We start from the raw sequence: 288,358 nt of genomic DNA on the forward strand, positions 1-288,358 counted from the left end.
ATCTGGCCAGCAACACACCTCCTGTATTGGAATATCCTCACTTTGGATGAAGGAGTACGAGGGCACCTTTGGACAGCAGCATTGTCAGTCTCGGGGGAAAGAAGTGTACTATCAGATTTAGATACACTAACAAACAGGAGCCAAACTTCAGCTCACACTTTATAATCAGTTACAGCAAACAGGTATATTCCCTTTGGGATAAAGGTTTTACATAAACAAATAAAAGCTGACCATTGTAAGTACCCCTGTCAGTGGTAAATGGTTTGTCTCAACACTCTTAACTGCTACATTTGAAAGGAGAGATTGTTCTGTTGAAAAACAACAGATTAACTGGCTGGATCACCATAAGAAAATAAAGGAAATAAAGCTTAAAAAAAGAAAGCTAATGCAGCCACCAAATCTAAGAATTGGTAAATTACAATATAATAAATGTTTGATTTTGGATTTAATACTGTTCTAATGTTTTTGGGCACAGGCCTTGTGCCGTATTACCGACAACTAAATACTGCTACACCCCAACTTTAATTTAATGGTTGGGACCCGTGCACAAGGATTACTCCTGCACAGAAATTCATGAAATAGTCCTGGCAATTTAAGTTCAGCCTGCCTTGGTGGATTGATATAGAAGAGGAGGCCAAGACTTTAATTTAATTGTCGGAACCGCAGTACCAGGATTGCTCCATTTGTGCCTGGGGGCCCTTTCACACCAGGTGCAGTTGGATGCATTTTTGACTGGACTCCAACTGCATAGACATTCCAAAATCCAGGTTATCCCATGGGCATAGTTCACACCATTGCACTGAAGTGCAGTACAGTAAAAAAAATAGAGCATCCTGTATTTTCCGCACTGCAAATACGCAAAAACCCACACAAACGCATGTAAATGCACACAAAGGCACTGTAACGCACCATAGTGCACATAGTAGCCCAAAGAAAAAAAGGAAGTGACCTCACAGGACAAATGCAGTTAGAAAGACGCATGTCAGCTGCACTGCATATCAACTGCATGTAAATGCACATATAAACACGCATTAAATGTATGAAAATGTGCAAAGAAAAAACATGCAGTAGACGTGCAGTTTCTAGAGTGAATGGACCCTGAATGACGTGAAATTTTCCTGTTTCTTTCCCCAGCCCCCAGATGAACAAATGGAGCTCAAGTTTTTTCTAATTGCTACAGACTGCAAGATTACTCAGGAGTGTCCCAAAATAAATAGCCCCTCTCTGCCTGAACTGCAGGGGCCCGGGCCTGGTACAGGAAGGTTGGAGCTACCCCCTTATTGGTATCCCTGGTAATTATTAGCAGGGGTTCCCTGAGATCCAAAAGTTATTTCAAGGGTTCCTCTATATTAAAAATGTTTAGAAAGGCTGTTTTGTACAATTAAAAATGAAATATAAAGCAGACTCCATGTTTCCTTCAGCAGCACAGACTAGAGTTAGTTTTCCCTACAATACTTGTAAAGAGGAATAGCCTGCATAAAAATGATCATCACTGGGGTATCATGGTATCCCTATAGTTAAATCTAACTCTATACCTTGCAGAGGCCCATTTTGCAAAAGCCAGAAAAATGACAATAGCAGATGCCCCATTCTACCTATAGATTGGGTATTGTACACTGGTACACATTATACTCACCCAGGTGGCTGCAGCATTGATCCGATACTGCATCTGTCCCCCGCCACCTCTGCACTGAGAACTGAGAGACCAAACACCGCTAATCGCTCAGTTCTCCTCTCTGCTCTGAGCAGAGAGCCATGACTGTCAGTCACCAGCTCTCTTCTCTGCCCCTCCAGCACTCACTGGATAAGGGGTATGTACTTTTTTTGGTGCAGCATAGTTCATTTTTGGCCTCCTAGACTTCAATGGGAATGCATGGAAAGTGGATGTAAAATGCATGTAATGCAAATGTAGCATGTATAAAATCCAGTCTCCTCTCCTTACAAAAATTTGCTTGCAGCATAAAAAATCATCAAAACTTGTAAATGTGCGCTACAAAAACATACAAAAAAATACATGATCATGCAGCACTAGTGTGAACCTAGGCTAATCTAGGTTCTAGAGGTTGATTTTCTGACGTCTTATTGTCTTTGCAAAGAAAAAGAAAAATCATAGGCAAATAGTTAACCACTTCCTGCCGACTTGGCAGGTGTGCTTTAATGCCATGCGACTTCATATATGCATCCCTAGGTAAAGAGCTCTCCCAGCACAGTACGGAGCAGGTACCGGAAAGCTCCCGATGCATACTTGTGATCAGGAGCTTTCTGATCATGTAACTGCTATGCTGTGGGCTCCTTATCCAGAGGTGCTATTTTGGATCTCCCATGAAAATGTCACGATACTATCCGTGATGGGATACATGCTATGACTGGACAGAGATTCACGGAGACCTATGCACATATGCCTTATGGTCTATCTATATAGATGAAAACAATTTTTTTCTGGAAATATCGAGATCTTTGATAAGTATAATGTGATCTGATTGGCCCCGTGTTCCGTTTTGGTGGGATCCTTAGGTGCCCAGAGCCCACACGCGACTTGGCCGGTAGGTGCTGATAACTCGAAGTCTTGTTGTTAATGTGATGAAAAATGTATTTATGTGTTTGATCTTCTCATACTATTATATCACCCTTATGCAGAGTGTTTGCTATCCCTGAGGAAGGAGTTCTATTACTCCGAAACGCGTCAGCTCCTTGCAGAATCATCTCTGTAACTCATTAGGATTATTGTAAAACAATTCTTTGACATCCTTCAATAGTGATATGATACTATGGTAATATGATTATTTTGTCCAAATGGTGTGTTATGCCATAGTTTTATATGTACATTTTGATGAAAATAAAGATTTAACAATTTTACTGTATATATTATGCCTTCAAAGTCCCACTCAGTTTAGGGGGTTCCTCGTTATCTTTATTTGCTATGCTGTGGGCGGACATTGGTGTCAGCGGGAGGACTAACGCTCCATTGTTGGCATCTGTGGGAAGAGAAGTGCTCCATCAGTGGTAGTGGAAGGAATAGTTGATGTCAGTGGGAGGAACAGTGCTCCATCTTTTGTGTCAGTGGGAGGAGTAGTACCCCATCATTGGTGTCAGTGGGAGGAATAGTACCCATCATTGGTGTCAGTGGGAGGAATAGTGCCCCATAATTGCTGTCAGCGAAAGGAAGAGTGTCCAATCCTTGGTGTCAGTGGGAGGAATAGTACCCCATCATTGGTGTCAATGGGAGGAATAGTGCCCCATCATTGCTGTCAGTGTAAGGAAGAGTGTCCAATCATTGGTGTCAGTGGGAGGAATAGTACCCCATTGTTGGTGTCAGTGGAAGGAATATTGTCTCATTGATGGTGTCCATGGCAGGAATTATGCCCAATTGTTGGTGTCAGTGGGAGGAATATTGTGTCTTATCAGTAAGAAGAACAGTGCCCCCTGGTCACAGTTTAGAGATGACTGCTTTATACAATAGTTTCCAGACTGCCACCATGCTTGCCACTGCAATGCAGCTGGGCACTTACTGTTGTCTTTGAACAATTTGTGCATTCTTGTTAGTGACCAAGTAAGTCTAGTAGTAGTTAGCCACATGCAACTAAACTTGTTCTGTAAAGATTAAGATGTTTTGAAGTTTGTCCCAATCACTCAGTTCTAATGAGTGTCAGGAAAATACCCCAGCATTTACACTGATCAGCCATAACATTATGATCACTGACAGGTTAAGGGAATAACATTGATTAACTTTTTACAATGGCATCTGAAAGTCAGTGGGATACATTAGTAAACATGTTGTCCCTGAAGTTGATGTGTTGAAAGCAGAAAATAATGTCCATCACAGTTTGTTGTGTATGGGGCTGCGTAGACACAGACTACTCAGGGGCATGCTGATCCAAGTCCATAGCCAAAAGTACATACAATAGACACGTGACCATCAGAACTGGGCCATGAAGCAATAGAAGAAGGTGGCCAGGTCTGATGAATCATGTTTTCTTTTACATCATGTGGATGGTTGAGGGTGTGTGCGTCCCTTTCCTGGGGAAGAGATGGCACCAGGATGCAGTATGGGAAGAAGGCAAGCTAGCTGAGGCAGCGTGATGCTTTGGGCAATGTTCTGCTGGGCAGCCTTGGGACCTGCTCTTCATGTGGATGTTACTTTGACACATACCATCTACCTAAACATTGTTGTACCAAGTACACCCCTTCATGGAAATTGTATTCCCTGATGGCAGTGGCCTCTTTCAGCAGAATAATGCATCCTGCCACACTGCAAAAATGTTTCAAGAATGGTTTGAGGAATATTAATTTGAGGTGTTAATTTTTCTTCCAAATTCTCCAGAGCTCAGTCCAATCAAGCATCTGTGGGATGTGCTGGAAAAACAGGTCCAATCCATGGAGGCCCACCTAGTATTTATAGAACTTAAAGTATATGTAAACCCTCACCTTGTAAAACAACCCATTCAGTTTAAAACAGAAATGATAGACAAAACATTTGTGTATAGATATACCAAAAAAAAAAATTATAAATGTCTTTTTTCTCCTTTTTTTTCATAAGTGATTATGTACCCTGTGTTCTCAGCTGCACAAGGAGCTCAGAGAGCTGGAGTAGGAGAAACAGTAGCAGACTGGACTTCCCAGTGAATGGCTGTGCATGGGGGAAGGGTCATCAGGACAAGTCTGATCATTGGAGGAGAGCGAGCCGAGTTCTCAGCACAGCTAGAGAACTGACCATGCTGTGCTCTCATGCCTAGTGTAGTCAGTTTTTGATTGGAAAGCAGGACTGGCAGGAACACCAGGGATTTCACACAAAGAAAGCAATGCAGATGTTATTGTCCAAGAACAGGATGGGAAGTGTGAAAATTGCAGAATCCTGTTCTAATTACATAATTCCATCCTAGGTGTCAGGAAGGCTTCATAGGTATTAAAGTAGAACTATAGGCAAAACTTAACATTTTAGATAGAGTAAGGGAGAGTTATAACCCGTCAGTTTCTTTTGCCATCTGAGTCCCATTGGGGAGATTTCTCTTCACTTCCTGTCCCATAGCGAAAACAAGAATTGAGAGGAAATCCCTTCAAAATATGGGAATCCCTTAGATTACCAGAACTAGTGTCCCCTTCCCTTTCTGGCAACACCCCAAAATTTGGGATTTTCTTTTACTTTCACTTTCCATGATAATGGTAAACAGACCAAATAGAGAGGGTGAATCTCCCTAATGGGGGCACAGACATTAAAAAAAAGCCTGATAAATGCTCTTATCCCTCTGCCTTCTGTCCAAAACTACAAAAAAAGTTCTGCCTTTAGTTATACTTTAATCCTTCAATTTATATGGCTGAAGATGTGAATGTTCAGAATTGTTTATGGACATGAATATTGACTACTGTTGTAATTGGATCAATTGGCAAAGGTTTTCTAACTTGTGCAATCAATGTTCTTCCTGAGAGGTCGGAGCTGGTGATATCACTGGGAGACTTGTACACATGCAGGGGGGACTGACAACTCATGGGCCCCCCAGGCAATAGGGGATCATGGGGCCCCTGTGTCCTCGCCCACACTCAAACCACACCCAAAAAAGCTTATGAAAGGTACCAGGAGCATCTCATGGGGCCCCTACTGACTCCGGGCCCTCGGGCAGTGCCCAAATGGTCAGTCCGCCCCTGTACACATGAGATCATCACCTGGACGGTCATGTCATAGCTATGGGCAGGTAAAGGTGTACTCACCATTTAAAGCAGGATACATGCATAACAAGGATTATTTCTGGCTGGTTTAGGAGTTCCTTTTATGTAAATATTAGCAGCGTATCCTTGCAATTAGAAATCGTAAAAAAGCATTTGTTTAAACCAGAGTTCTTTTTAACCACTTGGCAATCACCCATAGTGTATCTATGTGATCTCATGATACATATGGTTTTGAGATTATATAAATAGACATGATGCAGCCCCACCTCCTCCCCCATGCATACCCTTGAGGCCTCTTTGTATTGTAATAATGGTCAGCATTCTGGCTTGGCCTTGAACCACTCAGTGTGGTCTCCAGTCATGTATACTGTGGCAAACACAGTAAATATTAGTAAAAGTAAATAACAATACAAGTTTGCAGCTGCTGAAGCTGCTGCTGTCCTCTCCTCAGAAAGGTTCTTTCTCTTCGACTGCTCCTCATATTGTACTGGACCATGTGCATTAAAAAGTTCAGGAATATGAAAAAAAACCCCCAAAACTTACTCACTGCCTCTACACCGAGAACTGAGCGATCAAGATCGCTGATTGCTCAGTTATCAATCTTCCGTAAGCAGAGAGTTGGTGACTGTCAGTCACCAGCTTTCTGCTACACTGCTCCAGCACTCACTGGAGTCCCAGGCTGTGGAAGGGGTGGTAGTGCCTATCTCAGGCTGAGCCAGTTGCTGGTCCATGCATCTGGGTGGATCCCGACAAGCCTGGACTGGCTCTGGATAGATCTGGATCAAGTCCGCTGTTGGCTGAATACGGGTCACAGGAGTGCAGAATGAAGTGCACTCCTGTGATCCCCAGGAAAAAGTAGGGCCAATAGAGCTTTGGCCCTAAGGTTGGAATACGTATGTGTACTTTGCACTTTTGAAGTGGAATACCGGGGTTATGGCTGCAGCTGGATGCCATAAACCCAGAATTAGAATTCACAGGAACCACTACTGTTTCTGATAAGAGTGATAAGAGTGATCCGAGCGGCTCACTAGCTGCTGAATGACTTTTAGAAGCAGGGGGAAAGGTTCCCTCCCCTTCGATTTCTTGTGGTTTCTGGGCTTACCTACCTGATTGGTGTGCCTGGGAACTGATCCTATGATAGTGGTGGCTGGTCCTAGAGATTAGCTGAGGAAAGAAGATGGCCTCAACTAATCTCTATGACCTAGGGGGCCGGAGCGCTGTCATGATGTCACTTCCAGTTCCAGGCAAATATAAACAAGGTCATTTATTTCAGGAAAGCATTAGAGCAATTTTTTTCATCTAATGCCATTGTAGAGGGGAGATTTGAGGTGTTATAGACCCTATATCATAAAGAGGACCTGTCATGATTTTTTTTATCGCAAGGGATATGTACATTTGTTGCGATAGCAATAAAAAGGATCACAAAAAAAATAAAAAATAAAGGGACAGTGTAAGAATGACAAAAAAGGTCAAAATAAATAATTAAAAACTTGTTTTTGACTGCTTCCCAACCACCCTATAGCAGATATACTGCTACAGGGTGGCATGGGTGCGCATAATCACGTATATATACGTGATTTCGCATTTCCGGCTATGGCTGTCAATCACCGGGTCCCAGCTGGTGATTACTCACTGAGCATCTCCAACAGGGAGAACTGTTTGTAAACAAAACAGTTCTCCTCCCTGTCAGGTCGTGCACACAGTGTGCTTACAGTGACGCATACAGACACAGCACCAAGTAAAACAGCACACAGTCAACCCTTTGATCACCCTTCATGTTAACCCCTTCCTGCCCAGTGCCATTAGTACAGTGTCAGTGCTTTTATTTAGCACTGATCACTGTATTGGTGTCACTGGGGATGTCACTGACACCAAGTCATTTCCTCCCAGTATCAGAATGCCTGCCACAGTCCCGCTATGTCGCTGCTCGCCGCCATTACTAGTAAAAATTAAAAAAAAAAGATCCCCGTATATATACCACCATTTGTAAAATGCTATAACGTTCACATAAATTAATTAATTTACAGGTATTGGGATTTTTTTTTTAACAAAGACATGTAGCACAATACATTTTGGCCTAAATTTATGACGAAATTGGATTTTTAAAATTTTTTTACTGATGAGTTTAATAGCAAAAAGTCAAAAATATTGTTTTTTTTCCCCAAAATTGTCGGACTTTTTTTATAGAACAAAAAATAAATATCCCACAGGCGATCAAAAAAGGACATAAATTTAATTTGGGTTCAGCGTTGCATGACTGCGCAATTGTCAGTTAAAGTTAGGCAGTGCGGTAACCGCAAAAAAATGGCCTGGTCAGGAAGGGGGGTAAATCCTCAGGTGGGCAAGTGGTTAAAGTGCCCCCATTCCCCCATGCTCACGATCAGTGATGAACACATACAGAGGTCATGCCCACATATATAAATAGTGTTCACACCACACGTGAGGTATCACCGCGAATGTTATAGAGAGAGCAATAATTCGAACACAAGATCTCCTCTGTAACTCTAAACTGGTAACATCATCATTCAAATTTTACAAAAAAATGCATTATATATTGTGGGGTTTTTTTCCAATTCATGAATGTGCATTTTTACTAAAAAATCTGCGTTTGAAAATCCGTTGTGCAAATAGTGTGTACTTACACATGAACTGGGTAATGATGAGAAGATACCATAGAGAACAATGGGAGTCCCTGTGTGCACTGTTATTCTCTTTGGTAGTTCCCCATTATCACCCAGCACATATGAGACATAAAATGGAGCTGCAATGGAGTGCAGGCTATACCTGGAAATTGCAGTACAGTGGTACAGGGTCAGTGAGAATTGTTAAGATAAAGTCATTTTTCCCAATTTACGCTAATCCTAGTTTGACAGAAGGCTCTGCTAGTCCATCATTGTTCACAGAGGAAATATAGTTGTGCAAGATACAAATTAATTTTAATTTGTAACTGCCTTTAAACTTATATTGTAGGTTGCACTGCCCCCAGAACCCCTGACCAATCATTATACTCACCTGTTCCCAGTTCATCCAGATATCGTCCATGACGGTGTGGACCTGCTTGCCAAAACCTTCTGAGCTGTCCAATCACCAACTTTATTTTAAGGTATTTATCCTCAGAATGATTTTTAGGTAGATACAGTCAGGTCCATAAATATTGGAACATCTACACAATTCTAACATTTTTGGCTCTATACACCACCACAATGGATTTGAAATTAAGCGAACAAGATGTGCTTTAACTGCAGACTGTCAGCTTTAATTTGAGGGTATTTACATCCAAATCAGGTGAACAGTGTAGGAATTACAACAGTTTGCATATGTGCCTCCGACTTGTTAAGGGACCAAAAGTAATGGGACAGAATAATAATCATAAATCAAACTTTCACTTTTTAATACTTGGTTGCAAATCCTGCCAGTGACTATAGCTGCTAGTAGCAATCATGTTCTGTTGGCCTAAGAAGGCTCCCTGCACCCTCTCATCGGCAGAACACACTAGTGCTGCAGAGAGCATTCCCCCATCAACACTGCGATGTATTTTCCTTCCACCAATGGTGGAAAGGAAAAAAATTGAGTCACCTATGGCTGCTCTAATCTAATACTTGAAGTTGACAGGCAGGAGGATTGAGAGATGTTACTATCAGAGAAGAGATGTGCCCTTAAGCCTGCTACACACGATGTGAATATCGGACGAATGATCATCTGGTTTTTTTTGCATGCTAGTCTCATATTGAAAATGAAGAGGTTACTAAAGTTACGAAAATTCTCATAACAGAACACAACTTTGGAAGTGATGTAAATGCATTGTATTTTGATGTATTCTTTCCTTTCTGAGTATGCATGGTCTTGCTCTTCCGATTTTTTAAAAAATCGTATGATCTGGTATCGTAGGAAAAATTTTTTATGTTTGTCCCTTTAAATAATTTTGGACGAAAGATTATCATACGATCACTTCGAAAGCGGTATTTTTCATCCCAATTTTCTGATCGTCTGTACTAGGCTTTAGTGGCCAACCAGCAGTTGATAGTTGTGGGTTGATGACCAATCCATATTGAGTTAACTTCAATAGAAAAAAGTGAGGTCACTGATTTGGCTATACTGCTTGGCAGGAATTCTTGGATCAAAATGTTTCCTCAACACAGGTAGGTAATACAGTTTACATGTATTTTATCTGTGTAATTAGAATATCATTTAGAGTGTATAAATGTATTAGGATTAGTTCTTAACTATAGTTAACAAGTAGTTAGAGAAGTGTAGTATATAATTGAGGATAGAGCTAAAAACTATGTAAACCCAAACGCCAAAATCTCACATATTTTTCTTGTTAACCACTTCAAGTCCGCACACTTTCACCCTCTTCCAGTGCAGGCCAATTTTCAGCTCTATCACGCTTTGAGTGACAATTAATTACTCATGCAACACTGTACCCATATGAAATTTTTATACTTTTTTTGAGACAGATAGAGCTTTTGTTTGGTGGTATTTATTCACCACTGGGTTTTTATTTTTTTGCTTTATACATTATACAAAAAAACTAAAATTTTGAAAAAAAAAATTTTTTTTGCTCAGTTTTTGCTATAAAATTTTGCAAATAGATAATTTTTCTTCATAAATGTAGGCCAAAATGTGTTCTGCTAATTTCTGGGGTAAAACTAACCCAAACCAGTTTATATTATTTAGTCTGTGTGAAAGCTATAGTCTACAAACTATGGGATATATATATATTTGAAAATTGATCAGTTAAGATCCTAAAATGCTGGACGCTGGTATGATGTATGGAAGTGATCAGGATGCTGGTAAGGAGTATGGCGGTGATCAGGACGCTGGTATAGGGTATGGCAGTGATCAGGACGCTGGTATGGCAGTAGCCAGGACACTGTTAAGGAGTAATGGGGTGATCAGGATGCTGGTATGGGGTGATCAGGATGCTGGTATGGGGTATGGCTGTGATCAGGATGCTGGTATAGGGTATGGCAGTGATCAGGACGCTGGTATGGCAGTAGCCAGGACACTGTTAAGGAGTAATGGGGTGATCAGGATGCTGGTATGGGCTATGGCTGTGATCAGGATGCTGGTAAGGGGTATGGCTGTGATCAGGATGCTGGTATAGGGTATGGCGGTGATCAAAACGCTGGTATGGGGTATGGCTGTGATTAGGATGCTGGTATAGGGTATGGCAGTAATCAGAACGTTGGTATAGGGTATACCATTGCCATTGCCAGAAGGTTTGCTGTGTCTCCCAGCACAGTCTCAAGAGCATGGAGGAGATTCCAGGAGACAGGCAGTTATTCTAGGGGAGCTGGACAGGGATTTAGAAGGTCCTTTATCCATCAACAGGTATCTGCTCCTTTGTGCAAGGAGGAACAGGATGCCAGAGCCCTACAAAATGACCTCCAGCAGGCCACTAGTGTGAATGCCTCTGACCAAACAATCAGAAACAGACTTCATGAGGGTGGCCTGAGGGCCCGGCGCCATCTAGTGGGCCCTGTGCTCACTGCCCAGCACCATAGAGCTCGATTGGCATTTGCCATTGAACACCAGAATTAGCAGGACTGCCACTGGCACACTGTGCTTTCCACAGATGAGAGCAGGTTCACCCTGAGCACATGGGACAAGACGTGAAAGGGTCTGGAGAAGCCATGGAGAATGTTATGCTGCCTGTAACATCGTTCAGCACGACTGTTTTGGTGGTGGGTCAGAGATGGTCTAGGGAGGCATATCAATGGAGGGACGCACAGACCTCTACAGGCTAGACAATGGCACCCTGACTGCCATTAGGTATCGGGATGGTGCAGTGGGTCCTGGGTTCCTCCTGGTGCACGACAATGCCCGGCTTCATGTGGCAAGAGTATACAGGCAGTTCTTGGAGGATGAAGACATTGATACCATTGAATGGCCCCCACGCTCGCCTGACCTAAATCCAATAAAACACCTCTGGGATATCATGTTTTAGTCCATCTGACGCCGCCAGCTTGTACCTCAGACTGTCCAGTTGCTCAGTGATGCCCTGATCCAAATCTGGGAGGAAATACCCCAGGACACCCTCTGTCGACTCATTAGGAGCATGTCCCGACATTGCCAGGCATGCATACAAGCACGTGGGGGCCATACAAACTACAGCGTACCATTTTGAGTTCCTGCAATAAAATTTCAGCAAAATGGACTCGCCTGGTGCACCCTTCTTTGTCTGAATTCACTCCTCTGTAGGTTGATAATTTTCATTTCCATCAAATGATGGGGCATCCTTACGTTCCTAACACATTACCCAGTACATATCAGTATAGATATCCAGCATGAGATTTTTCCCCATTAAGATCTGATGTGTTTTCAAAGTGTTCATTTAACGTTTTGAGCAGTGTATTTATGTCAATCTCAAAACGTTTAGCCAGGGCTGTACAGACCAAAAACTAAGAGAAAGGAGAGATAGTTTTATGTTTCTTGAAGTATTGTGAGTGTTCTGACGCACTTCCTACACAGCTGATTTGCTGAATTTAGCACAAATGTAGAGGTGGCCGGAAGAGCAAAACAAAAAATGTCAGCTTTTCAATTATGAGGTTTGGTGCTGTCCCTCGAACTTGTTGCCCGATACATCCCAAACACGGCACTACCTACATGGAGTTTTCATGTTCACCCTTTGCTTGCGTGGATTTCCTTCCACACTTCAAAGACATGCTGATATGTTAATTGGTTCCAGTCTAAATTGGCCCTAGTATGTGTATGTTAACCACTTGCCCTCCAAAAGATTTACCCCCCCCCCTTCCTGACCAGGCCATTTTTGGCGATACGGCACTGCATTACTTTAACTGACAATTGCGCAGTCATGCAACACTGTACCCAAATGAAATGTATGTCCTTTTTTTCCCACAAATAGAGATTTCTTTTGGTGGTATTTGATCACCTCTGCGTTTTTTACTAAACAAAAGAAAGACAAAAACAAAAAAATGTGTTTTCTGCTATAAAACATATCCAATAAAATTTTTTTTAAAATCTAACTTCTTTATAAATGTAGTCCAAAATGTATTCTGCTACATATTTTTGGTTAAAAAAAAATCTCAATAATTGTATATTGATTAGTTTGTGCAAAAGTTATAGCATCTGCAAACTATGGTAAATATACTGGAATTTTTTAAAGTTATTTTTCATACTAGTAATGGCAGCAATCGGAGACTTATTGCAGCGGACATTTTAACACTAACATTTTGTGGAAACCAGTGACACTAACACAGTGATCAGTAATAAACATATACACTAATTACTGTACTAATGACTGGTTGGGAAGGGGTTAACATCTAGGGTGATCAAAGGGTTAAGTGTGTGCCTAACTATGTACTTGGTGTACACTAGGTGGTGGTTTTACTATTGGAAGTGATGGATTGTGTTCTCAGCTCTGCAGAGACACAAGATTCATGACTCCCCTATCACAACAGAGCTCTATCTATGTAAACAGATACAGCTCTGTTCTTCTTCCCTGACTGACGATCTGGAGGTGCCAGCAAGCAACTGCTCACTGGGACTTGTAGATCGGTTTGTACTATGACATTTCACAGTGGAAGCGATCCTGCACAGTTATGCCGCCCTGTAGCTGTAAAACTGGTATAGGGTGGATGTTAAGTAGTTAAGGTGACCATATTTTTTAAAACAATATCTGGGGACACCCTACTTACCACACCCCTTTTTATTGAAGGCAGGGCAGGTGCAGAGCAGGAGGTGGGGATAATAGCTGCATTCTAAGTGCCCCACACCAAATGTTGGATGTGGCCAAATTGAGCTAACAGTGGGAGGGGCTTAAACTAGTATGGTTTAATCACACCTGAACCAAAGACTATATAATATCAGCAGGTGACATCATCAATAACCATGGACACAGCTGGGAGCAGATACACCCCTCCCTTTTCTCCTCCTGCTCCAGGCCAGTCACAGAAATGTTGCTAAAATGGATTACCCCAGAGTCGCCTGGGTTGGGGATGCCATTATTAAAGCTGGCAGGAAATAGAGGACTGTCCCTGGAAACTGGGGAGTTCTGGTCACCCTAGGCCAGGCATGTCCAAAGTCCGGCCCGCGGGCCATTTACGGCCCGGGGGTCGATTTAATAAGGCCCTCCAACAGCCCTCCCTGCTCTGTGTAATGTGGCCCTCCCACGGCCCTCCCTTCTATGTCAGACAGTCTTCTGCTTGAGAGCAGAGGGCAGTGCGCATGCCTGACCGTTCTCCCTGGTCTGTGTAAATGCAGCTGTCGCACGGCCCTCCCTTCTGTGGCAGACAGTCTTCTGCTTGAGAGCACTGCGCATGCGTGACTGCGCCGTGCTGGGAGCGACAGAGGGCGGTAACATAAGGGCCATGCATCCAGCGTGAAGTGTGTTTCTCTTCCCCTCCCGGCTGCCGAGCAGAGACTTCAGCTCCAGCTACCTTTTTCACCCTTCACATTAGTGCAGGTAAGTTTTTTTTTAAATTATTTTCAATACATTGTGAAAACTCAGCTGTCAGTTGATCTTAATGTTATGAAATGAAAAGTATGTCATTTGCAATTAACTTGGCATAAAATAATTTATTTGCATTTAATTGTAATGGTTCAAAGAATGTTCGGAAAAATGTTCGGCCCTCCACCATGTTCACTTCATCCAATCTGGCCCTCTTTGAAAAAAGTTTGGACACCCCTGCCCTAGGCTATGTATGCATGCACATGACATAGGACTGTAGGCTCCTTGAAGACATGGACTGATGTGAATGCACATTGTGTAAAGCGCTGTCTATTTTTTGTATGAACACTCGCTTTCCTATGCTAAGCTATCGTTATGGATTAGCTATGGGACTAATTGCATTCAGTTCCTGGACTAGATACAGGTTTTTATTCCTTTTTGATATCTGTACTTTCTAATTTCATGCTTGTAGGTATAAATATGGATAATCATGGGGACATGTGATATCTAATAGATCCTCACAGGTCTACAAGGTAGAAGGTGATTTGGGTCAATGATCCAGACAGCAAGATATAGATACTGAGCCAAATGAAGCATTGTACAAGTGTTGTCCCCTGAGCTTCTTTTAGTATATTGGCAGTTATGTGTACCACTGTAAATATAGCAGGATGGTTCTATCTAGCTCAGCAATGTCTTACAGAATTCTTTTAAAATGTATAAATATTACAGTCATGTGCTAAGCAAGACCCAAAACAGTCCAGATCTATATATGGGCTGGATAAAAGATCGTTCAAACAGCTGCTACTCACACTTGACCATCCGAAAGGAAATAGAAACCGCCAGTTAAGTTTGGATCAGAACAGTGGTTTTAGGAGTATGCAATTACAAGACGGCAACTGGAATACTGTGTTTACTGCCATGTAAACAGCTTATTTGAGGAGCAGTGGTTGGTTTGTTGTCTGATTTTGGCTGCAGGCTGACATCATTCATTACATTATTAGATGTTAGAATGTGAGCCTTGCCTTTTGGCAAGAACTATAAATGAACTGGAGTTTGCCATATATTACTCATCATTTTGTCAAAACATGCAAAAAGTTCCTTGACCAAAGACTGCCAATTGTAGTACAGATACCTGGAAAATGTTTCATAATTATTTTGTTTACATAGTCCCATATTAACCTCTTCCCAACCATATAACATATATATTCGGTGGCAAGATAGGTGGGCTTCAAAGCCTAACTCCACATTTCTGTTACTTTAAATTAGTTTGTTTGCATCAAGGTGGTCCAAGTGAACTATTACTTTCACTAACAGATGTGCTTCCTGTCAGCACTGTATAAACTGCATATAACATCAACTACATATAGTATACAGAGCTGTGTTCCGGCAGTGGGACGGAGACTTCCAATCCCGCTCCCAGGGGAGTTACCTACCTATTAGACTGAAGGGAAACTGGTATTTATACCCAATACAAAATTGTACATAGAGGTCTTCACCAATTACTAACCATCCCTTGAAGGTTGATTGAGTCAGATACTCCTTGGATGTATCATCAGTTTCCCAGCCACAAAGCCAGAGTTCCCTCTGCATTTATATGGACATTAGTGTCACATGAGACACAATATAAGATGCTTTTAACAAGCCATCACAACTAAAAGCACAAGGGTCCAGATATTTGCCCCAGGGTGGGGTGGAGGGCCAAACCAGTCAACTCAAATTAGGATTTCAGGAGGGACTTTAGATGCTTGTCAGTTGAATCCCAAAAGGTAAGCACACTCTCAACCAGCCTAATGGTCTTCCTGTGAAGGTAGGTCATTGGCGTATATACGGTGTGAACAGACCGCCGATCTGTAAATTCCTTTTACAATTTTTACAGATGGAAACACGACCATAGCAACCACAAAGCTTTCAATTCTGCAATGTCTGCCAAAGGAGGCATATATCATCTGTATTATGAAAACAAAAGTAAAGCAGCTTGGTGAGCTGACCCAATAGCAAAGATGAAAAAAAATTAAATAATGCTATGGTCACTAACACTATCAGTGTAAACAATGGCCAGCTGATGCCATCAAAGGTTCATAATGTAGACAAGCAACCTGGGGAGATCTGGAAAGGCCTCTGGTGGCCAGGACAACCATCTGTGCTGTCCGAATGCCATCAAGTTACCCATGAGTGGCAGCAGGTGGAAAGGTGACCTACATATAGCTCTGGTGAGACCAGTCACTCTGAGAGGTAAAGTGTAGCCAGCATCATGCCATAACAAAATAAATAAAACAATATGGGTTAAATTATCCGGGGTCAATTCTCTTTTAAAAGGCAAAAGTTCCAACACACTTTCAGGTGGGGCCCAGGACCCTTTCAGTAATTTATTCCGCATACAGGAATGAATCAAATAGCAGGTGTAGCAGCTATAAAAGACCCAAGGTCTGAAACAGGAGTCTGATCCTCTAGACGCAGGATAATATACACTGCATCAATAGAGTTTAGCTAACACTCTGTAAATATGTGTTAAGGGCAGATGTAGTCCCTGCATAAACAGTTCCTTCAGAGGTAGACTGTTGGGATTTTTGAATCACAGATTTAGAAAAAAAAAATATTGAAATGCCTTTTTAAGCTGCAGTCATGTGACACTGGTGTCCCAATTCTTCTTTTTTGGTTACATTCGATGGACTCCTTCTTTGGAAGTCCATGTCTCTATCTGCGTGACGTGGGCACTTTCTATTGGTGGAAGCAACACTTCCATTAGCAAGGTCCACTTACAACAGCGTTAGAAGGCATAGGAACAGTGAGGTTGGTCCCTAAAGAGATAACGAGTGGGAAAAAGTGGCAGCTTTAAGAAGTCCAGAGTGGACATGGATCTCCCCGTGGACACAGGAGAGGCCTTAGCCTCACTTGAGGAAGACAACCCTATAACAATAGATTTCAGGCATCAGGTACTTTTGGGAATAAAGTAAAAACCCCTGAAACCACTAGAGGAGTATTGGCTGAGGATGGTTGTAGCAGTGGGACTGTCCTTTCTGTGTCTTACTCTGGGTGAACCCTCCAAAGCTGGTGCTGAGAAAACGCCAAGCTGCTCTATAGAGACCTCCTCAAGAAACAGTGTCAGCGAAGATTGAAGGCTTCCTGATTGACGTCACTCAGGAAAAAGTTCTATGAAGCAAGAAATGCTAAAGAAAAAAATAGCTACTTTCTTCACAAAGCGTCTACACTCCAAAGACACTAGCAAAACATTAAGGCATGCTGGGTAGAAGAGGGGTTATATTGGCTTACAATTTTTCTGTGTCCTAAAACTCCAGTAGTATGACCTGAGTGTTCATGAATTCCTGTGTCCTGTGATGGAATGTGCTATATATTACCCAAACTATATATTGGTATACACACACACAAACACATATATATATATATATACACACACACACACACACACACACACACACACACACACACAAGTTTACTGGTAACAGAGATTTTTCAATTTTTAAACATATTAACTAGACCTTTAGCTAACCTAGAAGAGGATCCCAAAGGATGTTTTTACAACAAACCATTACATACATGTAGTATATTATGTCTATCGTATGTACACAATCCACTGGAAAGTAGAGGCATCACATTCAATGTATAGGTGGCCTTAAATTGAAACCCCAAGCTGAATGGCCAAATAAAAAGGTTAGTCATGGATCCGGCCCAATAGTTCTAATGTTTGAAGCAAGTGCGTAGGACCAACCCTACCTCTTTAAGGCACAAAGTAAAACTGAGTTTGACTTCCTGCTCAAAGTAGCAATTCTGGTACTCTAGTTGACAGGCATATCTTACCGCTTGTCATTCTCTGACAGACTGCCTGGGTATAGTTGCCCTAAGGCCTTGTAGATACAGTCTTCAGTATGTGAAGGAGCAATGTATACAATAAGCTTATACAAAGTACATTCAGCAAGCTTCAAGCGGCATTTTTGAAGCCTTTAAAACTTTCATCAGTTCCAGGAATGTTAAACGCAGATCTTAAGCATATCTAAACCCAAAAACAAACATTTAATATATTGCTGTTTACCGGTCCTGTCCCTAGGTGGCTACACTCACTCACTCCATTGTATCTATGTAAGGAGACATGGTTGTCACCATGGCTGGACTTCAAACATATTTTCTATTGTTCATCCTCACCTGCAGGGTGGCAGGACTAGTAGTTTACTCAAAAAATGATAAAATTGCTTTTGCTTTCAGTTCATCTAACAAAACATGACAAGGTCAATGCATTTCCGACAGGATCAACAGGTGTTTTCTGTACTTGCTGAACATGTTAATAGCCCAAACAATGCAGTTACCACATGGACTACGTAGCTGCAATATATTCAGTTTTTGTTCTTGGGTTTAGTTACACTTTAACCACTTCAAGTCCGGACACTTTCACCCCCTTCCAGTCCAGGCCAATTTTCAGCTTTCAGTGCTATCACACTTTGAATGACAATTGCGCAGTCAGCAACACTGTACCCATATGAATGTTTTAGCATTTTTTTGAGACAGATAAAACTTTATTTTGGTGGTATTTATTCACCACTGGGATTTTTATTTTTTTTGCTATATAAATGAAAATGTACAAAAAATGTTTAAAAAAGTGTTTTTCTTATAAAGTTTTGCAAATAAATAGTCTTTCTTCATAAATCTTGGCCAAAATTTATCTTTTTAGTAAAAAAAAAATAAAAATAACCCAAATTAGTTTATAACTAAAAATTATATTTTTTCAAATTTTTTTATATTATTATTTTTTTTTACATACTGTCACCCTAGTAGTACAGTGTCACCATAGTGACACTGTACTACTTGTGGGGGGGTGATGTTTTATTTTTTTATATACGGATTGCTTTTACACCCATTAAGGCTGTAAAAGCAATCATTTCTCTTTCTCTCTGGCTGCATTCTTGCAGCCATTGAGAAATACTGTGAGAGCTGTGATTGGTCACAGCTTGTCACATGGTACAAGGCTGTTGTGAATAGCCTTGTACCATGTGACCTCTGTGATCATTCACAGATTTCACAAGTAGTAATCAATGATGTCAGGAAGTGACATCTTGCTCACTACTATTCATGTGATCACTGATTGGCCAATCGGTGTTCTCCGGAACACAGAGGACACCAGATCCTGGTGCCGCGCACTCCCAGGGAAGCGGGAGGACGTTTATAGATGGCCACCCGCTCCTGCACTGCTCCCGTTCGGCCATTTATGTACATGGGCCAGACGGGAAGTGGTTAATTATAGTGCTGACTGTTGTCAAACAAGCTACTAATAGGATTCATCAGACTTTCAAACTGTCCCACAATACAGCTAATGATGACGTGGATAGCAAAAGAAACCCTGAAGGTCTGAAGAGGTTTTATTTTGCACTTTGTACAGAAAAATAAAAAAAAAATTTGCCTGAACAGCATTACACCCTCGAACAGCAGACCAGGCTCCTGCAGACTGTCTGTGTAGCTGCCTGCCCATACATTCTATACGGGCAGGCATTTACAGAATGACCAGAAGATCAATGAACTACCAATGAACCCATCAGCGCCCTCATAGTTCATTGAGAACTACAAGCCTCTGTCATAATGGATGACTTGTAGTTCATTCATTCACAGAACTGTGAATAAAAGACGTGGTTGTGTGAGTGGAGCCCCGCATGACTGTGTTCTTTTTGAGAAGATCACTAGCCTGCTGTCACGGGGGGAAGAGAAGCTTAACCTGTTACACCCCAAATATGGGTGTAACATGCTCACATAGGTGAACTTATCCTTTACTATTTTGCTATAGTTCTAATACTGTAGCTATGAGCACTTTTATTATGTTCCCATAAAAAGAATTCAGTATCTCAATTTTTAGCAGTTACATGCATGAGAAATTACAAGAACATTTTTATGTTGGAGTGCTTACACTTTATTGCAACTTCAATACATGTTGCCAATAGAAGAGGCACCTAAAATTACTATACATTTGTACATAAACTTAATAGTCACCAAACTTTTGAGATTTGTCAATAAAAAGTAACTTAAGACAAAACATTTCTCATATTATGTATTTGTATTTACATGGTAAAGCAATAACTACGTTGATCATACATATTAGAAACAATTAAAAAAGTTAACTAAAAATGTACATCATTACACTTGTATGTATAGGTTTGTTTTTTTGTTTTTTTACACAGAGGTAAAAATGCTTATAAAAAATTACTACAACAGGTTTTACTTATTAGTATACAGATACATAATGAATATACTGTTTAGGCACTTTCTTTTGTTAATGTGAGCAATAGCTGAAAGTAAAATAAACATAAAACAAAACATTTATGTTCAAGATACAGACCATGTACAAAACTGGTTAATCCCTTACCACAGATATAAAAAAAATAAAATATGTATGAGCAGTGTGAATTGATTGAAATGTATATTAAAGAATCTATAAACCATATACTCGTCCTTTAAATGGAACCAAGTTTATCCAAATGCAACATTTATGTAATGAAAATTCAACATATTTTTAGGGTAAACCAGAAAACCTTAACCATACTATTCAAATTACAGTGGATGAAAGGTTAGGATGTCCAAACATTTGGGAGATATTCTTTTGGTGCCAGGTCTGTTGTAATTTTGAAAGCAGCTTTGGGTGCAAGATATGGTTTTCTAGGCAAGATTCAAGAATTTAGGCCCTGACTTTCTCACGCAAAGACAAGTGCTGGTATAAACAACATGAAACACTGCACTTGATCCCATTTATGACCTATAATCTGTTAACATAGTCTAGTTTAAAGGGAACCTCTTAGATATAGGACCTGCTACGGACTTGGTTTTAAAGGTGTTTCATACAGGGTCCTTGTTTCATTGACCTGGAATAAGCATGTGCATATTGGGTATCCCAACACTTGAGATACACATGCATGTTGCAAGTTAGTGAGTTGCCAAATGATGAAGCCCTGAAAAATGCACCTACAAAGCAGTCAAGGATAGTTGTTCCTCAAAAGAACCCCTTTAAATCTACTCTATAAGTAAATCATAGAGACCTGCTGTTGGAGGGGGACCCCTGTGGCACACTACAAGAGAAATACAGTCAAAAGGTGCAGGAAAGGTTTGCGTTTTGTGTGGAAACCCACTTAAATATAGCCGTAGACCATAAGAACTGAATGTTCAGTGAATGCACTGGCATCAATCAGGTTTGCTCACAGACTTAATCATCTATTTAAAAAAGGATTGGATGCTCAATGCATGTCCCAAGCTTTTTGACCTGGTGAAGGGCAACTCATGTTGTCAGAAAATGATGCTACACCATTTCTATACAACCAGATTTTTCGATCTGCTGCTCTACATCTAGCCATGGAAATCGCCATTATCCTATATACAAAAAAATTGATGATAGATTAGACCTTTATTAAAAGGCTGTATGGTGGCACCATTGAAACTTAGCTTTTGTAAAACAAACTAAGACCAGCCATAGATGGTACGAATGCCGGCCGGTTCAGCAGGAACTGACTGAGATTCTAACCATGTATGGGCAGGCTGAACATCCCTAAGTTGATGGACCCATCAACTTGGGTAGAAGTAAAACGTCCCTCCCTCACATTTTCATCTCGTTTCCAGCCGTTGGAAAGAATTGGAATTGATTTTTGTCATAGCTTCCCCCGCCAGGAAAATGCAATGGCTTGGTGGGAGGGGTTCCTCAGTCAACACTGTGTTGATGGGGGAGGGGGGGGGGGTTGGGGGAATCTAGTGAATTTCAATTCACTCCATATATGACCTGCCTGTAGAGCATGGGGCTTGGTGCTCAGTCGGGGGCTGATAAGCTGTATTGTGATTTTGACTTCTACATCATCTGTACAACCATACCTGCGCTGGAGCTTCCAAAAGATGAATACCTTCCAAATGATTGAAATACACTGACCTGCTAGGAAGGAAGAAGGATTTCATGATTTAATAATGCCAAAATTGTCAATTTGAACCAAGAACAGATATTCAGCGACTAGCTTAGCATCATGGGAGACATAAAAATGACTGCAGCACCACAGGCTGCCCACCAGTGGGTAAACATGCATCTGTAAGTGCTGCAGAATCAACACACGTCCCTTTATCTAAACAAAGATGGGTATAAACATGGGTAAGGATGCTAATAAATTTAAGAATAGGTGCAAAATAAATTTGATTAGTGTTGTTCTTTCAGCGATAGAATAGTAATTTGAAGTATGAAATGTTCTTAACATTCAAAAAGTTACATGTTGTTGTTTGCTCGTGTGACAATGACCAAAAACAACCCCCCCTCAGCATGCTCACATACAGGCGTTGTTTTTTGGTGCATTATTCACAGGCACCAAGTGATTTATATGGCCACACTTTTGTTTCATAGAAAAAAAAGTGAGCTTCAAATTGTACAAGAAAAAAAGTTAGACAAATCAGTAAAAATGGCCATTGCTACAGCTACTGGGGACATTCTTGAGCTAGATTCTAAATGTATTCTGTATCAGAGAATTGAGGGTAAAAAACACTTTTCCTACAAAGTTTATCACTTCCGAAGCATAAGTGTTAAAACTTGAAGCAAGCAGAAGCTTCACTAGCAGAGCATAAGGAATGTTGTAGAAACAGCTGAGAATACACAAACTTGGATGAAATGTTTAAAGTGAAACTCTAGCATATTTATTTTTAAGTTTTTTTTGTTTGTTTTTTGATACCAGGGGAAGTGTTTGAACCATCTCAGCTTTTTATTGCATCATCCCCAATTGCAAGATTCAACATTTCCTGTCCTGGTGCCACAAACCAGTAATAAAAAGCTGAAAGATAAGATTCAAGGTTTTCCACATTCTTTCCAAAGCAGCTGGAGTTCCACTTTAGGGGTAAATGTATGCACTGTTTTTGCTATAGTGGTTATCATGTAGTGAGCTTGTCATGCAGTGACCGCAGTTGTAGGACGCCAAACGTCTAACTTTATATGGAACTTGAAAACATTGTTAGTACCCAGGCATTTCCAAACTGGCTACAACATGAAGGCAATTTTACCTATTCTGGTAATAGTGGTTTTTAGGGCCACAAAGTCCTGGAGCCAGTTTGCAGAAAAAAGGGGAAGGGAGGAGAGTGGTTATAATATAAAAAAATATTATAAATATTTTTGCATGTGTCGAAAGCAAATCAGAAGCAAAGGCACACCATAAACATTTCCTTTTAAGTAATTATTTTGATAATATTCTGTTAAAAAAAAATGCTGCTTAGCAATGTTCATTGATGGTTAAAGGCATTTATAGGGGTTGATTTACTAAAGGCAAATAGGCTGTGCACTCTGCACATGTAGTTAAATTAGGGAAAGCTCTGCTGACTTCCTTCATCCAATCATGTGCATGCAAAAATGCGTTTTTTTTTTCTTTTCTTGCATGTGATTGAATATTCTTTGCAAAGTGAATTTCCCCTAATTTACTAAGCTCTGATTCAACTGCACTTGCTAAGTGCAACATCTTTTTGCCTTTAGTAGATCAACCCCACAGTGTGAAGTGGCCTTGTTCAAGCAGCCTGATAAAAATGAAATGGCATTATATAGCTTTCCACCCAGAATTCCTGTATCACATAGTATCTTGCATCCTCCTATGCTACAGAGGATGTTACCTCACCTGCCTCTAGAAAGCATGGATGGGAGAAGGTAGACAGGCCCGACACATCGAGGAATAAACCTATCTCCTTTCAGGAGCAACTGGAAGTAAATTTTTCCGTGCCAAAGAAAAATGGTAACAGACCCAGGGAGCCTACAGGCTGTTGTATATTATGCATATCAGTCTGGACAAGAAAGGTATGTAATATCATTCACTAAATTTCTTCTTAGACTTCAGTGCCAAGGCCACCTAAGAGATGTGCAGTGTAATAGTAGTTATCCATTAAAGATGACCACCTACAGAACCAAGATGAAAGAAAATGAATATATCTCACAAACAGAAGCCACCAATAGGTGCATACACATACCTTTGCTAGCAACAAAATAATTCTGCGTACCCAGTGAGACTAAAAGCCTGGGTGCATACTGTATGTTGGCATCAACACAAGCTCTAGAACTACCAATCTGAAACAATTAGGTACCCTACAGCCCAATGAAGGCACTTCAGTAGCCATTCAAAATATCCCTGCATTGCATTGTGGGATGCCAGGCGAGTGTGTAAATGCCAAGAGAATGTGCAAAAGCCAACTCCTGAGATTAAAGTGGTAGTAAAGGCCAATGACTAGTGTTCCTAAAATGCTGCCTCCCCCTCCTCCTACCTATGCTGTATAGTTAGGTGAAAAAAAAAAAAAAGATCTGTGTAAATACCTTTTTATTAAGCTCCTTGTGGGTCAGGCACTGATGTGAATACACAATATATATGTAAAGCACAGCGTAAATTGATGGCGCTATACAAGTATCTGTAATAAGTAAAATAAATAATGAATCCTCTACAGTATGGTCACATGATCCAGCAGCTATGGCTGCAAGGGAGCATTTGATATTGGCTCTGAATTCTTGGAGCCTTGATGTCACCTGTTGGCCACTGCCCCCCATTGTTGGTGCTCCCTCCTCGCCCCTGCAGCAGCCGCTCTGTGACATACGGGGACTGGAGCTAGTGGATCAGGTGGCTGCACAGGAGTAAATTAAAGAAAAAAGGATTCACACAGATCTTTTTAGTACAGGCTATGCAAAGTAGGTAGGAGGAGGTAGAGGCAGCATTTTTAGGAATACATGCCATTAACCTTATCTTCCACTTTAAGTCGATGTGGATGTACAAACTGTTCCCAACTTCAGAGTTCCTCTATCCACACAGAGGTTTTTCTTTTGACTTGTATGTGCAGATACCTTCTGGTGCCTACTCTTTGAAGTTACATAATATTGGTATCACTGGTGACATGCCAAATTCCATTAAGCCTGGGTTCACACATAGGTGTGGGGCCGGTTTGCAGTGTGATCTGTAAAAGCGTCTGGTGTGATTTCGTTCAGTGGTTCAGGTGCGATTCCAATGCGAACTGTTACAGTGACACTGGAAATTGCACCTGAACCGGAATGAAAATGGCACAGGACTCTTTTACAAATCACAGTGAGGCCGACCTGCACATACTTGTACCAGCCCCATAGAAAAGGCTTTTGGTTCACGTCATGCAAATTGGACGCGGTTCAAAACACATCTAATTTCCATATATGTGAACCAGGTCTGAAGAATGCCTGAAAACTGTCCACTGTTTGGGCCACAAGTGTATAAAAATATCACGTAATTTTCATTCATAATGAAAGGATGCAGCACAGAAAGTAGACAAATGCGGTCATTGCTTGCCAACCACACTATATGACTGTAGTGTGTAGAAGCCACAAAGAACACATTCCAGCCAATGCATTTAAAGAAACACATTCCACGCTAGGGGTCCAGCATTGCAGCCAAACACGAATTTATGATCTATAAGAAAACATTATATAGTTACTTTTAGGTGGGTAATCAATGAAAATCAAACGTTATTGGCATAAAAAAAAAATGCTTTAAGACTAATCTCAATGTGCAATCAGAGGATGGGGAAAAGGCACACACCTGCTGGCCATTTACTGCAAGGAGACATTATGGCAGGAACAGAAATGGCAACTTTCATAAGCCAGTCCCCAGCTGCCTCATAATATTTAGATTGTACTATGCTAGTAATCTAGAGCTGAATCAAGAGATATATATATATATATAATTATATTTATTTTTTATTTTACAGATACAAAAATTATTTGGCTACTCTTGTAATAGGTTTAGTTAAAAAAAAAATGTAAATTTTTCCCTTCCCTTCTATTTATACAGCTCAAAGTAAAACTGGAGACCAATATGATTAAATTCCTACTCATAAACTCATGTTCTATCTATGCAAGGCAAAACTGCAAACTATATTTTTCTGGTCCTAAAAGTTCAGTTACATTACAGCAGTATGATTTACATAGAACCTAGACAACATGGTCATCTTAAATATTCAGATATCTGGAGAAGGACAAGGATGCGGAACAGCAAAATATTGCTTTCCTGTGTTTTCCCTAGTCTGGCAAATGGGGTGGTTGGAAGTTCTGAGTACTTCCTGTTAGAAAACACTGCAGTTTCCCCTAAAAAAGAGAAATATCTACTGAAGATCACCTGATCTTCTGCCACACTGCCTCCAGACATTTTTTATCAGTAGTTCTGTTGAAGATTTGGGACTAAGGTTCCTGTCACACAAACTTTCCAATTGGGTCTGCCTGTCCGTGTTTCAGGCGGACCCAATCAGACTCTCGATTTTGCTCTATGGAGTGGTGGGTGTAAACGGACTTGCCTACATCCACAATCCGATAAAAACAGATGGATGGGGATCTGTTCTCCTCGCCCTGGGCAGACTGGATGGCAGTTGTGGTGTAAATGGACAGGTGGTCAGTTTACATCAAACCACCCATACAGCAGAGTGGAGCAGACATGTCATCCGCCTGCTCAGCGGGGGGGATCAGCAGACAGACCCACCCGTTGAGCAAGCTGATTGGAAGCAAAGTGCACTCCACGTAAAAGGTGGCTTACTGAGCCTGACACACAACTGTCTGACTGCCCATAACAACCAACATAATCTTCCAATCTGGTTTCTAAATTGAGCCAGAAAATGAAAGGCAGCCTTACGGTAGCTAGCAGGAGAAACAGAGGTGAACATTTGAGACACTTCAATTAATAAGGCCTAGCACAATCTACTTTAGATTCACAAATTATGCATTACTTATGTATTATTTTAAAGAAAGATACTGTACACAAGGGAAGGTCACTATCCCGATGAGTGAAGAGCAACAAATGCCAAATCTTATGTTGAAGAGAACAATTACTATAATAAATCTTAAGAAAAAGAAGGTAAGGGATTCAGTTGTCCCAATATTTTCTCTAATCTTAAAGGGATTTTTTCAGGAACAGTAAAAATTGTACTCTTGATTCTTGAGTCAACAAACTCTCCTAGCTATGGCAAAAGTGGAATTATTTAGGATAGGTTTTTTCAAAGAAGTCAAAAAACTTCAGTTCCTTTTTTTTTTTTTACTTTTTTGAATGCAATCTACCACTGAATTTTAAAACATTTGTATACACTCCTTTACAAAAGGTGAGAACCATCGAATACCCAAAGTACCCCAGGACTGGAGAACATTTATTGCCAGTACCCAGTAATTGTGCATTACTGCTTGCTAAGCAACTTTTCAATAACTACAACTTATTTGATAAAGAGTTACAATGAATTTATTGTAATAAGCAGAAGTATCTTCTAAACCCATCATAACTAACCTTTGGGGTACCAATGTTTGAGAACCATGAATAATCTATCAGATGTCAAAAGTAATGGGAGCAAGCCCAGCTACCCGATAATGTGCACAGGTAGACCAGTTATCATATTCAGGAGACAACTGGACCAGTCACGGGTCCCCATTTTTTTTTTTAAGAAGCTGTGAAACATGCTTCTGTTATCTGTGGAAAAGGCAAAAAAAAGGTAGGCACTAGTAATTTTTAGGTGCACTGGCTTCAGTTTGTATAGTAATTCAAGTGCTAACCAGGATGATTCAGGTTAGGCCAATATGGCTGAATAAGTAATTTTAGTTACATGGGTAGTTTAAAGGGCTTGGCAGGGACACAAGTGCTTAGGATATTTCCAAACCTGTGGAAACAATAGCAATTAAGGGTCAGAACAGATGTCAGTCAATTCGCATTCAGGATTAATAGGATATCCAATACCACTGTTGGTTACACTGATCAAACACAAGTTAACGCCCAGCTACTTCTGTCAAACAAGTGAGAGTGTGACACATCTAGCCATGTAGCTATTAGATAGTAAATATGGACTGGAGCAAGAAAACACAATTTACCACAACCGTGTCTACTTTGACATCTCCATGAATATTTGTCTTATAGGGATGCAACTCATCTTAGAGCAGGGGTGCTCAACCTGTGGCCCTCGGCTGCAGAAGGAAAATGTTCATTATGATATTCAAAATTTTAAAAAGTTCAATGTGGAATCATTTATTTTCATTGTGGCCTGTGAGCGGTTACCAAATCACTTAAGTGAGTCTCACTCTTCAAAGGTTGAACACACCTTAGAGTATACAGAAGAGGCCTACAGTACCCATAAGAACAACCAAAAGACTAAAAGATGGTGTACAAGTCGCAGGGTCTGATCCAACTAGATTTCAGTTTAAAGGGTTCAGAAAACATAAAAAGGAAAAGCGAATAGCTTGGGGATTATCACACCTGCACTTTGTTTTTGGCCTCACTGTATAAGGCTGCAAAAGTATTTCTGAATACTTTCAGGGTTTTTTGAAAGTGTACCATCAGCTAACTATAGTTATTTTTCTCAGTTATAATGGAACAATAAGCCAATAAGCAGGAATGGATTTCTTATCCAGTTAAATATTTGTGCCTCAGGACCTCATACCTTTATTTTATTTACTTTAACAAATTCTTAGTTAAAACTGAACTCTAAGCAAACACCTGTAATTATCTGCAGCTACTTCTGGAATCTAAGCAGCTACAGCAATAAAGCAGGACTCTGATGCACCTCCAGCTTGATGAGTGGACAATGAGGTATCAGTAGATGGATGAAGTCATCTCTCTGCTCACTTTGCTCTCTTCCCTTAATGATCGCACGAGCCCACTACTTCACAGCCTGACTGCCAACTAGCAGTGGCCCTTCCTCCCCCACTTCAATTGTGCAGTTGATTCAAGAAGGTTGATACCGGTTTCTTGTACATGCAACAGCTGCTTTAAAAAATAAATTTCTTATTTAATAATAAATAGTTACATTAGTTGGTATTTTCTATGCCTACAGTTCAGCTTTATGGCTTTAAATCGCAACAGATAACAAAAGGAAATATTTCTCACATAAACATTAAGCCAGTAGCTTCGAACCCATGCACTGCGTTATTGTAATGCCAAGACCACTTTGTGGTGCCTTTCATATTAAATTGCAACACAATGAACTAAAATAATACATCAGCATTGCAATGCACCACAATGCTTTGCGGTTCACTGCATTGGCAAACATGGTGGAGGGGAGATATTTTAGTTCCATTGTGGTGCAGTGACAACCCATTCAAATAAACAGACTGCCTTAATACAATGCACATGAATGTCCTGCATTGGAATGCACAGGGGTATTTTTACATTTTGGCCTTGTTCTGAGTATATATCCAAAATAACCTCAATGCATGGAAATCAGATATTTAGTGGATGTCTTTCAGGCCAACACAAGGCTTCGCTGAGCATTAATGTTTTGCTTACAAAAGGGGGGAACGTGCTTATAGACACTGCCTCCCCCCAAGTGTTGACTAATCTCTGGTAAAATAATAGCCAACCTTTTTTTTTTTTCTTTTTTTTTAAGGTATTTGATCATAAATTCCCCTGAGGATTGTCCACCAGCATGTGTCTGTAGGTCACCTATGAAAATCGTTGCCATATTTAACAAAAAAAAAAATTTGAATCTTGTGATGGCCATCTTAGATCTACAGGTACCTTCATTTTTACAGTACCAATAAAAAAATAAAAAATGCTTTAGCAAAAGCTACTGATTTAAGATCACTAACACAAATGATCACTGTCCTGTGCAACTGTACTTAAAGAGAATCTCTTCTGATCAGCTGTCCCCCAGCTTTTTACGCTCGGTTGTTGTAGTATGATGGCACATTATGATCAGCATATATAAAATATAATTCAGTCAAAACTGAAATATTCTAATCTTAGATCATTGCTTCTCAAAATGCAGAACCAGTAGCATTAGTGCTTCCAAATTTACTGTGGGTGGTAATTAAAAATCAGGAGCATCATACGCTCACTCCAATGATGGCTGTCGGTGGCAGGCACTTGAGGCATTACATTTTTTTCCCTAGGGCTTCAATGGCCATTTTGTACAGAACATCCTAAAATGGTAAATGCTCTCTGGGGCAGAGCACTGGATACTGATGAATAGAAAGGACATCTGTAGCCAGTGGGTATTAATGTGAAAATATTTAGTATTACAGGGGGTACTCTAGACACTGCAGAGTTTGTGACAGTGGCAAATGGCTGTCCATAGCCTGGCCTATGGCTTTCATTTTTATTTGGCCACAGCATAGGATGTTCCATGATTTTTACCTACGCCAAAGCACTTCAGCAGCTAAAGGGTGTGCCAGAGTTTGGTAACTAGAAGCAGCAGAATTCTAAAGGGAAAGATAAAGGGTCACCAGACACTGTGGTAGCAGATAACTTACTTTAATGAGGGGCTTACGTTAATGAGGACCAGATGATTTTTTTCTCTTTAATCAAGGCCTCTCTACAAATGGAGAAAAAAGTAAAAAAAAAAAAATAAAAATAAATAAATATTGTAACCAAAATTTCTTATTTCTTATCTATAGGGAAGCCAAATTCTGAATATTTTACCTTACACGCAAATCAAGTAATTTTTGCACGTTTACCAAATAACTACAAGCGTCAGAAAACCATTGCAGTAATATCACTGTTCTTTTTTTTCCCTACATCATCAAAGTCTTCTTTAACATAAGAACAATAGGTTTTTTTTTTTCGAATATATTTGATAATTATTAAACACAACTGCTGCAGTACAACAAAACTTTTCAAAACTCTATAACTTTGCAGAAGCTTTCTGTTTCCAACTTTGCAGGCAAATTCAGTTAAGAAGAGCAAGATGCTATGGAAATAGGCAGTAACCCACTTGAAGAAATTGACTTTCAATTTACTAAAATCATATCAGCCAAAGATAAATTCTGATAGGTTGCTATGGGTTATTGTACAAATCTTTTTGTCTTACTGAAAAAGCTCATTAGTGTTTATCAAATAAAAGAATTCATGAAGCACGGAAGGGGGAAAATGCTTGGTTATGCTGGAAATGAAATTTAGGTTACTTAATCTAGAACACTTAGTGAATATTAAATTCCCTTTTCCAAAAAAACAAAGATTATCAGTAAGGAAGAAAGACCATCTCTCCAAAGTTCCTGTAATTATAGGGAATACGGAAGTACAACTGAATCTAAACTTTATATTACTGCAATATGTAAAGGGAACTAGTGCCATTTGGTATGGATACCCAACCCCACCAAAATGACAGCCACTATAAATAAAGGTTTTGTGCAAAGGCCATTACACAACCAAGGAGTGTACTGACTGCTAGAACATCATAATGAATCCAGTATAAATTAAGAAAAGTTTGGAAGTCAATTTAGTCAACAGAACAGAAACAGACAATAAAAGAGCGAGGGTGTAGAACACACGCAAAGAAAGAGGGGAGAAATAAAGAAATGGTAATGGACATCAAATACTACATACACATAAATAAGCTGGTTTTGGCATAATAGAGAAATAGCAATACTGCATGATGGTACTCTTGTTACCCATGTTATAGAAGATAAGCACAGAATACCTGATTGCAGGTTAAAATACTCATTAGATCTACATGAACCCTTTTTCTTCCAGGGCCCTGCAGACTCACATCCTTTCAAAGATGGAGTCTGAATATCACACTACTGGAAGTGCAAAAACAAAAAACAACTTATTTACAGGTGACATTAGACTGCCAAAACAGTTTGACAGATTCAGCATCTCCACATTCCATCCCTCATTCCTTTTCAAAGCCATCTTGCTATTAGTTTAGTATTTCAGCCTTCTAAGTATAAGAGGAGTTTGCTAGGAGCCTATTCTGAGGCTATTGTGGCCGGCTTTTTAAATTTGGGAACATGCCGGCTGACCTGTTGGGAGTGTTTTGTCCACAAACAATTCCCAGCAAACTGTTGAAAGAATTGCAAAACGAAGTCACAGACTTGCGCGCAGTCACCCCACTGCTTTGTGTTTGCCCCCACAGCATCCACACATGACACCACAGTTGTAGCAAGCTCGTAGTGGGATGTAACAGCACATGCCAGGAGCAATGATTGACAAAGGGATGAGCAGCATCCACCGGAGGCAAAACTTTTCATCGCTGGTGTCACAAGAACAAGCGTCTGTATAGTCTCCTTCTGAATCAGACATGCAGTGGTAAAGAACACAGTCTGCAAACCCCATGCAGCTGATCCGTCGTATGCAGGTTCGGACTGAATCCGGGGCATCCTGGCACTGACCCCGACCATTCTCATCATGGTTGAACATGTCCCTGCAATACACGCATCTAGACCTCTCGCCATCTTTCCTTCTTGATTTGCAACGGCTGGGCTGTGTGTTTATCACCGGACCCTTGAGGTCCTTGCACATGCCAAAGTTCGTGTGATCTACGTATGGATAGTTGTAATCATGCTTTGAGGTTTCACTTTTGGCAAATCGCACATAAGAGTCTGTGTTATCAGTTTCTGGATATTTGCGATGAATTGGTGCCTGGCGATAGTCCTCGTAACCAGTGAGCCAGTTTCTTTCCCTTGGGTTGATGCGCACGATTTCGTCATCATCATCTGGAAAGCTGACATGCCGAGGAGGCCTGGGTAATGACTGAAATACAGACATTGCACAATTAAGTACATTTTTACTTATTAAACAGAAACTCTTGAGATAAGAAAAATCTTTAGGTTTAGTTTCCTATAATATTCTATGGCCAGAATGAACCTGGCTTTCAACAGATTCATGTCAGTATTTCTGTACGCATCCAGGCTGTATTTGCTGTATTTTAAAAGGGGAAATCTAATATTTTAGAGTTGTCACCAGAGCAAAGGGTGAGTGTAAATCCACAGGATCAAGTTACCGCTGCACCACTATGTCCTATACAGCCCAGACACAAGCCCTGTCACGCAGCTTTCAAATATGGCTTTGTCTGTGGCCACCATTGTGGTAGGACTGAGTTTATGGCTTGGAGAAAAGAATGTAGGATGGAGGGCCACAGAGCTCTTAGGGGCCTAACAAATGGAAAAACAGGAGGGGGGGGGTATACTGCTTACAGCAATCACATTCCAGATGTATTATTTAGTGTGCACTAATAATTGAAACTAGTGGTGCACCAAAATGAAAATTCTGGTGCAAAACCGATACCAAAAATTCAGAATGCATGTGGCCAAAAACTGAACCAAAATGTGTGTGTATGTGGGGGTGGGGAAGATTCAATTTTTTTTTCTATTTTTTTCTAGTTTCATGTATATTTTTATTTATTTTTAACTTATGATTTTATTGCTATCACATAGGGGACCAACAGTCCCCTATGTGATAGCATATGAGTGACAGGTCCTCTTTGTAGGGGGGATAGGGTGGGGAGAGGAGCAGTGGAGGGTGCAGGAGAGGGGCAGTGTATACAGTGAGGGAGCAGTGTATACAGAGAGGGAGCAGTGTATACAGAGAGGCTCCCTTTGCTGTCTGTCACTATATGTCGGTGCCGATTTTAAAATGCAATTGCCTGCTTTTTTTTTCTTCACTATAGTTAACAAAATTAGCTGTCACTTTCCCTGGAGCTAAAAGAAACTAAAAGGAAACTTTGTTTCTTTTAGCTGGGATAAATGACAGCTGATTCTCTGAGCTATATTGAAGGAAAAAAAAGCCGGTAATTACATTTAAGAACTGGCACTAACATATAGTGACAGCCAGACACTGTATACACTCCTCCTCTCTTGCCTTTTGCCGCCCCCCCCACACACACACACATCTTCAGTACACACAGTCCCCTGTATTGGCTAAACTTTTCCTATCGGCAATGGCCGATATGTTTCGCTGACCGAACTTTCGGTGCATCCCTAATTGAAACCACAGATGGTTGATCTGAGAAACACCTTTGCTTATCACTTCCCCAAAAGGGTACAATCACCCAGCTCTCTGCAACCTTCACATTACTACTCTCACAGGAAAAAAATGTGTCCATCGTCCTGGCCTTGCTATGAGAAAACCAAATAAAGGATGGCCTAGAAATGTGTACACAACAAACATCGTCATTTGTCACAGTTTTTAAAATAGTTGTCAATGTTCCCACTCAGCGACCAATTCAGACCCAACCTAACAACAAAACAGAGGGGCAACACAATTCTCATTTCAGACATTGACAAATGAGGTGCTATGACAAACTGTAACCAGTACTCTGCTGCTCCAGGCAAGCTCATTCCAAACCCATCCCCATATAAATCCTCTAACCGAGTGCTAGTTCAGCTCGTATGCTGCGGCAAGGAAAGTCCGGATGGCTGCGCACCAACGATCCACTTTATTGAAGATAAAAGACCAAAACGACACACGGTACAAAAACACAGCAGGGGAAAAGAGGGTAAACTCGTTTCCCGCTATTACCAGCGCTCATTCACTACACGCTGGACCCGATCACCAAATGCATTTTTAAAAGTTTAGTACAGCTGTCATTCATTAGCAGGTAATCGGTCCACTAAACTATGCGGACTTTCTTTGTCTTATATTGTATAACAAGGCTCCACTTGACAATCCACATTTAAACAAGTGCTGTCCACCTAGTATTTTACCAAATATATGTTATTAAGTAATTGTACAAATTGAAGGGCCTAGTTCAATCTAGGAGGTAGGGAACATGCCCTTTTGCAGACAATAATAGAGCAGTCTCCAAAAACATTTGGTGTAATGGTATTATTACTAATATAACTAGAGATTGAAAATTTGTGTATAAAAATGTATACTGTGCAATCCACTCTCAGCAAAAAAAAAAACAAAATACAAGAAAAGGACATTACGGAATAAGGCTACTTACTTGTTCTGGATTATAGTGTTCCAAGGAATAAGGATCAATGTGGCTCAGGGTGCTGTATCGACAGCGTCCGCTCGTCAATGGAGACGAGATTGTCCTCACTGGTGCTTCCCTCTTCTGTGATGAGTTCGAAGAGCTATCTGTGCCAGTCTGAAAGGGAAACAAAGAGCATTTTTTTATTACAGTGACACAAACTTAAACTGGAACTATTTCATGCACTTATTTGACAAATTAGACTTGGAAGACACTGATGTTTTGGCCAAAGATGTTCAGAGGGTCAAAAGCAACAATAGCCAGGTGTCTTCTGTAATGGCTAGGTTGCTTTGAAGTCTGAAAGTCACAGTTATTACAATGGTTGACCTAATCAAAGTATTCACTGTTTATAATCTGGTTATTAGAGCAAAAGCAGTAAATGAAGACTACAATTATATGTTGTATATACTATGATTTACTTTTTTAGTTACGGTTTATGGCCTTGAGAGCAATACACTAGGGGGGAAATTCCTACTTGTCTGGCTGGACGGTTAACAGACTACAGTAAATTCACCCATTACACAAAAACAATGTTGCACAGGGGTAAAATATTTAAGGGCATATGTCGTTTCCTATAATGTATTTGAGCACCTGACAGAAGCATTCATCCTTTTTCAAACAGCATTCCATTTGACTTGCACAGTACGTTAGTTTTAAAAACTTGATATAGTTTTTTCGTGTGACAGAGAAATATCTCAGTTTAACAAGATGATCGTATTGCAAATAGGAGGCTGCGTATGTTCACCATTACAAGTGCCTGTGGCTGGCATTACAAAAAGCAAAAAATCTAACAAGGGCTCCATATTGAGAGGTAAGTTCTGCCCGTCCAAATATGCCTTATAATCCCTTTAAAAGAAAAAAAAAAAAAAAAAAGGATTCTCTGTCATATATTTTAGCAAATATCATGATAAAGGAAGTAGGAGATCTAGACTGGAGTTTGTAAACTACTATTGACATTCTTTGAAGTAGTCATTAAGGGCCATCTAACCGGAGGCTGAAGGCTACTCCTCAAATAACAGCAAAGTGGCCCAACTATCATCAGTAATCCCCCCTCACACTTGACCCCTGTTTTAAGTACAGAGGCATTTCTGCAATCTGAAAATTAGCTCTAATGAGCTTCAAGATAGAAGCCATCAAGAATATGTCGACATTCCAGCCTTTAACACAAAGCAGGGAGAGCCTGGGCACACATTTGTGGTTTGTGAAACATGAATCACAGCCCACATCGCTCTCCTTCATCAAGACGCACAATCATTTATAGGAACATCTGAGGTCGAGGCCACCAGCAGAGACCAGGAAACGTCCCCCCACCCCCTTCCTCCTCTCTGCATACAAAGATAGCTGTGGTCCTGGTAAACAAGGAATAGTATTATCTGAAATAACCTGGATGAGCCAATAAGTACTTTTCACTGGAAGAGTTCCTAGGCCAGAATAAAATAATAAAGAGTGGCACTGTGTCAAAACAAGTTGGGGATACGTTCATGTCATCTTTTCCCACATGCCATGCCTCACTTTGTGCTCTTTCTAAAGCGGGGAAATGCTTCCTGTTTATAATTTCAGCACTCCATCCTCTGTAATTAATTCCGAGGAGTCCTTGGACACCGAATACAGAACAGGCCTACTTTGTATTAACAAAGGACACGAGGATAGGGAACCAAGCACCTTCGCTTTACAGGAATTAAATAACAATTTGACAAAAACAAAAATCTAAACTTTATTCTTGGAACACCACAACTTTTATTATCTAAGCCTCCCTTAGAAGGTGAAGTATTCCTTGAGAACTTCTTAAACGCTCCCATTTAACCCCAAGGGTCCCCTGCTTTTAGACATGTTAATCTCTTGCCAACTGCATAATGCATATATGTGGTGGCAAAAAAGTGAGATTTAAATGTCCAGCCACCATACATATGCATCCACGGCGATCTGAGGTTGTCTGCAGAGCAAGCTCCCAGCAAATTGACCAGGCTGTCACTGACAGATCTCACTGGTCACAGCTTCTGATTAGGAGCTAGTGACATGGGCTACTGATCATGTGACCACTACGAGAGTCAATCATAGCCACATGACACAAAAGCTGCATTACCTACTGGCCATTAAAGCCCATTTAAAGGGTTATCGAGAGACTATGTTAAGGGGATAGTCCAGTACTTACATAGCTTGCAAAAAAAAAAATGAATGATTACAAAGTTGGATTAATTTGTGTCTTATTCATGCCTAGAGTGCAACTTGAACAATTTAGTATATCAGGCACTTAGCAATTCATCTTAAAAGTAAAATAAACTGTCAGAAAAGAAAGTGTGCAGAAGTGAAAAACAAGGAAAATGGGATTTTCTCACTTTACAAGTGTGTAGATTTTGAACTCATCATCAGAGGTCCCATCAGATTTAATTTTCATGCACACTAGCAGTCTGCCCCACGTGCATTAAACTATAACTAAAGGCAACACACATAGATATATATATATATATATATATATATATATAGTTTTGGACATAGTAGAGATGGATTAGAACTCCTATTAAGTTCCTGTTGCTGTCTGTGCCCGTTACGGAGATTCATCCACTCACTCCTGTTTACCATTATCATTAAAAGTGAAACTAAAAGAAAATCCCAAATTTTGGGCTGTCCCCTAAAAAGTAATAGAGGGGAAATCTTCCAATGCGGACACTAGTTATGGGGGGCTCCAAGGGATTTCCGCTCACTTCCAGTATTGGCTGTGTGACAGGAAGTGAAGGTAAATCTCCCCAATGGAACACAGATGGAAGAAAAAAAAAGACAGGGGTTATAACCCTCCCATACTCTATCCAAAATGAGAAAAAAAGATTTGCTCATAGTCCTATTTTAAATCCTGGCATTTCCGGGAGGCACAAGTACAGCTTCTAGAAGTCTTCCAAAATCTATGACAGGCTGAAATATGACACAGCTTAATGGTGTACCGTGCAATACTCCCATTTAGGGCCCCATGCGTTCAGGAACATATGAATTCTGTGCTCTGGGCATAAGTCCCTAAATGCAAGTACCACACTAAATAGCATCCAGCCACCAAGCATTTCAGTCTTTCATAGGTTTTGACAGGCTGCACGCTGTAGTTATGACTCCCAGGCAGCCCCAAAACACCAACCTTTGATGTGCACAGGCCAAAACACTAGTGTGCACAAAAAACTATGAACTGGTTTAACTCTTCAGCATCAATAAAAAGTTGACACAACAATTTTGGGTGTACCAATTTAAATTTTCAATTAAATAGTTACTCCCATTAATATTTGCAAATGCTTACCTGAGCAGGAAATCATGTGTTTGGTTCAAACATCTAATTCCTTTTGGGGACAGTTTCTTTTTCTGTCTGTCTATAACCAGCCTAAAATTGAACCTATGCTTTGTTCATGCAAAGCAAAACAGGCTCATGTACGTGGGTGTTTTAGGCCACATAGCATAAAGTGCAGCTGTAGTTTGGCACCCAGGACCCATTGGCATTACATACAGCCACCTGTACAAATGAATCATAGGAAAGGACTGTTCTCTGGTGACCGCAGCTCCAAGTGTAAACATCCGTATGCATATGAATGTATGCCCCTAGGTACAGACTGTGTCCATGTTTATGCTCGTACCTGTGTACAGCCGTATACCATGCTTCATTTGTACATGACACCTGTAGCTACTAGCCCTTGTTATATGGCTTTATTATATGCTATATATGGCCCAATATGCCCGTGTGCACCATGTATGTCCATTCGGCAAGAAACAGCCTTTGTAAGCTCTTAATAGTTCTACTTGGAGCTTACACATGTCTGAATACTGTTTCTTCACTCCATGTGAGAGAATCAGGCCAAACACTAAGTGTGAGTGCTGTTACATGAGATGAAGGAAGGTGAATCATATTCTCTTCCATATTCAGAAATATCTTGCTTTCTTCCCAAAATGGGGAAGAGAGACGAATGAAAGCAAGGGATGTATTACTACAGAGGTGGCCATCGATGCAAACCTAATGGGATTAGTATATTGTACGTCTCTTTGGGGGTTCCTGGACAGCAAAGAGACAAAGATTTATAGGCACTTGTCTGTATATAACCAGCTAACTTGATTTGCTGGGGTCACTTTAAGGATTTTAAAACCAACAATGAAAATTCCAGCTGTTACACAACTATAATAATTGTTTTTTTTTTACTGTCCCATCACTTTGCTGGAGACTGGGATGTCCTTCAGAACTATATGAAAACAAAGCTGCGGTGGCTTCTGAAAGTTATTCATCCAAAACATTTCCCACACTGTAAGCAGAGCTGGTATTTTAAGGTCTGCCAGTAGTCACTTATAGACCATTGAGATCACCACCCTGTATTTTCACTTGAGGCAGACCTTAAAATAGTACCCAACAGCTGATGCAACTGAAATGCTTAAAATACACCCTGTGCTACAATTTTAAATCAGAGGAAATAGTTTAACTGAACAATGCCAAGTAGAACGAGAGATATTTTTATAAGGCTACAACAGGACTTGCATAGTTGTAAAAACCGATCTCTTCAGCGTTCTGGGAAATTAACTCAGCAAAGCACAAAGGACTTTATGTATGGAAGTGAATGATAAAAAACAAAAACAAAACAAAAATAACTTTGTATTGCCCGACCAATATAATTCACCCATGGATTTCAAGGTGATTGACTGCTGGGAAAATTCTTCCAGTCATTTTCATATAGCGTTGCATGAAGACATTTGTGAATTTAATGGAATTACCTTGATTTTTGCAATAACATGTGGTCAGATTGTTATCCAAGTATTACTGATAAAGTTATTTAAAGAGATCTTGTCACTCTGCCCTACCTAGGGTACAGTGACAAGATCTTTTAAAGCCTGTCAACAAACCCACTTACATTCAATAATTGTTTGGGTAGGTATAGGTGGGTTGGAGGTGGGCTAGACGTGAACGGCATAGTGACTATCTTTAGAAGATTAATATTGCACAAACAGTTAACACATATATTGTAAGTACTTCATATATGTAAAATTTTTTAACACATTTCTGGCTTTTTAACAAAATGGCAGGAGCTGAAGGAAGCTAAAACATTGCCAAAGGCCTTAAAGTGCACCTAAAGCCAGGGGATTTTTCATGTAGCACTGTGCCTCATTTTTTGTGTTTTAAATCCAGAGCTAGCTTGTTCAACAAAACCTCCTCCCACTGCTGTCTGACCACACTGCTCTGAATGAGATATTAAAACCAGCACCATCACAACACAGAGAAAAAAAAAAAAGGGCGGGGGGTTAAAGGAGAGGGGCCAGAAAAATATAAGCTGGGTCTGAGCTCCACAATAGCAATGTGGGGGTGGGGATGTGGGGGGTAGGGGATTTGGGTCCATGCTGATTTTATGGTGGAAAGCATGCAGGGGACTGTGGGCAGCATCAGGAATGTCCACAAATCGGGCTTCTGATAGGGGAGAAGCTGTTGGTCTGTAAGGGAAGAAAAAAAATGAAAAAAGGACTAACTACACAAACATTCAATATTCAGGCAGTTCTAGATGGACCAATTTAATTTTATATTGCTTATGAGACCTATTATAAAAAAAATAAAGACGATATATATATATATATATATACACACACACACACGCACACACACACATGTTCGTCCCAAGCATTGCCACTGTCACTTTTGCAGATCGGCTTGTTCTGTGTTTGCTCATTGTTTTTCCTGGACAAGGAAAGTCCTGGAAGGACATCACTGAGGAAACAATGTGTCTGCAAATGTTATTGCTGCACGTCTCCAGTTTGCAAAAGACCACCTGGATGTTAGACAATGTACTGTATCTGGGACAATGTGCTGTTGACGAACAAGACAGGAACTCTTTGGGAAACAAATAACACTATGCATGGAGGGAAACAAGACATTTTACAGGAGATGTCAGGGCAGAAATCGCTCAGCTGAAGTGTAACACAAGTTGGCTGATGCAACAAGCCATTGACTTGAACCACAGGGGTAAATCTAGAAAACCAGAACGGCATGAACAGTGGAAAATTTGTATTTAATCTTAGATGCTGTGGCATGCCTTGAACAGAGTTATGCAAAGGATTCCCAAATATATTAATGGAATAAAACGGTTTTTCAAGGAGTGATGGCCTAATATTCCTTTAACCTCCCTGGCGGTATGATTATTTCAGATTTTTGGTGCTGAAAGCGGTACCATTTTTTTGCATGGAAATTTGGCGTTTTATATTGTAGGCCTGTAATGTTTAGGAATAACTCACTGAAATCTGTCCGAACAAGAGTCTAGTAAACATACCGGGTAGGATAAAACTTGAAACACTAAATCATAAATTATAATTTAATAAATAATACAAAAAAAATATATAATAAATTTAATTCAATAATATAATCAAACCAAAAACACTGAAATTTGAAATATAGCGCCAAGTTTGCACATTGCTGAGCAAAGTCGCAGAATCGTTTTCAGTGTCTGATGACGAATTTCCCCACAAATCATTATCACTCAATTCTGCAAGTGGTTCAGATTTACTATCGCTGTTCTCTAGCGAGTCTAAAACCGCTTTTGACCTAAAGTGACGCTTTTTGGACGCCATGGACATTTCTCAGTTTACAGGCAGAAAGAACAGTCAAAATGCAGGCAGGGCACAGGACAAAGCAGTAGGGACAAAATGTATGTGAAATGCTTTGAAACAGTAATGTTTTACTATGTCATTTTCGTTTATAAGAAAATGACAGTTTCTAAAATTTTTAAATTTGCCGCCGGTTCCGTACGTACTGACGCTCGCAGGGACCGGAACACGGAAGCCGCATGCCGGCATAGGCCGGAGGAGATGGCCGGGGACGCTGCAGGGGACGCATCGCGGGAGCGAAGGACAAGGTAAGCGCTGCAGGGAATCCCTGAGCAACGCCGCATGGTAAGCCCGAGTGTAGCTCGGGGATACCGCTTGTGGTACTGACACTCGGGAATACCGCCGGGGAGGTTAAAGTGGTTCTAAAGGCTGCATTAAAGTAAAAACCTTCTGAGTGCAACTCCGGCTCCCCCCTCCTTTTCCTTACTTCCCCGAGCCCGATCTCAATGCAGCACTGTGCACGAGCACAGCAGCTCTCTACTTCTTCATAGGCTCGGAGACAGCAGTGGGAGCCATTGGCTACCGTTGCTGTAAATCACAGCTAGTGAGGAGGGAGTGGAGAGCAGAGCCAAGACATGGGCCAACTTTGCAAAGTGCACAGTCTATCTGACTTTAGTAAATCAACCCTACTTTATTCTGACAGTGCGACTCCTCCACTATCAGAATAAACTGATCAGCGGCTGCAGCCGCTGATTGAGAAAGGTTTTCCAACATTCCCTTCTGACAGAAGATGATCTAATGTTCGAGTTCTGTCGAAAGAGGATGGCCATAAATGGATCAAAATTTGGCCATTCCTTGTTGAACTAGCCAAATTCCAATCCATTTATGGACATCTTAACACAGTACACCATTCTGCTGCATGTACCCCGATCCAAAGTGGCAGCAGATTTTGACTTCTTCCAAACTGGAGTGTGTTTAGTATAGGGCAGTATGCTCCCAGAAACTAATGCCCAGCATGCAAAAAGTCTGCATTCCTGGCATTTGTCTCTGGGTGCATATTGTTTTAAACTTTAGTACCACTTGGTGCACCATCCAGTTGCAGCAGTTTTTAGCCTCTCAGAGTTTTACAGGAAGCTGGAAGAGGGGCTGGACAGTGCGCCTCAGCCTTGTGCCTACATTAAAAACCGCCTGGGATCCCATGATCTAAACACTCAGCAAGCACGAGGCCTTAGGGGGTACTGTGCTAAACATACAAGAGGTACTTGGTAAACGTGGTGTAAAACAAAAAAATAATAGGGGGATTAAATAATCTGCGTTGCCACTTTTCTGCCGTTAATCCCTCGTTAATGTATTGCGTCAAATTCATGAAGCAATTGCGACACTTTTGGTTCTGACAGCGACTCATTCACCAAATTCAGACCACTCTTACATTGTGTCGCACTGAATGTGCCACCGTGTCGCATTGAATTTGCCAAATATAAAAGTGGAGCTAATTAAGACCAACTCTTTTGGCGTACAGAGAAAAACTGGCGCAGACAGACTTTATGAAGATGTCTCATTATGTATTCTAAATTTGGCGTACCATGAGCCAAGTTAAAGTACAAGTTCTATACAGGTACATGAATTTGATGCATTCTTCACCACTTTTAGAATGCATGAGAGGCACTTTTGCAAAATTTGGCAGTCTTTATGAATTCCAGGGATTGTCTTTAGCACATTTCAGAGGGGAGAAGGGAACCTATTGTATGGCACAGCAGAGGGAATCCAAACTACTTTGTGGTTACTGCTAAGGCTGATGACCGGCTGCTGATATGGCGAAATCAGCAGAAGCAGGATTCCTAAGGGTGGTCATACACTGTTAGATTTGTGCTCGAACGTTCATAGAAAAATCATTTATCAGAAGATTTTTTTCTTGCCACTAAAGTCAGCTAATTTTGTTGGACCGGAAAAATGTGTCCAGACCTGGTACTTGAATGGAATCCCAGACATATCAAACATGTTTCTTTACAATGCGTACAGTTTTTTCTACACAAAAACATTCACAGTTAGAAATTTGTTCCTTTGAGAATAAGTTTCCATCTTACTACTTCAAATTTTATCATTGCAGTTGAAAACAAAAGTTGATTTGACCTCACTAACCATGAGAAATCGAACAAATGTTCCAAAAAATAGAAACTTTTAAATACAATTCTATTGGTGTATGGCCATCTTTGGAGGCTGCCTAACTGACCTTAGAGAGTCACACCCTCTGTAGCTCAGGCAGTGGGATGACACTTCCATTGCTAGCGATCGAGATGGCTGGTGTATGGCCAGCTTCGGAGGCTGCCTATTTGACCCTAGAGAATCACACCCTCTGTAGCTCAGGCAGTGGGATGATGCTCCCATCACTAGCGATCAAGATTCAGCAGCATTCAGGCCAGGGACAGAGCAGTATATTGCTGCATTTGGCCTCTTTAACGATCCTGCCACTGGAGATTTGTCTCCAGCAACAGATTAACCCATCTGACACCAGCGTGGTGTTGACAGGTATCTGCTCCCAATTCCGGTCAGATGCACCCTGGCAATCCAGAAGTTTGCCCCCCCCCCCTTCCCCCCCCCCCCCGCAGCCTTCTGAGACACTTCACAGGTCCCAGATGACTGCGGGACCATTCACAAAGCGCAGCGTGCTTCGCGCATGCGCAGTATGAAACCGGCTGTGAAGCCACAGGGCTTCACTGCTGGTTTTTCTTACTGTAGATGCCAGCACCTGCATCCATAGTCGACTGAAGATACAGCTCAGGTGAGGACACTGCTGGATCCCTAGACAGGTAAGCATCCCTATATCAAACGTTATAGTTATATAAAAGCTATACTATTTGTAGCTACTGACTTTTAATTTTTTTTTTCTTAAGAGAGCCTGGAGCTCCCCTTTAAGTGCATTTTGAAAAATATGAAATTTTTTTAATGCACTGGGAGGAAGTCAATGGCATAGTCATAGAAGATAATGGCAAGGTTATATTTGGTGGCAATAGATCTTAACTTACTTATGTCAAATTCTAAATTCAACACACAAAGGAAATGCACAATGATGCATGACCATGTACCATATTAAAAAAAACGAAAAAAAAAACCCAGCACAATGCATAGAACTAAGTGGGCCCTAAAGGCTGCATATTTTCAAGGTACAGAGACACAGCTGCTAGAAAACTGAAGCAGGAATGAAGCAGGAATATGAATTCTGACTGGTAAAACATTTTCCAACATCCACATGTCCCCGAGAAGTCCATGGTTTCATACAAGTGGGGCGATGAGCTGCAATGCACACACTAATGAAACAATGATGCAATAAGCACATAAAGCGACATTCCAGACTTCCCTTCCTACAGCTCTTCCACTCCCTCTCTGGCCAGCACTGCATTGTACAATGAAAAGCAGTTCTAATCTTTAGCACTGTGCTAACAGGAAGTTGTCAATCATCTGCTTGTCACAGCGCCAGCATCCAGTCTGTTCCACGGTAATTGTACGCAGTCTGCTCACAGTGTCACCTTCAGGAATACAGAACTGCCACCGATCCAGAGCCACCTCAGAAAGGGACGGTAAAAAAAAGAAGAAACTATTTTCTAATCTCTAATTTTCCCAATATTCTAAAAAATGTGAAAAGTTGTGGTAGCAACAAGCTGGCCTTTTCATTTTTTGAGATATTTTAAAGCAAAACACGCCTGTTATGACAAACTACACACTTGCTGCACTACACGTATCTTACACAATAACTTAAGCAGTGTTTCATAGCCATCATCACAAGATCTGTTTTCATGATGCACCAGTGGGTGTGCATTACACCCTGTAGAACACATGCCCGCTTTAGTGCATTATGTAGGGGCAGTGCAATGCGTTGCTATAAGGCACTGCACACTTTGGCCTCATCCACATGGGTGTACTTAAGCATACATTGGTGTGAGTGCCGTGATTGCCTGTATAGGATGCACAGGTGTTCCGTGCATCTGCAGGCAGGAAGTCCCATTCAGGTCTATTGTGATGCAGTGGCTGCACAGACACAGCTACTGGCCCCAATTTGACATCCATGTTCTTGCATGTCCCTCAAAGCAGAGAGCATGCCCAGATGTCAAACTGGGAGCGGCGGCTGTGTCCGTGCAACTGCTGTGTTCCAGTAGCCATGAATGGTATTGCCTGCATGCGGATGCATGAGACAACAGTGCAAACAAACAAGGCCCTCGCTTGGGCATAAGCCCATGTAAACAAGGGTATTACCTTTTTTATTTATTTATTTTAATTATTTGCTTTATTGTAATGTCATAAACTGACATTTCATTAAAGCCACGTTCACACTAGTGTGATTTCTCCTGCCCAATGCAGGACATTGTAAACCACAATATTCTCTATGATGACCGTTCACATCAATGCAACATGGTGTAGTGTGATTTTTTTTTTTTTAGAAGATGCAGGTGCCTCGTTTGCTGCAGCATACTGCATTTTTGGCAGAATTTTGGGTTTTACAAGCAGGCTCTTCCTAGAAAAAAAATGCATCAAGCATGAAAACACACATAAAACACATGCTAAATATGCAGCAGCACTAGTGTTTACCAAGGCTCAGAATTATGCACCAGGGTGTTGCTGTGTGTTGTGTCGCAACATACTGTGCTGCATAAAAATGTGTCCCATCCTACTCTCTCTCAATACTGCCCAATGCACATGTTGTGAATAGGACCATGTACGGCTAACTCTTCTGCCAAATGTCAATCTCAGCGTTTCCCAACCTCATTCCCCAAGTACCCACTACAGGCCATTTTTGGGAAATACGCTTAGATAAAATACCAAACAATTGACATTGATTTAAAGTGCCGATGCAAGGTGAAGAAAATCCTGAAACCATGACCTGTTGGAGGTACTTGAGGACTAAGGTAGGGAGCCACTGCTTTTCTTATGTACACTGTCATTTATTCCACATAATACAGTGACATACTGTAGATGAACACAGAATTTATTTTTTTTTTTCCTGCACAAGCACTCATAAAAATGTAGTAGATTACATTAAGTGTTACTAAACCCAGGACCCCTGCAATCACTATATCTGGTCTCCCACAGTACTCCCTACACTGAAATGCAATTATTGTAGTAAATATAAACTGCTAAAAACTTTTTCTCATCAGCAGTAATGTGACTTCTATCAGTGTCCAGCTGAGCACTGGTTAAAGCTTGTAAGAGTTTTTCTTCTGCTCTGACTGTCCTATGAGGCTGCATAACACCTAACCCTCTGTCTGGATAGTGCTGATTACCTGCACCCTCCCACAGAAGAAAAAAAAAAAAAAACACTCTAGCGATACACACTAAACTGAGCATGTGCAGAGTGCCTCCTAAAGCTCTGTACTATCAGCCGATGGATTGGGAACAACAGAAGAAGGGGAGGATCAGATAAAGACAGGATCAAACAGCTTTTTTACACAGTGCAGAGGATTAACCCCTTAGGTTTCACAGTGAGTATTACAAGCATGCTTTACTGCATATACAGACTGATTTTACTGTTGTGGGTTTAGTAACACTTTAAGCAATTTCATAAGCCCTTTGTTTTAAAAAACCCTGCTTCTTCACTTTGGTAAATTGAGGACTCTGAAAGTAGACTGCATGTGGTCCTAATCCTCAGGCCACATGCGTTCCTCAGGGATGTTCAATTAATATCGCCCGATGTCCGGGACATGTACTCCTCACACAGGGGACTGTTTATTCCTTAAGTGATGAAAAATAAAAAAAAGTTTAGTAAAAAAAAAAATTTTTTTGTTTTAATTGTAAAAATTGTAAAGTTACACCCAAAGACACATCCCCCCACATATATGCACGTACAAACATAAAAGCACTAGATGGGGCACATACGTATGAAACATGCTACATATCGCCGCACACGCCAGAATGAGAGCAATAATTCTAGCACCAGACCTCCTCTGTAACACTAAACTGATAAGGGGCTTTAAAAGTGTTCCCTATAGAAAATATAGGGTACTAACATTTGTCAACACATTCTACAATATTTGGTCTACTGTCCTGCAAATGGGAACCTCCTACAGTATCGCTCATTTTATAGCAAATTACAATCTTAATCCACCTATTACAGTTCATATAAAAGGCACTTTCATGAAGCTACAGCTGTTGGGAAGCTGAAGAAGCAGATCAGAATCGCATGCATAAATGCTTCAGAAAACAGGATGTTTGGGAAGAGAGTAAAGAGAAACACAAAACAATCAACATAACAAGTGCTGCCTGCGGGTGCAGGAAAATGTGGATTCCATCTGAACTAAAAAATAGAAGGCAGCTCTATCAGTTTAAATGTTCCCTTCCTAAGAGTAACTTGAAATGGAGATGGGTCCTCAGGGTCATTATTTTACTAAAAATGAAATATATATAATTTAGTCTTTGCACTGCTGAGGGCTTGTTCACATTTTGCGTCTGAGAGTCAGTTTCTAAAATCAATGAAATGCACATTTAAAGTTTTACTAAACCCAGGACCCTGCATTCAATATATCTGGTCTCCCCCAGTACACACAACATGAACATTATTTTAGTAAATATAAACTGCTAAATACCTTTTCTCATCAGCAGTTAGAGCAGTCGTGTGAGTTCTATCAGTGTCCAGCAGAGCCCTGGTTAAAGCTTGTTAGAGTTTTTCTTCTGCTCTGACTGTCCAATGAGGCTGCATAACACCTAACCACCTGTCTGGACAGTGTTGATTGGCCCTGTGCTGATTACCTGCACCCTCCCACAGAAAAAAAAAAAAAAACACTCTAGCAATACACACTAAACTGAGCATGTGCAGAGTGCCTCCTAGAGCTCTGTACTCTCAGCAGATGGATTGGGAACAGCAGAAGAAGGGGAGGATCAGATAAAGACAGGATCAAACAATAAATTGAACAGAGATTTTTTTTGCTGTTGGTAGATGCCCAAAATTTTAAATGGTTCTAAGGCCAAATTTTTTTTTTTTACCTTAATGCATTCCCTTTTATTTCAGTCTGTCCTCCCCCTTCCCTTTGTGAGAGGGAAGAGAGGGGAGAATAAATCTAGCACTGTGCATGCATCTCTTCTCTGTTCTCTTTCTCTTCACATGGGACTCTAGCAGCAGCAGGAGCCATTGGCTCCTGCTTCTGTGAATCAAATGCAGTTAGGAGGAAGCGGAGTGTGGCTCTATAGACACACACACAGCTCAGGAATGAGCAAGCAATGTATGCCCCCATTGCAAGTGGCTTTCTATGGGAGCACATGAAGAGGAGGAAGAGGAGCTATAATCGTTGATGGGGAACCTGAGAAGAGGAGGTTCAGGGCTGTTTTGTGCAAAACCATTGCACAGAGCAGGCGAGTATAACATGTTTATTATTTTGATAAACAAATATCACCACTAGTGTCACTTTAAAAATATGTAGAGTCAATTTATTTTTTTTTAAGTTTTGGATAGAGTAGGGAATTGTTACACCCTCCATCACTCCTCATTGGTCCTGAAGACCACTGTAAAGTGATGAAAATGTCCACATTTTACAGCTGTCTTGAAAAAAAGGGAGGGAAAATGTTCCCATGAGGATGCTTGTTTTGGTAAAAATTGTCCAAAGGGGAAGTGCCTTTACTCTGGAGAGAGTTCCTCTTACTTCTTGTTCTATCTCCAGGACAGAAGGTAAAGGAATATCTCCTCAAGATAACCACAAAAAGCAAACAAAGGGTTTTTTAACCCTTTTCCACCTTATAAAAAAAAATAAATTTTGGTTTTACATGCACTTTAAGTCTCCTTGGGATTCTGGTGTCAAGATCTGTCGTGGACATAACAGAACTGGGGGAGATTGCTTTTTATTTCATGCTATGGAGAATGCATGCCTGGAAACATCTGGCATGGCAAGAGGAATATCAACAGAACAACGATGGGAACTAAGGTGGAGAGATTTTGCTGCTGGACTTCAGAAAGATATATATATATATATATATATATATATATATATATATATATATATATATATATATATACATATACACACAGTGGGGATCGAAAGTTTGGGCACCCCAGCTAAAAATTTGTATTAATGTGCATAAAGAAGCCAAGGAAAGATGGAAAAATCTTCAAAAGGCATCAAATTACAGATTAGACATTCTTATAATATGTCAACAAAAGTTTTGGGTTTTGAATTGTTTTTCTCACAATCCTGCGAGCTGTTCTGTCTGATATTTTTCTTGGTCTTCCAGATCTTGCTTTAACTTCCACGGTTCCTGATGACTGCCATTTCTTAATTACATTCCGAACAGAGGATATTGACATCTGAAAACGCTTTGCTATCTTCTTATAGCCTTCTCCAGCTTTGTGAGCGTCAACTATTTTCAGTTTCAGTTTTCTAGACAACTGCTATAAATTCTGCAGGGTGCCCAAACTTTTGCAGACGCCATTTTTTTGTTTTCTGTTATTTTGAAAGTGTAAAAGATGGAAATAAAATCTAATTTTTGTTGACATATTATAAGAATGTCTAATCTGTAATTTGATGCCTTTTGGAGATTTTTCCATCTTTCCTTGGCTTCTTTATGCACATTAATACAAATTTTTAGCTGGGGTGCCCAAACTTTCGATCCCCACTGTGTGTATATATATATATATATATATATATATATATACATATACATACATACATACATACACACAGAAAGGTTGGCATATGAAGTATATTTCAGATATAGCTAAAAGGACACCCCCACTTTGGGTGCAATATCCCCCAAGGACCCACCCTGTGAAGACTCCCTGTAATTTCCAAACCTAAACAACAAAGACACAACCCCCAGAGAGGACAAGGAGTTAAATTAGAATGCCTAAAAAAATTGTTAGGAGTAAAAAGGGTCTAATGGCAGAGAACAGAAGTATAATGTATATTTCTACTTGACAGATGTCCTGTCTCATTTAAGATATGTAACAAGTAGCTCCTCATTATTACCTAGCTACGCTGTCCTACCTTTGTTTTCCTTACTGGATTATATTACCATTTTATTGTATGGCAGTAAAGAGCCATGCGCTGTTAACACTATGCAAATAGAAGGGAGTCTTATGAAAAGCATAATCCTGAAAGCACATTACATTGCCTCTTCCCGGTATCCACCAACCTAACCGGCTGGTGCTCTGAAATGGGAATTGAGGACATCCTTTCCAGCTTCACATGACTGTTGATCCTGTATAATTTCCTGCCCCTCCAGGAAATCCTTTTTCCCGCAAATAACCTGTGTTTGGAGTAGGACAATTACTAAGATACCATGTATATTTAAAAATACCACATGTATCTTATTTTAATGGAAGCAGGTGCGTCTTCTCTAATGCCATTACATACACATCGCAGTGATATTAAAATGCAAATGTTGCCTACAAATTGTAAAAGCAAGTAGAATGAGGGTTGACTATTGACTGACAGATGCCTGCCGAAGAACAATCTGGCAATCCTGTGTATCGATGGGACCCACCACTGTTACCAGCCTGATGGACAGAAGTGGAACTTGTGTGGTGTACACCCTCACATCTTACAGATGGAATATCTTGGTGTGAAGTACAAAATACTTCCATCTTTAAAAGAACTCCTTATCATCCACTTGGGTAGCTTTAATGGCCTAATCCTTATCTAAGCACTGGATAGGGCTCTTAGGGCTCGTTCACACTAGGCTGTTTTGCCAACGCTTGCCAAACGCCCCTATAGCTTTTGGCAAGCGTTGGTCCGGCGTTTGCGGAGCGTTATTAACGCTCGGCAAACGCTCCGCAAACGCCGCATGCGCGGTTTAGAGGCGGTTGCTAGGCGTTTGCCGAACGTTAATAACGCCCCACAAACGCCTATAATGCAGTTTGAGTGGTGTTACCGCTCCGCAAACGCCCCGCAACCGCACCGCAAACGCCGGCTGGGCGTTTGCGGAGCGGCACCATAGACGAGAATAGGAGGCTTCAAAGCCTCCTGACTCGTCCAGAGGCGTCCGTTTTGTCGCAACGCGACGCAAACGCTCCCGTTAGAACAGCACCATGTGCTGTAATGTGCAGAATTGGCAGAGGCGTTTGGGAAGCGGTAAAAACGCTTACCAAACACCTCTCTGCCGCCTGCACACAAGGCTAGTGTGAACGTAGCCTTAGATCAGGGGAGAGACCGGGCGAATTATGGTCACCCTTAAGGTGGCCACTGATGGTTCAATTTGTTTCATTCAGCTGGCGGTATGAATAATAATAAAAAAAAATCAAAAAAAAATCAGAACACAATACCTCCATGCACACAAATGAAATGGCAAATGCTGAATTGGCCAAAATTTTAACTGCTGGTGGTCAGGCAAGCACTACCAGGCTCTACAAAAGTAAGTTCAAATATCATCTGAGCCGGGTGGAAAACTATTGGCCAAACAATAACTGCATCCTTTTAGATACAGTCACTGTTTGGCAGAGCCATTGTATTCAGCCACAGCGCTATCTACGCTGTTAGCAGGGACAGGAAAATCGAGCTGTGCAAGACAGCCTATAACCACATGGATAATCCAATCAAACCAAGCAAATGAAGACACTGTAGAAAAAGGAGATCTTGTCAATGTACATCTAATCTGCAAAGGAATAAATTCATGTCTTTAAAAAACAGCTGCAACGTGGAGAGCAAAATAGAGAAGGTGCAGGCAGTGCAGGGACATGGAAGTCAAAAGCACTCAGCATTTTCAGAAGGAAATCACCCAAAGCAACCTATTTATTTCCTTTAATCTCATTAGGATGGTAGGAGCCATGCTATGCCAGTGCACATAACCAAAACGACATCACAATGACCAATGCGAGGAAAAGGACAAAAAGGATCAACGATAAGAAGGAAAGGTTGTTTTTCTGAAACCGCAATGGGTCTATGGTATGTTGACAATTTAAATGCATACTAGCTTTTTTTTTTTGCTTTTCTCTTTGTTTTGAATGACTAAAGTCTAATACACACAATCAAAAAATCGTGCAAAAAATACAGATTTCAAAGCGATCATACAATAATCTGATCATTAGTACACATCTTTCATCCGAAATTGATTGAAGGGACAAGCATGAAAAATTTTCCCATACGAGACCAGATCGTACGATTTTCTTTTAAATTAGTACAGTTTTCATCCAAAAATACAATACAAACACATTACATAACTTCCGAATGTTTACTCAAACGAGAATTTTCGTAACTTTCGTGACCTCTTTACTTTCGATATGAGACTAGCATGCAAAAAAGCCCCAAATAATTAAAAAATGGATAATTTGTCCAAAATTCTCATCGTGTGTATGGGGCTTAAGTGCTGTGTAGAAAAATCTATTCCCACACTGATAAATGTGCCCCTTAATATCCATTTGTAGTCTCTAAGTGTGCATAAGCAATTTCACAACTGGGTTATGCATTACGGATAAGATAAGTCTAGGGAGACTTATTTTACTGAAGACCTAGTGCGTGACAAAGAACAAATCCCAGTTTGGAAAAAAAAAAGGGGGGAAAAAAAAAAAAGTGTGCTCTGCCCAATTGCAAGTTTACTTTTTACAGTGTTTGCATAAGGGAACACTGCCCTATTCATTGAGCCCTGTGCTTCAAAGACTCCAGAGACACAGAACAGTGAGCTGCTTCATGGGCTTCAGCAAGGAAAGACAATAGGGCTGAATCTTCATAAATCCAGGAGCAAGGCTAGAGATGTGGCGGACTTTCTGAGGATTTGAGCATGGATTTGTTTTCACAAATTTCATATCTATGAGCTAGCTTCCAACGATATTGCCTGCAGAGCAAAAACAAGACAAGAAAGCTCCACTGCTTGGCTTATTAACAATGTACATGCTCATACACATACAAATATAAAGTAAAAGTCCCAAAAAAGGACACACCAAAATGCTAAGTATGAAAATGTATTTTTCAATACAGAATAGTACATAGGAATGTATACCAGGCCAGAGCAGAGTGGAACTTGCTGAAGGAGAGCACCCATTGAGGGCTACAGGAGATTCCCGTGCAGTTCACCTCAATTGGTGTGTCTAAGCGTGTTTTTACATATACATACTCGCACACTGATCAGCCATAACATCGTTACCACTAACAAGTAACATGAACAACACTGATTATCCCGCTATGATGACATCTGAAAGTGGGTGGGATATATTAGAACATGTTGTCCTTGAAGTAGATGTGTTGAAAGCAGAAAAAATGGGCAAGTGTGAGGATTTGAGCAACTTTGGACCAAAAAAAGGTTAACTTGTAATGGCAAGACGACTAGGTCAGAACATCCCCTAAAACTGCAGCTTTTGTGGGATGTTCCTGGTCTGTAGTGGTCAGGACCTACCAAAAGTGGTCCAAGGAAGGAAAACTGGCAAACCAGTAACAGGATCATGTGCAGCCAAGGCTTACTGATGAAAGTGGGGAGTTAAGACTGGCCTTTGTATTCCAATCCAATAGAAGATCTACTGTAGCTCAAATTCCTGAAAAGGCTAAGGCTGGTTCCAACACAAAGGTGTCAGAACACAGAATGCATTGCAGTTTGCTGCGTATGAGGCTGCATAGCTGCAGATCTGTCAGGGTGATCATGCTGACCCGTGTCCAGAGACAAAAGCGTCTACAATGGATGTATGAGCATCAAATCTGAGGTAGCCTGGTCTGATGAATTCAACAATGGTTTGAGGAACTCAAAAACAAGTTCGAGGTGTTGACTTGTCCTCTAAATTCTCCAGATCTCAAGCCATCAAGCAACTGTGGGATGTGCTAGAAAAACAAGTCAGATTCATGGAGGCCCCACCTCGAAATGTACAGAACATAAAGGATCTGCTACTGGCTAGGAACCAGATAACACAACATGCCCTTTAGAGGTCTAGAGGAATCCATGCCACAATGGGTTTTGGTGGGTGTTCATAGGTATAGTAGGCACTCAAAGGGGCAAACTGAACAAGGAGGATGCTATAATAGTTGTGGCAAAATCTCAGTGAATTAAAACTATTACACCGTTATCTTTGGTCATCGGAGGAAGCCCTTGGAGTGCGTATTATACCTCAGCATTGACCTGGGATTGAGTGCTGATACTGCCTGCGTGTGTGTGTATATATATATATATCACATACATACACACGCGTCTATCCATGAAGTTGTATGAACAATAAATTGAATGGATGAAGATGGAGTATATATACTGTATATTTATTACATATATACACACACTTCAAAAATAAACAGCCCGAAGACAGAAAGTGTGAAGCTGTGTTCCGTCATAACGAGCAGACCATAAAACTATTTATGCACATTTTATTTTGTAACTTAAGCCACCAAACTGGGAGTGGCAGAACGCGTAGTTACACAGACTCCTATGGCACTTTACAGTGATGGAAACAGCAAAGCCATTTAATTCATAGAAGGCCTGGGCTCCTTCCCCTCCCCTATCTTGTTCCATAAATCACTCTGGCAGGTAGCTGGGAAGCAGCTGCTAATGATAGCTTTACTCTGGAGCAGAGGAAGTCACCTTTTAACCCAGCCTGCTGTTGTTTGTCTTTTAAAACTGGGACAAAAGAACAGATGGGAACGGAATACCAACTGTTGAAAGGATCTGGTCAGCAATCCTGAAAAGACCCTCCAACACACACCTCTCCAATGACCAGGCTTCGCCTTACAGTCTGCAGGCGGCATAATGAGCAGCGAACATAAGCAGGCTGCTTCCCTAATGAATTATTGCTTAGCTATCCAGTTGTCTCTCACTATCACAAACCTTTCAAGTGCACTTGATATTCCTGCGGAGGAAGAGAGGGTGTTACATTTTGAAAAGGGAAGCAGATGACTCACTGATTCAACACCGCGGATAATATGCTCCTCCCTTGTATTGCCTTGACCTTGGTTGATCTGACCACTAAGATCATGTTCGCTTTAGTTTTACAATGATTCATCTACTGCAGTGGAGTGGAATGTGATGCTGCCTTAAGGGCAGAATCATTTTTTTTTTACTGAGCTCCCAGATGCGTAAAAATGATTTTACTTTGACCTAATGTATCACCGCTAAAGCTGCAGTTAAGGCTGCCAAGTGAGCCGTATTTATGCTGTGAAAATACACAGGACATTTGGTAATCCTGCACCTTCTGTGCACAACGTGTGTGCAAACTGGGCAGAAACCAAGGGGAAGTCGCTAAAGTCCCCTCCAATTCTCTATATTGGGGAGCATGCCACCGGAGAGATACACACTGACTCTGGGCAGCTATTAACAGGACAAGAAAGCAGTTTTACAGTTTAAAGCAAAACTCCAAAAATGGCATTTGTGCTTTGCACACAGCTGGGGTTAGTACTTCCAAGTTTTACTTCTGTATGTGCCCCCATTGATGAGAGGTCTACTTCCTGTCCTGGAAATCCTCAATTTGGCAGTTGTCACAGGAATGGATCGCCCGAAGGAGAGGTTTCCCCTTACTTTTTGTTCCCCAGAAGGACACAATACAAGCAGGTATTGCTAAAAAAAATCTAGGCATTCATGTTCAAACAGCCTGCGGGCTGAAGGAAAGAAATCTAACGATTTCTCCATCCACGATAGACAAATCTCCCCGACAGTTGGAAACCACAGCTGTAAGGCTATGTTCACACTAGCTTTGTCAGCAGGTGTCAGACAGGCATTTGGGAAGCATTTTTAACGCTTCTCAAAAGCCTATGAAAAATCTGCTCATGGCAGCACACAGTCCTGTTCACACTAAAGCGTTAGTGTCGCAGCAAAACTGAAGCCTCATGTCGAGTCAGGATGAGTTGAAGCCTCCCATTCAAGTCTATGGTGCCTCTCCTCAAACAGATGGCAGGCGTTTGCGACATGGTTGCAGAGCGTTAATACCATTTAACTTCATTATAGGCATTTGTGGTGCGGTTCTAACGCTTGTCAAATGCCTATCAGATGCCTCAAAACCACACACAGGGTGTTTGGGAAGCGTTTTTAACGCTCCTCAAATGCTCCCCAAATGCCTGTCTAACGCCTGTTAAACACTATAGGGCCGCTTGGCAAGAATTAGAAATAAAGTTAAGTGTGAACGAGCCCTAACTGCAGCTGATTTGACAATTTTTTTTACCTTCTCCTTCAATCTTCAGATCAGTTTTTGGAGCTGGGTGGTGCGAGCAAGGCCACCCACTAATTGAATTTTACCAGATTAAAGCAGGAAATGGCTGAAATTCAATCCATGTATGGCCAGCTTTAGAAGCGAAGGGTCTTCATTTCTCTACCACCTCCTCCTCCAAAATAAAAACTGCCTAGGCATTGACATTAAAAATTTGCTCCCTTTACTACTCATTATGTTTAACTTAAGTGAGGTCACTGTCTGTCTCCAGGCACACCTGCCCTTCATCTATTCATAATTGTTCCAACTTGGGAGAGACTCAAAATTATAGAGTTAGGACCGCAGTACACTGGGGTGCCTTGATGTGGCCACTGCAGCTTACACATATATTTGTGAATGTGTGCAACTAAACCCCTTGTTTTTACTATCAACTGTTAGACAGGGCCAATTTGGTTTGTTGCTGGCTGGTAAGTGAGCTGGGAATTTTTGTTTGTTTTTGACGTGTGTTGCCCCTTCATGTGCTCCTTGCTACAAACGCTAGTAAAAGGTTGGGGTGGTTGTCATTTTTTGTGTAGTTGATGAAGTGGTGCGGGGAAGCACTCGATACCTTCAGCTGCCATTTTGCCCCTGTGGAGTGTCCCGTGCATCCTTGTACCTTTAAGAAGGGGTGGGCTCCTTCCAGGCACACCTACCCTTAATCTATCCATTACTATATGTGTTCCAACTTGGGAGACTCTAAAAAATAGAGTTAGGACTGCAGTACACTGGGGTGCCTTGAGGTGACCACTGCAGCTTACACATGTATTTGCAAATGTATGCAACTAAACCTCTTTTAATTTGGTATTGTTGCAGGCTGGCCGGTAAGTGAGCTGGGAGTTTTTGTTTGTTTTTGACATACTGTCTGTCTGAAAGCTGCAAATAATGTTAATCATTCTATACCAATTTTGTCTCAAAAAACAGAAGTAATATAAGATGAAGACATGTCAAGCTCCCTGTGAAACAATACTAAGATTCACATTTGTGTGTCTGCATTATTGTGAAATTTTGTTAAATGAGTTTTCCATGACTCCCCTTGAAGTCTATGGGGCCAAAAATGTTGTATCAATAGAAGCGCCTGCACCTTTTTTTTCATGTTGCATAGAAGCACATTGCATAGGTGTAAATGGGCCCCGTAGATAATAATAGGATTCCTCCTATTGTTCACAGGTACTAAATTGCCTGAAACCTAAAGCATAAACATGCCCCCTTCCACAGTGGATACAAAACTCTATTTTGAGTGGGTCTCAATCATACCAACCCGATGTTTACATATACTATATTGCCAAAGGTATTAGGACACCCCTTCAAATCATTGGATTCAAGTGTTCCAATCACCTCAATGGCCACAGGTGTATAGAACCAGACACCTAGACATGCAGACTGCTTCTACAAACATTTGTTAAAGAATGGGTCACGCTCAGTGAATTCAAGCGTGGTACCGTGATATCTCCATCCCTGAAATTTTCTTGCTACTAAATATTCCATGGTCAACTGGTAGTGGTATTATAACAAAGTGGAAGCGACTAAGCCACAAAGTGGAAAGCCACGTAAAATGACAGAGCGGGGTCAGGGCATGCTGAAGTGCAAAGTGCGCAGATGTCGCCAGTTGTCTGCAGATTCAATAGCTAAAGACCTCCAAACTGTGTGTGACCTTCAGATTAGCACAACAGTGCATAGAGAGCTTCATGGAATGGTTTTCTATGACCAAGCAGCTGCATCCAAGCCTTATATCACCAAGTGCGATGTAAAGTGGTGGATGCAGTGGTGTAAAGCATGCCGCCACTGGACTCTACAGTAGTGGAGATGTGTTCTCTGTAGTGACGAATCACGCTTCCCTGTCTGGCAATCCGATGGAGGTGTCTGGGTTTGGCGGTTGCCAGGAGAACAGCACTTGCTTGACTGCATTGTGCCAAATGTAATATTTGGTGCAGGGGGAATTATGGTGTGGGGTTGTTTTTCAGGGGCTGGGCTCTGCCCCTTAGCTTCAGTAATGGGAACTCTCAAGGCATTAGCATACAAAGACATTTTGGACTATTTCATGCTCCCAATTTTGTGGGAATAGTTTGGGGATGGCTCTTTCCTGTTCTAACATGACTGCGCACCAGTGCACAACTCAAGACTTGATGAGCGAGTTTGGGGTGGAGGGACTTATCTGACCTGCGCAGAGTCCTGACCTCAACAAGATAGAACACCTTCGGGATGAATTAGAATGGAGACTGTGAGCCAAGCCTTCTCATCCAACATCAGTGCCTGAAGTGCTTCTGGAAGAATGGTCAAACATTCCCATAGAACCAGAAACGACCTCTCCTGCGCTCTATGACCCAGAGCAAGGGTGGATAGATGGAACCAGAACTTGAAAAATTCGACCACTAAAGCATATAAGGTTGTACAGCTCTAAACAAGGCTGGGAAAGTCTGACCAGTACTGCAAAGTGAAACAAAAAAGAAGAAAGTGCACCAACCTTGCGCATTACCTCAGTAGACCATAATTTTATTAAATTCAGAATAATACTCACAAATAACGAAGTCAATCAAGCTTGTAAGTCCTCAAAGGAACTTTAGAAATGTGAAGCCTGTGCAAGTCTGATGAAGAAGGGATGCCCTTCGAAACGCGTCAGTAATACTCTGAGTATCTACTCCTACGATGTGACTCGCACAGGCTTCACATTTCTACAGTTCCTTTGAGGACTTACATGCTTGATTTACTTCGTTGTTTGTGAGTATTATTCTGAATTGAATAATAATTGAATAATTGGTCTACTAAGGTAATGCGCAAGGTTGGTGCACTTTCTTCTTTTTTGTTTCACTTTGAAAACATTCCCATAGACACACTCTTAAACCTTGTGGACAGCCTTCCCAGAAGAGTTGAAGCTGTTATAGCTGCAAAGGCAGGACCAACTCAATATTGAACCCTACAGACTAAGACCGGGATGCCATTAAAGTTCATGTGTGTGTAAAGGCAGGCATCCCAATACTTTTGGCTATATAGTGTACTATAATATGGAAGTACAAAAAAAATAAAGATTTTTCACCGGTTTCTTTTTTTTACATACTGTTACCAGTTCAGTACAGCGTCATCATATGACTGATGTAGCAGTGATCAGTGACTAGAGACAGCATGTTAGAAAAAAATAAAATAAAAAAAGTTTACATAATCCTTTAAACAGTTTCTTTTATTTTTCGTTAACATCCTGTCATCAGAGTAGCTCAGTGTCACCATAGCGAGGGTGGGAGGGTATTACAAGTTGTGTACATTGTTATCATGTGATAGCTATGACCAATCACAGCGATCACATGATACCCAGCTACTGGTAACCGATTACTGGTAACTGTAGTCTGTTGTGTCCGGTGGACACAGCAGTCACAGGAGGGGCGCACTGCACGCTCCTGACCTGAAGCAGGGACAATAACTTACATATGGGTGATTGTGCCAGCATGTGCTGCCCTGTGCCACAGTGTATGTGCTGTGGTGGGTTGGCAAGTGGTAAATACATCAACATGTAAATAAATATGCATAAGGCTCCTTTCACAGGGGGCAGACTCTGTTATAATCAGCAGGGGATCTGTTTGCTGATCCCCTGCTGATAAGAGGAGAGTGGGCGGATGACAGGTCCGTGTTGGCTCATTTTATGCAGAGAGGACACGGACGTAGTCCCCTCTGCTCTATGGACCGGCAGGTGCATATAGACTCTGCTTTCCGCTTATACCCGACTGTCCTCTAGTCCAAATCACCTAAACAGAGGGGGGACAGATCCCTTTTAGTTTTTTTTTTTTTTTAGCAGACCGAATGAGAGGTAGTCAGGTATAAATGAACATGTTTACACTTATTCGTCCATAGGGCAAATGGAAGGTCTGTTCAGATCCGCCTGCAAAAACTGACAGGTGGACCTGATTTGACCCTTCATGTAAAAGGGGCCCAATGATTCCAACCAACTCTCCCTTAAAGGGCATACCTTATCCAGGATAAAAATAAACCAAAAACTTGAGATACACGTAGTCTACATTATTGGGGAAAAAACAATTTTATTAAGCACAAAAAGTACAAAAGATTTAATTTTAAAAAAATAACACCTAAAAAAGTGCTATATATATATATAAAACTTCTAGAACCCAATATGAGCCTCAGAACATCTTGTATAGTAACAAGAGCATTGCTATGCTTGCCCAATAAACACACGTTTGGAGTGGTGCATCAAATGCATTAGACTCAAAATTCCTTGATGTGTTTCAACTCCACTACTTCAGAGGAATATCAATGGGCAATATTTTGTCATGTCATATGCTGAAGTTTTGAATCAAAAGCTGTATGCCCTGTCTGCACTCCCAAAGGATAAATGAAGTAGAAGGGGAGCCCGAGGAGCTACCAGGGTGGGTATCTAAGAAGACTGCACAGACGTACCCCTGTGAATAGTGGGTATTTTTTCAATGCTACAAGTAAACATGCCATCAGATCTCACATATTTTAATTACAGATGTACTCAAGATATGGAATGAGCAGCAATAAGACACGGACCCGTTTATTCTCAAGAGTTTTTGGTAATTGAATGCAGGTGTTGTGACATGAGGGGATCCGAAAACGTATGTTCTGTGTTTTGGCACCTTAATGAGTCCTGCAAAGAGGTTAAACATTCTGAACTATCTTGGACTGACAGGATGTGGTGTTGTGGGTGCCAGGGCCTGTTTTACTGACAGCGGTATTATAATCAGATACTGGATTTCTCAGAGAGTGGGTGGGGATCTGCGACAGACATTCAGAGTGACAGGGAAAGAGAATGTGGAGACATTTATAGCTATTACAGAGTAGAAAGGTGGCACACGGGGGGGGTCATAAAGGCTCTGCACAGAAATACGAATAGTATGATTACAAGGAGCACCAGAAGCATCAATGTGCACAACTAATTGTGGCCATACATAGTTTGGCTGTATTCAAACGGGCAAATGGGGTGGCTGCTGTCAAAAATCACAAGATTCTCACCAGCAGTACAAAACGCTGTCTGCGTACTCTTTGGGTGACCAGCAGCAGCTGTCAGATTTGTACTCTGTACAAATCAAAGGTCAGCAATGCTCATTGTGTTCATATGCCTGCTCATCTGAGCAGCTACATGTGAACAGATCACCCAACCGATCCTGGATGTGGCCAGTGTGTGTCCAGGGTCATTTTTTTTGCAGAATTTTGGTTGCACACAAACTGGACACAGCTAATCAGGGGACCGGTGGGTTCTTATACTACGGTCAGCAAGCCACATACGGCCCCGCCAAAGACATTTATCTGGCTCGCCATGCCTGCAGAAAAAAAAAAAAAATCTGTGCCGGCCGGCAAATAGCTAGGCTGCTCGCTGGGACCTCGGCCACGAGGAACCAGAGAGCAGCAGCCTGGAGGCTCCTGATTTCACCCGCTGAGGCGCAACAGGAGAGAAGGAGAGCATACCAGGCACGAGGTACAGTACATTGCAGTGTCCAGTGCGTTACATTGTACAGTGCTTTGGGGTGTCCAGTGCGTTACAGTGTACAGTGCATTGCGGTGTCCAGTGCGTTACAGTGTACAGTGCATTGTGGTGTCCAGTGCGTTACAGTGTACAGTGCATTGCGGTGCCCAGTGCGTTACAGTGTACAGTGCATTGCGGTGTTCAGTGCTTTGGGGTGTCCAGTGCGTTACAGTGTACAGTGCGTTACAGTGTACAGTGCGTTGCTGTGTCCAGTGCGTTACAGTGTACAGTGCATTGCTGTGTCCAGTACGTTACAGTGTACAGTGCATTGCGTTGTCCAGTACGTTCCAGTGTACAGTGCATTGCGGTGTCCAGTGCGTTACAGTGTACAGTGCATTGCGGTGTCCAGTGCGTTACAGTGTACAGTGCATTACAGTGTACAGTGCATTGCGGTGTCCAGTACGTTACAGTGTACATTGCATTGCGGTGTCCAGTGTGTTATAGAGGACAGTGCATTTTGGTGTCCAATGCGTTACAGATTACAGTGCATTTTGGTGTCCAGTGCATTACAGAGTACAGGGAATTTTGGTGTCTAGTGCGTTACAGTGTACAGTGCATTTTGGTGTCCAGTGCATTACGGAGTACAGTGCATTATGGTGTCCAGTGCATTACAGAGTACAGTGCATTTTGGTGTCCAGTGCGTTACAGAGTACAGTGCAGTTTGGTGTCCAGTGCATTAAAGAGTACAGAGCATTTTGGTGTCCAGTGCCGTATTTATAGAAATCTAAGTGCTGGAATGTGCCCTACAACATCCAACTATGCAATGCAGGGTACCAATGCTGAGGCACTGCACAGCACTGTGAGATGCAGTCAGGTTGTGCCCCAGTGTCAAAATTTGCATACGGCAAGTCATAGGGAAAAAGCGCATGGACATACAGCAGTTCACTATTTAAGTAAAGTAGTATATTTTGGCAAAGTTTGCTAGTACTGGTAATGCAATAGAACAAATAATATATATCACTACTCTAGCGGGGGACATTGGGATAGCAAGCAATTCTGGATACGCAGCATCCGAAAGTTATGAACTATTTTCTGCATTGAAATCAGGGCAGTAAAAAGGGTTTCAAAACGGAGTTTTCACAATCCATGGCCCAAACATCAATGTAAAAAAGAAAAAAAATGAACACAATTCCAATGTTGATTCAGTCCATGCAATGTACTGTACCCTTGCTTCACATATAAAACCAGACTTCACACATGATCCAGGCTTCAAGAGCAAAAATCCCCCTTGGTGGCCAAGTGAACTTCACTGCATGAAACCAAGTGGGTACTCATTATACACAATAGCTGCAGCCAATACCATCAGTATAGCCAACAAAAGGTTTTGCATACAGCAACTAAACAGGTATTAAAATTCATGATCTAGAAATACAACATTAGTAATCCAAGTGGTTGATCTGGTTAACACTTAAACTCTGTAAATTTTGTTTTAAAGAAGAGATAAGAAAGCCACAAAAAATGAGTGAGGTGAGAGGAGCAATGGTTAACACGAACAATTTATTTAATCTACCATAATGGAAATCTGCATGTGCAATGACTATTTCAGATGCTCAAATCATTTTTCACAGTAAACGGTTTTGTGTTAAGGCAAAAGAAAAATGTGTAGAATAATCTGCAAATAGAAGATCATGGAAGGTCACCTTAAAAGAGAATCTGTCACTTTGCCAATTCAAAGATTTAAAGGGACTCTGCCATGCACAGGGCAACAGAGTCTCTTAACCTTGCATATTTCTTGCCCTGGCCCAGATTTATACTTCATATATCCTCCAGGAGGACAATAGACTAATCTATTCATATTTGGTAAAAAATGTAACAGCCTGCAATACTAATACAATACAGTGCTCCATAAATACAATCTAAGCCATGTTATCCATTAGGGTACAATATTTCTATTTGCAGTTTAAAACTTGTGAAGTATTTCAAGGTAAGTCTGTTGGCATATTTTAAGCAATGGTTAGTACTCACTGCAAAAACATCATCGTCTCCAAGCTCAGCCTCATTATGAATTGTGGAAGATGATGTAGTGGATCCTTAAAGGAGAAGAAACAAGAATGTAAGCCACTTAATAAATACATATTGTAACATTTCATGCGGTTTCTCTGCATGACACATTTACATTTTCAAAGACAAGTATTTTAAAAAGCACAGCTGTCAGGAAATAAAAAAATAAAAATGATGTTATTGGAAATGTTCTCAAGTAGGGGCTGAGACGAGACCCTATATGAGGTTTAAAGCTATTTCTGAACCTCTTTTTCAACTCTACAAAAATAAAAAGACAAATAATTTCTCACCTTTATGAAGACATAGTTCTCACATTTATCAATATATAGAAGAGGCTTTAATGTGCAAAATTCTTCCAAAAATTTACATCAGGTTTTTCCCTATTTTTGTAATAAAATCTTTTTAATTCATTAAACATTTTTCCATTTCAAACACCTACAGGTTGCAAGCCATTAAGCTCCCACATCAGTGGGCCCTGCTGTAAGGCCCAAAATATTAGTTTACCTTCATCCCAGGACCCTTAAATGTGTGGCTTGTAACAGAATGTCCGTAACAATGCTAACAAAATGTTAAACTGTTAATATGGAAAACAGTAAATTACACATTGGCTACAACATCTCACTTTTTATCACCAGCCCAATGTAAAACTCCCTATGACAATATCCTCGTAAAAAAGTGTTCACTATAATGACAGGCTGCCGGCAGCCACAGCTATTCGCGGCTATCTGCACAGCCAGTGATTACTTGCAGTGATTGCTGGCTGTGGAGAAAGGCGTGAATACCTGCGGCCGCCAGCAACCTGTCATAGTGAATGGGGCCAGCAGCTGCACCTAGCCCCTGAGAGCCGCAGCAGGAATCTCTGATTTCTTACGCGATTATTCTCACCTGCCCTAATCACCAGTGTGAACGTAGCCTTAATTGCATATATTGACAAACCATTTTTTCTCTAAATTTTGGATAGAGCAGTAAATGTTTTTTTCTTTTCGCACCCTGTTCAGAAGATTTTCCATTCCTGATCCAGAGATACAACAGAACTGAGTGAAAATCTCTCAAAAGTAAAGGAAACCATTAAAGGACTTCGCAGGAACGCTTTATGAGACAATTGTAATTTTTGGGATTCCTAATACTGTTCGATTAGATGAAAAAAAAATTAAATATCTGACAGGGTCTCTAACCTGTCCCTACTCTACTAAAAATGGGGAAAAAAAAAGTTTTGGTGAAGATATGTTTTATGTTATTTACATAAGTGTTAGGAACTGGACTCTTTAATGCCGTTTTTTTCGCACTACAGCTTTTACGAGGGGCGTTGAAACAGGGACCTTTGAGATTATATAATACCCGTGCCCTTCCTTCACAGCTGTGTGCCATGTACGGGAGTGACATCGTAGCAGCTTGGCCAGTCACATGGAACCCAGAGGGAAGACCGGATGAAGATGGAAGCCCTGTCGGTGGTGACAGCACACCAATGGAGGGCTTCCTTTTAAGGTAAGCATTTCATAATGTGCTAGTATGCGATGCATAGTAGCACATTAGGATATTACTTTGCAGGGGGAATTTTTTTTTTTTTCTTCAAGAAACTTTACTACCGCTTTAAAAAGAAATCAGGGAGCTAAATACAATAGTGAGGAAGCAATGGTGCAATTAAGGCAGAAAACAAAATGAAACCTCTTAGTAGCTGCATGATCAATGTTACACTCTAAAAGCTCTGAAGTTTTTTCCCCTTTGGGCAAATTGCTGGAGTGAAAGAAAACAGATAAGATATGAATACATGTTTTTAGTACATTATTGAAGGGAAAAAAAAAATGTGTAACTAAGTTTTCCTGGGCGCCCTGCCAGTCTCTAGCTGAACAAGTACTACCTTTCTTTCAGGTAGACAACATGCTTTAGAGCAGAAATCTGATATGCGAGAAGCTTGAGCCATGCTACAATTTAACCATTTCCATTTTTTTGCATTATTATGTAAACAGAATCAACAGGTCCTTATTTCAATATGAAATAATAAAACTTCCCTACTGATAATAGAGTTCCACAGGTGTAGCTAAAGAGCACGGGCCTTTTTCAAAGTTACAAAAACTGGGTCTTCTTGTGCATAATAATAATAGCAAAAAACTTTAAATGCCCACCCAGCCCTCAAAAAGCTCATTAAAGTATCTAAACCCAAGAAGAAAAATGTAATATACTGAAGTTTACAGTCCTAGCTCTTTCTTCATGCTTCATTACCCCCCTTTTCACCTGCTGATCCTGCTAATAACACTTCCTGTCCTAGGGTGACCACACTCACTCACTGTGCTGTAGCTATTGAGGAGCACTGTTGTCACTCTAACACAAGAAGTATTTTAGGACTACTGAATACCTCTGACTTTCATTTCCCTAACAGGTGGGGTATTCTATAGTCCACAGAGGGAACCTGGACAGGAAGATAACATTGCACTGCAAGACTATAAAGGACAAAAATGGATTTCTGGCAAGAACAGCAGGTACTTTTTGCACTTATTGAACAGATATAATGAAACAATTTCATTGGTATATTTAACAGGCCAAAAGGGAGCTAGATGTTTGCATTCATTGTTTTGCTTTATATATGAATAAAGAAGAACTCCAGCAATTGTGTTTAACCACTTCCGGCTCATAGGATGTCATATGACATCCTAGACTTGCAGCAGAGATATCATGATGAGCTACATATATCATCCCATATCTTTTTTTTAAGCCAGCGATGCCCCATAATGTAAAAGCAATTCTAGCAGCTAATTAGCCAGTGAATTGCTTTTAAAAATGGCGGGAGAGGTACAGCCCCCCCCTCCACTGCTCTCCAGCACATTAACAGGCGCTCCCATACGATCAGGGGGGCTGAGACTGAAGCTAGCAATTCCAATAGAGCTGAACAGGGGCTGGAACATCCCGATCATCTCTAGGGTATTAGAGACCAGAAGTGATGGTTCACTCCAGGACAGATCTGGGCTCTGAAAGAGTACCTGTCATTGCTTATTATTATCACAAGGGATGTTTACATTCCTTGTGATAACAATAAAAGTGATAAAAAAATTAAGGAGAGAATAAAAAATAAAACAGAATAAATAATAATACAAAAACAAGGTATCGCCGCAAACATTATAGTGAGAGCAAACGTTCTAGCACCAGACCTCCTGTGTAACTTTAAATTGGTAGCCTGTAAAGGCTTCTAAAGCATCGCCGATGGAGATCTTTGGGTACTGTAGTTTGGCACATTCTACGGGCATAAGCAAATTTTAAAGAGTGACCTGTTGGGTATCTATTTACTCTGCATCACATCATCGTTTATACTCTACCAAATAATGGGGCATTATATTGTGTTTGTGTGCACTAAATTTCATTTCAAAATTTAAAAAAATTGCAAAATCCACCATTTATTATCTAAGGCCTCTGATAAAAAAATATATGTTTGGGCGTTCTAAGTAATTTCTAGCAAACAAATGATGGTTTTGTAGAAGAAAAATGTCAGAATTTGCCTGGTAGGGAAGTAGTTAAAGCCCAACTCCAGGAAAATAAAAAGGGATAATTTTTTATTTAAAACAGCCTGGGAAATATATATGTGTTATTTATACTTGCCTCTACAGCCCTTTGTGAAATAAGGAGAACTGAAGATGGCCTTTCAGTGCTACTCTCATTTCCTAACACTTCTGGTCCCTGCACATTGTTTGAAATGCAGCTGACCATACGAGGTTAGTTTTTGTTGATCAGCCCAAACTGAGATTCCCAAAGGAGATTCCTCCATCCACACGAAACAAGGTAGATGGAGGAATCCCTCGTGCTTGGATAATAAACTATACTTTGTAAAGGATCACCAACCCACCATTTTTTTTTTTGGTACACATTTGTACATGTCCATCAACTTTGTGCTTGTATTTTCCACAGATTGTATATACTGCACTTCCTAAAAACATCAAATTCCAGGGATTAAGGACACAAACCATGCTGGACACCAGAGGGGAATGTGAATACTAAAGACTAGTACACACAATCAGAAAATCGTACAAAAATACTGCTTTCGAAGTGATTGTACGATAATCTGACAAGCACAAAATTGACGCAGTTGGCCAGTTTAAACATGTATTGCAATATATGTGTACCAAATATCCATATTCATTGCAAACTCTGCTTGAAAGGGTATATACCAGTGTGCAGAGTGCCCTTCAGAATTTCGAGCACAAAAATGTATCTCGTACAATACCAGATCATGCAATTTTAGTTTAATCAGCACAGATTTCATCCGAAAATACAATACAAATACATTACAATACATGACGTCACTTCTAAATTTTTATTTGTAACCTTTTCATTACTGGTATGTGACTAGCATGCAAAAAACCCTCCAAAAAACAAAAACGGACAATCATTGGCCTGATATTCTCATCATGTGTACAAAGCTTAAGAGCCGGTTCACACCTGTGTATTGAATTGCACAGAGATGCGGTCCACATTCCTGTTAAATTCTGTGAAGTGAGATTTTCAGCCCATTTCATTTAAATGGGCTGAAATAGCACTGGATCACACCAAAAGTAGAGCATGCACTACTTTTAAAAACACATGATCACAAATGATCTGGTGCAGGCAAACGCACTGTGTTTGTGATCTGCAGTTGGGGTGTTGTTAGGAATACACTGACCGCACACCCAATGTGTTTTGATTGCGGTTTGGAAAATGCCCACAGATTGCAGGTTTCCAGCACTGCGTTCTGGTGTGAACGGGCCATCAAACTATCTAAAAAGATCAAGTCGGTTTGTGAGAGGAAATGCCACTAGGTACTATGGAGACATAAGGGGGATAAATACTAGAGTGCAGCACGTCAGCTCAGGGAGAATTTGCCAATATGACTACATTAAGTGACACTCAGGATTTTGGCCCCATGACCTCACTTGCAAATGCCTGAGTGGCCACGACAATGTCAGAACTTATAGGCTTTGAAAAGTGATGCAGACATATATCACTGGAGAGTGACGGGACTATGTGTAAGACTGTACAAATCATTATACATACAACAGTTTTAGTATCTTCCATGCATGAGCTTGGCTGTCTAGCTGGGGATGCCCTATTTACATCTGTGCTGCCCAAAGACTCAGGTGATTATCTGGGTAGGCAACATGCTTCAAAATACAATCCTTTGAAAAAATAGAGATTACTTAGCACTAGTATACCTACCACTCATCTAGGAGATTTGTGCTTACTTTACCCTTTCCTAATAAATATATTTAAACTGGGATAAATTAGAGAAGTCCTTTACTTTGCCTGCCAACATTAAACCAGCTTCAGGGTTTTTCTGGTATCACCAGAATGAAAAAAGGAACTAAGGAATGTGATGGATCATGCAAGTTCCACACCCCAAGGCAAAGAATAGTTGGAATGTGGGTCTTAGGTTTCACTACCTTCTGTGAGGTCTTCAATTGCTTTGCGTACTCCTCTGTCGAAGGCTCGTGCATCAGCAGGACTCTGAAAGGTGAGGCCAAACCTTCTTTCATCAACTGACCAATGATGGAACGTTGGAGTTGCCTTCTGATACACCAAATCCTTCTTTAAATAGCATTCCAATAACACCTGAGATGGTGAAATAAAAAGTACAGGTACATAAGGAAATGATCGGCCCCCTTTATTTTACAATTTACAATTTTAAAACATAATATTAAAGAAGAAATACATGATGTTATAAATTGCATAGCTATGCTTGTTTTGTGGTCCATGTATATGAAGAAGAAAAAAAAACAAAACACATGGAAAATAAAGGACTGTCACATAATTAGAAGTGTTAGTCCGCCCAAATTGATAGGCAGATTTCCAGGGTGGGGAATGCCTTGGCCGCTTACGATTGACCCAATACAGTGACAGCTTTTAGGCAGGCTAGCTCAGGACTAGAATCTGAACACATCTGAGCTCATTTGTACTTCCTGTTGTAATTCCCAGTTTTGTAGTCACCACCCTGGGGTATTTTCACTCCATACCCCATGACAAAGTAAATTAAATAACAGCAATAAGAATTGAACTCACTCCTGATGTCTGCAACAAGTGTGCAGATCTGAGAACTCTCCAACTGATAGATATTAGAAACTGTTAAAGTGTTACTAAACCCCGGACCCTGCATTCACTATATCTGCTCTTCCACAGTACACAGAAATGCAATTATTGTAGTAATTAAATATAAAACTGCTAAATACTTTTTCCAATCAGCAGTATATAGCAGTCTTGTGACTTTTATCAGTGTCCGGTCGAGCACTGGTTAATCTTGTAGAAGGAGTTTTCATTCTCCTCTGACTGCCTGAGGCTGCATGACACCTGACCCTCTGTTTGGACAGCACTGCCTGGCCCTGTGCAAATCACATGCACCCTCCCCCCCCCAAAATAAACTCTAGCAATACACACCAAACAGAGTATGCACAGACTTGCCACTGCTGCTCTTTACTATCAGCAGATGGATTGGGGACAGTAAAAGAAGGGGAGGATCAGAGGAGACAGGATCAAACATCCTTTTTACACAATGCGAAGGATTGACCCCTTAGGTTCCAGAGCGAGTATAACAAGCATGCTTTACTGCATATACAGACTGATTTTACGGTTTAGTAACACTTTAATCAGGAAACAGCAGAAAGAATGGCAGCGAAGCACTCTACATACACACTGTCACTTTGGCCTAAAGGAGCAAGGTGACAGTGTCTCTTTAAAATTAACCTAAACGCAATCCAAAAAATTCTTGTGTCATCTTTAACACAGTAGTGTAATTGTAAAAGTTTTAAAATATTTTGTTTTTTAAATATGCAGCTTTATTTCAAATAATATGTGAAGATCCTGCCATAAAGCTCCTCATTCCGATACTTCCTGTTATGGGCCACAACTGTCTCCCAATTGCACATTGGTTTTGTCACCCTGCACATGCACCCCTGATAGAGGCTACAAGTGGCGATGCTGATACATTGCACAGTCATGAGTCATGTTCTTCCATTGTTGCTATCAGGAATCCAGTGCAATGGAATCAAGAGCAATGATGTGCAGCCTTACACTGAAGCAGGTGCCCTTAGACAGGAAGTGCCTGAAAGCGGCTGCAGGCGATTTCCAGCACTGGGATGCAAAACAAATGAAAAAAAAAAAAGTGAAAATTGTTTTATGAAAAACAAGCGTGGAAATTGTTTGGGATATGCGGTGCTTTTACCAAACTAAATATCAGACAGTTAAGGTAGAGTGACTTTTTTTCCCCTAAAATGCAATATAGGAGGTATCCATATTACAAGGCTTATTAAGTGGAAAGTCTCAGCCCTGCTGACACTCAGGTCACATGACATGTGCTACATGGGGGTTACAATTACAGATGAAATACAGGCATGGTTTTTATTGCATAGTTACATGTAAGCATACATATTCCATAGCTGTGGGACTACTGTGGAAGTTGAGAATAACTGTAGTAGTTGGTGCTACGTCATTGATCGGTGCAGTCTTCTGAGTCCCTGTGCGGAGCACCTGCCCTTCTGTATAATGAACACAGGAAGTCGCTCGCTTGGCCCCATTCACAAAATGCCTTGTATTTTTTTTCAATGAATACAAAGTGATCTCTGCTTGGACAAGATGGGGGTGATGTCAATGGTGCCAATAGAGCTCCACTTATATGACTTTGTCTAGATGAGGACAACATCAGTCTACTGCAGGCTGAAGGAAGCAGGCAGCTTGTGAACACAGAAAAGACTGCCCAGGGACCGCACCAAAGCAATGGTCTTACCTCTAAGGCCATTTTCACACTACTGCCTTTCAAAAATGTGGTAAAAACGCATATTTTCTTTTGCCATGATCCTGATGCATTTTGCACCTGTGAAAAAAAGTGACTAAAAAAAAGAAAATGCACCAAAAAACACAACTGTGCATTTTTAGATGCATTTTCCATTCATTTCCATTTTTTTTTACTGTACCAAAAATGCAGCAAGCAGAGCTTTGAAAAACACAATCGACCCGCAACTGACCAGTGTAAAGAGTTCTACAGGATTTAATGGTCCTGCTTTTTCTTCTGATCTTTTAATGCAAAAATGAAGAAAAACAGACTTTACTGTGAAAGTAAAGTGAAAATCTTAGTCCAGTAAGTGGCTGACCCAACGTGATGCCTGAAGAAAGATGGTTCTGTCTTTCTGGACAGAAAAGCAAATAAGCCTCAGTTCACATCAATGTTACTTGCTATGCGACAAGTTGCACCCCATGTCTTTCAATGGCCCCATTCTAATCGCTGCGACCTCAAAAAAGGTTCCTGTATTATTTTTGTGCGGCTTCATGGTGACTTGCGTTGACATATATATTGTGAAATCGCACAGCATAGTCGGACCTCATTAGTGTGAACCGGGGCTCAAGGAGGAGTACTGTGACCTTTGGAGAGGTAATAAATATCTGTACGGGCATGTCACACCCTCTCACTGCATGTACATGTTACTGCAAACCACAGTAATGCATATTGGTAGAATGCACTGACATTTATGCTGAATACCGCCCCAATGCCCCTTCTTGATATATACATTGCAGTGTAGCCCAGTGTGTACCGCATGCTGCATGCACCAATTGGAATTAATGCAACACAGGTAACATGCATGCACTAAAGCTGGGTATACACCCTTAAAATTTCTTTCATTCAGCTCACTGGCTGAACAGAAACAAATGGTTTCCTCATCCGCACATGCGAGGTGGATGGAGGAATCCCCCCCTGCTGCAACAATGTATTCTGACAGTGGTGACAGATATTCCAGCATGAGGGATCAATTTGTGTTGGACAGGGAGGGCCACACACACAAGACAAAATTTGTCTGGTTCCTGCTGAACCCGCCCACCCATTTCTCCCCGCTCCTCCATTGACAAAAGCCCTTGCATTGTTTTCACAGAAAGCAACCAATTCTGTCAATTGGGATGGAAGTTGGATAACAGGACCCTTTCCAGCCACTCAGAGAATGGCTTACATTGTGTGAAAACATTGCAAGGACTTTTGTTGATAGAGGAGGGGGAAGAAAGCGCCAGGCCCCGGGTCGGGACCCTTCAATATAATTGAAAAGCAATTAACCCATGCAATTTCAAAAATTCAGCACTGTGAAGAGGACCAGGGATCAGTGGAAAGAAAATTCCTACAAGGAACCATCAGCATGCAGGACGCAAGACAGGCAAGTCATGTGACTGTAGCTGTAGCAAAAAAAAAAAAAAAAAAAGAAAAACGTTTTTTCACCTTTTTGTGTTTTTGTGAAAAGGTGAACTGACCCCTTAAAGTATATGAACACCCAATAACTAAAGTACTAAATAAACGTAAAAAAAAAAAAAACCTTACATGAGATAAGCTACGTGGGTGTTGAATGGAGAGCAAGCCTGCAAGGTAAGAGGCTTGAGTCCTCGAAAAAGGTAAACAGGATTCCACCTCTTGCTTGCGTTCTACTCTGCTGCACGCCACACCCCACTATAGCCAAAATTACCTGTAATTTATATAAGCCAATTTGTATTTAAGATTCAATTAAGCTTTTGAAAAATACGTACATACATGCACTTTCCTAGCTTAGGATGCAGCAAAATAAAAAAAGAGGGAAAGGAGTAGGAGACACCCTTCGCCACAGGCAAGAAAAATACTTGCTTAAGCTATAGGTTAGGTTACTAAATAAAGGAAATTATAGTTGGGTGTGTGTTGAGCTAAATTCACTCAGCCTTAGGGGTTAAACAACAGCCCACACCTTGGGTGTGTATAATATTCTGATCACTCGAAGACACATGCATAATCCTCCTGGCACAAAGTACATTAGCTCACCCACTTCACCAAGTTTCATCTTAAAATGATTTGCAGTCTTTAACAATGTGTACAATCCGATCACACTGAGCATGTACTAGTGATGGATGGGCTATTGTATAACACTGTCAGCACTCCTCAGGCTTGACAGATGTAGCAAAAAAGATAAAAAAAAGGGGGAAAAAAAAAAAAAAAAAAAAAAAGAGGACATTTGCATAGCCTCTGCAAGCTATGGGTAATCTAAGCATTGATAAGTCATTAACTAGATATTTTTCCTTATCCAGGGTTGATCAAAGGCTACAGCCTTAAATCACCTAATATTTTGTTTACCGAGATGTATGCTTGAAACTACACTTAACGTGGATTTAAAGGAAGAAAAATGCATTAAGGTAACAAGAAAAAAAATAACTTTGTGCAGCAGTCCCCCCAGCCTCCCTAATACTTACCTGAGCTCCATTGTGATCCCTCGATATGCATAAGAGCTTCAGCTCTCCGGGAACTCTTCCTAATTGGCTGAGACAGCAGCGTGGGTCATTGGCTCTCGTTGCTGTCAATCACAGCCAGTGAGGAGAGAGAGAGAGAGGGGGTGGGGCCAAGCTGGACACAAGAGCAGTGGTTCAGGAATGAGCTTTCTTGGGTGCCCCCTTGGGTGCTTGCTGCGGGGGCACTCGGCAGGAGGTAGGTGCCAGAAGCGTGGGCAGGGAACCCGAGAACAGGAGGATTAGGGCTGCTCTGTGCAAAAGTACTGTACAGAGCAGGTAAGTATAACATGTTTGGTATTTTTTAAACATTCCCTTTAATATGTTATGCAGAACGAAATAAGAATAGAGTAGAATTCCAGGCTTTACCTAAGTAGGCTTAAAAACACTCCCTCCCTCTTCCTAACACCTATAACTAATTTGTGTAAAAAAAAAAATGTAGACACACCTATTTTCAGGCCATTCCAGTATGGTCATATGATCTTCCCTGTGTCAGCCACTAACCACTGGGTTTCTGTGTTTCTCTATGAAATGCAGATAGATCAGGGCTCGTGAGAGAGGTCAGCAGAGCGTTGTGCAGCTTCTTGGAAACATCACAGCACCCTACCTCATTACTCCCTTCACAAGCCATCAGTCCTGATGCAACAGTGGGAGGAGTTGTGCAAATATCAAAATGCCTAGATTGGTGGATGTCAGTCGGGAGGAGCAGGCATTCCTAGGCAGGCTATACTTGCATGCAGACTGCCCTAGGTAATGCCAACATGTGATGCTCAACCTCCTTGATTAAAAGAACTGAAATCCAATGAATGAGAGGAGTGGAACAGGAACAGTATTGCTGGGAAGGAAAGAGCTAGGTGATACAGTAGTCCTCTAGCCAGGAAATAATGAGTGGCATTTGACTTGATGCCATTTCTAATGCACACTGTGAGAAGCTCAGAGTGCAGTAAAATCAGTGTGATAAAAACTACGCTAGCAGTTGATCTCCCTCGCAGTGCAAGGATGTAATGCTCCTTTATGCCTTGGGTGCCAGAAAAGAGGATTTTTTATATGCCTTATTCCTCACTCCTCCAACAGCTGGTGCTCACTTCTCCGACTCTCCTGGTTGTGGACCGTCCCTCGGCATCCTCATGTAGCCCTTCATTGTACATGATGAGGTCAGTGTGCCTGTGACTGTTGTAGAGCTTTAGAGAAGAGGCTGTAATGGCTGGTCGCATATTGTGGAGAGAGACTGGGGAAGCAAGGGATTAATTAAGTAAAACTCCTTTTCTGGTACCCCAAGTCTAAATGAGCATTAACACATGCACTGTGGGAGGAGGAGCCCCACCACAGCTGTAAAGCAGAAGATTAGTTATGTTTATTAATTATTATTAACTTTGTATTACTTATTTGTAATTAAATATATTCCATGTTGTGCAGGCTGATGGTCCCTATAGAATTGTTCTCTTCACTCATGCCCGGTCCTCTTCACAGTGCTGAACTTCCGATGCTGTGGGAGTTAATAGTTTGAGGTCTAACATTGCAGTACATTGAAAAGTCCCAATGGGGTCTGCCTTTTCTCCCCCTCCTTCATTGACAAAAGTTTCTGCATTGTTTTCACAGAATGCAACCAGTTCTGTTAATGGGGGATGGCACCTGTACAACAGGACCCTCTCCTGCAACTAACAGAATGGGTTACATTCTGTAAAAACAATGCAAGGTCTTTTGTTAATAAAGACGGGAGAAGAAGGGGCCTTTGAATGTAAATGTTAGACCCCTGACAGTTAACCCGTGCAATGCCAGAAATTCAGCACTGTGAAGAGGACCAGGCACCAGTGCACAGACAATTCCTACAGGAACCATCAGCATGCCGCACATGGGACAAACCTCATTATAGGCAAGTTATGCAACTGCAGAAAAAAAAGAAAAAAAATTATATATATATATATATATATATATATATATATATATATATATATTTTTTCAAATAACAGCTTAAAAGATTTATTTTAACCTTTTCACAAGAAAATGAAACAGTACACTAATTCACTACACCCTCCCTGTACCCCTGGTCTCCGCTTAACTTATCTCTTTTGTTGTTAATCTGCTTCCCATACCAGCCAATGTGGTGGTCTGGACACCTGAAAAACGCAGTACACTGCCAAGAGGCGGTGTGACATCATTATGCTCACAACAATGAGTGGGCATTGGTCAGCAACAGCACGTGGCCGTGCTGGCCAATGAAAGTCTCTCTAAGCCATCCTGGAAAAAAGAGCTTCCCTACTGAATGGTACAAATTTTGATCCATGTATGACTTGCTCTATATTCCACTTTGTAAATGGAATAGGTGCATTTCGGCAGAAACTAAATTTACACATGAAAACAGCAACAGCAATGGCACAAATCCATTTTTCAATATTATTACTTTCAACATACAGTTTTATCACCCAATTTAATAGTCACGCTGGATGACCTATCATGCAGCTGTTGCAGCGAGCCTCCAACTAAACTGTCACCGAGATGTAAATCACTAGAAGGTTTCTCTTCTGGGAAAGTCCACTTCTGTTTTAGCAAAAACGGACCTTTCCCACTGCAGATTTGGTATCATTCCATCTTGATAAAGTCATCTTCTCACAACGTATATCAGGGTGATAAATTCTTTTTACAGTTCACAGCACATGACAGAGGTCAGCAGAACTGAGTTTACTTAATAGGAGACTCTACAAAGAGCCATTAAAATATGCACAATGCAACAAATGCAGTTTCCTTTGACAAAGGTGCAGGTGAAACATTAGCATAGAGGTCTATTTCAAGTCATCCAGTGAGGATAGCCATTTCGTATGGTCTGAATGCTTTGATCACTTTACATTCTGCTTTAAGAAGGACATACTGGGTTTTTGGTGCCTTTTGTCCCACCCCACCAATTCCTGTCTGGTTGCAGCATTGTATTTGTTTATAAGCCCTATTCTCCCATTGCCATACCCTGCACTAATGATATCCAGCAAGTCTGAAACAGTAGTATGGAGTTTAGAATAAATTCAGAAATTTTGGGATCTGTGATAGAAGTGAGACAGGCAAATACCTTCTGTCTTTTCATGTTACATTCATATTTAGGCCTCATACACACTGGGCAATTAGACCCAGCTTTTTGTGCAGGCAGTAGGCACAGGTGCATTGTCCAGCCCTGCTATCAGCAGTCTGTAAAAGTCTATATGAGCCTCAAAGCTGCCATGGCTGAACAGTGTATCACGCGGTACTAGCACACCAATCAGCCTTGTCCAGCAGCAGCCTTCAGTCTTTTGATTTTTACAGGCTGGTGGACAATAAACCTGGGCCTATTGCCCACACAAAAGCGCTGGAACCGCAAGCACAGGGGCTAAATGCCCAGTGTGCATGACGCAATCAGGTATAACATGAAAGAAGATCACATTCTCAAATCCCCCACCATCAACCCGCTCCTTACCCTACTTACCTGAATCATGGGTGCTTCTCCCTACAACCAATGTATGTGTTTGAATTTGGGATCTGTGAATAAAATGACTACAAGTCCCATCTGCCATTGCAATAGAGGGACTCGCAGATATCAGTGGAGCACAAGTACGATGATAACATTGCACTTGTTTACTTCCTCCAGCCCCATAATGTTGGGTTCTGTACCATCGTACATTTCAGGGACCGGGATGTAAACAACACAGGAGCCTATGCACTGCACTCACAATGCACTGAATGTGGTTGAAATGGTTTGCAGGCTTCAAGAAAAAAATTAATAAATGCACTTTTGAAAATAGAAGGGTTTTGTGGCTGTGGGTTTGGTTGCCAACATCCCTATTTAATCACATCAATTGAAAACCCCTTTCATGCAATTTTAAAGGCAATCATAAAACAAGCTATATGTATTTATAAACACATTCTTTTATTAACCATACCATTGTGATAACAAAAAGTTGATAAACATTAAAAGGAATTTTTTTTGTATACATTGCTTCACATATCCGTATTTTCCACAAGAATATTGCATTTTTTTGTGCATCCTTGTTGCAAGATTACATTTTTAAAACTATACAAATACTGACAGACAATCTCTATACAGTGGTATCCCCAGCTAATACATGTGTAAACCATGCACTTTATTTCCCTTACTAATATGGGCGCATTTATTACATATTTGCAAAAGGTGGACTATTCCTTTCAAACTTTGGGTCCAGGGTTGCTCCTCTTCACTATATACCACACAGCAAACCACTGACAACTTGCATTGCATCATGGGATCCTAACTTTCTTTGTCCTGATCCATAATCTCAGTTTGCGAATGCTGAGTAAGGCTGGGTACACACTACTTTGATAATTGGTAATTATGTGGTACAACTTTGCATATTCTATGAGGCCGGGCTGCAATGCCAATCACACCAAAGTAGTACAGGAACCTTTTCCAAAATCATACTGTCCTGATTCACATTGATTAGGATGGGCACCAACTGAAAACAATGATATTGCCCTGGTCATGCAATTCTGTTGCACTAGTATGGATCAGGCCTAAGTGTGAAAACAATAAACAAACTTTTTTCCATTTTTATTGATGGAGGTATGGAGGAAATCAGCAAACGTTTCTTTCACAGAAAGAGTTTTATTTTTTGCACTGTGTAAGGCACAAAAAAAAAAGACACCCATTCTGGGTGAAACAGGCAGGACCCATTTAACATCAAATACTGCCAATACAATAATTAAAAAAACAAACAAACAAATATATAACTTAGAGCAAATTATTTGTTTGCGATTAATTTGCTCTAAGTTATATATTTTGTTTGTTTGTTTTTTTAATTATTGTATTGGCAGTATTTGATATTAATTAGGAGCGCGACATTTATTGAATTATTTTCTTGGTATGCACACATGATTTGAGGATGTGTTTAATGTCAGCGAACCTTATCTGATTATATTAAGTGGCTCACAAGTAATATCTAATTTAATAGGCAGGACCCATTACTATTTTTTTTTGTTCAGGGTACTGTATATCTCCCCCTCGAATGTATAGAAATAGATGGAAAAGGAGGCTGGTGAACGGCCTACATATCTCTGCCAGGCTTCCAAGCTCTTGGACAGCATGGGAAATCAAGTGTGGGTAGAGTTCCTCTTTATTTGTACCCTTTTTAGCAGTCTTGGCCTGTAGACTAGGCAAGACCCAACATTAACAATATTGGAAAAGCCTGTACTGTAAGGCACATAAACAGATCCCTAAATCTAGCCAATGTACAACAGGAAATAAACACCAACATATAGCATGCATAACAACTGAGGGTTAAAGGGGAAAAAAAGGCCTTACCAGCTTATCTTTTATTCGTTCTCCATGAATAAGAAAGTCACTTCTTCCGCTGCCCTCCGGGTAAACTTTAGAGACTCCAACCCGACTGATTCCGCCGCCTTCATGTGGTAACCATCCCCCACTGGAGTCATCTCTGCTCATAACCACAGCCTTCACACGCACTATGTAGTTGTCACTAGGGTAGAACATACATAGGAGAAGAGGAAAAAAATCAGAACACAACGAAGAGAAGCAATTCTAAAAATACCTTGATAAGATGTTTCATAGGACATACATACAATACAAGTCCATTAGCAACCTTCATATATAGGAGATACAGTCTACCTAAAGAGACCCTGTCACCGTCTAAAAAATGCAGATAAACACAGAGAACAAAGAAGAATTTGAATAGCTTACTTGCAGAATTTTCCCTTTCTATAAATAATGTTTATTTTGCCTCTAAATTTTTTAAGAAGTTTTCAGAGTCAAGTCTCGAGCACAGCCCCTTTACTCATGTTGTAGCCCTCTTCTCTTCTGGGAGTGTCTAAATATTCTCTGTGCTGGCCCAGCTCCTCCACCTCACCTCCCTACATAACCTATTGTAGCAGCTGAGGAGGATTGAAGGGGAACAGTATAGAGTGAGTGACAGCTCTGAGTCCGCTGGCATGAACGCCAAGATGTTTTATGCATAACTTGCTCATGCATTCCTATGGGAATGTTTATTAGATGAATGGTTTGGTGAATGATGTCAGCTCTGCACTCAAGCAAATGTTGACACTGCCGTGATCTGCTAAGACCCATGTTAAGTTGAACTTTGACTGACCACTTATACAGTGTCATGATCACAAATCATTTATGTAAAGCAATGAAGGCTTTCATTTTCTTTTCCTGGTTTGGACCTATGATGTGCTCAGGAGAAGCAAAACAGCCAAAAATGTAAATATTTCCATATATTTTGGACACCGGAAAGGCAATATATACACCGATCAGCCATAATATTATAATCATTGACAAGTAAAGTGAATAACACGGATTATCTTGTTGCAATGGAATCTGAAAGTGGGTGGGATATGTTAGGCAGCAAGTGAACATGTTCCCCTCCCCCAGAGTTGATGTGTTGAAAGGAGAAAAAAATGGGCAAGCGTAAAAGGGGTTGAGCGATTTTGACGAAGGCCAAATTAAAATGGAGAGATGATTGGGTCAGAGCAACATCAAAACGGCAGCCCTTGTGGTATGTTCCCGGTCTGCAGTGGTCAGAACCTTCCAATAAAGGTCCAAGGATGGAAAACCATTGAACCAGCTGCAGGGTCATGGGTAGCCAAGGCTCACTGATGAATATTGGGGATTGAAGGCTGGTCTGTGTAGCCAAATCCAACAGAAGATCTATTGTAGCTGAAATTGCTGAAAAAGTTAAAGTATAGCTAAAGACAAAACTTTTTTTGCTTTAGACAGAGAGGGATTAAAACACCTATTTGGTTTTTGTTGCAGTCTGCGCCCCCGTTAGCGAGATTTACCAACTCTGTTTCTCCTGTTTGCAATTATCATTGGATGTGAAAAGAAAGAAAACCCCCGAATTTTGGGTTGTCCCCAGAAAAGTAATAGGGGAAAATTTTCCAATGGGGACACTAGTACTGGTTACTTGGGGGGGCCCGACAGATTCCCTTTAATTTCAGGGATTATCTCTCACTTACTGTTTTAGTTATGGGGCAGGAAGTAGTGATGCACTGATATACTGGCCACTGAAAATTATCGGTGAAAATAGGATTATCGGTGTTTTGCTGATTAAAAAAAAACAAAAAAAAGTGCCGAGAATGATAATTCACTTCAATGCAAAATTGTGCCCTATTGACTTCAATACAAAATAGCGCCCCCATTGACTTCAATACAAAATCATGTCCCATTGAATTCAATACAAAATCGTGTCCTATTGTCTTCAATGCAAAATCGTGCCCCACTGACTTCAATGCAAAATCACGTCCCAAAAAAAAAATATTTTTAAAAAATCGTCCATTTTGGTTTCAGCTTTCGGCCAAGTACATCCTGAATTTTTGGTTTTGGTCCAGATTTTTCATTTTTGGTACACTACTAGCATGAAGTGAAGGTAAATCTCCCCAAAGGGACACAGATGGCAAAAAATAAACAAGGGTTATAAGCTTATAACACCCTCTTACTCTATCCAGAATGAAGATAGAAAAGCGTGATTGAAATTTGTGGTGTTTGGGGCTGCGTAGCCACAGACCGGTCAGAGAGTCAATGCTGACCCGTGTACACAGTGAAAAGTGCCTACAATGGACACGTGAGCATCATAACTGGTCCATGAAGCAGAGGAAAAAGATGGCCTGGTCTGATGAATCATGTTTTCTTGTATATCATGTGGATGGCTGGTTGTGTGTGTGTGTTGCTTACATGGGAAAGAGACACCACCAAGATGCACTATGGGAATTATGATCTATGGAGGCCCCAGCTCGCAACTTACAGGACCCTGATAGGATCAGCTACTTATGGCTTGGTGCCAGATTCCACAATACACCTTCAGAGGTCTAGTGCCTCCATGGGTCAGGATTGCTTTGGGGGCAAAAGAACTTGCTCAATATTAGTAGGCCGATCATAATGTTGAGGCTGATGGGGCTACATAATCCATATAAAAGTGATAACTTTGTATAAAACATCAAATTGAAAAAGGAGATAAATTGTGTCAGTTTTAAACACTGACATGACACAATCTGTCTGAAATGCTCAAAGCATAAACTGAACTGTATGACCTGAAGGGCCAACATGAGACTGTGAAGCTTGGACTGGTTACAATGCAAATCATTTACATACATACAACACTAGTGTATTATAAAGAAATGTAAATGGATTTGTTGCAATATTTGTTAGCATTTAGGTCCTGGGTCAATGTATTCAGAGAAAAATCTTCATGTCCAGATACTTTTTGTTTTGGCTGGACCAGGCACCTTATTGCACATTTCCTCCATCTGACCCATCTATTACAAAAACTCAAGTTTATAAATATGCATGCTTGGGATATACCTGTGTGCATTTTTATACTTTCACTACCCTGGGGGAAAGAATATACACACATTCTTTCCTCTAATATCTACAACCAGCTTTACAATTCCAGCAACAATCTGAGTATTGATTGGATTTCATATGCTCCTATATTTCCCAATGCATTCTAGATTGTATTTTTAACCAGGGATAATCTGCTCTTTAACATCTTAAAGAGGTATGAAACCCATAAGCAAAGATCTTTTATATTGCAGCTCACCAATTCTAAGATGTGTTAGCTGCATTAGTTTTCCTTTTTACAATTTATTTCCTTTATTTACAATCAGCTGCCTCTGGAAAGTGATCAACTGCAGTTTGCTTTTCAGAGGGGCAGTAAAGTACACCAACCATGTGAAAGGAGACATAGAGCAAGACTGAGAAAAACTGATCTATGCATAGTAGATTGGTAAACTAAATCTCCCCAATCTCTTCCTGCTCTCTAAAAAATGGCACTGGAGGTCCCAGTCCTTGGTTAAAGCAGACCTATTGTACGCTTGCTAAGGTAATGCATACATGTAACACAAAATACCTGCACCCTTCCCCCCAACCCCTTAACAATGCCTTCACCTTTTTTTTCCCCTAAAGGCTGGCACTATTTTTGTTCAGACATCATCCAGCGTTAACATTTTTTCTTGAATATGATGGATCATAGGCAACACAGGGGTTGATTTACTAAATCTGGAGAAAAAAAAAAAAAAAAAAAAGAGTACAAAATCCAGTGCAGCTCTATATAAAAACCAATCAGCTTTCAGTTTTTTTTTTCTTTTTTTGTCAAAGTTTAATTGAACAAGCTGAAAATAGAAGCTGACTGGCTACCATGCACAGCTGCACCAGATTTTGCACTCTCCAGACCGCACGTTCTCGTAACTTCTAGCGCCTGTGCATCAGTGTTCTAGGCTTTGATAATGTACATTACGACGTCAGGCAATTTTTCATGTATTATTTATTTATTTCAGGTACTTATATAGCGCCGTCAATTTACGCAGCGCTTTACATATTTATTATACATTCAAATCAGTCCCTAACCCTCAAGGGGTGTACAATCTAAGGTCCCTGGCTCACATTCATACGTACTAGGGCCAATTTAGACAGGAGCCAATTAACCTACCAGCATGTCTTTGGAATGTAGGAGGAAACCAGAGTACCTGGAGGAAACCCACGCAGGCAGAGGGAGAACATACAAACTCCAGGCAGGTGCTGCCGTGGTTGGGATTCGAACAAACGACCCTAGTACTGCCAGGCGGAAGTGCTAACCATTTAGCCAGAGTTGCAATGTTAAAGATAGGTAAGCGTCATGGTGGCCAAACCCGCAATGATCTGATTGAATGACCCTTTATAGAACGGGAAAATATGAACGGATCTATAAATGATCAAAAAGACATATACTGCATTATGAAGGATTTTTAGCAAAATGGAACGATTTAATAGAAATTATTCTGAATGGTTTGAAAAGAAAACCTGATCATAGGACAGTAGATTATTTATTTGTTACAGGCATTTATACAGTGCCAACAATTTACGCTGCACTTTACATATATATATATTCTACATTCACATTGTTCCCTAGCCCTCAAGAAGCTTACAATCTAAGATTCTTAACTCACATTCATACATACACATACTGGGGCCAATTTAGACAGAAGCCGATTGACCTACCAGCATGTCTTCGGAGTGTGGGAGGAAACTCACTCAGGCACAGGGAGAATATGCAAACTCCAGGCAGGTAGTGCCCTGATAGGGATTCGAACTGACGACTCTAGAGCTGCCAGGTGGAAGGGCTAACCACTTAGCCACTGTAACTCATGATCATTAAGTGTAGGGCATGATGAGCAATCTTATGGACTTTCCAAATCATATTTCTGATGGGAAAATAACTGTATAGAACTTACGCTTGTATATAAAATCGCTCTGGGTATGGCCATAATTATGTTTGTTAGCTGTCTCCTGCTTTAAAGAACCCTGATTACCTGAGACTGCTTATAAGTACTGTACACTTTTCATAAGCAGGACTAAACATGAAGAGGTCAAGGTTCTCTTAACAACTGCAGAATATTATGGCACTATGTAAATGATTAAGCAACAATACATATTTATTGACAGTATGCGCGCTTAGACATGATCTAGGTTTCCAGAGCTGAATAGGTCATAAAACACCCTATTAGCTGTAGCTTTCCTTAGGCCTCTATATCACAACAATAACACAGAAAAAACATAAAATTCACTTAAAGTGTTACTAAACCCAGGACCCTGCATTCATTATATCTGCTCTCCCACAGTACACAGAACATGGAAATGCAATTATTTTAGTAAATATAAACTGCTAAATACCTTTTTTCATCAGCAGTATACAGCAGTCTTGTGTGTAATCAGAATACCTCACGAGCAATAAACTCTGTCAGATATTCTAAACCAGTGTTTCTCAACCTTTTTTCAGTCAAGGCACCCTTTAAAATTATGTGGATAGTCCTAAGGCACCCTTTAAAATTATGTGGATAGTCCTAAGGCACCCTTTAAAATTATGGATTAAAATGGGGCACTCCATTCTAAAATGTGAAAACTATTCTAATAGCTTTATATAAACGCAGCAAGATCCACATATGTAGGACACCCAACTTTAGAGGTGATTTATTCTTCCAAAGCAAATACACTTTTGTACACTGGCTAGTATTCCAAAGTTTCTCTTCTCCTTCAGTTTTTCTCCATCACTGAGCTAATGTGACCCCAGCACTGATGGAGAGGGGCAGGGGAGGGTCAAACTAGGATGCTGTGCAGGCATCTGACATCCTCCTTAACTGATGATGTCATTGGTTGTCAGGATGCCAGCGGCTAGAAGGTTGTACTGGTGCACAATGAAAACCTGTGGCTTTGTGTAACTAAAAGACAGGCTTGTTCTACCCGCTGACTTTTATACAAGTTTTGGGCAGTTTTTAGACTTTTTGCCAAGGCACCCCTGAAGAAACCTCAAGGTACCCTGGTTGAGAAAGGCTGTTCTAAACTAACAAAAACAGATTACACTACACACATACTCATAACATGTGCAACAAAACAAAACATAAGTGTTTTGAAAATGTGAAACAGGAACACAGAGAAAACTCTTTCACTCATCTGTACTGACAGTCCATAGATTGGTGTGTAAACAGTGTCGTGACGTCATCAAGCCCCTCCTCTATGCGTTGCGCCACAGGATCACCTGTGAGTGGTATGTTTTAATAAAGCTTAATGTTTTTAAGGATAAAGCACTATTGTGTTTCCTATCTTTTTAACATATACACTGAGTGGAGGAAGAGAGATTAAGGAAGTGTTCAACTCTGGAGGAAGAGTCTTAATCTGGGATATACCTGCTGGTCCATGTCCAATTCAAGGGACGCATGCATTTTTTGACCAAACTTAACGTGAGGTCAAATACTCCAGGTGAGGGCACATCTGGTGATCCATGGTGGAGGATTTAGATATATGAAGATAATGGCTTTGAGAGTTATTCAAGTTGAAGATATCACTTTTTAGAGACTTTATGTTTCAAATAATGCATGTTCACTTGAATGGACTGATATTCACTACAAAAATTAATCAATGCTTTTTGTGATATTTGGGTTCACATTTATTTTTTAGAGGCGCTGCACTGTATTCTTATGTTTTATATAGCAGTCTTGTGACTTCTATCAGTGTCCAGAAGAGCACTGGTTAAAGTGGTTGTAAAGGATGACAGTTTTTTACCTTCATGCATCCTATGTTGTGGGTTTAGTAACACTTTAATACATTTCCCAATAAAATCTAGAATTACTATTTCTACTCCCTAGTCGTTTGCTGCCAGAATTTCATAGCATGTGTATACAAGTTCAATATCCACATTTAGTATTCTTTTCTCACAAAATTAGACTGCCATCTGAAAATGACAGAAAATTAAAGATAATAGACGCAAGAAGTCTATTTGATTTTGCTGCTAGACAACATTGCTGAAGGCGTGTTTAGAAATGTCACCCATCCTGATAGTGCTAAAGAACTACCAAAAAAACAATCCATATAAGAGAAGGTAATGTGTGTGCTTCAGATCCCAACAGCTCCACAGATCATGAATACACTCCTTGCAAAAGGAAGATGGAAGGCTAGCCCTTGTTTTTCATGGTTCACTCGCTATAAAGAGAAGTACACTTAATGCTCCCATTTCACAAAGGACACGCGGAGGTGGAGGATTCAATCAACTCGCTTTTCTACTCTACTCCACAACATATTGTAAACAAAAGGACTGCAAACTGTAAGCCATGCCAGATTATGAAATTCACATAGTGCACGGGACCAACTTGTTGCCAAGATTCAAGATTTCGGGATGTTGGCACCCTACAGAAAATGAAGCACTGCCTGTCAACCATCCTGTTAAAGAAAAACAGAATTGATCTGTTTCACCACCTGTACAACCAATCACCAGGCGAAGAGTTTCTAGTATCCGACACTTCACAACGGGTTGCATGTTTGCGTTTCTTGCAGAGTACTATGGTTCCATACACAGTCACCATAGATCTGCAAGGACACAGCAACTGCTAGGTGGAACCACAGTGCACAACAAGCATCCACCATACCTGGAATTGTTTGACCCTGAAGATTCTTTAGCTTGTGGAAGCCTAAAAAAGTAGAAGAAGGCCTGCAGACAGGCAAGCAAATGACCACAATCTCTACCTGAAGTTTTGTATTCATTCCTACAATACAAAGCTTTTTGTTAATGGCTGAGCAGCACTCAGCTAGACTCTAATTTGCTCTGGGAGTGGGACTGGAAGTGCTGGTTCACACACTGATGTGGTGCGGGAAACTGCATGCGACTCCGACAGGAATCGCACCACATTCCTGATCAAATCAAATGTATTTCTTTGCAGTGTGATTTTGGCCTATTCATTTTGTATGGCTCAAATCGCATCACACCCGCACGAAAAAAGGTGCGGGCACCTTTTTTTTTGCCGCACTGGAATCGGATTGCATGGGCGTTCATACCCATGCAATCCAATTCAGACAAATGCACTGCATTTTGCTACCGGTTTTTGGGGTGTCGTGAACATAACATTGACACTTGCATGAACGGACTGCAATTGTGATGCAGTGTGGGAAACGCACAGGATTTGCTGCAAATCCCACATCGCAGAAGTGTGAACCACCACACAATCCCTGCCCTATTGCTGTAATGCAGCGCTGTATATGTAACTGAGGCTATGTACAGTTAATATATGGCACCCAGCAAGCGAACCTGTTAGTGCAGTATATCGTATGTTTGGTCCAGTTTTGCCCAAACAAACAAAAAGGACATTAAATGTAGATTTAGGCTTTAAAGTGGAATTAAAGTGGTCTGTTCTGTCAAACTCTTCTCTTTGCCTGTCGGTATACGTACAGCTCAGCAAAAATTTACAAAATGGCTCTGTGCCGTGACAATGTGACTTGGGTGCGCATGCGCGGGAGCTGCAACAACAAAGCCCAGCCACCCAAACGGCCAGACTGCAAACCCAGAAAGATCGGTCGAAGACGAAAGACCCCTCTGTCAGATGGAAACGCTGAAAGTGCAGCACTGGCCAGGTAAGCCTACCATATTGTGTGAATATGCTATACATACTAAAACATTATAGAATAAACCTCACAGGGCCCTTTTTTAAATGTATTTATTTCTGCAGAGGTTTAATTCCACTTTAAACGAAACCGCTACTAAATGACATTTATAGCTATGTACATAAAATCTGCTTTCTCTTATGTATAAATCAAGATTTTTGCCTTATTTACGTCACCTTGCTATGCAGCCTGGTGCTATGTATCTGCGGTTATTGGCCTCCTGTTTGTTGCATTCAACTCCGACAACAGCATGAATGGCTACAAACCACACATTATGAGCAAGGCAACATACCACATGGGTACATGCAGCAGTGTCTTGGATAAACAACCTGTCTAGAAGGATTAAGTAAACAGAAAGTTTTCTGTCTGAGAAGAAAGGACTGACATGTTCAGACACTGAGAGGAAAGACACTCTGGCATTCATGCCTTTTCTTTACACACAGTGTTTACTACTTGAAATAAAAGAGGATGTGGGCCAAAAGGTCAGGAAGTAGTTGAATGAGCACCACAGATCGTCACATGCAATTGCACCAGGCCGACTACCCTAAATCCTCTTCAGTCCATAAACAAAAGCTAAAGACATGACACATAGAGAATGCACAAACCAAACCAGTTTCACACCTAGTGTGCAAGTTGAAATATTTAAATGGCGTTAAAACATTGCTTCAGGAATTACAAAAAGAATTACCCCTGCTTTGGGCCCCCCCCATTTCCCCACAAGGGTTATTGACTCTAAGATAGTGCACAGCCCTTTGCTTGCCTTTGGCCCTTGCAACCCATACCAACAATAAGGCATTATTCCTTCCACTGAAAACAACAATAGGGCAGAATTCTTTCCACTTACACCAATGATGGGGCACTATTTCTCCCATTAACACCAATGATGGGGCACCATGTCTCCCAATAACACCAATGATGGGGCACAATTTCTCCCATTGACACCAATGATGGGGCGCTACTCCTACCACTGAAACCAACAATGTGGCACTATTCCTCCCAGTACAGTACTACCAACGATGGGGCACTATTCCTCCCAGTACAGTAATACCAACGATGGGGCACTTTTCCTCCCTGTACAGTAATACCAACGATGGGGCACTATTCCTCCCAGTACAGTAATACCAACGATGGGGCACTATTCCTCCCAGTACAGTAATACCAACGATGGGGAACTATTCCTCCCAGTACAGTAATACCAACGATGGGGCACTATTCCTCCCAGTACAGTAATACCAACGATGGGGCACTATTCCTCCCAGTACAGTAATACCAAGGATGGGGCACTATTCCTCCCAGTACAGAAATACCAACGATGGGGAACTATTCCTCCCAGTACAGTAATATCAACGATGGGGCATTATTCCTCCCAGTACAGTAATACCAACGATGGGGCACTATTCCTTCCACTAACACCAATGACAGGACGCTATTCCTTTTCCTACAGGTGCTGTTTATTTTTTTTTTTTCCTCCCACTGTCAACCAAGCCATTTTACTCCCAATACAATAATACCTACAATGGGGCACTATTCTTATCAGTACAGTAATACCTACACTGGGGCACTATTCCTCCCAGTACAGTAATACCAATGATGGGGCACTATTCCTCCTAATATGGTAATACCTACAATGGGGCACTATTCCTCCCAGTACAGTAATACCAACGATTGGGCACTATTCCTCCCAGTACAGTAATACCAACGATTGGGCACTATTCCTCCCAGTACAGTAATACCAACGATGGGGCACTATTCCTCCCAGTACAGTAATACCAACGATGGGGCACTATTCCTCCCAGTACAGTAATATCAACGACGCGGCGCTATTCCTCCCAGTACAGTAATACCAACGATGGGGCATTATTCCTCCCAGTACAGTAATACCAACGATGGGGCATTATTCCTCCCAGTACAGTAATACCAAGTATTCCTTCCACTAACACCAATGACAGGACGCTATTCCTTTTCCTACAGGTGCTGTTTATTTTATTTTTTTTACTCCCACTGACAACCAAGCCATTTTACTCCCACCTTATTCCTCCACCCCTGGATGATAGCACAAAACAATATCTTTATTTTCCAAAAATCCATCTCAATTGCCATGTAATCCATTTTTAATGAAACAGTTTCTAAATGTGTCTTTCTGCCTCCTTGTAGCATCCTCTGTGAGATCTTGAACCTTTCCTTTTTGCCCCTCGCGTTTGTTTGCTTGGAAGAAGCAGTGCATGTTAGTTGTGGTTATGTGCACTGCTCTATGCACACTACAAATTCCATAGTCCATCTTGTAAGTGACCAAGAGAGAGTGGCTACTTTCCTGTATACAATAAGACCATGAAGAATGAACGTAGCCACTCACTAATAGAAAGTGTGATCACAGCAGAAAAAAAGGAATATGGAGCTTTGGAGGAAACTAAGAGCAACAGAAGATGATATATTTTTAGTTTTTTTCTAAAACAAGCATCACTGACTATCCAAGCACAAGCTGGAGTAGTATTGGACCAAGAGATCTTGTTTAAGGACCCTTTCACAAGGAAATGCCATCTGTCTGGTTTTGACCCGTGATTACACAGATCACAAAAGAACTGATGTAATGCCCTCGTGATAGGGGCTTTAAGCAACACATCTTGGTCAGTGACCATTCCAGCATGTGCTTGGATTGTGACGAGGCAAGGACATGCAGTCGAGGTTTACTGTGCTAAGCTTGCTCCCAGTCGATGGAATGTTGGCAAGGAAACTATATGTGGGTAATATCGCCTTTATTTCTTACTTAAAGCAGAGTTCCACCTGATTTTAAAATTGTGCCCCTATCTCTTTCTTCCTGCTGCCCCATTAATGTTTCGCACCTTTTTTTCCCAAATGTTTTCATACCTTTATTTGGGCTGAAGTGCTTTACTTCCTATGTACCTCACCGCAGCGAGGTACGTCATATCCGCCTGCCCGTTGGTTCCTAGGATATATGTCATCAATCCCAGGAATCAATGGGCAGCGTGGAAGGCAAGCTTGCTTCTGTTTCAGGTTGCTGCAATGATAGGCGCACAAATGATTACAGGTACAGTTTATGCCAAATTGCATGGCATAAGCTGCCACTATCACAGGGGTGCTTTAAAAAAGAGACAACAAAAACAACCAGAACTCTGCTTTTAACTAGAACAATGCTGTCTGTTCCTCCAGTACTTAACTGTTGGGGATCAGTGGGATTCGAAGCTTTTGCCCCTCATCCCTGACTAAGAAAAGATGAGCAACATTGGTGTTTTTAGTTATTGAATTCCTGCATTTAAAATATGACTGCTGGGGACATTGGCATCTAATAATCAAGTGTTTTATCAGAAAAGTTTTTTTTCTGAAATGATGCCGTTGCTGTGTTTCAGGTTAGATGAAAATATAGACAAGTAGAATTCTGAAACCTATCACTATGCTTTTGGGTTGTGCAGGAAACTGGTGTTGTTCAGAGGAAATCCATGCAAATATGAGGAGAAAAACTTCAGGTTCAGATCTCACGAAGATCAACCACAAATCTGCAAGTCAACCACTAAGCCACTGTTCACAGTGGGAAGAAAAAAAAATATTTTATGTGTAAATTCTACGTGTCCATCCTATACATATTTTATATATTTCAATTCTCCTGGGTAAGAGAGTTATGCCGTAAACTATTCTGGGGTCATGCTGGAAAACAAAGGCAAGCTAGAATTTCACTAGGCATCAATGAAACAACACAATTATCTGCTGAAGTTTCTTGTAGTTGGTTACCAGGTTTGCACACATCTCAGGAGGGATTTTGGTCCACTCTTCTTTACAGATCTTCTGTAAATCCCTAAGGTAAGAAACCTGTTGTTGCTTGGCAACTCAGTTTCAGCTCCCTCCATAAATTTTCTAAAGGACTAAGGTCTGGAGACTGGCTAGGCCACACCATGACCTTAATGTGCTTTTTCTTGAGCCACTCCTATGTTGCCTTGGTGGTATGTTTTGGGTCTTTGTCATACTCGAAGACCCATCCACGACCCACCTTCACTGTTCTGTCTGAGGGAAGAAGGTTCTCATCCAGGTTTTTCCAATACATGGCCCTGTCTATTGGCCCCTCAATGCGGTAAAGTCAGCTTTAGCAGAGAAACCGCCCCAAAGCAAAATGTTTCCACCTCTGTGCTTGACTGTACGGATGGTGTTCTTAGGGTCATAGTCAGCATTTTTGTTCCTCCAAACACAGCGAGTCGAGTTAATGCTAAAGAGCTCAATTTTGGTCTCATCTGACCACAGCACTTTCTCCCAATCCTTCTCTGAATAATTTAGATGTTCACTGGCAAACTTCAGATGAGCCTGTACATGTGCCTTCTTGAGGAAGGGGACCCTGCGGGCGCTGCAGGATTTCAATCCATAGCGATGTATTGTGTTGCCAATGGTTTGTTTGGTGACTGTGGTCTCAACTGTCCTAAGATCATTCACAAGTTCCTCCCATGTAGTTCTGGCCCAATCCCTCACCTTTCTCATGATCATCCTTACTCCATGAGGCAAAATCTTGATGGGGCTCCAGACTGAGGGTGATTGATGGTTAGTTTGTTTTTTTTCCATTTGTGAATAATTGCTCCAACAGTTGTCTCCTTCTCACCAAGCTTCTTGCTGTTGGTCATGTAGCCAATTCTAGCCTTGTGCAGGTCTACAATCCTGTCCCTGACATCCTTTGACAGCTCTTTGGTCTTGCCCATGAGAGCTCTGAATGGAAGAAAGATTCTATAGACAGCTGTCTTATTAGCCAGTCTGTGTGAGCTAGAATTATTGTTGGTTTGTAAGGGATCAAATACTTATTTCATGGGTTTTTTTCCAGATTTTGGGTTGATATTCTATCTCGATCATTTAAAACACAACTATGATAAAAATGATAGACCCTTCATTTCTTTGTAAGTGGGCAAACTTACAAAATCTGCAGGGGATCAAATAATTATTTTTCCTACTATAAAAGAGTGTCAAGTGTACAGTATGTATATGACACATTCACACATATACATGAAACACCTCTAAAACATAACTTTTCATTTCTATTTTATCCACGCAGGGCCTTCTAATGGAAAGCGACTGTAAGAAGTGTGTGGGCTCCAAGCAAGCCATCAGCTTCTCGCACAAAAAGAATGAAAGGGAGAGACCGTTGGACGATATATAATGCAGCTGTTGGTGAACACCCAAATACATTGTCAGTGAGAAGTAAATCACTGAAAAGCTGGGAAAACCAAAAATTTTAAAGTAAAATGGGATTTTTCCCAGCATAGATTTGGCTTAAATTCTATTTTCATATCGTCATCTTTTTACACTATATAAAATTCTATGGTGTTCATAGTACATGAAAGTCATCCAAACACAGCAGGATTAAAACCCAACTCTGGACCTTTTTTATTTTTTGTAAGTCTAAGATAGAGTGGGGTTAGAACCTCTGTAAAAGACATCTCTGTCCCCATTACGAAACTGATTAGGGCTGTATTCCTCCCAGATAGGTGTATTTCTGCTTCAGGTATGGCCACGTGTTTCTGATCAGCAACAGACAGGAAAGCTGTAGAAATGAATGGCAGGCCGACTGTCCTTAGCTGTGTGCTAAGGACACAAGCTGGAGGGGTCTGGCGCAGCCTGTGACTGGCAGAAATCCGCCCGCCCTATGTTACTGCCAAAAAATAATAAAAATTTGATTTCAAATATATATTTGTATGACGATTTAAAACAGTTGATTAATAATAATTATTTATTTTTACTCTGTATTCCAAAGGCTGTTTTTTTTTTATTTTGAACATGTGATCAGCAGAAGAGGACTAGAAGCTCCTCCTGCCACTGTTTCCCTGCAGACAGGCTGGGAAAGAGCTGGGTCATGTGACAGCAGTATATCTATTAGGAAAAAGGTACTTAGATGTTTTGTTTTTAAATTAAAAGAATTACAGTGCCAGCATCAATATACAGAAACAGAATGGATAGTATCACTTTACGTGTCAGATTAAAAAGCTAAGGGAAAGAAAATTGGACAATTATAAAAGAGCCATTCAACAGAAATATATTACTGACAGAATAATAAATGTAACTCTAGGGCAGCTATCATAAAACAAGTCCAGGACTATAGCTTCCTTCCTACGTGCAATTCTACATCCGCAAGCCAGAACGAGCATAATGTTAATAACTGTCTGTATTGTGTCCCAATTGTGTTGCTCATTAAGTGGCAGCATAGTAATGCCGTAATTTCCACCATAACTGTACAGGACACTGAAGTAATAAACTCTAAGAAGAGATGTTGGTTATTAGTAAATTAAACTGTTTAAAAAAACATTAAAAACAAATGCTTTGTTGCTATGAACTCAGGCTATCATTCTCTGAAAGTCTCTGCTCCTTTTGGCCTACAGAAGCAGTCATCAGAAAATGATCATTTGAAGTGGTTGAAAACCCTACATATATCCAATGAAGTGACTGGCCTCAGGTGATACACAGAGATGAAACAAATCCCCCTACATAAATAGTACCTGTTAATCTGCTGTCTTCTCTCCTCTACATCCTTTCAAAGTGCAAAATGTTAAAGCTGGTCTGAGAGTTCAGCAAAAAGGGGGCAGAGAACTGAAGTTACACTCTGCAGAGCTCAGTGAGGAGAGCTCTGATTGCTGATTGGAGGGAAAAGACAAACCTCTTCACACAGCTCACAGGAACAGAGCTGAGGCTGTCAATCTGCTGGAGGTCCCTCCCATATCACCATTTTTCTCTTGGGGTCAGGAAAACTTGTCAGAAGCAGACAGAAATGACACTTCGTGCTCTTAATTATGACAAGTACACACTATAAAGAGATATGCTTTGTTCATAATTCATGTCTGAGGTTTACTACCACTTTAAGCTCTGCATGAAAATACTGTTCTGTTATTCATGAATCCATGCCTATGCTTATCACCACATGATGTGCTGATGCACTTGATGGTGTGGGGATCAGAGGAAGGAGCTACTGGCATCTGACACTTCCAGAGGCATTGAATGCCATAGACACTGGCAGAGGCTGGAACAATGGGAAGCTAGAAGCCAAGAGGCACAGCATGGAACTCAGGGCCAATTTTTAAGAGACTGACGACAGTAGGCAACTTCTATACAAGGATTCCTATACAGTTGCACTGAAACCAATCATCTTAGAATAATTTTTCCTACAAAGGGCATTTCAGCTTTGGGTATTCACTTTCAAACAGTACCACTCACTTCCTACTTATAGTATTTTATGCTAAAGTGGAACTCCAGCTGTAAATTTAAGCACAGCCACTGAAGCCCAACCCCTGCCCCCAATTTTTGTTAAACACTATATAATTACCTTTTTCAATGCAGGTTTTTTTGGTTGTTATAGGTGACATCCCAAGAAAGTCCAAGTAGAAGAGCATGACCGCCTAAAGCAGTCAGATGGCACAACAAAGACAAGCAGAGGTGTGAGCTGTAAAACGTGTATGTTCAAAGGTACCTACAGGCATATGTCTGTAGGTTCACCCTGACTACAACTTCTTCTGGTTAGGCACACTCAAGAGACAAAGTGACTTGCTTGGTGGGACTTCTCCAGATTTATTTTGCATTCCTCAACAGGTCAAAAGACCTGTTAGGTGCAAGGTCGGCAGGCGTCTGAAGTCTGCCTTATAGGCTGCATACTGGCAATATCATCCCAAAATCAATGAGCAGGCAGATATTCACTCATTCTTAAACCAAAACACCTGAGACCTGGAACCTGCACTATCCTAGCCCAGTGCTTCTAAACCATTTTTCCATCAAGGCACCCTCTAAAATGATGGGTAGTCTTATGGCACCCCTTAAGATTATGGGCAGTCTTGAGGCACCCCATTCTTAAATGTAAAAAACTATTCTAATATTTATTCTTCCAAATAAAATACATATTTGCATACTGGTACTGACTAGTATTCCAATGTTTCTCTTCTTCCTCAGTTTTTCTCCATCACTGAGCTAATGTGACCCCAGCACTGACAGAGGGGCAGAGGAGAGTCAAACAAGGATGCTATTGAAGGCAATCAACATCCTCCCTATCAACTGATGATGTCATTGGTTGTCAGGACACTGGTGGCTAGAAGATCATAATGGTGCACAATGAAAACCTATGGCTTTGTGTAACTAAAAGGCAGGCGTCTTCCATCCGCTGGCTTGTATACAAGTTTTGGGCAACTTTTAGACATTTTACCAAGGCACCCCTGAAGAAACCTCAAGGCACCCTGGTTGGGAAAGGCTGTCCTAGCCAGACAGTGACAGCAGCACACACACATGTACTTATGGAGCAGAACAAAGGACTGGACCACCAAAAGGTTGAAAAATCATCCTGCTCAACAGCTAATTTCCCTGACTGCCTGAGGGACTTGTTATTGAGGACTAGGAGGACAGCAGCAGCCCAATATTTGCAAGCAATGATATATAAAGAATATAGAACGTTCAAACAACTAGTTCATTTCCAGCCATACACATGGCAATCCGTGGGCCTTTCAACAGATGAATCTTCATTAAAAAAACAAACAAAAACAAAACAATAGTAATGTTAAAGTGATATTAAAGGCATTTTCTTTTTGTTTAAAAATAACAAACATGTCATACTTACCTGCTTGGTGCAATGGTTTTGCACAGAGCAGCCCCAATCCTTCTCGTCTCAGGTCACCCACTGGTGCTCCTGGCCCCTTCCCTCCTGCCCCCAGAGCAAGCAGTTTACTATGGGGTCACCCAAGCAGGCTCACTCCTGAGTTGCTGCTGTGTGGGTCCATTCACACATGGAGCACGGCTCGGCCCTGCCTTCCCATTGGCTTACTGGCATTGACTGACTGAATGGCTCCCGCTGCTGTATCAGCAAATGAGGAGGGAGAGTCCCCAGTGAGCCATGGCTTTTGTACACATCACTGGATCGAGATGGGGCTCAGGTAAGTTTTAGAGGGGGTTGCTGCACACAGAAGGTTTTTTACTTTCATGCATAGAATGCAAGAATTTAAAAAAAAAACTTTCAACTTTTACAACCACTTTGATGGTAGGCTTCTTTTATTCTTTTATTTGTCCAGTTGTTCAATCAAAGGCTGTCTGAAATTGAGTGAAAGTAATGAAACCTGGCATGTGTTTAATCTGCAATAATCTGAAAAGACTAATTCTACATTTAAGCAAATCTAAAGCCAACACACATTTTGTAGTTTTGGATCGGGTAAGAAAAGATTTAATCTCATCAATTTTTTTTTCTTGCTGTCTTTTTCCCATTGAGATTTTTTGTCCAAAAAAAAAAAAAAAGGAAAAAGTCTCTTCTTAGATAGTAGTCCAGTCCTGTAATAAGTCCCCATTGGAATGTTTCTCCTGTATTTCTATTCCAATGACAACTCAAAATTTTAGATCGGTTACTTTTTCTCCAGGTGACGATCTCCAGGGCAAACGAGAAGATGAATGCCCTCCTGGTAGGGAAATGGAAATTAAAAAAAAAACTGACAAAAATATAATCCTTTCCCACCCTATCCAAAACTATAATAAAAAAAAATAAAAAAAGTTTAGATGTACTTTTTGTGAGTCTATTGTGACTGGCATTGGTCAGAGAATCTGGTTATTTTTTTAATCTTGATTAGAAACACATCCAACTATACTATAATCTAGTTGCTCTTGGGAAACTCCACTTTTGCTTACTCCAGTTTATAGCTGTATGAATACAGTATGACAGCAATAACTGAAGTTTAAAAATGCTCTACTCTGTTCCATATGGGCCAAACGCTTAAAAAGTCAGCTTCTACCATATCCTTTTTTTATTTACAGAAAAGCAAGTGTGGACATATTGCTGTTGAAATCTGTCAGCAGACACTTTTTAAAGGATAACACTTTCTAAAGCACCCCCCCCCCCTACTGACAGATGTATGGGGAGAGGTTCCCTGTACAAGCGGTCAGATTTTGAAAACACCGTGGCCCTGTCATTCATTCACAGTCCTCTGTGAATGAATGAACTACAAGCGACTATTGCCTTCTAGTTTTCAATGAACTACCAGGATGCTGTGGAGCACTTTGGTAGTTAACTGAATCTTCCTGTCAACATTATCTGCTTGCTTGTATACTGACAGATCTGCAGGAGACCTGCATGGCACCAGTGATGTGCTGATCGCTGGTACAATGCTTTACAGGCTGCTACAGACAAAAATGATAAATGCATATTTTTTTTACTTGCATTTTGTAATTTTTGTTCTAAAAGGTGAACTTATCCAGAGAACATGTATTTCTTTTCATCATAAAAACAGTTAAAAAAAAAAATAAAAAAGGGAAAACAAATTCCCGGGGTGTATTGCCTACCTGACTTATAAGATAAGTCACATCTTAAGGTAAGGAGATACACTGAGCCTTAAAGTATATGTGAACCCTCACCTTGTGAAACAACACATTCAGTTTAAAATAGAAATAAAATGCAAAATGTTTGTGTGTACAGTATGTAAAAAAACGAATATATCTTTTTTCGTTTTTTTATAAGACAACATGCACACTAGTGTTATTTTTTTAAGCTCAAAAAATGCTGGGAAGAAACGCTGGATAAAAAAATGCTGGTAATAGAGTTTTTCAGTAGCTTTCAGAAGAGTTTAGGAGCATTTAGGAGCGTTAGCATTTTTACAGTACATGTAGAGGGGAAAAAAAAACCTTACAAAAAAAGCTGTTAGGGGTGTTTTAGTAGTATTTAGCAGCATTTAGTGTTTTTTTTCTCTGTTGGAAAAATGCTCAAAAATACTCTACAAAAACAATTTTTTTCTGCTCCTAGATGCTGAAGCTCAAAAATGCTAATAGACTAAAGTGTGCATGAACACATAGGATAACACTATTTAGCTTCTAGGAGCAGAAAAAATATGCTGATACTAGCTTCTAGCAGCTTAAAAATACGCTAGTGTTCACATAATCTGTGTTCTCAGCTACATAAAGGGCTTAGAGAGCTGGAGGTAGAGAAACAGCAGTACACTGATCTTGCCAGTGAATGGCTGGGAAGGGGGGCATGTTGGTACAAGTCTTGGCCACTGGAGGACATGCAGCAGTTCTCCCAGCACAACCAGAAAACTGACCACGCTGGGATGGACATGCTACCATGCCCTAGAGTGGTCAGTCTGAAACAAGACAGCAAGGACCCTGGCAGGATCACCCAGGTATTTCACACAAAGGGAGCATTACAAAGAGAACAGGATACTATTTATCACAAGTACAAGCTACAACAGACTCATACCAGGAATATGAAATGTTGGGGCAGCATATTCGTTAGGCAGAACGGCCGGATTCTCTAATTCACATTTTTAATCCTAAAAACAAATACTCTTTATGAGAACTAAAAAGTCTGCAACAGCTGTATGCAAGTTGAAATAATTGCCTGCATAAATTTAGACTGTCTGTGAAATAAAAAAAAAATGTAAAATTGGCCACAGGGGCATAAAGGAATGATTTGCTTTGGAAGGCCTCTTATGTTCTGGATTTCTGCAGTGATGACATGCAAATATCTCCTTAAGAAGGAAATCCTGTATTTAAAATCAATTAACACTTATGAATTTTAGAAATATAAAATGCTTTTTTTCTTGAAAAAGAATTCAAAAACTGAACTTCAACCCACTAAAACAAGCTAAATAAGCCTAATACTGCACTCCAGGCAGATATTAGAAAACACCATTGAATTCAGTTATGTACCTGAATACATCTTGTGTATCAGCCGCCTGTAATCCCTGACACAGCCGTATCCAACTTTAGAGGGAGGAGCATTTTGCTGAGCCAACCAGAGAGCTCCTGTTTAGCATAGTGCTTTTACTGTGCGTTTACTTATAGAAGAAGACAGAATGATGACCTCACCAGTCTTCTGCTTCTAATCGTAGGCTGGATGGGGACCAAGCTGTGCTGCATGAAGGCAGTAGAAAAAAGTAAAGTCACTTAAGCTGGCCATAGATGGATCGAATCTCGGACGGGTTCAGCAGGGACCGGTTGAGAGTCAATCCATCTATGGGCAGGTTTATTGTACCCAAGTCAATCCATCGATCGACCTGGGTACAACCAGCCTATCAGATTTTTAGCATTCAATTACTGCCCACAGCTATATCTGCTAGCAGTAATCATTGTATTTTGCCGGCCGGGAAAGCTCCCTTGTTGGCACAATATAATAGCGCTGCAGGAGGCATTCCCCCTCATCAATACTGAGGGCTCGTTCACACTTGACTTTATTTCTAACTCTTGCCAAACACCCCTATAGTGTTTGACAGGCATTTGGGAAGCATTTTTAACGCTCCTCAAACATCCTATGCGCGGTTTTGAGGCGTCTGATAGGCGTTTGCCCAGCGTTAAAATTGCACCACAAACGTCTACAATGAAGTTAAATGGTATTAACGCTCCGCAACTGCCTACCAGGCATTTGAGGAGCGGCACCATAGACTTGAATTGGAGGCTTCAACTCCTCCTGACATGAGGCGTACGTTTTGCCGTGAAACGAACGCTTCAGTGTGAACAGCACTGTGTGCTTCCATGTGCAGAATCCGCTTCCCAAACGCCTGTCTGACGCCTGCTGACAAAGCTAGTGTGAACGTAGCCTGACTGTATTGAAAGGGTAATGGAGTGATTTTCTTTTCTTCGACCCGTGGTGGAAGTTAAGAAAATCAATTAATCTATGACTTGCTTTACTCTCAGCTGTCTAATGAGGGTTGAGAAAAGAGCAACGTTTGGAGTTCGGCTAGAGATGAGTTCGGAGTAATCCCAAATTCATCTCTACTGCAAGAGTGAATGAGTCATGAGATTCTCAATGCAGGAAAAATCATTCTGTAGATATTATTATTATACAGGATTTATATAGCGCCAACAGTTTGCTCAGCGCTTTACATTATAGTGGGAGACAATACAGTTCAATACAAGAGGGATAGGAGGACCCTGCTCCTTGGAGCTTACAATCTAGGAGGGCGGGGTGAGTGGTACAATAGGTAATAACTGTGGGGGATGGAGTGGTTGGAAGAGTAAAGGATTCCAGTATTAGCAGAGGGCGGGATAGGCTTCCCTGAAGAGATAGGTTTTCAGTGATCGCCTAAAAGTAGAGTAAGCGATAGTCTGATAGTTTGGGGTAGGGAGTTTCAGAGGATGGGTGAAGCCCTGGAGAAGTCTTGGAGACGAGCATGGGAGGAGGAGATAAGGGAGCTAGAGAGTAGGAGTTCTTGCGAGGAGTGGAGTGTATGGTTTGGGTGATATTTAGAGATATAACAGTTCATTTACCCGTGTTGAAACTACTTAGCCATTTACTGTGACATTCACGTATGAAAATGCACACGAACAGATGATTTGTGAATGCAAGCATGCAAATAGTCTCTTAGTAGAGGGCTTTCCATTCTCTCCCCCCCCCCCCCCCACACGCCTTTCTAACTTGAAAGGTTACGTTCTCTTGTAATGCAGCTTGTATCATACAGCTGAGTGTGATCCCAGCGACAACTCTAGACAAAGCACTTGTGGTCATACTGCAGACAATGTAGAGGACATGGCACATCAGGTCCACAGGTTCAATAGTCAAGAACAACATGTGCAGGAAGTTCTTCTTGTGTCCTTATTGTCTACAAAAGACTGCAAAGCTGACCAAAATACGTAATGCAAAGGAAATAGGCAAGCAAAGAAAACAGGAAGAGCTGGAAGTTTATTTTTAACATGTTTGGGTGTGTATGGTGCATTTTGGGAAGACTTCTTTGTAATGAGTTGTCAGTAAGTTCAATGTCAAAGTCAAGACATAAACAGAAAAAAAAAAATCTACAATATTTTACCTTTTATTCACAGCAAAAATAAGAACAATCTGAAACAGGAGAAATTGTAAGGATGTGCTGTTTCTGTGTCCAACTGCCATTTTGTAGTTTATATGTTCTTAAAACAGGCGACACAGTAGCTTAGTGGTTAGCACTTCTGCCTTGCAGTAATTGGGTCATGGGTTCAATTCCCAACCATGGCGCCTCCTGCATGGAGTTTGCATGTTCTCCCTGTGTTTGTGTGGGTTTCCTCCAGGTACTCTGGTTTCCTCACACACTCCAAAGACATGCTGGTAGGTTAATTGGCTCCTGTCTAAATTGTCCTAGTTTCATCCCTGGCCATGCAGGGTTTCCTGCATGGTAGGGGTTGGGGACAGACCTGGCAACCTACCCTGTAAAATAATTCCTAAGAGAATTCATGGAAAAAGTCGCTTACGAGTGACGGCCCATGCAATCGCCAAGGGTCGGATACGACTGAATGGATAGATAGATGTTCTTAAAAAATGTCAGGTCTGAGGACCTGTTCACACCTGAGCAATCTAGTTTCACACCAGATGAGCTTCAATGTTTGGCCCTGGGATTTCTAGTATATTCAATGGTGCCTGTGCAGACCTGAGTGTAGTGTTGCTTGAACCTCATCATTCAAAAAAGTAAAGTTTCTTTTGGGCCAAAGTCACACAACTTTGGCCCCAACAGACTTCAATAGGAGAGCCTGAAAAACTTGCAGAATGAGCGGAACATGCATTTTCACCTCAGGTTTTTTTTTTGCCTAGTAACTAGATTTCGATTTGCTAAAAAAGATCATTTTAGCCTGAAACATGCGCAAAAAATATGTACACACACCAAAAAGACAGGAAAATCAACCAAAGATGCTCAGTTCACGTGTGAATAGGGCATCAATGCTAATATTTGAGTATACTGCAAGGTAGGAAAAGCTAAGAAGTGAAAGTCAACTATGTATCAGCGTGTTAAGGTTTTTTAGCACAGTGAGAGATAATAATGAATGAACTAGGAGCTGATAACTAGCAAATTAGTAGCTCTAACTCTGAATACCCAGTAGATTTAAAGTGGTTGTAAAGGATCAAGATTGTAAAACATTCTCTGTGCAGTATCCCCCCCAGCCACTCCTAATACTCACCTAAGCCCCCTCTTGATCCAGTGATGTGCACTGGAGTGTTGGCTATCCCAGGACTCCCTCTCCTCAATGGCTCCCTCTGCTGTCAATCACAGCCAATGAGTCAATGAGAAGAGCGAGGGGGCGGGGCAGAGTTACAACTCAATGTGTAAATGGACACAGGGAGCAGCGGTTGGGGAGAGTGCATGCTCGGGTGACCCTATAGCCAGCTGCATGCTGTGTGGATATCCCACAGGAGGGAGGGGCCAGGAGCACCGGCGGGGGACATGAGAAGAGAAGGAACAGAGCTGCTCTGTGCAAAACCACTGCACAGAGCAGGCAAGTAAAGACATGTTTGTTTTTTTTAAATTTAATTTAAGCCTTTAGAATCACTTTAAGCCTGCACTGTCCTATCCTGTTCAAATGTTGGGTGATGGACAGCAATTCCAAAACACCGTAGACAGCCAGGAAGCAAATATTTTACATATAACACATCTGATATCTGACACATTAGAGATCTTTGAGCTGCAAATCAGGCAGGGGTAGTAATTGCTACAATAAAAGTGGGTTAACTTTGGCAGACCTGTTATTTGAAAGTCACGGTTGAAACAACTGCAAGAATATCATATAATAAAAGATTTAAAGTGATTCCCAGGCCCCGTTCACACCTGCAGTGTGGGAATCCCGCGTTTTCTGTGCATTTCCTGCACCGCATTCAAAACACACTGCAGTTGTGATCTGCAGCAGGTGGCAATGTTAAAGCGGAGCTCCACCCAAAAGGGGAAGTTCCGCTTTAAGGACTGCTCCCCATTAAGGATTAGCACCTTTGGGGTGCGGAGGGGGAGAGGTTGAATTTGACAGGTACCCGCTCTTCCACTTCTGGTCCAATCGCCTAGGCCAGTGGTGGGCAACCTTTTTTTTCAACTGAGCCAAATCTCGCCAAAACCACGATTGAAATTTATTTTGAGAGCCACATTTTTAAAACTGAAAATACATAGAATGGTACACTGTTTTTAGTTTCAATGAGTTTTTATAGTAATTTATCCCCCATATAGTAATTCATCCCCCATAGTAATTCATCCCCCCTATAGTAATTCATCCCCCATATTAATTCATCCCCCATAGTAATTCATCCCCCATATAGTAATTCATCCCCCATATAGTAATTCATCCCCCATATAGTAATTCATCCCCCCTATAGTAATTCATCCCCCATATTAATTCATCCCCCATATAGTAATTCATCCCCCATAGTAATTCATCCCCCATATAGTAATTCATCCCCCATATAGTAATTCATCCCCCATATAGTAATTCATCCCCCATAGTAATTCATCCCCCATAGTAATTCCTCCCCATATAGTAATTCATCCCCCATAGTAATACATCCCCCATAGTAATACATCCCCCATATAGTAATTCATCCCCCATATAGTAATGCATCCCCCATAGTAATTAATCCCCCATATAGTAATTCATCCCCCATAGTAATTCATCCCCCATATTAATTCATCCCTCATATAGTAGTAGTAAGTAAGTAGCAAGTAGTAAGTCAAGTCCCCCCTGTGTCAATTCACTTACCTTTGCTCCGCGCGTTCCTCTCGCCGTGCTCCCCGCGCCGTTCCGGTCTTCAGGGCGGACTGTGAGAGGAGCCTAGCTCCCCTCACGTTCGTCACGCTGCCCTGCCTACACACATCCTGACAGCCAATCACTAGGTATCAGGATGTGAGTGGCAGCGAGACTGGCCAATCATTGCTGGGCTAGCTGCAGAGTCCTCGGCCACCCGAGAGGAGGGAGGGGAGGGGAGCGGCCGCCCGAGAGGAGGGAGAGGAGGGAGGGGAGGGGAGGGGAGCGAGCGCCCGGCACACAGAAGAGCCGCATTAAAATGTGTAAAGAGCCGCATGTGGCTCGCGAGCCGCGGCTTGCCGACCACTGGCCTAGGCGATCGGAAACGGAAGGTGTCCTCCCTCCCTTTAGTCTTTTTGGATACGTGACAGGTCCCAGAAGACTACAGGACCATTCATGAATCGCAGCGGTATTCACACATGCGCAGTGGGCACAGCCGGGTGACCACACTGAAGATGCCGGCCTCCTGGAATACAGGACGACCAGTGAAACAGGCTGCGGGGGCACACCGCGGGACCGAGGGACAGGTAAGTGGCTGTTTTTTAAAAGTCAGCAGCTACAGTTTTTGTAGCTGCTGACTTTTTATTTTTTGACAGGATGCGTGGAACTCCGCTTTATGTTAATATGTTTTGGTGGAGCACTGGACTAGTGCCGATATAGACTGCCTAGAGGCTGATTACTGTGTGGAGGGTATAGAGGGAATTGCTTCCAATGTGGTATGTCCCAACTGTAGGTAGTAGGTGATTGACTCAGTTGGGCTCTGGGGCTGCTACCTATATGATAACGACAATGGGGGTGTTACCACAGGGAACACTTAAGTGACTGTATAAGAGCACCCGGTGCCCAAAAAATTGTCTCACTTTATTTTTATAGTAGATTATTGAGGGTAACAGGTAAAGCCAACATATCTCAGGGGAAATGTCTCCCCCTTCCTCAGGGCTGTATTTCATGAGAATGATTAAACTCTGACAGGGTTAAATAGACTCAATCAGCAGTATGCGGGCAGTGGAGCAGAGACCGCCGGTTAGGTTAACGACACCCCAAATGCAGGTTGCAAATGCAGCAAATTTGCTTCACCAGATCGCATGGTACTGAAGTGAGCTGCATATGAATTGCACAGGAAGGTGCATCCCGTCCCTGTATGATTCTTAGCATGAACCAGCCCTCACTTAAAGGAAACAAAAAGCTACTCAAAAAGTACTAAGCAGAAGCTCTCAGTACTTGTTCTGCCCGAATGTTGGGCCTTTCTTATTGGAAAACTTCAAAACTTCTGGGCACGTTGGAGCAATCCAACTTCACCAAACCAGTTTAGGCTATGGCAATGTGAATATCCAGACCAAATGTTTTCAAACCCATCCACTATCTGACACAGAAGGGGAGAAAAATGTATACAGTACAGTCATTATTATTATTATACAGGATTTATATAGCGCCAATGGTTTTCTCAGCGCTTTACATTATAGTGGGAGACAATACAGCAACAATAAAAGAGGGATTTGAGGGCCCTGCTCCTTGGAGCTTACAATCTAGGAGATGTCATGTGGCCAGTCCCTCATAGGAGATAGCTATGCAATCACGTTTATTTATTTCATTTGTGTACTGCATATCTACACTTATTGCATGCAGCTGATTATTTGATCTGGTTAGCGCTGACTTTATTTACAATTTTCCTCATAGGAGAACATGTGCATGTATAACAGAACGTATATTAAGGGGTGACTGCGGGACTGCTGCAGGCATTCTGACATTAGGGGGGAACTGACTTGGTGTCAATGACATCCCCAGTGACACCAATACAGTGATCAGTGCTAAAAGAAACCACTGACACTGTACTAATGGGCAGGAAGGGGTTAACATGAGGGGCGATCAAAGGGTTAACTTTGTGCTGGGTGTGTTTTACTATGGGGCCGTGTGTTTGTGCTTCACTGTAAGCCCTTAGGGCTGGTTCACACCAAGGAAACACAGTCCGAATGTGTTTCTGTATGCTCATTGTTAATGCGCTCTGATGCGTTTTTGATGTGTTCTGGTTCATTTCCCCCCTTTTTCTTCAACTTAAAACAAGGACATGTGTGTTCCAGTGTGTTTTTGATGCGTTTTACTGCATTCCAGTACAGTTCAGGGCCGAAAAAATGCAGCATATTCTACTTTTTTCTTGAACTGAAACGTGCTGAAATTGACCACACTGGCGGGAACTATGCCATTAGAAACCATGTAACCTACTATCAATGTGTTTTTGATGAAAAAACAAATGCACTGGACTGCATGTGGTGTGAACTGTCCCTTAAAGTGGACATGTTAGCAGCAAGTATCAATACTAAAGTATGTGGTACTAGCAAGACATTTACTCACTTGCTGTCCAGTGTACGTAAATAAATGTCCTGCACAGCAAGTAGTTATACTAGGATCATGGTTGCAGGTGCAGCCATGATACTGGTACCTTTTCTTAGAGCCTGCAATCCGCTTTCATGTAAAAGTGATCTCGACAGCTGTAAATCATTTTCACAGTGCTGTGGAGATCCCCCCCCCCCCCACACACACCCTTTCACCACCATTCCTGGCCTCTAATAGACTCCTGATGTTTCCATAAAAAGTACCTGTCACTGACCAGTCTTGTTCACTCCTTGTAACAGTAATAAAGTTAAATGAAAAAGAAAGTGTTGAAAAAAAAACCCATAAAAAATTATAAAATTTTGAAGCTTCCTTGCTCACATGCAAACATGCATGTAGGTATGGCACGCATATGTAAATGGAGATTGCACCCCACATGTGAGGTATTGCTGCAAACTACAGAGTGGGAACAATAGTCTAAAAATGTAGCTCACGGTGAACTCTAAACTTAAAGTGTCACCTATGGACAATTTTAGGTAATTCAAAGGAGATCGTTGATCAGCAGATTGCTGGTGCCATGCAGGTCTCCCACAGACCTGTTAGTATATTTTCTTGCCCGTACGGGCAAGCATATATGCTGACAGGAAGAATCAATGAATTACCATGGTGCTCCACAGCACTGTGGTAGTTAATTGAGAACTACAAGCCCACAGCCGCTAAGGAACTCTGTGAATGAATGATTCCACCCTAAAACCGGGTTTACATGTTCCAAAAGGTGAACTTATCCTTTAAATCTTGACATGTTTGGTATACATTTACTTGACACATCATCATCCTTTATATTTTGTTAGATATTATATTGTGTTTGTGGAATGTATTTTTTCCTGAAAATATGAATTTGATAAATGGCTGAAGTAATATTGTGCGACATGAAAAATTGCAACACCCACTATTTTATGCTATAGGGTCTCTGCTTTCATGGGTGGCCCCAGGGCCACGCAGCAGCGAGATCTGTGAATGCTGTGCCACAACGGACACAGCGGATCAGATTGTGATACCGTTCTGCTGAGATTGGCCCTGGTACCATGTGATCGCTGTGACCAAAAACAGTGATTACATGAAAAGCAGTAAACAATTGCTTTTATGAATGATGTGGTCGTGAAGGAGGAGCACCGCTGTCTTTAAAAAACTGACCGCTAGTACAGGGAACTTCTCCCTGTACTGCTGTCACGGGAAGGGGGGGGGGGGGGGGGTCGATCAGTGGCTGCAGCATTGGAAACATGTTATATGCTCCACCCTAAAACCGTTTACATGTTCCAAAAGGTGAACTTATCCTTTAAATCTTGACATGTTAGATATCTATTTACTTGACACAACATCATCCTTTATATTTTGTTAGATATTATATTGTGTTTGTGGAGTGTATTTTTTCCTGAAAATATGAATTTGATAAACGGCTTATATTGTGCGACATGAAAAATTGCAACACCCGCTATTTTATGCTATAGGGTCTCTGCTTTCAGAAAATATATGGGAGGTCTAAGTAAATTTCTAGCAAAAAAAATTTTGATTTCAACAAGTATACAAAAAAATGTCAAAATTACCCCAGTCGGCAAGCAGCTAAAGTAGGTAAAAAAAAAAAAGGTGCTGCAACAAGTAAAAATAAAATCATCTGCACTACAGTTTTCTCTTAGTCCCTTTTCAAGGCTCCACAAATACCTGTTGAACCTGCCAGTGAAATGCACTTAGTGAAGATTTTCTGTGATGGTGTGCCAACCATAATACACTGCTCCTGAATTCAGAGCAATTATTAATCATCAGCATTTTTAATAGCACAATTGATTACCTACAAATTACCTGTGTGCTTTTCCCATAAAGGGCAGTGCATCCAAAAAGTGATATCTCCTGGATGCCAGTTCAGTTTCAGCCTCAGTACCTCTCTGCCTAGTTATTATTCTCCTATTATATTCTTCCCAGAAAATAAAACAGGGACACAACACAGACCTCAGCAGAGAAGATTCCTTAAGAAAAAAACCATCAAGTGATTCATGGCTAGTGACTATGGCTCACTTGTATGAAGAAATGCAAGATCATTAATGAATGCAAGCATTTTCATATGTAGAGATATGTTGTATTAAGCCAGTTTATGCTGAATGGGCTCTCAGGGAGCCGAAAAGCACCAGCATTATTTTTTGGCAACTCGATGCACCACAATTCACATCTCTGTGTGTTACAGTGCAGGTGCATTTTTTAAGTACTGTATATATGCATTATGCTTCCATTCAAAAAGAAACACAAAGCTTGTTATATTCTTCAAACAAAACTTTCTTAATAAAAATATTGATATAGAAAAAGAAACACAAAGCACATGCAGAGAATATAGCACAGGGCTCGACAAATCCCAAGCACCAGGTAGCTATAGAGACTAAAAATTTCATCCTGGTTCCTGGGATTTTGTCAACCCAATCACTGTTGGCACCTGGCATGAGCAATTCCCATTTCCCGATGCCCTGGGCATGCAGTTCCAGGTGGCGGGCAGCCGATTTATTTGAAAAAGTTAAAAAAAAAAAAAAATAGCTCTGCTGCTTACTCGCGACAGAGCTAAAGTTTTTTTTCCCTTTTTCACATACTGGCACTCCGGACTCCAGGCTGCTCTGTGCGGGGTGCAGGAGCTCTCCGGGAACACATGGCTCCCAGCCACTGCCTCCCCATCAGCCAGTCTCTGAGCGCCACTCCAGGGGGATGACAGAGATGTGACAGGACAGCAGACACGGGGGATGGAAGGTCGAGCCTGACTGTTGGCTTCCAAATCCTCCAAAGTTGCTCCAGGGTGATGTAAGAGGAGTGCGGGCTCTGATCTCCCTCCACACTCCTCGGAGGCTGTGCCCAGACACCCATTCCATCAGGGATTGGATCTGGGTCAGCGATGTGTGTGTGTGTGTGGTGTTGGCTAATCTCAGGGTGCCCAGGCTGTGTTGGTGTGTGTGAGTACGCATGGGGGGGGGGGTGTTAATGAGGTGGAGGGCAATGAGTTTCCCCCAGAACAGGTTTTTATTGTCATTCTTTCTGGCCAGCCTATACATAACGTTAGGGTTAGGGGGCGCAAAGCCATGCTATGCTAAAAAAAAAATGGCTCCTAACTTTTTTAGCTGGCTCCTAGATTCAAAGCACATTTGTCAAGCCCCGATATAGCATGTATGATTGTTACGCAAACTATTTATAACTTTAATATTAAGAATTGTAATTTCCTGCTAGTATGATTGGCTCAGTGATTTTTCCCAGAAATCTGCATTCAGATTTTAGGCATCCTCTGCTATAGAAATTTCAGTTTTTGTGACATACTCCCTAAAGATTAACTGCTTTTAAAAGAATGGCAATAGTGTCACTTTTTTCATCAGAACACTGAAAGTGCACAAGCTGATTATAATGAAACAGATCCTACCCATTCTGAATCAGTCTGCAAAGGACATCATGGAACAAACAGCTTTTTCTTCACAGCAACAAAAAGGTAGAGATCTGCTACAAAGTTTGTTAAAATCCCTACAATGTACATTCACCACTCAGAGGGGATTGCTTATTTCTCAACAAGAATGGCGTTACTCTTTAACCACTTCCTGCCCGGCTACTGTATGTATACGGCTCGGCTGGACAAGCATAATTTTTGGGAGGACATACCTGTACATCCTCCCAGAAAGAACGCTCATGGGTGGCCTCAGGGCCACGCAGCAGCGAGATCTGTGAATGCTGTGCCACAAGGGACACAGCGGATCAGATTGTGATACCGTTCTGCTGAGATTGGCCCTAGTACCATGTGATCGCTGTGACCAATAACAGTGATTTCATGAAAAGCAGTAAACAATGTCTTTTACTGATGACACCATTGCTTACTACTGTGATCTCTGTGATTTGCCAATCACAGCAGGCCTGTACCAAGTAATAACTGTGGCCAGTCACAGTAGTACTCAATGACTGCAGGAATTCAGCCAAACAGTTTGCTTATACAGCCATCAAGGCAGTAAAAGATACTATCTATATTTTTTAACATACTGTCGCCAGTCAGTATCCCTAATCACTGCTACCCACTCTCAGTGTCCCTGATCACCACTACACCAATTAAACAATCTTATGTATCTCATATCCAGAGTACCTTTACCAATCTTTCTCATCATAACTGCCAATGACTGCTAATATCACAAGTGACCACTTTAGTATTCTAATAACTCATAAGAAACAGAAAGTATGAAAATCTTTTCATATTTATAGGCGTCACTAGTTTGCTCATTGCTGTAACCACAGTTTCCTCTGATAAACCATTAGATATCACACAAAAATACTGAAATGATGGCCATTTCTTGGAGTGTTCTTTTTAGAGGCCTCTTCTCCAGAGTCATGTTACATTCAGCATTTTGCATGCCAAGAAAACAAGGACTTCAGCATTTCGTAGGAGTGCAGCTTGATCTGGTCTCAAGGTTGTATACCATATGTAATAATAATCAAAGCATCCGTACATTTCCTTACTTCAAAAGACATGTATCCTTTGAGGATATTTAATCAAAAACACTGACTGTTTTTATCATCAGCTAGCAGCTCATCCAGAAGCCCCTTAAATTTTGTTGTGGTAAATTTTATCTAAACCAGGCCCTTGCAAGGTCTATTTTCTTTTGTGGTATAAAAAAAAAAAAAACACAAAAAAACAGGATACGGAAAGAATGAAAATAAAACCATTGCTACAAATGGCCAGGATTTTGTAATTTATTGACTGGAGAATGAAAATAATGGCAAAGGATAATTCCAAAAGATATTTCAAAGTTGAGTAACTAGACAGGTAGTCTCCATATGCTTTATGCTCAATAAAACAAATCTTTTATACACAACGTTTGCATCTAACCAGGACTAGAGGCCAATATCAAGAGAATACAATAGGATGAAATAAAGGTAATTCAGCAGGTAACTCTTTATGCAAAGCTCCTGGAGCATGCAGAACTACTTATGAGCCCTTGGGACAGTGGTGGTCAGCTTTCTTCATGCATGGGGCCTCAACTGCAGCCCCTAACATCCCCAAAGGGCCACACATCATCTTCAGCTAATGAAATGGTACAAAAAGCTATCAGAGAAAGATCACTTTTCCTTATCCTCTACTCCTGCAAGCCCCCCTTAAGCAGTAGTAAAGTCTGCTTTAGAACTTGTACCTACAGGTAGACCTATAATATTACCTATAGGTACAGCGAATATCTCCTAAACTTGTGGTGTTTAGAAGAGATTCACACTGGATGCAGCCTTTGACGTCACCAGCGCTTGCACTCTTAAGAGCTCTGTGTAGTAAACCGCGACTCCCATGTGCATGCGCAGGAGTGATGTCATCACATTCAGCCATTCAAAGCACCTGAACCAGCGAACCCAGAGGGAAGATGGAAGTCCTGTTAGCAATGACAGTGCACCATTGGAGGGCTTCATTCTAAGGTAACTATTTCATAATGTGCTAGCACGCAATCCATTTTTTTTTTTTTTTTAACTGCCGCAGTTTACTACTGCTTTTATGCTGCTAGACCAGCCCCGCAGCCTCTTCTCCTATACATTTCAGCAGTCGCGGGTGTTCTGATGTCATAAAGTACAATGCAGAGCCTATATCCCTGCAATGGCCAAAAGAACGCTTATGGACAGTCCAATGATAGAGTGTAGGGAGAAAGAGGAGAGTGCCAGCTATTGGGAGAATCAGATAAGTAAAATTGCTATTCCCAGTTCCCAAGGCCTAAACAAGCATTTGCACCCTGTAGCGCGGGGGAAGACCTACTGCTAGGGAGGATTTTTACTTTCTCCATGGAAAAGCTTTAATGTTGAGGTCACTTTCACATTGCAAAGGCGACCCTTTGTGAGCACCCGACAGCAGAAGAAATATAGAAAGGAGCGTTGCACCAAAAAAGGGATGAAAGAGTCCAAATAAATGTAAAATTGTTGGTAAATAGATCAAATAAATAAGCCAAGGGGTTTTGGGAACCAAACTACTCACTCTTCCCCAGGGCTCATAAAGCCCTGCTCATGCTCATAAAACCTGAATGGGCCTCCAAGGAAACAGTGACCACACAAATCTATATTGGGACTGGAATTAAACTCTATTTGTGGATTGACACTGCAATAGTTGTTGAGCAGCAATAGGGAACTATTCCAGTCCCTGTATAGATCTGTGTGGTCACTGCTTCCTATGGAGTCTGTTCAGGTTTTATCAGGTGATAAGCCCTGAGGAAGGGGAAGTGGTCTGGTACCAAAAACATTTTGGTTGTTCCTACATGATCTAGTTACCATCAATTAAAATTATGAGGACCTTTTAATCCATTTTTTGTTTGGTGCTCCTTTCTGCATTGTAATGGTTTAAGCTACAATGGGGCGAAGACAGAAATAGAACCCTGACTGTTTTCTTACGCATGCTATTCACAATTGGGAATGGAGTTCCACTTTAAAAAAACTGATAAAAAGAATATATACTATAGATACTTCTGTCGGAGACTGCAAGGAATTCCTGCAATGGCAGACTTTACAATTGCATCTAATTCTGTCTAATCATATAAATGGAACATCTACATCTCCACAGACAGTCTCACATGATGTGGTTATAGTTTGTGATCAGAAAAGTTTAATTTTGTATACAGTTTTGCTGTAAACGGATACAGAAAAAGGTTGTTAGTCATACAAAAGAAAACATGTTATTTTCTACTGCAAGTTAGAATTGGAGAGATTCTGTGTTAAAGGAGAACTACAGGCAAAACTCTTTTTATTTTTGCATGGTAAGGGTGTCCCATTGCTTTCGGCAGGCTTCGTATAGCTTTATCTAAGCTTTTAATAGGCCCTACAGCTCCTGCTTGGAAATGTTATACACAGATCTTAATAGGAGTGCAGATTGATTGTCATTTTAAGCAAGCTGCTAGCAAGCTTCAGCAATCTTCCAACAAGCTTCAAGTAGTACTGAAATCTGCTAGCAGCTTGTTTAAAGTGATAGGCAACACTCCCGTTAGGATCTGTGTTCACCATTTACAAACCCGAGCTGCATGGTACTTTATTAAGAACTTCAACAAAGCTTGCTGAGAGCTCTGCAAATGCTTTGTTAAAACTTGCTGTTTAAATCACAAATGTGAATGAATGCATGCATCGACGATGTAAAAAATTACCCCAAGTACATTGATTTTGTCCTACTGGTGGCCATGGACTAGACTTCACTTATCAGTCCAGGAGTCACTGTTGCACCCCTCCTAAATCTATTTCATGATCTCTTTCTTCATTTCAAAAGAAATTAATGAAGGTGGAGAAAAAAAATAAAATGGAAACCTACGTCTGCACTGCCTGCACCATACTTGGAATTACAGCTAGCATTTTTTGCACGGCTCATCATTGGTAAAGTTCACACCTGAGCAATTTGAAGCTCGTTTGCCAAAATGCTTCAGTGCTCAACACACACAAACGTTCCAACTGGGTCCGCTTGGTTGTTCTACAGGCAGAACCAATTGGAACCTCCATTTTCCTTTATAGAATGGCAGGTATAAATGGACATGTCTGTTTACACCCGCCTACATCAAATCTGATCCCCCAAAAACAGGCAGATGGGGATCTGTTAATTTACATCCGACCTCCCATATAGGTCGGATGGGAGGTGTATGCTCTTCTACGGACCTGTCATCCACCTACTCAGCAGGGATCAGCAGACAGATCACCTGCTGAGCAAGCGGATTGCAGGCAGAGTACACCCGTGTGAAAGGGGCCTAAGAGTCCCATCATATTTAATGGTGCCTATTCACACCTGAGCATCATATCGCTTTAAGCTTGTCACTCGAGAAAAGACATGGCTTCTTTTTGGCAGAGTCCTGTGTTTTTGCTTCATTAAATTTCTTACATCTCCTAGTACCCAGATTTTTATTAAATCTTAAACCATTAAAATGCTCAAGCCTGAAACTTCTAAAAAACACACAAACAATTATGATTAAAAAAACTTTCAAAGCACTTGAAGAGGCTCAAATTCAAGTGTGAACCTAGCCAGCCACTTGGTGTTTTTATGCTTTATTATACCTGCTTTACCTCAAAGTTTCAAATTAACTGCAGGTAAATGTTCAATATACTGTGGGATACTGTTCCCTATTATCAGTGACCCCATTTGAAATAAATTCATGTATATCTCCAAGAGCAGACAGGAGCCCGGGTTTTTAGCTTGCAAAATCAAAGTCCCTAAGCGTATACCATTGCATTACAGATCACATTTATTTAATTTAAGCCTAACCCCAAACTACTTATTTAGAACTATTTAACATTAGTGAAATCTTTATTCATATTGTACCCTGTTGGGAATATTTCCCGTTGCTTCCTATATTGTCATTAGGACAGGAATTGAAGGGAAATCTCCAGTATGGGAACAGAGAGCAACAAAACCACTTCTGTTACATAAAAGGGGCCAGGGGTGGACACAGACCGTAATAAAAACCTGACAGAGCATCTAAACTTCCTCCATGTTATCTAAAATAAAATAACATATTGAAGCGGAAGTTTGTAAAATACAAAACAATACAGCACAACAGATTTTAACTGGCTCAACCAACTATATTTTCCTAAATTACAGGAGCACAAGAAACGAACTATAACAAAAAAAGTCTCCGAAAACTTTGGGATTTATCTATCGATAGCAAGATAATTACGCATGATCCCTGGGAGTGATTTCAAATTGCTGGGTATTTTAAGTGCATTCATTTCCTGTATTTTTCTTGTGCCCCTCTGATTAATGCGTCTGTGAGACCAGATTCTAACCTCAGGCAGAAGCGATAAACTCCGAAAATGAGGAAAATGCATCACATTTGCAATGAAAACATATCGTTAGTATTGTAGGGTTTCCTTTCAAGTAACTTTTATTTTGACTTTCACATTTTTAATATCCTTACTCTATTCTATAAGGTTTACTACAATGAGTTAGTTATGTTATTAGACGGGATTTATATAGCGCCAACAGTTTGCACAGCACTTTACAATATAAAGGGAGACAGTACAGTTACAATACGGGTTAGGAGAGCCCTGCTAAGAGATTACAATCTGTTAGCAAGTAATCTAACATGAATAGGGGGCAAAAGCATTCCCAACCCAGTCTGTATTAAGTGAGATGAAGCAGTCTGATTACATGATGACATTATCTTCCATTTCCATTTTTCCTAGAAAAATTAAATTTGACTTTGGCTTGGTGACAAAAGGTCATCTATTACAGCATATACTATGGGTTAAATCTCTAGAGCAGTCCTTAACGAGGATTCTGTGGATCTTAGAGTTCCAAGAGCATTGAGTAATTACAGACTGATCTCTTAGCAAATAACAAATAACAAAGAACTGCAATTCCCCATTGACATTCAATATAAGGGGTCACTTCTACACTGATCATCACAGGAAGGGGGCCAACAATGGAAAGGGGCTTTTTTCCGCTGACCACCAACAGAGGGAGGCTCTTCTAAACTAACCACCCAACGAAAGGAGGCTTTTCTAATCTGACCAACCAACGAAAGGAGGCTTTTCTAAACTGACCACCCAGCGAAAGGAGGCTTTTCTAAACTGACCACCCAGCGAAAGGAGGCTTTTCTAAGCTGACCACCAAACGAAAGGAGGCTTTTCTAAGCTGACCACCAAACGAAAGGAGGCTTTTCTAAGCTGACCACCAAACGAAAGGAGGCTTTTCTAAGCTGACCACCAAACGAAAGGAGGCTTTTCTAAGCTTACCACCAAACGAAAGGAGGCTTTTCTAAGCTGACCACCCAGCGAAAGGAGGCTTTTCTAAGCTTACCACCAAACGAAAGGAGGCTTTTCTAAGCTGACCACCAAACAAAAGGAGGCTTTTCTAAGCTGACCACCAAACGAAAGGAGGCTTTTCTAAGCTTACCACCAAACGAAAGGAGGCTTTTCTAAGCTTACCACCAAACGAATGGAGGCTTTTCTAAGCTGACAACCACACAAAAGGAGGCTTTTCTAAGCTAACCACCAATGAAAGGAGGCTTCTCTAAGCTGACCACCAATGAAAGTAGGCTTTTCTAAGCTGACCACCAATGGAAGGAGGCTTTTCTAAGCTGACCACCAATGGAAGAAGGCTTTTCTAAGGTGACCACCAATGGAAGAAGGCTTTTCTAAGGTGACCACCAATTGAAGGAGGCTTTTCTAAGGTGACCACCAATTGAAGGAGGCTTTTCTAAGGTGACCACCAATGGAAAAAGGCTTTTCTAAGCTGACCACCAATGGAAGGGTGCTTTTGTTCATTGACCCCCAATGGAAGAGGTCTTTTCTGTATTGACTACCAATGGGAGGGGGCTATTCTTCAATGATCACCAAAGAATGGGGACACTTTTTCAATGATGAGTGTAAAAGATAATTTTCAGAGTTTGTTTCTTTTATTTTATTTTCCTCACTATTGATATATAAAGCAAGGACCATCTAATGACCCTAATGGGAAAGCCGGATTGCCATAGATAGGGAAGGAGGCGAAGATAAGTCTGTGTTATGCAAGTCTAAAAAGCAAGTTAGTAGAGTCGGTCCAGCAGCATGATGATTCTTCAGGGTCAGTGGAATGGAATTGAAGCACCACAGAAGTCTGTTTAGAGGGAATTTGGGGGAAAATTATCATTTGGACTCGCTGGGGTTTATTTACTAAAGCTGGATATTGCAAAATCAGGCTAACTTCTGCATATAAACTAATCAGATTCTAACCTCCGCTTGTTCAATTAAGCTTTGGCAATAAAACATGAAATCTGATTGGTTTCTATGCAGAAGTGAGCCTGATTTTGCTTTAGTAAATAAAACCCTCTGTGCCTGCACCAGTCGATCAATTGGACTATGTGACCTACAGTATGATAGTTATCTCAGGAACTGCCAGCCCTCCTTGAGTTTTATCTATTTATTTATTTCAGGTACTTCTATAGCGCCAGAAATTTACGCAGTGCTTTACATATATATTGTACATTCAGAGATAAAAGGTTTTGATTCAATCTAGGTTTTTGTACGGGCCATATTAATTTTGCAAATTCAAAATTGACTTATTTAAGGAAAACTGAAGGTAATGTTTTCAGGAGGGAAGACAGTAAGAATTTTGGTAAAATGGTCATTTTTATAATGTTACAGTGGCCAAACCATGAAAACCATTTGGAGTTCCATTTTTGAAACAGGATCCTGGTTGATTGAAGAAATGGTGGGAAGTTAAGAGAGAAGGATGTTTTCAGATCTGCACGGAGATGGATTCCAAGGCATGTAAGGGCTGATGAGGTCCTTTTAAACTTAAAAGCTGCATTAAGGTTTCTAATTTGTGGGGGGGGGCATAGCAACATGCAGCATCAACATCATCAATTGCCAGTGCACACTGTGAAATGTTTTTTCAGCGTCAGTGCAGAGGAACAGGCAAGGGATAGAGGAGAAGGATGCTAGGTGTATGAGATTTAGCAACTTCAATAGTAGAATTTTTTTTGGTTTGGCTTGGGTGCAGAAGTTGCCTCACAGTGGCGTAATGACCCACCATATGATGTGTAAAGTGTATTTTAAGCATAAATACAAAAACCGTGATTATGATACTATTATCACCGATCTTTATGGATGAACTTCATTTAGGCAAGTTTAAAATAATGTTAAGTTACATTATTAAATGTAGTTTTTTTTACATTCGCTTCACGTAAAAGGGTTAAATTTAATTATACATAAACCACTGCTTATGGGATAGGTTACGCTACTTCCAGATTGTGACCATGCAGAACGCAGGGGACTGTAAACAATTACTACATGGCATGCCAGCCTGCCTGTGTGTGTTGTAGTAGCGTGTGCATATCAGAGATGCAGGCAATCTCCTTTCTGTGCCCCCTTCATCTCTTTCTACTAGTGCAATGTTCTGTTTCAACCTGACTGTTTATGATCACGGACGCAGCATTCCAGCAGTTACCATTCATAAAATTGTTCAGCTTGAACGTGGCAAGTTTAATAGAGTATTAGGTTCAATGTCACAACATGATTTCTAGAGCTAGCAATACAAATTAGATCAAAGAATTTTCAACTGGTCATATATGGACATATTACTTTTGGCTCACTCCCAGCAGAAACGCGATCAAGCATTTTGATGCATTTACAAGAGCAAGTAAACTCCATGGACAAGAGAAAATCCATAGTTTTTAAAAAAAAAAAAATGCCCTCTGCATCCAGGGTGTGCTGACCCGCACCTTTCCCATTAAAGTGATATTAAGCCCTTTTTTTGAGCAGTTTCAGCAGTTGATTCAATCATGTACTGAATATGCAGCTTCTTGATCTTATAATCCATGCCTATGTACCAGTTCAAAGGGTAACTCTACTTTTGTGGGGAGAAAATAGCAAATAAAAAAAATAATATAGCATCATAAGTCATATTGTAACTAAATTATTAAAAATTACCTTTCCTTTTCAAATCTGCAGCGCTATCATTTTCTGTAAAATTCAATGCAATATGGCAACCTAGCAGTGTTTTGTACACAAAATGTGTACAGAACACCCCCAGAAATATAATTTCCTGCTTGAGTGATTGGGTCACGGATTTTCCCATACGTCTGCACTAAGATACAAACCAGATTTTAAGCATTCCCTGCAACAAAAATGTAATTTTTGGTGCGATATTCCCAACAGGAAATCACATCTACAGGGATGCAGACCCTGCAATATCCTCATTAGAGCCCTGCAGGTGCAGCGGCTGACTGATAATTCTGAAATCACTCCCATTAGATTCACTTTCCACATGGACACTGACAAACAAATGGCTCTTTCTTCAGGATAACAAAAGGTAGGAATCTTCAACAAAGTTTGTTATAGTCCTTGCAATGTGCACAGATCACCCAGAGGGGAATTTTGTTTTTCCTCAACAAAAGTGGGGTTACTCTTCAAGCTTGTGGCATGATGGCTGCATCAGGTTTTCTGTTTCAAGGTGCCTCCTTTCTCTTGAAGCACCCTATGGAGCCACCCTTGCATGAACTGTCTCTCTACAATGTCTACATCAGTAGAAACATATAAACCTGGATAGCAAGGCACTCACTCCCCTGCTCCACCCTTCTCCATGCTAAAAGACTGACTGGACTGGCTGGAGTTTAGGGAAGCAGCACAGATATTAATTAGCATTAAGCCCTTGTTCACATGTATGCGGAATCAGCCAAGATTGAAACTATCTATGGCCAGCTTAACATTGCTGGTGGTAAGGAGGAAGAATGATACCCTTGCAGTCATTCCGCTGGATTTCAAGTGGCATTGGACCTGGAACACTGCAGGCACCAAAAGGATGTCAGTTAGGCACAGCTCAAGGAATACCTAGAGCAGTGGTCTCCAAACTGTGACCCTTTGTTTGCTTTTGTCCAGCTCTTGGGGCACTATTTCATCCACTGATACCAACAATGGAGCATAATTCCCCCCACTGATACCAATGAAGGGGCACAATACCTTCCAATGATACGAACAATAGGGCACAATATCTCCCACTGACACCAACAACAGGGCACTATTCCTCCCCATGACACCAAAGATGGGACATTGTTTAGGGACAGGATGTGACATAGGTCGCCTTGAAAAACCCCTTCTCCTGGCACCACTGACAGTACTACTTTATAAATTTAAATCATGAGGTCATTTGGGGCAAAACTAATTTTTCTTAGTCCAGGAGTAACAAGTGAAAATTCTTAGCCATGGCTATTTAATAGAGAGAGGTTGGGGGGGGGGGATGTAGAGCCTGGAGATCAGCTTTAATTTCTGGTCTAAAATACAGATACTATTTATAAATCAACAGAACCGTTATTTAACTCTGCTGGTAATTTCCACAATGTAGGGGAATTTACACTGACTAGAGGAGGCTGAAGCCAAAAAAGTAATCTCTGATCTAGACTTACATTTCCATTCAGTGGAGATCACATGGCAAAAAGCTTTAGCTTCTGGTCACATGATCAACACAGAAAAAAGTCCAGATCTGCACTTTTCCCCATAAGTAAACAACACCATTAACATATGTGACATTTATTTTAGTTACTTTTTCAGGTTCTTATATAGTGCTATTAACGTATGCAGCGCTTTACATATGTATTATACATTCACATCAGTACCTGCCCTCAAGGAGCTTACAATCGAAGGTCCCTAACTCACATTCATACATACACATTCTAGGGTCAACTTACATAGGCCAATTAACCTACAGTATGTAAAAAAATAATAAATATGCAGTGCTAAAATAGTGACATATGATACACACTGATAGTATCAATAAAACTATATGCATATAGAGTGAGCGCTGCTGAGGCGCATAAATGGTGAAGTGAAGATTACGTCTTATTATTGACTTATAATAGCCTTGACTATTGCAACTCCCTCCTCATTAGCCTACCTCATCGCAGGCTATCCCCTCTTCAGTCTATCATGAATGCTGCTGTCAGACTCATCCACCTTATTAACCGTTCTGTATCTGCCATCCCTCTCTGCCAATCCCTCCACTGGCTTCCCATTGTCCAACGGATAAAATTCAGAACACTAACAATGACGTATAAAACCATTTATAACTCTGCCCCAAATTACATCAACAATCTTGTCTCTAAATACACTGTTCAACAAATTTTTTTTTTTTGCCAGTTTTGGAAGCAAAAGGATCCATTTCTTAATGAATTTCACATTCTGAGTTCAAATATAACAATGAAATTTGTCAATTGGCTCTAGTTTTTCTGTAAACGGAAAGTTTTCTACTATAGGCGTAATGACTACATAATGCACAATAATTATATAGATAGATGTCTTTCCACAAATATAAAGCAAGTGATATTGACTACATAACAAAGCCTAAATGGCATAATATATTGCATATGATTACCAAGAAAAATTATAGCCATAAGCTAAGTTGAATCATTTTAATACATAGGATTCTCACTAGTTTTGTCTTCAGTTTGTGTCGGTTTTGCTTCTCTTGGCTTTTCTCTTGTATTCGAGGAAAGGGCTATCTCTTACAACTGCACGTGACTACACGCTTCAGGTTCTTCCTCACTTGACTCAACCACGAAGGATTCTGGTGCTTTAGGAATTGGTAGCCCCTCTCCATGAGGAACTGGACGTATTGCCGATGGAATATTTGGATAGTGCACAGATAACTTTTTCTTCTTATTTAGCCCTTTTACAATTGGAGGCACCATACAAAAGTAACAATTACTAACATGATCTGTTGGCTCTCTCCAAATCATTGGCACAGCGAAAGGCATAGATGCCTTTTTTCCATTCAACCATTGCTCCAGTGCCGTCCCACAAGAATTGCAGCATATATGTGGTGCCCAGCTCTTGTCCTGGTCTCCTACCTTGCAGCCAAAATACAAGTTGTAGGCTTTCTTATTCATTCCTGTTATCCTTTTTTGTGAGATAAAAGTTATTTCACCGCAGATATAGCAGAAATTATCTGCTTTATTCACACAAGTTCGAGGCATTACTATAAGCATAAAACGAAATGTAAAGACGCTGTCGAACTACAATCAGCTACAGATACTGCAGCTTTTATGCAGTGAAGTGATGCAATTAAAGGCTAATATTGCATCATCTCAGTATACATGCAGTTTTCTATTGGTCACCAGTATCAATTGCGCAATATGCAGCTGAAGTTGCATCATAATTTTGAATGGCTTACGTCATTAGATGGGTGAATATATCATGGAAACTAGAGCCAATCAACATTTTTTAGGGTCATTTTCGTTTTCAGCACCCCAAAATTATGTAAGATTAGCTAATTTTATGCCCAAAACTTTTTACCTGTTGAACAGTGATATCACCCAAACCGTAGTCTCTGGTCCTCGCAAGACCTCCTGCTCTCTAGCTCCCTTGTCTCCTCCTCCCATGCTCATCTCCAGGACTTCTACAGAGCTTCCCCCATCCTCTGGAACTCTCTACCCCAATTTATCAGACTACCGCCTACTCTGCTCACTTTTAGGCGATCTCTGAAAACATTCAGGGAAGCCTATCCTGCCCTCAGCTAATAATGGAATCTTCTACTCTTCCAACCAGTCCATCCCCCACAGTTACTACCTTTTGTACCACTAGCCCATCCCTCCTAGATTGTAAACTCCAAGGAGCAGGGCCCTCCTTTCCCTCTTGTATTGAACTGTATTGTTGCTGTATTGTCTCCCGTTATATTGTAAAGCGCTGAGCAAACTGTTGGCGCTATATAAATCCTGTATAATAACAATAATAATTATGATGCTACAATATGTCAACGAAGCATAAAAATTGAATGACAGATGTGAATAATTCAATCAACATATATAACAGTCCATAAATTGGGTGATCTGTGCTCCATGCTGGTAACTTCAGGTGTGGTGAGCCAATGAGACTATGCATTTACCAGAAGCGCATAATAAATGCGCAAAACAGGTGTATCCTATATAAGGTCATCTAGGTCTGGTCTACCACAGATATTCCTGAGTACAGGAAACCACCGGCCGGGTAGTTAACCCATTTATGGACTTATATATGTTGATTGAATTATTCACATCTGTCACTCAATTTTTATGCTTTGTTGACATATTGTAACGTAATAATAAGACATAATCCTCACTTCACCATTTATGCGCCTCAGCAGCGCTCACTCTATATGCATATAGTTTTATTGATACTATCATTGTGTATCATATGTCACTATTTTAGCGCTGCATATTTATTATTTTTTACTGTTGATTAGAGGTGCAGAGGTTTGCCTTTTATATGCTAGCTGCTTATATGTTCCTTTTGCGCTTGCAACTACCTTCAATTAATCTACAGTATGTCATTGGAGTGTGGGAGAAAACTAAAGTACCCGAGGAAACCCGCGCAGGCACAGGGAGAACATGCAAACTCTGCACAGGTAGTGCCATGGTTGGGACAATTTTAATATCTTAAGCAGCAAAAAAAAAACCAAAAACCAATTTTAATATCTTAAGCAGCAAAAAAAAAAACCAAAACCAAAACCAAAATCAGGCAACAACACTGGTTAGGCCCTATGGCTTATGAGCAGCCTGCAGGAGCACTCGTTTACATAAAAACTGATGGAAAAATAAAATAAAACGCAGATTTGATTTGCATCCGGAGCAATTCACATCTGCATGTTTTTTCCATCAGTCTCTATTCACGTATGGTGTGAACGAGGTTTAATAGATTTCGGTTATTCAGCCTACAGGCTGCATAAAACAACTCGAAGATTCCTCCATCACAACTAAACCCTCCCTTCCAGGCCACTTTATTCTCACAGCTGAGACCTGTCAGAACACCGGAACACTAACTTGCCTGAAAATTTTCCGTCAGGCTCTTTCAATGAAAGTCAACTGAACAATTGGCTATTGTCGAACAGAGATATACCGGTAGTGCCATAGACTGATCAAATTTCAGCTACGCCAGCAGGAAGCGGCCAAAATTTGGGCAATGAATGAAAGACTTTATAAACTTCAATACACAGGACTGAGAAATAGCAGCCTACCTTCCTGCATAGTAAAGGCTAGGGTTGCACCGATACTGATGGCGACACATTTGCATGAGTACTCGTATGCTCCGATGCCTGAAACGGATACCTTTGTGGTGTGATTTTAGGCCATACAATACAATGGGCTCAAATCACACTGCAAAAAATTGCATGTGATTTGAACAGGAATGCGCTGCTATTCCGGTCTGAATCACATGTGGTTTCCCTGTGGGTGCGGTGTGATTTGCAGTCATTTAGTATGGGCTCAAATCGCACCGCAAAGCTAAATCGGCAAGTACAACTATCGCTACTCACTTTCGCCTATAAAAAATAAAAACCAGTATCTGAGCAAAATGGCGAATGGCGCAGCTTGTCCTGGCTTCTGAATTAGTATTTATGTTGGATCACAAAAGCAAATTATGCCTATCCAAGGGCACCTTGCACTACAGGGCCCAGCACAATGGTACACTGTCATGCAAGGGCGCTTGTATTCCTGGATCTAACAGTTGCATTCTCCTCTCCATTGCAAGCAGGTTTCTCCTGAGTAAAAGGCAAGCGTTTATACTCCATATTCTAGGAGACAGTGTACCACCTAGTATTCTCACTAGGTCCCAACACAGAGCCAACATGACATGCAGCTTCCTGAGAAGCGGTTTTATCAATGTGGTGTCATTGGAAATATTGCATTTGAAAAGTTAATGTTTATTTTAGACAGAAGAGTAAAACTTAATGTGCTGTTCTGGATGAAATGTTTTACTGGGTTACATACACCTATGTTCCTCATTTTAGTGATATAATGGATATAAGGGTGAATGAAAGATGCATTATGACAAACCACATACACTCACAAGAAGGTCATGTCCACTGAAAAAAGGAAAAGTGCCCTTTCCACGTCCAGCAGTCGTTTCCATCTACTTCTGCCTGCATGTAAACAAGTAAGAGAGAAACAGGAGACTGCTTTTCTGAACAGCTCATTTTATTTACACAGCACAAGGAACAAGTACTCGGAAAAAACACACAATATTAACAGTGACTAAACCACAGCTCACCTTATATGGCATGATACAAGCATTAGAAAACTATTTACAGTAACTGGACAATTTACAGCAAACTTTAATTAAGTACATAAAATACAGTTCTAAGTTCCACTGTATAATATTAAAGCAGAACTCTGGAGAAAAAAATGCCCTTATTGCTGATTTCCTACCTTCACTGACTATGTCATCCATCTTCTGGTTCACTCAGTAGTTGATCTGAAATAGCCTATTCATTTTCAAGTCAAACCGTTCATTCTCTTTGGTTTCTTGTCTGTAAGACCAGCGGCTACTATTCCACCTATTTCCCCAGCCACTGGTCTTGGCACATCCCTTCTGTAGTTCTTTCTCAAGAGAGCAGTGATGCAATTCAGCCCCACTTGCAGTGGTGGGTGGACCTAGACTCTGACACATTCAACATGTACAGGTCTAATGTATCTGCCCTCATTCAATGCAATTCCCAGAAGTTGATGAGAAGTGTAGTTTCCTGAGAGGAGAGGACATGATGTAATCCCTGCTGTTACACTTCCTCATTGGCAGAGCAGACGCTGTTATGTTTGAATTCTCAGGAAGTAAATCTCTGTAATTTAAGTTAGACTTTTTTCTTCAATGGTAAGAAATTTCATAAATATATTAACTGTTTTATGTAGGGGGTGTACTAATGGGTGATTTTTTTACCTATCCAGAGTTCTTCTTTAAGGGTCCGTGCACACTATTTTGTTGTGGCAATAGTGTGACTGGACAAGTGCTGGTTCATTCTGAATGGCAAACAATTGCACCCTTGCGATGGACATGCATTGTTCCACCATTGTGGTCCTGGGGATGTTCTAAATGCAATGCGTTCTCTGGTTGGATGAAATGAAGTGGCAGGGCAGTGACATCACAATCTCCACCTCATCCAATCAGAGAAAAATGCAAGGTGTTCCAGTGTTCACTATGCAACAAGGCAACCAGGACCTGGAAGACAGTGGAGATCACTGTAGTAGTGGCAACTACTACAGTGACTCTATGTAAAGGTCTCACAGGTATGGCACATGCATACTTACACTGGTCCAGGCTGAACCATGTAACTATACAATAAAAGTCATACCTGGAGTTCAACTTTAAGGTGTTGGCTTTAGATATTCTTTAAGCCCAGATAGATTTGCTACTTTAACTTAAAATTTACAAGAACATTTTAGGATTATAGTGTGTTAATATATTTATATATACACAGTATATTGTATATAATGTATATATGTGAACATTTTATATTACTTGCAGATTTTGTTTTGTTTTTTACCATCCGGATGCTTTTTCATTCTACCTAATTGCAAACATTTCTAGAAAGAACACTCTCATAAAATACAAAATGCACCAAAGAAAGTAAGTGAAGAAAAGCTGCAGAAAAGATCATATTAGGTTTGCATTGCCTAGATTGCTGTAAACCATTCATGAACAACTCCCAAAAGCATACATATCTGGAATCCTGGGATGCTTTACTGACAGAACTAAATGCAGTGCCCCGAGACTGTTGCATGTGCCTGCAAACAGCTTTGAGCAAAAAGAAAAAAATTAAAAACAACAATATTCTTGCCAGTACTGGTTTCCTAGTACAGCCAACAAAGGACAAGATGCAAAAGGGGTCATTTCATAGACAGCATCCATGCAAGGAGCAAAAATATATATATTTTTAAACTACATTTACTAATTCAGGACAACATAAGTTGCAGCCAGCAATTTCCAGTTTAGCAGATAATACTGTTTGAGTATTCACTTGCTGTGCACTGGTGCAATTAATGGTAACACTTGTGATGCAGGGCCATTCATTCTTAACAGCACGTTGGCAATACACCTGTTTCAGCACAAGGTAGCAATATATTGTGCATTATGGTGCATAGAGTTGCAAAAAATGTGGCAGGTCTGATTTTTTATGACCAACGCATGGCCAGTCCTTTCAAAATACTGGGCTGCCTTAATGAAATACATATGTACATGTGGCGCAATGTATTGCCACAACTCACAAGTGTATATGGATCCTCTATGTCCTGATGACAGCTGTCACAGAGACAGAAAGTGATGGTAAATGTAAAATGCTACAGCTGTAACAAAACAAAAGCTGAGGAGAAATCTTCTAATGGGGAAACCTGTTCTTCAGCCAGCTGTCAATGGTTGGATTTGCCCGCAAATTGGGGAGATTTCCTGTCACTTCCCATTCTGAGTCTGGTACACAAACCTAAAGGAGAAGCACAGTCAAAGCTCATTTGGCTGTACTTTTCCTGTGGATCACAGGAGTATAGTTCATTCTACACTCCCGTTACCTGTTTTCAGCTGACAGCAGGCTGAAGCCTGCTGTCGGCTGACGTCACTCAGCCGGTCCAGACTGGGGAAAGATCGCGACTTTAGAATTGAGATCCATCCCAGAGTCTGGAGCAGCACCTGGCTAAACCTCTCAGCGAGCCGCTGACCCAGCTGCTTTCTGCCCCTGATAGAGCAGAGAGCGGTGACTGGCAGTTACCTTCAGTGTGCTCAGAGGGGCTGTGAGATCTCAGCATTCAGTGGTCATGTGTTTGCTGAGTTCTCACACTTAGAGCTGGATAGGGACAGATGCAGCATCGGACCAATGCTGCATCCACCTAGGTAAGTATAACTGGGGAAAAAACCGCAATCCCACACTTCTCTTTTAAAAGAAGCTTCAAAAGAGCTTGCCAGAGGAAAATGACAGCAATACATATCTGACAGATCTTCTAACCCTTTATCCTATCCAAAACTAGAAATTAAAACGGGAAAAAATTACCAGAAGTCCCAATTTATTGATGTACCATGACATTTTGTAGGCACCAGGACCACATCTCCCCAACATCAACATCAAGACCTCCTTCTCTCTAGTTCCCTGGTCTCCTCCTCCCATGCCCACCTCCAGGACTTCTCCAGGGTGTCGCCCATCCTTTGGAACTCCCTGCCCCAACCCATCAGATTATCACCTACTCTCCTCTCCTTTAGGCGCACCCTGAAAACCCATCTCTTCAGGGAAGCCTACCCCACCACCTGCTAACTTGACTGACCTCCTCCATTCTTCCTACCACTCCATCCCCCACAGCTATCTCCTCCTGTACCACCATCCCCTCCCTCCTAGATTGTAAGCTCCAAAGAGCAGGGCCCTCAATCCCCTCATGTTTTGCATTGTATTGGTATTGTTCTGTCACATGTTCTGTCCCCCTTTGTAATGTACAGCGCTGAGCGAACTATTGGCACTTTATAAATACTGTATAATAATAATAATCTTATGATCTGATGACTGGTCAGACAATGACCAAGAAGCAGCAGAAGAGGTGGAAGAAGCACTTTCTGCAGGTACTCACTCCACCCCAATACCCCCCAACCCTCCTGGAATACACATCACTGATCCCAGAAGACTTCAGGGCAGTCTCCCCAAGTTGGTAGAACTTGCCTATGCACAGCACCAAGCGTAAGCTGAGTGATAGAGAAGTGACTGACAGTTAGCTTCTTAAAATATAACTACAGGTCACACATTTTTAGTTTTGGACAGAGTGCAGATGATTAGAACACCTATTAGGTTCTTATTGCTGTCAGTGCCCCCATTAGGGAGATTCGCCCTCTCTATTTGTCCTGTTTACCATTATCATCAAAAGTGAAAGTAAAGAAAACCCCAAACTTTGCACTGTCCACAGAAAAGTAATAGAGGGGAAATCTTCCAATGGGGACACTAGTTCTGGTGACCTGAGGGTCCCCAAGGAGTTAATTTAATTTGCAGAGATTTCCTCCCACTTCCTGTTCTGGCTATGGGACAGGAAGTGAAGGTAAATCTCCCCAAGGGGACACAGATGGCAAACAAAATACACTGACAGGAGTTATGACCCTCCCTTACTCTATCCAAAATTAAAAAAAAAAAAAACATTTTGCCTATTATTCTACATTAATCAAAGATTAATGTAGAATACACAGGGGAAAAAAAAAGGAGCTGTGAAGATTCTGGGAGTGAGGAAGACAGCTCTGGACTCCATGAGCTAGTATGTGTTTATTTTTTTTAAGTCAGCGACTACAGTAAATGTTATTTTTGCATAGCCGGGTGAAGTTCCTCTTTAAGGTTAACAATCCCAGAGCATGTGCCTTCAAAAACAAGTCAGCAAGGAAAACTTCCTAATTTCTGCGTCGGCAGACTGCTTAATTGATAGGAGCAGCCTGCAAATTGGTTTCATAGCCTGTGTATGCATTTTCAAACAGTACTTTCTTTGTCTACAGCTCAGAAAAATAGTTCTTGCAAATGATAAAAAGATTTGAGATATTTTTTCCCTCAAGGATGTGGTATGCAGCCAATCTATTCTTTATAAAAGTTGTTACATAATTACACAAGCTCATACTGAGCAATATACCAAAGAGATCTGGATTCCTTGCATGACAAACAATTGCAAAAAAAAAAGTGAAACATTTAAAAAAATGATAGTATTTGCATTTGGGAAAATAAAGTGTGTAAAAGGATTTGAAACTGAAGTTACTGTATGTTGCAAACCCATAATTATAAAAGCTCCAAACTGTCAGTAAAAATAGCTGTGTGATGGTAGTGGGCTGCTGTCAGTATTTCAGAAAGATATTGCCGACTATAAATAGCCAAAGCTAAGCAATAATTTGCAGCACACTAATGCAAGTCGGTGGAGGAGGCCGAGCTATATAAAATACAATTATTTTACTGGCTGAAAGCAGCTCTGGTTTCTCCCTTGTGGATATAGAATAGAAGCGGCGTGTGTTTGTTAGACGGGTTGGGTTTTATTCTTTTGATAGCTATATTAAGAATATTAACGTAATTTGATTTGTATGGTTAGATTTTTCCTCTAGATTTCAAACTGAAATTGCAGACTTTTCAGGCAGACCTTCCAGGCAGGAAGTACGAAAGCTGCAAGCAGATGCAGACAAAGTAAGCCACATGTGGAATTCAAAACATATGTTTATACTTATTTGGGCAAAATCACATTTAATGGCAAAGGTTAAAGGATGCCGGACCCTGCTTTAATAAAGCGGAACAAAAGCCACAGTCGGTTTAAGAAATCTTCCATAGTTTGTAAAGACACTCTTAAATCTGTACATATAAAACAGAGATAACAGCGAGCGCTACCTATAAGTAAAATAGCCGCTACAACACCAAAAGACAACCAAAAAACCTCCCAATGTAAATCTCAATAAAATATGTGGAGCGCTAAAACCAGGTAAAATATATTAATAGATGCATATATAAATATAAAGTGCGAGGTGATCATCATCATCATATAGAAATAAATATAAAGTGCAAGGTGATCATCATCATATAGAAATAAATATAAAGTGCAAGGTGATCATCACCATCATATAGAAATAAATATAAAGTGCAAGGTGATCATCACCATCATATAGAAATAAATATAAAGTGCAAGGTGATCATCACCATCATATAGAAACAAATATAAAGTGCAAGGTGATCATCACCATCATATAGAAATAAATATAAAGTGCAAGGTGATCATCACCATCATATAGAAATAAATATAAAGTGCAAGGTGATCATCACCATCATATAGAAATAAATATAAAGTGCAAGGTGATCATCACCATCATATAGAAATAAATATAAAGTGCAAGGTGATCATCATCATATAGAAATAAATATAAAGTGCAAGGTGATCATCATCACATAATGACAGTAATGGTGGTAAATTGTCCAACATATAAAACGTGAAGATCTTTAGATCACAACCAACGTGTGTGGATAACTAATCCAGGGGTGACAGATGATGTGTTTGAATAAGCGAAATGCGCACTCACCAGAAGTGCGCTTTAAACACGCATTTGAGATTAATCCTGTCTCATCAGGTATAATCAGGTCATTTGCTCCCAGGTCAGGTTCCTATACACCTCTGGGTCCTTGAACAGGTGTCACAGCGTCTGGCGTTTTGTGACCAGATGTTTTTATTTTACACTGATTTACACCTATAAACAATAATTTCTCCTTCTCTGGCTGCATTCTTGCAGCCATTGAGAACTACTGTGTGAGCTGTGATTGGTCACAGCTTGTCACATGGTACAAGGCTGTTGTGAATAGCCTTGTACCATGTGACCTCTGTGATCATTTACAGATTTCACATGTAGTAAGCAATGATGTCAGAAGTGACATCTTGCTTACTACTCTGCATGTGATCACTGATTGGCCAATCAGTTATCACATGATCTGGACCTTGCAGAGGTCCCGTACGACGATCGGTGTTCCACTGTGTCCGGAGGACACAGCGGGAACCGGATCGCGGTGCACATGCAGGGGGCAGGGAGGGCGTTTATAAACGGCCACCTGACCCTGCACTGCCACCGTCCGCCCATTTATATACAACGGCCAGACGGTAGGTGTGAGTAACTGCTATCAACAGTGTTCTCGTTAGCTATATCTGTATGAGGCGGAATCTTCCCAATGACTACAAATGTAAAGAACATTCTTCTAAGTGACCATCACACTAATGGACGGGGAATTTTTGATTAAGAAAATATTAGCAGGGGTTCCCTGAGTCTGGAATCTTAATTCCTCTGTGTTACCCTAGGTTCACACCTAAGTGTTTTCTGCAGAAATGCACTACAGTCCATTTAACACGATTTCCTATGGGACACGTTCACATCTCCACGTTTTCACCCAGTGGGCTTTTGGAAAGGGTCCAAGGACTTTTTTGAACACAAAAATTTGCCTTTTTGGTTCTATAGACTTTAATGTAAATGATGCAGAAAAGCATGTATTGCGTTTTTGATACGTTTTTAAATCTGCTTGGCAACAACAAAAAAATGCAAAATGCATCAAAAATGCAATGCAGAAACGGCTCAAACGCAACCTGCATAGGTGTGAACCTAGCCTTAGGAAGGTTGAAATCTCCTGCCCAATGCTGGTCTCCTGATCTGGACTACAAACACCCCCCACTTTGGTCATCTTCATTATATAGGAAGGAGTGGTTTTGTAGTTCCGAGATGACAGTGTGTAATGCTGGTAAAATTGCTTGATATGTGAATTCAGTGCACGTTACAGACACTGGATTTCACTCAGGATCAACAGGTATTTTCTGTACATGCAGAACATGTATTCAGGGCATGTTCACATTAACCACACAGAAAAAAAAAATCCATTTTTCTATGTGAACTGGTGTACATGCTGGATTGACTTTGGGAGCGCAAGACACTGTTCACTTTTTTTTTCTTTAGTGAACTATCACAAAGTGACCGCAGAGCACAAAACACAAGATGTGAAAGGAAGTTGAGAAGGGAGAGATAGGGAGAGATGCAGACACACTGCAGACTTCTGCCCTCCAATACTCCACATCTGCTGCATGCATTCTGGTGTGAACAGCGCACACAGAAAACATTGCTGCGTGCCCCTGTGGAGACCAGCGGTTTTCTACAGCACAAAAGAGCCCATGTGCAGGCGTCCTCTCGGTGTTCTAGTTTCCTGCAAAAACTGATTAGGACCGGTTTACAATGGAATATGTGCGTTCCAATTTTGACAGCCCATTGAGCTGCCAACTGCACAGGAATGCACAAAAAGTCATGCAAACACTACTTTAGCAAATTGCAATACTGTACGTCAGCAAAAGAGCAGCACATTCTGCCTGTGGGTTGGGAAATGCACAATTATGCAGATTCCCAATCTGCACATATGGGAAGCTAGGCTCAACGTCTTCCCGACCACACTATTGACAAAAACGACAGCCACAGCACTGTGCTCAGTTCTCGGAGGGCATCCATGGACGTCCTCCCAGAACCATGCGTCACCTGGGGAAGGCACCTGGCACACTCTGTGATTGCTGTGTCCTTCAGACACAGCTGATCATAGATTGTGGTAAAGGGCCAAACACAGTGGTCCTTTACCATGTGATCAGCAATGTCCAATCACAATAACCCTTTACCATGTGATCAACTGTATCCAATCACAGCAGATCACAATGTAAACAGACTTGCCAGAAACCAGCAATTCACACAGGGGATGTTTACACTGATAATCAGGGCACTAATTATCAGTGCAGCCTATCAGTATCTCCTCATCAGTTCAGCCTATCAGTGTCTCCTCATCCGTGCAGCCTATCAGCGTCTCCTCATCCGTGCAGCCTATCAGCGTCTCCTCATCCGTGCAGCCTATCAGCGTCTCCTCATCCGTGCAGCCTCATCAGTGTCTCCTCCCTCGTCAGTGCTGCCTATCAGTGTCTCCTCATCAGTGCTGCCTATCGGTGTCTCCTCATCAGTGCTGCCTATCAGTGTCTCCTCCCTCGTCAGTGCTGCCTATCAGTGTCTCCTCCCTCGTCAGTGCTGCCTATCAGTGTCTCCTCCCTCGTCAGTGCTGCCTATCAGTGTCTCCTCCCTCGTCAGTGCTGCCTATCAGTGTCTCCTCCCTCGTCAGTGCTGCCTATCAGTGTCTCCTCCCTCGTCAGTGCTGCCTATCAGTGTCTCCTCCCTCGTCAGTGCTGCCTATCAGTGTCTCCTCCCTCGTCAGTGCTGCCTATCAGTGTCTCCTCCCTCACAGTGCTGCCTATCAGTGTCTCCTCCCTCGTCAGTGCTGCCTATCAGTGTCTCCTCATCGGCGTACATCAGTAAAGGAGAAAACTTACTTATCTGCAACATTTTACAACAGAAACAAGAAAAACTTTTTTTCCCCAAAAAATGTTGGGTTTTTCCAGGAATGATTAAATACCAAAACAAAGCTCCATTTGTGTGGAAAAAAAAATTTGGTTTGACTGACAATTGCACAGTCATGCAACACTGTATCTAAAGTGCGACAGCACTGAGAGCTGAACATTGGCCTGGGCAGAAAAGGGGTGAGAGTGGCAGTATTGAAGTTAACTGGCCCTTAGGCCCCATTCCCATGATAGCACCTCAAACGTGGCCAGCAGACGTGGGTTTTCCCATGTAACAAAACACACGGTACAAAATGCACATATCTCACTGCCTGAAAAGGTCCATTCAAGTGAAAGTGTGAGAAAAGTGAAAATAAAAACCGCGGGTGGGCACATGCGCATCTGCTGGCTGCATTTGGGGTGCGGTCATGAATAGCACAAGTGCAGTGTGCGTTCGCAGCGCACAGGTGTGACTGCAGCCGAAGGCCCAATTCTCACACTAGGCATAGCAGGAACGCAGGTCTCCACCCGCATTTATTCTGTGTGTTTAACATGCAGGTCTGCCTGAAAGTTTCTGGAGCTTCTTTGGCACCCATAGGGCTACACTGCATGCAAAAACGCATGCTCAGGGGATGCTAGGTGTGAATGGGGTCTAATGGTACACTTCAACAGAGGCTGCGATCCTCCATACAAATGAGAAAAAAAAAAAACTCTCGGGCCCGGTACACAATGAGGTCGAGGATCACGTCACACATGGTCGGGTAGCTCTGGCTCGGCGGCCTGTCACGGTCACTGGCACAGCCTGGGAAGAGGCGGCCGGATTTATGAATGGCTGCGGTCACATGACCGGCCCCCGTCCTATTCACAACTAGTGCGGAGACAGAGCGGCGCTCCCCAGACACAGCTATGTCCTCCCCCCTCCCTTCCTCCTCCCAGGACACACAACATCCGACCCCACCCAGACACAGCCAGCCGCACACTGTGCACTGGAGACGGGCTCCCCGGGACAATGGCAGGCCGGGTGGGGGAGGGGGAGCGCTTCTGCAGCTTCTCTCTCATAGACACGGCTCAGCTTTTTATGAATGAGAGCTGCAGAATGCAAATGAAGGCCGATGAGCAGAGAAAAGATGGCGGAGGAGGGGGGAGTGTAAACACACACGGCCACTTCCCTGTACTGAGGAGACATGACGCTGCCCGCCCCTATTAACCCCTTCCTTCCTCCCTCCACACACTGATGACAATATTCTGGACAAGTCCTGTAGAAATGTAGACATTTCTGTGGTAACATTTGTATCGTTATCGTAGCAGTGAGCAAAGGCCTCAAAGCTTGGCGCCATTCCTCACCTCACTGTAATGAAAGAGTGCAAAATCTGATGCAGCGCTGTGTAGAAACCAATCAGCTTCCAGGTTTTATTTTCAAAGCTTAACTGAACAAGCTGAAGCTAGAAGCAGATTGGCTACCATGCACAGCTGCACCAGAGTTTGCTCTCTCCAGTTTTAGTAAATCTCCCCATGATATCACTGGAGCTCTGTGACTCCAATAAATACAAATTAAAACAAGTACTCTGAGTAAAAGACGTCCAGGCCTCATACATGGACCCAGGAGGCCATACAGTTAACCCATTGTGTGAATGGGGCCTAAGGCCTCAAGTACACGTGTGCAGGCGGCTGAGCTATGTAAATTGCGGGCATATTTCTACACACAGATGACACAGCTGCAGTGTACAGCCACCCACGGTAGCAAAGGCCGTGTGGGTACAAGCCATGCTGCAGTGTACAGCCACCCATGGTAGTGAAGGCCGTGTGGGTACAAGCCATGCTGCAGTGTACAGCCACCCATGGTAGCGAAGGCCGTGTGTGGGTAGAAGCCATGCTGCAGTGTACAGCCACCCATGGTAGCAAAGGCCATGTGGGTACAAGCCATGCTGCAGTGTACAGCCACCCATGGTAGTGAAGGCCGTGTGGGTACAAGCCATGCTGCAGTGTACAGCCACCCATAGTAGCGAAGGCCGTGTGTGGGTAGAAGCCATGCTGCAGTGTACAGCCACCCATGGCAGCGAAGGCTGTGTGGGTACAAGCCATGCTGCAGTGTACAGTCACCCATGGTAGCGAAGGCCGAGTGTGGGTACAAGCCATGCTGCAGTGAACCGCCACCCATAGTAGTGAAGGCTGTGTGTGGGTAGGAGCCATGCTGCAGTGAACAGCCACCCATAGTAGTGAAGGCCGTGTGTGGGTATAAGCCATGCTTGCACAAACCTCTGTATGCAGTCCAGCAATGTACATCCACACATGTGTTGGCGCACGCACAGAATACACCAACATAATTCTAGCATACAGCCATTCATTACTACAGGTAGCTGTACGCTGCGTCCCCTGGGTGCAAAAATACACTCACATTGTTCCGCCTCATGTGTCCATGTGCATTGAGCCTTAGACCCTATTCACATCTGCATGTTGCGCTGACATGTTCATGCATTTTTTAGGTACATTTTTCATGCAACAGCATAGGGCAGTCCATTCGCTTGAATGAGCTGCCCTACGCATGCCAAAAGAAGCTCCTGCCCCTTTTTGGGTGGTGAGCTTCATGTGTTTTTTTTAACCACACAAAAAAAAAAAAACATGTATTTTCTAGTCACATTTGGGGGTGCCATTAACAATTAATGGCACTTCACACAGGATGTGCATTTTCCATGCATTTCTGTGAGCGCTCTTAGGCCTAGTTCACACTGGTATTGAAAGGTGTTTGAGGGCGTTTTTAACAGTCCGCAAATGCCTATAGAAATGATACTATGGACAGCACACAGTGTCTTTCACATTATCAAAACATTAAGCGTTAGCATCGCGTTGCTTCAAAATTGAAGCCTCATGTGGAGTCTGGAGGAGTTTGAAGCCTTTCAACGCCTCCCATTCAAGTCTATGGTGACGCTCCACAAATTTGCTGGCAGGCATTTGCAGCGCGTTAATACCAGAGTTTATTATAGGCATTTGTGGTGTAGTTTTAAAGCTCGTAAAATGCCTCAATGCCATGCATAAAGCATTTGGGGGGTGTTCTTAATGCTTGTAAAACGCCCATACTAAAGCTCAATAACGCCTGTCTAAGGCCTATACTAAAGCTCATTACGCCTGTCTAAGGCCAATACTAAAGCTCATTACGCCTGTCTAAGGCCCATACTAAAGCTCAATAACGCCTGTCTAAGGCCAATACTAAAGCTCAATAACGCCTGTCTAAGGCCAATACTAAAGCTCATTACGCCTGTCTAAGGCCAATACTAACACTATAGGGGTGTTTTTGAAGAGTTAGAAATTGTCAAGTGTGAACAAGCCCTTCGCATGTGATGAGGTGAATGGGGCCTTAAAGTGTATGCACTGCGGTCACTTTTTTTTTTTTTTTTCTATTTGGATAGAATAGGGAAGGAATCCTGCCAGGTTATTTTGTGCTGTCTGTGTCCTACCTGTCCTAGAGCAACAGGAAGTGAGCAGAATTCCTCTCTCAGGTGTCCACATTGGAAGATTTCCCCTTACCCCTGGACTTGTGGACACTAACATTTTGGATTTCCCCACACTTTCCTTTCCTGGGTACTACTTTACAGAGGGGTGAATCTCTCTCTTAAGGCTCATTTACATTAAGGTTTAGTTGGGGGGGGGGCTGTAAAACCGCATTTTTACCACCCCTTTAGCTGCAGATGCAGTGGCCACGGGTGTACACATGCTGGACCCAAGATTCTCTGCCTCACAGCTGCAGTGGGAAATAATTGGAGGCCGTGTTGCAACCTCCCTGCAAATGCGAACAATGTACATGGTTGCAGTGTTAATCTGACATTTCGGGGGTTAAAACAAGAGGCTATACAACTCGTCCCCACCCCCTGTCATATGCTCTCTGAAGAACAATGTGAACATGGACCATCCTTCACAGAGCAACACAAGTGTAAAAGGAGGCCTAAGGGCTTGTTTACATTTGTGTTTGGGGGGGGGGGGTTAGTAAAAAGAAACTAAAAACAGACAGATGAGCTGTGTTTTTATTGCCCCCCCCCAAAAAAAAACAAACAAACCGAAGACAGCTGTACAGGGGTACGCACATGTGCGGCAAACATTAGCCCCTCTGACTGCAGTACAGCCTGATAAATGCAACCCATTCAAGTGAATGATGCAGGCCCACAACTGCGTTCAATGCGACATAATGCCTCCTGACCGCATGCCAACTGCCCTCTGAAAACCAATCCACTGCGGATGCCCATTTAGATCCAGATATCCAGACACACGTTACTGAACACATAAGGAGCTCAGCGCAAGTAGCGCTCAATACAGGGTTCAGCCTCATGTGTATTTAATGGAATAAAGCCACTTTGGCACTTGCAGCCGGGCCTATGTCCCCAAGGTGTGCCAAGCACACCCCGATACTTTGGGCTAAATGATGTATTGCACCGAGTAGCTCTATGCACACAGCCACATGACAAAGTGTCAGCTTCTTGCCCCACTGTCCTACACTAAACAACTGCCGTATCATTGGGTGTCGAAGCTGCAATTCCCATCCGTATGATTTACTTCCTCTCTCACAAAAACCCAAATTTTTTTTTGGAGTATGGATGGAACATCTTTTTTGTTGGCTTTGCCCCAGCTACAGACACTGTCTGCATTAACTCTTTTTTTTGTCGTTTTAGGAACCCTGTGAACAAAACAGTGGAACATGAAAGAACAACATACAAACAAATTGCACAAGAGTATAGTGATGGTCCAACCTCTGAAGATGAAGGACCTCAATCCCTGAACCCCCTAGGGCTTAAGGCTCCTGACAAGGGCAAGGCCTACCTAGGATGAAGTCAGGTGGACCCCACTCCTTAGAGACCTGTCAAAGCCGGTCCTCCAAGTACCTGATGGAGGGCTCTCTTGAAGAGAGAATCCCCTGTTGGGGAGACAAAAAATATCCGAAGGCCTCAGATCCGCTCCCTGACATCAGGGCAGGCCCCAATATCCTGCACCCTCTGTCTCTGTGAGAGAAAACAAAAACCAGCCCCGTGCAGTGCTAGTGCCCATCATTTTTTTTGTCTACACAAAACCCACACAACACCTTTCACTGGTCAGATCATTCCAAACGAGTAGACACCCATACATATTTGTTTCCACTTCTTTTTCAACTGATATTTTCATACTATGTCCAGAACAAGTCAAAGGAACACTATGCTGTCAACTACTGCTCCAAGATGCCCATACCCTCATTAGACCATATACTGCTCCATCATTTGGATCTTGTTACATTCACCTTCCTGGTATGCGCACCTTACAACCAGTTAAAGGGAAGAGGGAAAAAAAAAAGAAGGCGGCTCAAGTTTCCACTTCCTATACAGTTTAGCATAGTTCATTTCCATATAAAGAACTGAAAACGCAGAGATGTTTGAACAACCACTTAACTTCCAGATGTTCATTCAAGGCCTTCCAAGCCAGCGAGAAAACACTGAAACGGTATCAGAGGCTTCGTGTAACATTGGTACATAGTATCAGAATAAGGCAGATTCTCCATAGCAAGCTCTGCATATTCTTCATGTAAACAATGTTATTAAATTTCACTTTGTATATTTCTAACATAATTACTATCTAGATTCCGGGCCAATTCACACCAGAATCCCACAGGAACACGATGCGCATTCCTGTACAATTCTTGTGCATTTCCCTATAGTGCGATTTAGAGGCCATTCATCTATATGGACTGAAGTTGCACTGGATCGCACAAAAAGTAGTGCATGCAATGCCAGTGACAAATGTGTCACACCAAATCACGATACTGTAGTACCATGCAATCTGGTGCCCACAAACACTGCATTTCCAATCTGCATTTGGGGTGCTGTTAAGTGTTAGGGTACAGGGGAAGGACGTTCACTGTTGAGTGAAGGTCCTCTTTAAATTACTACCGAGTGCTCATGCACATGGCTGCAAAAAATACAGTTTATCAGTAGTTCCATATTTTTTGTATATAGAGCTGAACGGAGGTATAAAGTTTTCTACGGGCCCATCCACGCAGCTGCATAAAAGACGTGCCGCAATCAGATCCATGTTCGGTATTTTATGGACGGTATACAATGCAAATAAACTTTACTGGAGCAGTCTGTATCCTACCAACAGAACGACACTAGATGGCTTCCTTTAGAAGCTGCCTGTGTCTTAGAATTGGAGGACACGTAGTGGCTAAAGCCACCCTATGTATTGATAACAGATAATGCTAACCAGCAATAGCCACCTGCACCCTAGCAACAGTGGATGCTAGGCAGTTTCCTTAAGAAACCACCTGCATCTTAGCAACAAGGATGCAAGCTAGCAACAGCGGTCTGCGTCTCAGCGCCAAAGCATGCCAGATGGCTTCCTTGAAAAGCAGCCTGCATCCTAGTAACAAAAGAATGCTAACTGACTTCCCCGAGAAGCTGTCTGCTTCCTAGCAACAGGACCATTTACACTGTATGCATGTGAACTTTTTACTGGATCTTGCTGCCAAGAAGATTCTGCGTACTAGTTGTCATATCTTCGTGCTGAAAATGTCTTGTTGCATTTGTGCAGCAAGTGCAAAAAAAAAAAAAGCCCACCAGATTTCTGGCCAGAGAACACAGCCCCATAGATATCTAAGGGACTGTAGTGGGCAGCAGAGTGGCTTAGTTGTTAACACTTCTGCCTGGCAGTACTAGGATCGTTGGTTCGAATCCCAACCACAGCACCACCTGCCTGGAGTTTGCATGTTCTCCCTGTGCCTGCGTGGGTTTACTCCAGGTACTCCAGTTTCCTCCCACACTCCAAAGACATGCTGGTAGGTTAATTGGCTCCTGTCTAAATTGGCCCTATTATGCGTATGTATGAATGGAAGTTAGGGACTATAGATTGTACACCCTTGAGGGTTAGGGACTGATGTGAATGTACAATATGTATGAAAAGTGCTGCGTAAATTGACGGCGCTATATAAGTACCTGAAATAAATAAATAGTATGCAGACGTGGCTAGGAGTATGAATCTGTGGAGGGAGCAGGTAGGTTTAAGTCAGACCAAAAGGGCAAAAAGGATATGTAGACTTTGTCCTAAGGTGTACTTATCCTTTAATTAATGTTTCAGTATCACCAGAATACAGCCAAGGAAGGAGTGAGGTGCAAAAGCACAGTACAGAACTTCTGGATGAAAAACTGAACTATTCAGTAGGTAGGTGTGCATAAGGGAGTCACTGGTGTCAGACAGAATAGGAAGAGAAGTCACATGGAACAAATAACGGAGGCAGCTTAAAAGCGGTACTAAACCTCTACAGCCAAGGAAATTGCTTTCTTAGCCACTGATCTGCAGTTGTCATGGTGTTGCACATGTGATCAGTTATGACACCGGACATTGGATGGGTTGACAGTCTTGGTTGACAGCACAAGCAACTGTGACAGTTATCATTCATGACATGCCTTGAATGTAACTGTATTGCAAAATGGTTAAAATGATGGGTTTAGCCCTACTTTACCCCCGAAGAGTGCTGTCTTCTAAGAATGCCCGTTGCTTGGATTTTTGTTTCTTTCAAAACTTTACGATACTTAGACCAGAACAGACGTAAAATGTAGAAAGTTGTAATAAAGTCAAACCCTTGGAATAGTATTCTTGTTCCAGGTTGGTGACTAAGAAATGAAGCTATTGGGTCAGTATGACAGCCAGCCAACTAGCATCTCAAGAGGAGAGCTATGGCAATGCCATCCTCCGTAATTGTTTTCCGTACAGCATTCCTTTATAGAAGTACTTAAACAGACCGTCATAAACTTTAAAAAAAAAGCACAGAAAAATCAAGTACTTTAAAAGCTTACCTGCAGTGTCTTTCCTTTCCATAAATTATTAAGTATTCATTTTCAATATGCCTTTGAACTTGCTAGAAAGTTTGACAATTCAATTCCCTAGGATAGTCATCTCTCTCCTTGCACATCATAGCCACCTCTCTGTGCTGGCCCAGCTCCTTGTCTCCTCCTTACATAACCATTTATGTAGTTGCCTGGGGAGGAGCAAAGAGGTATAATATAGAGTGCCAGTTCTTAAGTCGGCCATAGATGGATCGAAAATTGATGATCCATCGTTTGACTTCAGTACAACCAGACTGTCGGGTTTTTTTTCGTTTGATGGCCATCAGCAGTGATCATTGTAATCTGACGGCTGGGAAACTTCCCGATGTAAGAATACAAAAGCTCCACAGGAAGGATTCACACTCAGTGTTGATGGAGGAATTGGGCAATTTTCTTTCTTGCAATCATTGGATGCAGGTAAGAAAATTGCTTAAATGTATGGCCTGTTTTAGTCTGCTGGCACCACATCAAAGATGGTGGTACTCAGCAGCAGTCTCAGGGCTTCTGGATGTCTACACAAGGGAGGATTTATACTAGTAAGTAAAATACACTAAATGCACATGTAATTTATGGGAAGGTTGTTGTTGCAATGAGTGGTATGGCAACAGGGTCTCATCAAGGTTCAGCAAATATCTATGCTCCTGTGAAAAGCATTCAAATTTTATTTTCCACCAGGAAACGTTCAGACCTGTTTGCAGCTAATTGAAGCAGTGCATTTTTCATGAGCATATTGGCAAATGAAGCCCAAATTAAAAAAGAGAATACAAACTATTGGCTTATCTGTTGAAAAGTCCAAGAGGGAGTAAATAGGAGAAGTTCACTGCTAGGCATTACATAAACTTACTACAACAATAAAATCAGTCTGTATATGCAGTAAAGCATGCTTGTTATACTCACCTAAGGGGTTAATCCTGTGCATTGTGTAAAAACGCGGTTTGATCCTGACTTCTCTGATCCTCCCCTTCTTCCAGTGCCCCCCTCTTATCTCCTGATAAGACATATCGTGTGGACTCACTCTGCACATGCTCAGTTTGGTGTGTATTGCTAGAGAGGTTTTATTTCCTTTGGAGAGTGCATGGGATCAGCACAGAGCCAATCAGCACTGTATAGACAGAGGTCAGGGGTTCTGCAACCTCCTGAGCAAAATGAAAACTCCTACAAGCTTTAACTAGTGCTCGGCTGGACACTGATAGAAGTCACAAGACTGCTATATGCTGCTGATGAGAAAATATATTTAGCAGTTTATATTTACTAAAATAATTGTACTTCCATGTTCTGTGTACTGTGACCAATATAGTGAATGCAGGGTCCTGGGTTTAGTAACACTTTAAAGAACTGGCAAATGCACCATACGAAATGCTACAATAAAAAGGATCTATAAGTTTCTATAGCAGACTCACAGGACATGAGCAAAAACAGGTGCAAATATCATAGGTGGTATTAAAGAGGGCGCCTTTAAGAGCGGAGTGCATTTCAGGCAGATCAAACGTTATTTTTCTGAAATACAGAGATAAAGTATAGGCAAATGACAGTTCCAGCTACTCAGATTGGCCAAAAAACAGATAAGTGATTTATTTTCTATGAGGCATTCAGCCCACACATTCAGTGAAGATATAAACTCTCCCAACTGCAGGTGAAGGGAGAAAATAAAATGAAGATCTTCCGCTTTCTTCTGCATGTGCAGCACATGAGGTCTCAGTAAACGTGTGTTGGGACCTTCCATTGCTGTACTGGCCGAGGAAAGCAAAAAAAAAAAAACAATTGTATAATTCTTGCTACAGCCATGCAAAACAACAGCTAAGGGGGGGGGGGGGGTATTATCACAAATCAACCGACTATATTTACCGCCATCCCCTATTACAAGTGAACGTCAAATGACAATGCAGAAGCAGCCATTGTAACATTAAATGGGGGACATTTATCAATTCTGTCATACAGTAAGGCAGTGCTAAACGGAAGACAGGAGACAGGTTGATTAAAATTAAGTAGCTTCATTCACACATTGCTCATTCACTAGTAATTGAGGGGCAGTAAAACTACATGGTTGAGGTTTTTACCGCCTCTTAACCACTTCCACTTTAGCTACAGAGGCAGCGACTGGGGGTGTGCATATGCCCAACCGTGATGCTTTGCAGCAGCAGCAGGAATTAAACCCCCTGTCACTTTCAGTGGGCATAGTGCCCATTGGGCTGGAGGAGACGTATAGGCACAAATAGGTGGTCCGCTCCCAAGCTGACATCACTGCCTCCCTATACCCACGTCTGCGCTCCAAGCTGGTTTACTGGGGTCCTGGATCTTCCGACATCCAGCCCTGTGAGCACCGCAAATGGCCGTGGTTTTCCATCATCGGTGGGTCCCTCAGGATAGGGACACTATGACCAGATTTGGATTTGACATGTGAGATATGTACTTTTAACATGTGAGTTGTTATAACATTTTTAAATAAACTGTTTGCCCATATGTTTCAGATAGGAATTGCACCACATTCCTGTTCAAGTAGCATGCGATTCTTGGCAGGACAATTTGAGCCCATTCATTTTGTATGGTCTCACATCACACCACAAAAGTATAAGTTTCAGGTATTGGAGTATTTGCACAAGTACAGGTACTCATGCAAATACTTGGTATCGGCAGCAATAATCAGTATCAGTGCAACCCTAGCCAGAACCACTGTGCACACCTCTAGATGAGCTGAGAGGATGTCTCAAGGGCCTGCAGACACTAAAGCATTTTGGGGGGTTCACCCTCTTTTTCAGAGATCTGAAGAAGAGGATGCGCCCTCCCGAAATGTGTTCCTGTCTGAAGGTCCTTGTGACATCTTCCCAGTTCATCTAGAGGTGTGGTGGAGGCTGTTCCTTTGTTGAGACTTGAGCTGAGCATTTTGCTGATGACCCTTTGTGAGTATTCTACCTGCTTTTATCTTCTAAATAAATGATGTCTTAGTTAACTGGTGTGCCCTTCTTTGTCTTTCTGCATGCAAAGTTTTCATAGAGCCAGACCTCTGGCACCAAGAAGAATTGTATTGCCTGTCCTTATACTCTTAGGCCAATTGGTTACTTTGTATTACAACACCTTGGAAATGCCTTTCACAGCTTGACAGTTGCCAATGATGTGACAGATTAAAGCTTCTCAGTGAAGACTCTTGAACTGTGTTGGTGATAACTGGAGGGCAAGCATCAGAAATTCTCTTTATTGCACACAGGTTTCCGGACACATTGATAAGTATTTATGATTGTAAGCCAATTGTTCCTATTTCTATGGATAGCTAGGAAAAAAAAAAACTTCTGAGTAAAAAAGAGCAGTTACTGAAAAACCTCTGGGACTTTTGAACAGATGCAGCCTAAAGCCCCATACACACGATGATGAGCGTATCAGACGAATGATCATCCGTTTTTTTTTTTTTGCCTCATATCAAAACTGAAGATGTTACTAAAGATACGAAAATTCTTGTACAACAGAAAGATTCGGAAGTGATGCAATGTATTTGTATTGTATTTCCAGATGAAAACTGTGTTGATGTGGGCAGCACAGTGACTAAATGGTTAGCACTTCCGCCTGGCAGTACTAGGGTTGTTGGTTCGAATCCCAACCACAGCACCACCTGCCTGGAGTTTGCATGTTCTCCCTGGGCCTGCGTGGGTTTCCTCCGGGTACTCCGGTTTCCTGCCACACTCCAAAGACATGTTGGTAGGTTAATTGGCCTCTGTCTAAATTGGCCCGTGTATGTGTATGTATGAATGTGAGTACCTTAGAATGTACACCCCTTGAGGGTTAGGGACTGATGTGAATGTACAATATATATGTAAAGCGCTGCGTAAATTGACGGCGCTATATAAGTACCTGGAATAAATAAATGAATAATAAATAAATTAAACGAAAATCCTACAATCTGGTATCGGACGAGAAAAATGTTTGCGCGTGTCCCTTGAAATAATTTCGGACGAAAGCCATGTACTAATGAACATATTATCATACGATCGCTTTGAAAGCGGTATTTTTTGTACGATTTTCTGATTCTGTGCACCAGGCTTAGGGGCTCTTGCACACGGAGTAAAAGCTTGGTTTTTTCTTACTGATTTGGATACTGGTGCATTGTTGTCTATGGAATGTAAAGATCAATAATACAGAGATGAGTACATAGCCATAAAACTAAAACAGAAAATGTTACGTTTGAGTGTGGTAATGTACACACATACGGATGTTTACGCACGTATATTGCAACTGGCAATAAAGATGACTTTTACGTGTGTATACGCATACACGCCTTTAAGTAAGGTCTTTATAGAACATTTTACACAGAATATTTCTATCAATAAGACTCCTGTGTAATAAGAGTAAGCATCGATAAAATGTCAATGTGCAACTGGCCTTAGGGCCGATTACACCCAGGAATTGCACAGAACTCCTGTGCAATTTGAGTGCACCAAAAAGGAGTGCAAGTACTACTTTACGTCTGTACCATGTGATCCTATGCAGGCAAATACATTTCGTTTGCGACCTGCATTTGGGGTGTAGTTCGCATTGGATTGACACCTGCTGCAGATTGCATGTGCAGTGCGTTTTGTATACAGTGTGGAAAATGCGCACTGAACGCAGGTTTCCTACACGTTCTGGTGTGAACGGACCCCTAGACCATTGGACTCTGGAACAGAGAAAATGTTACATGTTTATCTAAACTACTTAAATAAGAACTCTAACCAAAAAAAAGATACAAATATATAAAACTGTTAAAAATAAAACCAGGATGATGTACTTTTTTCTGACACTAGATGTCCTCAGGCTAATGGTCATCCTCATTCAACCCACTTTCTCTGATTCCAGGTTGTCCTGGATCACCCCAGCCTGAGACTGGACAGTGAAAAGAAAAGCAGCACAGCGATGAGGTAATCTCTTTCTCTAAGCATGCTTCTTTTCAGTACATGAACTGATCAGCTTCTTGTGCTGCTTCTTCTCTCACACTCCAGCTCTGCTGTACAGAGGACTGCAAGAGGTTGATATCACATCAAATTCAGGTACTTAAACTGCCTGCATTAAAAAAAAAAAAATTAATTGAATGTCATCTTAATGATTACAGAACTGCATTCATTTGTGTCCTTTATATCTGTATGTGGCAGGGGCGGACTGACCATTTGGAAACTCGGGCACTGCCCGAGGGCCCAGGGTCAGTAGGGGGCCCCATGAGATGCCCCTGGTACCTTTTTCATAGGCTTTTTTGAGTTTGGGCAAGGACACAGAGGTCCCATGATCCCCTATTGCCCGGGGGCCCCATGAGTTGTCAGTCCGCCCCTGGTATGTGGTATATCTATGAGTTCTGCTTTAAAGATAAGTTCACCTTTTGACCGAAAATAATGCAGGGAAAAAATGTTCATTTATTATTTTTGTTTGCAGGAGCCTGTAAAACATTGCACCAGCAATCAGCACATCGCTAGTGCCGTGCAGGTCTCTTGCAGACCTGTCAGTGTATCTGCTTGCCCATGCAAGATGTACAAGCAAGCAAATATACTGACAGGAAGAATCAATGAACTATCATGGCGCTCCACATCACAGTGGTAGTTCATTAAGAACTACAAGCCGACAGCTGCTAAGGCTGTCGGGACTTGTAGCTCATTCATTCACAGAACACTGGGAATGAATGAGGCGGCCGTGTGTGTGGAGCCCCGCACAGCTGTGCTGTTTTTAAAAAGTGACAGCTAATACAGGGAACTTCTCCCCATACTGCTGTCCCCGGGAGGTGGGGGAAAAAAAAATAAAAAAATCGGGAAGCTGCTGCAGCGTTGGGTTCCTTGTCCCACTCTAAATATGGCTGGAACATGAAACATGTTCCCAAAGATGAACTTATCCTTTCATTCCTTGCTGTCTGTTAAATACTAAGGACCTAGTTTAGACTCATGCAGTTATGTATATAATGACTTCCGTAGATGCTCCCCAGTATGAATTAATGAACGCATAAACAAGTAACACGTCTTCCCAGACCACACAGTCTGTAGGCCCACATATTCTCAGATTATATAAATCAGGTATAGAATACTAACATTTTGAAGTATGCATGAAAGTAGTACCAAAGCTTGCGGTATGTTCTAGAATTTTTGTCAGCGACTTCTAATATTCTGGGATTTTACAGCGAGGGCATAACTAACGGCTCGTTCACACCAGCTAGCTGCACTGAATGCACGGCTGGTGAGCTCTGGGAGGAAACTGTGCTGATCCCAGCGCATCGTACCGTTTACTGTGGTTTTTAACTTTATTAAAATGTTACAAGTGACATTTCCTACAGTTCTATTGCTGGCAGCAAGGCTTGATACAGTGGACTGCGTCACACTACGCTGCACTATGCTTTTAAAAGCACGCACCAGCCCAATGCAAAGATGTCAGCTGGCTTCATAGGGAACAAGACTTTTTTTGGTACTGTGTTGGGAATGTGCTAGACATTCCAATGCATCTGGTGTGGACAAGCCCCTAATCAAAATCACTTTAATTTAAAAAGAAGGCAGAAGTTTATCAATCTTAAGCTGGCCATACAATATACAATTTTCTGTCCAATTTCTGCCCAATTTCCTTTAGATTTACCTTCAACTATGTAGTGCAAGTATAAAAGTAAATAAAAAATGCAGCGCTAGTAAAGTATCAACATAAGAGTCCAAATAATTCTCAAGTGAATGAGACAGGTTGCAGAAAAAGATATATAGACGGCGGTGCGTCCCGCTGGCCACACCCCTGATGACGTCTTCCTGATGATGAAACACGTTGGGTGGAGCTCCGACGTGTGACGTCACCACGTTCTGGAGGGAGGGCAGCCATATTTTCGGTTTGAAACATTTCACATTCAATGCTGGTTGTTTTAATACTTGATGTACGTGGATCCTTTATTAAATTGGTCAAAAGTTTAGTGAATTACTACACTATGAGTTGTTTTTGTTTTATATCCCTTATTTGATTATCGGAAGGGAGTTTTTCCTGCTTTTGAAGATCCTTAAAGAGGAGGAGTATTCATCATCTTAAAGGAGGATTCCTAGTGAAAATTACCTGCTTCAGTGATTTCTTATTTACTGCGTATATTGACCAGTATACGGTCTGAACATCCGGTAAGGGGCTTATCTATTCGGGTGTTTTGGTGGCGGTATATGACGCCAGAATCTTCTTCTGCACCCTGTCTCATTCACTTGAGAATTATTTGGACTTTTATGTTGATACTTTACTAGCGCTGCATTTTTTATTTACTTTTATATTTGCCTTTTGTGTGCAAGCTGCTTTTCCCTATTAATTTTTATTCTTGAATTTAGATTGTAGTTATATCCAAGTGCAGGTTTTTTTGTGTTTTATATGTAGTGCAAGGGCCTGCCTAATTGGATACAATTGAATATGTTGTTTATGTTTGACCCCCTATTATATCGTTTTTGGTAAATCTAATGCATAATTCTCAAGCAAATTGTATAATGTATGGCCAGCCTAACTCTGAGCCCAGGTTCACACCAATGTGGTGCAGGAAATGTGTTACCCGCACTGCAATCTCATTGCGCTCATGCAATCTTGTGCAGGTGTCAATGATAAATTAATGACACTCTGAAGCACATCGCAAAACACGATGCGATTGCAAGAAATTGTATTGCATGGGCGAAAACACCCATGTGATGCGTTTCAGGTGTGCAATTAAAAAAGGGTCCTGCACCTTTTTGGTATGGATGCAAAGCGATTTGAGCCATATAAAACGTATGTCTCAAATCGCACTGCACAGACATTTGCATGTAATTTGCACAGGAATGTGGTGCAATTTACATGTGATGTCCTGCACCGCAATTTTATGAGCCACTGGCATCCATTAAAAAAAAAAAAAAATCAACCCTCACCAAAATGTGGCCCATGATGGTTTTATCTTTTTAGTGAACATGGATTTGTCCAACCTTGGAATAATTCTCACGTAGTAACACTATAACAAAAAAATTATTTTTTCTTTGCAAAATATATTTTTTTTTACGTTCCCACCATAATTTATCGCACGCAATTGATAAGCAAACTGCAATCTTGCCACAAGACCACAAAGATCACATACACCTAAATACACATGAGAAGCAGATAGAAGATATGTTGATTCAAATATGTGATTCCGCCGTACCCTGAAGATGCAGATTTAAAACCATCATCATTGTAATTATGATAATCAAATGTTTCAGTCCAGTAACCAGCCAAACAATTTATTACAGCTTATGTCTAATAACAACTTGTACATCATTTGCCTTTAGGCAGCCTTCAACAAGTCCACCCTGCTGAAAGGCTCATAATTACACGGTAACCAAAATTCCTGCAATGAATAGCTGACCAAAAGGTAACCCAAACACAAAGTGCAAAGTGTTTCCTGACAGCATGGGCAGGGAGAAAACAAATTACAATGGCAGCAATGTAAACATGCTATCGCTTGTTGGATGTCATACTTCTGCTTGAAACAATGAAACAAAATACTAAACTTCCCCAAGCATGCAACAAATACGAAGATACGTGTCAGATATTTCTTATGGTTACTGAGCAGGTAACACAGTTCACAAAATGCGATGTTCTGGCATACAGACTTTAATATATACTATATATTTCTTATTGGCTTATGATGTAAGGTTTATTTTTTTCTTTACTCCTCTTTCATAGATTTGAGCAGATACTGTTTGGTCATTATGTTAAGAAAAAAAAAAAATCATATAAAATACAAAAAAAAAATAAATAAATTATATATATATATATATATATATATATATATATATATATATATATATATATATATAAATATATATTACATATATGACATACACTTTTTTTTTTTTTTTTTAAATGATTTTGTTTTTTTGCAACATAATGACCAAACAGTATCTGCTCAAATTAATGACAGCAAAGCAAAAAAAAAAATCTTATAAACTGATAAAAAAAATTGTATATATATAGCCAGCACAGTGGCTAAATGGTTAGCACTTCCTCCTGACAGTACCAGGGTTGTTGATTTGAATCCCAACCACAGCACCACCTGCCTGGAGTTTGCATGTTCTCCCTGTGTCTGCATCGGTTTCCTCCGGATACTCCGGTTTCCTCCCACACTCCAAAGACATGCTGGTAGGTGACTTGGTTCTTGTCTAAATTGTCCCGTGTATGTATGAATGTGAGTTAGAGACCTTAGATTGTACACCCCTTGAGGGTTAGGGACTGAATGTACAATATATATGTAAAGCGCTGCGTAAATTGATGGTGCTATATAAGTACCTGAAATGAATAAAAATAAATTATATATATATATATATATATATATATATATATATATATATATATATATATATATATATACACATACACACACACAAATATATATTTTTTTTTCATTTCGTGTGTGTGTATATACACAAACACACACACGCATTTTTTTTTTTTGTGTGTATTTGTGTATGTATGTATGTATATATTATATGTACATACATACACACACATTAAAAACACAAACACACAAAATTAAAAAAATAAAGTATATATATATGTTCTTGTGTGCTTTTTTTTTTTTTACCAAACATGATGTAACGTGTGTGTATATGAATATATATAATACATACATATAAATATATGTATTTGTAGCTGCTCATCACATCACCATCAAGCACAGAACCCCCCCCCCCCACAAAAAAAAGCCCCCAGAGTTATATTGCACAAGGGGATAAGTCAGCGAATGATATATTCATAGGTACAGCATTATACCCTGAGATACAGGTCAACAAATGACATTAACAGACATGGATAACTGTAAGCTCCGTTATAATAAATGACATGGCGCTGTATTTCATTACTGTGTAATGGAATTTGCAAAGCAGTTAACTGTTTTACAGAAGTCTACACGCTCGTCGCTCATAGGAAGCAACAGCTTGACAATACATGACAGCGATCAGCCCATTAAGCAATAATAAAACTCATTCATAAATATCATTTCACAGTCTGCTGTATAAATGAAGCCATTCTGCAAACTGTTGCTAATCTGAGAAACAGTCAACATGTTTATTATGTCACAGACAGAACGCACAGCAATCATGAACAATAAAGACATTTCATCTGCAACATGTTGCTAAAGAAACTTGCATTTGTGCAATACAGCCACCATCAATGGCCGCAGGAGGAGAACCAAGTCCTAGCACCGCACAGTACATATGTCCTACCAACCTGATTGCATGCAGATTGATACAATACTATGCCCCATACCATAGTGCTGGTGAATCTAAATTGACTGTACAAAGATTGTATAGTCAGATTGTAACATGTATGATGCTATGGTTTGCAGTCAACAGATCACTACATAATGAGTTTATATAACGTGATCAACAGTGGCTTTAAGTGCCCATTTAGCAGCACATAAGTAATACATGTACAACCATGCTGACTACACTGCTGCAGTTGTTGCAGAACCTTCATACATGCGATTGGCAATCCTCAGCATGGTCCCGTCATCCCAATAAAATGTCATTCCAAATACAGATAGTGAGGGTGGCTGCCTAGAACCAGGTCTCCCCTGTAATCAGACTGTGATCACCACCCTCAACCTGCACACAACCAGCGCTGTGCAGGGGAACATTTCTGCAGCAGTTGCCCACAAATGCATTTAAACATACTGCCTGCTCTCCAGATCCCCGATGGCAGCACCCAGGTCCCGTCCAGATCCCTGATGACAGCACCCAGATCCCCGATCACAACTCCAGATCCCTGATGACAGCACCCAGATCCCTGATGACAGCACCCAGGTCTCTGATCACAACTCCAGATCCCTCATGACAGCACCCAGGTCTCTGATCACAACTCCAGATCCCTCATGACAGCACCCAGGTCTCTGGTCACAACTCCAGATCCCTGATGGCAGCACCCAGGTCCCTGATCACAACCCAAGATCCCTGATGACAGCACCCAGATCCCCTTCAGATCCCTGATGACAGCACCCAGGTCCCCGATCACAACTCCAGATCCCTGATGACAGCACCCAGGTCCCCGATCACAACTCCAGATCCCTGATGACAGCACCCAGGTCCCCGATCACAACTCCAGATCCCTGATGACAGCACCCAGGTCCCCGATCACAACTCCAGATCCCTGATGACAGCACCCAGGTCCCCGATCACAACTCCAGATCCCTGATGACAGCACCCAGGTCCCCGATCACAACTCCAGATCCCTGATGACAGCACCCAGGTCCCCGATCACAACTCCAGATCCCTGATAACAGCACCCAGGTCCCAGATCACAACTCCAGATCCCTGACAGCACCCTGATCACAACTCCAGATCCTTGATTACAGCACCCAGGTCCCTAATGACACCACCCAGATCTCTAATCACAGCTCCAGATCCCTGGTCACAACTCTAGATCCCTGATAACAGCACCCAGATCCTAGCCCAAGATCTCTGATGGCAGAAACAGATCCCTAGTGACAGCACCAGATTCCCTAATGAGTGCCATATTCCCTGATGGCAGCACCAGATTCCCTGATGACAGCGCCAGATCACTAATAACAGCGCCAGATTCCCTAATGACAGCACCAGATCCCTGATCACAACCTGAGATCTCCGCTGACAACTCCAGATCTCATGCAGCCACAGGTTGCCAGGTGATCCCACAACATGCAGCTCTTAGTAATCTCCCCCCCCCCCCATATTGATGACCCTCTGCCAACAAGACAGCCCAGTGCGGGGCCCATACACACACAGCGGCCCCGGGCTCCCCTCCATATTCTGCATTATTCCCGGTCCGATCCCTGTCTGCAGCACCGCACTCTCCGACCCCCGGATCAGGAGAAGGTCGGGGGGATCGGACACTAGGAAGGGTAGAAGGTGGGGGGGGGGGTCGGAGAGTGAGAAGGTTGGGGGGGGGGGGGGACACTTACTCCTCCGGGGGGGCTTCCTCGCTCATCTTGCAGCGATCACCGGCTCTCTCCCGCCTCGGGGGGCTCCGAGCTGCTCATCTTTCCCGAGAAGGTTCGGCCGTCTAGGTATCCCCCGGCTGCATCGATCGGGACCCCCACCAGTCGTCCTCCTCCTCCTCTCCTCCTCCCGGGGACTGGGCTAGAGGCAGGCTACTGCGCCCCGCCCGTGTGCCTTCTGCTGCTGCTGGTGGCCCCGTCCGAGCCCCATCTCCTATTCCTCCTCCATGCTGGCTCCCCTGCCGCGGGCTCGCTGTGTAATGTGTGAGAGAGAGAGAGAGCGGAGAGGGAGCGAGAGAGAGAGGAGGGGAGGGGAGAGAGCGCCGCTCACCCGCCGCAGGGACAAGGAGGAGAGAGACAGAGAGGAAGTGGGGCGGAAGCGATGACGTCACACTCCCCAGCAACAAGCAGCTGCGAGGACACGGGGCTCTGGAGGAGAGGAGGAGGGGGAGAGAGAGAGGGGGGAGGACAAAGATAGGGGGGCACAGAGGAGACAAGCGGGGAGAGGGGAACACGGGGGAGGAGAGGGGTACACAGAGGAGGGGGATTGGGGTACTCAGGGGAGACAAGGGGAGGAGAGGGGTATCGAGGAGACCAGAAGGGAACACAGGGAAGATGAGGGGTACACAGAGGTGGGGGTACTCAGGGGAGACGAGGGGTACTAGATAAGGGAGACAAGGGGAGGAGAGGAGTACTAAGGAAAGTACAGGGGGAGAGGGGTACTCAGGAGAGACCAGAGGGGAACACAGGGGAGATGAGGGGTACACACAGGAGGGGGGATAGGGGTACTCAGAGGAGACAAGGGGAGGAGAGGGGTACTCAGAGGAGACCAGGGGGAGAAGGGTACTCAGGAGAGACCAGAGTGGAACACAGGGGAAATGAGGGGTACACTCAGGAGGGGTTCTCAGGGGAGACAAGGGGGGGATAAGAGTACTTGGGGGGGGGGGGGGGATAGGGGTACTCAGGGGAGACAAGTGGAGGAGAGGGGTACTCAGGGGAGACAAGGGGAGGATAAGAGTACTCGGGGGGGGGAATAGGGGTACTCAGGGGAGACAAGGGGAGGATAACAGTACTCGGGGGGGGGGGGAATAGGGGTACTCAGGGGAGACAAGGGGAGGATAACAGTACTCGGGGGGGATAGGGGTACTCAGGGGAGACAAGGGGAGGATAAGAGTACTCGGGGGGGATAGGGGTACTCAGGGGAGACAAGTGGAGGAGAGGGGTACTCAGAGGAGACCAGGGGGAGAAGGGTACTCAGGAATGTCCAGAGGGGAACACAGGGGAGATTAGGGGTTCACAGAAGAGGGGTACTCAGGAGAGACGAGAGGGGAACACAGGGGAGATGAGGGATACTCAGGGGAGACAATGGGGGGGTAGGGGTACTCAGATAAGGGAGAAAAGGGCAGGAGAGGGGTACTCAGGGGAGACAAGGGGATGAGAGGGGTACTTGGGACACAAGGGGAGGAGAGGGGCACTCAGACAGTAGAGACAAGGGGGGGTTACAAAGCTAGGTGAGACATAGAGAAAAGAAGAGAGGTACTGTGCAAGGGCAGGGGTACAAAGCCAGGGGATACAAAGAGAGTAAGGGAGAAGAAATACAAAGCAAGGGGAGAAGGGAGAGGAGTCCAAAGCTAGGAGAGGCAAGGGGATGATTGTTACATAGATAGGGACAAGGAGGGAGAGGGGTACAGAGCTAGGAGAAAAAAGCAGGGTTACAAAGCTAGGGGAGAAGAGGGGGGGAGGAAGAGGGGTACACAAATAGGAAAGACAAGGGAGATAGGGAGAGGTACAAAGCTAGGGGAGAAAAGGGGGAAAAAAGGAGAGGGGCACAGGTATTGGGAAGGCAAGAGGAGGAAGGGGGAGGGGTACAAATATAGGGGAGAGAAGGAGTGGGTGGGTACAAAGCTAGGGGAGACAAGGGGAGGAAGGGAGAGAGGTACAAAGCTAGGAGAGAAAATAGGGGTAGTGAGAGAGGTACAAAGCTAGAGGATACAAGGAGAGAAATACAAAATGAGGGCATACAAGGGGAGGAAGGGAGAAGGGTACAAAGCAAGGGGAGAAGAGGGGGCGGGGAGGGGTAAAACTACTCTATTCTATTTTTTTCTATTCCTTTATTTTCTATACTATTATTTCTATCCTATTTTTTTTATTCTGTTCTTTTTGAAATTTGAATTTCGGAAGACAGCTATATTCTAACACTAACACCAATGCACATAGTATTTGAAGGAAACCAGCAATAGTCAGCAATATATTTGTATTTCAAATTTGTTTTCCAATTCGGTGTTGTTTTCGAATTTCAGGCCAACTTTTGTTTCGTTATTTTAGATTCATTTAAATTTGTTACTATTGTAATTCGGAAATTCGGATACATCTGAATCTCCAAATAGCAAAAATTTTGTCTGAATAAATGAAACGAAGCACACACGTCTACTAGCTTTCTTATGTTGCTAGAACCCAAGAGTGCATTTGTACTCTGTGCAAGATTTAGATGCAGATTTTTCTATGTTCTTTTTTTTGTTTTGTTTTGTTTTTATAGATCTGAATTCAGTGGTGGGCTTGGGCCCATAGAAAACTAAACAGCTGAATTCAGATCTGTTAAAAAATGCTGAATGGATAGAAATATATTTTTCGCATCTGTGTACATGAACACCTAAACATTAGTCCATCTTTATGACCATGTTTCATGTTCTGCCAATATTTAGGGTGTAACATGAAACAAACACATTCTACAGACCCCAGCCGACAATCCACCCCTACACTTGCCTAAGTCACAGGGGTATTTTCTGTGGCGTGGCCATGCAGATCCATATCATTCATTCACGAATCCACTCACAGAAAATGCCAATGAAAAAACTACTAGTTCTAGAGGGACTCGTAGATCTCAATGGAGTATAACAGAAGGTCCATAGACCTCAATAAGGATCTGCACCGCATTCCAAATTATTATGCAAATTCTATTTAAGTGTCACAAAGATTAAATATTTTGCTTTTCAGTGTAACTCATGGATGGCATTGTGTGTCAGGGCTCTTTTGATCACTGAAAACAATCTCGGACACCTGAGATAATTAGATTGGCCGGTGAGCTCAATTCAAGGAAAAACTACTAAAGGAGGGTGTTCCACATTATTAAGCAGAGCACCATTTTCAAGCAATATAGGGAAGAAAAAGGATCTCTGTGCTGCCGAAAAGAGTGAAATAGTTCAATGCCTTGGACGAGGTATGAAAACATTAGATATTTAACGAAAACTTAAGCGTGATCATCGCACTAAGAGATTTATGGCTGATTCAGAGCACAGGCGGGTTCGTGCAGATAAAGACACATTGATGAAGATTGCTGCCAGATCCATGCATCGGATCAAGAGAGCAGCTGCTAAAATACCATTACATAGCAGCAAACAGATATTTGAAACTGCTGGTGCCTCTGGAGTCCCACGGACATCAAGGTGTAGAGTCCTTCTGAGTCTTGCAACTGTCCATAAACCTTCTATTCGGCCACCAATAACCAATGCTCACAAGCAGAAATGGCTGCATTGGGCAGAAAAATACATGAAGACTAATTTTCAAACAGTCCTGTTCACTGATGAGTGCCGTGCAACCCTGGATGGTCCAGATGGATAGAGTAGTGGATGGTTGGTGGACAGCCACCCTGTTCCAACAAGGCTGCGACGTCAGCAAGGCGGTGGTGGAGTCATGTTTTGGGCCGGAATCATGGGAACAGAGCTGGTCGGCCCCTTTAGAGCCCCTGAAGGTGTAAAGATGACCTCTGCAAAGTATGTGAAGTTTATGACTGACCACTTTCTTCCCTGGTACAGAAGGAAGAACTATGCTTTCCGTAATAAAATCATCTTCATGCATGACAATGCACCATCTCATGCTGCAAAGAATACCTCTGCATCAATGGCTGTTATGGAGATAAAAGGAGAGAAAGTCATGGTGTGGCCTCCATCCTCCCCTGACCTCAATCCAATTGAGAACCTTTGGAGCATCCTCAAGCAAAAGATCTATGAGGGTGGGAGGCAGTTTACATCCAAACAGCAGCTCTAGGAGGCTATTCTGACATCTTGCAAACAAATTCAAGCAGAAACTGTCCAAAAACTCACAAGTTCAAAGGATGCAAGACTTGTGAAGCTGCTATCAAATAAGGGGTCCTATGTTAAAATTTAACGTGACCTGTTAAAATGTTTAAAAAGTTAAAATGTTGTTAAAAGTTTGATTGAAATAGCTTTTGATTTCAGTAAATATGCTGCAAACACAACAAATTACAATTTTCAGTTCTTTACAACCTATAAAGTGTTTTGAAACTTACTGTGCGTAATAATTTGGAACAGTGCATTGTAAGTTTTTTATGTTTAAAAAAAATCCTGTTATCATTAGGAGGTTTGTTCAGTAAAATTTGAATTGTACTCTTAATAGTTGATAACATGAGAATTATGCTGACTGTTATTTACATCAATAACACAGGTCTGCGACTAAAAAGCTGTTTGATTATTTTCATCTAATTTCCATGTATTTTGGTGTGCTGAAAACAAATAAAATACTGAAAAAACTCCTAGATGTCATGATTTGGCACAAAATGCAAAATTGTCTTCAAATTTAACACATTTTTTTAATTTTTGTTTTTTTTATATTTTGGGTTTTTAACCAAATTTAAAGTCTAAATTACTATTAATTCACATAAGTGCATTTAAGATATAAAATGCCAAAAAAACCTTAAAGGGGTTGTCTGAGTTATGTAAAAAAAAAATAGCACTGTAAATCTCATGGTCAGCAATATATACATACGCTAAGCAAATTTTAGGGGAAAAAAATTATATCTCCTCATTTCCCTAGTTCTCTTCTGGCCCTTTGTTGTTATTTGCATGTAAACAATCTCTGCCCCTCCCCCCCTGCAAAGGGGGTGAATACAAGTGCTGCTCTGAGTGACATGTCTGACTACTGGGATACTCGGCAGCATGCTGTATGTGTAAGCCTCAGCCCTGAGTCTGTGCTTCTAATGGTAGAAGGTGTTAATCTTTCCTGAAGAATCCAGTGGGTGGGATACCAAATACCCTTGTTTTCTGTGTCTATGGGACAGTCGAGACCGACAAAATCACTGAACCAAGAAGAGTTGGCAGCTGAGGGTGCTAACAATTGGTGAAAAAAATGTCCTCCGATAAACTTTGGTACCTTCCCATAAAGTTCTTCTACCACCTCTCCACATAAAATTTGGATTGATGAAGCAATTCGTAAAATCACTTCCAAGAGATGGAGAATGCTTCAAATACTTGGTCACCAAGTTTCCAGGCCTGTCGGAGGCAAAACTGAAGGAAGGTGTGTTCGTCGGACCAGACATTAGAAGGCTTATAGTTGATCAAGAGTTTGTCAATACCATGACGGGTCCTCAAAAAGAAGGGTGGATTGCATTTAAAGAAGTCGTACAGACATTTTTAGGCAATAACAAAGATCCTCACTACAAAAAGATCATCGGACGAATGCTGAAAGCATTTCAAGCTTTAGGTTGCCTGATGAGTTTTAAAGTGCTTTTACTCCAGTCCCACCTTGACTACTTTCCTGAAATTTTGGGAGCTGTGAGTGAGGAACAAGGTGAACGATTCCACCAAGACATTAAAGAGTTGGAAAGGAGATACCAGGGAAAATGAAGCATTACAATGATGGCAGACTACTGTTGGATGCTTCAGAGAGACATTCCAGATGCTACTCACAAGCGTAAATGCACCAAGAGGAGCCTCACAGGGAAGAAGAATCGAGTTTACTGTGTGTAGGTGAGCTCATTTCAGTTCAAAAAAGGATTTTCATGAAAACATTGTAATAAAACTTTAATTTTATAAGTCTATTTCCATTTATTTTGAGGTATTGCCTTTTTTAACATAGTTACCTAAATTGTCAGGAAACGTGATTTCCTATGACAAAATTCAGGTCATTTTCGGATTCAGCGCACCAAAAAACATAAAGATTACGTGGAATAACCAAAATAGCTCTTGAAAAAAAATTTTTTGCAGACCTGTGTTATTTAGGTAAATGAGAAAAATATCATTTGCATAATAATTTGGAACACGGTGTAAGGCTGGAAAAATAGTCCATTGGTTTTTTTTTTTTTTTTACTTTTTTTGTGTTTAGAATATCTTTTTATTGATTATTCAATATAAATTTACAAATACACAAAATACCAGAAATAAATTCCTCTGGAAGTTACCTCACTTAACTCTTTTTGTCAGCTTCAGGGGTGTCCTCCTACTTCCCTCCTCTCCACCCCACATAATCTCTGAGTCTGCGGGGTGCCTATAGCATAGATCAGGGGCCTCAAACTTTTTAAACGGGGCCAGTTCACTAACCTTCACACTGTTGGAGGGCCGGGATATAGTTTGAAAAAAATATGAAAAAATTCCTATGCACACCGCACATATCTTATTTGTAATGCAAAAAACAATACAATATTTAAAATGCACTGTACACTGTAACGCACTGGACACTGCAATGCCCTGTACACGAACGCACTTGACATCGCAATGCACTGTACTCTGTAACGGACACCCCAAGCCACTGGACACTGCAACGCACTGTACACCAACACACTGGACACCACAATGCACTGTACTCTGTAATGCACTGGACACCAATATGCACTGTACACTAACACAATGGGCACCGCAATACACCGTACTCTTAATACACTGGACACCGCAATGCACCGTACACTAATACACTGGACACTGCAATGCACTGCACTCTGTAACGCACTGGACACTGTAAAGCACTGGACACCAATATGCACTGTAAACTGTAAAACACTGGACACCAATATGCACTGTACACTAATACACTGGACACTGCAATGCTCTGTACACTAACACACTGTACACTGTAATGTACTGGACACTGCAATGCACTGTACACTGTAACGTACTGGACACCGCAATGCACTGTACACTAATGCACTGGACACCGCAATGCACTGTACACTAATACACTGGACACCGCAATGCACTGTACACTAATACACTGGACACCGCAATGCACTGTACCTGGTGCCTGTTGTGTTCTTCTCTCCTGTTGCTCCTCTGGCTGCAGCGGGTGAAATCAGGGGCTTCCAGGCTGCCACTCTCTGGGTCCTAGCAACCGAGGTACCAGCGAGCAGCTTGGCTATTTGCCGGCCGGCTCCGGGGTTTTTTTCCCATTTTTTTTTCTGGCTGGCCCGGCGGGCTGGGTAAATGTCTTTGGTGGGCCATATCCAGCCCATGGGCCGTAGTTTGAGGACCCCTGGCATAGATGATTGGTGGGGGGTTTTCCCCTCACTAGCCAATGGCTTCTGTTCCAGCAGAAAAAAACATATGCTTCCAGGAGTGTCGTAGGTTGACTTTATCAGAGGATTCATGCTTGCTGCTCCCCCAGATCGCACAGTGTGACACATTCACACGACCATGGTATATGGAAGCGACAAAAACAGTATTTTGGGGCACTTATTTTCATGTTTACTATATACAATATATTGCCAAACGTATTAGGACACCCCTCCAAATCATTGGATTCAGGTGTTCCAATCACCTCCATGACCACAGGTGTATAAAATCAAGCATGTAGGCATGCAGACTGCTTCTACAAACATTTGTGAAAGAATGGGTCGTTCTCAGGCGCCCAGTGAATTCAAGCGTGGTACCGTGATAGGTTGCCATCTGTGCAATAAGTCCACCCGTGAAGTTTCCTTGCTACTAAATATTCCACGGTCAACTGTTAGTGGCATTATACCAAAGTGGAAGCAACTAAGAACAACAGCAACTCAGCCACGAAGTGGTAGGCAACGTAAAATGACAGAGCGGGTTTAGCATATGTTGAGGCGCACAGTGTGCAAACGTCGCCAACTGTCTGCAGAGTCAACAGTTAAAGACCTCCAAACTTCACGTGGCCTTCAGATTAGCACAGCAGTGCATAGATAGCTTCATAGAATGGGTTTCCATGGCTGAGCAGCTGCATCCAAGACTTATGTCACCAAGTGCACTGCAAAGCATCGGATGAAGTGATGTAAAGCATGCCGCCATTGGACTCTAGAGCAGTGGAGACATGTTCTCTGGAGTGACAAATCATGCTTCTCTGTCTGGCAAACTGATGGAAATGCATGGGTTTGGTGGTTGCCAGGGGAACAGTACTTGCCTGACTGCATTGTGCTAAGTAAAGTTTGGTGGAGGGAGGATTATAGTGTGGGGTTGTTTTTCAGGGGTTCGGCTTGGCCCCTTAGTTCCAGTGAAGGGAATTCTTAAAGCGGAGTTCCACTCAACCTATCAAAAAATAAGTCAGCAGCTACAAAAACTGTAGCTGCTGACTTTTAAAAAACAGCCACTTACCTGTCCCTCGGTCCCGTGGTGTGTCCCCGGCAGCTCGTTTCACCGGCCGTTCTGTATTCCAAGAGGCCAGCATCCTCAGTGTGGGCACTCGGCTGTGATAGCTTGCGACATCACAGCCGGGTACCCACTGTGTATGCGCAAGTAGCGCAGTGCTTCATGAATGGTCCTGTAGTCTTCTGGGACCTGTCACGTGTCCCAAAAGACTACAGGGATGGAGGACACCTTCCGCTTCCGATCGCCTAGGCCAGTGGTCGGCAAGCCGCGGCTCGCGAGCCACATGCGGCTCTTTACACGCTTTAATGCGGCTCTTGTGTGCCGGGCGCCCGCTCCCCTCCCTCCTCTCGGGCGGCAGGGACTCTGCAGCGTGATCCAAAAAAAAAACAGCCAGGGCAGCGCGCTCAAATGCAATGATTGGCCAGTCTCGCTGCCACTCACATCCTGATAGCCAATGATTGGCTGTCAGGGTGTGTGTAGGCGGGGCAGCGTGACGAACGTGAGAGGAGCTAGGCTCCTCTCACAGTCCGCCCTGAAGACCGGAACGGCGCGGGAACACGGCGAGAGGAACGCGCGGAGCAAAGGTAAGTGAATTGACACAGGGGGGACATGGCTTACTACTTGCTACTTACTTACTACTACTATATGAGGGATGAATTAATATGGGGGATGAATTACTATAGGGGGGATGAATTACTATGGGGGATGAATTACTATAGGGGGGATGAATTACTATATGGGGGATGAATTACTATGGGGGATGAATTACTATATGGGGGATGAATTACTATGGGGGATGAATTACTATATGGGGGATGAATTACTATATGGGGGATGAATTACTATATGGGGGATGAATTACTATGGGGGATGAATTACTATATGGGGGATGAATTACTATATGGGGGATGAATTACTATGGGGGATGAATTACTATATGGGGGATGAATTACTATGGGGGATGAATTACTATATGGGGGATGAATTACTATGGGGGATGAATTACTATGGGGGATGAATTACTATATGGGGGATGAATTACTATGGGGGATGAATTACTATAGGGGGGATGAATTACTATGGGGGATGAATTACTATAGGGGGGATGAATTACTATGGGGGATGAATTACTATATGGGGGATGAATTACTATGGGGGATGAATTACTATAGGGGGGATGAATTACTATGGGGGATGAATTACTATGGGGGATGATTTACTATATGGGGGATAAATTACTATGGGGGATGAATTACTATATGGGGGATGAATTACTATAAAAACTTATTGAAACTAAAAACAGTTTACCATCCTATGTATTTTCAGTTTTAAAAATTTGGCTCTCAAAATAAATTTCAATCGTGGTTTTGGCGAGATTTGGCTCAGTTGAAAAAAAAGGTTGCCCACCACTGGCCTAGGCGATCGGACTGAAAGTAGGAGCGAGTACCTGTCAAATTCGGGTACCCGCTCCCCAAAGGTGCCAATCCTTAATGGGGAGCGGGGGAGCAGTCCTCAAAGCGGAACTTCCCCTTTGGGTGGAGCTCCGCTTTAAGGCGTCAGCATACCAAGACATTTTGGACAATTTCATGCTCCCAATTTTGTGGGAACAGTTTGGGGATGGCCCCTTCCTGTTCTAACATGACTGCGCACCAGTGCACAAGTCAAGGTCCATAAAGACATGGATGAGCAAGTTTGGGGTGGAGGAACTTATCTGATCTGCACAGAGTCCTGACCTCAACATGATAGAACACCATTGGGATGTATTAGAATGGAAACTATGAGCCAGGCCTCCTTGTCCGACATCAGTACCTGACCTCACAAATGCGCTTCTGGAAGAATGGTCAAACATTCCCATAGACACACTGCTAAACCTTGTGGACAGCCTTCCCAGAAGAGTTGAAGCTGTTATAGCTGCAAAGGGTGGGCCAACTCAATATTGATTCATAATGTGTTGCGCTCCCAGTGAGAGTATCAAAGATATTAATTCTATTTACCCTTTTATAAACAAATATATACTCAGGTAATGTGCAAAAATAAAAATATATATAGTGATAGAAAAAAATTATTATATATATTATCCACTAATGAAAAAATGGAAAATGTGAACATAATACCCTCGAAAACAATATGTGATAAAAATGTGTGCTAAAACAGGAATATAAATAAATCAATATGCATCAAAATTATTCAAAAGAAAAAATATTAAATAATTAATATATATATATATACTGCTAATTAATTTGTGATAATAATGTCCTTTAATTTCTGTGACTTAGTGCTTGATTAAATCTTGATTTGGTGACTTATTGTGAATCCGTGACTTTCTTTAAATCCTTAATCAGTGAAGATGTATGCTCACCTCCTTATTAGCCTGCAATTAGGCTATTCACACTTGTGGTTCACCTCCTATGGAACCTGTTTAGATGGAATTCCTCCTTTACAGATTGTGAAAACGTGGATATCCGTTATCCTTAATTAGCCCTTGTGCGTTTTTCCATATGTGGGAACAAATTGCCAGACATAGTGTTTTATCCTTATAAAAAGGTTTCCGCTTTATTGCTTTCCAATAGGTACACTCACATAGATAGTGTGCGGTATAGGATGAATTTGCTCAGCTCAAGTAATCCGCCAACCGTCCAGCCATGCACCCGCCGTCTGTCAAACACTCCGACTCTCTCCGAGTGACAACGCAGCCCCACCCCTACGCGTTACGCCACTGGTCACGTGGCTTCATCAGGGGGTTGTGAATCACAACCCCCTGATGAAGCCACGTGACCAGTGGCGTAACGCGTAGGGGTGGGGCTGCGTTGTCACTCGGAGAGAGTCGGAGTGTTTGACAGACGGCGGGTGCATGGCTGGACAGTTGGCGGATTACTTGAGCTGAGCAAATTCATCCTATACCGCACACTATCTATGTGAGTGTACCTATTGGAAAGCAATAAAGCGGAAACCTTTTTATAAGGATAAAACACTATGTCTGGCAATTTGTTCCCACATATGGAAAAACGCACAAGGGCTAATTAAGGATAACGGATATCCACGTTTTCACAATCTGTAAAGGAGGAATTCCATCTAAACAGGTTCCATAGGAGGTGAACCACAAGTGTGAATAGCCTAATTGCAGGCTAATAAGGAGGTGAGCATACATCTTCACTGATTAAGGATTTAAAGAAAGTCACGGATTCACAATAAGTCACCAAATCAAGATTTAATCAAGCACTAAGTCACAGAAATTAAAGGACATTATTATCACAAATTAATTAGCAGTATATATATATATATATTAATTATTTAATATTTTTTCTTTTGAATAATTTTGATGCATATTGATTTATTTATATTCCTGTTTTAGCACACATTTTTATCACATATTGTTTTCGAGGGTATTATGTTCACATTTTCCATTTTTTCATTAGTGGATAATATATATAATAATTTTTTTCTATCACTATATATATTTTTATTTTTGCACATTACCTGAGTATATATTTGTTTATAAAAGGGTAAATAGAATTAATATCTTTGATACTCTCACTGGGAGCGCAACACATTATGAATTAATAACTTTATGGACACAGTGGTAGTAGTGTGTTGAGTGTTTGCGATCCTATTAACATTTGGGACAGTGTGTGTCCTTTTTTATCGGCTTTGAGGGGTTAATATTGGGTTAATAGTGGGTGGATATATTGGCTCGCAAGTCACACAAATATCTGCTAACCAACTCAATATTGAACCCTACGGACTAAGACTGGGATGCCATTAGAGTTCATGTGAGTGTAAAGGCAGGAATCCCAATACTTTTGACAATATAGTTAGACTGTTGTGTTTGAAAATGATACATGTGTGGTTAGTAATATGGATTTAATGGCACTGTAATATACGTGCATTTTTTTTTCAAAAGTGGACTATGCCTTTCATAACAACAGGTTTTTATTTTCTATTTTTTTACTATATAAAAGGGAAAAAAGACAAAAAATGGGCTTACATTTAGCATTTATTTCTTTAAAACAACAATCCCACAGTCATTGGTGGTCAGTGGCATTGACGAGGTCAGCCTCTCTTGTATCTCCAACCCAGGCCCCACTGAAGGTGTAACAGAAGGTGCCGAGGGACAGGAGAAACACGAGTGCCTGTGAATATTTATTGCAGAACTTGCAGCTGGAGGTGTAACCTCGATAAATCAAGCAGGGCATCCAGTCAGGAACAGAGGAGATGCCGGGACGGCCAGCTGAGGTTAAGGAAGCACTCCACTGGAACTGCAAGATCTGGGTATGTGGCTTGCCGGAACTTCTGATAAGCATGAGGCTGGAACACACCGTGACAACTGGAGCTGATATATTGGATAGCCAGGACAAGCACTTGCCAGAACTGTAGAGCCAAACTGGAGCCGGAAGAGTAATCAGAGTAATTGCCAGGGTCAGCAACGACCAGGTGATGAGGTACCGGAACACCACACAGGGACAAGGTCAGGAGATAGCCAGGATCAGAAGCCGATGAGCAGAAGCATAAACAGAATCCAAGAGCAGGTCAATGGCAAGCTGGGTCAGTAATGGGTAAATACAGGATACAGCAGGACACGGAATTAGCTGAAGACCAGTCAGCACTGACAGAGTGTAAGAGCCTCCTTCAAATAGTCCGTCTGGCGCCAGAAACTGGGCACACTCCCACGTGCGTGCGCATGTATGCATGCATTCTTGCGCACATGCGCAAGCCTACGCTCATTTTTATTAGCAATGCGCCCTTGCTCATTTCTATGCATGATGTTGCACACATGCGCATTTCTATGCACCAGTCGCCGTACAGTAATTCCCTTACAGCTAGGCTGTATCTCCCCTCCAGGTTCTTCCTCCTGTCGCTCCTCGATCCAGACTGTCACATTGGACTGAGCAGGGTTTGCTTACCCACCCCCTAGCCACATTCTTACTGGGAGGAGATTGGGCCAGGTAAGCAAATTCTGCTCAGTCAGTGACAGTTCAGGTTGAGGAGCGCGGCAGTGACAGGAGGAATAACCCAGAGGGAAGATAGAGCACAGCGCAATCTGACAGGCACTGCATCTCTATTGTGAGTCTCCGCGGCCACTGTCCCACACCCCTGCACCGGTCCCTGAAGGCTACTGTCTAAAGTTAAAAGCAGCTTTCCCCAGGCCCCTCCTCTTCTTGACACCTCCCAATTCAGGAGGAGCCTGGGGGAAGCTGCTTTTAACATCACACAGACATCAGCAGCATTGTATGTGAGGTCTGTGTTTGAGGGAGGGGGGATTAAACTGGGTACACAACTGGAGGGGGGCAGAGTAGCATATATTTGTGCTGGAGAGGACAGCATTTGTGCTAGAAGGGGGAGGCAGAAGTGGATTAGTGGTAGGAGGAGGGGTTTGTTGGGGGTTATATGTGGTAGGAGGTGGGACTGGGGGGATTCGTGCTTAAAAAAAGGTAGAAGGGGAAATTTGTGCTAAGAGGGGTATTGGTGAAAAAGATTTATGCAGGGAGGAGGAATTCAGGAGAGAGGGGGTAAGATTTGTGAAAAATGGGGGGGGGGCTTGTACTGTGGGGAGATTGTGGCGGGGCAGCTAGGAGGGGAGATTTGTGCTAGGAGGTGACCTTTATTGGGAAGGGAGCATTTTGCTAGGAGGGGAAACGTTTGGGGTGGGGGTGTATACAGTATGTGTTAGGGTGATTTGAGGAGGGATTATTAGGGATGATGGGGGGGAGTTTAGGAGGATTTGTGCTGGAAATGAGGAAGGGGGACTTGTGCTGGAAGGGAAGATGAGGGAAGATGTGTGCTTGGAGAGGGAATTCTGGGGGTGAGGGGGGTAAGGCTTGTTCTAGGAGGGGAAACTTGTGGAGGAGAGGATTTGTGCTGGGGCTGATTTGGGGGTGTGCTAGGATGGGTAATTTAGAGGGATTTGTACTAGGAGGGAGGATTTATACTAGTAGGGATGTTGAGGGGTATTTGCGCTCAGAGGGAAAATTTGAGGAGTAGAGGATTTGAGCTGGGAGGAGGGCATAGATTTATGCAGGGTTTAGGATTTCAATGAAGGAGTGGAATTTGTACTGGGAAGAGGGGGAATTTTTGTTTTGGAGAATTTGGCTTTCAAAGGCAATTCATGCTTAGGGGGTAAGTGTGCAGATTAGAGCTGAAGTTTTCAGGGAATTGGGGGAATTTTTGCTCATACATCTTGGGGGAGCACCGTTTTGAATCTTCGCCCTGGGCACTAGATGGCCTTGTCACAGCACAACAGTGATTTACTGATTTACCTGCTGTTTTTGTTTTACAGATTAGGAGGGGAAAGGCGGGCGGGCAGCGAAGAGAAGTGCGAACAAGTTAACGGCTGCACGGTTCTTCTTGCATAACAGGCACCTTAGTGATAGTGTATTTGGGCTTGTGAAATCAGTTTGCGCTTTGCTTTTAATCTTCTATATAAGTCAATTTTAACCACTTCCTGTCCGGACACTTTTACCCCCTTCCTGTCCAGGGCAATTTTCAGCTTTCAGCGCTATCACACTTTGAATGACAATTGCGCGGTCATGCAATACTGTACCCATATGAATTTTTTACCATTTTTTTGAGACAGATAAAGCTTTATTTTGGTGGTATTTATTCACCGCTGGGATTTTTATTTTTTTTACTATGTAAATGAAAAAGTCCAAAAATTTTGAAAAAAAGTGTTTTTTTTAATAAAATTTTGCAAATAAATAATATTTCATCCTAAATCTTGACCAAAATTTATTCCGTTATTTTTTTAGTAAAAAAAAAAATCCAAATTAGTTTATAACCAAACATTATAATTTTTAAACATTTTTTTTTACATTTTTATTTTATTTTTTTTTATATTATTTTTTATTTTTATTTTTTATTTTTACATACTGTCACCCTAGCAGTACAGTGTCACCATGGTGACATTGTACTACTTGTGGGGGGTGATGAAGATTTTTTTTTTTTTTTTTACACTGATTGCTTTTACACCCATATAGGATGTAAAAGCAATCATTTCTCTTTCTCTCTGTCTGCATTCTTGCAGTCATTGAGAAATTCTGAGTGAGCTGTGATTGGTCACAGCTTGTCACATGGTACAAGGCTGTTGTGAATAGCCTTGTACCATGTGACCTCTGTGATCATTCACAGATTTCACACGTAGTAAGCAATGATGTCACAAGTGACATCTTGCTTACTACTTTGCATGTGATCACTGATTCGCCAATCAGTGATCACATGACCGGGACCTCGTACAGAGGTCCCGTCCGACGATCGGTGTTTCACTGTGTCCGGAGGACACAGCGGACACCGGATCGCGGTGGTGCGCGCTCCTAGGGAGCGCGCACATCTAGAAAAGGCGGGTGCCGTTTAGGAACGGCAACCCGACCTTGGACTGCCACCGCCCTGCCGTTTATAAACAGCAGGCGGACGGCAAGAGGTTAATGCATGGTAAATGCTGCCTGAATTGCTTTTCAAATCCTATGCATGTGAGCCCTTATGGTGCCTGCTGTGCAGTGGCAGGCTTACATTTTTTGTTCCCTAAAGGTTTCCTGTAAAGTGTATGTAAACTCTAACAATGAACTTATCTAGTTTTCCCATGATTGGTTTATTTAATATGCAATATAGAATTGAAAGTATTTTGTTAAATCTCTTCAATAAATGCAGAACAAAAAAAGCTGTTGATTTTGTAGCAAGGTGTTGAAGGATTCCATTGTATTCCCTTAGAGAATTCTGTTGCAATGCTCACAGGTGCCATTAAATGCAACAACATGTTCACAATTTACCTATGTAGGAATTTTCTATTTGGGACCAGCATATGCATGATATGTCTACAGCTGTGGGCTCTGGGCTCCAACTTGGAGAGGTATGTGTCTCAATTTAACACCAAGCTCTTGCAAAACTGCGGTGGCCATTTTAGCATGGGCATGGTAAATAAATACCATGTACTGCATCACAGAGAGTAGGCCTGATTGTAAAACAGGACAACCACCATCACAGTTTAGTTCTTCCAGTAAGTGGGTCTGCTTCCCAACTAATTGCGTGTCTTTTTCATGGGAACAGGAGCAAAGATGTGAGGTCCAGGCAAATCTTACGCGAAGGCTTTCCCTTTGGAGGACCGCAAAAGTGCACTGGAATAAAGAATTAAAAGTGCTGGGAATGCTGTTAAGGATTTTACCCTTCGTTCAGGGGACAGAAAGGACAGTTTCCACCTTTTTAGGAGACTAACTGAGCACCTGTATATAGTGGAGCCAGAAGGAGCCCAACTTGAGAGGTCTACATACACTCACCGGGCACTTTATTAGGTACACTTTGCTAGTATCGGGTTGGACCCCCTTTTGCCTTGAGAACTGCCTTACTTCTTCATGGCTTATATTCAACAAGGTGTTGGAAACATTCCTCAGAGATTTTGGTCCATATTGACACGATAGCATCACACTGTATTCCACTACATCCCAAAGGTGCTCTATTGGATTGAAATCTGGTGACTGTGGAGGCCATTGGAGTACAGTGAACTGATTGTCATGTTCAAGAAATCTGTTTGAGATGATCTGAGCTTTGTGGCATGGTGCATTATCCTCCTGGGAGTAGCCATCAGAAGATGGGTGCACTGTAGTCATAAAGGGATGGAAATGGTCAATACTCAGGTAGGCCATGGCATTTAAACAATGGTCAACATCACACCACCAGCCTGAACCATTGATACAAGGCAGGATGGATCCATGTTTTCATTTTGTTACGCCAAATTCTGACACTACCATCTGAAATTTGCAGATGAAATCAAGACTCATCAGACAAGGCAACGTTTTTACAATCTTCTATTGTGCAATTATGCTGAGCCTGTGTGAATTGTAGCCTCTGCTTCCTGTTCTTAGCTGACAGGAGTGGCACCAGGTGTGATCTTCTGCTGCTGTAGCCCATCTGCTTTAAGGGTCGACGAGTTGTGCATTTAGAGATGATATTCTGCATACTTTGTTAGTAACAAGTGGTTATTTGAGTTACTGTTGCTTTTCTATCATCTCAAATTAGTCTGCCCATTCTTCTCTGACCTCTGACATCACCAAGGCATTTTGGTCCACACAACTGCTGCTCACTGTCTCGCTGCCAGATATTTTCTCTTTTTCGGACCACTCTCTGTAAACCCTGGAGATGGCTGTGCGTGAAAATCCAAGCAGATCAGCAGTTTTTGAAATACTCAGACCAGCCTGTTTGACACCAACAACCATGCCATGTTCAAAGTAGCTTAAATCCCATTTCTTCCCCATTCTGATGCTCGGTTTGAACTTCAGCAAGTCATCTTCGCCCCATCTAGATGCCTAAATGCATTGCTGCCATGCCATTGGCTGAGTAGCAATTTGTGTTACCAAGCAATTGAACAGGTGTACCTAATAAAAAGGCCAGTTAATGTATAGTTGAGCCAGAAAGACTCCTCCTCCACTTGGATGATTGAGCACCCATGACACTGTTAGCACCCAAGTACTAGCAATTATGAAAATTGTTTGTTCTGTCAAAACATACCTTATGCTTCCATATTGGAAATGCCTTTTTGTGAAAAAAAGATTGTTTAGTAACAAGTTACTTTAATGTAAATCTGTTAAAAGGCAATCCGAATCTGACTAGGCATTCTGTGTCTGTAATGGGTGAGTGAGTGCGAAGGAGAGTAGAAAAGGTGCTTGGCACCATGGTGGGCTCTGGCTTAGAGTGAAGTGGTTGGCCTGCCAATGGGTTGCCACTGCTGTGGGGTGCATGGGTTCACCTTTTCCTGAAATGTACCAAAAGCCTTGAGTCATGCCATCTAAAGGGTCCTGTTTTTGGAATGGGACCCTGGAGGTAGATACCTAGAGCTACTGATATTAAGTGAGGCCTCTCGAAGTAAATCTTTCCATGACTGCATTAAATCTGTGTAGAAGTGAGCCCTGTTAAGTGACTTGGTTTCTGACTTCCCTTAACTGCCTGATAATGAAGGTAGGCCTGCAGCAGGAACCGGCTTAACAACCTGCTGGAAAGAGCAGTAACATGTTGGCGTAGTCATATATTGTACAAGCTAATAAGGGGAGCTGCCTTATCCACTCACTACAGTCTTTTCAGGAATTCAGAGCTGTCCTGTTTTATCTGCACATTTCTTGTATTATCCCAAAGAGTCCTAGTTCTTAGCTTGCATTACAGAATGATTAGCCTTTATGTTGTAGACATCTGGGAGTAGTTTAGAAAAAGACACTGAGCATGGCTGACTACAATCAATCCACGAAAAAGCTGTGTGTTGTCAGCCCACAGCAAAGCTTAAATACCGAATTCACCTTTGATATAAACTGAGCCAGTAGTTTACTCACTTTGCGCCAGATGTGCGCATATATGGGGCTTTTCGCCCAGTCTGAACTCCGAGTGGCCACATATGTGCTACCCTGTATGAACAACTTACTACGCTGAGAATGCAATTCCTGCATGCTCCCAGCACAGTAGCTGGCAGGGATCGTTAAGCTCCCGATGAATATTGCCATTGGCAGCTTTCTGATCATGTGACTGCTGTGACAGCCAATGTTGCTGTCACCCATAAAGCCTGACCAAAATACTCCCAAAGTTTGCATCCGTATGTTGTGGCTTACTTCCAATACACAGCATGTGTCGGGTGCTCAACCCCAGAATCTCAGGAGCGAACGTACTTCCTCATTCAAAAGCTGCTCATGTGCAGTGCACTCTTTCCTGCCTCAGCAACCACCAGGATTCTCATATTGCTGCAGCCACTTTCCATCTTATACTGTGGGCTACAACAAAATCACTGAGTCTTCTTCTTCGAGAACACATAATGGGGTTATTACTTTAGCTGTCCCCAAGGAAGAAGGCTTAATGGCCATTTTGTTGTAGCCAATGTCTTGAAAACAAGTCAGGACATAGGAATGTAAACTTTGAAATAATATGGTTAGGCTTCATGGGTGACAGATGGGCTAAAGGCATGGCATTTACATTAAACAATATTTTTAAAAACTGCAAAGTGTATTTAAAACTGCTGGGGCCCCATGTCCACATGGGCCAGTTTTTGGAAAGGTGAACTTTGTTTTCAAGAACTGAGTGTGTTTCTGACAGATAAACAGGATTTTATTTTGTACTCGCAGGTTCTTCAAATGGAAAAAACATGGCACAATTTGCATGTATTGCAAAGATGTAAGAATGTAACAGAAGTATGCAGTGAACCCAGATTTTCCTGGTGTTTATAAATCATTTGTTTTCAGAGATATACGTATTGTATACGGTTTCAGCTAGAGTACCGGGAACTTCCCTCCTTTGTTTTAGAGGTTGTGGTCAGGAGGGTACAGCTTATCACATATGGTGGACATGTCCAAAAGTCAAAAGGTTTTGGATTCGTACCTATAATTTTATTGACTCTCTTACCAGTGTCAACCTCAGTAAATCCCCCCAACAGTCATTACTTGGCCACCCAGTGGAGGGAGCACTGAGAGCCACAAAAAGATTGATAGCTTTCATCTTTATGGCTGTGAGAATCACTATTTCTAGATCGTGGAAGTCTTCCACAATCCACTGATGGTCATAGATGGTTCAAATCTCGTCCGGTTCAGCAGGGACTGACCGAGATTCGAACCATGTATGGGCACAATGAATCTATCAACTTGGGTACAACCAGCCTGTTGGACTACACATGCGATTATTGCTAATGGCTATTATAGCTGCTAGCAGTAATCACTGTTCTCCTGGCGGGCACCATTCCCCCTGCCCCCCGCCGGGACAACACAGTGGCTTTGTGGGAGGGATTCCTCTATCAATACTGACTGTACTTGATCCACCTATTGGCTTATATACAATTTTTGGGCAATTTGGGGTATTTTTAGGCACTTTGCCAAGGCACCCCTGGGTGCCAAGGCACGCTGATTGAAAAAGGCTGCTCTGTTCTATAAGGATACATTTAAAATATGAACATTGTATTAAACATCTGTGATAAAGGCTTCACAAAGCAGACACTCCTGTGTATTCCCAGCCTTTATATTTAATGTAAAACTTCCTTCTCAAAATAAAAAAATAATAATAATGTAAAACAGACAATCAGGGATGCCACACTTTTTTTCATTTCTCAAGAATGTAATTCATAGTCTGCTCCATCAGTTGCCTCCCTCCTTTCCCCAAAATGTGCAGTGTTAGCAGACTAAAGGACTGTATTGATATGTAAATTTTGACATTTGTCAAAAGTCAATAACTGATCTGCATCTGTAACCACTCCCCAGCCCATTGAAACGTGACTGTCATTGCAAGGGCAGAGCTGTCATGTGGGTTGAAACTGATGCCTAAAAGGTGGTCATAGATGGATTAAAATTTGGCAAGCTCAGCAGGGACTGGCTGAATTTTGGTCCTTGTGTGGCCACTGCTGCTGAACAGAAGCCGATCTACTGAATGATTTCTCTTCAAACGCCCTGTCGGATAAAAGCTGCTTGATCAGTGGCTGCAGTGCTGATCTGTGTATTGTGATAGTGGAGGAGTCCCTCGGTCAGAATGCAATAGCGCAGCGGGGAGGATTCCTATATCCATCTCGAATGTGTGGATGGCAGATTGAGTTCGTTTTTTTTTTCATTCAGCCTGCTGACTGAACAAAAAACTGGAACTGTATGGCCAGCTTAATTTCACCTTTTCTATGCTACACCTAAGATAAAATTGCAGTGACAAGTGGGGGAATAATTGGGTCACAGACAACAGACTAAAGCAGACATTTGTACAAACATCGACAAAATTAAAAAGTTGCTGTAAAGCGATATTAAAGTATATGTAAACTCTCACATAAAACAATACATTTGTGTGTGTATATATATATATATATATATATATATATACACACACAGAGAGAGAGCACTACCCCCTTAGGAGTCGCTGATGTTTGGGTCCCCCTATAGTCCTGCACAGCCAGGCAACATACATTTCCTTCACACAGACTTGCATCCAGGAGACAGTGACTAGTCCTAGAGCTTTGTTTTGAGGTTTTATTAGGGGAATTGAACTTGGGTGGGGTAAGGGGTGTATGGGATGCCCAAGGAGAATGGGTTTGTCAGCACAAGTCTGATCATTGGAGAAGAGCAGGCTGGGTTCTGAACACAGCCAGTACCCTGACCAAGCTGTGCTCTCCTGCCAAGTGTGGTCAGCTTTAAATAGGAAAGAAGAGGGACTGGAAGAAGCATCAGGAATTTCACAAAAAGGAAGCAATACAAAGAGAATAGGATACTTTTTCATACAAGTACATAGTACAGCAGGAATATGAAATGTTGAGTTTGCATATTCTTTAACCATTTCAATACCGTGCAATTTTACACCTTCCTGCCCAGTCCATTTTTCACGTTTCAGCGCTCTCACACTTTGAATGACAATTGCGCGGTCATACAACATTGTACCCAAACTAAAATTTTATCATTTTCTTCACACAACTAGAGCTTTCTTTTGGTGGTATTTAATCACCACTGGGGTTTTTATTTTTTGCTAAATTAACAAAAAAAGACCAAAAATTTTGAAAAAAAACCACGTTTTTCTTTGTTTCTGTTATAAAAGTTTACAAATAAATAATTGTTCTTCATAAATTTAGGCCGAGATGTATTCTGCTACATGTCTTTGGTGAAAATAACCCAAATTAGGATGTATTTTTTAGTTTGTAGGAAAGTTATAGAGTTCACAACTATGGTATAGATCTGAATATTGATCAATCCTGAAGTACTGACGGACAATCTAATTTCTTGAGGTCCAAGAATGTCAGAACAGTACAGATATCCCCCAAATGACCCCTTTTTGCAGAGTAGACAGTCCGACGTACTTCATAAGAGGCATGGCGAGTTTTTTGAAGTTGTATTTTTTTTGTCATAATTTTTCGGAAAATGAAAAAATTTAAAAAATTATTTTCACCATTTTCTTTTTACATACTGTCACCAGTGCAGTACAGCGTCATCATATAACTGGCATGGCGGTGAACAGGGACACTGACTGGTGACAGTATGAAAAAAAAAATATATATATATAATATTTAAATAGTTTTTTTAATTTTTTTTATTATTTTTAATTTTTTATTACATTTCTTTTATTTTTTTTTAAGATTTTTTTTCATATTTTACTATGACCAAAGTAGTACAATGTTATCATAGTAACATTGTACTACTTTGGGGAAGTGATCAGTATTTTTTTTTTTTTTTTACACCATTTGCTTACAGCAAACAATTACTTTGCTATAAGCAAGCATTTACCTTAATGAAATCGATTCATTCTGGTTTTTTTTTTTTTGTGCTTAGCTGTGATTTGGTCACAGCTAATCACATGACATGTGCATGTGATTAGCTGTGACCATTCACAGCTAGGCACTAGTATACAATGGATGGCATGAATGAAGCCATCCATTGTATACAACTGTCATGTGACCTGCTGTGATTGGTCACAGCAAGTCACATGGTACCAGCAACGGGGGCCGGTACTCAGATCTGTCATCGGCCGTGTCCGAGGTACACGGCCGGTGACAGATCGCGCCGCTGCGCGGCTCTGCATTAGCGCAAACTGCGCATGTGCGGGAGCACGCCAAATGGCGTGCACCCGGAATGCCGAAGCACTTTTGAAGCCACCAAACGGCCATTGGCCGGGCGGATAATGGTTAAACACCAAACCAAAAAACATTAGATGTGGTGTCTGCATTTGTTTTCCTTTTTTTGGCCCTTTCCCTCTGTTGTCACCTGGTGATCTGGCCAGTAACACACCTCCTGTATTAGAATGCCCCCACTCTGCATGAAGGATCACATGGGGACCTTTGGATACCAGCATTGTCATTCTGGGGGAAGGGAGGGGGGAGAAGGAGTGTTAGATGTACTCACAGATTTAAATACATTAACAAAATTGAAGCTAATACTTTATAAGCAGTTACAGCAAAAGCAGTTTTCCTTTTGGGATAAACGTTTTACATGAATAAATAAAAGCTGATAATTGTAAGCACCCATGCTAGTATTAAATGGTTTAAATGATTTGCCCTATCTCTGTAACTCATACATTCTGCTGGAGAGTTTATTTTAAAAAACAACAGACTTACTGGCCAGATCATCAGAGTAAAATAGAAGAAAGATAGCCTACAAAAAAAAATGAATGCAGCTATCACATCTAAGAACTGGTAAGCTGCAATGTAATAAATGTTTGCTTTTAGGTTTAAAACTGCTTAAAAGTGTTTACCAAGCCAAAAACATTTTCTGGCAAACACCCTGCGGGAGATTTACTAAAATTGGTGCACTCAGAACACAGCTGTACATGGTAGCCAATCAGCTTAACTTCAGCTTGTTTTATTAGACTTTGACTATAAAACCTGGAAGCTGATTGGTTTATGTGCAGACCAGATTTTGCACCATGCAGTTTTAGTAAGTAACCCCTCCTGTGAGGTTCTTAAACCCCTCTTGTCCGGGCACTGTTAAACAGAGTCCCGATCACTTCCTATTCCTTTACCAGAAAGAAATAGAGAAAATCTGCAAGCGCAACACAGACAGAAATAAAAATGCTTTTAGAAGAGTAGAGGAAGGTTGTTCTGTTAACCACTGACAAAAGTTTTACCAAAGGAAGTGAAGGAAAATATGCAACGGGGACACTAACAAGAGGAGGAAATTGATAAATCTATTAAGAAAGGAGATAAAACCTTATTTAGGTACATTAGTGATAGAAAGAAAAAATAAGATGGGATCACTAAAATGAAAACTAGGCACAACACATATGTTGAGGGAGACCTGGATGTAGCAAACCACTTAAACAGTGACTTTTGTTCAGTCTTCTCAGAAATAAATTATACTAACAATAATAAGTTGGGAGATCATATTGGTTCTAGTAATGATGGTTCATTTTTAGGATTTCTGGAGACAGAAGTAGCACAGGAACTGGCTCAGTTAAAGATTAATAAAGCGATGGGCCCTGATGGTATTCATCCCAGAGCTCTAAGAGATTTTCGAGGTATAGTTGTTGGACCATTAACTGATCTTTTTCATCAATCTCTTCTAACAGGAGAAGTACCCCATGACTGGTGGACAGCTAATATTGTACCTCTCCACAAGAAGGGCAGCTGACATTTACAGGCCAGTGAGTTGTAGTCAAGTTAATGGAATCTCTCCTAAAAAAGGATCATTGATCACTTAAAAACACACAACTTGCTGACTCCAAAGCAGCATGGATTTATCAAGGCAGATCATGCCAGCCTAATCTGACTGGATTTTCTGACTATATTATCAGTGTTTTGGACCATGGTGGTGCTGTGGACGTGGCATATCTTGATTTCAGCAAGGCATTTGATACAGTTCCACAAAATGATCGAATACAAAAGATGTACAAGCTAGGACTTCAGTGGATATGCAGCTGGCTAAAGGATAGATATCAGATTGTGGTTGTAAATGGGGTTCACTCAGAACAGAGACCAGTCACTAGTGGTGTACCACAAGGCTCTGTACTAGGTCATGTTCTATTTAATCTATATGTAAGTAATATAACTAAAAGTTTGTTGGGGAAGGTATGTCTTTTTGCAGATGACACAAGGGTGTATAATAGGGTGGATATCCTTGGAGGTGTCTGTAACATGGAACATGATTTGGCATTGCTGGAAGATTGGTCAAACAAGTGGAAATTACAGTTCAATGTTTCTAAATGTAAAATAATGCACCTAAGGAAAAAGAATCCCTTTAGAGAGTACAACATTGGGGGTACAGTGTTGGCCAGCACTTTAGAGGAAAAGGACTTGGGGGTACTTATTTCAGATGATTGCAAAATCAGCAGTGTGGCCAAGCAGTGGCGAAAGTAAATTCTAGGATGCATCACTGGAGGGGTCACCAGCAGGAGGATGGAGGTCCTGATTCCCCTATATAGATCTTTAGTTAGACCTCATTTAGAATACTGTGTCTAGTTCTGGAGACCTCACTTACAAAAAGATATTGATAAGATAGACGAGTCCAGAGATGGTTAACAAAAATGGTGAAAGGTCTGAGGGATAAAACATATCAAGAGCGACTCCAGGGACTTAACATGTACAATCTGGAGGAAAGAAAGGAAAGGGGAGACATGATTGAAACCTTTAAATACATCAAGGGGGTGAATAAGGTCCAGGAGGGCAGTATTTTCAACATGAAACCAAAATCAACAACACGGGGACATGGCCTGCAACTAACTGGAGGAAAGTTCAAAACTAAACTCAGAAAATACTATTTTACTGAAAGAGTTGTTGATGCTTGGAATATACTTCCAGCAGAGGTAGTGAGCCAGTCAACAGTAAATAGCTTCAAACATGCTTGGGACAAGCATAGATCTATACTCACAAAAAAAAAAAAAGGTCAGACTCGATGGACCACTCTACCATCACTTTTCTCTGTTTCTAAGAATTTGTATTGCTGTGTATGTTGCAGATGTTTTCTCACTTCCTGTCTGGTAAAAATTTGTCAGCAGGACAGGAAGTGGGGGAAGTCTCTTCTAATGGTAGACATATGTGGCACAAATTTCAGCCAATTCTTGCTGAACCTGACAAAATTCATTACAGATGTGCCTTATTATGCCCTATTTCATATGAGTGCATTTTTAACTTTGTCTTAATAAATTTTGTGATGTTCTACACTCAGAGGTGCCTTCTATTTCCTTCTTTTAGAAGCCAATGATCAGTCCCTCTGTCAGAATACAATGGCACAGTGGGAGGATTCTCCCATCCACCTTGCTTGTGTGGATGGAGGAATCTGTTGTTTTTTTTTTATCAGCCTACTGGCTGATCAGGAAAAAAAAAAGTCATCTATGCTTAGCCTTCCTGTTCAGCACATTAACAATGCTTTCTAGATAGTAATAACAGTTCTGTTCCTTCTACAGTAGCTAGAGAGCTAAAACTGTTTACTCAGGGTAATAAGTTGCTATGCGTAGGGTGCAAGGTCCTTCACTTGTGGTGCAGCATTTAATACATGTTGTGTGAGTATACCGCCCACGGCATACAAGTACACAGGCTATAACATGTGGACTAAGCACAGGCATTAATCAACCAAATCCTACAAAACCATATTTTGTAATGCTCACCATTTACTACGAATCTTATTACAATGTTTTGCTTTCAATTATAGTAAAGAATGCATGGTATATTTTAGGACTTAGCAGCACCCCTGGATTTTGTGACCTCTTTTTGAAAATGCTAGTTGTCTGGCTTTCTCTGGATTCAAAACTTTTTAGGTCACAACTCAATACCGGGTAATCAACAATTGAAGTCAGGACTCCTGATCTGGGAAGTTGTTTCCAGTCAGTAATGCAGAAAGGCTACAAGTCAAAGGTGTTGATTTAATAAGTGCAAAATCTGGTACAGCTGTGCATAGAAACCAATCAGCTTCCAGGTTGTTTGTCAAAGCTTAATCACTTCCCGCTCGCCTGCAATGAACTGCGGCCAGGCGGCAGCTACAGGCAAAGCAACATACCTGTTGCTCTGGCTGTACTAACACAGGAGTGCTCCGCACGCCCAAGCTGGCTCCCTCTCCCCCCCCCCCCGACTGCTGTGTCCCACGGACACAGCGGAACAAAGATCCCAGTGAACAGGACCCGGTGATCATGTGATCGCTTTGCAATCACATGATCACATTGTAAGCAAAGCTGTTATGAATCAATCTCATTCATAACAGCTCTGCTTCTCCTCCTAGTGAGATGTGATTGTCCCACAGCTGTCACATGATACATGGGGCCAATCACAGCACCCTGTACCATGTGACCAGCTCCAGCCAATCACAGATCACTATCTTGAGCTGTCAAAAACCTAACTCATTCATCACAGTTCATGAATGAGTTAGGTTCATGACAGCAAGCTTTGCATTGCAGGAGAAATGATCTTTATTTCTCCTGCAAAGTAAAGTATAAAAAAAAAATAATCCCTGATCACCCCTTCCCCCACAGTAGTACAATGTTACTATGGTAACGTACTATTTTGATAAAAGTATTAAAAATCAAAATGTTAAAAAAAAATAAATAAATAATGCCATATTTTTTAACTACTTTATAACCGCTTACCTGCATTTTGCAGGCGAGCGGCATCTCTTGGCAAAGCAACTCAATCTTGCGTCACTTCCTGTTTTGGGGTATGAATGCGTCTGCGCCCCCCACAGCCCCCCCCCGGTCGGTCCAGGGAGAGAAGAGACAGCACGGCACTGAGTAAAAGCACTACATTTTACACACACAAGTTAGATTAGCACATTTAACCCTTTGATCGCCCCATCACCCATCTAGTACCATTAGTATAGTGTCAGTATATAACATTTTTCACTGATCACTGCATTCCTGCCACTAGCAACATCAGATAATGTCAGGGTCAGTAAGCACCCCACCCAGCCAGGGTCAGCTAGCGTTAGATGGCCCACACATTATCACACTCACGCTATAGGTCGCTGATCATCGCCATTACTAGTATAGTGTTTGTACAGATCAATATAATGATCATGAACAGAGCTATACTAGTGCCTGCTTAGTATAGTGTCCCCGAAAACAGTGTTAGCAGGATCAGCCCCATTTGCTGAAAACACTACTGTAGTGTTTAGCCCTTCTGCTATTCTTCACGGAAGATTTGTACCAATTGATTGTGGGCCAAAGCAATTTATACGAACAACAATACCGTACCGGTATGTAAACGGCAGTTACACCATGCATGCTAGGTATCGCTGTGAACGTCAGATCGAGAGCAGTAATTCTAGAACTAGACTTCCTGTTTAAATATAAATTGGTGACCTGTAAAGGCTTTTAAAGCGTCGCCTATCGATAATAAAAATGTATGTACTTTGTTGCCATTGCACGGGCATGCGCAATTTTAAAGCATGTCATATTTGGTATCTATTTACTCTATTTAATAATATTTGACATTCTATCAAACAATTAGGCAATATTTTGTATTTTTGTGCATTAAAATTCTAAAAAGTGTATTTTTCCCAAAAAATTTGCATTTGAAAAATAGCTGCACAAATACTGTATGACTTACAACATTTCAACACCCACTATTTTATTCTGTAGGGCCTCTGCTTTTAAAAAAATATATAATGTTTGGGGTTTCGAAGTAATTTTCTAGCAAAAAGCGTTTTTTTTCCTGTTTGTTTTGAACAAACAGTGTCAGAAAAGGCTTGCTCTTCAAGAGTGGGTGATGTGGGTGATGTGTGGCATGAGCTTCTAATGTTGGCCCTGAAATGCCAGGATAGTAGAAGCAACCCCTCCAAATGACCCCTTTTTGGAAAGTTGACACCCCAAGGATTTTGCAGAGAGGCCCGCCACTGCCAGGAGTTCAACAGTAGAATTCAACGTACTTAAGAGGTTTGTAGGCCAAATCCTCACGTAATTAATAGTATTGTCATGTCAGCTCTAGACAATAGCAACCCATTCATGTCATGGCTTCACAGCTACATTTTCACCATGTGAGGAGTTCACAAAACAGCTGAAATTTAGTTAAGAAGTTTCAAATGATTGTAGTAAATATACATTGTATCTGGAAGGTCCAGCTTCTGGTGAGTCAGTATTGTGCCATAACTACATTATGAGGATAAAAGAACATTCTAAGCAACTCTGTGAAACGGCGATTGAAAAGCACTAGTCAAAGGGTGGATACAATAACATTTTGAAGTCACTAAATATTCTTTGGAGTACAGTTAAATCAATTATTAGGAAATGTCAAAAGTATGGCATAGCTGTAAATCTGCCAAGGACAGGCAGTCCATCAAAGGTTAGTGACTGTGCAAGTAGTGAGGGAGGCCACCAGAAGACAAGACCTAAGACAGCTCTGAATAAGCATCATTGTCAGAGATTAGAGAGACTGACTACAAAAGACTGGTCACGTTTTTTTGGGTTTTTTTTGCGTGTTTTTTAAGCATGTTTTTGGAGGAGCATCATTCATTTGAATGGGCCTCCCTCCACTCCAAGAATGCACTAAAGAAGCTCATGTACCCAATTTTGGACAAAATGGTGCTGTGCATTTTGTCACAGAGAAAATGAGTGGACACCACAGTGGCTAAATGGTTAGCACTTCCGCCTGGTTGTACCAGGGTCGGTGGTTCAAATGCCAACCACAGCACCACCTGCCTAGAGTTTGCATGTTCACCCTGTGCTTGAGTGGGTTTCCTCCGGGTACTCCAGTTTCCTCCCACACTCTAAAGACATGGTGTATGTTAATTGGATCCTGTCTAAATTGCTCCTAATATGTGTATGTGTGAATGTGAGTTAGGGACCTTAGATTGTACACCCCTTGAGGGTTAGGGACTGATGTGGATGCACAATATATATGTAAAAGTACTGTATAAATTGATGGTGCTGTATAGTACCTGAAATAATAATAAAATGTGCAAAATTTCTTAATACCACCCTAAACACAGCAAAATGCACAACTGCTTCATTTGGGGAGCTATTAAGAACTACTAAGTACTATGGCAGTACAAGCACGTTGCATGTTTTAGTGTTTTTTTCTAGTGTCTGCCCACGCTATACCCAAGTGTGAATGGGGCCATAGTGTCTGAGTTAAGTTCAGTGCTTGTGAAAGTGTCAATAATTATTGCTCCCTAAATACTGGATTTATATTTAAAAACATGGTCAGAAATACAAATTAGGCCTTTAGCTTTTTCTTTTATCTTTTTTATTGAACAGTATAACACACAGCACTGTACTGTAGGATCCCTAACATGCAGCCCCTTTTAGTTGTTGCTTCTCCTTCTTTTGTTCTGCAGACAGCTTTACCCTGTTTTCTCCCTCCAGCTCTGTGTATTCCTATCACAACACTTGTAGAGTGAATCTGTATGCAGCTCCTCTTTCACTTCCTTTTGCAACAGCAACCTAGAATTCCTTTGCTCTGGACAAGTAAACAGAGAACATTCACTGGCAAACCCATGTTTTAAGTTGTGTGAGCGCCTCCTAATGTTTCCTAGTGGATATTACAACCATAAGGCCAGGTGTCATTACTTGCAATGAATCCAGTCTTCCATTTTATTTTTTTTTTATTTTTTTTTTAATACTAATATGTTCACTAAACTATTTTGTCCTGCTGAATCTGAATGATATAATTTATGTTATATTATGCATTTATATTTGCTTTATATGAAGAGATTAAGTTTCCTGTATAGTAACATGTATGTTGTAAACCCACCCAATCACACTAGCGTTTTTTTTAAGCTAAAAAAATGCTGGGAAAAATGCTGGTTAAAAAGTGCTGCTGGTAGTAGTGTTTTTTAGTAGAGTTTTAGTAGCGCTCACAAGTGTTTAGGAGCATTAGTGTTTTATTAGTGCTTTTACAGTACATGTAGAGGAAAGAAAAAAAGGTAGACAAAAAGCTATTAGGAGCATTTTAGTAGCATTTACTGTTTTTTTTCTGTTGGAAAAATGCTCCAAAAAACTCTACAAAAACACATTTTTTTCTTCTCCTAGACGCTGAAGCTCAAAAAATGCTAATAGCCTAACATGGACATACAGAATAAGACTATTTAGCTTCTAAGAGCAGAAAAAAATATATGCTGATAATAGATCTAGGAGCTTAAAAAAATGCTAGTGTGCATGAAGCCATGAAGTTAATTTAAAAGTAAGTTTTCAATATTTTATTATATACAAGTTTATTTATTTGTGTCCACACATACTTCATACTTTATCCAATCGATGTGCATTCAGAACAATGAAATCTGCAATCAATGGAATAGCCATAACTTACCTTCTGATTTGATTTAGAATGCATAAATTCAGAACAGATGCAGGAATCTAACCATGCCCCACAGCCACCCCGCCCCCCACACACACAACTGCCAAACCACATCAAATAGTAGGAGGGTCTTTAAGGGGCATTTATTAGCAGGAGTGCTTTAGGTACTAAGTGCGCAGTGTAGGGGTGCACTGCACACAGAGTACAGAGTTCAGGGGTGCAGAGTTCGAGGTGTGCTACACAAAGAATACAGAGTTCAGGGTTGCGCTACATGCACAGTTCAGGGAAGTGCTTCAGGGAAGTGAATCTTCTTTGAAAATAGTAGGTGTATAGGATGAATCTACTTTGGAAATTGTAAACAGGATTGACCTGTCACATTTAAATTCACACAAGACTCGCCCATCTGCAGAAATTCACATAGGGTCACCCCTCTTTAATATCATAAAATACAGATTTCCAGAAAACAATTGCTGTATGAATCACGATGATGAATTCTTTATACACTGCTCCAAAAAATTAAAGGAACACTTTTTAATCAGAGTATAGCATCAAGTCAATTAAACTCCTGGGACATTGATCTGGTCAGTTAAGTAGCAGAGGGGGTTGTTAAGCAGTTTCAGCTGTTTTGGTGTTAATGAAATTAACAACAGGTGAACTAGTTGGGCAACAATGAGACGACCCCCAAAACAGGAATGGTTTTACAGGTGGAGGCCACTGACATTTTTTCCCCTACACATCTTTTCTGACTGTTTTTCCCTAGTTTTGCATTTGGCTAGGGTCACTGTCACTGCTGGTAGCAGGAGGCGATACCTGGACCCTACAGAGGTTGCACAGGCAGTCCAACTCCTCTAGGATGGCACATCAATACGTGCCATTACCAGAACGTTTGCTGTGTCTCCCAGCACAGTCTCAAGAGCATGGAGGAGATTCCAGGAGACAGGCAGCTACTCAAGGAGAGCTGGACAGGGCCGTAGAAGGTCCTTAACCCATCACAAGACTAGTATCTGCTTCTTTGTGCAAGGAGGAACAGGATGAGCACTGCCAGAGCCCTACAAAATGACCTCCAGCAGGCCACTGGTGTGAATGTCTCTGACCAGACAATCAGAAACAGACTTCATGAGGGTGGCCTGAGGGCCCAACATTCTCTAGTGGGCCCTGTGCAGGTTCACCCTGAGCACATGTGACAGCCGTGAAAGGGTCTGGAAAAGCCATGGAGAACATTATGCTGCCTGTAACATCATTCTGCAGGACCGTTTTGGTGGTGGGTCAGTGATGGTCTGGGGAGGCATATCCATGGAGGGACGCACAGACCTCTACAGGTTAGACAATGGCACCCTGACTGCCATTAGGTATCGGGATGAAATCCTTGGACCCATTGTTAGACGTTACGCTGGTGCAGTGGGTCCTGGGTTCCTTCTGGTGTATGACAATGCCAGGACTCATGTGGCGAGAATATACAAGCAGTTCCTGGAGGATGAAGGAATTGATACCATTGAATGGCCCCCACGCTTGCCTGACCTAAAGCCAATAGAACACCTCTGGGATATCATATTTCGGTCCATCCAGACAAGTTGCACTGTCCAGGAGCTCAGTCATGACCTGGTCAAGACCTTGGAGGAAATACCCCAGGAGACCATCCGTCGTCTCATTAGGAGCATGACCCAACATTGTCAGGCATGCATACAAGCATGTGGGGTACTGAGTACCATTTTGAGTTGCAACAATGAAATTTCAGCAAAATGTACTAGCCTGCTGCACCCTTTTTTCACTTTGATTTTCAGGGTGTCTAAATTCAGTCCTCTGTAGTTTGATAATTCTCATTTCCATCATACGACGGGGCATCCTTACATTCCTAACACATTACCCAGTTCTTATCAGTATAGATGTCCAGCATGGTATTTTTCCCCATTGATATCTGATGTGTTTTTGAAAGTGCTCTTTTAATTTTTCTGAACAGTGTAAATAGACCCTTTAGGGCCACTATACATAATATCATCTGATTGTACAATCTTTGTACAATCAACTTTAGATTTACCAAAACTATGTAATATGAGGACCTACCTAAACTATCAAACTAAATGGTGTCCAGTCAGGCCAGCCCATGGACTACATAGTTGCTGGTAGATCCAAAGAAGATTGTACAATCAGATTCTATTGTGTGTGGTGAGTTTCAGTTTTTGTGTAAGTCTCAGGTGGGGAGATTTCCCATACTTACTAAGGGACTACAATTACAGGGAAAGATACCTTACAGCCTAAGTCTTAGTCTTTATTCTTCTTATCCTGCCTAACCTTTATAAAAAAGATGTGCACACTTACCTATTATAATCTGCTCCAGTCTGGTCACTTGATCCTGCTGCTCCGGCACAAGGAGGGCTCGACAATGGCTGGAAATACCATTAGTTGTGGCGTCACCCAAAGGTTCTCTTAGCCCAGCTGTTTTTGGTGCTCCCTCCTCTGCCCTGCAGCAGCTGCTCACTAACACGGGGAAGCCAGACCTGCAGGATCACATGACCAGACCAGAGTAGTTTAGAAATAAGTAAATATACACATAATGTTTACATAGGCTAGGCAGGAGTAAAAAAAGAGAGATGGAACATCTTAAAGAATTGTTAGGCTTAGGCTTTTCTTCCACTTTAATATGATATTCTTGCCAATGCTAAGGGCGAATAATTCCAATCATTGTAGACATCTTCTAAGAAAAATCTTAACACCTTCCAGTTAGCTATTCACTCGCTGCTTGCTAAAGATGAATAAATCTCAGCAAGCATGCCCCATTGATGACTTGTTGGTATCTGTGGACATCATTAATGGCTTTCTTGCTGATATACAGTGAAGTGATGTAAAGGTCCATTGGAGTACATATTACTTTACTTCCACATTGCAAAATGCCAAGTAGATCCTTCAAAGACCACAAACACAGGTTCCTTGGTCTTCATCACTGACTTCTAGTCAGCAGTATGAGCCAGATCTAACAAGTATATTTCACAGTGGATGTAAAAGGAAAATTGAGCTCAGTTAAAGTGAAACTGCACTGTATCTGAGCACCACAAACCAAAAATACTATTTAATTAATTTTTAATATTCAAAGCAAACTCCCCCATCCACCCATGTCTCCATACTCTATGTTGCTGAGAAATCATTTTGAAAAACACCCCTTGGCAGTGGCAATCTTGAGTAAGGGCAGATGATTCTTTAGCATTTACTTCCTGGAATCCATCTGCCCTTAGCTCAGGCACTGGCTGAGCTGAGATACCTCCCTCTCCTCCTGAAGACTCCTGGGATGTATGACATCATTTGCCTAGAAACCAGGAAGTAACTGAAGAAATGTAAAAAAAAGAAAGTTTAAAACAAGTAAGTATGATATCATTTCCTATCCATTTACTAATGCTAGCAGCATAATGATTAAAAATAGTCAATGTTGATTGAGAAAGTGAAGTCCACTTTAAATACTTAGTACAGGCTTTGGTTTTCATTAATCAGTGGTTGAACTGAAAAACCATACTTAATGGCAGATTTGTAATCATATATGTAGCGCACCCCCTAAAGAGCCGCTGGTGAATTTAGTCCTTTCCCCCCCTCAGAGCACAAACAGCCAGACACACAGCATTTTCTGCACTCTTCCACTGGCTCCAAAGAACAGTCTAGGGGTTTCTTTTTTGGGGGGTTTTGTTGGGAAAAATGAAATTGGACATGCTCAATAAACTGTAGAACTGAACAACTTGAAGACTCCTCAACTTCTAGCTGCACTGTAAAAAAAAATTATGTCCCATAAGATCAGGACAGGAGTTAAAAGCTACAGACAGTCAGTACTCTTCAGCATTCACATAGCCACAGTATCATCAGTTGACTCCTGAAAATATCCACCATGCTCTTCCTAGTTGGGTGGAAATAGACTCACGCCACCATAGAACAGCTGGACTCTTTCCCACCAACTTCCTCCTGGCTCTTTCCATTAAGCTCCTCCACACCCAACTTGATCTCTAGACTTGAGCTTGTGAATACGCCACACGAGCTGGGACCTCAGTGTCTTCCTGATGGCTTCCTCTCAGACTTCTGCACAGGGTTCGCCTCCTGCAGGACTGGACCCAGGAACACTGTACCCTGGTGCTCAGGCCTCAGACTATTTATGGTCTCTATCACCACCTACTGGGCACACATCCCCGAGGACTTCCTCCTGCTATGGTTCTAGAATCCTCTAGAAGACAGGGGGAGGTAACAGATCAGCAACCTGTAAAACACTTAGCAGCCCCAAATAATCAACCCCTGCTCCTTTGATTACAGTGGCGCTAACACAATTTTCCTAGCAGCCTACTTTACACTAGGGGGTGCTACATATAAATTTGGTGTGGCTTTTAAAATGCCTGTTGTAAAAAAAAATTGCAATGAAAAGGGTTAATTATATGTAGTGTACATTAAAAAACCAAAACAGTTTCGAAGACACTTCCAAGATTCTGGAAGATCAGCGGGAGGAAATAAAACAAGTCCTGTATAATGATTCTTGATTATTCATGTTAACCTTTTTGCTATACTTGAATATGATTTGTCCTTTCTATTGATACCTCTGATCTGAAAAGTAACTGAAGGGGTTAATGCAAGTAAAGCTGCATAAAGAATACTCTGACTAACGACAGCAATGTGAACTAGATTTTTTGCTAGGTTTTATCAACTAGGGACAAAAACTAGTTCATGTTCAGTGTCGTACATAGTCGAGAATGAAATAGGACATGGTTTATTCATTTTTAATTATTAAAATAAAGTTTTGCTGAAGTTCACATTAGTTTTAAAACTTCGTAATTTAAAATGCATCTTCTTTCAGTGAATGATAAAAGAGCAACTAAAAAGAAGGAGTGATATGCAATGTTTTAAGTCTTTCCATCCCACCCCAGACCACCACAGGCCAAATAACTGGACTCACCTAGTAAAAGCTTTCTCAGGCAAAGGATAAAACCAGAAATATTCCTTAAATGAGCCCTGATATCACAATCAACCAAAAAAGGAAAACCAGTGGCAGTTTATGATCTGTCCTGGCACTGACTGCATGATTTCAGTGCAGTACAAAAGTAACCATTTATGGCTCTTTGAATAGAAAAGGTTGACAACAACAAATATGTGTAGCCGAAGCCTTCTTTGTTGTTCCCAGTCCTTGCCAGATGTGTAAGGAAGCCTGAACTAGTATTCTATTTCCTAAAAGTCCTTAAAGTGGAGTTTCAGCCCCCGCCACCACCCAAAAAAAAAATTAAAAGTCAGCAGCCACAAATACCATGGCTGCTGGCTTTTAATAGTAGGAGAGTTACCTGTCCATGAATCCAACGGTGTCCTCACCCCAAGTCAATTCTGCAATTCGCTGTCGGGTGCATAGAAAACTATGCCCAAAGACTTTTTGACTATAATTCTCTTTTGGGCTTCGGGAGTGCACTTATTTTTGTACTGCTGTGACCCAGATTGGGCATACAGCAAGTTAAAGCCCACTGTCAAATAATGTCACAGAGCCCATCCAGGCTCTAGAAGGATCCTGACTTTAGGGTTTGGATCCACCCAGATGCACTGAATCAGCTTCTCCTGCCCCCTCCGCAGCTTGGCACTCCCATGTGTGCTGGAGGGGCAGAGCAGAGTAGTGATTGACAATCACCACTCTCTGCTCAAAGGAGACCGAGAACTGAGCAATCAGCGGTCATATGATCAATCAGTTCTTGGTCTTAGAGCTGGTGGGATACAATTACAGCATGAGACCAATGCTGCATCGATATAGGTGAGTATTTGTGCATTTTTTTTATTTCCCAAACTTCTCTTTTAAATAAAAAGTATTTGAGAGACACTTTATATGTAGCCTGCTTCCCAGGTCTCTAGGTCCCAAAATAGAACTCTTGATGGCTGCCATATACTTGGAGTGCCACACATACAGTACTCCAGACAGATCTGTAGGTGGGGCCTGGGGCTAGGATGGTTATAATATCTTGTATTTGTAAGGTTAACGGAGGTATTTGAAGTAACTATAGGCACTATAAGGGTGTGACCATCCGTGACGTCACTGGAGGGGTGAAGAACTGGAGTATAAAATAGCAGCACTTTATGTTGCTAAAATGATTCCCCAATTTGCTGCTCCAGGTACCGGAACGACTGTTGAGAGTAAGTGGAGTCCCTGCGCTGACCCTACCCTCTCCCTGCACTGATAACTCTCCCTGACAAACAGAATCTCTGCTCCTCACCTATCTACTTGCTGGTGCACCTAAATAACATGAGCATCCTAATTTATAGAGTTCCACACCAAGATGGCTGCCAGAAGTCATCAGAAGTTGCAGCGTCCAATCAGATAACTGTAACCTCTGTGACAACCACGGAATCTCTCAAGGAACAATTTCCTCCAAAGATTCAGCCCCATCTGTATAGTGGCACAGCACCACCTACTGGATGGAGGCCAAATTACACCTGCCTAAAAATACCCAGTTTAAATCTGGGCCCCTCTTTACAGCTAGATCTGGGGTGGGATTGGGAATTGATTTTTTTGGAAAGCCAGTGTTTGTTGTTCCCCCATGTGCCTGCTTAATGCCCCTCCTTTTGCCTCTATGCATTCAATCTTCCACTGGATCCTTTTTGTCTCCTTAACTAGGTGCAACCTAATTTGTAAGTATATGAAAAGGGGACACTGTCAATTTTTCATTAATTAGAGTATAATTAGAATACATTTTGCCTATGTAAAAATAGAATGCTGACTAGTTTAGGCTCAAGGTGCAAATATATCACAAAGCTGACAAAACATCTAAAGATCAAACCAGTCAATATTTATATGAATACATTTTACACATATGTATACTATCTCTTATCCTCAAAAGCTAGCCATACACATGCAGGTCATGCACATGCATGTTTAAACGTTCATGAGTTTTATAGCATAAAATGTCTGTCATTTTCCTGCTCCCAGGGAGCCATGGTGTGGCATACAACTGTCAATACAAGTGATCGGCTTTACACAGCTTGCTGCTTGTAAATGTAGATGGCTTCTGTATTCCCTTTTACCCCACATGCAAATATTGCATATTTCTCTGAATTCACCACTTTCACATTCGTGGAAATACACCAGATTCCCATGCGTGGGTAAATGGTGATGCAGAAGTCATCAGCATTTAGAAGGAGCTGGCCAAGCACAGCTATTCACTTGTATTGGCGCTTATGCAGCACCATGGATTTTGGGGAGCAAGAAAGCCACAGCCGTGTTATGCTTCAACATTTAGGAGCATGTACACATCCATGTGCATGAGGTGGTTGATCAGGTTTCAGAATAGATTTCCGTGCCAGGATCTCCCAAACACATCATGTGCAGGAGCATTGTCGTGTTGGAGAATTCACTTGTCAAGCCAGAGTTCCAGTCTTTTCCTCCAAACAGATTCTCTGTTCACATTTGCATCCATCCTTTGTGTTTTTGGCTGCCCACTTCTTGCCTCATCGTGGACATCTTCCTTCCCCTCCTTAAACTGCCTATGTCATTCAAAGACACTTGATTTCTTCATGGAAGATGCCTGTTGTAACACAGCAAAATGTTCACTCATACTTTTCATGCAAAATTTTATAATAATCTGCTGCTTCAGATTCCTATCACTCATTTTCCACCAACAGCACAAAGCTGATCTGCAACCCAGACAAGTGCAAGTTAGAACATGTCAGAACACGTTTATCATGTGGTATTTTAGTAGCCTTTTTTAGTGAATTTACTATTTTTCAGTGCATTCTGGGCATTTGGGAGGGGTCTCCTGTGGTTATCTTTTAAAAAAGTTTCTAAGCGCAAACATGCATAAACGCGGCTAAACGCGTTAAGCAAACGCGGCTAAACTGACGTTTTTTAACCTACGTTTTCCAGCAGTCAGGTTCCATCGTTCAGAAGAGTTTTTGAAACGCCCCGTGTACATGAACCCTAAACGTGAATGGCTGTGTGAATCTCTACCATAGTGTTACGCTGCAGGCATGCCGGGAATTAAATTACCACACCTCATATTTAAAGTTGAATAAAAACTGGAGTTAGGCTTTAGGCCATGGCCAATATTCAGTTTCATTTAACCACTCCCACTTTTGTTGCATGCTATGCGCACCACAGGTCGGACTCCCTTTAAAGTGTCCCTCATTCCCAGGTTTTAAAGTTGGGAGGTATGAGGACTTGGTTAGGATGCACTGACAGGCAGGGTGGCAGATTGAAATCTTTTATTCTGCATGGCAGTTTGTTATTGAAATTCTTAAACATGATGTGTGTGTGTATGTGTGTTCTGTCTTTAGGTGAAAATATCCCGCTAGAAACAATTTCTGCAGGGCAACAAACATTAGTATGTATTAAAGGATGTAGATCTGTGTTTCCTGGGAAAGGTTCAGTTTTTAAAAGAGATCACATAACTGTCAATAATATGATTGACTTAATTAATGTAACTACACCCTTGCAGTTTAATGCTATGTTTGAACTGACTGTATGATGTTTTTGAAAAGAACTCATTTCTTTGAGCTGTGACCTCTGAAAAAAAAGATGGAGAAGATATGAACCCAAAACAGGATTTCCTTGAGCTGTTATCTTACATTGTGTTAGAAAGTGATAGACAACTATAAACCTACATTACCCAACAGGAAATATGATGTTATCTTTCATTAATTTTCTTCACACATACGTTATATTGAATGAACTTCTGCAGAATACTTACATCTACGATGCTTTCCCTGTGTTTAACAAAGTCTTACGAGTAAAATGCTGAATGTTCAAAAAGATCTACAGAGTGCAAAAATGAATGACGTACAATAACTAACCACAGACAATACAATGCTGTCATATATCTGGTGAGAATTTTCAGAATAACAAAAATAAATCCTGATTGATTGCATTAGTTACTGTAACCTGTACTTTTCTCATATTTGTATTAAATATCTCCCCATATTCCCAACTTCAAAGTGTCCTACCTTACTACAATAATATAATTGCTCTTTCACACAGACATTGAAATAGGCACTTGGGTTGCGGTTTACCACTTCCTGACTGCCTAGCAACGCTACTCAAAATTGTTACAATAGAGAGTGGATGGAGGTGTTCACACAGTAGCAGTAGCATTGCAAAGAGGCAAATTTAATGCTGTCTGCAGAGTTTGGCAGGTGTTGACTTTTTGCATCTGCTTCCATTCACTTCTATTGAAACGCACCACAACCTCACCTTAAATGCACTGTAAATGCACCTATGGTGTTTACAGTGCATTTATGGTGCAGTTGTAATGTGTCTACAGTGATACTTTCCCATATTAGCTTTGTAAAATAAAAGCACAACTTACAGGGTGTTTGAGAGGTGTTGCCAGATGCAACAGGAATACTTGTACAACACATCCAAAATGTTCATTAACGCTATAGGTGTGTTAATACGCTTATAGGCTGCTTTAAATTGTAAAGTGTTAGTTATTCCACAACAGTACAATCAGTCTGTATATGCAGTACAGCATGCTTGTTATACTCACTGTGAAACCCAAGGGGTTAATCCTCTGCATTGTGTAAAAAGGCTGTTTGATCCTTTCTTCTCTGCCCCTCCTCTTATTGAAATGACCACCTAATGCAGACTGCATCCGTAGGTACATGCTCAGTTTGGTGTGTATTGCTAGAGATGTTTTTTTTTTCTTGGGAAAGTACATGTGATCAGCACAGGGCCAATCAGCACTGTGCAGACAGAGGGTCAGAGGTTTCACATCCTCCTAGAGCAGAAAGAAAACTCCTCCTACAAGCTTTAACCAGTGCTCTGCTGAAGTCACAAGACTGCTCTTACTGCTGATGAGAAAAGGTATTTAGCAGTTTATATTTATTTGCATTTCCTTGTTGTGTGTACTTTGGGAGATCAGATATAGTGAATGAAGGGTCCTGGGTTTAGTATAACTTTTAACCCCAGTCTGAAAGAAACTTAAAGGTAATAATTGTATTTTCAGGTTGTGCTACAATACCTTTTTCCACCAACAGGTGGAGCTATAGTTTGTTGCGGATCTCTATGGGAAGAGAACTTGCGAGAAACTTATGGAAGAGTCTTGTAAAGCTCAATCCTCCTGATTCTGTGTCTGGAGTCTCTGACTGGAAGTTGGATTGGATTCATCCAATCAGACAGTAGGGTAGATTTATTAAACTGGTGCACTCAGAATATGCTGCAGTTGTGCATAGTAACCAGTCAACTTCTAACCTCAACTTATTCAATTCAGGTTTATAAATAAAACCTGGAAGCTGATTGGTTTCTCTGCAGAGTTGCACCAATTGTTTGCACTCTCCAGTTCTAGTAAACAACCCCCATTGACTTGCATTTTTTCAAAAATAATAATGCATTTTGTGAATGGCAGCAGTGCCAAGCGAGTGACCCCTGTGGTTACTATTAAGAGAAGCAGCTGCTCAACACTGGACCTGAAAGACCACTGCTATCTGTAGCAATCATGCCACAGAGATGGATACGGTTCAACCATTTTGGCTCCAACCTCCATCTTGGCAAAGGATCATCCATCTTGTACAAACATATCTTCCCGCATTCTCCCCCCTCCCTCTCTGAGAGTCACAGTGACATTTGGTCGGTCTGTGTGTGTTGGAAGTGTCACAGGCCGGCCAGGGTACAGGGAGCTCCGAGCTATAAACCATCTCTGAGCTGGGTGTCGGGCCGGCTGGGAAGCTGAGCAATCTGGCATCTCGTAAAAAGATAACCCAAGCCTTCCCCTGAGTTCAAAGAGATTCCAGAGGAGTAAGAGACTAGATAACACTTTTAAAATCCATTTTCCCCCTATGTCTCATATCTTGGAATATGAGAGACTTACATAAAAAACAGGCCTATATTCAGATGGCCCACGATTAGACAAATAGTTTGACAGGTCACACTCCCTGACTGGAATACCTAGGAAAGCAGAAAATTACATCTCTTGAACCCTTCAAGTATGTATTTAATATTTCATATGTAACCGTTCCTCAGATGCGTCTGCATATTAATCTACCCGCGGGTGGAATGGTACTTGTGCTTAGGAAAAGTTATGAGTCAAAATATGAGCTATGAGAGATTTTGGTTCTAGTTTGGGTCTCCGCCCAGACAATCCCTCCCCAAATGAGGCATTGGTCCTTGGCTTCAGAGACACCCCCTGCTGGGGGACTACAAAATAGCCTGTCAGGCTTAAGAGTGGAAGTTGATGAATTCTCCCGTTTAACATCAGAACCAACTTGGGAGACGCCCCCTTTTGCTCTGAAACTTGATCTGCTTAACCCAAGGCTGATTAGCAAGTACTTTAACTCTTTAACCTCCTTTCTGTTACCTCTTTGCTGTGCTGTTGTTCTCTGTATATTTATATATATATTGGTTACATCTTTTTTCTGTAAATATTTTTATTGTACCCTTTTGACCTTTTAGTAATAAATCTTTCTTTCTGAAAGTGTTGAACTGTTTCTATAGCTTGTTAATGTGAATTCCTACCTCTAAAAGAGTACTATTGTGTTTCTTTAACCCTCTGTATAACCTGTCTGCGGTGACAGTGCTATACAGACGATTATCTCAACCATCATAGTGTTATTGCTGATATTGCCGAGTTTCCTCTTTCTTTGTACAAAAAGAAGGTGGAGGCAGTGTGAAGGGTTAATTGCGTAATTAACCTGACCCAGTAACAAACGCTCTCGGGCTGCCAGTGCATCGATTGGAGGTCCAGTGAGCTGGAAAATCGTTGTGCAGGATGCAGCTGGGCGTGGCATTGTTACGCAAGTGACATCGCGGTTTTAGATTGGCTAGTCCTTCGGTCACGAGTTTGGCGAGAAGGTCTGGGGTCTGACGTCACGATCATCACACTATCACTATAGTAGCAGCAACAACTACTCATCTGAACCTGCATCCTCAGCATGCTGTGCTTGAGTATTCATCCATCCTGCACGGCTACATCAGAACCCTGCTTCTTGCCTGCAACTCATCAGCTCACCTGCTATTACCGGACTGATCTCAGGCACTCATACCCCACCGTGCCCCTGCGACCGCTGTCTCACCATCAGCAGTCCTTGAACCGGAGTTGTACGGGAAGCCTGCCTCTTCACGTCAGGCTCACTATCCAGGTACGTGACAGGAACTATCAAATTGTCAGACTAACTCACATTTGGGCTCTCAGTCACTGGTGGCTGGGTTTAACTCTGTAAATGGATTCTTTGATCACTGTCCCTTTTTGTTTGTTTTGTTGCTTTAACACAGAGGTATCCAATCTTCTGTCCACTCGATGGGGCCCTAGTTGGTGCACGTAAGGGTTCAGATATTTCTTGGTGTAAAGGCAAGATTTCCTCAAGATAGTGTAAACACAAAGAAATGGGAACTTCTCCTTTAACCTCCCTAGCGTTCTCATTATGTCAGTATTTCTGTGCTCAAAGCGGTACATTGTTTTCAATGTAAATATGTTATTTTTTTATTGTAGGCCTGTAATTCTTAGGAATAACTCACTGAAATCTGTCCGAACAAGAGTCTAGTAAACATCCCGGGTATGATAAAATTTTAAACCCGAAATCATAAATTATTATATCATAAATAATCATAAAAAATAATAATATAATAATAATACATTTTATTCAATAATGTAATCAAACAAAAAACACTGAAATTTGAAATAGAGCACCAAGTTCACACATCACTAAGCTCAGTCGCAAAATCGTTTTCAGTGTCTGATGACGAATTTCTCCACCAATCATTATCACTCTATTCTGCAAGTGGTTCTAATTTACTATCGCTGTTTTTTAGCTGGTCTAAAAAATTTTGACCTAAAGGGACACTTTTTGGATGCCATGGACGTTTCTCAGTTTCCAGGCAGAAAGAACGGTAAAAATGCAGGCAGGCCACAGGACAAAGCACTCGGGACAAAATGTATGTGAAATGGTTTGATACAGTAATGTAAGACTGGATGTCGCTCCACTTCCTTAAACTGAACCTCTCCAAGACCGAGTTTCTTGTCTTCCCCCCAGCCCGGACACCACCCCCCATTGACTTCTCCATCATGTCCAACAATGCCACCATCAAACCCGCCCCGCAGGCCAGAGTACTTGGTGTCATTCTGGACTCCAACCTATCCTTCCAGCCCCAAGTCCAATCTTTAACAAGCTCGTGCAGACTCCACCTCTGCAACATCGCCAAAATCCGCACGTTCCTAACCCCAGAAACCACTAAACAGCTCATCCACTCCCTCATCATATCACGACTCGATTACTGCAACTCCCTCCTTACTGGTCTGCCTCGCCGCTGGCTATCCCCGCTTCAGTCGATCCTGAATACAGCTGCCAGACTCATTCACCTTTCCAACCGCTCCATTTCCGCCACCCCCCTCTGCCAATCCCTCCACTGGCTTCCGATTGCGCAATGGATCAAATTCAAAATCCTAACACTGACGTACGAAGCCGTCCACCACACTGCCCCGAACTACATCACTGACCTAATATCCAAGTACCACCCAACACGCACACTCTGCTCCTCACAAGACCTCCTTCTCTCTAGTTCCCTGGTCTCCTCCTCCCATGCCCGCCTCCAGGACTTCTCCAGGGTGTCACCCATCCTCTGGAACTCCCTGCCCCAACCCATCAGATTATCACCTACTCTCCTATCCTTTAGGCGCACTCTGAAAACCCATCTCTTCAGGGAAGCCTACCCCATGCCCTGCTAACTTGCCGACCTCCTCCACTCTTCCTACCACTCCATCCCCCACAGCTATCTCCTCCTGTGCCACCATCCCCTCCCTCCTAGATTGTAAGCTCGAAAGAGCAGGGCCCTCAATCCCCTCATGTTTTGCATTGTATTGTTATTGTTCTTTCACATGTTCTGTCCCCCTTTGTAATGTACAGCGCTGAGCGAACTATTGGCGCTTTATAAATACTGTATAATAATAATAATAATACTATCAGATTTTAGTGTATTGAGCGAATGTCAAATTTTTACATTTTTGAAATTCCCGCTGGTTCATTCCCCTGTACGTCCCGTACGTCCCGATGCTTGTAGGGACCGGAACCCGGAAGACGGATGCCGGAGGACATGGCCGGGGACGCAGCGGGAGGACAGCGTGGGACCGCAGGACAAGGTAAGTGCTCGAGGGATCCCAGAGCAACGCTGCAGTACTGAAAGTTAACCCCGAGCTACACTTGGGATTACCGCCAGGGGGGTTAAGTTGAATTTTGATGATATTCGTTTAACACACAAGGGCGGAAGCAGCCTTCAGCAGGGGTTAATTCCTCATTAGAGGGTGGCAAATGTGCTGAACTGAAGAGAAGGTAACTGAACTTAGCAATGTCACTTGTAACTTAGATGGTTTGAGTATGGAGCTCTCTCAACCGATTGGTAGCCTTGGTAATATGAGGAATAATCTCTCAGCAGGGGGGCCTTGATTCATAAGTTGAAGATCAAGGCCGATTACAGCACTCCAGTCTGCCTGCTCACTGAGTTGTCGGTCCAGCTTGTCAGTGGTGTCAGTGGTCTGTGACCATTCCTCTCTCCTTCACTTAGGTCTGGCCCAGCCCAGATCTCCAGTGTCCCGCACAGCTTTCTCCTCACAATCACTCTTGAACTCTCACTGTTTACTTCCTGTCCTCTGGGTCCCCGGCTTCTGTAATTATCTACTCCTTTTCCAGTCTTTTCTGATATATTGGCCATAATAAATTATTATTCTGATCAATTAAATTAATTAACACCCAAGCACTTGACACACTTAAACGTGTTATATGCATTTTCAAACATCAAGTGTTTTTTCTGCCAAAACGCTGCTGCCAGGAGGAAAAGCGTCTAGAAGACATGCCCGAAGCATCCAGCATGAATTAGGCCCAAATCATGGAGGAGTAAGGCCTTTTTCCCAACAGCAGCGATGCAAAATGCAGAGCTGCTTGTGTACGTTTGGACGACAGGACTATCCTGGTGCATTGCAGTTTTTACTTTTTCTTTTTTGTTAAAACTTTATTGAAAAGTGACATTTTATCCAGGTCTTTTCACTGCAGTGGCGTTGCAACATGGTGGTTTGTGTCGCAACAAGCTGCAATTAAAAAAAGGACTGTATGCAATACTTTTTTTTTTCAGCTCACACCACAGCAACAAAATAGTGTGAAGTGAGTTCAAAGCAACCAAGGCAAATGGGCTTGACTTTGCATTGTGCCTGTGGTGGGCAAGTAGTGTGAACAACCCCTAAATGTTGATAAGGGGTTGATAAATTACATAAATCCTGTATTCTCCACCACTCTATGCAAAAAAAGAAAATAATGACTGGAGTTGAAGGACTCCATTTTTCAGTAAAAAAAATGAAAGACATTTTGTCAGTTAATGTGATTTGCAATTTAAAAAAAACAAAAAAAAAATTTTTTCTTGCAATCCTGGAGGCTTTTTATATATGGTATTTGTAGTTTCTGCTTGTGTGATTGCCCCACTGCTTTTTAGAAGTCTACATTGAGATACAAGCTAGATTATAGGAATTATAGGAACCCCCTGTAAGAGGAATTACATTTTTATTAGGCATCTAAATCCAAAACCTGTTTAACCCTAAGCTTTGGATAGCATAAGGGACGGGGGTAGAAGCCTGGGGAGATTAAACTTCTGTAATCCTCTCTACTTGTGCTAGAAATCACTCTCACCCAAACCAAAAGTGAAGGGAAAGTCACAATTTTGAGTTCTCACTCAGAAAGAACAGAGGATAAATCTTTCAATGCGGACATTTGGATCATCAACAACCATCTAAAACAGCATGTTCTCTCTTTGGAGAGAATTTCCACCACTTCCTGTCGTGTTTACAGGACAGGGATTAGATTTTTAATAATTTCCTACTCTATCCAAATGCAAAAAAAAGTTTTGGCTTTGGTTAAATTTTAAATCTCATCTACAACTACTAGGATGCAGACACTTTAGCTTTTCTTATTATACCAATAAGATTACTCATACAGTTATAATGAAGGTAGAGCTTCCATTTGTAACCACTTGCCTACCGGGTACTTTTACCCCCTTCCTGTCCAGGCCAATGTTCAGCTTTCAGCGCTCTCGCACTTTTAATGACAATTGCGCGGTCATGCAACACTGTACCCAAACAAAATTTTTATCATTTTTTGAGACAAATAAAGCTTCCTTTCAATGGTATTTATTCACCACTGGGGTGTTTATTTTTTGCTAAACTAATGAAAAAAGACTGAAAATTTGTAAGAGAAAAAAGGTTTTCCTTAGCTTCTGTTATAAAGTTTTGTAAATAAATGATTTTTCTCCTTAACTGATGTGCGCTGATGAGGCTGCACTGATGGGCACTGATAGGCTGCACTGATAGGCATTAACGAGGCTGCACTGATAGGTACTGATGAGGTGGCACTGATGGGCTCTGATAGGCTGCACTGATGAGCGCTGCTAGGCTGCACTGATGGGCACTGATAAGGCTGCACTGCTTGCCGCACTGATGGGCACTGATAGGTAGCACTGATGGGCACTGATAGACAGCAATGGTGGGCACTGATAGACAGGACGGATGAGGAGGCACTGATAGGTGGCACTGACAGGCATCAGTGATTAACACTGATGGAAACTGATAGCCAGCACTGATTTGCATTGATAGCCAGCACAGATAGCTAACACTGATGGGTACTGAACGGCATAATTGATGGGCACTGAAATGTGGCACTGATGGAGCTACACTGATAATTCGGGCACTGATTATCAGTGTAGATGTCCCCTGTGTATATCGTCACTTACCATCTCTGCTCTCCTCACTCGCTGTGAACGCGAGGAGAGAACTGCCGATAACCGGCATTTCCTGTTTACACTGTGAGCAGCTGGTCACATGGTGAAGAGCCTCTCTGATTGGTCCTCTTTGCGATTAGCTGTGTCCAAAGGACACTCCGGTGCATGTCTCAGGGGGTCGCGAGGGGCATGAACTAGCCGACTGCTCTGTAGCCGTCTTTTGGCTATAGCGCAATAGGCAAGTGGTTAAAATCAGAAAGTATACAGAATGGACATAGTAGATCAAGGGAACATTTTTTCAGGACACAGAAAAGATCTGCAATAAAGTTTTTTTCAATCCTCCTAATGTATACAATTTAGAGATGTAGTACCGTCCTAGACAGGTGCTAGGTTAGGTAGATTTAGTTAATAGCCCACTGTAATTAGTTGAGCTGCCTGTGATTATTTTGGCCTGTTCTGTGTCTATTGGCTGCAGGATTGGCTTCCCCCTGTTTTCTGGAGGATTCTTATGTCCTGCAGTCCCAGCCAATCCTTGGGGGGGGGGGGGCGCCCAGATAGTGACTGTGAGGAAGCATAAATAGTCAAGGTCCTGGGTTAGAGGGGTTTTTCACCGGGAGGATGAGATCCCAGCATAAAGGGCTGCTGTCCTTCTGGGTAGTCCAATTGTGCTTTTCTGCTACTCATCAGAACCCCAGGTTTGCTAGCTGAGGGGCCTATTCTATTGGACTTTTCTGGAGCTGACTGTGGGACTTTTCTTTCTCTTGGGGATCTGGTCTAAAGTCTTCACAGTAGAGGTGCCTAGAAGATATTGGAAAGAGGCATCCAATTATCCAAGGACATTAATGAGTACAGACCAGGGTCGGACTGACCATTTGGAAACTCGGGCACTGCCCGAGGCCCCAGGGTCAGTAGGGGGCCCCATGAGATGCCCCTGGTACCTTTTTCATAGGCTTTTTTGAGTTTGGGAAGGACACAGGGGCCCCATGATCCCCTATTGCCCGGGGGCCCCATGAGTTGTCAGTCCACCCCAGGTACAGGCCAGTGTGAGAGAACCCAGAGACTGTGTTCTGCTATCAATCTTGCATTATAGTCAGCGTTACTTAAAGGAGCCATTGTTCATGGTGCCTAGTGTAGCTCAGCTCATCATTTGCTGCTGCAAGAACTGTGCTCTGGTTCTTTAGGAGGAAGATCAGTGTCCTCAAGTTACTTCTTAATACTGCTAGAGTATCCTTCCATTACCTTGCATTCATCCAAATTCAAGTCTGCAATAAAGCATCAAAAAGAGAATACCCCTAGACTGGTTACTGAGCCAAAAAGAGTGATTGTGTCTGTGTGCCTGGCTGCTGGTATATCTACTGGGAAAGAGTCTTGGGACCTAAACAGCTGACCCTTTAAGGGGTGAGCGCTACACCTTGTTGAGAGAATGTGTTTTTTTTCAACAAAATACAGAGTTTCATTTTAATGCAAGGAATCCATTTTATTAAAGAGATCATTTCTGAAATGCCATTTTTCAATGAAGAGGACCAATATACTGTACATCTTAATATAAAAAAATCACAGCCATTCTGTAACCGTTTTTCTCATCAAGCTTGTGGGTTCTATGTTTATCTGCAGCCACCAACACTTACATTTTGCCTGTGTGGTCTTGGACAAACCATTATATTCCTACGAGCCTCAATTTACTACAATTAAGTAATCATAGTGATAATATTGCTTGGTTAACAGAAAACAATATTGCCAAAATTCCACGACATGGCCACACAGCTCAGATGAATGTTTTTTTTTCTTAAGTTATATATAGACCTACATTTCTGCAGACTAGTAATGATTCATTGATTGATAACATACAAAAACAGTATCACTTAAAGCAGTATTAAACCCAATAGCAAACATTAATTATATTGCAGCTCACCAATTCTTAGATGTGAAGGATGCATTAGACTTTCTTTCACGTTTTCCTTCTTTTTTCATCTGGTGATCTACCCATTAAGTCTGTTGTTTTTCAAAAGAACAAGCTCTCTTCTAGATGTACCAGTTAACAGCTATGAAGCAAACCATTTCACAATGACAGGGGTACTTACATTGATCAGCTTTTATTTACTTATTTAAAACCTTTAGCCTAAAAGGAAAAAAACTGTTTGCTGTAATTCATTAGAAGTGTGAGCTAGAGTGCTAGTACATTTAACATTCCCTCCCCCCAGACTGACAATGCTGCTGTCCAGTGGTGCCCCCTGTGTTAACAGGAGGTGTGTTACTGGCCAGATCACCAGGTTAAAAGAGAGAGGGAAAAAAGCCTAAAAAAAAAGAAAACTAAAACAACCACCATATCTAAAGACTTGTAAACTGCAATCATATTTAATAATGTTTATGTATTGTATTTATTATAATGTTTTAATGTTTAATAATGTTTTTGTATTGTGTTTATTATAATGTTTTAATGTTTAATAATGTTTATGTTTTGTGTTTATTAAAATGAACACAATATATAAACATCTGGCTTAAACACTCACATATGGAGGTGCCCTGATAACCGCCACCAGTTTGTATAGCCTGTGTTATCCAAAAATGGCCGAGGTGCATTTCAAGCCTCACTTTCGCTGGGCAGGATATGATGTCACGGGAATCTGGTAGTGACGGAATCGCGCTTCTACGTACGTTTTGCCTGGTGGCGTCTTCAGGAACAGGTCCTGAAGACGCCGCCAGGCAAAATGTATGTAGAAGCTACTTATATAGTGCCGTCAATTTACACAGTGCTATATATATATATATATATATATATATATATATTGTACATTCACATCAGTCCCTAACCCTTGAGAGGCATACAATCTAAGGTCCCTTACTTACATTCATACACGTGCCAATTTAGACAGTAACCAATTAACTTACTAGTATGTCTTTGGAGTGTGGGAGGAAACCAGAGTACCCGAAGAAAACCCACACAAGCACAGGGAGAACATGCAAACTCCAGGCAGGTGGAACTGTGACTGGGATTTGAACCAACGACCCTAGTACAGCCAGGCAGAAATGCTAACCAGTTAGCCACTGTATATGCATGTGCCTGCTCACAACCTCAGCTCTGTGTCTCTTATTATGTGTGTTTTTGGCCTCTTGATTATCTGGTGGGGGATAACTGCACTCTGGATATGCGCACAGGAGTCAGTCATTCTGACACATCCAAGAGTCCAGAGTGTGCCAGTAAAGCACACTAAGCTGCGCATGCACAGCTCAGTGTGCATTCAGTAGAGAATTGCAAGCAGACAGGCAGGTAAGTGTTTAGTTAGGTTAGTTCCACTTTAACTCCCGACAGCAGATAGACAGACATGAAAGGAAATCACCCTTCCAAAATTTTCATCAATACGGCTCCCAGTCACAGTGTACAGCACTGGCAGGCAACAGGCACTGTTGGGGTTGAAGCTATGGTCCTGGGTCACAGCCCAAGACACAGCATTGCTCAGGAAATAGCATCAGTGGCACATTTTGTAGGCTTGAAAAAAAAAACAAACAAACAAACTATAATCGCAAATATAAAACATTTCAACAGAACCATTCACAAAAATAAGGACGTCTTGTTATTATTGTTACTAGGATGTTTTATGGATTTTTATACCTGTATTATAAAAGCCACATTGAATACTTTGCATGACAGGTTCCACTATTTTCTCATACTCTTCATTGTTATCTTTCATTGCTGGTAAAGCTTTGACCCTTTATTAAATGTTCTTGCATGGCAAGACCATTTACTGTTATCTCACATATTTATTCTTATTATTAAAGCCAAATTTACCACCCTAACTCCTCCCACAGTTTTTACACTACATAGACAGTAATATACCGAAATGTGCGGATTGTTCCCGATTGGTGTGCTATTACTTTGTGGAACGTTTCCCCGAATGGTTCACGAAATATCAACGTTTTTGTGGTGAAATTGGTCCCATAGGAATGAATGGCGGAATGTTCAAAACTAGAGTGGGAGCTGACAAAAGCTAGAGTGTGAGCTGAAAAATCAGGACATGATTTTGGTTTCTAAACTGCCATCACTCCCTCATTTTCAAGCCCACCTACACAAATGTTATATCAAAACGTTCAGCTATCCCTGTTGCCACTAAAAATGTCCACGGCTAAGCCATAGTCCTGATAGTTTTCACAATATGACCATTTGTTTGCAACTCACGCCGCCCATTGACATTCATTGAAACTCCACTCTAGCCACCTCAAATTTGAAGGGCAATTTCTAAAATGCGACTGTGCCTTCATTTTTAATATTTCACAGACATACTATGCATCAAAATGTAGGTCTGGGTCTTGTGATTCTCACAATTCAGCTCTTCGGTGTAGGATTTATAATTTTTAAACTACAACTGTTTGAAGATGGCAACCGCTAGTGACGTGAGCAAGTTGGAGCAGTTTGTTTTTTCCCCGCTCTTCTCTGCCCTTGCTGTAGAGTGAGTTGCCATAGGAACCCAGGTGTGTGAGCAGCCAGCAGAGTGACAAAAGCTAGAGTGTGAGCTGAAAAATCATCTGCTAGGCTTGATAATGCTGCTAATGTTTTTATAAATGTATGTTTTAATGTAACTGTGAAGCACTTTGAGCAACAACATTGCAATTAAAAGTTGAAATGCATTTCTCACTCTATCAAGCTTGCCATGTGCACTTTTTAAATTTGATCAATCAATTGGTTAGTGTAATGTTTACTATCTTTACTCACTCCAAACACTCCACACAGTTACTCTGCCCACTCCATAAAGTTACTATGCCAAGTCCAACCTTTTCACAGTTACTCCAGCCACTTCAACCACACAACAGTTACTCAAGCCACTCCACCCAGTTACTCCGCTCACTCCAGTTGTAGACTACTGGTGGAGGCAAGAACACTTCACACAATTTCCCCAGAAATTGTAGCTTTTCTAGTTTTACAAATGGATCGGAGTTTTTAGTACAAAGATGGTTTGATGTGTTTTGGCACATTTTAGGAGATTACTGAGGGAGAACAATTTCCTGATCCACAGCAATACTGCCTGGTTTGTCGAAGCATCCACTCACATTATTCATTCATATCAGATGAGCACCTTGAAGTCTGGTAGATGTGTTAATCCTTGGAGTCATATGCCCCTGAATTGTAAATCCAGAGTTGTAAAAATGTCATTATATGTCATGACAAATGGTGCTGAAGGCCACCCACCCCTTTATAAATCAGTACTCAGCAGTCTTTCTCTACCTTACGAAAAAAAGGAAAAAAAAGGAAAATTCTCTCAAGAATAGTGAGGGGCACATTCTGGACAGAGAGGAAAAGTAGCTGGCAAAAGAATTGAAAGAGACCATAAGACTGGAACAACCATCTTTCAACAAGTGTTGAAGGCTTTTGGGGTCATCACTCACATATGCCGTTTTTATATCTGTACCCTGGTGAATGGACAATTACTACCTTGAGTCGAGCTCAAACAATTAACAAATGCTCCAGACCTTATTGAATTGGATTAAGTAATTAGAACTAGCTGACTCTTATATCATCTCCTTATTCCAGACCCATATCAGCTTTGTGGGCTTTTTGGCAAAATCCAGCCAAAAATTGCAGGTTGGGTGAGGTTAGTTGAAACATGCTGTTCCAGGTCTTAGAAGGTGGGATTTGTCAGTCTTAAATATAAATGAATTTTGTGTGCATCTGCCAGCTTGGGAGGGAAATATCTGAGTGACATGGCAGCCTATCCTTTAAAAACAATTCATAGTAAATTCTCACATGTCCTGCTGTGTTACTGTATTTCCAGACATAAAGGGAAGATGTGTTACTTGAGCCAGTCTCCACCAAATGGTTTGTTGTCTGAAGTGGCTAAGTTCTTCTTGCCAGGCCAAATTATTATCCTTTACCAAGTGCTAAAGAACTTTACTTTTTCACCAACATCAATCAGCAAGCAATTATGGTTAAAGATTATAACTTGATGTTTGAAATAATAAAAATGATGTTTTTAATCCTAAGAAAATAATTTAGCAATAAAAATTGTAGGTTGCAAAGAACAATATTTAATTTAGCCTTGGATATTCCTGGAAATATGGTGAAAACATTAGGTAATGAAACTGACCCAGTACAGACACAACTCTTCAAATGAATGATAACCACTCATTTGCGGACACCCAAAAATGGGACAGTGTTCCAAAACCATACAGTGGAGGGATCAAGTAGACTTTACTTTGGTTTAAATCATAACGGGACTTTCCATCCTTTGAACATGTCAACAATACATTATGGCATGTGTCAGTTTTTCTTAAACTGAGCTTACAGTATTAGCACTTAAAGTGATTCTAAAGGAATTTTTTTTTTAGATAATAAACATGTCTCTTCTGGGCTCCCCCACCTTCACTCCTGGCTCCTCCTCCCTTTGGGTGCCCCCATAGCAAGCCACTTGCTATGGGGGACCTCGCGCAGGCTCGCTCCTGAACCCTGCTCTTTGTGTCCATTGACACACACAGCGTGGCTCAGCCTCAACCTTCGTTCTCTCCTCACTGGCTGTAATTGACAGCAGCAGAAGCCAATAGCTCCCACTGCTGCCTACGTCTCCAGTGAGGAGAGAGAGAGAGTCAGGAGAGCACAGCACTGAATCGAAAGCAGGCTTAGGTAAGTATATGGGGGGAGAGATGCACTCTAGGTAGAAGGTAGAAGGTATTAAGGTAGAAGGTTTTTCTACCTTACTACAGAAAATGCATTAAGGTAAAAAACCTACTTTTAGAACCACTTTAAAGTATAAATCCGGTCATTTTTCTTTTTTTTTTAGCTTTGAATAGAATGGGGAATTGTTAACATCTCTGACAAAATTATATTTCTGTCTGTGACTCCATTGTAGAGCCTTGAGCTCATTTGACATTAGTGTGAAATTTGTACAAGGAATGTGGGGTGCTGGCAACAACCTCCAGGACTTCTCCAGAGCCTCTCCCATCCTCTGGAACTCCCTACCACGGTATGTCCGGTCAGCCCCCACGTTGTCTGCCTTTAGATGATCTTTGAAAACTCACTTATTCAAGGAAGCCTACCCCACCTCCACCTAAGAACTGTACTTGAATCACCTCCACCAGATCATCCCCCGTAGCTATCCCCTTTTGTATCACCTCCCCCTTCCTTTAGATTGTAAGCTCCACGAGCAGGGCCCTCATATTCCTTCTTTACTGAAATGTATTGTAATTGTACTGTCTTCCTTATATTGCAAAGCTCTGCGCAAACTGTTGGCGCTATATAAATCCTGTATAATAATAATAATAACTAGAAAAGCTACAATTTCTGGAGAAATTGTGTGAAGTGTTCTTGCCTCCACCAGTAGTCTACAAATGGAGTGGGCGGAGTAACTGGGTGGAGTGGCTTGAGTAACTTTTGTGTGGTTGGAGTGGCTGGAGTAACTGTGAAAAGGTTTTGTCAGCTCCCACTCTAGTTTTGAACATTCCGCCATTCATTCCTATGGGACCAATTTCACCACAAAAACGCTGATATTTCGTGAACCATTCGGCGAAACGTTCCACAAAGTAATAGCACACCAATCGGGAACAATCCGCACATTTCGGTATATTACTGTCTATGTAGTGGGAGGAGTTAGGGTGGTAAATTTGTCTATAATAATAAGAATATATATGTGAGATAACAGTAAGTGGTCTTGCCATGCAAGAACACTTAATAACAACAAGGACTGAACTAGTAACTAATAGTTACTGACAGATGACTGTCTTTCCATTTTATTGGCATAGTTGGAGCATGCTGATATACATTAGCATACCCTGGAGCTTATCCTAACAATACAGTATGTGGGCAACACAATAGCAAAAGTGATAGCACATGGGTGAAAAAAAATGTGGGCAACACAATAGCAATCATCCCAATATGTGGCATAATCATGAAAATATATCGGCAACAAGTATCAAATTAAAGAAAATAATTATGTAGCACCCTCCTAGTCATGTGCTAGGACAGGTGAATTTAGTTTAGGCCCATTGCAGTCAATTGGGTTAATCTGTTCTGTTTTTAGCAAATTTAGTTGGATCACTATATCCAGTGAAGCTGGAATTCTGTTAGGGGTTTATAGCTAAGTATTAGTGTAAGTAAGTTTAATTTTAGCCCACTCTAACCAGTGGAGCTGTTTTTTTTTATTATTTTGGTCTGGTCTGTGTTCTAGATGCTGCTTGATTTGTTGCTTCTCCCTATTCACTTGGAAGAGTTCTGGGTAATAAAGGCAAGAGCATATCAATCTGCACCTTACTATTTATGTAGCCCCAGCCAATCCCTGAGAGGATTCTGGGAGAATATATAAATATCCTGGAGCAGATTTGTCATCTTCCAGGGGGAGAGATCATTGCTCAGGGGGGCTTGTTTTGTTCTTAATGGGCACTGCTGCCATGTGCTTGTTGAGTTCAGGGAGGCTGGAGGGCTATTGTATGTTACTAAAGGCTGGCTAAGGGGCCATCATCCGAGGATCTAGTTTGGTACCACTACCACTGAGAAAAGCTGCCTGCAGAATACCGGTAGGAGGCCACCACTTATCCAGAGGCATTCTGTGAGTACAGGTGGGGAAAGATCCTAGAGACCCTTCGTGTGTGCTAGAAAGTCAGATGCAAATTTGTTAATACGTTTATCCGGAACAGCATAGTTAACCCATTCCATGTGAAGAGGCTGTTGCTTGGACTGTGCAACCTCAACCTCTTCAATCCCATACTGCAGAACTTGTCTACTATGTGCTACACAGGGACAGTGTTCGGAGTTTCAAGAGTTCAGAGTTTGAGGAAGCAAGTTTAGTGTCCTCAAGTTTGTTCTAGCACAGCCTTTCTCAACCTTTTCAATACAGAGGAACCCTTGAAATAACTTTCCAGTCTCAGAGATCCCCTGATAAAAATTACTATATCTACAACTCATGATAGTGTGGTGGTCAGTGGGAAGAATGCTCCTTATACTTGTGTTCATTGGGAAGCATTACACCCTTGCAGATAACTAAAAATATCAGTGGTGTCAATGGGAACTTTTCTGAGAGGCAGAAATTGCTCATTGCTCAAGGAATTCCTAGCAACTTCCGAAGGAACCATAGTTAAGAAACCCTGTTCTAGCACATTGCTGGAGTATCCTACTTTCCCTAATCCCCATTCAAGATCTTCCTTTTTTAAAACAATAAAACCAACAACCCTGGACTGTTTCTTGAGCCAAGAGAGTGAAAGTGCATGTCTGTCTGGCTGTGGGGTAATAGCTGGAAGGACCTTGGGACCTACAAACTGCTGGCCCCTATGTAGGTCCCGCTAATATTAAATAATGTAAACCATAATTAATGAACTTAACATAGTTATTTTTCTGAATCTGACAAGATGTCCTAATCACCTAGGTGTCTCTTGGTTGTAGGTGGAGGAGAATTACAGGGTAAACTGGTGGAAAAAGGAGAATCACAATAGAGAGGAAATGATTGGGGTGGCCGAGACGAGCATACAGAGGAGAGATGGATGAGAAAAAGAGGAGTAGGACAGAACTATAGGCAGGATGTCATATTGGCAAATGTGCTGAAGTTCATAGTTGCCAACATTTAAAAATAATTTCCGGGGACACTCTTTTATTGTTGGGTGTCCAGCAAGCCATTGTAAGTAGAGAATATTTTATCAACTGCAGCACTAAGTACCAAAGCTAAAGTGAAGAAAAAACCCCAAACCTCTGAAAAGTGAAATGACACTCTGAAGAGTTAGCTCAATAGTAAATAGTATGACTCATATTGCTCAGAAGGCTGAACTAACATGCTAAATAGTTAGCTCAATAACCATTGTGAATACAAATGCAATATACTGTAAAATGGAAATATGAAAAACAAAAAACCTCTGAAACATGAAATGACACTATGAAAAGTGAGCTCAATAGTGAATAAATAACTAATATCCCTCTGAAGGGTTAAAGCAACACTCTGAAGAGCCAGCTCAGTGACCATTTTAAATATAAAATCAGTATTCAATAACACAAAAGGTCCACTGAAAATTGAACCCCATGCAAAACAATAGTCCTCTGAAGGGTGAGTTCAAGACTTTATAAGCAGGATATCTCAACGTGTATCTTCCACACACAACAAAACTCTCTTAGGTTACCAGAACATATGTGATCTCCACATGAGAAGTCACAAACAGCTGTTTGTGTGAAGTAAGATGCTCCTCCGCACTGTGGTACATAGGGTAATCGCTCACCTCCCGACCTCTCACTCCGTGCTCAGTAGCAGTATCATGTAATAAAATGCAAATAATGCTTCCCATAGTGTATGATCAACACATTTAGTAGATGTGATAGGAGACCCCACATGAAATAGTAGTGCTCTGATGAGTGAACTAAATAGACTGTGTGGGAAGGTAACTCAGTGAATCCATTCTCATCACGTGTTCTCCACCAAGACAGAGTACTCTATGGCTTACTAGAGCATATGCGACCTTGACATGAGAAGTCATGAACAGAGTTTGTATTAAGCAACAAATCTTTCCCTCAATATTCGGTAGCAATACATCAGCATCAAACATGTAATGGAATACAAATAACACCTTCTATAGTGTAAATCTGATTACAAGTCAGATAAAAACACTTACAAATGAATGGCTTGAAAAGTGGCATATAAAGTCACATATCTCAAAATCTTGGGCAATGCACGGACATGTGTTGTAATGTCACGGCCTCAAGCTTCACAAAACGTGTCTTGTCAAAAATGACATCATCAGGGGTATTAGTGGAGAATATTCTTGTAAAACTATCCTCAGATTAGGGGACCTTAACTACTTCCATACCGGGCACTTTTACCCCCTTCCTGCCCAGGCCATTTTTCAGGTTTCAGCGCTCTCACACTTTGAATGACAATTGCACGGTCATACAACATTGTACCCAAACTAAAATTTTATCATTTTCTTCACACAACTAGAGCTTTCTTTTGGTGGTATTTAATCACCACCGGGGGTTTTATTTTTTGCTAAATTAACAAAAAAAGACCGAACATTTTGAAAAGAAAACACGTTTTTCTTTGTTTCTGTTATAAAAGTTTGCAAATAAATAATTGTTCTTCATAAATTTAGGCCAAAAGGTATTTTGCTACATGTCTTTGGTGAAAATAACCCAAATTAGGATGTATTTTTTAGTTTGTAGGAAAGTTATAGAGTTCACAAACTATGGTATAGATCTGAAAATTGATCAATCCTGAAGTACTGACGGCCAATCTAATTTCTTGAGGTCCAAGAATGTCAGAATAGTACAGATATCCCCCAAATGACCCTTTTTTGCAAAGTAGACAGTCTGACGTACTTCATAAGAGGCGTGGCGAGTTTTTTGAAGTTGTATTTTTTTGTCATAATTTTTTGGAAAATCAAATAATTAAAAAAATTATTTTCACTATTTTTTTTACATACTGTCACCAGTGCAGTACAGCGTCATCATAAAACTGGCATGGCGGTGATCAGGGACACTGACTGGTGACAGTATGAAAACAAAAATATATAATTTTCTTTAAATAGTTTTTTTAATTTTTTTTATTATTCTTAATTTTTTATTACTTTTTTCTTTTTTTTAAGATTTTTTTTTCATATTTCACTATGACCAAAGTAGTACATTGTTACCATAGTAACATTGTACTACTTTGGGGAAGTGATCAGTATTTTTTTTTTTTTACACAATTTGCTTATAGCAAAGAATTACTTTGCTATAAGCAAGCATTTACCTGAATGACATCGATTCATTCAGGGGTTTGTTTTTTTTGTGCTTAGCTGTGATTTGGCCACGGCTAATCACATGACACAGCTGGGCTGTGATTGGCCCAGCTTGTGCATGTGATCGCTGTGACCAATCACAGCTAGACACACTAGTATACAATGGATGGCATGAATGAAGCCATCCATTGTATACAACTGTCACGTGACCTGCTGTGATTGGTCACAGCAGGTCACATGGTACCGGCAACGGGGCCGGTACTCAGATCTGTCATCGGCCGTGTCCGAGGTACACGGCCGGTGACAGATCGCGCCGCTGCGCGGCTCTGCACCCGGAACGCTGAGGGATTTTGGCCATTGGCCGGGCGGCAAAAGGTTAAATGAGGAATATACACTGACCACCATGTAATGGAGGATTATACACCAAGCACCAATTTAAAGAGGGATTTTATAATGACCACCAATGTGATAAGGAATTTACACTAACCATCAAATGTAAAGGGAGACCCTAAACTGACCACCAATGTATGGGGGAAGTAACATTGACCTCCATTGTAGGGGATTTTTTTCCCGACTGCCAATGTAAGGGGGATTTCTACACTGAACACCAATTTAGGGGTATAGTTACATTGACCACAAGTGTAATAAAGGGATTCTACACTGAACCCTAATGTAATGAGAAGATGCACATTGACCATCACTGTAATGTGAAGATTTACACTAACGGAGACCAGAGATGTAACAGGGTTATTTGCAGTGACACCCCGACACCTAATCTCTGCATCCTTATCCACCCCTTCTCAGTTTAGCTTTTCATCCTAAATGCCCTGCTAACCTCTACACCTCGAACCCTTGTTCTTCATCCCAAACTCCCCCTCTCTGCTTACCTCTACATTCCCTCTCTATTCACCTTTGCACCCCAACCCCTACCCCTGTTTACCTCTGCATGTCCCCTCTCTGCTCACCTTTGCACCCTAGCACCCTTTCTGATCACCTTTACACCTCAAAGAATAATCCTTTTTTGTTAACCTCTGCACCCTCTTCCCTATCATTGCTCAAAAGAGTACTCTCCTTTGCTTACTGTAGCACCCCTACTTTGCTCACCTTTGCACCCCAGGTTACCTCTGACAGATCACAAGAACAGTACAATGGTGTTAGAGATCGATAGGAGGACTGGTACAATGAGGGTGCAGTCTGCTGCTGATGCGGGGCTATGATGGGTAAGGCCTCGGGGCAATTTCCTCTTTTTTACCCTTGTACTCTTGCCAGGGCTTTGCCCTTCTGGCGTTACTCATTTTGTAAAAACTTTTCTGGCTGCTATGATTAAACTGAACACAAAAGACTCCATTTATGCTTCAGTATTTTCCCATGCATTTTAGCACGTCGAGAAAAAAATCATCATTGTGCTATCAGCCTAACACATAAGAGAAAATAGTGGATGTAAAAGTAAGATATTGAATTAAAATTAATATAAAATTATAATTTAAAAATTAAAATGTATGAGCTTACAAAAACAACTATTTTTTTCTGGGCTAAAAAGGGTTATTGTTTGTCTTTCTGCTCACTGAAGAGCAATCAGACTTTTGGCAGGAGTCTGTAAATACTGTAATACATAAAAGGAGTAAGGACACTGTGGGGAAATACCCAAAAGTAGATATTCAACATTTAAATACATTGTATTCTGTTTTTCAATCTTCAATTCAAGTATTACAGTGGGAGCTTTTTAATAATAGATAAAGTGATGACATCAGGCTCTGAGATGCCAGCAAAACAGAAGTGTCTGGCAGTGAACATATTTCATCTCTCTTTGGCAAAACTCTTGAACAAATAACATTTCCCAATGTATGTGATTAGGATTTGGTACAAACTAAGATATGAATCAGATGAATGAATCATTGCAGAGTCCTCCTCATAAACCTCAATACCACCCAAGCAATTAGATCTATAAGTGTCATTGTGCCTGCTTACTGATAAAGGACAAATAGGAAACAAAATAATTATATATATATATATATATATATATATATATAGTATATATTAATGTAGCATCCAGTATGTGGTTGAGTCACTGCTGTCTTTTGAAAAATCAGGTACAGAAATATGCCTGATCGTGTTATCTGAGTCACGGTGTTTGAATTCATGTTTTTCTAGATGAAAATAGATTTAAATATAACGTAACGATATAGGGGCTGTGAGAACATAGGAAAAAAAATATCAAAAGCATTTGTAAGAATATTTTTTTTCACTACAAAGAATGGCAGTGGTACCTTTTGTATATGACAGCATGTTTCACCCAGCATTTCATTAGGTTGCGTGTCAGCAATGTCTTCTGTAGGTTATGTTACTGCTGGTTTTCCCAACAGGCACTGTAGGCATGTGTCTACCAGCTCCCTTCCTAGAGGGGCACCCGTTTGTACAAGTTTTGTTTTTACAGCTATCTTGAGGAGTCCTGGAAGTGAAGGTCTGTCACAGACAGCTGAGCTGCTTACAGTGAACTTAGTGCAGAGGGTGCCAAAACAGATGCTGTCGGGCAGAGCGGGTTGCAGCACACAGATCCCTCAGCTACCTTCCCTGGCTCCTGGCCCTAGGGGCAGATCAAGCAGCTCTATTGGAGAATCAAGGCTTGCAGTGAATGGACGGGACTCTGGAGGGGGTGTGATTGCCTTGGAGATGATCATGCCGGCCCGTTGTCTGGTGTAGGTGTGACAGTCTCAGTTGAGCTCTTGACACTGTGAACGGAGCCATCCCCTCTCCAGTAGGTACTGGGGAAGGGAAGTGAGTGGAGGAGTCCAGGCCAGGGACAGTCAGGATCTCTCTAGGCGGAGCAGAGACACAGGCAGTGAGCCCCTGTCAGTGATCATATTGGAGGAGTCTCTGAACAGGTGTCCTTCACACAGAAGAAGGGGGGGAGGTGGATCACACTGAACAGGTCACTGTGTACACAATGCAATATCACCCCCTCCACGGAGATGTGGAGGGGGGGCTGTGGTCACCAGAGCCCCCCCCACAGTGCAAGGGGATCTCTGCGGACCCTGATGTAAAGGGGAACACTGCTGACTGTGATGTAAAGGGGAGGGGGCTTTGGTGACCAAAGGGCATCTTACATCAGAGTTCCCCTTTACATCACAGTCCGCATTGTCCCCCTTACATCAGAATTCCCCTTTACATCTGGGTCCGCAGTGCAAGGGGGGAACCCTGCAGATTCTTATGTAAAGGAAAACTCTGCGGACTCTGATTTAAGGGGAACTCTGGGGACTTTTGTAAGGGGGGGGCTCTGGTGACCGGAGACCACCTTAGAGTTCCCCTTTACATCACAGTTCGCTGTGTTTCTTTTTACATCAAAAGTCTGCGGCATTCCCCTTTACGCATATAAAAATATTTATCTAAACATATTTTATCAAGAAAAAAAAAAGTCTGTCTTACTTTTTTTTTGGGGGGGGGGTTCTGTTCAGAATTCTCTGCCTATAGGCTCCTGAGATGTAAGTCCGGCCCTGACCATAACTAGATGGTCATGAAATTTGTCTTATTGCTACTTCTAACTTCTAGACTAAATGTGAAGTTTGAAAGACCTAAAGACCTACAGATATTATTTGTCCACTTAAAGCATAAAAACCCTACTGAAAATGTAGACACTAGATACTCTCTTGGAGGGTGAACTTTAAAGCTGAACACCAGCCTTACAGCAATGCATGCCCATCTCCTGTACTGAAAATGCTTACTCTGATTTCACTGCACACTGTAACCTTTGCTGGAAAGGGATTCAGTTGAGATTTTATATAAACAAGTACACAAATATTTATAAATCTGCTGGACAAACCTTATTCGCTCTCTCTGGGAAATTGGGCGAAAGCTTACTTTCATGCTCCTGTGGTTTATGATCGGGGCTCTGGTGACCGGAGACCACCTTAGAGTTCCCCTTTACGTCACAGTTCGCAGTGTTTCTCTTACATCAAAAGTCTGCGGCATTCCCCTTTACGCATATAAAAATATTTATATAAACATATTTTATCAAGAAAAAAAAAAGTTTTCTTGATAAAACTTTCTCCATCACGACCAACAACGCCACCATCAGTCCTACCCCGCAAGCCAAAGTCCTAGGTGTCACTCTAGACTAAAACCTGTCCTTCCAACCCCATGTCCAATCGCTGGCAAACTCATGCAGGCTCCACCTCCGCAACATCTCCAAAATACGCTCGTTCCTAACCCCAGAAACTACTAAACAACTCATACACTCCCTTATTATCTCACGACTATTGCAACTCCCTTCTCACCAGCCTACCCCAACACAGGCTATCCCCGCTTCAGTCTATCCTGAACTCAGCGGCCAGACTCCTCCACCTTACTAACCACTCCGCTTCTGCCACCCCCCTCTGTCATTCCCTCCACTGGCTTCCGATTGCCCAACGCATTAAATTCAAACTACTAACACTGACGTACAAAGCCATTCATAACACTGCCCCGAATTACCTCACCGACCTGATACCCAAATACCACCTTGACCTTGTACTTTCTAGCTCCCTGGTCCCCTCCTCCCACGCCCGACTGCAGGAATTCTCTAGGACTTCCCCCATCCTCTGGAACTCACTACCCCAATCCATCAGACTGTCACCTACTCTTCTCACCTTCAGGTGCACCCTGAATCCCATCTCTTCAGGGAAGCCTACCCCACCCTCACCTAACAGCCGATCTCCTCCACTCTTCCTACCACTCCATCCCCCACAGCCACTTCCTCCTGTGCCACTATCCCCTTGAAAGAGCAGGGTCCTCGAACCCCTCGTATACTGTTTTGTTACTGTATGGTTTCATGTACTGTTCCCCATTACTCTGTACAGCGCTGAGCAAACTTTTTGGCGCTATATAAATACTGTATAATAATAATAATAATAATAATAATGATCGTAGATTTGGCGCTTCCCATTGTCAGTTTGTTGCCTTCAACCATGAATTGAGGAAACTAATAGGAATTCTCTCTCTCTCTTTCTCTCTATATACACTGTATATACTGTATAACTGTCAGTGGTGCAAGAGAATATGGGAAGAAAATCCACACCATTCTATTAATCAATATTATGTCCTTTCCACAATAAGAAAGTAGTATAACTTTTTACTAGGTATAGGTTATGAAAGTGATATCAATGCTTAATATAGTTGCCAAACTACTAATGATATTTACATCCTAAAATGTCCATAAGGTTTGTGCTATTTCAGGCAAACAACCTGCAGACAAAAGTTTTCCATTAGAGACAAATCCATTGAATAGCCTGTTGCGAGACACTTTACAAGAAAACATAAAAAAATGACAGATCATATTCCAAGGGGAGGAGGGAATAGGGAGCATATCTTTAAAAACATGAAGTGTAATGACTACACCAACTAGATACAATACAACTCTGCAGGCTTAATGTTGATCTGGGTGTTTACATTCTTTAAATATTAAATTTGTGCATCCTGGGTTCCTGATAGTGTTCCCACTGTTTTCTGTTATAGGATCCTCTGGACCTGTCTGTAGCACTACCCTCATAAGGGTTGCTTAGTAATTATTTTGGATTCCCTGTCAAACTGAACCTCTTGTAGCAAGCCCAACCTCTTCTGACACCACCATGCTCCCATGACCAAAGTAAATCACAACTGTAAAATGGACTCACGCATAAAGTAGTGTAAACCAATATGAAGTTATATTGGAATCAAATGTAACTTGGTCAAAAAGAACAAAATGAAATTGATGTATGCAGCAAATATAACCACTCTTGGTAATTGTGAGCAAAAGTAATGACATTCACCATAAAGCAACAACAACTGTTAGCAGGCCTGCTTTCAGAAAAAATCCACTGCCTTCAATCTGAGGGGACTGCTGATTCCCCAGTGAGCAGCAACTAACAAGAAACAGGTAAGCTCACTGTGGGTCCTCAGAACTAAATGACAAGGATTGTATATGAAAGAAAGTGAATTCTCAGTTGAAGTTTAGCACTGTCCCTTTAAGTACACTACAGTGTCTTCTGCATGCTCATTGAGGTCCATTTGGTATGAAGTTGAGTTGAGGTGTGTTATATCGTTCCTTGGGATGGCAAATCAAATATAGTGAAGGTATCAGAAGGTGTTCCAATATGGCCCCCATGCTGATGTGACGTCACCGCACACCCGTGTTGATATGTTCTGGCTGAGCATATCTAGTGAAGTGATATGTCAATACTAGGATAGGTTTGCTTTGGTAATGTCTTCTTTTGTATACAGCTGAGACAGTCGTGACAGTACTCCTCTACTTCGGATTTAATACATGGCCAATAAAACCAGTCTCTCACCAACAGGTAAGTTCTTTCCTGCCCCAGGTGCCCATGGTTGTCGTGCAGTGACTTCAGCACCATTTTCCTGAATTTCGTGGGTAGAATGAGCTGCCATAGATCTTCACTTTGGTCTGAGGGACCCCTTCGGTAGACCTTCTCATCCCCCAGTTCCAATCTATTCCACTCTCGATGGACAACCTTAGCATCAGGAGGATCTTCTACCCACAAGAGGTTGGGTTGCTTCTTCATAAGGGCTCTTCTTCTAAGCTGACAGAGGGGATCTTGATCCTGAGTCTCTTGCATATCCTTGGTGGTGAGCTGTGATAACTCTTCACTTTTCAACTGAGATACGTTGCAATAATATGGTAGGATGCAGGCACTCCGGGCTCCTACCACTGTAGCATACACCATCCCATTGGCTACATACTCAGTTCCTTGACTCATGGCCTGTACCTCCTTGGGGGATGTCTGCAACCAGTCTGGTCCAGTGGTATGGCGGCCATGGGGTCTTCTAGATAGATCATCTGTATCTTTATTCCCTGCTCCAGGTCTGTACTTCACGCTGAAATGAAAGCCAGATAGCACAGCCAATTATCGGTGTCCAGTGGCATCTGGTTTGCCTGTGGTGAGCACATAGGTTAGGGGATTATTATCCATTGCCACAAGGAATTCAGCCCCATATAAATAATAATAATAATAATTATTATATAGGTTTTATATAGCGCCAACAGTTTGCGAAGCGCTTTACAAAATGAAGGTAGAAATTACAGTTACAATACAATTTGCTACAAGAGGAAACAGAGGGCCCTGCTCATTAGAGCTTACAATCTAATCCTTCAACTTGTCCACCACGGCTCAGTTCAAAGCAAGAAACTCCAGCTTATGTGTTGGATAACATCTTACAGCAGGGGAGAGGTTCCAGCTCACAAAAGCCACAGATTGCAGTAACCCAGCATGCTCTTTGTAGAGAACTGCTCCCAGTCCCTCATGGCTGGCATCCATTTGAAGTTCATATGGCCTGGTTGGCATAAGCCAGCACAGGAGCCTGTGTCAGACATCACTTAAGCTTGATGAAAGCTTGCTCACACTGCTGAGTCCACTGACTGCTGATAGGCTCCTGAGGTCTTTGAGGCCCTTTCTTGGGGGGGGGGGGGGTTTGTTCGGCTCACTGGTTTCGCCCTCCAGGTCAGTGGAAAGTGGCAAGTGCCCCGGATAAGACTTGGGGTATACGGTCGAATTCAAAGAACCCCAACGGACTGATGAAAGCTGGTGTGAGGGACCGCCGAGCGGCCGCCCGTTGTGGGTCATCGTATAAGATGGCCATAGCGTTAAAGAAGTTGTCAACCGTAACCAGATGGGGATCATTATTTCCCCTTAGTCGGTGGGCCCAGTCTTGGGGTTCACCCTGCAACAGGGAGATAACAAACCCCACTTTCACCGATTCTGTCAAAAAGGTCCGTGGTTGCAGTTCAAAGTAGAGCAGACAGGAGTCACGGAATGACCGAAAGCGTGTGCGATCCCCGTGGAAGCGCTCGGGTAAGGGTACTCGGGGTTCCGCCATAGGGAGTGATGTGGAAGGCCTAGGAGTGGGCTGCTGCGACCGGAGGTGCAGGAGCCGGGGCCTGTGAAACAGGGGCAGATATGGTGCAGGCCTGAAACCGATTCTCAATCTGCAAACATCTGTCCTGCAAAGAGTTTACTGCTTGCGTCAGGGTAGCCAGGTGCCTGCAAACCTCCTCCATCGGGGAGGGTCCTCCTCGAGGCTCAGTCATGGCCTTCTGGTACTGTGAGGGACCGCCGAGCGGCACCACTAGCACTCCACTGGTCAGGCGTGCCCAGAGCGCGGAGTCTAAGCCCCAGGGTACTTGTTCACCAGGGCCCCTGATGGTGGGGATGGACTTGTAGTACCCCGAGACCAGGTCGCCACTACTGAGCACACCTGTCAGTGGTAGGGGTGTTCGCCAGGGGCTCCAACCAGGGAGAGCCAGATGTGAGGAGGTCGGGTGACCCCGATGGGATGGATGGCTGAGCAAGTGCGAAGTCAGACAGGCCGAGTCGGTAACGTAGAGGACGGTAAGGTACAAGGGAGCAGGCAGAGAATCGTCGGGTCACACGCCAGGTCAGCAACAGGAGGTCAGATCTAATGAGGGGCATCCAGGGAGAGAGGTCAGGCAAAGCAAGGGTCTGGGCAGGAGAAATCAGCAGGTCAAGAACAATCCGGGTCAATAAACTTACAAGGCACAGGTACAGAATCACAGGAAGCAGGTAAGACCAGATGGCAACGAAATGACAGCTCAGGGACCTTTAAATATCCCGCCCTGCGCTGCCATTGGTGCCCAGCGGGCGGCCGCGGCTTCTACTGCGCATGTGCGAACTCGAACACCGCGGCCGGCCCGGACCTAGTGCCCGTGTACAGGGCGGAGCAGTGCGCCTGCGCCGGGACCATCGCGGCAGGGATCGAGGGGATCCCTGACAGCTGGTTTTTCTCTGTCTTCAGGGTGCATAGGGATTTGGTAGTATCCACTCTTCAAATCCAGGACACTAAACCATTTGGCTACTGATAGACACTGCAAAGCATCTTCAAACCGGGGGGGGGTTGTATATTGGTCTGGGACAATACACTTATTCAGGGTTCTATATAAATCCACAAGGTACCATTATTCTTGCGGACCACTACAATGGGAGAGACATAAGGACTGCTTGATTCTTGAATAATCCTGGCCTTCTTCAGCTCAGCCAATTGCTCTCGGAGATCTTCTAAGTCTCCCAGGGGGACTCATTGGGCAGCATATCAGACTGAGCGGTCAGTAGGCTCTTTCTGCTCTTCTTCCTCTCTCTCCAACCCTGGCTCTATGGCCTAGTTCAGCACTTAAGCCGTCAGCACACTTCCTTCTCCTTCAGTCTCTCCCTGCACTCTCCAGGCCAATCTCCTGGGCTTTGATATTTATATGCCACTGCCCACACGCTACCTCTCTTGGGAAATGTAGTCCCTGACTGCCCTGCTCACCAGCTGAATCCTGCTATACAGTATGCAAGTTCCAGAGGGCTGTTCTGTCCATGTGAGTTACCCTGAATGGCAAACCAACTAATGTCCATTTTAATGTATTGCAAATAATAACATTTTAATGGGTTACATGTCCAAGAATTGCTCTTTTTGCTTTTTGATAAAATTCCTGGTTTGTTTGAGAGATCAGGTCTGTTGGTGAAGATCTGTACTGGGGGGTTTAGAGTTTTAGCTGGTCATCTGTACTGAGAGATTGCAGCTGTGGGTGGTGTACTGTGGGGAATAATGGTATGGGGGGATTTTAACTGGGGTAAGGAGGATTTTTTACTGTATTCTGTACATTGGCTTGTGCAATACTTAATTGTGACCATTGCAGTCTGCAGGATACTTACTCCTGATCCCTGGACTCAGCGTGACATGCAATCCTGACCCCTGCATTCTGTGAGATACACACCCCTGTCCTCTACAAGCTGTACAACACTTACTCCTGATTCCTGCATTCTGTGCAATGTTATGTGTTTCTGACCCCTGCACACCATGGTTTACTTACTCCTGACCCCTTTGCTCTGTGCATTACATACTCCTGACCTCTGCATTCTCTCTGCATTACTTACTCCTGTGTTCTGTGCTCATTGTGTTACTTACTTCTGACCTCTTTGCTCTCAGTGTTATATACTTATGACCCCCTGCACTCTCTATGATATGTATTCTATGTGTTACTTACTCCTTAACCAAATACTTAATGCATTACTTACTCCTTACCTTTGCATTCTGTGTGATATACACTCCTGATCTCTGCTCTTTATGCACTCATGACTCTTGTACTCTGCAATACCTATTCCTGACCCCTGTACTCTGTGCGTTATTTACTCCAGCTTATCAAATCACGTCAAAACTTTCTGGGACCAGACACACCGTTCATAAGAAACATAAACTTCAAGATCTCCAAATGTTTATCCTTCGCCTGAACTGAACCTATCTGCTGCTCTATTATCTCCTCCAATATCTAAACATCAGTTATCAGATACTGCCACCTCCAGCAACGGTGTAAGCCCTTTCATTGCAAGGCTTGAAAGAACTGATATGTCAAACTTTACAAGGAACATGACTCGCAGAGAACTTACTGCAGCTGGGAGGCTAGGAATGCTCAAGTTGATGATTGAGAAGCTTGGCTCATCAAGTTCAATTAGCATCCAGAGAACTACAGAAACTGGAAATCCAAGTCAGTTCACGTCAGTAGTCCAGGAACTTAGCATCCCAGTTTTGCAAGAACTTGATTTTCTGATCAGATGGCTAAGCCCTCAATCATCAGACTGTGTTAGGAGACTTAAAACTGTCCGCATCTATAAACCAGAAAGGGGCTTAAACCTTGCATAGGAGAAATTAAATGAAACTTATGGGAGCTCATAAGTTATCTAATTGGCCTGAGTGATATTCTTGAGCTTGAAATTGTCAATGAAGACCTATATCTACCAGGTTATAGCTTCCTAAATATGCTGTAAACTCAGTCATGGCAAAATTATGGTATGATGTCCAAGAAAAATGGGCAACAGAAGGTTCAAGGTATAAGGAGGAACATCAAGTCTCCTGTCAGGAAGGGCATGCCAGTATACAGATTGGTGCATCGGGACGTAGTTGCACATATGCACATGCATGAGAAATTGTGCACACATTTGTCACTAATGCTGCTACTAAGCAGGCTTTTTAAACTGATCTGCTGCTCAGGACATGTGTTGTCTTGTCTACAACATTCCCTGTGAAACCTGTCATTTGCTTCTTATATCTGACTACTTGCTATTGATTTGGCCCGCCTTGACTACTCCTGAACCCCACCTGGATTATGCTTCTGCTTAATCCTGTTGTTGCTGATCTGCTCAGACAATATTGACTCTGGCCTGAACTCTGATCATCTACCTCTGGCCAGCTAGTTTCTGCTGATCATCTGCCTGCTTGTAGGCAGATGCCTACAAACGATGCTGCTGTTATATAGAAAATCTGGGCTGCCTGGGTGGGGAAGGGTTAATGCTAAGTCTTTGTCTTTCCCAGGCTTTTCTGGGTACTGCCCTCCACCCTTTGATTCATATAAATAGGGAGAAGGTGCTGCTCAGTGGGGAACCACATGGGAAAAGGATAAAGAGGTCCACTGGAGAAGATGTAACTACAAGCGCCCTGCTAGCACCCCGCATGAAAACCTACCTAATAAGGAAAAATATGGACTACTACTTGGAAAGGGATTGCACCCATGCAATAGGTGCATCATATGTAAGTGCAATAATACCAGAAAACGCAAGATTGACACATTTAACTCATTTGTCACTGGCAGATCCTATAATATAAAACATTTAATTTCCTGTCACAGCAGATATGTTGTATACCTGCTACAATGCCCCTGCCAGAAACAATATGAGGGCCGTACAACAAGAAGGTTACGCGACCGTCTAACATTAAAAAAGGTTTTAGAGAACATTCCTTATCGAACCACTATCGATTATACCATAATAGGGATCCATCTTCCCTTAGATTTGTGGGAATTGATATCGTCACCCCTCATTGGAGGGGCATAAATAAAACAAGGGCTGTCTCACAAGCAGAGACCAAATGGGTGTTTGAACTTAATACTTTACACCCCCTCGGACACAACATAGGAGTTGATGTCAACTGCTTTATTGCTAACAGTTGAGCCCCCTTTTAGACCATGTACGTGCCACCATATATATACATTTTTGCAATTTTCTGAGCTTTTCTTTGTTTATTTCTATTTTTATGTGATTCATTCCTATCCTAGTCTATTTTTATATATATATATTTTTATATTTTATGTAATATTTATTACTCTTACAGTCTCTACGAGTTTAACCAAGATTCAATCATATAGGAATGTTATTTATGAATTTTTAATTTACAATTCATTCTTATTCTATTCTATTTTTAAGATATACAATTTCATATATTTTTCACAACTCTTTGATTTTTTATATATTTATCTTCCACATCCTAAGTTTTTAACCTTCTTAAATTGCCGACATTTGCCTAAAAGCATCTTTTTGACCTTTTTATATACCTTAGGGTATTTTATACTTAGGTGATTATGTTCATTTTAATAATGTTTATTGTACCTGATTTTATGTAATTGTTATGTCTTAATTGCTCTTAGCGCCTCGTTTGCCGTGGATCCATGGTGTAATTCTATATGTGGATATAACTTTTATTTATAAATATGTTATATAGAAGCACTGGTATCCAGCATCATACCATTCCCGGGACTAATACTCACCCTGTCATCTGATAAATATATGACTATTTAGTTATTTGGCATTTTCTCAGATAGACACTCTTACATTAGGCATATTCCAGTGGTTCTCAACCTGTGGGTCGCGACCCCTTTGAGGGTCGAAGGACCCTTTCACAGGGGTCGCCTAAGACCATTGGAAAACACATATTTCCGATGTGTAAAGAACAGCTACAGTGTAGAAAGCAGCTACAGTGTAGAAAGCAGCTACTGTGTAGAAAGCAGCAGTATTGGAGGTAAAACGATACTTCATGAATTATAATTACTGGGTAAATAATTTTATGGTTGGGGGTCACAACAACATGAGGAACCGTATTAAAGGGTCGCAGCATTAGGAAGGTTGAGAACCACTGGCATATTCATTTATTAAATATGCAGGTCACATCACCCGACCAGCCATTTAATTATCCCCCATGGTGTGCTTGCGGTGTCACTGCCGTCTGTCCCTTATTGACAGAAAGGTTGCTGCTGTTTGTGAAGCAGCGCTTCTCAATAGTGTTTTATCCATGGCAAAATGGCGTCTTTGGGGGCGCGCATGCGCACTCCACACTCTCCGACAAAATGGCGGCGGTTAAGTGCGCATGCGCTGTTTTCCCTATCAAAGCAATTGACCTCAGTCACTCTCCTGTTAGCCTCCCCTCTGATGATGTGCTATGCATGAAAGCCCTAAGGAGGAGCTAACAGAGCGTGACGTCACTGCCGCCAGAGCCACGAGGAAGCCCGGCGGCCATCTTTAATGAGGGTCAGTGCTGCCTAACTCTGCATTTCCCTGCAATACTGTGCATACTACCCTGTTTTAACCCCGTGTTACAATAAAGCTTTTCTGGTACATACTACACTATGGGCACTTGTTTTTTGGCTCCTTTTTGGAGCTATTAAACCTGCAGATAGACCCCGTTGATCCAGCATCCAGAGGAGGGAGTCCTGTACCCAGGCTGAGCACCCATCCATCCTTAAGGGGACCTCTGGACCCAGCAGATTTCCATGCTGCCCCAGGCTTGATGACCATACCATAGAAGGAAGCTCACCACACATCTGATACCATCCGCCTATCTAGAAGATCCCTGGTGGTTAACACATATATAGGCGCATTACCTATGCACTTTCGGTGAGTGCGCAATTTTACCATTTGTTCCAGTGACAAGTCTGCCTAGAAATCTGCTGTTGGGAAGATCATCAGTCTGTGCATTTTGAACTTTATTCCTTTATTGGATGAACTATTATTTACCATTTATTATCCACCATTTATGTTCACTATCTAATTTTATGACTGCATATTAGCGCTGCACTTTATTTTATTTATTGTCATTTGAAGGTTTATTGCGATTACCTTGAGTGTTACAGCTGCTATTTTTAGAGCGCTCACTTATCACTATTCTTACTTGGAAAGGGTTGCCTGGCCAGGTTGTGACTAGTTAGTCACAGTGGGGCTGATTTACACTTTGGACTGTAATGTTGCAGCTTTACAAGTAAAGTTGTTAAACGCTCAAAAGCCTGGTCTGAAGTTGCTGTAAAAGGGGTGCTTAGTAGTACATGCCGTATTGAAGGAAAGGGCCCAATATGAAGAAGAGAACATGCCATTGCTAAAGACAACAAGCATCTGGGAATGATATGACAGCCAGACAGAGGAAGGACAGTATTGGCAGGGGTGATGGGTTCTCCGCATAGCGAGGGGGTTGGTTTCCTGATCCCCTCTCTAGCGGTTGGTGCCCCTTCAAACCAGGACTGAACCTGTGTGGAGGAGACCCTAGGGACCTAACTGCAGGTGCAGGAAGAGTTAAGCAAGACAAGTTGTGCACGCAGGAGAGTTTACCTAAGTACATTACGGAACTACAGGCTATCACTGGGAGTGAGGCAAAGGAATCTGACTGACAGTTAACAACTACACTAGTTGACTCTGCTCATCATCTACTTGCTGCTGAGCTAATCTCTGCTGATCATCTGCCTGCTGCCAGCCAGTCTTTGTGGATCTTCTGCCTGTTGGCCAGCCTGACTCTGCAGATGCTCGGACCAGGGGCGGACTGACCATTTGGAAACTCGGGCACTGCCCGAGGGCCCAGGGTCAGTAGGGGGCCCCATGAGATGTCCCGGTACCTTTTTCATAGGTTTTTTTGAGTTTGAGCAAGGACATGAGGCCCCATGATCCCCTATTGCCCGGGGGCCCCATGAGTTGTCAGTCCGCCTCTGGCTCGGACTACCTACCTGTGCAAGTTGCTGGCAAGAACAATGAGGAACACGTGCTTCTCAATAACCAATTTGAGCCTTCCTAACTTCCCAGCTACAAGAAGAGAAATCCTAAGGAATATTACAGAGACTCTGAAAATGAAATGTTGTCTCTGTTGGAAAGATGGGGGTTATGTCCAGTGGTGACAGCCGAGAAAGGCAAAAGAACCCAAACTCATACTTTCTCATTTACGATAAACCACATCCTCTCAGGAGATGTTTAACATTGAAGTTAAATCTCTTTGAAGAATGTAAGAAGTTTCTGAACCACCATGAAATTTGGTTCAGATGTTGTGCATCTACAAAGCACTTTGCCGTAGCCTGCAACGCTTAAGTTAAGTGCTCAGAATGGAACAATGATAGGCATGTGTCAGTCTTATATTGAAGCCCCTCAAAACAAGAACTCCAAATCCACTGAAACTTTTATGCTTCTGTCAACTTATGGTGGGGAGAGCCATGAATATTAACCACTTGAACTCAACGCTGTACCCAAACAGAATTTATATCTTTTTTTCGCACAAATAGAGCTTCCTTTTGGTAGTATTCCACCACTGGGTTTTTTTTTTTTTTTGCGCTATAAACGGAAAAAGACCAAAAATGTTGAAAAAAACCCCACATTTTTTATTTTTTGCTATAAAACATTTCCAATCAAAAAATAAAAAAAATCAAATGTTTTCATAAATTTGGGCCAAAATGTATTCTGATAGATGTTTTTGATAAACAAAATAAGTGTATATTGATTGGTTTGTGTGAAAGTTATAGCACCTACAAACTATGGGATATATACTGGAATTTTTATTTTTTTATACTAATAATGGCGGTGATCAGCGACTTATAATGGGACTGCAATACTACAGCGGGCAATCTGACTAGAGATGAGCGAATCGAACATGACAAAGTGGAATTCGTTCCGAAGATTTGGAAAAATTCTATTCGCGACGAATCCGAAGATTAGCAAACTTCGGATGCACGAATCGAATTTTCCCAAAAATGGCGGCGACATGTGTGGCGACGGAGAAAATGGACAGAGAAGATGGGGCGGGCATCTCTGGGAAGGCGCGCAGACAAGGCGCACTGACCCATAATGCATTCATGACATGTGATCGCATTAGCCAATCAGCAGCCAGCCAGCACTGTGTAATGGTGGAGCTATAAATCGCGGCCATCTTAGAATTCTCCATTAGCCTCCGGTCATTCAAGAGAGACAGACCTGTGTGTATTAAGGGACAGAGTTAGGGCCACAGAGACTTTAGGGCCACAGAATCGTTACTCAGGGACACAGAATCGTTACTCAGGGACACAGAATTGTTACTCAGGGACACAGAATCGTTACTCAGGGACACATAATCGTTACTCAGGGACACAGAATCGTTACTTAGGGCCGCAGCTATCAAAGAATCGAAAATTTAAAGTGACATACACCCTTTTTTTTTTTGGTGGCTGTCGTGCACAGTTGGTGCTGCAGTTTGCCGATTGTGCAAAATAAACTGACTTTCTGCTTCACAACCACTATTGTACGTTCAAAGAGTTAAATCCATTTACACGCCGGCTGGCGGTAATATTTTTTGGGTGATTAGTGCATTCCAGTGACCTAAACGTACAGTTTCTGTATGGCCTTCAATTTTAGCTGCTTATGCTCCGCCACTCTGCCATGGGCCCCTGTACCGCCTCCTCATGCTGCTGCCAGGCCCGTAATCTGCCATGGGCCCCCGTACCGACTCCTCATGCTGCTGCCAGGCCCGTAATCTGTCATGGGCCCCTGTACCGCCTCCTCATGCTGCTGCCAGGTCCAGAGTGTGTCATGGTTCCCTGTACGGCCTCCCATTGCTGCTGTCTCCATCGCCACACTCTGCCATGTGCCACTTTCAGGTCTCCTCACACTGCTGGTGGGTTCCATTTTGTTATAGGGTGCTGTATGGCCTCCCATTGCTGCTGCCTCCACCGCCACACTGTGGCTCCACACTCTGGTTTTGGCCCCGTGACTGCCCAAATGAGTGAAGTGTGCGGTGATTCTAAGATCGACGGCACTCATCTGCATGTCATACTGACTGACAGTATTATTTCTCTTCCCCAGCAGACTCCAAGGGCATTTAAATTAAAGGTACAGTGTTCTGCACTAATATAAAGGCTCTCTGAAGCCTAGAAACACCCTTTTTATAAGTTAAATTCGCAGCGAATATATTCGGCTCGAAGCGAATTTATTCGGCGAATTCGGCGAATCAGCCGAACCGAATTTTTGAATAATTCACTCATCTCTAAATCTGACACTAACTGATACTGGAAAAAACTATTTTACACTGACATCACCAGTGACACTAATACAGTTATCAGTGATAATACTATGCACTTTCACTGTACTAATGGCACTGGCTGGGAAGGGGTTAACATCTAGGGAAGTCAAGGGGTTAAATATGTGTCTAACTATGTGTAATGTGTGTACAGTGTGCTGCTTTTACTAGCCGATCTCTCAGTTTCTCCTGCCTGGAGAAACTAACAGATCACTCCCTTGGTTCAGAGCTCCGTGTTTACAACATAGCTCTGGACTGTGATTGCGCACAGCCGATCAACAGGTCTCGACCATGAATCATTGACAGGCTGGGGGGGAGGGCGCATGTACTCCCTAAACCCAGAAGCAGACAGCGACGTGCTTTGCCAACAGCCACCACTTGTAGATACAGGATCTAAATACAATGAGTTACAACACAAAGGACTTTCAGAGAAAACCACTGCTGAAATATGCTTGGCTAAAGTGTTTCTTTGAGGACAACCAAGGAAAGCAGTCATTCATTTGCTACTTCAAAGTTCTTCAACGTGTAAGGTACATGGAGAAGTATTGTCCTACACATTACACACATGTGCTGGCACAGTAGAAACCACAGGAAGATTTGCCCCTGCTAGAGAATTAATTATTTCAGACATAAAAGGGACTGAAGTAATTCTTCTTCCTACATACTGAGTGCAATCAAATCTTAATGACAGAGGGGAGATCTCTACACCAGAAGACACACATCATGTATTCCTGTTTGATTTCACTGGTTACACCCCACCACTTGAGGCTGATGCCAAAATCATGCCTCTGCTGGGAAGTGACCTCCAAAAAGTGTATGAAAAACATGAATAATTCAATGGATGTAACAATGGTGCTTATGCTCAAAAAACAAAACTTGGTTTCATTTTTATGGGTGCTCCTCACTACAGTTCAAACAGTGTTTACACTATTGGTGAGAGAAATTAAAACAACCCTTTAGTCTATCAAATGTATGCTATGTGAACTCAAAAGAGACACCAACTCTGAAAAAGGGACTTCTTGTAAGAAATCAAGTCTACTTGGGAGAATCCTCTTCCTGCAGTGTCAGTGAAACAACATCTAAAATCACTACTGACAGCAGCAAGACTGAATCTCAAACAGGTGACTAGGTATATAGTAATACCAAGATCACGCACAACAATACTGAGGTTCATCAGTTTACAGGCTGTTTAACTATTGACGCCTGACTAATTCCTTCAACAGAATCTTGACCTAAGCTGCACCTAAGCCTCAATTCAGCCTCATCCATTAAGACTCAAGCTGCTGCAGTTGACAGCTCTAGCATCACACTAGAAACCCTGCTGACAGCGAAAGGCCTAAGAAACTCCTCAGAGTTGTTCACACCAGTCATCATACGATAATATCCTTTTCTTCATAAGCCGGAAGTAGAGCTCCTTACTTTTCTGAATTCAAACTGCGTTGAATCAAACTTCTGTGTTTTATTAAAGAGTGAATTCTTTCAGGTAAGCAAGTGTTCATGCTATTTTCACAGACTGAGTCTAAAGAGATATCTGTATTGGCTTGAAAACCTGTAAATGTTAAAAAAATGCTTAAAATGAAATTTGCAAACATATTTAAAATTAAATTTGCCAAAAATATAATCAATCTGAGCATTGCTCAAGGTGTAAGGACTCCCTTGCAAGAAACAAGGGGGCCCATGTAGATTGACAGCAGGCAGTGGGTGTATCCTATAGCCAATAGCAGGCTGTCTATTGGATATGGAATCTGCCCACTGAGTCCTGTCAGGCACAAGAGGAGCAGACCCGATGGAGAACTAGTGCTTTGGCTGATGCATTGTGTGGAAGTTGTAATGGTGGACAGGGGCTCAGCTGCACTGAGGATTGAGTGTCCACATGGTTTCCAACAGGTACACAAATTTGTTAGCTGCACCAACATTTGTCGTGCGGAAGCACAATGCAATCTAAAGAGTGTTGTATGTTATAGATCAGGGGTCTCCAAACTTTCTAAACAAAGGGCCAGTTTACTATCCTTCAGACTTTAGGGAGGCTGGAAGTTGGTGTGAATGGGAGGAATCACACCCCATCATTGGTGTCAGTAGAAGGAATAATGCCCAATCATCGGTGCCAGTGGGAGGTATAGTGCCCCATTATTGGTGTGACTGGGAGGAATAATGTCTCATATCAGTGGGAGAAACAGTGACCCAACGGCCAGATAAAGGCAAGGAAAGGGCCGCATCTGGCCCCCGGGCCACAGTTTGGAGACTTCTGTTACAGAATTCCCCAAAATATGCATTGTGGTGTGAACATAAAGCCAATTTGAGGTGGTGATGTCTTACAGGAGGAGATGCTGTCTACCCTAACCCTGGCATTAGTCTCAGTATTAACAGATTCTTCAGGAACTATCCTTCTTTCCCACTTTGACAGCTGGCCATGAAGATGCATCTGTTTTTTTTCTTACTCATCTGAAATGTCTCACGTTTGGAGTCTCTGACAAGTCATGTGGATGGGAATGCATTCCACGTGAGTCTTCTCCTGAAGTACTAAAAAATTAGCATCAATGTGGAAAAAAGGCATCAGATTAAAGATAAAAATGAATAACAATCTCGGGGGATGTTGTGTAGGTAAGGGGAAGGCTCACTGTGCATTTTATGAATCATTTGTGAGTTAAAATCAAGATATTTTTGCACTGTCTCACTATATTCAGACCAGTGTAGGCTCAAACCTTAGCACGCTAAGAACGTGTTTTCATTGCTGCATCTACACAGCATTTGATTATAAACCCACTCATTGTGACTCAGTCCCTGCACTTTTTTTCACATAATGTTTAGATAAGTATAACTGTAGAGATTAGAACACATTGTTCTCTGTGACTAAGACTCCGTCCACCCTAGGATGACAATGACTAAACTTTGTGGGTTTTAAAGCATATTTTCATAAAAATATCTGCAATATCATTTTAATACCCGTTCTCTGCTGTGCTTTCCTTTATTTATTCCCTGAGAAACCGATTTGTTGCTCTATATACAGAACATACATGACGTTTATTCTGAGGTGGGCTAAAATAGCCCCCAAAAGCCATTTACTGTAAATAGGTTAAAAAAGCAGCTTGCTCAAAGCCAACAATGAGGAACATTTATAACATTTTCCTGCACAAAACATATATTCTTTTAAAGCGTTTGTCTTTTTTGCAACTTATTTAAAATGTACAACTTATACTTTTAATTGTTTTATTAAATAAATGCGCCTAATTGAAGTCTCCCAGTTTTAGATTTTAGAAATAGTTGTGTACTGTCACTTTCATTTTTTTCCCTTTTTTAATTTTTTGCTTTTGTTTTATACTTCCAGTTCAGCTCACAAGAAGTTACAAAGATGATCCATAGTTTTGTACTGAAAGTATTCTGAAAAAAAAAGCTAATGTAACCACCCCATCTAAGAACTGGAAAGCTGTAATATATTAAAATGTTGTTTTTTTTTGTTTAGTTATCCTTTAACCACTAGCCTACAGGGCACTTTTACCCCCTTCCTGCCCAGGCCAATTTCCAGCTTTCAGTGCTGTCACACTTTGAATGACAATTGCGTGGTCATGTAACACTGTACCCATATGATATTTTTATAATTTTTTTGTGACAGATAGAGCTTTATTTTGGTGGTATTTAATCACCTTTGGGTTTTTTTATTTTTTCTTAAACAAACCAAAAACCACTGAAAATTTAAAAAACAAAAAGTTTTTTCTTAGTTTTTGTTATAAAATTTTGTAAATAAGTGATTTTTCTCCTTCACTGATATGCGCTAATGAGGCTGCAGTGATGGGCACTGATGGACACTGATGGGCACTGATAAGGAGGCACTGGTAGGTGGCACTGATGGGCATTGGCAGGCATCGCTGATGAGCACTGAAAGGCAGCACTCATATATGGCACTGATAGGCAGCACTGATAGGTGGCACTGATAGGTGGCACTGACTGGCACTGATAGGTGGCACTGACTGGCACTGTTAGGTGGCACTGACTGGCACTGATAGGCGGCACTGACTGGCACTGATAGGTGGCACTGATTGGCAGCACTGATAGGTGGCACTGACTGGCATTGATAGGTGGCACTGACTGGCACTGATGGGTGACACTGAAAGGCAGCTCAGATGGGCACTGATATGTGGCATTGATGTGCACTGGTAGGCACTGATATGTGGCATTGATGTGGCACTGATGGGCACTGGCAGGTGGCATGGATGAGCACTGACAGCTGGCACTGATGGACATTGACAGGTGGCACTGCTGGGGCTACACAGATCATCAGGGCACTCTGATCATCAGTGCTCTGATCAGTGTACATTTCCCCTCCGAGAAATGCCGATTACAGCATGACAGCTCGTGAGGAGAGAAATGCAGATAACCGGCATTTCCCTAGTGATTGGACACAGCTGATCACATGACCGAGCCGACATCTTCGGCTCTTTCCATCGATCGGTGATCCGCTGTGTCCGAGGGACACAGCGCACCACCGATCGCCGCGCTGCGTGCTCCCAGAGCCACGCATGTGTGGTTAGAATGGGAGGACGTCATATGACGTCCTCCCAGAACGAGAGAACCGCCTTGCGCCCGTCATTGTACTATATGGCGGGCAGGAGGTGGTTAAAGTGGACGAAAAGCCTAAGTTTGACTATTCTTAAAAACATTCTCTCCTCCATCCTCTTACTTATCCTGCTTAACCTGAATAAAAATATGTGTGTACTTACCTATTTTTTAATCTGCTCTGGTCCGGTCGCTTAACACCACAGCTCCAGCTCCTCTGTGTCAGTGAGAAGCTGCTGCAGGGAAGAGAAGGTAACACTGAAAATACCTGGGCCATGGGAGCCTATGAGTGACATAACGGATCTTGGAATTTGTAGTTGTTGTCAAGGGTTTCCTGAGCTGGAGCTGCAGCATCATGGGAATGGACCAGAGGGAAGTAAAAATAGGTAAGTACAAACATAATTTTTTTTTATATAAGTTAGGCTGGATAAGCAGGAGGAGGAAAAGGGAACACATTTTTTGCATGGACCAAAATTGAGATAACCCTCAAGTGGTACTAATTCTGTACTTATTGCACTATATGAAATGTATTGTTTGGGCAAATGTAGCACCTATCTATTTATATTTTATTTGCATTTTGTAAGAATAGTTAGAGTTAGGATTTCTTTCCATTTAAAGTTATTTACAAAAAATTGCTAATGGGAAGAAAAAAGTTCAAAAGAAACAACTTAAAAAAATAACACAAAACAAAAAATCTTTTTTTCAGACTTGCAGGTTTGCTGGAAATGACAAGTTTTTGGTTTGCATATAAGTAAGCAACAAAATAAATTGTAGCAGCTGTGATATTTATGAATGCATTTATGATTTAAGCCCATGTGCAGGCACATCTAAACATGCTGCTGCAGGTACTCCTGAAAGTGGAATCTGGCATGGATTCTTAAGGTACATTAAATAATTAATCTAAATCATTAAAGCTGTGTAGAAGTCATCAATTTTATTCAATACAAAGGATTAGAAAGAGAAATTTCACCGCATATAAAAAACATACCCAAACAACTCCATATAGGGCCCATAAAAACAACTGCTACGATGACAAATGCAATATTATATCTACAGTACATAGTGCGGATACATCTACAAGTACGTAAAAGAGTATATTGGTCAAAACGACTCAACGCATTTCATGGACAAACCCACTTCTTCAGGAGGAATGTAAAAGAGTATTTATTCTACAATAAACAAAACATAGTTATATACATGACAATATTTGCTAATAAAAAATATGTAGTATCGTGTGTTGAAAGTATCACTCAGATGCTAGAAGACTTATATCTGCATCCCCAGTGGGTAAATGAGGTGAGAGGGACTCCAGGGGCTATCAAGGTAAGTGTGCAGGATATACAAAACATAAAAAAGTGACACAACGGCCTTGTACATTACCATAAAAATAAAACATACTCACTAAAGCCAAAGGTCATGTTTTTGCATTTATAGTTCTAATAAACTAGTTTTAACCACTTCCTGTCCGGACACTTTTACCCCCTTCCTGTCCAGGCCAATTTTCAGCTTTCGGCGCTCTCACATTGTGAATGACAATTACTCAGGCATACAACACTGTATCTAAATGAAATTATTATCATTTTTTTCAAACAAATAGAGCTTTAATTTGGTGGTATTTAATCATCACTGGGGTTTTTATTTTTTGCTAGAAAAATGAAAAAAGGCTGAAAATTTTGAAAAAAAACATGTTTTTCTTAGTATTTGATACTAAATTTTGCAAATAAATATACTTTCTTCATAAATTTAGGCCAAAATCCATTGTGCTACATTTTGTTGGTAGACATAACCCAAATCAGTGTGTATTATTTAGTCTTTGTGAAAGTTATAGAGTCCACAGACCACGGTATATATATTTGATATATTTTAAAATGTATCAATCCTGATGCACGGACTACCTATATAATTTCTTGGGGCCCTAAAATGCCAGGACAGTACAAATACCCCCCAATGACCCCTTTTTGGAAAGTAGACAGTCTGAGGTATTTAATGAGAGGCATGGGGAGTTTTTTGAAGTTGTCATTTTTTGCCAATTTTTTAAGGAAATGATGAAAGTAAAAAAAATTCTTTTTTTTTTTCCCACAAAGTTGTCATTTAACAAGTTCTTTCTCTCACACGGCATAGGCATACTTGCAATTACACCCCAAAACACATTCTGCTACTCATCCTGAGTATGGCGATACCACATGTGTAAAACTTTTTCACAGCCTAACCACATAGAAGGGCCCCACATCCAATAAGCACCCTTAGGCGTTCTAGGGGCAAAAATTACACATCTAATTTCTTGACTGTCTATCACAGTTTTGGAGGTCCTGGAGCACCAGGACAATTGAATTACCCACAAAATGACCCCATTTTCAAAAGAAAACACCTCAAGGTATGTTTTAAGAGGCATGGGGAGTCCTCTGAAGACTTCATTTTTTGCCACATGTTTTTGGAAAATGTGAAAAGAAAATGAAAATGTATTTTTTTTTACGCAAAGGTGTCAATCTATGAGATATTTCTATTACACAGCATAGGCATACTTAAAATGATACCTCAAAACGCATTCTTTAACTCCTGCTGAATATGGCGATACCAAATGTGTGAGACTTTTTCACAGTCTGGCCACATAGAGGGGTTCCACATCCAATAAGCACCTGTTAGTGTTCTAAGGGCAAAAATTACACATCTAATTTCTTGACTACCTATTGCCGTTTTGGAGGTCCTGGAGCATCAGGGCAATGGAATTATCCACAAAATGACCCCATTTTGGAAAGCAAACACCCCAAGGTATGTTTTAAGAGGCATGCAGAGTCTTCTGAAGACTTCATTTTTTGCCACAAGTTTTTGGAAAATGCGAAAAGAAAATGAAAATGTATTTTTTTCTACACAAAGTTGTCAATCTATGAGATATTTCTAATACACTGCATAGGCATACTTAAAATTACACCCCAAAACACATTCTCTAACTCTTCCTGAATATGGTGATACCAAATGTGTGAGACTTTTTTACAGTCTGGCCACATAGAGGGGTTCCACATCCAATAAGCACCTGTTAGCGTTCTAAGGGCAAAAATCACACATCTAACTTCTTACCTACCTATTGCTGTTTTGGAGGTCCTGGAGCATCAGGACAATGAAATTATCCACAAAAAGACCCCATTTTGGAAAGCAAACACCCCAAGGTATGTTTTAAGATGCATGGGGAGTCTTCTGAAGACTTCATTTTTTGCCATATGTTTTTGGAAAATGTGAAAAGAAAATGAAAATATATTTTTTTTTATGCAAAGTTGTCAATCTATGAGATATTTCTATTACACAGCATAGGCATACTTAAAATTACACCTCAAAATGCATTTTTTAACTCCTGCTGAATATGGCGATACCAAATGTGTGAGACTTTTTCACAGTCTGGCCACATAGAAGGGTTCCACATCCAATAAGCACCTGTTAGCGTTCTAAGGGCAAAAATTACACATCTAATTTCTTGACTACCTATTGCCGTTTTGGAGGTCCTGGAGCATCAGGGCAATGGAATTATCCACAAAATGACCCCATTTTGGAAAGCAAACACCCCAAGGTATGTTTTAAGAGGCATGGGGAGTCTTCTGAAGACTTCATTTTTTGCCAAAAGTTTTTGGAATATGTTAAAAGAAAATGAAAATGTATTTTTTTCTATGCAAAGTTGTCAATATAGAAGATATTTCTAATACACTGCATAGGTATACTTAAAATTACACCCCAAAACACATTCTCTAACTCTTCCTGAGTATAACGATACCACACGTGCAAGACTTTTTCACAGCCTAACCAAATGGAGGGGCCCCACATGCAATAAGCACCGTTAGGCATACTAAGGGCAAAAATTACACATCTAATTTATTGACTACGTATCACAATTTTGGAGGTCCTGGAGCAGCAAAGTCTTCTGAAGACTTAATTTTTTACACAGATTTTTAGAAAATGTGAAAAAAAGTAGTTATTTTTTCTTTAATGCAATGTTACCAATAATAACATATTTCTAACACACTGCATAGGTATTCTTAGAATAACACTTTAAAACACATTCTGCTACTTTTCATGAGTATGGGGATACCACATGTGTAAGACATTTTCAGTGTTTGGACTGATTACTGGTCATTGCAACCTGTTTATCACAAAAATTAGCAAACATTATATATCAATAAAGCATAGTGTAGCTTCACCTACAGCCTGTTCCTAAAAGCTTAACCTATTAGTACGTGGCTGTCCACATAGCACTATGTTCATTCACCAAGAAGTTGAACAAAAGATAAACCAAAGAGTACCTGTTGTTTCAGTGCAGAGGGTGGGTGGCACCAGTGTCTTGCAGGAAGGTAGCCAGTGGGATGTGCAGATGGGTCAGTACCGGTGTCATGCATAGACGTGGTGAGCAAACAGGCAAAGTAGTGGTCCAGGAAGAAGACAGGAACATGGTCCATAAAAAGGCCACAGTCAATACAGACAGCAAGCAAAGACGTGGTAAAAGGATTGGTCCAGGCAGAAACATTAAGCTTAGGGCCTTGGTTAGGTAAGACTGGACAAAGGGGTAGAGGCTTCATCCCACCCAAATCTCTTCGAAGCCTCTAATCTCCAGACCCTGATCCGGGAATTAAAAAACCCAAAGAAAACAAAAAAGTTTTCTCTGCTCGGAAACACTACTCTGGATCCCCTCACATACGTGAGACCCCTGTGTTGTCTTGAATCCCACTACTAAAGTGGGAGGGCAAAAGATCAGTCCAGGAGGCAGGCAGAGGCATGGTCGATTAACAGGCCGAGGTCAGTTCAGGCAGCAGGCAGAGGCATGGTCGATTAACAGGCTGAGGTCAGTTCAGGCAGCAGGCAGAGGCATGGTCGATTAACAGGCCGAGGTCAGTTCAGGCAGCAAGCAGAGGCATGGTCGATTAACAGGCTGAGGTCCGTTCAGGCAGCAGGCAGAGGCATGGTCCATTAACACACCGAGGTCAGTTCAGGCAGCAAGCAGAGGCATGGTCAATAAACAGGCCGAGGTCAGTTCAGATGGAAGGCAGGAAAATGAATTCAGGCAACAGGCAGAAACGTGGCAGGGAAATAGCAAACAGAGGACAGAAATATATCTTCACCGTACTTCACTAATAATGTAGTGCGGTATGGTAGATACGGAAGCACTCTTCTATACAGAGACCAGGCTTTGAGGGACACTGGGGACAGTAGTATCGGGTGTCAGATCGAATTCTATGTTTGGAGCATACCCGACATCTCTTTTGAGGATTGCGGTCTGTTTCGGTAGGGGGGACGATATTGGGGAAATGTCTTTCATGCAATCGGCTCACTGCATCAGACCGAATTTGTTCAGGTACGGGTCTTCCTTGATAGATGAGGGATGTGATAATCTCTTCCTGATATTGTAAGAAGGTGACAGGTCTTTGTGTGGACTTCTGGAAAACGATGTAGGAATTGTACAGGGCCATATGGAAAAGGTAGAAGGATACTTTTTTATACCAGTAGATTGATCTTCTGTTGGGTATGTAGGGCTGTAACATTTGATCATTTAAATCCACTCCCCCCATGAACAGGTTGTATTCGTGTATGCATTGGGGTTTTCGGATGGGACCGCGACTTCCTTGAATTTCCAATGAGCTGCTGTTATGGATAGATGAAAGGACATACACATCCCGTTTGTCTCGCCACTTAAGGGCCAGGATCTCTTCATTTCTCAAGCTAGCTGACTCCCCCCTGTTTAGCTTGGTGGCAACCAATTGTTGTGGAAATCCCTTCCGATTGGGTCGAGCTGTGCCACAGGCTACAGTGTCCTTGAGATAAAGGTGGCGGAAAAGGGGCAGGCTTGTGTAGAAATTGTCCACGTAAAGATGGTACCCCTGATTGAAGAGGGGGTATACCAGGTCCCAGACAATTTTTCCACTAATCCCCATATAGGCTGGGCATTCAGGGGGCTCTAGCTGACTGTCCTTTCCCTCGTAGATACGGAACTTGTGCACGTATCCTGTGGACCTTTCGCAGAGTTTGTTCATCTTCACCCCGTATCTGGCCCGTTTACTTGGAATGTACTGTTTTATGATCAGCCTCCCAGTGAAATGGATTAGGGATTCATCGACACAGATGTTTTTTTCAGGACAATATATTTCTGAAAATTTTTGGTTGAAATAATTGATTAGTGGACGAATTTTATAAAGTTTGTCGTACTCGGGGTGATCTCTGGGGGGGAACAGGGAATTATCGTTGAAATGTAGAAAGTGCAGAATTGTTTTATAGCGGGTCCTGGACATAGTGGCAGAAAAGAGCGGCATGTGTTGAATGGGATTTGTCGACCAATAAGCATGCAGTTCATTTTTTTTTGTTAGTCCCATATTAAATGTAAGGCCAAGAAAAACTTTAAATTCTTCAACTGTGAGGCATTTCCACTCAAATGTTCGAGCATAACAGGAGTTGGGATTTTGAGTGATTAATTGCTGGGCGAAAATATTGCATTGGTGCACAACTGAATTCAAAAACTCTTCAGTGAAAAATAAATGGAAATAATCAATGGCTGTAAAATTTTGGGTTTCTGCCTGAATGCCTGACTGGGCTATGAATGGGGGAATTATAGGTGCTCCTGATCCTGAAGGTAGCCACACAGGGTTTAAAAGAGCATCTGGGACAGCAGTATGGGCCCTAATCCTTGGTGGCGGATGTGACACCTGAATACTAGAACTTGCACTTACAGTGCTGGTAGTAGCCATATCAGAAGAACGTATTGAGCTGCTGGTGGTTGCTTGCTGCTCCTTGGAGTTCCTCATTCTTTTTGTTGGAACACCTTCTTCTGATTCAGAGAGTGAACCGCTGCTGTGTTCTGGTTCATATACAGAATCAGAGTTTGACAGTGAGAGTTCTCCGTCACTCTCATCTGTCATACTCAGAATTTGAAATGCCTCCTCGCTTGTATATGATCTTTTGGCCATATTTTTGACACTGATCAGGACCCACTGGTATGGCAGTGATCAGGATGGTGTTGCGGTGAGGGACAGATATCTGGCTGCAGTTGGTTCACACTAGTCACTGTTGGGCAAAAATCAGAGATACAGTGAGGTGGCTGGCAATGTTTTGTGAGTGTGTGTAAACTCTGTGCAAAGGCTGAAAATTACTCACAGTTAGCTGTACTGGATCTCTCTCCTCACAGACGATGGCAGTGAACAGGATCCACTGGTGTGGCAGAGATCAGGGACACTTTATGAACAGGTACACTGTAAGGTGATCAGGGACACTGATTGGGCCACTGTATGGTGATCAGGGACACTGCTGGGCCACTGCGGTGATCAGGGACACTGCTGGGCCACTTGTGTGGCGATCAGGGACACTGTGGCAATCAGGGACACTGTGGCGATCAGGGACACTGCTGGACCACTTGTGCGGCGACCATGGACACTGCTGGGCCACTGCGATGAGCAGGACACTGCTGGGCCACTTGTGTGGCGATCAGAAACACTGATGGGCAACTGCGGTGATCAGGGACACTGCGGTGATCAGGGGCACTGCTGGACCACTTGTCCGGCGATCAGGGACACTGCTGGCCACTTGTGTGGTGATCAGGGACACTGCTGGGCCACTTGTGTGGTGATCTGGGCCACTGCGGCAATCAGGGACACTGCGGTGATCAGGGACACTGCTGGACCACTTGTGCAGCAATCGGGGACACTGCGGTGATCAGGGACACTGCTGGGACACTGCGGCGATCAGGGACACTGCTGGACCACTTCTGCGGCGATCAGGGCCACTGCTGGGCCACTGCGATGATCAGGACACTGCTGGGCCACTTGTGTGGCAATCAGAAACACTGCTGGACTACTGCGGTGATCAGGGACACTTCGGTGATCAGGGGCACTGCTGGACCACTTGTCCGGCGATCAGGGACACTGCTGGGCCACTTGTGTGGTGATCAGGAACACTGCTGGGCCAATGTGGGGATCAGGGACACTGCTGGGCCAATTGTGTGGTGATCAGGAACACTGCTGGGCCAATGCGGTGATCAGGGACACTGCTGGGCCACTTGTGTGGTGATCAGGAACACTACTGGGCCAATGCGGTGATCAGGGACACTGCTGGGCCACTTGTGTGGTGTTCAGGGACACTGCTGGCCACTGCGGCAATCAGGGCCACTGCGGCGATCAGGGACACTGCTGGACCACTTGTGCGGCAATCAGGGACACTGCGGTGATCAGGGACACTGCTGGGCCACTGCGGTGATCAGGGACACTGCTGGACCACTTGTGCGGCAATCAGGGACAATGCTGGGTTACTTGTGCGGCAATCAGGGACACTGCTGGGCCACTTGTGTGGCGATCAGGGACACTGCTGGGCCACTGCGGCAATCAGGGACACTGCGGCAATCAGGGACACTGCTGGACCACTTGTGCGGCAATCAGGGACACTGTGGCGATCAGGAACACTGCTGGACCACTTGTGCGGCAATCAGGGACACTGCGGTGATCAGGGACACTGCTGGGCCACTGCGGCGATCAGGGACACTGCTGGACCACTTGTGTGGCAATCAGGGACACTGTGGTGATCAGGGACACTGCTGGGCCACTGCGGCAATCAGGGACACTTCTGGGCCACTTGTGTGGCAATCAGGGACACTGCTTGGCCACTGCGGCGATACTGCTGGGCCACTTGTGTGACAATCAGGGACACTGCTTGGCCACTGCGGCGATCAGGGACACTGCTTGGCCACTTGTGTGGCGATCAGGAACACTGTGGAGATCAGGAACACTGCTGGGCCACTATGTGGCGATCAGGGACACTGACAATCAGGGACACTGCTGGGCCACTTGTTGGGCGATCAGGGCCACTTGTGGGCGATCAGGGCCACTTGGGGCAATCAGGGCCACTTGGGGCAATCAGGGACACTTGTGGGGGCAATCAGGGACACTTGTGGGGGCAATCAGGGCCACTTATGGGCAAAGCCACTTGTTGGGGCAATCAGGGCCACTTGTGGGGGCAATCAGGGACACTTGTGGGGGCAATCAGGGCCACTTATGGGCAAAGCCACTTGTTGGGGCAATCAGGGCCACTTATTGGGGTGATCAGGGCCACTTTAGGGGCGATCAGGGACACTTTAGGGGCGATCAGGGACACTTTAGGGGCGATCAGGTGTCTACTACCTCCTCTTGGCTGTTTCTCCTCTCACAGACAACTCCGTGAGAGGAGAAGGAGGCGGAAGCCGCACCATGCGGCTTTTGTTTACACTTATGCTGTGTCCTTATTGGACACAGCTGATCACATGGTATGGGACCGATTTCATTGGTCCCATACCATGTCACGTAATCTACCGAGTCCGTCGGACTCGGCGATCATCGGGCTCGCGGGTGCGCGCTCTAGGAGCCGCGCATGAGCCTCAGACACAAGGTGCCGTTTAGAGACGGCAACCCGCTCCTGTAGATGTCCCGTCCTGCCGTTTATAAACAGCGGCCGGACGGGAAGTGGTTAATGTAAGGCTCTTGTGCCCCCTTTTTTTGTTTTCTTGTTCAGTGGAAAGATTTCCCCTATTGGAAGAGGGCAGCATTCCCGAAGCATTGCCTGCAATCAAAGAGACAGATGATGGTGGTGATCCAGTTGTTCACTGTAGTAGAGAACAAAAGCGGAGCGCACCAAGTTTGCGCATTACCTCAGTAAACAATTAGTGGATTTATTGATTTAAGAGATGTACTCACAAAAGTAGCAATATAACAGGCATATAGATCCAAAAAACGAATCATAGGATAAGAAGACACATGGGAATCCCATCAGAAGGGGAGACTCTCAGGGTGACGCTGACGCGTTTCGCAAGGTTGGTGCGCTCTCTTTTTGTTCTCTACTACAGTTTGTATCGAGCTTCCCCCGCTTCATGCTGCAGCTGCACAACCTTTGATCAGCCTCGGACGAACTTCCATATACTCTAGTATTATTGGTCCATTGGCCCTCTACTGATCTGGGTCCCTGTGCGCAGGAGGTGTTGCATCAGGATCCAATGGTTCAGCCTGAGGCAATCTCCATTCTCTGCAACACTTTAGAGCTGATGTGTCATTTTTTTTGTTTTTCTTATCCTTGTGAAAGTATGTAGGAACATCTACAGAGTGCAAAACACCCAGGATAAATCACACGGACAGATCTATGTCCATAAGCAAAAAACATACAATACAAAATTGCTTACCTAAAACCCATAAGAGGACCGATGCCTAAAAGATAACCTCAGGAGACCTTCCCAAATGCCCAGAATGCACTGAAAACAGTAAAAAATTAACTATTTCAGATATTTTGAGAGAAATAGAGATAGCAGAAGCAGAGAGAGAGCAGTATGTGTTGAGATTGCCTGTCTTTTCTGGTTGTATTCACTATGGATCCCATCATGAGCATAATGCGGCACGTTCTACCATTTTTTCCTTCACACAAAACCTGAAACTGACTGTGCTGGTGTACCGGGTCCATTTGAATACATGGAAAACACTTTTCATGCATTTCTGATGATGAAAAAAGGCTCTAGACAGCATCTGGATATGGAACAGTTAAAAAACGCTTGTAAACGCAAATGCTTATAAACGTGGTTAGCCACATTTAAACACGTTTACAAGCATTTGGCGTTTGAAACGCTGATAAAATCTACTGCTGAACGCAAGTTTTGTGCGTTCAAAAAAACGACTGTAAACTCAACTGCCTGTAAACGACTGTAAATTACATAGTGTACATGGACACCTAGGAAAACATTAGGGAGAGTTCAGGAACTGCTGAAAAAAACGCAGAAAAGCTCCTGAATGTGAGTCTATCAGCTGCAGTGTACATGAACCCTTACACTGTGGGAACTGAGTGCAGGAATCTCCATATACAGTGCAGAGATCCTCCTCATGTTATTTCCCCTTCTGGTCGAATGTTCTTAGCTTACATAATTAAGCAATTTTCTCTGTTAGTCATGTGTTCTTTAACTCTTCTGGTCGAATGTTCTTAAAGCAGTATTAAACCCTAAGGCCTCATGCACACTGGATGTTTTTTCAGCCGCTCCTAGGGGTCTGGTGTTTTTTTTTTCTGCTTCTAAACCCCCTTGTGTGTTAGTCTATGTATCCATGCCCACAATGGCTTTTAGAGGAGTGTGTCCAGGAGCAGTAACGTTTTAGCAGAGAAAACACTTGGCATCTCTAAAGGCAGGTAATTGCACATTAACTCTGGGTGCATGTAGCACTTGACTGTTAGTTCATTTCAATGGCCTTAATAAATTATTATTCTGGCTAATTAAATGAATTAACTCCCAAGTGCATGACGTACCCAAATGCGCTTAAATGCGCCTAAATGCATTAAACATTTACAAACATCAATCCTTTTCTTTTACCAACACGCTGCTGAGGGGAGGCTTCTAGGAGAATTTGCAAAGTGTCCTATGTGCATTATTATTATACAGGATTTCTATAGCGCCAACAGTTTGCGCAGAGCTTTACAATGTAACGGGAGACAGTACTGAAAGTAGGTAGGTGGTCTTTTTCCTGTTCCTTGGGGGCCCCCTCAAGATACCAACGGTCACACCTGGACACAGCTACGAGATCTCGGAAAGTGAATGCACTCAAATCACCTCAGTTGCGATTGCAAACACTTCAGTTTTATTGGCATAACATCGGGGTTATTATACTGTAGTCTTTAGGCAAACACACCCTCTGACCATCCAATCAGATACATGTACATTGTTTTACCTTAACTCAACAATTATTTGTATGAGGTTTGCATTTTCACTCTTCTGCTTTATCTATCATACCATATCTCCTCTAAAGCCCAGACCATGGCTTTAATCTGACCTAACACCCAATTTGTGGTTAAAACTTTTCAGAAGTGAGAGTAAACCTTATCTGCTTTTTTGTAAGGGTTTGCAAAAACACTCATTTCTACATGAAGCTGACATAGACAGTTTTGTTAGTGTGCACATATCTCATATACTGTATGTATATTAAACTAGCATCTTGTATTAGTGTATACAAAATGGATTCAGTTATATTCCATTTAATCCTTTCAGTCCCCTCTTTTATCACATAGTGATAACACTTTTCATTGACTTACTCTCCCTATCGTCTCAATCCCATGCATTTCCTCATATTGTTGAAGCAAAAACATTTCCTCCCTTTCCTTCTCATTAATTCTCATTTTGATACACATGATCATTCAGTTGTGATGAGGTAACCCCTCACCCATCCTGAACTCCCAGAGGGTTTCTGAACCACTGGCTCCTTTCTATCATATGAAATCTCCAATAGAAACCATAGTGGGACGTTGATAATAGTCACTATTGATAAGATAATAATCAAGTTCATCCAGTCCTCATGGGGATCCAATAGGTTGGATAGCAATGTTCTTGGCTCCTTCTTCTGTTGGTTGATCAGCTTGATTGTGTCTCTCATCTTGGGAAATCCTTTTTACTCTTGATGCATGGATCCAGGTGCCTGATCCTTCTGTAAGAACAGCTGTACATGTAATGGCCACGATCACTGTAGGTTCTCCAAACCGGGGTCTCACCCTTGGATCCAGTCTTTGGATCACCACTTGATCACCTACCTCGAAGGGGTGGGTTGGTTGATCTGCAGATAAAAGAAAAAAACAGCAGCATCATTTTGTTCGCTATTCAACTTTTCACACAATGCTTTTACATATTCTGCCTGTATCACCTCTAAATCTCCTTTCTGCCACAGAGGGGGTTGCTGTCTAGTCCAAGGGGTAGGGAATGGTCTGCCCATTAGTATCTCAAAGGGAGACAACTTACTCCGTTTATGAGGTGTCATCCTTATTTCAGCTAGTATAGCAGGTAACACAGCTGGCCAATTCTTCAGAGTCCCTCCCGTGGCTTTCACTAATTTATCCTTAATTGTTCTATTCATTCTTTCCACTACTCCAGAACTCTGAGGGTGATAAGGAATATGGAGCTTCCATTGAATACTCAAAGCCTTTGAGACTCCCTGAGTCACTGCTGCAGTAAAAGCTGGTCCCTGATCGCTTTCTATGAACAAAGGACAACCGCATCTAGGGATGATTTCCTTACACAAAACCTTGACCACTGTCTCTGCTGTTTCATTCCTACATGGGAAAGCTTCCGGCCAACCTGAAAATCTGTCTACTACCACCAACAGCTTATCTCCTTCTTTTGATTTAGGGAGATGTGTAAAATATATCTGTAGATGTGTGAATGGTGCCTCGGGGGGTGTTAAATGTTCATGTTTCCCATGCTGGCCATGCCCAGGGTTGTTTTGTAAACAAGTAAGGCACCTTCCCAATGTTTCCTCCACCAAATCATGGAGAAACCATACACAAAATCGTTTGCGCATTTCTTTCTCCACTAACTGTTTTCCCTTATGACCTACACCATGAAAATTTTGAATGAATAATACAGCAGCTGCCTGTGGAAGTCCTACAATCCCCTCTTTTGACATAAGACCATGTTTGTCTTGTGTCAAACCTCTGCTAGCCCAAAAATCAACTTCACTCTCAGAGGCTTGTGCCTGCAGTGTACCTAAAAGCTCATTTGACAGTAGGGATGGAGTGGACAACATTACCATAGATAGATCTGCTCGATTATGCAGTTGCCCTGCAGTTTTTGCAGCTGCATCTGCCATAGCATTGCCTTTTGTGACTGGGTCTTTGGCATTAGTATGTGCCCGCACTTTAATGACCACTATCCTTCTTGGAAGTTGGAGTGCAGCAAGCAAATCCTGGATCAAAGAATGATGGGATATTGACTTGCCATCGGCCGTAGTGAAACCACGGCGTTGCCAAATACAGCCAAAATCATGTACAACCCCAAAGACATATTTAGAATCTGTGTATATGTTAACTAGAGATGAGCGAATCGAAGTATCCGAAGTGGAATTCGAGTCGAATATCGGAAAAATTTCGATTCGTGCCGAATCCGAAAAACAGCCTAATTCGGACGCGCGAATCGAAATTTTTCCGAAAATGGCGGCTGACATGTGCGGCGACGGAGCGGGGATGTCGGGGAAGGCGCGCAGACAAGGCGCGCTGCCCCATAATGCATTCCTCAACGACATGTGATCGCATCAGCCAATCAGCAGCCAGCCAGCCAGCACTGTGTAATGGTCGAGGTATATATAGCGGCCATTTTGGAAATCTTCATTTGCCTGCAGTCATTGAACAGAGGCAGACCGCTCTGTACTAGGGACAGGGACAGAGTTAGGGCCACAGAAACGAGAATTGGGGACAGAGAGAAGTTACTTAGGGACAGAGAACCATTACTCAGGGACACAGACTTGTTAATGAGGGCCACAGAATCGTTATTTAGGGACAAAGAAACGCTAGTTAGGGCCACAGAATTCATACTCAGGGACAGACAGAATTGTTACTCAGTGCCAGAGAATTGTTACTTAGGGCCACAGAAACGTTATTAGGGCCACAGAATTTTTACTCAGGGACAGACAGAATTGTTACTGAGTGCCAGAGAATTGTTACTCAGGGACAGACAGAATTGTTACTGAGTGCCAGAGAATTCTTACTCAGGGCCACAGAATTCATTCTCAGGGACAGACAGAATTGTTACTCAGGGACAGACAGAATTGTTACTGAGTGCCAGAGAATTGTTACTCAGGGACAGACAGAATTGTTACTAAGTGCCAGAGAATTGTTACTCAGGGACAGACAGAATTGTTACTGAGTGCCAGAGAATTGTTACTCAGGGACAGACAGAATTGTTACTGAGTGCCAGAGAATTGTTACTCAGGGACAGACAGAATTGTTACTGAGTGCCAGAGAATTGTTACTCGCACAGACACAAAATTGTTACTTGCACAGACACAGAATTGTTACTCGCGCAGACACAGAATTGTTACTCAGGGCCACAGAATTCATACTCAGGGACAGACAGAATTGTTACTGAGTGCCAGAGAATTGTTACTCAGGGACAGACAGAATTGTTACTGAGTGCCAGAGAATTGTTACTCAGGGACAGACAGAATTGTTACTGAGTGCCAGAGAATTGTTACTCGCACAGACACAAAATTGTTACTTGCACAGACACAGAATTGTTACTCGCACAGACACAGAATTGTTACTCAGGGCCACAGAATTCATACTCAGGGACAGACAGAATTGTTACTGAGCGCCAGAGAATTGTTACTCAGGGACAGACAGAATTGTTACTGAGTGCCAGAGAATTGTTACTCAGGGACAGACAGAATTGTTACTGAGTGCCAGAGAATTGTTACTCAGGGACAGACAGAATTGTTACTGAGTGCCAGAGAATTGTTACTCAGGGACAGACAGAATTGTTACTGAGTGCCAGAGAATTGTTACTCGCACAGACACAAAATTGTTACTTGCACAGACACAGAATTGTTACTCGCACAGACACAGAATTGTTACTCAGGGCCACAGAATTCATACTCAGGGACAGACAGAATTGTTACTGAGTGCCAGAGAATTGTTACTCAGGGACAGACAGAATTGTTACTGAGTGCCAGAGAATTGTTACTCGCACAGACACAAAATTGTTACTTGCACAGACACAGAATTGTTACTCGCACAGACACAGAATTGTTACTCAGGGCCACAGAATTCATACTCAGGGACAGACAGAATTGTTACTGAGCGCCAGAGAATTGTTACTCAGGGACAGACAGAATTGTTACTGAGTGCCAGAGAATTGTTACTCAGGGACAGACAGAATTGTTACTGAGTGCCAGAGAATTGTTACTCAGGGACAGACAGAATTGTTACTGAGTGCCAGAGAATTGTTACTCAGGGACAGACAGAATTGTTACTGAGTGCCAGAGAATTGTTACTCGCACAGACACAAAATTGTTACTTGCACAGACACAGAATTGTTACTCGCACAGACACAGAATTGTTACTCAGGGCCACAGAATTCATACTCAGGGACAGACAGAATTGTTACTGAGTGCCAGAGAATTGTTACTCAGGGACAGACAGAATTGTTACTGAGTGCCAGAGAATTGTTACTCAGGGACAGACAGAATTGTTACTGAGTGCCAGAGAATTGTTACTCGCACAGACACAAAATTGTTACTTGCACAGACACAGAATTGTTACTCGCACAGACACAGAATTGTTACTCAGGGCCACAGAATTCATACTCAGGGACAGACAGAATTGTTACTGAGTGCCAGAGAATTGTTACTCAGGGACAGACAGAATTGTTACTGAGTGCCAGAGAATTGTTACTCAGGGACAGACAGAATTGTTACTGAGTGCCAGAGAATTGTTACTCGCACAGACACAAAATTGTTACTTGCACAGACACAGAATTGTTACTCGCACAGACACAGAATTGTTACTGAGTGCCAGAGAATTGTTACTCAGGGACAGACAGAATTGTTACTGAGTGCCAGAGAATTGTTACTCAGGGACAGACAGAATTGTTACTGAGTGCCAGAGAATTGTTACTCAGGGACAGACAGAATTGTTACTGAGTGCCAGAGAATTGTTACTCGCACAGACACAAAATTGTTACTTGCACAGACACAGAATTGTTACTCGCGCAGACACAGAATTGTTACTCAGGGCCACAGAATTCATACTCAGGGACAGACAGAATTGTTACTGAGTGCCAGAGAATTGTTACTCAGGGACAGACAGAATTGTTACTGAGTGCCAGAGAATTGTTACTCAGGGACAGACAGAATTGTTACTGAGTGCCAGAGAATTGTTACTCGCACAGACACAAAATTGTTACTTGCACAGACACAGAATTGTTACTCGCACAGACACAGAATTGTTACTCAGGGCCACAGAATTCATACTCAGGGATAGACAGAATTGTTACTGAGTGCCAGAGAATTGTTACTCAGGGACAGACAGAATTGTTACTGAGTGCCAGAGAATTGTTACTCAGGGACAGACAGAATTGTTACTGAGTGCCAGAGAATTGTTACTCGCACAGACACAAAATTGTTACTTGCACAGACACAGAATTGTTACTCGCACAGACACAGAATTGTTACTCAGGGCCACAGAATTCATACTCAGGGACAGACAGAATTGTTACTGAGTGCCAGAGAATTGTTACTCAGGGACAGACAGAATTGTTACTGAGTGCCAGAGAATTGTTACTCAGGGACAGACAGAATTGTTACTGAGTGCCAGAGAATTGTTACTCGCACAGACACAAAATTGTTACTTGCACAGACACAGAATTGTTACTCGCACAGACACAGAATTGTTACTCGCACAGACACAGAATTGTTACTCAGGGCCACAGAATTCATACTCAGGGACAGACAGAATTGTTACTGAGTGCCAGAGAATTGTTACTCAGGGACACCTAATCGTTGAATTAAATAGTATGTCAGACAACATGCAGAGGAGTGGCAGAGGAGGCAATGTTTTAGGAGCGAGCAGACGTGGCAGCAGAGGAAGGGGTCGAGGCAGCAGTATTCGCAGCCAGAGGCCAGTGCTCCCGGTGTCATCCAGCGGTCGTGTCTCCACCGACAACCCTGCCGTCATTGATTGGTTGGCTCGGTCGTCTTCCTCTTCCCAGGTCACCTCTGACACCTACAGCCAACGGTCGGTGGGTACGTCAGACACAACCGTTAGTTGGCATGGCCCGGGACCAAGCCCACTGAAATCACGTGTCCTCTACCTGCCCCTGTCCTTTGCTGTTCCCTCACCAAGCGAAGTATCGCATGCTGTGGGCTCAGCCCCACTGTACAGTGAGGAAGAGCTAACAGAGGGCGGTCAGGAACGGGGGGAGACATCGGCCTTTTCAGCAGCCAAGCGAACAAGTACTGGCGAGGAGAGTGGCTCGGTAGCCGGTCTAGAGACAGGTCTGTCTCCTGACCCAGACGCAGCCGAGGGGGCTAGTAGTGAGGCGGAGACCCTACTTGATGATGAGGAGGTTGATCGCACTTGGCAGCCTCGTCGTCATCAGGCAATTTCTTCCGCATCATCAGGAGAAGAGGGTGGCAGCTTGGCAGCGAGCAAAACAGTCGGTGGGTTGCCCAGGAGACAGCAGCAGGGTCGCATCAGTGTCAGTGGAGCCAAACGTCCACGGAGTAGAGCACCAGCTCCACTGCAGCCTACCACCACGGCCAGTAGTGGTGCCGGTGCGCACGGAGGAAGTAGCAGTCAGCCAGTGAAGAGTAGCGGGGGCAAAGTTTCCTACTCGGTGGTGTGGCAATTTTTCCTCAAGCCGCCCGAGGAAGTAAACGTAGCCGTATGTCGACTATGTGGCCAGAAATGCAAGCGTGGCCAGGGGGCCCATGTTGGGACTACAGCGTTGCGTCAGCATATGCAGCGTCACCATTCGGTGGCCTGGGAAAACCGTGATAAACATACGGCGGTTCTGCCTGCCCCAGCCCCCGCTCCATCACCCGCTCCGTTACTTGCTCCGTCACCCGACGTCGTCAATCGCCCTCTATCAGCCAGTCAAGGCTCCAACACCTCTGCTGAGGGGAGTTGTCGCTCATTGGCATCTTCCGCTCGTTCAGATGCTCCTTCTCCTGCTACTCCTCTTCTCGGATTCCGTCAACAGTCTTTCTTGGAATCCGTATCCAAGAGACAACAGTTTGCGAGCACGCACCCGACGGTGCAAAAGCTGAACGTCCTCCTGTCCAAGTTGCTGGTGCTGCAGTCCCTCCCTTTCCAACTGGTGGACTCAGCACCTTTCCGAGAAATGATGGCTTGTGCCGCGCCGCGGTGGAGAGTGCCAAGCCGTCATTTCTTTGCCCAAAAGGCAGTGCCAGCCCTGCATTCACATGTAGAAGAGATGGTGGGCCAGTCTTTGAGCATGTCGGTCTCTGCCAAAGTGCACGGCAGCGCCGACGTGTGGAGCTGTAACTACGGTCAGGGACAGTACATGTCATTTACGGCCCACTGGGTGAACGTGGTGCCGGCACAGCCGCACCAGCAACTTGGACAGGTCACGACGCTTTTGCCTCCACGTTTGCACGTCCTTGGTCCAGCAAGCATGTCCGCCTCTACCACCTCTTTTTCCGCCGTGTCCTCAGCCGCCACCCCCGTGCCAAGTCCCATTACCCGACCGGCATATCACATGTGCAGGGCGCAACGGTGTCACGCTGTGCTGCACCTGGTATGCCTTGGCGAACGTAGTCACACAGGGGAGGAACTGCTGAGTGTAATGAACAGAGAAATCGACAGATGGCTGTCTCCGCGCAAACTAAAAATCGGAACCATGTTGACTGACAACGGAAAGAACATGGTGTCTGCTCTGCGTCAAGGAAGGTTGTGCCATGCGCCATGCATGGCTCACGTGTTCAATCTGGTTGTCAAGCGGTTCCTAAAATCCACCATCCCACTGCAAGACATCCTTAAAATGTCACGTAAACTGTGCATGCATTTCAGCCATTCCTACACCGCAAAGAACACCCTCATTGAGCTGCAGCGGCAGAACGGAATTCCACAGCATCGCCTGATCTGCGACGTTGCAACAAGGTGGAATTCAACCCTACACATGTTAGACCGCCTTTACGAGCAGCGAAAGGCCATCACCGATTTCCTGATGTTACAAGCGGATAAAGGTACTCCCCTGTGTAACTTAGATGTCAGCCATTGGCAGCTCATGCGTGACACCTGCCGCTTGCTCAGGCCCTTTGAGGAGGCCACGCTATTCGTGAGTCGGCAGGACTATGGGATGAACGACGTCATTCCTCTGTTGCACGTCCTGGAACAAATGCTGTTAACAATGGCTGGTCAGGGTGCGGTAGACGTGGCGCACAGATCTCAACGCCACATGACCCCTGTGGGGGCAGGACAGGAAGAAGAGGAGGAGGTAGAGGAGGACATTTGTGCTCAGGAATTATTGAGTGAAATGGGTGGTTTTTCCACTCAGCGGACAGGAGTGGAGGAGCAGGAGCATCTGGTAGAGGAGGAGGAGGAGGAGGAGACAGAGGACCCAGACGCACCGTGGCAGTATGCTGTGGAGATGGAGGCAGGGAGTCCCTCGCATTCCTTGGCACAAATGGCCCATAGCATGCTCGGTTGCTTGCGTAGCGACAGCCGAATAATAACCATCAGACAGAGGGATGACTTTTGGCTGTCCACCTTGTTGGACCCTCGCTACCGGTCCAAAATGGTGGCCTTTTTCACACCTGCTGAGAGGGAGGCCAAAATTACGTACTATAAAAACCACCTATGTAGTCAGTTGGTCTCTGCCTTTGTGCGCCAACGTCCATCCTCAGACACTGTGGGCCCTGTGCGCTCGCGTTCCGCTGGCATGGCAGCAGGGGAGGGGTGGGGTGGTAGGAGCAGTGGCAGCTCCACCAGCAGCGGCTGCCTCAGTCTGCAGTCGATGATGAGTAGCTTTCTTCACCAGCGCAGTGAGGAAACTACTAACCAGCCGCAGCAGCAGCAGCAGCATCAGGTGGACCTGGAGCAGGAGCTCAAAAAACAGGCTTGGGCCTACTTGGACAGCACCCTGCCAACCGAGGTAGACAATCCCCTTGACTACTGGGCAACGAAACTTGACCTTTGGCCCCAACTAGCTGAATTTGCCCTTGAAAGGCTGTCATGCCCGGCCAGTAGCGTGGCATCGGAGCGCGTGTTTAGTGCGGCAGGAGGTATTGTAACTCCGCGGAGGACACGACTGTCCACCCAAAGTGTGGAGAGACTCACGTTTGTGAAAATGAATCAGGCGTGGATTAGTCTGGATTTCAAACCACCAGTTCCTGACACAACTGACTAAATCCGCCATGAATCATGCCTCAAACATGTGCCACTTTCAGGTCTCCTCACACTGCTGGTGTGTTTAATTTTTTGACATAGGGTGCTGGCAGATTACGGGCCTCCTATAGCTGCTGCCAGGCCCCTAATCTGCCATAGGCCCCTATATACCGCCTCCTCATGCTGCTGCTAGGTCCAGAGTCTCTCATGGGTCCCTGTACGGCCTCCCATTGCTGCTGTCTCCATCGCCACACTCTGCTGCCATGTGCCACTTTCAGGTCTCTTCACACTGCTGGTGTGTTAAATTTTTTGACATAGGGTGCAGGCAGATTACGGGCCTCACATAGCTGCTGCCAGGCCCCTAATCTGCCATGGGCCCCTATATACCGCCTCCTCATGCTGCTGCCAAGTCCAGAGTCTGTCATGGTCCCTGTACGGCCTCCCATTGCTGCTGTCTCCATCGCCACACTCTGCTGCCATGTGCCACTTTCAGGTCTCTTCACACTGCTGGTGTGTTTAATTTTTTGACATAGGGTGCAGGCAGATTACGGGCCTCACATAGCTGCTGCCAGGCCCCTAATCTGCCATGGGCCCCTATATACCGCCTCCTCATGCTGCTGCCAAGTCCAGAGTCTGTCATGGTCCCTGTACGGCCTCCCATTGCTGCTGTCTCCATCGCCACACTCTGCTGCCATGTGCCACTTTCAGGTCTCTTCACACTGCTGGTGTGTTAAATTTTTTGACATAGGGTGCAGGCAGATTACGGGCCTCACATAGCTGCTGCCAGGCCCCTAATCTGCCATGGGCCCCTATATACCGCCTCCTCATGCTGCTGCCAAGTCTAGAGTCTCTCATGGGTCCCTGTACGGCCTCCCATTGCTGCTGTCTCCATCGCCACACTCTGCCATGTGCCACTTTCAGGTCTCTTCACACTGCTGGTGTGTTAAATTTTTTGACATAGGGTGCAGGCAGATTACGGGCCTCACATAGCTGCTGCCAGGCCCCTAATCTGCCATGGGCCCCTATATACCGCCTCCTCATGCTGCTGCCAAGTCCAGAGTCTGTCATGGTCCCTGTACGGCCTCCCATTGCTGCTGTCTCCATCGCCACACTCTGCTGCCATGTGCCACTTTCAGGTCTCTTCACACTGCTGGTGTGTTTAATTTTTTGACATAGGGTGCAGGCAGATTACGGGCCTCACATAGCTGCTGCCAGGCCCCTAATCTGCCATGGGCCCCTATATACCGCCTCCTCATGCTGCTGCCAAGTCCAGAGTCTGTCATGGTCCCTGTACGGCCTCCCATTGCTGCTGTCTCCATCGCCACACTCTGCTGCCATGTGCCACTTTCAGGTCTCTTCACACTGCTGGTGTGTTTAATTTTTTGACATAGGGTGCAGGCAGATTACGGGCCTCACATAGCTGCTGCCAGGCCCCTAATCTGCCATGGGCCCCTATATACCGCCTCCTCATGCTGCTGCCAAGTCTAGAGTCTGTCATGGGTCCCTGTACGGCCTCCCATTGCTGCTGTCTCCATCGCCACACTCTGCTGCCATGTGCCACTTTCAGGTCTCTTCACACTGCTGGTGTGTTAAATTTTTTGACATAGGGTGCAGGCAGATTACGGGCCTCACATAGCTGCTGCCAGGCCCCTAATCTGCCATGGGCCCCTATATACCGCCTCCTCATGCTGCTGCCAAGTCTAGAGTCTGTCATGGGTCCCTGTACGGCCTCCCATTGCTGCTGTCTCCATCGCCACACTCTGCTGCCATGTGCCACTTTCAGGTCTCTTCACACTGCTGGTGTGTTAAATTTTTTGACATAGGGTGCAGGCAGATTACGGGCCTCACATAGCTGCTGCCAGGCCCCTAATCTGCCATGGGCCCCTATATACCGCCTCCTCATGCTGCTGCCAAGTCCAGAGTCTGTCATGGTCCCTGTACGGCCTCCCATTCCTGCTGTCTCCATCGCCACACTCTGCTGCCATGTGCCACTTTCAGGTCTCTTCACACTGCTGGTGTGTTTAATTTTTTGACATAGGGTGCTGGCAGATTACGGGCCTCCTATAGCTGCTGCCAGGCCCCTAATCTGCCATAGGCCCCTATATACCGCCTCCTCATGCTGCTGCTAGGTCCAGAGTCTCTCATGGGTCCCTGTACGGCCTCCCATTGCTGCTGTCTCCATCGCCACACTCTGCTGCCATGTGCCACTTTCAGGTCTCTTCACACTGCTGGTGTGTTAAATTTTTTGACATAGGGTGCAGGCAGATTACGGGCCTCACATAGCTGCTGCCAGGCCCCTAATCTGCCATGGGCCCCTATATACCGCCTCCTCATGCTGCTGCCAAGTCCAGAGTCTGTCATGGTCCCTGTACGGCCTCCCATTGCTGCTGTCTCCATCGCCACACTCTGCTGCCATGTGCCACTTTCAGGTCTCTTCACACTGCTGGTGTGTTTAATTTTTTGACATAGGGTGCAGGCAGATTACGGGCCTCACATAGCTGCTGCCAGGCCCCTAATCTGCCATGGGCCCCTATATACCGCCTCCTCATGCTGCTGCCAAGTCCAGAGTCTGTCATGGTCCCTGTACGGCCTCCCATTGCTGCTGTCTCCATCGCCACACTCTGCTGCCATGTGCCACTTTCAGGTCTCTTCACACTGCTGGTGTGTTAAATTTTTTGACATAGGGTGCAGGCAGATTACGGGCCTCACATAGCTGCTGCCAGGCCCCTAATCTGCCATGGGCCCCTATATACCGCCTCCTCATGCTGCTGCCAAGTCTAGAGTCTCTCATGGGTCCCTGTACGGCCTCCCATTGCTGCTGTCTCCATCGCCACACTCTGCCATGTGCCACTTTCAGGTCTCTTCACACTGCTGGTGTGTTAAATTTTTTGACATAGGGTGCAGGCAGATTACGGGCCTCACATAGCTGCTGCCAGGCCCCTAATCTGCCATGGGCCCCTATATACCGCCTCCTCATGCTGCTGCCAAGTCCAGAGTCTGTCATGGTCCCTGTACGGCCTCCCATTGCTGCTGTCTCCATCGCCACACTCTGCTGCCATGTGCCACTTTCAGGTCTCTTCACACTGCTGGTGTGTTTAATTTTTTGACATAGGGTGCAGGCAGATTACGGGCCTCACATAGCTGCTGCCAGGCCCCTAATCTGCCATGGGCCCCTATATACCGCCTCCTCATGCTGCTGCCAAGTCTAGAGTCTCTCATGGGTCCCTGTACGGCCTCCCATTGCTGCTGTCTCCATCGCCACACTCTGCCATGTGCCACTTTCAGGTCTCTTCACACTGCTGGTGTGTTAAATTTTTTGACATAGGGTGCAGGCAGATTACGGGCCTCACATAGCTGCTGCCAGGCCCCTAATCTGCCATGGGCCCCTATATACCGCCTCCTCATGCTGCTGCCAAGTCCAGAGTCTGTCATGGTCCCTGTACGGCCTCCCATTGCTGCTGTCTCCATCGCCACACTCTGCTGCCATGTGCCACTTTCAGGTCTCTTCACACTGCTGGTGTGTTTAATTTTTTGACATAGGGTGCAGGCAGATTACGGGCCTCACATAGCTGCTGCCAGGCCCCTAATCTGCCATGGGCCCCTATATACCGCCTCCTCATGCTGCTGCCAAGTCCAGAGTCTGTCATGGTCCCTGTACGGCCTCCCATTGCTGCTGTCTCCATCGCCACACTCTGCTGCCATGTGCCACTTTCAGGTCTCTTCACACTGCTGGTGTGTTAAATTTTTTGACATAGGGTGCAGGCAGATTACGGGCCTCACATAGCTGCTGCCAGGCCCCTAATCTGCCATGGGCCCCTATATACCGCCTCCTCATGCTGCTGCCAAGTCTAGAGTCTCTCATGGGTCCCTGTACGGCCTCCCATTGCTGCTGTCTCCATCGCCACACTCTGCCATGTGCCACTTTCAGGTCTCTTCACACTGCTGGTGTGTTAAATTTTTTGACATAGGGTGCAGGCAGATTACGGGCCTCACATAGCTGCTGCCAGGCCCCTAATCTGCCATGGGCCCCTATATACCGCCTCCTCATGCTGCTGCCAAGTCCAGAGTCTGTCATGGTCCCTGTACGGCCTCCCATTGCTGCTGTCTCCATCGCCACACTCTGCTGCCATGTGCCACTTTCAGGTCTCTTCACACTGCTGGTGTGTTTAATTTTTTGACATAGGGTGCAGGCAGATTACGGGCCTCACATAGCTGCTGCCAGGCCCCTAATCTGCCATGGGCCCCTATATACCGCCTCCTCATGCTGCTGCCAAGTCTAGAGTCTCTCATGGGTCCCTGTACGGCCTCCCATTGCTGCTGTCTCCATCGCCACACTCTGCCATGTGCCACTTTCAGGTCTCTTCACACTGCTGGTGTGTTAAATTTTTTGACATAGGGTGCAGGCAGATTACGGGCCTCACATAGCTGCTGCCAGGCCCCTAATCTGCCATGGGCCCCTATATACCGCCTCCTCATGCTGCTGCCAAGTCCAGAGTCTGTCATGGTCCCTGTACGGCCTCCCATTGCTGCTGTCTCCATCGCCACACTCTGCTGCCATGTGCCACTTTCAGGTCTCTTCACACTGCTGGTGTGTTAAATTTTTTGACATAGGGTGCAGGCAGATTACGGGCCTCACATAGCTGCTGCCAGGCCCCTAATCTGCCATGGGCCCCTATATACCGCCTCCTCATGCTGCTGCCAAGTCTAGAGTCTGTCATGGGTCCCTGTACGGCCTCCCATTGCTGCTGTCTCCATCGCCACACTCTGCTGCCATGTGCCACTTTCAGGTCTCTTCACACTGCTGGTGTGTTAAATTTTTTGACATAGGGTGCAGGCAGATTACGGGCCTCACATAGCTGCTGCCAGGCCCCTAATCTGCCATGGGCCCCTATATACCGCCTCCTCATGCTGCTGCCAAGTCCAGAGTCTGTCATGGTCCCTGTACGGCCTCCCATTGCTGCTGTCTCCATCGCCACACTCTGCTGCCATGTGCCACTTTCAGGTCTCTTCACACTGCTGGTGTGTTTAATTTTTTGACATAGGGTGCAGGCAGATTACGGGCCTCACATAGCTGCTGCCAGGCCCCTAATCTGCCATGGGCCCCTATATACCGCCTCCTCATGCTGCTGCCAAGTCTAGAGTCTGTCATGGGTCCCTGTACGGCCTCCCATTGCTGCTGTCTCCATCGCCACACTCTGCTGCCATGTGCCACTTTCAGGTCTCTTCACACTGCTGGTGTGTTAAATTTTTTGACATAGGGTGCAGGCAGATTACGGGCCTCACATAGCTGCTGCCAGGCCCCTAATCTGCCATGGGCCCCTATATACCGCCTCCTCATGCTGCTGCCAAGTCTAGAGTCTGTCATGGGTCCCTGTACGGCCTCCCATTGCTGCTGTCTCCATCGCCACACTCTGCTGCCATGTGCCACTTTCAGGTCTCTTCACACTGCTGGTGTGTTAAATTTTTTGACATAGGGTGCAGGCAGATTACGGGCCTCACATAGCTGCTGCCAGGCCCCTAATCTGCCATGGGCCCCTATATACCGCCTCCTCATGCTGCTGCCAAGTCCAGAGTCTGTCATGGTCCCTGTACGGCCTCCCATTGCTGCTGTCTCCATCGCCACACTCTGCTGCCATGTGCCACTTTCAGGTCTCTTCACACTGCTGGTGTGTTTAATTTTTTGACATAGGGTGCAGGCAGATTACGGGCCTCACATAGCTGCTGCCAGGCCCCTAATCTGCCATGGGCCCCTATATACCGCCTCCTCATGCTGCTGCCAAGTCTAGAGTCTGTCATGGGTCCCTGTACGGCCTCCCATTGCTGCTGTCTCCATCGCCACACTCTGCTGCCATGTGCCACTTTCAGGTCTCTTCACACTGCTGGTGTGTTAAATTTTTTGACATAGGGTGCAGGCAGATTACGGGCCTCACATAGCTGCTGCCAGGCCCCTAATCTGCCATGGGCCCCTATATACCGCCTCCTCATGCTGCTGCCAAGTCCAGAGTCTGTCATGGTCCCTGTACGGCCTCCCATTGCTGCTGTCTCCATCGCCACACTCTGCTGCCATGTGCCACTTTCAGGTCTCTTCACACTGCTGGTGTGTTTAATTTTTTGACATAGGGTGCAGGCAGATTACGGGCCTCACATAGCTGCTGCCAGGCCCCTAATCTGCCATGGGCCCCTATATACCGCCTCCTCATGCTGCTGCCAAGTCTAGAGTCTGTCATGGGTCCCTGTACGGCCTCCCATTGCTGCTGTCTCCATCGCCACACTCTGCTGCCATGTGCCACTTTCAGGTCTCTTCACACTGCTGGTGTGTTAAATTTTTTGACATAGGGTGCAGGCAGATTACGGGCCTCACATAGCTGCTGCCAGGCCCCTAATCTGCCATGGGCCCCTATATACCGCCTCCTCATGCTGCTGCCAAGTCTAGAGTCTCTCATGGGTCCCTGTACGGCCTCCCATTGCTGCTGTCTCCATCGCCACACTCTGCTGCCATGTGCCACTTTCAGGTCTCTTCACACTGCTGGTGTGTTAAATTTTTTGACATAGGGTGCAGGCAGATTACGGGCCTCACATAGCTGCTGCCAGGCCCCTAATCTGCCATGGGCCCCTATATACCGCCTCCTCATGCTGCTGCCAAGTCCAGAGTCTGTCATGGTCCCTGTACGGCCTCCCATTGCTGCTGTCTCCATCGCCACACTCTGCTGCCATGTGCCACTTTCAGGTCTCTTCACACTGCTGGTGTGTTAAATTTTTTGACATAGGGTGCAGGCAGATTACGGGCCTCACATAGCTGCTGCCAGGCCCCTAATCTGCCATGGGCCCCTATATACCGCCTCCTCATGCTGCTGCCAAGTCTAGAGTCTGTCATGGGTCCCTGTACGGCCTCCCATTGCTGCTGTCTCCATCGCCACACTCTGCTGCCATGTGCCACTTTCAGGTCTCTTCACACTGCTGGTGTGTTAAATTTTTTGACATAGGGTGCAGGCAGATTACGGGCCTCACATAGCTGCTGCCAGGCCCCTAATCTGCCATGGGCCCCTATATACCGCCTCCTCATGCTGCTGCCAAGTCTAGAGTCTCTCATGGGTCCCTGTACGGCCTCCCATTGCTGCTGTCTCCATCGCCACACTCTGCTGCCATGTGCCACTTTCAGGTCTCTTCACACTGCTGGTGTGTTAAATTTTTTGACATAGGGTGCAGGCAGATTACGGGCCTCACATAGCTGCTGCCAGGCCCCTAATCTGCCATAGGCCCCTATATACCGCCTCCTCATGCTGCTGCCAGGTCCAGAGTCTCTCATGGGTGCCTGTACGGCCTCCCATTGCTGCTGTCTCCATCGCCACACTCTGCCATGTGCCACTTTCAGGTCTCCTCACACTGCTGGTGTGTTGAATTTTTTGACATAGGGTGCTGGCAGATTACGGGCCTCCTATAGCTGCTGCCAGGCCCCTAATCTGCCATAGGCCCCTATATACCGCCTCCTCATGCTGCTGCCAGGTCCAGAGTCTCTCATGGGTCCCTGTACGGCCTCCCATTGCTGCTGTCTCCATCGCCACACTCTGCCATGTGCCACTTTCAGGTCTCCTCACACACTGCTGGTGTGTTCAATTTTTTGACATAGGGTGCTGGCAGATTACGGGCCTCCTATAGCTGCTGCCAGGCCCCTAATCTGCCATAGGCCCCTATATACCGCCTCCTCATGCTGCTGCCAGGTCCAGAGTCTCTCATGGGTCCCTGTACGGCCTCCCATTGCTGCTTTCTCCATCGCCACACTCTGCCATGTGCCACTTTCAGGTCTCCTCACACACTGCTGGTGTGTTGAATTTTTTGACATAGGGTGCTGGCAGATTACGGGCCTCCCATAGCTGCTGCCAGGCCCCTAATCTGCCATGGGCCCCTATATACCGCCTCCTCATGCTGCTGCCAAGTCCAGAGTCTGTCATGGGTCCCTGTACGGCCTCCCATTGCTGCTGTCTCCATCGCCACACTCTGCCATGTGCCACTTTCAGGTCTCCTCACACACTGCTGGTGTGTAGAATTTTTTGACATAGGGTGCTGGCAGATTACGGGCCTCCCATAGCTGCTGCCAGGCCCCTAATCTGCCATGGGCCCCTATATACCGCCTCCTCATGCTGCTGCCAAGTCCAGAGTCTGTCATGGGTCCCTGTACGGCCTCCCATTGCTGCTGTCTCCATCGCCACACTCTGCCATGTGCCACTTTCAGGTCTCCTCACACTGCTGGTGTGTTGAATTTTTTGACATAGGGTGCTGGCAGATTACGGGCCTCCTATAGCTGCTGCCAGGCCCCTAATCTGCCATGGGCCCCTATATACCGCCTCCTCATGCTGTGACGTTGCAACAAGGTGGAATTCAACCCTACATATGTTAGACCGCCTTTACGAACAGCAAAAGGCCATCACAGATTTCCTGAGGTTAAAAGCAGATAAAGGTACTCCCTGTGTAACTTAGATGTCAGCCATTGGCAGCTCATGCGTGACACCTGCGCTTGCTCAGGCCCTTTGAGGAGGCCACGCTATTCGTGAGTCGGCAGGACTATGGGATGAACGACGTCATTCCTCTGTTGCACGTCCTGGAACAAATGCTGTTAACAATGGCTGGTCAGGGTGCGGTAGACGTGGCGCACAGATCTCAACGCCACATGGCCCCTGTGGGGGCAGGACTGGAAGAAGAGGAGGAGGTAGAGGAGGACATTGGTGCTCAGGAATTATTGAGTGAAATGGGTGGTTTTTCCACTCAGCGGACAGGAGTGGAGGAGCAGGAGCATCTGGTAGAGGAGGAGGAAGAGGAGACAGAGGACCTAGACGCACCGTGGCAGTATGCTGTGGAGATGGAGGCAGGGAGTCCCTCGCATTCCTTGGCACAAATGGCCCATAGCATGCTCGGTTGCTTGCGTAGCGACAGCCGAATAATAACCATCAGACAGAGGGATGACTTTTGGCTGTCCACCTTGTTGGACCCTCGCTACCGTTCAAAAATGGTGGCCTTTTTCACACCTGCTGAGAGGGAGGCCAAAATAACGTACTATAAAAAACACCTATGTAGTCAGCTGGTCTCTGCCTGTCTGCGCCAACGTCCATCCTCAGACACTGTGGGCCCTGTGCGCTCGTGTTCCGCTGCCATGGCAGCAGGGGAGGGGTGGGGTGGTAGGAGCAGTGGCAGCTCCACCAGCAGCGGCTGCCTCAGTCTGCAGTCGATGATGAGTAGCTTTCTTCACCAGCGCAGTGAGGAAACTACTAACCAGCCGCAGCAGCAGCAGCAGCATCAGGTGGACCTGGAGCAGGACCTCAAACAACAGGCTTAGGCCTACTTGGACAGCACCCTGCCAACCGAGGTAGACAATCCCCTTGACTACTGGGCAACGAAACTTGACCTTTGGCCCCAACTAGCTGAATTTGCCCTTGAAAGGCTGTCATGCCCGGCCAGTAGCGTGGCATCGGAGCGCGTGTTTAGTGCGGCAGGAGGTATTGCAACTCCGCGGAGGACACGACTGTCCACCCAAAGTGTGGAGAGACTCACGTTTGTGAAAATGAATCAGGCGTGGATTAGTCTGGATTTCAAACCACCAGTTCCTGACACAACTGACTAAATCCGCCATGAATCATGCCCCAAACATGTGCCACTTTCAGGTCTCCTCACACTGCTGGTGTGTTCCATTTTTTGTCATAGGGTGCTGGCAGATTACGGGCCTCCCATAGCTGCTGCCAGGCCCCTAATCTGCCATGGGCCCCTATACCGCCTCCTCATGCTGCTGCCAAGTCCAGAGTCTCTCATGGGTCCCTGTACGGCCTCCCATTGCTGCTGCCTCCATCGCCACACTCTGCCATGTGCCACTTTCAGGTCTCCTCACACTGCTGGTGTGTTCCATTTTTTGTCATAGGGTGCTGGCAGATTACGGGCCTCCCATAGCTGCTGCCAGGCCCCTAATCTGCCATGGGCCCCTATACCGCCTCCTCATGCTGCTGCCAGGTCCAGAGTCTCTCATGGGTCCCTGTACGGCCTCCCATTGCTGCTGTCTCCATCGCCACACTCTGCCATGTGCCACTTTCAGGTCTCCTCACACTGCTGGTGGGTTCCATTTTTTGTCATAGGGTGCTGGCAGATTACGGGCCTCCCATAGCTGCTGCCAGGCCCGTAATCTGCCATGGGCCCCCGTACCGACTCCTCATGCTGCTGCCAGGCCCGTAATCTGTCATGGGCCCCTGTTGTCGCTTGTTGGCATATTCCGCTCGTTCAGATGCTCCTTCTCCTGCTACTCCTCTTCACGGATTCCGTCAGCAGTCTTTCTTGGAATCCGTTTCCAAGAGACAACAGTTTGCGAGCACGCACCCGACGGTGCAGAAGCTGAACGTCCTCCTGTCCAAGTTGCTGCTGCCAGGCTCGTAATCTGTCATGCGCCCCTGTACCGCCTCCTCATGCTGCTGCCAGGTCCAGAGTGTGTCATGGGCCCCCGTACCGACTCCTCATGCTGCTGCCAGGCCCGTAATCTGTCATGGGCCCCTGTACCGCCTCCCCATGCTGCTGCCAGGTCCAGAGTGTGTCATGGGTCCCTGTACGGCCTCCCATTGCTGCTGCCAGGCCCGTAATCTGCCATGGGCCCCTGTACCGACTCCTCATGCTGCTGCCAGGCCCGTAATCTGTCATGGGCCCCTGTACCGCCTCCTCATGCTGCTGCCAGGTCCAGAGTGTGTCATGGGTCCCTGTACGGCCTCCCATTGCTGCTGTCTCTATCGCCACACTCTGCCATGTGCCACTTTCAGGTCTCCTCACACTGCTGGTGGTTTCCATTTTTGTCATAGGGTGCTGTATGGCCTCCCATTGCTGCTGCCTCCACCGCCACACTGTGGCTCCACACTCTGGTTTTGGCCCCGTGACTGCCCAAATGAGTGAAGTGTGCGGTGATTCTAAGATCGACGGCACTCATCTGCATGTCATACTGACTGACAGTATTATTTCTCTTCCCCAGCAGACTCCAAGGGCATTTAAATTAAAGGTACAGTGTTCTGCACTAATATTAAGTCTCTCTGAAGCCTAGAAACACCCTTTTTTAAGTTAAATTCACAGCGAATTTATTCGACTCGAATCGAATATTGTCCACGAATTCGCCGAATCAGTCGAATCGAATTTTTCATTTCTTCGCTCATCTCTAATGTTAACATCTCAATCTTGATAAAGAGTGCAAGCTCGTGTTAGGGCCACTAATTCAGCTGCTTGTGCACTGGGGTAGGGGATGGAACCTGTTTCAATAATAAGAGGTGGTTCTACTACTGCATAGCCTGTGATGTATGTAGCATCACTAGGGCGTGTACAAGATCCATCGACAAACACATCAGGGGCTCCAGGAATCGGAGTCTCCAACATATCTAGTCGCGGAGAAGTGTCAGCTTGGATAACATCCAGGCAATTGTGCTCCTCCTGCAATTCTGGTGACCTTGTGTTGTGAAGATTAAGCAGGGAGGACAATAAAAGAGATGGTCCTGATGTAGATGGGCTGTATTTAACTGTGAGATTATTGGTGGATGTCAAAATTACTTCACATCCCGCCAGGCGTTGTGCTGACATGTGTTGAGTGTTAATGTTTTTCAGTACATGTAGGACATGATGAGATGTGTGTAATATCAATGGGTTTCCCAAAACTATGATAGATGCCATTTCCACAGCCAAGGCACACACAGACAAAGCTTGGAGACACCCCGGCATGCCCTGGACCGGGATGGGCATTGTTTTTGATAAATATGCTACCGGCCTCATGGCACCTCCGTGCTCTTGAGCTAGTACTGCAGCCATGGTTTTACATGCAGATTGACAATACAAATGAAAAGATTTAGTATAATCCGGTAACCCTAATGCGGGAGACGAGACCAGTGCTGTCTTCAAATATTCAAATGCTTGCACCAATGGCAGCGTCCATTCAATACGGTCTGGCTGATCTTTCAGTGTCACTTGACGTAATACATTGTCATAATAAGAACAGTCAGGAATCCACTGTCTACAATAGTTTACCATACCTAGGAAGGATTGCATCTGAACCTTAGTTTCTGGTTTTGGTTGTTGACATATTGCTGCCACTCTCCTTGGGCTCAGCCCCCTCTGACCCTCAGACAATACAAATCCTAGGTACTCAACTTGTGGTGCCACAAACTGCATCTTTTTGCGAGAGACTTTCTGTCCCTGATCAGCCAGAAACCGTAACAATGATAATGAATCAGCCTGACACGCCTTCTCGCTCACAGAACTAATCAGTAAATCATCCACGTATTGGATAAGTACTGAACCATGGGTGGGTACCCAGTCATTGAGCATGGATCTACTGGCCATGGTATATGCTACCAGCGAGTAGCCCTGAGAGAGATGGGTCCAGGTTAGCCTCTCCCCTTGAAAACAAAAAGTAAACAATACCTGTGTCTCCGGGTCAACTGGGACACTAAAAAATGCATTTGACAGATCAATTACTGTAAAATGTGTGGCGTTGGCAGGTATAGCATTTACCAAAGTTGTTATATCTGGGACTACAGCGGCAATGCAGGAGCACATGAAATTTATGATACCAGACCTGTCCATCTTTTGCTTGTACCAGGAGGGGAGGTGTAATGCAAGTAGGGATTTCCTTGGATTAGGGCATCCCTGTACTATAGCATCCAGCTCCTTGGGATCTATTGCCTTTAAAATCAGCTGCTCCCCAATCATCATGAATGGAAAGGCTGAATTCATCATATCTAGCTCAGCTGTCTCATCTTTAACTTCCCCCTTGTTACTTTCTGCTGACCTAAGAATTCTATCACTCTTTTCTACCTTCTTTATCTTCCTCTTTACTTTCCCTTTACCCCTCTCAGTATCCCTTTGACTAACACTCCCAGTTTCCCCATCTAAGCTAGATTCTTCTGACTCCCCTGTATATATCTGGGAAGCAGCAATAAGAACCTCTTCATCTTCATCTACTTGTTTTACCTGTGGGAGTGCTGGGTATAATGGGGCTGCATGTGGAGCTGTAGGGGCAGGACGTCTCACTGTGTTTGTATGGCGGTGGTGGTGTGAAATCATTTGCTACAATTAGAGTCTTATAGCCTGGAGCATACTTCAACCAATTCTTACCCCCTTCATACATATAATTCTTGTCCCAATCTGGATTTCCAGTCCCCCAGATACCTACCTGAGGCTGTTCATGCAAACACATTCCTCTAATCATATCCATACACATAGTGTCATTTCCCCCTTCACAAGGAAAACTAGCTCCACCCAGTCTTTTTGACCATCCCACTAAATTATCCACCCAGGGATTAACATAATAAATATCATAAGGAGATACCCTTGCTACATATTCTTTACAAGTTTCATTTAAGGTAGATGTGTTCTTTCCCCTCAGCTTTCTAGTTTTTCTAAACAACTTAATCAACTTTTGTGGCGGCACATGACGAGGTCCTTCCTCCTTACCTGAGGAATTACCCATAGCAGTAAATTAGTAAACTAACAAACAAGACAAAAAAAACAACAATAACACACTTTTTACAAATAATACAAAGTGCTGTGCCAGGTGTGTCCTGGTATTATTCCCCGAGCCGAGAATCCCTTAGTCTCGCTCCTAAAACTCCAACCACCAAATTTCCCTGAAGTTCAGAATAATTACCTCGGTAAAGAAAGCATTAAAAAATAAAACTCTCACTTACCTTGGCAATTATCCCACTTCTGACACCACTGAAAGTAGGTAGGTGGTCTTTTTCCTGTTCCTTGGGGGCCCCCTCAAGATACCAACGGTCACACCTGGACACAGCTACGAGATCTCGGAAAGTGAATGCACTCAAATCACCTCAGTTGCGATTGCAAACACTTCAGTTTTATTGGCATAACATCGGGGTTATTATACTGTAGTCTTTAGGCAAACACACCCTCAGACCATCCAATCAGATACATGTACATTGTTTTACCTTAACTCAACAATTATTTGTATGAGGTTTGCATTTTCACTCTTCTGCTTTATCTATCATACCATATCTCCTCTAAAGCCCAGACCATGGCTATAATCTGACCTAACACCCAATTTGTGGTTAAAACTTTTCAGAAGTGAGAGTAAACCTTATCTGCTTTTTTGTAAGGGTTTGCAAAAACACTCATTTCTACATGAAGCTGACATAGACAGTTTTGTTAGTGTGCACATATCTCATATATGTATATTAAACTAGCATCTTGTATTAGTGTATACAAAATGGATTCAGTTATATTCCATTTAATCCTTTCAAGTACAATTACAATACTTTCAGTACAGAAGGAATATGAGGGCCCTGCTCGTGGAGCTTACAATCTAAAGGAAGGGGGAGGTGATACAAAAGGTGATAGCTGTGGGGGATGATCTGGCAGAGGTGATTCAAGTACAGTTCTTAAGTGGAGGTGGGGTAGGCTTCCCTGAAGAAGTGAGTTTTCAAAGATCACCTAAAGGCAAACAGGATGTGGGGGCTGACCGGACATACTATGGTAGGGAGTTCCAGAGGATGGGAGAGGCTCTGGAGAAGTCCTGGAGGCGAGTGTAAGAACTCGATGGTCGGCTTTCTTTAAAACTTACCTTTTCGTGGAGCTCATGGAGAGATCAGTTAACCCCGTATAGGTTTCAAGCCGATGATGCCCGCAGGATGGATTGGATCTGCAGATTGGGGAGGATAATGGATCAGACTCCAATCCATTATGATCAATCCGCAGATCCGATCCATCCTGTGGGGATCGTCGGAGGGGGTGTCACCAAGTGTTCCGGCACCAGGTGACACCAACTCTAAGGACGCCCCTGGTTTAAGCACAAAAAATGATATCAGTAGATGAGCATGCAATATGAGTTAAATTTGCTAAAAGGTTCAACAACATATTTTGACACAGTATCACATTAAGCAACTCCCAAATGTTCTGCAGGATCAGAATTTAAAGTGATTCTAAAGGCAACAAACATGTCTATATTTACCTGTTGTGTGCAGTGGTTTTGCACAGAGTAGCCTAGATCCTCTTCTCAGGTCCCCCGCTGGCGCTCCTGGCTCCTAATTCCTGTCGGGTGCCCCCATAGCAAGCAGCTGTGTCCTTGCCCAAATTCAAAAAAGCCTATGAAAAAGGTACCAGGGGCATCTCATGGGGCCCCCTACTGACCCCGGGCCCTCGGGCAGTGCTCGAGTTTCCAAATGGTCAGTCCGCCCCTGGTCCCCAGACTGGCAACACTGCTGTCCAAAGGTGTTTCTGTTGCTCTTTCATCCAGAGTGGGGGCACTCTAATACAGGAGGTGTGTCACTGGCCAGATCACCAGGTGTAAACAGAGGGTAAAAAGCCATAAAAAAGAAAACAAATGCAGCCACCACATCTAATAGTAAGTTGCAATATATTACATTTTTGGTTTCGCTTTTAATACTGCTTGAACGTAAAACTGCACCATTGGTGCAGCTACACTTACAATACATTGTAATCCTCCCTGCAACCCCTTTTAATCTTAAAGCGAAGTTCCACCCAAAAGGGGAAGATTGGTCCCCCGCTCCCCATTAAGGATTGACACGTTTGGGGAGTGAGGGGGGGGGGACGGGTACCCGAATTTGACATGTACCCACTCCCACTTCCGCTGCAATCGCCTAGGCAATCGGAAGTGGTAGTTGTCCTCCTACCCTCCCTCCCCGAAGTCTTGTGGGACATGTGACAGGTCCCAGAAAATGACAGGGCCATTCAGGAAGCACAGCGCTACTCACGCATGCGCAGTGGGCACCTGGCTGTGAAGCCGCAAGCTATCACGGCCGGGTGCCCACACTGAAGATGCCAGCGCCAGGAATACAGGACGGCCGGTGAAACGGGCTGCGGCGGGGGCAATGTGGGACCGATGGACAGGTAAGTGGCTGTTTTTGTAGCTGCTGACTTTTATTTTTTTACAGAGTGAGTGGAACTCCGCTTTAAACTCCCCTGTCCCGGATCCAGTGACATATCACTGACTAGATCACAAAACTGCTGCTTCTGGCCTGGCCTGCTCATGCGCTTGAAACTGCTGTTCATTCCTATAGGGCCATCTACTCTTGCTGTTTGGGGGTGGTATAAACTATCCTCCGTAAGCTACAAAGATAGCCAGACTGGGTTGTACACCAACTGCAGCAAAAATGATCAACAAATGCGTCCCATTGAAGTGAATAGTGCTGCACCGCAATTGCCCTGCAACAGTGTATAATGCACATGGTTGCGGCATGGTGAGTTGGCATTTTGAGGGTTAAAACAGTCGATGAGGAGACAATATACTGACTGCTCACTATCTGTCAAATGCTTATTAAAAGTGATCCGCCACATATTGCTTTTCAGAGGAGCAGCAAGCTCTGCAGATGCTGTAAAACCCAGCCATAGACACATTCTCAGATTCTCCAGTCGATTATTTCCTTGAACAGGTTTGTATGGCCTGCAGAAGACCTATAGAAATAAGAATAGTTCTAATGTCTATTGACACATTTAGGTATGTATTGGAATTGGTGGCTAATTTACTAAAACCCAGAAATCTGTGTTTAATATCATTTCTTATTTCAGATGTACTCTTTATACAGACTGTGGAATTGTCTGCAAGTTATTATCCGGATTCACAACTTGGGCTAAACTGACGGCATAACACATTGTTGTTGTTGATTTTATTTCTTTTAAACGGTTTCATTTTAACCGAAGAGTATGGTCTCCATCGCCCCACCTGGGCTGACATCATTCCATCTCTGCAGCCAATACCTATCGTTACCAGTGTATGTTTGGCAGCTGCTGAATTTACATCCCCGGTCTGGAATGTTTTTTTCCAGCAAATCACATCCGGCACTGGGAATCGTTCCAAGACCTCATTAAGCGTAGCTTTAATGGGCTCTGGTCTGGATCTTTTGTTAGTTTTTTGGCTATCATGGAAAGCTAGTGGCTATTATAAGATCTTGCTACTAATATTCTGTAAGGGCCCCGAAAAATCAACAGACATATACATTAAGCATTCTTGCTATAGATACAACGCTGTTAATAACTATATCTTAAATGCTAATGAATTACTTATGTTAAACATGGACATAAAGTGGAGTAATGATGTTTTCCAAGTTTCTTTTTTTTTGGTTCTTACAAGATAATTAAAAAATTACAACAAAATACAAGACAACAATGAATAGTCCAAATAAAAAAAATACATTTTCTGCCAATAAATGTCTTCAAGCTGATAGCCAGCATCATTCAGTTCACTTCACCTGAGCCCAGCTCACCCTGGACTGGCCTCAGCCTGTGATGGGACAGTGAAAGGAGAAGCAGTACAATGATTAACTCCTCTCTCTACTTTCTCTTACAATACTTCTTTTTACACTTTAATCAGTTGCCCTCCGTCCTATAGCAGAAATACTGCTACAGGGCTGTGCAAAGTCACGTATACTGTATTATACATGTTGATCATATCCCCCCTTAATCTCCTCTTCTCAAGAGAGAATACATTCAGTTCCTCTAATCTTTCCTCATAGCTGAGCTCCTCCATGCCTCGTATCAGTTTGGTTGCCCTTCTCTGTAATTTCTCTAGTCCTTGGATATGCTTTTTGTGAATTGGTGCCCAAAACTGAACTGCACATTCTAGATGAGATTTTACTAATGATGTGTACAATGATTTGGTTCATTTGTATACATTTGGAATTTAGGGCCCTTTCACAGTGGTGCGCTTAAAAACATGGGATTCTCTTTTCAAAAACATATATCACATTTTTAATGAGCTTTTAGTGCATTTTTGGTGTGTGTACTGGTTGATTTAGATTGAAGTAACAGCTTAAGATCTAGAATGTACTGAAGTTGTTGGGCCAATGTGACAGCCAGGCAGCTAGCATTTCCAAAAGGTGAGGTCAGAAATGGCAATCTACAAATACAGGTATTCTGAATTCTTTGGTGCACGATAAAATGTTTTAAAATCTGCTGAATTCCGACAGGTTTATTCAATATTGATTATGCATTGATTATGACTATTGATAATGCATTAATCCACAGCATACATTTGTTTTTGACTCTACTGTGGTCAGGTACATCAATAATGATATCTGATTGGCTGCTATGGGTAAATGCAATTTGCACATAATCATGATTCTTTTTTATCCTTTCGTTCTTATCATCAGTCACAGATCAATGATCAGAATCAGTACTTCTCTTCATTCAGCAGTGAGTGCTGAGTTAGTAAAACAATAATGCAACTGTACATGTCAAGCAACAGAAGCATAGGCCAAAATAGCTAATTTAGATGCCACTTTTCCAGTGTTGAGCGGGCATGTAGTGTGCTGTTCCCACATGTTAATGGTGCCTGTCTGCTGACTCATCCATTTTGGCAGCTATTTCCTTCACTAAAGCCCACACACAGATTTTCCCATTTTTAAAGCAAGCTATTTTTTTTCCAGTAAAAAACAGCTTTTGGATATGCTTGGTAGGTGACTAAATCCGAGCAAATAATAAAGGATAAAAAATACACAAATAATGCTAACTGCATGGAGTTTGCTTTCCCCAAGCTTGTGTGGGCTTTCTCCAGGACCCATTTCCTTCTACACTTTAAAAACATACTAGGAGGTTAAATGACTTTGCTGTATTGTGTGTGTGTCTTTGCCATTGTTGTAGGGGTGTTAGATTGCAAGCTCCTCTCTGTTAGGGACTAATGTAAAGCACTGATGAACATGTCAGTGCTGTACACATATGGGAAACTAATATGCACAGATCAGGACACAATTCCAAATTCCAAATGCTGTTGTAGAACTACTGTATATGTATTAGCATGGATGCATTGGGTTGATTTTTTTTATTACAAGGTTGTATTTATATTACTGGGGGCTCTGGCCACTCAACTATTATTATTATTATACAGGATTTATATAGCGCCAATAGTTAGCGCAGCGCTTTACAAAATGAAGATAGACATTACAGTTACAATCAGGGGTGGACTGACAACTCATGGGGCCCCCGGGCAATAGGGGATCATGGGGCCCCTGTGTCCTTGGCCAAACTCAAAAAAGCCTATGAAAAAGGTACCAGGGGTATCTCATGGGGCCCCCTACTGACCCCGGGCCCTCGGGCAGTGCCTGAGTTTCCAAATGGTCAGTCTGCCCCTGGTTACAATACAATTTGGTGCAAGAGGAAACAGAGGACCCGGCTCGTTAGAGCTTACATTTTAAAAGGGAGGGTCGAGTGATACAAAAGGTAACAGCTGTTGGGGGATGAGCTGATGGAGGAAATAAATGGCAGTTTACTAGGTAGAAGCAGGATAGGCTTCTTTAAAGAGAAAGGTTTTCAGGGATCGTCTAAAGGTGGATAGATTAGGAGATAGCCGGATCCAGATATGTGCATCCACAAGTCACCAAGTTTAAAAATTAGGTCTGGGTTTATAAAACAGACATATAGTCCCTGCTATAGGGTAGCAGGAGTCAGTGACGTACCTAGGATACCTAGCACCTGGTCTGATCATCTTTTTGACAAGTAAATAAAATTGTGGGTGTGGCCAAATTGTTCTAACAGTGGGAGAGGCTTAAATGGCGTGGTGTTGTAAAACTGGAACCTACTCCCCCTACACAGCACACATATGCCGCAATCCTTATACCTCCTCCCCCAAGTCAATATCCCATACAGAACAAACTCGGACTCAGTGCAGGCCAGTCCAGTTCCTCCACCCCAAACTTGCTCATCCATGTCTTTATGGACTTTGCTTTGTGCACTGGTGGGCAGTCATGTTGGAACAGGAAGGGGCCATCCCCAAACTATTCCCACAAAGTTGGGAGCATGAAATTGTCCAAAATGTCTTGGTATGCTGATGCGTTAAGAATTCCCTTCACTGGAACTAAAGGGCCAAGCCCAACCCTCTGAAAAACAACCCCACACCATAATCCCCCCTCCACCAAACTGTACACTTGGCACAATGCAGTCAGGCAAGTACCATTCTCCCGGCAACCGCCAAACCCAGACATGTCCATCGGATTGCCAGAAAAAGAAAAGTGATTTGTCACTCCAGAGAACACGTCTCCACTGCTCTAGAGTCCAGTGGCAGTGTGCTCAGACCACTGCATTCGACATTTTGCATTGCACTTGGTGATTTAGGGTGCAGCTGCTCAGCCATGGAAAACCCATTCCATGAGCTCTCTATGCACTGATGTTGTGCTAATCTGAAGGCCACATGAAGTTTGGAGGCCTTTAGCTATTGACTCTGCAGATAGTTGACGACTTCTGCGCATTGTGTGTTTCAGCATGCACTGACCCCGCTCTGTCATTTTATGTGGCCTACTAGTTCGTGGCTGAGTTTCTGTTGTTCCCAGTTGCTTCCACTTTGTTACAACACCACTAACAACTGACCATAGAATATTTAGTAGCAAGGAAATTTCATAGATGGATGTATTGCACAGGTGGCAACCTATCGTGGTACCGCGCTTGAATTCACTGAGCTCCTGAGAGCGACCCATTCTTTCACAAATGTTTGTAGAAGCAGTCTGCATGCCTACGTGCTTGATTTTATATACCTGTGGCCATGGAGGTGATTCGACCACCTGAACCCAATGATTTGGAGGGGTGTTCTAATACTTTTGGCACTATAGTGCACACACACACACACACACACACACACACACACATATATATATGTGTATGTGTGTATATATATATATATATATATATATATATATATATATATATATATATACACAATCATACACATACAGACATTTTAAAATGTATTACTTCCCCACACCCTCCGACCCTATCTGACTGGATATTGGATCTTAATAAGTGCATATCTTATGAGAGACAATTTTTCCTAGTAATTCATTAAAGAGGTTTGATACAATTTGGTCGCCTTGGCCAATGGTTCACACTTCTGTTAAGCCAGTAAGGAGAGGGAGTCCCGGGATAGCTGAGACTGCAGTGCTCAGTGCTGGATCGAGAGGGGGCTTAGGTGAGTATTAGGTGGGGGGGGGGGGGCTGCTGCACAGAGAAGATTTTTTACCTTTATGCATAGAATGCATGAATGTAAAAAACCTTGAGCCTTTCTAACAACTTTGAGTTAGGTTTTAGGCTGTCAGGGAAGGCCTGCCCATAGTGCAGGTGAAGTTCCGCGGCGCACAAATAGGCGCATGCGCAGAGTCCTTACCAGTCAAACAGCTGTGCAGGTACTTGGACATCGGCGTGCTCAAGTGCGCGTGCGCATGCGCACTCGCACATGCGGGCCCGCGCCTGTCACTAATGCTGGCGCCAAAAGGGCTATTTAAACTGGCTGCAGTAGTTGTCCCATTGCCGTATGGCCTTTTCCCTGCTTGTGTTCCCTGATTCCTGTAATTGACTCCTGATACCGAACCAGCCTGTTCCTGATCTCCGCTTGATTGCTTCCTGCCCTGACCTCTGGCTTGTCTTGGATTATTCTTCTGTCTCTGCTCCTGTCTGATTGATCTTCCGTTGTTGACCTGGCCTGTAACCTGACTACTCTTCCTCCTGCCGCTGTAAGCCTGATCTGCCTGACTGATACCGAACCCGGCTTGTCTGACCCTGCATCCTCAGCACACTGCGCTCGAGTATCCATCCATACAGCTACATCAGAACCCTGCTCCCTGCCTACAACTCATCAGCTCACCTGCTATTACCGGACTGATCACAGGCATTCATACCCCACCATGCCCCTGCAACCGCTGTCTCACCATCAGCAGTCCTTGAGCCGGAGTTGTACAGGAAACCTGCCTCTTCACCTCAGGCTCACTATCCAGGTACATGACACAGGACCTTGTAGGTATAGCTGCATTGTTCTTTTTATTAAAAGCAGGACCTATGTACAAAGTCAGACCTTTGCCATCCGTTCTCATGCCATTTACTAATTTATTGTTTCAGTTGCATTTAGGTATGCTCTATGTGTTGTTGTTTTTTGTTGCTGTTTTTTTTGTGGTGTATTTTGTTCATTTTGTTTATATGTTCATGTTTTTAAAACTTTAAAATTTGATTTAAAAAAGTAGGGCAGAGGACAGTGTCAGTAAGGCAGAGGTTAGTTTCAATAAGACAGTGGATGGTGTCAGTCAGAAGAGCAGTGGATGGTGTCATTAGGGCAGGGTACCAGGTTAGTAGAGTGGATGGTGTCAGTAGGGCAGACTGATTTCAGTAATTTTTTATTTTAATTATTTTTTACAACTTTATTTATTTAGAATATTATTATTAATATTTTTGATTTTTTAAAAATTTTTTGAGGAGACGGGGAGCTTTGGTGAAACATCAGGAGTCTAAACAGACCTCTGATGTCTCACTTTTGAAACAGAGAAAAGAACTGAGGGCAGCAGCCATAGCCTCACTGGACAGTAAATAAATGACAAGTGCTCTGTGCTGAGCGGCTTCCTGTTCATTCCCAAATTGAGGCATAGTAAACACACTTTGCTATGCTTCAGTTATGAATGAACACAGTAAGTGATCAGTACCAATCACTCTTTGTGTTCATTCAGAAAGGTAAGGGGTTGGGCAAATGACATATTTACAGGGCCCCTTCTCCCTCCTCAAACATTCCCCACAGCAGCTGTTGTGAGAAGAGGGAAGGTGCCAGTGCTGCAGGAGTGGGGGGCACAGAGGCTGGGCAGCAGGAGGAATTGGACCCATGCAGGGTGATTAGGGTTTGCCAAGGCACACCAGCAGACACTGTGAGCATACCTATGATGGTAAGCTTAGTAACTGCAATCTGCCATCCACCAGTTAATTCTACTTCCACCCCCAGAGTACATGACGTTTAATTTAATGATTATTACTGAAAATAATTTTGATGTATAGGGGTGGGGTGTTCCACCTCAGGTGTCAGATACACTACTAAAGTGAGTAAGCCATATGTATTTAATATCTAGATGTACTGCGCATTTCTGATTCCTCCCACAGTGAGCAGAGCAGCATGAGAAAGAAGGCAAAGTGAATATATGCAGAGTAGAGGCAGACATTGTCACCTTGCCCATACAGCACAAAGTAGTGCCTTTGCAAAGAGACCCCCCAATCTAGTTGCATTTACGCTCTCTCACTGCTACTGCCTTTGTTGCAGCCAGTGACAATATCTACCTCTTCCAAATCTGGGAGACCATGTGTCTTTCTCACCTGTGACATTGCTAGGGCTTCATAGCCAATTGCTAGATTCAAGGACTCTTAAAAGACCAAAAGACAAGGGGAATGACATTACCATTTACTATAGTGTCCAATACCAGCCGGTGTTTTTGTGCTGCGATGGAGACAGAAACAGTGAAGGAGACTGCCAAGGTGAATATAACTGGCTCAGTGGCCCTTTACAAAAGACATTGTGACTTTGCTTTGCATGGATAATATTACAGTGTCCCTTTAAAGTGAACTCACATGGACAAAGCAAAAGTTCACTTTAAGCAACTAAGTCACAAAAAAAATCAAACAACCAAATGTGGATGGGAGGATCCTCTCCACTTGTGGGGAGACTTCCCTGTCATCAGAATACAGTGATCAGCATTGCAGGCTATAGCATGCAGCACTGATTAAGCAGGGAAAATCTGACAGGGCAGTTATAGAGAAGTTTATTATTTACTTCCCTTCCGGCCCATGTACATAAACGGCCGGACTGGAGCAGTGCAGGAGTGGGTTGCTGTTCATAAACAGCGCCTGCATTTTAAGCCTGTGCGTGCTCCCTGGGAGGACACGGTATACTGCGGAATACCGATCGCAGTACCGGACCTCTGTGTGAGGTCCCGATCATGTGATCACTGATTGGCCAATCAGTGATCACATGAATAGTAGTAAGCAAGATGTCATTTCTGACATCATTACTTACTGCTAGTGAAATATGTGGATGATCACAGAGGTCACATGGTACAATGCTATTCACAACAGCCTTGTACCATGTGACAAGCTGTGACCATTTGGAAACTCGGGCACTGCCCGAGGACCCGGGGTCAGTAGGGGGCCCCATGAGATGCCCCTGGTACCTTTTTCATAAGCTTTTTTGAGTTTGGGCAAGGACACAGGGGCCCCAATATTCCCCTATTGCCCGGGGGCCCCATGAGTTGTCAGTCAGCCCCTGGCTGTGACCAATCACAACTCTCACAGTATTTCTCAGTGGTTGCAAGAATGCAGTCAGAGAGAAGGAGAAATGATTGTTTTTACAGCCTTTATGGGTGTAAAAGCAACCAGTGTAAAAAAAAAACAAAAAAACTTCTTCTCCCCCACAAATAGTACAGTGTCACTATGGTGACACTGTACTGCTAGAGTGAAAGTATGTTAAAAAAAAAACAAACAAAACATAAATAATAATATAAAAAAATAAAATAAAATGTAGAATTTTTTTTTTGAACAATTATAATTTTTAGTTCAAAACTAATTTGGGTTATTTTTTTTTACTAAAACGATAGCTGAATACGTTTTGGTCAAGATTTATGAGGAAAGATTATTTATTTGAAAAATTTTATATGAAAAACACTTTTTTTTTTCAAAATGTTTGGACTTTTTCATTTATATAGCGAAAAAATAAAAATCCCAGTGGTGAATAAATGCCACCAAAATAAAGTTGTATCTGTCTCAAACAAATGCTAAAAAATTCATATGGGTACAGTGTTGCATGACAGCACTGAGAGCTGAAAATTAACCTGGACAGGAAGGGGGTAAAAGTGTCCGTACTTGAAGTGGTTAACTTCTGTACAATGCCCTGGCCGATACATGTATCGACGTTCAGCTGGTTCCTTATAAACCAGGGGCGGACTGACCATTTAGAAACTCGGGCACTGCCCGAGGGTCCAGGGTCAGTGGGGGGCCCCATGAGATGCCCCTGGTACCTTTTTCATAGGTTTTTTTGAGTTTGGGCAAGGACACAGGGGCCCCATGATCCCCTATTGCCCGGGGGCCCCATGAGTTGTCAGTCCGCCCCTGTTATGAACTGTCCAAATTTCGATCCTTGTATGGCTGGCTTTAGAGTAGGAGATGCTTTATTATCAACATTTAGACTCTATATTATTTAAAGTAAGCCAGCTACAGTATTCAGTGTGGAAAGCTTTGTATTAAAAAGTACCACTTCTGAAGAACGATCATACCTGCAAAAATGGAAAACAAGTAATCATTTTTTACCCTTTCATTTGTTTATCTGTTGATAGATCAGAGATAAAGTTAACCCAAAATTCTAATTGGTGTCTCACAGGTAGTAATGTGGAGATCTCTTGACATGAACTAAATAGTTGATGTGCACGTTGGTGAAAGGAACACTGTCCGATGATCTGATAATTAATTGCCTGACCTTGCTGTTAACAATTTTGATTCTTATTTTAATTAGGTCATATTTACCTAGTTTAAATTTATCTTGTAGAGTTCATTCTATTTCATATAAATAGGTTAAAAGGGCTCTGAAGAGTTTCAAGCAAGGGACACAAAACAGGGCAGAATGTGCTGGGAGAGGTGGATATAATTATCAGTACAACCTGGGCTATTTAAAAAAATACAATTGTCAAAGGTACGCTCCAGCCAGAACTGAAAAATAATCCTTGAGATACACATTAGGAGTGTAGCCTACTAGCTCATTACTTAAATTTTTCATTTAGCCATTTTTATAGTGGAGCTGTCTTACCTACTACCTTTTTCTGGAATCTGGTGATCCTGAAACACACCTGCTTGTGATGCTGGAACATATCCCATGCTACCTCTTACACACAAAAAAACCTAATGTAAAAATGTCAGTACTGAAATGTTACTGTAAAATGCAATCCAGATTCAAACTTTTCTTGGAATTCTGAATGTGTTAAGTAATGCAGGGAGCAAAGAGACATGATTATATTACACTCAGGCTTCATACTGATCTACTGACGCTATGAGGTGGCCTGTGTGTGTTGTGGATTCAGTGGATTACAAAGAACCCAGATTTTGTAAATTCAGAGAACTTTCTGAATTTAGTACAGCTGCAGTCTCCTGGAATTCATTAGTAGCTTGCTGATTGCTTTCACTTGCCTTAATTAGCTACTTGCAGAGCTCCAAAGAAATTACCAGAGCTTTACAACTTTAGTGGAAGTCCTCATGCACACTGGACATTTTACAGCTGCTGTTTTTGGCTTTTGACTTTTTTTTCTAAAGCTAGTAAACTCCTGAGCATGTTATCCTATGTGTCCATGCAAACATAAACTGTAATCAATGTTTTTTGGCTGGAAAAACCCCCCAGAACTAGTGGGTTTCTAAAGGAGTTTTTTAGCTGTAAAAAGGCTCTAAGGCTCAGTTCACACTAGCTTTGTTAGCAGGCGTCAGACAGGCATTTGGGAAGCGTTTTTCATGCTTCTCAAATGCCTAAGAAATTTCTGCACATGGGAGCACACAGTGCTGTTCACACTGAAGTATTAGCGTCGCATCACGTTGTATCGTGGCAAAACTGACGCCTCGTGTCCGGTCAGGAGGAGTTGAAGCCTCCCATTCAAGTCTATAGTGCTGCTCCACAAACGCTTGGCAGGCGTTTGTGGTGTGGTTGCGAGGCCGTTGTGGAGCGTTAATACCATTTAACTTCATTATAAGCGTCTGCAGTGCGGTTGCGAGGCTCAAAACTGGGGCGTTTGGGGAGCTTTTGAGGAGCATTAAAAATGCTTCCCAAATGTCTGTCTATTGCCTGTCAAACGTTATAGGGGCGTTTGGCAAGTTAGAAATAAAGTCAAGTGTAAACGAGCCCTAATGCTAAAAAACACGGCAAAAAAACGGCTTATTTGGACTGTTTTTTGACCCCCCCAATTTTTTTTGTAAAGAAACGGCTAAAAAATGCAAATGGAGAAAAACACCACTAAACGTGACAAAACGCCACTAAATGCTGATGCAAAAACGCTAAAAAAAGCTGATAAAAAGAAATATAACCCAGCGCATATAATGAGATCTTCTAGTTAGTGTTATACCTATTAGTCGTTAGTACTGTAGGGTATAGGTAATAATAAATTCACATATAAAGAGAGTATAAAAGCAAGTTCTGAAAATGTAGATGTAAAATTATGTAAATAAATTAATTAGGGATAAATGAAATAGCTGCTAGCACTTAAGGTATCGGTAACTGTCCCAATGTAAACGAATCATAAACATGCAACGCTGTAAACTCCATATGGTATTAAATTTGTGGGAATAGACATATTAAACCCACATTGGAGGGGGTGCAATAAAAAAACTAGCCATATCCCTACTCGAAACGAAGTGGATCTATGAAATACAATCATTATCACCCCAAGGGCTCAACATAGAAATAGATATCAATTGTTTTATCGACAAAAGTTAGCTAGCATTGAGCACCTGTTTCCCCACACCCTATAATATATATCCTCAATAAGATTTAGCAATTCTGGGCCTAATTAATGTATAGAATCATTTTAACAACCATGAGTTTTTTGTTTTTACTAATCTCATATGTGGGCCTCTCTTAAGATAATTAATTGCCACACCAGTGACAGTATAACCAGACCAGTTCAGCCAGCAACAGTTGTCCTGATCACCATCCACACTGGTGCCAGTGTCGCCAGAGCAGCCATTAACTGTATGCCTGATTGCCACCACATCATTACAATGTCACCTGAGCCAGTGCAGCCAGCAACAGTGTTCCTGATAATTACACACCACACCACAACAGTGTAATGTTGCTTGGGCTATAGGTGTAGCACTTCCCCCTTAGGGGCCTCTGGATTTGAATTGTATCCCTCTATGCTCTGCATGGCCTGGCAACATGCATTTTCACACTCTGCACACTGGAGTCAGTAAACAGTCCCTGAGCTTGGTTTTGTGATTTTTATTAAGGGATAAAACTTGGATGGGGTCCAGGGTTATATGGGATACCTGAGGAACTGTAGAATTTGAGGCAACTATGTACAGCGATTAGCATAAGCAACAGTCTTTTCTTGAAGAGCACCAAAGGCTCTTAAGTGTACCTGCTCAGATCCCAGATTATTCCTTCTCTTTACTCAGCTGCCTGAGGGTATCCCTAGACAAGGAGGCCCAAGAGCTGTTAGTTTAGACAGTTCCAGATGAGAAGCTAGATGAGTCTTGCATCTGACTGCCTTCTCCCCTTATCTGGCCAAAGGGGTGTAAGAGTACTCACACTGTCCGCTCCTGTTATCTTGGTGGGTTGGTGGCTGCTTTCAGGCCTTACTCTGGGCTGGCTCATTCCCTACTACACAGTCTTTCCTCCTCAGGAGACATTGAGGCAGTGGAGATCCTCTGTTAGGGATTCGGGTATGACCAGAAATGTGTGGACTGACACAGGGAAATGCAGACTTCAGGTATAGTGTGAATAAGACAATTTATTAAGACTAAACAAAACATAGACGCAGTGCAAGACTAAACTAAAACACAGTGCAAACAAACCAACCCAAACCTCCAACAGATAACAATAGAAACAATACTAAGCGTAGTCGGGCAGGCCGGGTCGGTAGCAAACGGGCAGGAAGGGCACAAGGAGAAGGCGGAAGAGTAGTCAGGAATAGCCGAGGTCAGGACAGGCGGAGTTCATGCAGAGTAAGGGATCGAAGTAGAATCTGGATCAGGCAGAAAGCAGACAGGATGCAGGTACAGGGACCCATGGGAAACATACACCAAGGCCCTGATCACAGGCCTGGCCATTCCTTAAATACACCTGTTGTAATCAGCCTCAGGTGATGGCTCATCGCAGGAGTGAGCCTCTGGTTGCTGAGAGCACCCGCTGGCCAGCCCTGGTAGTGCAGCCCACAAGGCAGGTGAGTCCCACCACCACTGGCAAGTCCATTCCTGACATCCTCTTTTCCAGTGACCTGCCTGTAGGTTGGCTCCCATCCCTGGGGCCCTATCCTAGACTCCACACTCTAGCCTTCCTCAATCCATCTTCCACCCTCAACTGCACACCTTCAGTCAGGCTCTGCCACATTTGAGGGTTGCCCTGGTCCCCATGCCAAGCCTCCAGCCAGGGTATTGGCAAAAGTCCCTTAAACATGCAGATCTAGGCCTCCACCCCCTCCTCTACCCCTCTTCCAGAAATCTCTCAGATTTCTGGAGAGATGGGAGGGCTCCAGAAGCCCTGACCTGTTAGAGCCTTCCAGCCTGTCCTGAGGTAACCTCACTACCTCACTCCCTGGGCTGCTACTCAGCCTCTAACAAAAAAAAAAAAATTCTAACTAATCAGGAGGGCAATACATAGGTACAGAATTTGCTATAGGTGATGCTAAACTTAGCTTTATTCCCTGAAACCTCATACAGAGCTGAGCAATACAGTACATTGTTTTTGATACAATGTTGGTTAATTTAACACACAAGATAAAATGTAGATAATCAGTCCAAACATTGAAAATGTCTCACACATTTGATATCTGCATACTTGAGAGGAGTAGTAGGCTGTTTCTTGGGGTGACATTTTTGGTATGCCCATGCTGTGTGTGAGAAATATCTTTTTTTAAAATAGCAGAATAAGTCTTTATTAAATAATTTTTACAAGGTACAATTGGACAGCACATATAGTAGTCCAGGGCAAAGAGCGGAGCTGTGTACGCGCATGTATGTATACAAAAAAACAGATAATAAAAAGATGGAGAACACAGTTTGAACATATTAACCTTACTAATGTAGGTTTGTGCATAAACAATTGTAATTCTAAACTATAGGTCATGGAAAAAAAACAAAATAAAAAAGAGAATGAAAAGCCATTTGTAAGAGGAAGCTGGTTAAAAAAAATATTAGACCAGTAGCAACTACAAAAGTATTAAGGAAAAAAAGGGGAAGAAGGGAAAGAGGGAAAAAAGGAAGCAAGGGGGAAAGGAAGGGGAACAAAGAGGAAAAAAACACACATAAAGGGGACCCATTCTGCATGGACACAACCATGCTGGAAACTTGCATTCAGATCTAAGGATGAACTGGATCACAGTAGGATCTTTAAGTTTCAGAAGTCACAAAGTCTATCCATGCATACTATGTGGCTATTAATTTGGAGTATTTGTAGAAATATCTTATTAAATTGACAACTTTGTGTAAAAAGATACATTTTCAAAATCTTTCTGTATTTTGCAAAACGTGTGGAAAAAAAAATTAAATCTTCAAGACTCATAATTGTGCACATGAATCTATCAAACAGCACTATCCAACACCCCAACCAATCAATTCTAATAATCAATTAAAATTCCAATGTTACAGTGCAATCAATAATTTGAAAACAACTTAAACACCCACCCTATCAACAAGTTTTTCAAAATAATATGTGCAAAGTATGTATAGTACAATCTCAGAACTGGGTCGTCTCCGACTGCTGCATACAACCACAAGCTCCAACACACCATGCATGGTGATGTCACATCCAGTCCCCGCCCTACGTCTTTCATCATTTGATGTCCTCCAGGGGCACCCAACTTATATATATATTAAAGTCACGCAATATAATTGTCAGTTTATTATGTTTGTTATATGAATTGAATATATATTCTATTTATTGCATGATTGCACTTTTTTTGTACATAATATTTTGAAAAAGTTGTTTATAGGAGGATTGTTGAAGTTATTTTCAAATTATTGATTGCACTGTAGCATTGGAATTTTAGTTATTGATTATTAGAATTGATTGGGTAGGTGTTGGGTACCGCTGTTTGATAGAGTCATGTGCACAATTTTTTCTTTGGGTACCACCAAAGAGAATATAGCTGCTTCCCAATTATAGTAGAACCCCTGTGTTTGTGGTTTTTTTAAAAAAAATCTGTGGTGCAGTCCAATATCATATCCTTATTTGTAAAAGACTTATAATGCCTCTTAAAAATTCCTTGGGGTGTTTACACTTTGTGTGTGTGTTCCCACTATCCTGGTTTGCTGATTGGTAATCAGAAAACGAGTTTATGCCCCTAGAAACCCTGAAGATGGTCCTTGGATTTTGGGCCCCTCTGTTTGGCTAGGCTATTTAAAAGTCTCATATATGCCCATACTGCATGTCAGGAATATCTTATTAATGGACTTTATGTAAAAATTATTAATTTTCTTTGTTCACTTTCTAAAAACATGTGGTAAGAAATTCAACATTAAAAACACCCACTACACCTCTTAAAATACTTTTGGATGTTTGCTTTCTAAAATGTGATCACTTTGTGGCAGTTTCTACTGTCCTGGCATTCCATGGCCTCCAAAATGTGTCACATATGCAGGAATTACGTAATGTAAGCCCCTTGCAAGCCTGTAGCTATGTTCCAAAAAAGTCTAACATTTGTGGTATCCCTATACTCAGGAGGTGTAACAGAATGTGTTTTGGGGTGTAATTCTAAGTATGCCCATGTTGTGTGGTAGAAATATTTTATTCATTTATAACATTGTTTTTTAAATTTTTTTCCCCCACATTTTACAAAAACTTGTGGCAGAACAATTCTTCAATCTTCAAAAGACTCCCCGTGCATTTTAAAAATACTTTGTGATGTTTACTCTTCAAAATGCAGTAATTTTTTGGGTGTTTCTACTGTCTTGGCACTCCATGGACTCCAAACACATGATAGGATGATATGTATTCAGGAAATGAGATGCCTGAATTATGCCCATTGAAAGCTTGAAGGTGCATCTTGGATTTTGGCCCATCTTTGTGACTAGGCTGCAAAATGTTTCACATGTGGTATCTCCATACTTGGAGTGAATAGAAGAGAGTATTCTGGGGTGTAATTCCATATGTATCCAAGCTGTATGTGAGAAATATCTTATTAATTGACAGCTGTATGTTAAAAAAATACAATTTCATTTTCTTTCTTTTTCAAAAACGTGTGGCAACACATGTGGTCTACAATGAATCAGCATTCTTCTAATTAAAAATGTTTAAGGGTCTACTTTTCAAAATGTGTCTCCTTGTAGTTCTCTATGAACTACCATGGAGATGTGGAGCATTGTGGTAGTTCATTGAATCTGTTTAGCTGTTCATCTCAAAGGAGCAAGCAGATACACTGACAGGTCTGCAGGAGACCTGCATGGCACCAGCTTTTTTTTTCCTGCATAAAAATGTGCATTTATTATTTTTGGTCAAAAGGTGAAGTTATCATTTAATAAATACCATAGAGTTTATACTTTCCAAAAATGGATCATATGGGGGGGGGGGGGGGGGGGGAGGGATTTGGAGTGTTTTTACTGTCTTAGCATTTTAGCCTCAAGAAATTAGGTAAGCAGTCAGAACATTAGGGTTGATAAATTTCAAATACAGGGGTCGTGAGGTACAGTATCAAAGGTTATGACAGCATATACATTTTCCGGGAAAACATTGATAAGCATAAGTCACTTTTGCAGCAGTTGTTTTTTTTATTCTGGGTCACAATCCTGCACATTGTCCTTTTTGTTTCTTTCGGTCAAGTGACCATGTCAGCAGTGCTTATTCATATCAGATGTTTTCCCGGAAACTGTATATGCTGTCATAACCTTTGATACTGTATCTTGCGACCCGGCAAATAAAATTGACAACTTCAGTCACAGAGGCACCAGCTAAGTGTACACAAACAATTCGATCTCTATGAAGCTCAGTAAGCTCTGACATGACTTTGTATTACTAGCAGTGCATGAAGTGAACAACGAAAGTGGGGCTTCCCATCTGTTAGCTAGTTGTCTCATCACACAGCAGAATCAAAAGAATGTCACATCACTTCCGCTTTCAACGTGAAACATGTTGTCACTTTCACACCACCAAATCATGTAGTGTTTCCATTTTTTTTGTCTAACCTCTGTAAATATACCAAAGTTTTTATGAAGAAAGATTACTTATTTGCAAAGTTTTATAGGAGAAACTAAGGGAAAGTTTTTTTTCTTTAATTTCCAGTCTTTTTTTTATATATTAAAAACTATAAAAAATAGTGGTGATTAAATACCACCAAGATAAAGCTCTAGCTGTCTCAAAACAATTATATAAAGTTAATTTGGGTACAGTGTTGCATGACTGATTAATTGTTAGTCAAACTATCACAGTGTCAAAATCTGAAAAATGGCCTGGACAGGAAGGATATTTAACATTGTCTCAAATTGAGGCTATTTGCAGTGGTGTATTTTAGTTCTGTGCTGCGCTAGGCAAGACTAAATTCAGGCACCCCCATCTAAATTTTTCCTACCCCTTCTTGTTTAAGATCCACCCCTTCAGGACAGGAGGGGGGCAGCATAACAGGGGGGGGCAGCGTGATGGGGGGCTGTGGGACTGGGACAGGAGGGGGAAATGGGACAGGAGGGGGCAGCGTGACAGGTGAGGGTGCAGTGTGACAGGGGGCCACGGGACAGGAGGGGAGCAGCAGAAAAGGTGGGGGGCAGTGGGACAGAAGGAGGACAACAGGACAGGTG

The 288,358-nt window shown here is 42.6% G+C and overlaps 1 protein-coding gene across 1 annotated transcript; it reads right to left on the reverse strand.

Moving 5' to 3' along the window:
• Positions 1-19,958: 19,958 nt before the first annotated feature.
• On the reverse strand, positions 19,959-153,921 carry SPRED2 (sprouty related EVH1 domain containing 2). The gene is made up of 6 exons (XM_089674684.1): positions 153,544-153,921; positions 79,349-79,523; positions 69,222-69,390; positions 63,784-63,848; positions 34,703-34,849; positions 19,959-32,508 (listed from the first exon to the last, which is right to left on the reverse strand). The coding sequence occupies exons 1-6, from the start codon at positions 153,567-153,569 to the stop codon at positions 31,861-31,863; spliced, it is 1,230 nt and encodes a 409-aa protein (XP_089530810.1). The 5' UTR covers positions 153,570-153,921; the 3' UTR covers positions 19,959-31,860.
• Between the last annotated feature and the right edge of the window lie 134,437 nt (positions 153,922-288,358).

The sequence above is a fragment of the Staurois parvus genome, unplaced genomic scaffold (assembly GCF_062004578.1).
Source record: "Staurois parvus isolate SC_StPar_1 unplaced genomic scaffold, SC_StPar_1.0 ptg000001l, whole genome shotgun sequence".
NCBI classification, from domain to species: Eukaryota; Metazoa; Chordata; class Amphibia; order Anura; family Ranidae; genus Staurois; species Staurois parvus.

Coding starts and splice junctions, on each gene's coding strand:
- SPRED2 (XM_089674684.1), bottom strand. CDS start 153,569: ATGAGCGAGGAAGCCCCCCCGGAGGA. Junction 69,391..79,348: donor AACGAATAAAAGATAAGCTG/GTAAGGCCTTTT, acceptor TCACCATCTCAG/GTGTTATTGGAATGCTATTT. Junction 34,850..63,783: donor GAGACGATGATGTTTTTGCA/GTGAGTACTAAC, acceptor TTTCCCTTTCAG/ACTGGCACAGATAGCTCTTC.